A 288,358-nucleotide genomic window follows, 5' to 3' on the forward strand; every position below is an offset into this window, starting at 1 on the left:
GAAAGCCATATTTTCAGGCATATGTGCGCAAACCCTCCCTTTACACTTTGAAGAGCGTAGGGTTCCAGGTCTCCCAGCTCGGCCAGTGCAGCCCTACCACAACTCCGTTCCCTCAGCCGCTCACTTTGCCGTGGAGCCGCTTGTGTGTGAAAACAAGTTACACACGCAGGCTCCCACCAGGAACTTGCGGTGGGCGTCTTGGGGCAAAGAAAAACGTCCTCCTTCTCCATGCTAATTGCACGCTTGTGAGCCCCAAAAAGAGCAGCCAGGCGACAACTCCATCCTGCTGACTGCTTTGCACTTCTTATTTTTTTTCCTCCCCCTTTTTCTCCAAACACATAATTTACTGTGCTTGAGGGAGCCTATTGAGTGTGTATCTGTCTGTAACAAGCTCCTTCTGGGAGCAGCTGGACTGGTACACTCTGAATGGAAAGGCAGCCCACCTCCTTTCCAAGAAGAGCAGGCAAAGGAAGGGTACTTGCCGGGGACAGGGAGTTCAGCCGGGCTCTGGCATGCAGTGGTGGCACCCGTCCGTCCCACCTCCTCCCTGCGCTGCCTGAACATTCTGTGCCGCTGCTGGCTGCCCGGGATGTCACCGTGAATAAGTATAACTGTCAGATTAAATCACTGCCTGGGTGGGATCTGCTGAGCCTACGACACACGTTCTGGGCACCTAAGTCAGGCCAGGGAATCTGTCCAAGAAAGAAATCTAACTGGAGCCGCTTCACATGGCAAATCAGCTTTGGGGCTATAGGATGAAGTATGTCCTGCCCTGTGTTTAAAAGGGCTAGAGGGGGTGGGAGGAGGAGACATACAGGCTCCCTTCGCTGCTAATGCACTTGTAGAATAACTGTATTTAAGCCCCCAGAGGCTCGGAGCAGGAGGATGAAGTGACAGCTATTGCTGACAAAGCAGAGCTTTGTGTGGTGGGAGCACAGTGAGCCTCTGGGCTGTAGGTTGTGATGGTCAGAGGGATGGCAAAGGTTTATTGCTGCCACCCAACCCCCAGAACGGGCCAGGCTTTATCTAGAAGCCTCTCCTGGTGACAGTCCTCACTGCAAGTTCTAGCTGCTGGGGAGGAAGGCATGAATTACTTCACCCTACCAAAGTACTCACAGCTGCTGGCACCGTGATGGTGCCATCCACGCATTCTCTAACCTAGCCTGTGCTCAGGGCACATTCTCCAAAATCGTCATTCTGTGGACCGCTGGCAGGCACGCAGCACAGAGAGCGCTCATCAGGCCAGTCCTCTCCACAAAGCGGAGGTATCGATCTGCTTTCCTAACAGCTTCTGAAAGGTCTGGCCCTACTTGTCCGCACGGTTCTGCCTCTGCCATGACTCCATTTCACCAATGGTTCACCAGAGCTGCTCTCCCAGACATTTCAGAAGATCTCATGGGAAAAAAACACCAAAACAGAGCGGTAAGCAAATATACTTGTTGAGAAGATAAGGAAAGGAAAATCATATATGGACACTCTCCCTCTCATTTGCACATTGCTTTCATGTGAAAACACGAGCAAACTTATTCTATGCCTGCAGTTTCAGCTACAACTATGTCACCACCGATTTTAAGTGAGCTAATGTCTTTAACATTTTTTGTTGATCTCTTTTCCTCCCACTTTAAATATTTTTCCTGTCACCAAGGGTTTCTGAGAACCACGCTGTTCTGAAAGCCGAGTTTCTTACATATATTTGCCGCCTGCCTGTGAGTGGAACGCTAATTTTTGATGAGTATTTACTGCCGTGCCATACCTTAGCATGGGGAAAGAGGAGCCCCACTCGCCCTTGCTCTGACCTTTGGTGACCGTGGCACCAGGCCAAAGATCCATCTCTGAGTGGCTTCATTCATGGCTGACTGTTTAATCAGGCAGAGCGGCACTAGTTTAAACAAACTTCCCTTGAATGTGCTCACTGAATGAATAGTAATGACCATAACACTTTATGCTAATATTGTGTCTTTCACCCAATGCCATCACAATGCTTCACAAGGGGGGACAAATTTATTTATCTTTATTTTTATGAAGACAAGTGTGGAAAAAGTGAAGTATAATGAGGTGAAACACTTCTGCAGAAGACGTTGGTGGAGACAGTGGAGCAGAACCCGACGGGAAACCCTGCCAGTCTCTGGCTCTGACCACTACATGTTACTCCCCAAGCTGACGAAAAAATGGATGCTCCCAGACTAACCTCAGAGCGAGCTGCTCTCTTAGTGAATCGCAACGCTGCCACTGTTCTCTTACCGTCACTGAAATAAAGAGTACGAACAGTACTGTGGCTGTGTCTGTCAGCCTAACCAAAGACCATAAGGTCCTTAATTAGGACAACTGAAAGGCTGACTGACCTTTAGTCCTTCCTGGCATCCCACAGGAAAGACCTTACCACTAAGCAGCTATTTTGTGCTCCCCAAAAGCCACCTAAGGACCCGCCTGCTCCCAGGACTAAGCTCCTGCTCTGACTGTTGGTGGGTCTCAGAGGTGACACGTGACATGTATACTCCTGTATTATCCACACTTCTCTGCTTTGTCTGGATTTGGTTCAGCTGCCCATGGGGATTCACTTTTGACAGGTTGAGCAGCCATGTGGTGGGTTCCTGTGAGCCAAGCCAAGCCAAGCAGCACGGTGCTCTTCGATATAGGTAAGGAATGGGAAGAAGCTGATTGAGAATATGCAGAGAAGAGGGCAACAACAAAATAAAGAGAGACTTCAGAACACAGAGGGAAGGTAAAACTGGGATTAAAAGGAGGGAGAACTACAGACGCAAAGAGAAACTGCACACAGATGGCCACATCTGCACTAAGCACAGCACAGATCTCAGGCTGGGCTTTGCCAAGCCGTCAGAGTGAAGATCCAATTAAAATGAAAGGCAGAAGGCTGCTGCCTTCAGCGGAACACTGCTCCCTCCCTATGAGATCACTCAACACGCGCCTGATGCTGTCACTGACCCTACATTGTCCCAACAAAGTCATTCTCCATGACACCCTGCAGAGGAACAGTCATTTGTAACAGGCCGGGGGGCGGACGGAAAATGATGGGGCAGGGGAAATATTGGGCCCCGCAGTGGGAGGCATGAGTAACAACCAGACAACCCAAAGCATCCAGCCTCAAAGAGCTGCGCGCAGGGGACACTGGGACTGCAAATCTTGCTAGGTTTACAGAAAGGAATGTAAGCTTAATTTGTGGCAGTGGGAAGCCACTAGGGACTTAGGGAAATTAGTAAAAGGAGGTGTTGCTGCGCTACTTTATAGGAACTTGACATGGTGTTCAAATGCTGTCTGTTGGGAGCCTGGATTACTTTATTATTATTTTTAATAACTCCAGAGGGCTTTCTTTTGCAAAGGAACTCAAGCTGAGATGGTGGGTTTGTATGTTCACTATTCATTTGGAGGGAGAATTGTTTGATGGATGCTGAAGTTTATGTTTCTTTTGCAATGAGAATTGCTGGAATGTTTTGTGGCCCAGATCTGTGTTCTCATTTTCACCACGCAGTTACGTAAGACTCTGTAATAATAAAATAATGCTGGCTTTTTAAAGGAAAGAAATGGTTGCATGTGCTCCCAGTGTGATGGCCTGCGTGTGGTATTCAGTGAACAGCAGAAGTCTGATCCGTAGGGTCCATTCTGACGGGTCTCTGACATCCATCAAGATTCTTTGTTCTACCGCTGGGAAATGAGAAGGAATCTGTGTTTCAGAAGCACAAAGGATTACTGGATTTGTGTGTGTGCTCTAGACTGTATAGATGTGAATTAACATCAAAGTGTAGATCTCTCATTGCTCTGATGTGTGCATTTTGGGGGAAAGAGAAATGGGACATTTCCAGCACTGAGAGGACCTGGTAATTTCTGCTGTTCACCTGATTTCCCTTGTGTACGTTCATTCCCTTTTTTGAACCCAATGACATTTTATTCTACAGAGGAATGGACATAAGGTCATTTAAGCTGAAATGAAATATTAGCTTGTCATCTAGTCCAAAGCACTTCACCATGCACAGCACAACCGATTTCTTTATCTCCCAATATTTCCTGTCCAGTCAATCTCTGATCTCCTGTTATGGTGATTCCATAACTTCCCTGGGCATCTTGATCCACAGCTGAAGTATTCTACATAAAGGTTTACCTAATGTTTAGTTTAAATTACCTGGATACAGCCTAAGTTGATTTACTTCTGTTCCCTCTTCATTGACTAACAAGTATAATTGATGCTTCATTTGCTTTTTTCTCAGTAGTAATAGAAGGTTGCATAAACTGTTTCCCAACATACTGTGTTGTAACATGGATGGGCTAACTAGGTATTAAAATAAAGAACGATAAACAATTTAAATAAGAGATTAATATTAATGCACTGCAAAGACTGGGAAATCAAGCAACACAGAATCAGGAGTTCTAAAGGAACTAAATTCTGGTTTTGCCCTTCTTTGAATGCAAATTCAGAGTGACTCTATTAAATACAAAGAGATTTGGGATGAGTATGTGCCAGGCTGAGAATCTGAATTACAGTCCCAACTGTTGTACAGAAATACAGAGATAAATTTTTTATGCAACTTTGTTCCTTCAGTGAGCTTCTACTGACTGTAGTTGGTCTGTTATTCAGGTAAGCTAAATGAGCATAAGTACATCCATGTAACAGAGATGTACCAATCTGAAGTAGGGATTTGGGCAATAATTTTGTCGAGCCTGTGTAGTTTCTCCATGTAGAATGACCCTTTGTGTAAGTGAGGCTCAGTGGCTCAGAGTACATAGGAGGAAAATCTCCCAGGGTTCTCGTGTGTAGCATCCACCAAATACATCCCCAGGGAAAGCAGATTTGCTGCTGCTTTCCCATGCACAAGAAACAAGAATCAGCTCAAAGCTGATCAAAGAAAGAATAAGCTGCTGCTGCTCCAAGATCTTGGGAGGATACATCTAAAACCAAGGCATCTATAATAATAAGGGGTTCTGCTTTTATGTTGCTTCCAACCATGCTGTGAACGTCCCCAAGATCCTTTGCCAACATGGCTGTGATGAAATGCAACAGATAAGATTTCCTCTGCCCTTTTAAGAGAAAGTTTGAAAGCCCAGGGAGCTCTGCTGGAAGATAATGGAACACAGGCTGTCCGTTTTCTCCAAAGGATCAAGATTGATGGCAGGCAGATGATTAATTCAAACAACGATAAAAAATTCCACTGAATTGTTACAAGATATTATAAATTGGCTTTTCCACCTTTACAATCTAGAAAATCTGAAAAGATCCATTCTCAGAAGCAATTAAGATGACAATCTGGTCCCTATCTTCAGGTTTCATCAGTTCCCATTCCAAATCTATTTGCACACAAATACTGGGAACCTGAAGGAGAAGCTGTTATATTGTAAATCAATCAGCCATCCTGTAAGACAGGAACTGAAGCCTCTGCTTTTATTAGGAGAAAGTACTGAGTCATTTGCCATGACTACATGCTTCTCAATATGATTTACTGCTTCTGCTGATCATTACAGAAGAAACCACAAACCAGTGCACAGTGCCTTCCTTAAATTTCACATCAACATATACTGGGAACTAGAGATGGACATAAACTGATTTTTGCATCTGAACATCCTTCCAAAGTTGGACCTGCCTTTATACTGTGCAGCACACATCTTCCTGAGCCACAGGAGAAATGAGAGACACAGGTTGTGACACAGACCTGAAGTGAGGGACAATTTGTGTCACAGATGTTGATTTCTTCCTTTCAGACAAATAACTCTTTGGACTCTCTGTACAATTCTTTATTTTTGTTGTGAACTCTTAAAAGAGGGACATTATATTTGCCCAGAATATAGCTAATTTTATACAGAAATTCACGGCAAATGAGAAGTAGTTTAGTTCTCTCTCTGGCATGACAGGGGAAAGAACTGGTGAACAAATGGATGGCCACGAAGAAGATATTGTTTCGGTCAGAGAGACCAACCATGATTTGGTGACTACAGTGGGACCACACAGAGCTGTCACTTGAGAAAAGGTTGTACTTTGACTAGCAAGTCAGTAATGTTTTGGATTATTATCCTATTGGTAGCTATTGTCTTCATATTAATATCAGAAGCACCACTAAATTTTTAAACAGCGTCTTATAGTCATATTATGGAAAGTATTGCTTATAAACTATATAAAGTGTGGGTTTAAGAGCATATTCTCAAAACGCAGAACTGAATCAGTCCGCTCATTCACACCTCCCGTTCCCACCTATCTATGGTATTTCTTGGGTGCTGATGACCTTGGCAGTTAAAAGCTATTTCTATATACATGATACATAGGAACACATAAGAATGTTCAGGTTGTCTCATCATAACCTCATCTGCAAAAGACGTTACTTAACTCTATCTTCCAACAATTTGTTCTTACAGGACTGAAGGTGAATCACTTGCCTGGAAGTTGTCCTTCTCTCCTTCTCCTCCTAAAATGGGAATCTTGTTTTGGTGCACTCTTATGCTGAGAGAGTTTGGCTGGAACTGTGAAATTTAGATTTGAATGCAAACTCCAACTACCTTACAAGCTGTTGAAATCCCAAGGTTTGCAGACAGCCAGGATGACTTGAGCTCAAATTTCCCTAAACGGTGATTATGTTTGGACACAGGGAAAGTAACAGCCTCCTGTAATACAGCCTGAGCTGTTGAAACAAATCTGGATCAAGCATGCCCCGCTGGGCCTGCTACAACTGTACCTAGAGGAAGCGAGTAAGAGAAAACAATTTCCCTGACACGATGCTTGCTCCTGTGCCCCCAGTTTGGACTGGTTTTTGCTGAGCTTTGCAGAGCAAAACACATCAGTAGCTGCCTCAGAGCAGTAGGTGTGAATTCTCTGAAGTGATCCATGCACTCCCCATCCCAGAGGCAGACTGGGGAGCAGGCAGGCCAGGGGAGGAAAAGAAGGCAACGTCCAGTCCTCTACCTTCTCCTCAGCCATCCCAGAGGTCCGGTGAGATCACTCCAAATGCTAAAAACTGCTACGTTCCTGTGGGAGCCCAAGCTGAGCCTCCCCTGCTTAAGGAACAGGAAAGGTTGGGTATCTTTGCTGCCTCCCATGAAAGCTTCCTGACGTTGATCTGTTCTGTGGCTATTGTTTGAGCCCTCTTTCCATCAAATAATTTTCTCATCATAATCTAATGACCTTATTCAGCCTAACAGAGTGGTACTGAAATTCATTTCCCATAGAATCTCACACCCAAACTGTATTGTTACAGGTCTCTGTGGACTTGCACTGAAATAATTTTTCCGTATAAAGTGACATTGTTGCTTCTCCCTGCAGACTTCCATTGAAACCACTTTCCTGTTATATCTCACATATTATAGTGCTGTTGGTCTCCACAGACCAACTCTCTTTGGAATAGCTTTCCACAGAATTTCACATTTTAAACGCCATAATCAATAGCCTTAGACTAGCACAAAGTTGTTCCCCCCTAAAATTTCACATTCAAACAGCATCACTTCGCTTCCCTCCAGACTTGCATTACAATCCATTTCCCATTCTAATGACATTGCAAAGGAGACGTTTTAGTTGTTGGTGTTACATTAATGTTGCAGGCAATTTACACTTCTGTGACTAGAAATTGCCGTTCAGAAGCTTGGGCCGTTTATGGGTGCCAGTCCAACTAGACAAACTACTGACCCTTACACAACAATATTAATAACGATATGGGACAAAGTAACACAGAAGAGCTGCAACAACTTCACTGATAGCATAGGAATGCCAAGCTGTTAACTCCAAATGATCTCATTTTTATCACGCTAGAATTTGCCCTCTTTTATTTTGTTATTCTTTCAGCTTACTGAAATCCTTTCCCTCACTATGAGGTCTTTGATCACTCACTCTTCTCTTTCCTGTGCTGTATACAACTGGTACTTTCTCCCTTTCTCCCACTACTGTTTTCCATTTATCTACGGGAATGTAATTTTAAAGACACTTGCTGATGGCTGCCTCATTTGCCTCTTTGGCCTCTTGCCTTTCAAAAGGAAAGCTCAAACTAACAGCCTATCCTACAGCAAAATCAATTTCAGCCTGCCAAAACTAGCGACGTGTGCTAAAAATCAGGAACCCTCAGATTTGCTTGTTGGCTTTGCGTTTGTTTCCTCCCCCCTTCATTCTGCTGTTATCATCTGAACCATTGAGGAGATTTCATTCCTAGACTTTTCTCTGCAAAGTAGGGCCTAGGAACTTCTATTTTTTATGAAAGTCATATGAAAGTAAAAAATCACACGACTTAAGGGGCTGTGGCTTTAAGAACAACATTAGACGTGTAGACGTGGCGCTTAGGGACATGGTTTAGCAGTGGACTTGGCAGTGTTAGCTTAATGGTTGGGCTTGATAACCTTAAAGGTCTTTCCCAACCAAAGTGATTCTATGATCAAATATCTTGAAAAGTGCAGCACAGGGACAACATGAGAAGTAACTATGCAGGGACCATAAGCGGCACGGTTAGAAAGTTTCCACCTGTTTCATACCCAGAGAGCACATGAAGTGTTGGGCTGGTTCCAGTATTGCTACCTCTTATCTACAATACCACGAAACCCTGGACTTAATGATGCTGTGCTACCAAAAACCCCTCAGATTCCTGGAGAGCAGGAAGCAGCAGAATGGCTTCTTTTTTAAGGCTCAAAATCTGAAATACGTGTCAGATGGGTGAAAAGTCTGATAAAACCTGTTCTTCCTCCCTAGAACCAACAGATTTCTGTCTAGGTGAATAAAACACCTTGGCTGCATCATCCAGCACGTATTTCAGTATGTTACCATGTCCTTAAGGCTAATGTCCCTTAGAGTATATTTGGGCAGAAAAATTTCCTGTTGCCGCAGCTGTACAGCTACTACTACGGGTTGTCCTGTATCAAGCACGCGTCCTGTGAGCACTCAAACTATGCAACTATTTCACCCAGGGTTTCAGTCAGCCTGTTATTGTGTACATTTCTAAGGGTGATGTTTGGGTCCCTCTGGATTTGAACGAGATGTCATCAAATCTATGACACTGACCTCTCACGCTGAAGGTATAGGTGGAAGTCCCTCAACCGATAGCAGGTTGTTGTTTGCTGGCAAGCGATCAATTCCAGAGGGCAATGGTACACTTTGCCAATGTGCTTCATTTTCAACCAGAGGTCCCAACTGAGGTCAGGGTCTCACCGTACCTGGCACTCTACAAAGAGGGAGCAAAGCAAAGCCTTTGCCTCAAAGAGCCTGCTCTTCGTAAGAGTTCAAAAACAAGCTGCAAAAGCCAAGGCTAGGGGCTAAGAGGAGAAGCAAAACACCAATGACCAGAAAGCTCCACCTGCTCGGTGCTCTGTGTGCTCACGAGGAGCGGGGCAAACACAAATTCAAGCCTTTGCTCTGCCTGAGTCAGGCCTTGGGTCATTCCAGTTAAATGTCCCAACTGTGATTTTTATAATCAGTTTCTGACCCAGTCTTTCTATTTGGGAGTTTCTATTTTGTATAAATAATTTAATACAAATTGGGCCCCATCTAGTGAAAGCATGTGCATTCAGGTGAGACAAGTGCTTTTCAGCCTGGCAGCAAAAGGCCAGCTGAAGTCCCTCATGCTAATTAGACAGAGTTGGGTTTGAATCCTGGCCCAGCCCAGTTGCAGGTGACTTCCGTAGCGCTTTTGCTAACAGCTACCTTGGGGTAGGGCTGATTTCCACATCTGCTCCAGCTGATTCTTGACAAATCAGCATTTTTGGAAGAAGAGAGTCTTGTCAGAAAGCTCCTGCAGAGTCCCCAAGTGATTAGCCTGCGTGGCTGGGCAGGTTAGCTACTGGCCAGCTAATGGCTCTGAGTAATGTCATCTTATCTCCAAATGCTGCTCAACTGTGCAGCATTAGTTGGTTGATTTCTCTCAGGCATCACAGCAAGAGCACACCTTAGGCTTGGATTCTGACAAATGAAGCCAGGTCTTATTTTAAAAGCGAGGTAATTAGCATAATACTTCCGGTGGGGGAAACACTCTTGCAGTCATTCAAAGACACGAATCAAAGTTTTCCAATTCCAATAAATGTGCTTTAGATAACCTTTTGTTTCATCCTGGCCTACACATTGTATACATCAGTTGAACCCTTTGAATAGTCCCCTCTTCCATCAGTCATTCAATTTGTCTCTTGGTGCAAAGTGCACCTCAAGCAGTTCTTACCTATGACAGCACTGCAGCGGAGCTCTTCGAGATGTACACGTGAATACCTCATCCACTTCATTAAGATCACAGTTCAGACAATCACCTCCCCAAAAACTCACACACTTAATAGGGTGAAAATCTTAACGATTATATTAGGTAGATGAACATATCAGCTAAGACTATCTGAAATTATTCTATAAGAAGCTCTAGGGAGTTTGAATTAATAGGAGAAGCAGAGCATGTGAAAAAAACCCTCTCAATGTCACTTTGTGCCGAGCATTCAGAAACCACACACAAACTGCATATAAACTTGGCAAGTGCTTCAAGGGGCACAATCACCATAAATCTGGGATAACACTCTAGTCTATTCAAAATGATTTTTTAAAGTACTGTTCTGTTGACGATGTCTTTGTTTTATTTCATCCGGCTTAGACCATTCTAGACTGGCTGTGTTTTTCTTTTGTTTACAAAAAGTGTCTCAAAGCCGTAAGTCTCTGAAAGTCAACAGGATTATTATTTCTGTGGAAATGTAGCTCAAACGTGGATAGGCTGAGTATACAAGTGTAAGCTGCAAATGATGCACATGTACCCCTTAGTAGCTACAGGACTCAGTTCTCACACTTGTGCTTCCTGGAAAATTGTTCAGTTTTACACCTTGTTCCTCACTTATTACAATGGGTTATAGCGTGGCCATTGCTATCTTCACTTTTCCCTAAAAAGATGTGTACCTTTTTTTTTTGTCCTTGAAATACTACAAACACCCCCACATCCATCCAGAGCAGATTTAAAGAAAAAAATAACTTAACTTATGCAAGCTAAATACCACACTAAAACCCTTCCCTGTAGCATATTTCCAGGTGACATATTGCACTGGGGACACAGTTTAGGATAAAACCAGGCATGAACAGAACATGACACAATACTGCACAGTGTCAGTGTCCAACTCCAAATTCTGCAGTTGTTGGCTTTGGGAGGAGAGCATCAGAGTGACAAGCGATATGTTGGGAATGAATTACAATTTCAGGGTTGTTTATGGCCATGGAGAATATTAAACATCAAAAGTGTCACATGAGTTGCACTCAAGAATCAGCTTAGAAGAAAAAAAAGATGCTGTTTTTCTGTTTTTAAAATAGGAGCATGTACGTCTTGGATTGCCCCTGAACGTACTTAACTGTAGCACCCGTAACCCCTACCACTCAAGAGCTGAGTTTATCAGCCACAGGGGAAGAACTTTAGGTGCTTTCTCTTCTTCCTTCTAAAGAGTTTATAAAAAATTTTCTGGTCTTCTTTAACAACAAGGATATTACTTTTTGGAAAACACATAAACAAATGAGCAAAGAGCAAAGTCCTTCCCCTGCTTGTCGGTGAATGGTTTAGTTTAAATACTAGCATTTTTTTCTGATATGAAACGCATGTAAAAATTGCATCGCAAATGGGGTCCTACCCACCAGCAGCTCACGGACAGCTGCAATGTTGTATCTTATGCCAATCAAATGGAGCAATGTAGATGTAATATATATTTACGAACACTTGGATGCTTCGGAACACGGTCAAGTGAAGAAGATAAAAAAAGAGGGCAGAGGTATCTTGCAAAGAGATTAATATGGCTACAGAATATATCCAGTAAAAGCATATGCGACCTTCCCTAGCTAAAGAGAAAAAAAAAAAATGTTATCACAGTTTACACCGTGCTGCAATAGGATTACAAGTATCTTAAGGGAGCTGGTGCTGTCCCTGCAGGAGCCTTGCGTACTGAGGCAATAGAAGAAACAGTGTGATGAAAATGAGGGATATATTTGGAGACATCAGAGAGCAATTTGAACAGATACTTGGTGAAGCAAATGATTCCCAGGACTGATTGCCCCTCATTGGGAGTGCTACCATTGTACTCTGTGAGAATAGAATTGGCCCTGAAAGCTTTGCACCAATGAAAAGGAGATGTAATCTCCTCTAGCACAAAATGTAGCTGTTCGGACTTATTTATTGACAAACTAAGTGTCAGCCAGCCCAGTCAAATGGAAAAGGCATTGAACAAAGGGTAAGGAACCCCTCCATCTTACCCACCTTTATGAAGTGGTTGACTATCAGTGAGTGAAAAGCTGTAATTCCGAGTATGGTCTATGTGGGATAAGAGAAATCGACTTTTGAACAGGAACATGACGACGTGTCTGAAGTGGCATGTTTTAAACACTTTTACAGAGGGACGTTCTTGACTCTTACTTAACCCACGAAGTACGGAAAATTACACTGATTTTGTTTTCAACCAGTATTTCCCTAGAATTAAATTATTATCATTGTTATCACGTGATGAAAATAAGCTGGATCCAATGCTTTGAGACAGTATACTTACAATGCAGGACTCATGGAAAAAATGTCAGGGGAGTACAACTCAGGGACAAAGATTGTGTTTGAAGTCAATATTTTGTTAAGATCACATGAAATTGGTAGGTAGAGACAACAAAGCTACCATTCCTAGAGTTTAAAGCAGTTTAAAGCAATATTTACATGAAATATTTCTGCCAACTGCTGGCAAACAGTGTTGAAAACAGACAGTAATTTAGGAGAATACTCCACTTGGTGCCTGAAATCATTCTCCAGCCCAAGGCCTTTGTTGTCCACTGCTACTATATAAAAAAAAAAAAAAAAAGAAAAAAAAAAGGCAAAAAAAGGAGCAGCTATTCACAGGGAAAACCAGGAGGCATTCTACTCTATTCTATGGTTAGTCATTATTATTGTAGTCTTACATCAATCATAAATTGAGCTGGAAAGAAGGGGTTTTTCCCCTCTAAAGATTGATCTGAGTCACAAAATTAATTCCTAGATTCATATCCATACCTAAAATTTCCACAGATTTTGAGCTGGTCAGATAAAAGTTTGTTTGAGTCCAAATATGTACTGAAGGTAGTCCTAAGTTTCAGATCTGAGTACGAAAAGGAGTATGAATTTTCCTTAAATTTGAAGAAACGGTTTACTTGAATATGCAGTTACTTATAACTACCTTGAAGTAAAAATCCACAGTATCTGTTTTCAGAAAAAGAAAAAGCGTCCTGGTAACTTAAAACAAATCAATAGGTACATTTTTTTAAACTATCGATAGAAGAAAGTATTACATGAAGGCACAGACTGAAGCTGATCGTAATCAGCCTTATATAGACTAAAAGTTCTGTGCCTACGGGACTGCCCTGGGGTTATGAAAATTTAAGGTGCCAGATGAAAATCTGCTGAAACAGAAGTGTATTTAGAAATCATTAGGAAGCGGTTTGGACGTTTGTTCAGGTTGTTATTGGTAATTTGTTAGTTCTGTTTTGAGGAGAGTATCTTCTAGGAAAATGCAGCCGTCCCTTCATCAGAACTTTAAGTCATTTTCTTAGAGAAATCCAGATCAAAGAGAGAAGGTGTTGAAAACTAGAGTTCCTGGGTACCAACAGAGCTGTTAATGCTGCACACCTCGCGTGGCCTGCAGAAATGATTCCTGGGCAAATCAGATTGGCTGAAGGGGACACCAGTCCATCAAAATAATAAACTGGGTAGAAAAAAATAGTAGATTTCTAGGCCTTAGATTGTAGCCACCCTTTTTCCCTAATTTACCGTTTTATCCTACTGTATTGCATCTCTGTTTTGTCTTTCTTTCGCCTCATCAACTGACTTTTCCTGCACATTTGCTATATTCAGTGCTGGAAGCTGACAGGATATAAGCACTCTAGCGTGTTGCCACAAGATGGAGAAACGAAATTAAGTTAAAGACCTGATGAAGTGTCAAGATATGTGGTCTACATCACACCTATGAATGAAGTACTGCAGGCAGGGTTTTTCTTGCAAGTTGTTCCTTACCAGTTTTCATTTCTTTTTTCCCCAAAACAAGATTAAAAATCAAACAACCTTTTAATTCACTCTAGAAATTGATGGCGCGGCTTTTGGACTCTGACTACATCCTTTTGTTCTGTGAAGATTCTGCAGGCCAAACAAGGTTTTCAAAAACAGTCATCCAATTCCAAAGCCTTGAAAATAAACCCCATTGATACCCCGGTGGAACCAATCATAACTTAATAAGCAGCATCCTAAAGGAGAAATTCTGTCCAATTCCCTATACGCTGCTTTGGCTTTTAAAGAAAGAACAAGGCAAAAGGCAGAAAAATGTGTCTGCTTTTACTGAGCCTGTAACTCTGACTACGCTCAGAAATGAGTTGAGTGGGAAGATCCCATTCTGACATACCCCCTTTAGAAGACATAGCTGCATTTTAACTGAATACAGCTCCCGACTCTAATTTTGGTTTCCTTGCAGTTGGTCTCTGAATTATATCTGAAAACCAATCTCAGAACTCATCATCGCCTACACATATACACACACACCCTCAAAATTAAGATAGGCTCAGCTTTCAATAACCTTTACCCACGGATACACTGTGTTCATTTTCACAGCTAATGTTCTCACCATCAGATTAATGTTACTTAAGACTGGAGAGTGACATTTTCTGTTTCTCTGGAAAACACTGCACAGGTAACAGCAGTGCCGGTTACCTCATCTTCCTACCATCTCTACTGATTTTGATCTCGATTGGATTGCTCTAATTGACTAATATTCCTATTATCTTAGGAAAAGGCTTTAACTGTGGCATCTGTTCCATACATTTTACTACAGTCACTGTTGCCAGCAATACAATACACACAAACAGTGCCTTTACAGGTGCACTCAAAGTTCAGACTAGTCATGAATTACATCTATGAATGGGAATTAAGTAGAACATTCCTTTCTAAGTACTTAGAGGTTGGCAATCGAGGCTTCATTTAGTAACAAAGGTAATAAGCCTGAAGGATTTGGCACTAAAATGGAGCTTCTTTCTGGGGCAGAGATGATTTTACTGAAACATTTGATAATTGTACTTATTATAAGCAAGGGCTGGTAGCATCAATTATTACAAAGGTTGCTTGACACTTCCCATTCATTATAAAATCCTCTTTGCAATTGCTGACAACTTTGCCAACCTTTAGCTATCCAGGCTGAAATTTTCCATGCTGTGTGACTCTTTCTTAGGCTGATTTATTTATTGAAAGGGAAGTTTTAGCCAAAACAGCCTGCCTTTTCCAAGAATAAAACTGGAGAAAAAGACATCTTTTGGCCATGTTAAAAAAAATAAACCAAAACAAACCAAAAACAAACAAACAAACAAAAAAACCCCACGGGAAGTCTCTATACTTCAGAAAAGATCCTGAAGGAGAAGAGTTTTTATCATGCATGTGTCTCGTGCTGTTCCTGTGAAACTCAAAACTGTCTTTCAAAAACTTTAATAAGTATTTCTTGAAGGGGAAAATATCTGCAATACTAGGTGAAAGTTTGTAAAAAAAAAAAATAAAAAACCCCAAACATTTTCACTACAGATCTCCGTTCCCTGGCAGCACCTACACGGGAAAGGTGTGCATGAGTGTGCCAGCCCACTTATACCTCTAAGCTGAGCATGAAGCATTCAGGAATATGTTGTTGGAGCTGTTTTTTTTTGCTGCATGCTCTCATTCCCAACTGTTTGAGATACATCCTGCCATTAAAGGGCAGGGGAAGATCCACGGCTCCCCTGTGATTTTATTGACCACCTTGCTGCCAATCCAGTAATACTGATGGTGAAACTGTCTTGATGCAGAAGGTGAAAAGTATAAGACTAGTGGAAGGGAAAGAAACTGGTTGAAAGAGTTTGGTGAGGCATAGACATGAGGATGGGCAAAAACTAAGCACAGGGCTGTTTAGGTGTAAGAACAGGGGATGGAGGGAGGGGGAAGAAGATGAAACAGCTATTGCGACCAGGAGCCTAGAAATGCACTGAGTGGCACCTAAGAGCAGCTAGCAGAGATGGAAACCTAGGTCGCTTACACTGAACAACTTACACCGAGTGAGTATGACATCCTTTGGGTCCCTCTATGGTCAATGGGGAAAGCACTTGCCCCACTGGATTGCTGGTCACGGTGACCAAACTAAGCTCCTAATTCAAATCGCCTTCTGGAGAAACATTTCTCAAGAGAGAAATAAGCCTTCAGAGGGTAAAGTCAGACTCTGTGAAAGGGAAGCTGTCACAGAAGTGAGGATGATTCATTGCCAGAGTTCAGCTGGAGAAAGGGGTTTGGGAATTCATCTGGGAGTAGGGGAACTAAGCCTTTTCTCCCTCTGCTTATCAGTCCAGGTCTCTCTTAAAGATGTATAAATGCTGCTCCTGCAGAACTGGACTCCACCCCACCCTCCACCACAGCGTTTGTATGTGTTGCTAAGTAAATCAATTAATCCACATTTTTACAGCTTGTCAGTCATCCTCTTAGGGACCTAACAGGAGACCCTAGAGTCTGATCTGCAAAACTGCTGAGCATTCACAGCTAGAACTGAAGTTGGTAGAAACTATGCTTTGAATATATAATTTTTTTTGCAGTGCTGTAAACTCAGGAAAAAAAATAATAAAGCAAGTCCCAGATACTCAAAAACCTTTGGCAATGTTTTCTCTTCATCTTCATGTCTCTGTTTGCCATCTGTACAAGTGGGGGTGCAGTATCCCCTCACTTCATTGAGGCGTTGTGAAAAAAGATTATTTCATGTCTGTGAAGCACTCAGATACAATAACGATGACTGCTGAAGGAAAGCTCCCAAGGAAATTAATAATTCTGTATTCAGAACAGGCTTTGAATAGTGTGCTGTAAATAAGCCATGGGGTACACACTGAACAATGAAGATAAAAGAAAATATTAAATAGCTGCTCATTAAGTGAGCAATATCCATCCTGCACTTTAAACAGAGCAGAGATTTAATAGTATGTGAGCTTGTGATTAAGGACAATACCATAATGCATACAACACAAAGGCTACAGTGAATTTGTAGCAACAACTTAAATTCTTGCATTTCCCAAGTTTTGAGTATTTGGCTTGGCCACTTCCTGAGAATGCCAAATTCTCTTAATTTAGCTCCACACAAAAAGGGACATAGATCAATAAAGATTAGAGAGGGGCATGGGTTCCAGAACTGGCTCAACGCAAAGTCCAAGGGTGTCTGCATTCAGTTCATATTAAAGAAGAAAGCTGACCACAGCTTTTTATCTGGATCCAAATGTCCTCAGATTTCAGGGATAATCAAGACTTGGTTCTGCTTTAGCACCCGCTCTACTGTGATTTTTCCTCCCTAAGTTAGGAGACTGTTTCTATGGATCTCTTAATTATCTTGATCTTTATAATTATTGCAAGACTAATCTTGCTATCTTGCTATTTAATTCTACTTATTCTTGGTTAAGTATAGAGGGTTTTGTTTAGCAACATCATCGAAGAAGTGTGAGGTAGGTATAGGTCTCCCTACGCAACTTGGGTAATTCAGGACAGAACATGTAGTTTTCACTGTGAGACTATAGTCAAAGGATAGGACAGAGGACATGCTACATCAGGAGTAGAGGGTACCCTCGCAAGGTCAGGATGGAGCAGGAATGGATGCAGCCCTATCGGAACAAGAAATCTCTAAAGCCTTGCAGGCATCCTCATGTCACACCTCCTAGAGCCCTCCAGCCACACCAAAACAGTGGACAAAAAGCAATGGAAATGGCTGTGCCACAGAGAAAGGCATAGCAGTATCATAAGAAAAGTGCATTCTGAGCCTTTTCTTGACAAACACATCAAGAAACAACATGGTATAAACTGGCATCCAACTGCCCACAGGGAATATGGAAAAGCAGAGACTCAAAGAGGTGGGAAATCAGAGGGTGCAGGTAGAAGGTCCCATTTCCAAGGCAGACAAATCGTACAGCCACATCTGCTATTACAGCCTGCAGCATCACCCTTCAGCTGTACCATGTGAAGCCATAGACAATCAACAGACCATGTGCCGTTTCACTTAACAAAGCATTTATATCTGTCCTCCAGGCTGCATGCTTTTAAACTTCCAGGTACACAAACAACAGAACATGCGTGCAGGCGGCTGTGCACTGGGAGTTAGCACAGTGGGAAAAAAGTACTCAGTTCAGACACAGAATCACACCATTCCGCACACGCCTGCTCCTGAAAGACTGCTTTTACAAAGTCTTTACTCTTAAAAATTTAAACAAAAGGTAAAGTGACTGTAAAATTTTCTTTCATATAGTAATTTATCCGAAATGTTCTGAGAAAAGTATGGCAACAAGAAAGGTCAACCACAACATTTCCACACTGTATAATACAGAACTTTGTTTTATGGTGGCTGAAAGCATTTTCTTTCATCCAGTATGAACTTGTCAACTGTCAGGAAATTATATGGATATTTGTTCTTAACTCCTGAGACAGAGGTTAGAAGCTCCTGATCCACTTGTCTAGTTTGATTCACTATTACATAAAAACTTCACTCTACAAATGATAGAAGCAGCACGTCAGAGGAAAACGGTATTGACATAACTGGGAAAAAAGCAAAATCAATTGTAATCTATTCTTCTACCCACTGGATTGGCAGCAGATTCTAATCCTGGCACTGAATCCCATTTCCCATATGAGAATATGGCCAACAGTCCTTTCTAATACCTGGGATGCCACATCTGCTTAAGACCTAATTCCTGCTCCCAGGAGGAAAATTTCCGTTTTCAAAACCACAGAGAACTCGGGCTAGTCTTTGAGCCACCTGGAAACAATAATTGCATTATACATGTGCACAGGAATGTAAAAAACTCATTTGTTACACAGCCATGCACCCTGAACTGCTACCGCAGGTATCACAGCAAAGACGAAACTCCCTCTTCTTCATATAGCCATTTCCATTGACACGTGGGAATCCTGAATCCTGCCTGTAATCCCAGATCAACCAGCTGATACATTTGCAGCACTTCTCAGAGTGTCTTTCCATTCGCAGCATCTCCCTATGCAGCGAGACGGCAAATCCATCAGACAAAGCACCTCTTTAACACAGAAACCCTGCTTGTGCTCCCAATGTCACGACCAAAGCACCCAGAGCTGCAGGAGGATGGGGCTCAGGCCTTCTCCAGCTAACTTGGTACAACACCGTCATCTAGTGGAGGCCAGCCCGGGGAGCAGGGGACCGGCTGCGCTCTCGCAACGCCGCAAGCCTACAGTGCCGGGTACCGGGTACGAGGGGCGAGAAGTAGCCACCCACCTCTTGCTGCTTCTCCCTTATAAGCTGTCGTGAATACCGAGCAGGAATTCCATGCTGTCCATTCTTTTTTATTCTCATCCTCCCCATAAACCCATTTTGAAAAGGGTATTAGAGAGAAACATGTTTACTTCTGCCTTAACTGGAAGGTTCTTCAGAGCAACTGCTAGAGGTCTGTGATTCAACATGTTTAAGCACAAATACTTTCCAGTGCTGGGATGTTAGTACGTTATGAATAGGCAGTTACCAAGCTTTGCTGGGCAGAACAGTCCTGTTCAGACAAAATGCTGCAGAAATAAAACCAGATTTTGTATGGAGATGTTCAATGTGAAACCCTTAAAATATTTTGAAAGTCTTAAGCAGGCCTGTCTTCTCCCCAGATGGCAAAGAGGAATATTAGCACCCACTTGCAGGTGGTGAAATCATGTTGCTAGGATCCCACTCCAGGTTCTTTAGAAGATTTGTTGTTTAACAACACACCCAAGTTCATCTCTTCAGCTCTCTGATTTGAGCAGCCCACTTGAAAAACTTCGTAACACACCTTCAGATGGCTCATTTCCCATAGCCCAGTTGAACATAATGAAGAAGTTGGTGCTTGCTACATTTGAAAGATTTGTGTGCAGGTGTTTCGTGGGGGCAAACCGAAACGCAGAAGCAATGCACGTCAGAGCCTAGCAATGGCTAACCAATTTGCTAAAAAAGGGGTACTATTAGCAGAATGGGTCCAACGCCTTCCTTCTGTGTAGCTATAGTGAACAAAGCCATATCTAGGTTTACCTTAACGTACAAACCTCATTATCTACACATTGTGACTACTGGTAAAATTAACTGCCCAGGATTGTCTCAATTGAAGAAAAAACTTCATTATAATACCCTTCATCTGAGTTAAAGTTACTTTTTCTCTAAATACATAATTTAGTTTTCAAATGCCAAATTTATTACACTGATTCCTCAAGCCAATTTAAAGCAGAGAATATTTCAAAAGGAATATTACAAAAATACAGCTTGCTCTCAGAAGTAAGGTTTCTCCTGTAAGCTTTAGATAGCTTGTTTTAACAATGGAAGCTCAAGAGGATTTTTGTGTTCTTCCCTCCCCTGCTTTTACCCCAGGGAAGGCAACATTGCTAATAAAACCCACAAAGATCAACCCTAAAAATAAATATCTGCTGTTGGTCTAGACAGCTCTGGCTCTTGAAAGAATTTGATCTGGGTTCTGGGCGGTAATTACACTTCACTTTCGATCCATATATGAATTCAGTACTGGCAAGATGTGCCAGACTTTTATCTTTCTATCCTCCCCGATCCATCCATCAGCATTTACAAAGCATTCATCATAGCAAAAACAGTGCTGGAGATTGAAGACCTCTGTTGATTCACCCAGCAAACAGCACAGACAACAATAGTGGAAGCTGCTTCTTTACATTACACTGCTATCGTTCTTGCACGATGCCCAGAGATAACAAGTTTAAGGATGAGAAAGCATCCCTTTTATTCATCACCTTATGTTATAAGTTTGCCTACTAGATTCTTTTAAGGTCTCTCAGGGAAGGCAGAATGTGCATACAAATATCTAATAAAAGATATCATCTCTCTCTGAATGCCTAGCTTCCATTCTATCCTTAGACCACCATGACTTCAACATGGCTATTACATTACTAATAAGAACTAGACTGGGAGGTATCAATTGTACAAGAGAATACTTGTCTGATGATAACACCACCAAAATCTGGTGAACACTCTGTTTAAACACAGTAAGGAAAAAGCAAGTCCGTTACCACTCATCTCCCCTGCTACTCTAGAGACTGTTTATATGTTTACCTCCTGGCCTTGAAGAATCAGCTTAGCAGTTTATTTAGTGGTGAAAAGATTTTTGTTCTTTTAGCTGATGGCCTTTACGAAGTCCTGTCCTGAAGATCCCGGTTCTTGGTGCAAAATAGGGTATCAATGACCCTTCCAGCATCAGAGACTGGAGAGGTATTTTTATGACTGGATTTCCCATTTTGACCACAATGCTGTCCTATCTAAGTTTGCTTTACTAACTTCTAATTAGCACATTGCCAAGAGATAAAGATTTTTTTTTATATACTTAAAACATTGTTTTCCTTTTCTCATTGTTTTTCTAGCTATTTCCACCACTAAAATTGTAAAAACAATTAAAAATGAAGTAAACCAATCTAAGTCTAAATCCTTCCTTTGCCTCTCCACAAAACTGGATTCTTCTCTTTCATGGTAAAGATTTTCATTAATTTCACTTCAAGGAAAGAATTTCAAGGGAGGAATAGTATTACTCATTTGCCTGCTGTTCTTGGCAGGCAGTGACATGCACAGAGCAAAGCCACGGGTCCTGTTATTGCCTTCAAGTTAGAGAAAAAGAGAAAGAGAGAGAGAGGAAACAAAGGCATTGCTGTTTCAGAGTTAGAGAGGAATGAGTAATGGATATTTTGTGGGTCACACTAACCTGTACAGACACTTCTGAGTTATTCTTTGAATCCTGAGGTCTTCAGGAGGTCACTTGTTTCTGAAGCATCCATTTACAGTAAACGTAGAAAACATATAGCTCTGGATAAAGTGAATCTTGATTCTCCTTCTACTCACCGTTGAAGAATGGTTGCAATCATGTCAGGATCACTCGTCTAGTTTCAGGCTCTATTGTGAGGCTTTATACCAACATAAGGCATTACAGACAAAAAAACATGTCTAAAGTTGTTTCAAAAAGTGAAGAGAATGTTTTCAGTCTCCAGGAAAACATATCTTTGGGAAAGAGTTGAACCTGAGAATGTCCACTGTTTTCAGTGGAGCTACAACAATTCATATCAGTGGTCTCTTACCTTTAGTTTCCATTTTCGTTTCGATGTTCCTTGCTGAACTCAAGACAGACTGAAAATGGAAACACGACGTGTGTGTTAGCACAGCACCTAACACAGTGGAATCTCAATCTCAGTTTGGGCTTTCAAGAACTACCAGAATGTGCACAAGAATAATTAACAAAAATTAGCATGTTCAGGGGCCTTCTGACTAGACCTGAATACCACCGCTGTCTAAATCAGAGAAAGTGACAGCCTACAGACTGCACCCAACCTATGGGGTGAGCCTGTCCCACTCCCAAATGATTTTGCCCCATAAGGTCTCTGGCTTACGATCAGAGGTGGATGTAGCTGCGAGAGCTGGAGCACTTATCATTCCCATCTGTTTACACCGTCTTTATGCCAGAGTTCACTGGTCTCACAAAGAGGACTGGATGGTATATGCAGTCCTATTCAGTTATCATGCAATATAGCTCATTTTATTCACAGAAACTAAAATTAGCTGCAGTCTTTGCTAATATGTTAGACTGGGACCTGTGATAGCTCAAAAAAAGAAAGGGGATAAGACAGAGGGGAAAGCAGGGATATGGCGTCTGCTGATGACAGCCAAACCTGCCTGTGGCTGTAAAGCTGATCCTTAATGTAATATTACATGGTTTAGAAGCCCTCCAAAAGTGCTGTTATATTATTTGGCCAGAAACTTGACATTCTTTGTCTAGATAATCCTAATTCTAGTTCACAATTCCTTCACTTGCACCTTGAGTAAATCACTTCATAGCCATACTTCAACCCTGCATGTCATAACTGCTTATTCCCAAAGCATTTAGGAGAGAGCTATAAAGGAGACGTGAAGGTTAGGTCATCAGCATTCATTTGCTGCTGAATCTGAGCAATCTCCAAGGGATCCATGACTGCAGTGAATCTTCAGTCCATCTGAAGGTTTGTGATTGATTCAGAGGAGTCAGAACTTTATGGGTAGAATTGGTAGCAACTACAGACCACCCCTTCTTGAGAATTCAACCCTAGGCACGCTGAGACAGGAGTTAGGGAGTTTAGGAAGGGTTATGTGGCTATGAATACAATACAAGGAGGATTAATAATGCTACAAGCCACACTATTAGGGTCTGAAATCAGAAGTTTCCAAGAACCTGGAACATGTGAGAACGTAAGAACAATCACGCTGAGTCAGCTGACAGCTCCCTTTAGCCCAGTGCATTGTTTTCAACAGTAAGGTAAAGAGTATAAGAAACAGGGTGTGTATATAGAGCATTTCTTCCCCAGGGACATCCTTCTACTCTCCAGCAGTCAACAGTTTAGGACTGAAAGATCACACCAGAACTAGTGTGTTTAACAGTCACAAAAGGACCTACCCTCCATAAATTACCCTAGTCCCATTTTTAACCTATAGAGGCATCTGACCTCCACACCATCTTGTAGCAGTACGTTTCTAAATGTAATTAGGAGCTGCACCAAAAAGTGCTTCCTTATTATTAGCTGTAAACAGAAAATTGGTCAGTGCCATCCAGCTGCTGGCCAGAGCGATGCTCATTCCTGCACTGAGTACTAGACTTTATTAACATTCTCGGTAATTATATGACACCTTAGACTGTTTAAATCTTAATGATTAAACACAACCTTGAAAGAAAAAAAAAAAAAAAAGTGTTTTCAAGAGCAGGCAACGTTGGGTATCATCCAAACTGCCTCCTCTAGCAATACTCCCTACCCACTGTCTAGACCCACGATATTCAGATAGGAATCTGAATCCCAATCACTACACTGGAATCTTTGGCATGTAGATCATCACACATCACTAGCCCAAATACCTTTCTTTGTGCTACATGCCGCTGCTTTTAGAGCAATGGGACAGCATGCTGCAAAAAGCTATATTAAAATCCTGTAACAGATGGAGGAAAAAAAAGCCTCCTTTGCCTTCTGTGCACAATTGCCTCAATCTCTCCCCACAAGAGCTGTTATGTCTCAAAGACATAAGCCAAAAGATGGCTGCACAAGCTGTGTTCACTTCTGCGGCTGCCTACAGTAATTCAGTGGATAAACAACAGCCATTTCAGCTGAAGAATAAGAAAACCATTTAAGTGGCGTTTCCAGGGGAGTGCAAAGTGTCACAGGACGAAACAAAGAAAAGCAGAACCTTCCACAAAGAGGGATTTCCGCATCTGCATAGCTTGCAGGAGTATTTCACATTCAGCATCTGTCTTTGAAGGTGAAACTTTCTATACTGGTCACTGAGGGGACAATTACATGCAAGTAAATTGGTTCCATTAAATCAACAGGGTCTGAAACATATGGGGACAAGCCAGTGGACGTTTTTCTTCCAGAAATAAGCTGCTTCTATCATGGAAATAATCTTAATGTTTGCTGACACTGTAATTAAGAATTAAAGCTGCAGAAAAATGTGAGGTTTGCTAAAACACAATAGATATCTTTTATCCATACAATATATGGCACCAAAATATTCAGTGTTCTGGGGAGGATAATTAATCAGTGTTCTCTTGCTGAAGTTCTTTTAATTGTCTGTGATGGGCTGTGTTGGGGGGGATTACTCAGTTTCAACATGGAACAAGATCAGGCACCATGGGGAATATTTACACGAATAAAGATTGCACGATCAAGATCTTTGATCTTGGAATAGCTATTCTGTAATCATCTGTAAAGCACCAGGAGTGCCCCTGGCACTGTATACATAATAATAAACGATTAACAATAAATCATGTAATTAAATCTTCACTTCGAACATTCTTTTCATAATACTTGCCTCAGATTTAAGTTCCCACATCAGACATATTAGGTCCTCATAATATTATTAAAGTTCCTACACTTCAGCTTTTAAAATTCCCCTAGGGATCTATTGTTTCTTTGTTTAATGTGTTTATGAGCCAAAGGCCCCATTAAATACAATAGGGAAACTCCCAGACCTTTAAAAACTTTGCCACCAGAGACATTTCTTAGGAAACAGGACCATTTTTGTCATTCCATCGTGTAACTATTGGAAAGTCTATTGATCAGAGAAGTTCCAGGAGAAAAACAGGAAAAATACTGTGTCCCTCCCCATCATCAAGTCATTAAGGCCACAAGGCTAGCCAAGGCAGAACTGCTGCATGCATACAGTCTTCCTTCCTCCATTGCATCTGGTCATTCACATAACCCCTTATTAAGGATGTTTTGTATTACGATTGCTCTTTATGCCTCATCACCTATGTAGATGCTTTCTGTAAGGACAAGGAAAAGACAAAGCCTCCTTGTATTTCCTTGGTCTGGAAGATAAGGAGATGGGCAGATGCTTATATTCATGTGAACCCAAGCTGTACATTGTCTCCTACATATTTGAATGGAACACTACATCTGAGACAGGATATTTTGCCAAAAATAGCAGAAATTTTGAGTATCAAACACTGACTTTTAAAAGTGAATTCTCATCCAGCTTCAAAGGAACTTCTTAACAAATATGGAGAGAGTCTTTACAGCAAGCAAGAGAGAAGGATGAAAGCACTGTCAGTGTGCTGAAAAAGCTGGAATAAACCAGAGAAACTTCATGGTCTGAACCTTTATTGAAAATTATTTGACATTGCACTCTGTAATCCAGATAACCAGTGAAATCTGGTTTATTTTTGAGGGGTTATCTTGTTTAGCTGCAAGGCTCTTCTCAACTGCTCGCCTCATTTTTCTAAAATAAATTCTGAATGAGTTTTACTTTGACGTCCCCTTGCTGAAGCCACAGAGGATAAGCGGGGCTGTTGTGGTTTATCAATTCACCCTCAAGATTTAAAGAAGGCACAGAGCTAAGAGGGGAGTTCACACTTCTGTAAAAGCGTACCCAAGGGACACACAGGGTTACTGGGTAAAAGCCCAAGTCTAAAGTGAGAATGCCTGGCGTCAATCTGGGCAACATCATGCCAGTAAAGACGGTTCATCCGCAGTTGAGTTGGCAGTTTCTCAACATAGAAGAGTTAGAATGAGGGTTAGTGTGAACCATGGGTGAAATGGAAATTCTTTTGGCCTCGACTAATGCATTTTAAGTGACTCCCACTTAGGGTCAAATAATTACAAGTTCTATTTTGTTAAACAGTTAAAAAAACAAACACAATCTGTATTAGGCTGGAAAGTTCTACATTCCAGTGAAGATGAGGGATGGTGAACATAGCCTGTGGGCCAAACACAGCCCACGCAGAGCTTCACACTGTTGGAGCTTTCATCTTCAGCACCCCAAGGTACAGCCCACAGAGACTATAGGATCCCAACATGCAGTGCTCCATCTTGCTCCAGTCTAACACGTATCACATGCTAGGGCCTGTACCTTCCGTGGGCCGTACTGTCACACCACAACCGAGGAGGCTCCCCACTTGCTGTATCTTTAAGTACTCGGGGAGCAGGGGACTTAGTTTGGATTTCAAGTTTGGATGAGACCTAGGTGTAACTCACACAACGAGCAAGGTTACCACAGGGCTGCTGCTGCTTCAGATGTTAGTAACTGACAGTGTACATATTCACCCATCAGTTTGCTGATTCTTGATGAATGGCATTCTCAGGTAGGGTATATCCCATGTTAATATTCACAAGTCACTAAAAATATACAAATCAAGTGTGTTTCCCTCCTAAGTCACCAAAATCCAATGATACACAAGCAAAACCATACAGAAATTGAGTATATGCCTGATTGTAAAGATGTCTGAAAAGACAGCAAGGAATAAGGTCATGCAAAGTTTCACATAAACACAGGAATTTTTACAGTAGATAATTTATATCGTATAACCCAGTGTTAAACAACAAGGAGTGTTAGAAAAATGAAGCTTGAATAAATGCAGTTGCAGCTTTAGCTCTGTAATACTTCATGGTGTAACACTAATGAAGAGACCTTGTAGCATAATCTTCCTTACCAGATGGCCAGTGGAAAGTTATTATTATAGTTAATACAGATACGGTACCTTACTATTAAAAAAATGATACAGGCAAGTTCTCAAGAGACCTGTGAAATAACAAAGAACAGACTGCAATGCAGAGATACAAAGAGTTTGCATGCCAAGAGTTTCGATCAAGTCAGTTTACTGATCCAGTGCAGATCCAGAGCTATCAGTACAAGAGCCCTTATAAAAGTACCAGTTGTGCTGATGACACCCAAGTTATTTAGCTGTGGCAATAGAATAAGGAAGGATTAGAATAAATTTGTAATTTCTTATTCCCGAATCTTAGGCCAAATCTGAGGATCACCTCTCAGTTCTTAGCCTAGCATTCTAGTCTGTCTTTTGAGTTACCTTTTGTTGAATTGAACTTTACAGCTGTATGATCAACCATTGTCAGCCCTCTGTAGAGAAAGAAATTGAGTTATTCAGGAGAGATTTTTTTTTTTAAGACTGACACTTAACAATATTTTTTCATCTTTTTAATATTAAACCCACACAGAAATCTTAAAACTGAAAGTTATTTTCTACTAACATTACTCACTTTTATTTGCATTATGTATTGAAGGAAACTAAATTTTACCCCTCTAGGTTCAGTTTAATTCCTCCTCCAATAGCTTTGGTATTGGAAGTACCAGCTTCCTCCATGTCACCAGTGTAATAGTGGAAAAAATGATCCATGTATTCATGGTGCAGCCTGCATTACTGAGCTCTAGGATTTAAGAAACCCTTTACAGGGGACAGCAACATACCCTCTTTGCAGCTCTGCCACAGTCTCAGCATGCAATCTTGAACAAAATGTTTAATTGCAATATCCTGCTTTCTTTTCTTCAGATGAAAGAAATTAGATAATAATTTATAGCCTCCTTTGTAAATGCTCTCAGATTTATGAATGAAGCATTCTTCCTTCCCTTCCTATTGCATTCCTGCAATGGCTTTCTGTCTGAAACAAAGGATGTTGCATTAGAAGGGTAACTAATAAGCAACCTAAAAACAAAAGGAACCTAGCCCGAGGTCAGCATGACCTGCAGTAATTGCTTCTACTGCTCTTAGACACACACCAAGGATTAGCAGTCACCCTACACAACTGCCTAGAACAGCAGAACAGAAAAAAAAAAAAAAAAACCACAACGGAAAAAAAAAAAGATAGAAAACAAAACCTTTTGTCCCAAGCTTACTGCTCAAAGGACACAAACAAAATACTAAGTTCATACCTAACCTATAAAGCATATTTATTTGGAGAAAACTCTGGGAAGGAATCCTATGGAAATTAACCCTTGCTTCTCCAGATGCTATTACTAGATGCACAACTTCCAGATTTCTCCAGAAATTCCTAGTCCTTAGAAGCAGAAAATGTTCTATTAGTTTCTCACATAACCATCCAGCCCATAAATGCCAGAGCCAGGCTGAAAGGAACAGTTATGCAACGGGGCCCTGTGGAAGAGAAAAAACTGCCCAAGGCAAATTGGCTGCTTACATCATATATTTTCATGCTCTGTTTACAACCTCTCTGTATAGGAATCTCACAGTTCTGCTGTATAAGACGTGGGCGAATATCTTCTGATGAAATAAGAAAAAAACCAAACAACTCATTGAACATTCATCTCAAATTTCAACTGAACATAGTCTTTTAAATGTCACATGTTTAGCTGAGGGGTTTTTTGTCGGTTTGTTTTTTTAAAATGTCTAAACCTTTAATAGGCTCAGTATGACAAGTAGGGATACCTTCCACATACCCCCTGGGAATTCTTTCTTGAGACAATTCCCACCATGTTCAGTTCTTCTGAGCCCCCTTGTATATATTCCTGCTTCATATCAGTACTAACAAGCTAAAGAGGGGACTCTGAAACCTCTACTCTTCACTAAGGGAAGTCTGATGTTACTTTAAGACGTAGCTTAATGAACGTTTTTCCCCAATTGCAGTGCTGGCTTACACAGCTAAACTGCCCAGAGAATTGATTCAGATTAAAGCTACAGATCTTCTACCTGTAGCAGTTCCCCAAGCTGCTCAGACACTGCAAACAATTCCTATTTAGGCCCTGCCAGCACTTTTACCAGCAGGCACTGAAAAAACCTTAAGATTTCCTGGAAATTCTCCCTCATCCATCACACAGACTCGCACCTATCAGCTAGGCATGCAGGAGATGAGAACTCAAGCAGTGCTGTAACAGCAGGTTTCAAAAGTGGAAACAGAATATCAGGTTTCCTCTAGAACTAGAATATCCCTGAGCACAGCAATGCAGGAAGACGGGGCGTCATCTCCAGCTAGAAGAAAATACTACAAAGACCATATTATATGTTACATCTCTGGACACTGAAAATTTTGGAGCCAGACTCAAAAAAGTTTTTACACATTTTGATGTACTTTTTGCACACAGAACTCCATAGCTTTAGATATTCAGCCATCATTTAACTCTCATCAGAAATAAAAATCCTAGGGATTAATGACTAACACTAGCACAATGCAACTGCTAATGCCACAGGCAAGGCTTACATTAAACAAGAAAACAAGTGGGTAGACAATTAGTTCAAAGGATGCTCTGCAACTCACATTCTAATACACTTCAGCACAAGGAGAGGACTTTCTACAGTAGAAACATCTTGAACAGAAAACAAATGCTTCAGAGATGTACCTGCATGCTTAGAGCAGGCCAAAAGTTAAATTCTTCCTTACATGGCTGCACTTCTTTACGAAACAGCTGATGAGAATAGGTGTTTTTGAAAAGGAAATCATGTACCCGACGTTTCTCCTACTAGTATGTTGAGATTACCATCAGCTCAAAACTGCAACTGCAGTTTGTGCTTGTGGTTTAAACAGAATTTCAGATTTGCTTGATGTGGCAGATGTCCACTAATACTTTATTCACATCTTCTATGAGATCAATGCAGTCTCTACAGAAGCTTCATCGGCATGTAGATGTTTGTTTAAGTGTTCACTGATGCTTAAGATTGCCTTTTTTTTCCCCTTTTAAAATAACCTAATTACTAGTTAGAGGAGAACAGAAATTAAAAAACTATCAGTCACTATAAAGAACATACTAGAGTATATTCTTGAAGTTGACAATTTAATTAGCTATAGGCTACAAAAGAAGGAAAATGCAAGGGAGATTTGGTCAGTTTCTGTCCTTAAAATTTAGTTTTTTGTGATCAAATGAGTTACTTGTATTGAATCAGACATATTGCTTGCATCCTTTCCAAAAAGGAAATCAAGATTTTAAGAGAGAGAACTGTACTGAAAGAATCCAGACAGTAGAAGAGACACTGGATCAAAACCCAGCAGATGTCTGTTATAAGTGTGATGATGATGATACTATTTGTGTGACCGACTTGTTGTCTTTGTGCAGCTGTGCCAAAGAATCACGCTCACCCTCTTTTCAGAGCTGTGTATCAAGACTGGTACCAGAAAGATAAGAGCAGGATGGAGAAATGCCTGTCCAGGCAGTTTCATCCCAGAGATGTCAGAGCCCTTCACAAGACTGAAACCTTGTAACTTTCCTGTGGGACAACAGTACTAAAACAAAATCCAGAGGAAAACAGAACTAATGGAAGTTACACGGTAAACCTCATATTCAGCACCTGAAACGCCACATGTAAAAGCTTAACATTTAATCATGAGGAAGATCTCCATTAGCTGGTACTGAGATTAGAGCCTGTGCTTTACAGATAGGACCACATAAATACAGATAGAACTCTGCATATTTGAATCACACCAACAGGCAGCAATAACGATCGGAAGGTTTGGTATAAAAATTAATAATTATGTTAAATTTAACTATAGTGTATTCTCCTGGGTTGCAGCAGGGCTTTGTATCTCTTGCCTTTCATAAGCAGCACCTCAGTCAACAAGAATTTAGCTTGGAGGAATGCATTACAAATGTAGAACAAATCAAATTAGCTCTCAGATGTTATCTGTTGATATCTCATTTCTTCCTCAGACTTCTGCTAACCACTGGAATGCAACATCTGGGCAGTCAGGGGAGGCAACTGTTTTAATAAAAAGTACTAAATATAGGTGCTACAGAACAAATTACAACACACTGTTTTACCCCACCACCCACAGCACAGGATGAACTAGGAACAGTCACCTGCTGCAAAAAAAGGTAATTAGGTCTACCTAGCCTGTGTCACCTTTACAGCATAAAAAGCGAACTTAGAGTAATTACATGCTAAGGATGAGTGACAAAGTTACAGTGATCTGTTGCAGAGGTTATTTAAAGAAATCAAGATTTGGAGCACCATTTACTTGCTTCAAATTTTTTCCCTGCCATGGAAATTTGAAGGCTCTGGAGGAATTCAGTGATGTGTTCAATTATGACAACCATAGGCTTCACACTTAATATTAGACATATTTTAACTTTAAAATTAGAGCAGCGTACTTTTTTCTTTTTTAAAGGAAAAAGTTTGCTTTCTTGAAAGTTCTTTGTGATTTCCACAGAACAGATTGGGGAAGGGATTATGTGACTTCCTCGGTCAAAATTTTACACAGCATTTCACACTGATTAGCGTTAAGTGACAGGCTCCACTGACATACACATTTGATGCAATGATTTACATAGAACTAGAGGTTTTACTGCCCGACAGTTTAGCAGATTCAAGAAGAGCAAATGAAAATTTACTGTAGCATGGCACAACTGTGAATTCTATTAGGCAGTGATCAGACTATGAATCATTTAATAAACTGCGCCATAACTAGCAAACACTTGTGCAGCCTCCTTACCAGCAAAGATTATAAACTTTCTGTGCAGCAGCTGAATGCTGTGAAAAAGGAACAGGATTAAGGCTGCAGCACTAAGGTCTCCTTTAGAAGCTAAAATTGAACTACTATTGCAAAAGAGTTTATGGAACTGAGGCTTCCACTTGTCAAGCAGTTTCAAACCACCGGTGAAAGTTCTTTGATCAAATAACCTGGAAACAGGCTGGGCAAAACACTAGAACATCTACTGAAGAGAGCAACTATTTACTGACATGGGCTTTGGTTGACATGAACCAACAGACTGTGATCAAAGAGAATCGTGTTTGGCCAGCACAGATGCATAAAGCATAGGTCTTCACCAGACTACTAATTAAAAAAAAAGGTTCTAAGAACCTAGAGCAATTTTCATCATTAAAACCAAAGAGAAACTGGAAATGCATCAATTATCTGAGGCGTTAAAGATATTTTATGATCTAAATATGAAACACAGGTTAGGCTTACTGAAAATTCTGGAACTATATCAGTTTTCAAGAACTATTTTGTGTTGCCACATGAGTACCTAAGTCTTTTCACAAATAAGAAAATTCATCTTTTCCCTTTAAGGTTTATGCTATCCCTTACTTTTGGGATACAAAAATGTATAAGACTAAAAAACACCGTACATACTCTGGATCAAATAACATCCTTCTAATTCAGAAAACATGCTTACACTGGAATATTCTGATCTCTTCCGAAGATTTCCATATGCACCTTGAGTAAGTAAATCTCCATGTTTACCATGTACCATAAAGGAAAACATTGCTAAAACCCCCCTTCATGATCAGTCATTACCCAACTCTTCCAAAGGCTTATGCAGTGTTTTCTGCAATCGTTTGTCCACCCACACAGACAGTCAGCACGCCTAGTCCCTTGCTGTTGCAGGCAATCACACCATAAACTGATCAAACGCCATTGTAAAACTAAATAGGCTTTTTGGCCTAAGTTTCCAAAATTTGGGAGTGGGCCTCTCTTCCATTCAAACTAATTTGGGTAACAATGAAAAAATTCACTCATAAACAGGGTTTCTGACTACATCTTTTTCCGTCAGTGGTTCTTGTTTTCCGCTCCAACCCACATCATCTATTCTCTTCCTTCCACCCATTCTTTCCCCCCCAAAAAAGGCTGGCTTGGACACTGAGCTTCAATTTTCTGCAGAACTTTCTATTTTTCTTTTCCATTCTTTTTGTTTAGCATATGAAAGCAGCTTCCTGTTTAGAAACATGGGAGTCCTACACCCTCAGTAATGATGTATTCAGCCCATCAATGATCTTGGCATGAATGCCTTAAACCTTAATAAGCCTGATGGGGTTTTCTGTACATGTCGTAGTCAGTGCAAAAAACAAGGCACAAGGTTTGTCATCTTGCACTGAATCAGCTCCCTTCCCAGTGCCATAGTTATAAGAAGAATTCTAAGGGCTTACAAGCCTCCTTCTCTTAAATATTTCAAATTATAGATTTCCAATGGCTACAGAACAAGAAGGGAAGCACCAAGAGGAGATGGTGTTGCAGAACTCCCAACATGATCAATACCGTTCTGCTTTTCCAACCCCGAGTCCCTGCAGCAGTCTGCCATTGCTCACACTGCTTAAGTCCTACTATAACCTATTATATAAATCCTGGGCTTCTCCTGTGCTGGAGAAGAGAAATAAAACACATAATGTAATCTCTGTTCAACTTTAAAAATCATCCCCCAAAGCCTACACATGACCTAGAACAAAATTCTATCTTGTTCAGATACACAGACTGGATCAAAATCTATTTCTGTGGGTTCAAAAAGGCAGCAGCGTTGGTTACGAAATAAACTGAAGTATTTTCCACTTTGTGAGTTTAGTGTGCCTACATTCATAAATGCAGGCTGTTCCCCCTGCTGAGTATTAACTGCAATGAAGTTCTCCAGTGAAGTTACTGGACAGCCATACAACTACCACTTGAACCAGTGGGTGCAGAAACAGCCTTGCATACCACACACAACAATGTGCTGTTCTTCTCCAAGCAGTGCTTAGCAGCAAAGTGGTTAACCACAATTTATACTATATGGCATAATTCTTCAGCTAATGCTACTAGCAAAGCTGCTAGTCTGGAGTTCATGCATTTTAAAATCTGACAATGCAAGGCACACATACTGTTTTACTTTAACTCTTTTGGGGCCTTGGTCTGTGCCTACATAAACATCAAAACATATTTTTATCTTTACTTATGGGTGAGCAGCAGAGTTAATTTAAAACTGTCAGCAAGTGCCATCCTAATTAAAAACAAATGACTAATTGTACAACTACAGGGCCTGTTGACACAGGCTACATATATCAGTCAGGCAAAGCCATCCAAGCTTGAATTTGAGGAAATGCAGCACCATCTAGCGTCCCCCATGAGTTAGATTCAAAAATCACTTTTACAATGAGCCCACATGGAAATTTCACAGGCAGCCAACACTCACACAAAAGCAGTAAGACACCAGAGGTCCAACCATACCAGCACTTCCGAAAAAGGGAATCACATAATAAAAATCTTCTTAAAAAGATCTGTTGAAGAGTCAAACGTTTGCAGGCAGAACAAGAAATTCTTTAAAGACAATAAATTACTCTGCCACCTATCAAAAAGATGCAGTCCAAAGGCTAAAAACTACCACAAGGCTACTAGAAAGGCTACTGCTATCTATAGAAAGCTACTAGAAATAAAAAGACAAGCTTCAAGAAGCTGTGTAATATTAAAAACTCTGGCGGGCTAAAAACATAAGACAATATGAAAAGGCATTTGAGAAGTATTGAGAAATCATTTGAGGAAAATTAACGATAAATTCTTTTTCAAACACATCAGGAGCGGGAATCTTAACAAAGGGTTAGTACAGGCAACACATGATCAAAGAATAGGAAGAACAGCAAGAAAGAGACAAGACTGCAGAAAAGCTTTTTAAATGTATTTTTTTTTAATTCACATTCATCATGGAGGAGCTTAAGACTGGCTCCCACTCTAGACAGCCCACTTCAAATTAGAGGGTCAGTAAGGGATGCTACTGGACATTTCAGCAACGTAAACAGTAAGAGATCTTTATAATCCGACAGTAGAGACCCAAGAACTCAATTAGACAATAATTGAGCTAGCAACCACCATGCGTAATCTCTCACTTAAAACTGCTTCAGAAGAAACAAAAGGTGACAAATGAGAATTTTTGAAAGCGCTCTACAGGGATTCGGGTGAGTTATGTCAGGTGAGCTGACCTCTTTCAACTGTGCTGACACTCTGTAATATGGAATTACTGGATATATAGATAAATGTGTTATGCTGCCAAATATGGCTCAAGTAAAGGAAATGTAGACCTCGTATCTCTCATTTGCAGAGAACCTAAAGTGTTATTAAGATATTCATTTAAAATTAATCGAGGTAGAATTTCTGATGTACTAACACCTTGTGTACCTTGTGTCAGTCCTTCAATACAAAAATCATGTAGTACAAAAGGAATGGAGCAGTTTTCATCAAAAATTATTAAATAGAAAATCTCTTTGCAACCTGGAAGAGAAAACTGAAGAACAATTAGGAGTAGAAAAGATGGAGAGGTAAATGTGTACTCTATGTCTGAATAGCACCAAGCCAACATTGTCTGTCACACAGAATTAAGTAGCATCACATGAAAGCGACAGGCAGCAAGATCAAAACCAAGCCCAAACTGGACAAAGCCAAAAGCAGAAGTGCTTCTTCAGAGAACACATGCTCAGCCTGTGAGATACTATAACAATACATAGCCAGGAGCTTACCAGACTCCTAAAAAGGGTGCAGATTAATTAATGCAGAAGAAATCCCTCAGATTCTGCAAAACACACTCTCTCCTTTCCCAGATGTGCAGATCCCTGCAAGCTGGAGGACTATCACTGTGTTCACCTATTCTTACTCTGGCCTCCTAGATTGCTAGGATATAAGAGATGAGACTAAAAAGGATCTCTCGGTGCAGTCATCCTTGTACCCCTTCCTGAAGGGGAACAGTTGTAGCATCATTAGCTTTCTTCCAACATCAAGGGTTGTGTACGCATGGAACAGGAGTTGATGCTTGCTGAGCTGAGCTAACTCTCGCAGAGACAGCATGCTCAGAATGGAGGAAATAGGAATCACAGAAGGTTGTTTTCATCCTAGCCCAGACCAACTTCAAGCAAGGATGGTGTAGTGATGGAAGCCTGCTACAAAGCCACTGCATACCTGTTCTTCATTCAAATAATGTTATAGTAGTAAGTTATACAGATGCTTTCTTCTTTCATTTGCATACAAGGGACCTACATATGAAAACAGCATCGTGCACAGGTTTAAGATAATAAAATCTTGGGTGTGTGTGTACAAGTGGAACAATTTGTCCTTTCTAGAACAAAGTACAAGGAATAGGGTAGCAAGTCCCCACATGATTAAAAAATTAAGACTATAATTGCTACTAAAACACACTAATTCTCAGCAATAGCTTACCTATTTCAGCTTCAGCTATCTCTCCTATCGTCCTCATGCTACAGCACATTGCATGAGAACAACAGAGTACAGATACCACCTAGAAGCCAGAGCAGATTTTGTATCAGTCCCTGCTTTCCTTATTTCAAAGAGCACGAAGTATACATTCATCTTCTGAGTGTATATATTTTACTGCCAAAAAAGTTAGTATTCCTTTAAGAAGAATCTGTCTTGGAGCTTACCAAGGCAGACCTTGCATTCCTGACCACTGTCACAAGCGATGGACATAAGTTATGTAGATTTTAGCTGTAGGAGAAAGTGCCAGAGCAGGCTGCTTTTGCTAACCCTACAGAGCATGCCTAATAAACTTAATTTATCTAGGTTCTTAAGTCAGAAGTCAAGTTCTGTAGGAAATGTCCCAGTGTAGACCTACATCTCTCATATGCCTTTCAAACACACTTATTAAAACATTTCATAGCGTAAGTGCCTTCTTTTTCTTACAAGAAGGAGAATAAGTTGCAAACAGGTTGGGGGGGCATGAGAAAGCATGCATTATAAGAGAGCTTTGTTCAGGGTTCTAGTGCACCTTCACTGCAGATAACTAATGAGCATCTTAAGCACTCAATAGCATTTAATCTATTCAAGAACTGAAACAGGCTACAGACAGTGGGAAATGAATGCATGCAGGAGGCACCTCAACAGCATGCGAGGGAACAACCTCAGTCTCTACTTATGGCCTTGCAAACCATAGCTCTGTTAACAAAGCTACAATAAAAACATCTGAAAACATTGTAAAGAAGCCCATCTTCTTTACATATATTAAGTGGAAGATGCATACAAATACTACTTCCCTGCTACAAGGATATGCATCAAGAATTTGAACACAGAAAAGACATAGATTATAGCACTGTAGATTGATGTTTGGGGGGGGTGGCAGGGCGATACTACATCAATCTGTAACACTCAGGTATTAGTAAGGACATAAATTAACACGACAAACACAAAAGTTACTATTTTGTCAGAAAGTGAGGCTACATACTACAACTTAATATAGCACTAGCTCTGTAGAACACAAGAATAATATCTTCAACATAAAAACATGACAAGTCAAATCTGAAAGATAAACCAAATTTATTTAAAACAAAAAATTAAGACAGTGCTATTGCCAAGATTGAAAATAATGAAGGATTCTTTTACTGATGTGACAAGACAGCCAATTTACAGCAGTTACATTAATTCTGAGAAAATCAGGTTGGGTTTACACTGCTTCAATTGACTACATGTGCTTTCTGCAAGACAAACTGGTTCCCCTTCCCTCCCCTTCCCAAAAGAACAGACAAAAACATCCTATAAAAAACATGTACAGAATTTTGAGACACATGATCAAAAGACGAACCATTGTCCAGAAGCCTGAAACTTTCCAACAAGGTTTAATCCTTTGTTGCTTCAACCAACCCTCAACGGGGGAGCTACAAGCACAACGCCGTCACCTCTGACAAAGAGCATCGGAATATTCCTTTTGGTAGACTATGAAGAAGGAAAGAAAAGCTTACATTTACAAAAGCATCGTTTACAAAACATATCTGCTAAGCATATGACCAAATTCAATTATAACAAAACACCAGAAACTACTCCAACAAATATAAGCTCAAACATACAACCTTCTGGCACACTGAAGAGATCAATACAACTAACACCACGACTTTGGATATCCTTTGTACTTTCGTAACAATTTGCACAAAACTTCTTTTAGATCTTGGTTCAAAAAGTAGTCAGCAGCAAACTATTTTAAAACTAAACTGTGTTGTATTGTTAAAAAAGTTTTCTATGGGGATAAATACACTAGAGTCCTTACTTTATAAATCTCTTCATAGGTTTCTTCATCAATCTCTATTGTAGTTACAGTTTCTTCCACATCGCCCAAAATCATATTTAAGTGCTGATCATATGCCTGTAGGAATGAAGTTAGTTTATTATTTCTTCCAAAATTCAAAACACATGCTCATTAAAATGAGAATTATGGCAAGACTTTCAAACATAATTAGTTTCACCTGATTTTGACAAAAATGTGCCATTATGTCAAAACAAAGTAGTATCAGTTATAGTTGTAATTTCAAACATAAATGCCAACAAATCAGTACTCTGCAGCATAAATAAAAGGGAAGACATTTACATTCACTGAAAGGTTCTTCCAGGAAATAGCTCTGAAGCTTTCAGTGAGAACACATGCAAGAACTCAGACAGACATACTTTATCAACATTAAACCAGCTACACATTCTCTGCTGCCGGTCCAGCCTCCTGGAATCGATTGCCTGGGGCCAACTTAAATGACCCGAAAGCTGCAATACACACAATACTACGAAAACTTAAAATAAGTACGTTTCAAATACCTTACAAAAGTGGGTTGCAAACTAAACCATTACACCGGTGCCTCACGGACCCCTCCTCATCTTTGTGTTCCCAAAGGAGTTGAGGCCCAGTCAACACATGGGGCAGCTGGGTCTCTTCCCCAACACAGTACAGTACTCAGGAAGGATGAATGACTTAATCGAAAGCAAAAATCTGTCTTGTCAAGAGACATATCACCCTCAGAAGAAAGCACTTCAACAAATGAGATTTGCAGAAAATTCAGCAGGGTACATCATACCCTCATAGGGCGTGCCCTAAGAGATACTTGTTTGATAATGATAATTTAATTCTTAATTCCAACCGTATGATTCTATGAATTCAGTTTTAAATAGACCTCAGGGTACTTCACAAGAAGAGGCCTGCAGCATTATTGCTTATTTCAGACACACAGAAACAGAAGCCAAAAGCAGTGGAATGAATTGCTTGCTATCATTCAGGAGACAAGAATAACAAAATACATCTCCTGACTGTCTAGTGAAACATTTAACAGCAGACGGAGTAATGAGTAAATTAGATTTTTTTCACCAATGACATTACACTTTTGATAAGAGAAAGGGTTCAGCCCTTGTTACTAAGATGATCTTTAACCACTTCCACACTTTTAACCATGATATACAATTACTTGTGTTTATAAATTAATTTTTTAAACAATCAGTGGCATATTACAGGTAAGCTTGTGTAATATACTGTTGTACATGAAAAAAAGGCAGCCCAGTGCTTAGCTGAATAAGCATGGTAGTCCTCCGAGTTTTACTTACATGTAGTCTGCCTCTAAGCTCTCTGTCATTCCTCATTTTGACATAGATCCGCTCATCTAGACTGAGCCTGATGAGATCAAGTGGCTCCTCTACAGTATTTGTTGTTTGTTGCTAAAAAAAATAAAGTTTAAGAAGTTATTTACACAGAAGAAGCCTGTGAACTTTTCCATTCCTCAGTGTTCGTGAGACACAGAAAACAAACAGGTAAGAACATAGATTCAAATATCCTAAATCATTCCTTCATGTCCTGTTGAACCTGAGCGCAGCTGTTTTTACGACTCTACAGATACTCACCAGCATGAGCAAAATAGGCTAAAAGACTTGTTTAGTTTGCAGCAAACCACAACTTAAGCAGACTGTTGTATAAACAACATTCCTTATCAGCAATCACTGTCCACACTGCAGCAGAAAGCCTCGTCTGCATGAACCCGACACTTACGGACCAGCACTGCGCTTGTGCCATGGCACGGCGCAGGCCAGGAGGACCAAACACACGCTGCCATTTTTGCCAGCGCCGTCAGTCAGTGGGGGAACCCACCGCCCCTCCTGCCTCCAACACACCCCTCTCCGTGAAGTCCTGCTCAACACCACAGCGGTCACGCCAGGCCCCAAAGCAGGCCAGAAACCTGAACACAGACCGGGCTAACGCCTCTTTGTTGTGGTAAAGGCATACTTTCAGCATCACAGCTAAAACATGTGAACATTTTTGTGCCTATCCCGCAGCACACTACCCTATTTCCTCCTCAGGGAGGCACAGCCAAGGATGTTTCCCTCAGTGGCTCTCCTCCTGCGGTTCCCCGGGGAAAACGGGCCTGAGGCGAGCCCTGCCCGCGCTCCCGACAACGCCGGCGGCAGCGCAAGGGCCGAGGCCGCCGTGTTGTGACTCAGTGTCACACGGAGAGCGCTCCCCGCGGGGGGGCTGCGCCTCAGGAAGGCTGCTCGAGCCGGGAGGGGGCTCTGCCGGGAGGTACGCCCAGACCCAGCGGGGCAGCCCCAAGCCTGCCTCCCTCTTACGCCCCCTCCAGCCGCGGAGGTTTCCCCAAGGCCCGCAGAGGGAAGGCGAGAGGCGCGGGAGCGCAGGCCCGGCCGCAGCGGGGAAGGCCTCGCCGCTGCCTCCCGCCCTGAGGGAAGCCCAGAGCCGCTCACCTGGTCTACCTCATCCGCCATCTTTCAAACCGCCTCCCGCGCTCTCCCGCGAGAGTTTATGGCCCGTCCCCTTCCCCTCTGACCGGGGCGGGGCCGGCGGTGGCGGCGGGGGCACGGCGGGGTCCGCGGCGGGCTCGCGCCATGGCCAGGAAGCGTAAAGCATCGCCCCGGCCGGCGGCTGCCAGCAAGAGGCGCTCCGGCGGGCTGGGGGCGCCGGGGGACGAGCCGGAGGAGGATGGTGAATGCGGGAGGGAGGCCATGGCCGGCCGGGCCGGGCGCTGCGCCATCGCCGGGGTTTGCGGCCGCTCCAGGCCTGTGGCGGTTCGGGGCCGGGGGCAGCGGGGTGTCGGTTCGCCCTTAGCGCGGCGCTGCACCGCGGCGGCCCCGTGAGGGAAAGGGCCGTTACCTCAGGCTGGAGGTGTGGGTCAGTGTCCTCCACAGTGCCGGCGGGCGGGGCGATGCACACAGAAACCGAGGGTTTAAATGAGTGTATGAAGTGTCCGGCGGGGCCCACACGCTGTCGGGAGGCACCGACAAAGGCTGGAAATCAGGCACGGAGCCACCCGGTGAGGATTTGTCTCGCCTGAGCCGTGGCGGGGCTGGGGGCACCCCCCGCGGCGGCCGGGAGGTGTCCTGGAAACAGGTCTCCAGAGCAGCTTCAGAGAATAATAATTTCTTGTGAGTGGCAAGTACGGTGCTTGTTTTTCAACTGACTCCATTGGTAGGGCTATAGGAATCTTTATGTACTTCTTGTGCATTGCATTATTATGAGTATTTTTCCAACTGAACTGTTGTTCAGTTCTTAGCTATTTATTCAGAAAGAATGACATGCTCGTCATTGTGAGGGCTCACTTTCCTCCGTCGCTGGCTCTAATGAAGTCCATTGAGGTACTGTTTCAGGTTGCCATGGAGATGAAACTTCATCCTTTAACATATCTTCCATTCCTCTGTCCCATGCAGATGATTTTGAAGAGAAAAAACCCACTATAAAGAAGAATGACTCAAAAGCTCTGGCTAGGAAGAAGGAAGAAAATTGTGATACGGGAGTTTCCAACTCAACAAATAAGCCTTCGAAACAAAAAGGGGCAATTACTAGAAATAAAGGGAATCGTAGCAAAGAGGAAACATGCAGGTAAGTTTAGTTACTATTCAAGTCTATGGAAAGTCTAGTCTCTCTTCATGTTATTTGTTTAGGGCCCAGTGCTATGTATGTGTGTATGAGCAATTTATTTTAGGCTATCAGTCTAATTTAGTACATTTGTGCCACACAGCTGAACAGAAGTACTGTCTTATTCATTGCAGAGTCAGTCCTGACGAAGATAGTCTGTATAGGAAGCAAATATGTGAGCCTTTTCAAATTGAATGGTTTAAATATAGAATTTTATTTAATTTTCTATGGTTTTTACATGGGACTAGGGAGGCATTATGGAATCCAGCATGAATAGAAATGTTGGCCTGGGATTTGGGTTTAAAATAATGAGCAGAAATCTTTAAACGTTTCATTCTCTGGTTTATTTTGGAATCCAAATACAACATCAGCACGTGTAGATTGCTGTTGCAAATGAATTAATAAAAAGAAATTAAACTGATTTGTCTCATTTCACTGGCCAGCCAGAGCCTTGGGTATTAGTGTAGTAAAACAGAAAACAGTTCCAATTTCAGTACACTTTGAAGGTTCAGTAAGAACGAATGATTCAGTGAACCGTTTCTCCAAGGACTCATTTGTACAAGCTATTCTAAAGGATGGGGCCTTTTGTAGGTTCAGGCATCTTCCTAAACATCCTTGCAGAATCAGAACCTGAGTTTGCATGGAAAAAATGTTGCTGCATTGAGCCCATGGTTATTTATGGCAAAGACAGTTTGCTTTACAGAGAAGGTGTCTGTGGGTTAATTGTCAAATACGCAATCTGTTGTTACTGATGCAGAGGTCATGCTTCATTTGTTTCCCTATTTTTAGTGTATTCTTCCTCTATTTTTCTTAAATAAACAAGCACCTACATTTCCTGATGCTAAAGCCATTTTGGTAATTTTAATAGTGACTCGCTGAAACCCCCTCAGAAGGAGATAAAGTTGAAGAGAGAATCTCCTGTTAAAAGAGAGATGGATGAAGACAATACTGACAATGATGATGATGAAAGTGAAGATGAATGGGAGGATGTGGAAGGTAACAATTGCATGTTTATTCATTTTAAGGAGTAAATATGCACTTTTTTTTAAAATTTGATTTTTGAGCCATTTCTCATTTGGATTCATGTAAATGTATATAGTCTGTATACCTAAAGTATGCTCCATGCGCATATCTGTATCTTTAAAAGTTCAAATCTCACAATGCTTTTAGAATGGTTCTAAAGGAGAAAAAAAACGGACAACTACTGACCTGATGGTAGCACCCTGAATGTGATTCTTTGTTGGCTTATGTTAAAATTATGCTACCATGCACAAAGCACTTTCTCAGCTGTTTGTGTTGTCTAATACTGAGCAGCTAAGAATGAGTTGGTTTGAAGATTTGAAACTGGCACTTCCTAGTTAGGGAGAGTGGAGGTGAAACCAACTGAGCTGTTTGATTAGGTGGCCACCAACAAACTGTGATAAGAATCACGTTGATCATAATCTTCCTATTTTGCTGCTACAGATTTTTGCCTTCTATAGTGAACAGCTGTCATGTTTTTTTCTTTGCTACTCTACAAGCACCCTTCAAATCACATGTGCTTCATTCACCTTTCTCCTGTTGAGTTTGCCTCTGACAGTCAGTTGCCATTAGACTGTGCTGAGCTGATTCCTCAACAGCAGGTGACTGGCATCCCACTGTTGTTTGAAATAACTGAGCACACACAGTGTTATGGAAGATCCAGGAGCTGATAATTACTGGGGTTGTTCTGTTAGTAGGTTGTTTGAACGCTTTAGAAGGAACAGGTAGGTTCTTATCCCATTGTCAGACCTCCCTGGGGCATCTGTTCCATGTTTATATATCTTTTAGTATTATTTTATTTTTCCAGAACTCCAGGAACCTGCCATAGATAAGTTAGAAGAAGCTGCTGTTCTTCCAGCAGCGGCGCTCCCAAGCAATCCTGTCGAGATAGAGATTGAAACCCCAGAGCAGGTGAAGAAAAGAGAGAGGAGGTAAGAACAGGGAATGCAGTGGAAGGCCATTAAAGGATGAAGTTAAAAATATGCTCAGTCTTGACTGTCACTGACTTACTCTGTTCTGGGTGGAAATACCCACTTGGTGCAGACTGTTGCGTTGGAATAATGCAAGGTTACAGGATGGAGAACAGTTTACACACTGGCAATTTTACCAAAAACCTTCAATGGAAGAAATCATTGGTTGGCAGGAATGGAGGCTTTTCAGCTTCCTTGAAAATCAAGCGTGTAACTTCTTTGTGCTTTAATATCTACATTTCCAAACCAGGGACAGTAGTAGCTCTCTTTAAGGAGATCTGTGGGTGAAAGGCATTGTTGTACTGTAATATCTTAACAGCTCAGGTGGAAGCCTCTGTGTGCCCATGCCTGAGCTGTGAATAGGGGGATCAAATGAATATCATTGGCAGCTGGGAGCATTATACCAAGGAAGGCTTTCTTTATGTGGCAGCTGGAGCCTTGGTGGGATCTCATGCTCTTATGGGGCGGGCATTGTCTCAGGCTAGCCCTTCATAACAAAGAAAGCAGAATTTCTGTTTCCTCTAAGTTAAAAGACTTCATCAATGAAGATAAAACCATTTTCTAGGAATGTGAATGGAATGCTAGCAGTAGTCTAAAAGTCAAAAATTCAGACAGTGAATTATAAGTTTAGTATGGAGCTGTCCAAAGCTGTCTGGTAGGAAACTGCGGGCACATAAAGTTAGGTGGAATTTAGGCCATCGGAATATACCCAAGCTCTCAGTAGTCAGGTATGTGGAGTTCACAGTTTATTAGTCATATGCAGCCCGCATGCCTATTCTCATAGCCAGTAACTAAACTTTTGTTAAGTGTGCACAGAAGATTCTCTGGGATGGATTCTCTTTGTGAGCTGATCAGGAATCTAGAAAGGCAGGTCCATAGAAAACCCACAACATCCATTTCTTTTATAATCTTGTGCAGAGAAAAAAGGCAAGCTGAGTTTGAGATGTATCTTCGGAGAATGATGAAACGTTTCAGCAAGGAGGTTCGTGAGAACACACATAAGGTATTTGTCACAGAAAAAATTGAGCATAAAGATGTCTGAACTGATTTGTAATGAAGAAGGAACTAATTTTGATCAAATAATCTGGGGCCGTGGCTAGAAGTGAGAAAGTAAAAAGGCTGTAGTTCTGACAGATGTTCATTAGACTTCTGCTAAACTGTAAGGTAGAAACATCAGTGACTGCATTACTAAAATTCTAAATCAAAGCAGATGTGATTAGGGTCTATATTTCTCCATTGAGTGTGTATCTGCTCATTTTGTTGGGGTTAAACTGTCAGTCTCGTATAGCAGGAGACACTGACGGAGACTTCAAGGATTTACTGTCTTCTGATGGTGATCTGAAGACAGCCCTGTGTATGCTTGGGAGGCTTTGTTGTTGCCTGTCTCTGTTAAAAGGAGCAGTAAAGCCTTTCTAATCTATACCATAGACAATAGTTCCAGCAAAGAAAATCTCTCATCAACTCAATATAGAAACTTTTTTCTTTCAGGTTCACCTCTTGTGTTTATTAGCAAATGGTTTCTATAGGAACAGGATTTGCAGCCAGCCAGATCTTCATGCCATTGGTCTATCCATCATCCCCACCCGCTTCACAAAAGTGCCTGCAGGCCAAGTGGACCTTCTCTACCTTTCCAACTTGGTAAAATGGTAAAACTCTCTCTTCTAATCACACTATTACGTAGACCATAGAGCCAGGTTTCAGGGAGAGGGGTAAATGTGATTACTAATTTTCAGTGATTTTTCTGATTTTACATACAAGGGTGAGAGTCTGTCCTTTTCATAGAAGGAATGGATGAACTATGAAGTTTACGAATGTAGTCACAAACACTAGACAAGAAGCAGCAAACGGCTGTGTCATCCTAGCTGCTGGCTGGGGTTAAACCATGACACTTGTATTTCAGGTTTGTTGGAACCTTCACTGTCAATCATGAGCTTTCCACTGAGAAAGGAGAGCCCCTTCAGTCGACCTTGGAGAGCCGTTTTGCTGTCTATGCTGCACGAGATGATGAAGAGTTGGTTCATGTAAGTGACTGGGAAGTGCAGGGTTGGTTGCTGAGTTTGCATGGGCTGTAGTGCTGTCAGGTCATACAAAAAGTAGTGTTTGAGGGCAGGATTTGGAGAAAAAAAATTGGTGACTTAGATGATTCTGTGTTTTTTTTGTTGTTGTATATTTATCTGGAGTCCTTCTGTGATTAAATTATTCAATTTGAACTGTGTGTAACTGGAGCCTCTAGTTCTGGTTGGTGTCACTGCACTCCATGTTCTGCTGTGCATGGATTTTTGTATAGTGTATAGAACTTCTTGTTCCTAAGTATGCTTTGGCTTCTTTATATTGCTTTAGCAATGTAGGTCAAAGAAAACCGTACAGGTTTGAGTGAGGAAATTCTTGAGCTTACTTGCAGCCAGAGAAACTCTTCACAGATCTTGGAGTAAGAAGGCTGGTAGTTTGTTACTGAGAGTCACCATTGAAGGCCAAAGGAATTGAGCTTTGATTTAGAGCAGCCCAGGCCAAGGCTTCAAAAGGACTTCAACTCTACAGTAATTTTGTGGTGGAATTGGATTAAGGGAAGAAGTGGAGTCGGTTGCTTCAAGTCACACGGAGATTTTGGTGAAACAACGGAGGGAGGGGAAAACACGGGAGGTCATATTGACAGGGAGCATTTGAAAGAGCAGAAATGAGCTGCTGCTTTGCAGGTGCTGGTTTTCAACTCTGCCCTGTTGCTGATAAAGTGAGCTGTTGCAGCTTCACTGCTGCAAAGCAGGAAGCAGTTGCTGTGGTGGCTTTGCAGCCTGGCTGTGGAAATGCAGATGTGTCACTTCCTGGGACAGGAGGAAAAGACAAAGCAAGCTGTGCTTAGGCAGCTTCAGTTGAGTCCCACGCAGGAACACAGTTGTCAGGGCACAGCTCTTAGGCACTGAGTTGTGACTGTGATGACATTCTCTGAATGGCTGGTGTTTCTGCTGGGTTCAGCTGATGGCATGTGATTGGCTTTGGCCACTTTGGGAGGCAGGATTTAGAGTCAACTCGTTCAGTTTTCCTCAAGAATGAGAGACTGATAGGGTAGATGGGATTGGGGTGAATTACCTGTCTGCTCTAGCAGGGTGGTTCATTTAGCCTCTTTAGGAATTGGTTCCTCATCTGTGAGCTAACAGCAGTACCCCTGTCACAGTAGTAACATAAATAAGAGCCAGAGAAGACTGTGCGGTGCTTTAATAATATAGCAGCTGGGCTACCTGCAGCTCTGTGTCAGTGTATACAGCACTGGGTAAAAGGTAGAAATGAAAATGATTGGTGACAGAACCCAGATTTTAAGAGTTTCAAGAGGTTTTTTTATATAGCTTGAAAAAAGGTTAAACATGCTTTATTTTTTCTTTTGCAGGTATTTTTAATTATTTTGCGAGCATTGCAGCTGCTATGTCGCCTCGTGCTGTCTTTTCAGCCTATTCCTCTCAAGGAGACAAGAGCAAAGGTAGTTTTTGTTGGGTGTGTGAAATAAGGAATAGGTCACTGGTTTAGAGAGTAGGATTGAAAAAACTTTCTGGCTGTTACAGCTTGAAGTGAATCGCTTACTGCATGAACCAGGGTGATGACAATGTTCTGTCTATAGTGCAGAAGATGCAAACCCTTAATTTTTAGGTTTCTCCTTAAAAAAAAACACACATTTTGTGTATTTCAGCAAAGACTTCTTATGCTTTCGTAGTTTTAAATTTCTTTAAAACTTGGACAGGAAGCACTTGCTGGAGTACACCTCTCCTCAGCCATTGGCCTGAGGTTTTCAAGTCCCTAAGATGTGCAGATTGACCATGCCTGCCAACCTTTGGTCTGCACGCACCTTGTGTTCATTTCAGTCTTTTTTTTTTTTTCAACATATTCTTAGCCATGGTAGTAAAAGTGACCTAGCCTCTTTCTTTGCAGGTAAAAAGCTCATCCAAGAGGCAGTCTCTCAGTGGTACCTCTGAGGGGCAGGAGAGTTCTGCCACAACACCGAAAGCTGTGGCAAAAAAATGCCCCTGCAGAAAAGCCAAACAGGATGAAAAATCTTCGGAGAGCGAAGAAGACAACAAGGAACCAAAGAAACGCAAAACTGCTCAGACCAAAAGGACACGCAAGTCTAAGTTGACTGCAGATAGCCAGGAACAGAAGGAATGTAGTAAAGCAGAGAACAGTTTAGAGGAAAAAGATGTGCCGGTCAGGCCCAAGAATGATCGCCGGAGACGAGTGGCCTCCAAAGTGTGTTACAAAGAAGAGAGTGGAAGTGATGAGGGCAGTGTTTCGGACTTTGAGGTTTCAGAGGAGGAGAGTGATCTCTCTGATGAGGATTTTGAAACTGTCTCTAAAAGGCAGAGGAGCTCACTGGGCTCCCAGAAATCAAAGATAACAGCTATAAAAAGCCCCAAAACTGAGACTTCAGAATCACGGATATCCAAAAATTCGCATGGAGCTGAGCCTAGGCCAGCAAAAAGTACAGATCCAGCCTTGCCTCATGCACAGAGAAAGCGAAACAAAATTATATCTAGTGATGAGGATGATGGACGGCAGGAGGTAAGGAAAGTGGTGGGCACAGACCAGTGGCTGGAGGTTTTCCTTGAACGTGAGGACAAGTGGGTGTGTGTAGACTGTGTTCATGGCAACGTTGGCCAGCCCCAGCTGTGCTTCACATATGCCACAAAGCCGCTTTCCTACATTGTGGGATTTGACAGTGATGGGAGTGTCAGGGATGTGACACAAAGATATGACCCAGTGTGGATGACCACAACAAGGAAGAGTCGTGTGGACCCTGAGTGGTGGGAAGACACGCTGCAGCCATATAAAAGTCCATATGTGGAAAGAGACAAGAAGGAGGAAAATGAGGTAAATGACAATAAGTTATTTAGGACATTTAGTGCCAGGAGTCTGGTCCGTGGATCCTCATTCAGGCAAAAATCATTAGGAATCTTTCCCTGAGGAAGGAAGTTTGTATTTGAGCTTGAAAGGTTCAGATTGAGCATGTTTTAAAAGGAATATCAAATGGTAGATTAAAATAATATCAAATGGAGGCTGTTCAGAGAAATATGGATAGCAAAAGTACTGGACAGCCCATGCTGGAAACTTACTAATGTGGTTTCTGTACAGTTTAGCATTATCCCTCTTGGAGAGAGTCTTTAAAATATGTAGATCTGGGTACATGTCTGAATACCTATTTGCAACAAGAATGCTTTGGTCTGTTGGCTCATCTGATTAAGTTTCTGGTGTTTTTTTTCCTTTGATCCATACTATAATCATTCTTACTTTCTTACAAAGGGTAGTGCAAGAGAATTGTGAAATCACTCTTTTTTTGTATAATTCCTACAGTTTCAAGTTAAGCTTCAAGATCAGCCTCTACCAACAGCAATTGGAGAGTACAAAAACCACCCTCTTTATGCACTGAAGAGGCACCTCTTGAAATACCAGGCGATCTATCCTGAGTCAGCTGCTGTCCTCGGGTACTGCAGGGGAGAGGCTGTCTACTCCAGGTGAGTGGTGCACATGTTGTCATGTGAAACTGCGATCTTTGTCACAAATTTGAAAGCTAATTTCTGTGACGGTATCAGCAGTAGTCTCGGGCCACTTGCATAGACAGGGTGAGGCATTTAGCTGCTGAGACAGCATTTGTGTATCACTTAGATACTTTTTTTTTCCCAATTCCTAACGTGAATAACAGTTTAGAAAACTCTTATGAAGAGGCTTCAAAACTCTTATGGTGCTTCCTTCTGGCCTTTTTAGAGACTGCGTACACACGCTGCACTCCAAGGACACTTGGCTAAAGCAAGCTCGAGTGGTGAGGATTGGAGAAGTGCCTTACAAGGTAAGAGGGCTTGACTTCCTTCTGAGGGGAACAGAGGGCCCTATTTGTAGACCGGACCCATCCCACAGGGAAGTCAGCTGCCTCCCTGGGGCCGGAATTAAGGACATATGGAGAAAACTCCCTTCCCTGGTTCAGACATCAGATTACTACCCACTACTGATATTTCAAGTAGGTGGTGATGAGGTAAGTACCAGAAGTCTAAGGGCAATGAAGAATGACTTTAGGGCCCTGGGACGGTTGGTTAAGGGATCAGGAGCACAAATAGTGTTCTCCTCTATCCCACCATTTGCAGGGGTTGACGAGGGGATAAATAGGAGGAGCCAGCAAATTAACTCCTGGCTCCAAGACTGGTGCATCTCCCAGGACTTCGGCTTTTTTGATCATGGGCTGATCTACAGGAAACCAGGCATGCTGGCAACAGGCAGGGGAAGCCTAACCTGAAGGGGAAGAAAGATCCTGGGACAAGAATTAGGAGGGCTCATTCATAGGGCTTTAAACTAGGTTTGAAGGGCGACGGGGATGAAACCAGGATTACAGAAGTGGTGCCTTGGAGCAGCGTACCAGTGCTTCTGGGTAAAAGTGTTAGCAAGGTCTTGCAGCCTGTCCCAGTGATGGTGGGGGATGGTGAATTGTGTGGCAGCAAAGACATGAGGGGTAGTGATAATTTCGTAACTACAGTAGTGTCCGAGCATGATGAGGTGCGAATTACGGCTTGTCCCCCCAGGAAAGTGGCAGGACAATTAGCCCAGCTGAAGTGCATCTACACTAATGCATGCAGCATGGGGAATAAACAGGAGGAGCTGAAGGCCATTGTACAGCAAGGAAACTATGATATAGTTGCCATCACAGAAACGTGGTGGGAGGACACACACAAGTGGACAGCTGTAATCAGTGGCTACCAACTTTTCAGAAGGGATAGGCAAGGAAGGAGAGGTGGTGGGGTGGCCCTCTATGTTAGGGGCAGTTTTGAATGTCTGGAACTTAACAGTGTGAATGACAGTGTTGAGTGTGTATGGATAAGAATTACGGGGAAGGCCAACAAGGCAAACATCATGATGGGAGTTTGTTATCGACCCCCTAATCAGGGTGTAGAAACTGATGAAGTATTCTATAAGCAGCTGGCAGAGGTCTCACGATCATCTGCCCTTCTTCTTGTGGGGAAATTCAACTTCCCAGATGTCTGCTGGAAATACTACGCAGCAGAGAGGGAACAGTCCCAGAGGTTTCTGGAGTGTGTGGAAGACAACTTCCTAACACAGATGGTGAAGGAACCAACTAGGGGAAGTGCCCTACTGGACCTACTGTTTGTTAACAGAGAAGGTCTTGTGGGGGATGTAAAGGTTGGAGGTCGTCTTGGGCAGAGTGATCATGAAATGATAGAATTTTCAATTCTTGATGAAGTAAGGCGGGGAGCCAGCAGAACTGCCACCTTGGATTTCTGAAGGGCAGTCTTTAGCCTGTTTAGGAGCATGGTCGAGAGTGTCCCTTGGGAGGCAGTTTTGAAGAGCAAAGGTGCCCAGGAAGGCTGGGCATACTTCAAGCAGGTGCTCTTAGAAGCACAGGAGAAGGCCATCCCTGTGTCTCAAAAAATGAGCAGATGGGGAAGAAGACCAGCCTGGCTAAATAGAGAGCTTTGGCTGGACCTCAGGAAAAAAAGGAAAGCTTACATTCTCTGGAAAAGGGGGTTGGCAACTTATGAGGACTATCAAGATATAACAAAGCTACGTAGGGGGAAAATGAGAAGGGCCAAAGCTCAATCAGAACTCAGCTTGGCCATTGCAGTTATAGACAATAAGAAGAGATTCTTTCAGTATATCAATAGAAAAAGGAAGACTAGGGAAAATGTCGGCCCACTGATGAATGAGACGGGTGCCCTAATGATGGAAGACACAGAGAAGGCAGAGTTACTGAATGCCTTCTTTTCTTTGGTCTTTACTGCTAAAGCTGTCCCTCATGAATCCCATATCCTGGAGGCAAGGGGGAAGGTCTGGAGAGAGGAAGATTTTCCCTCAGTTGAGGAGGACTGGGTCAGACAACTTGGCCAAGCTGGACATTCATAAGTCCATGGGCCCTGATGGGATGCACCCACGAGTGCTGAGAGAGCTGGCAGATGTTATTGCTAGACCACTCTCCATCGTCTTTGAACGGTCATGGAGAACAGGAGAGGTGCCTGAGGACTGGAGGAAGGCTGACATCACTCCGATCTTCAAAAAAGGCAAGAAGGAGGACCCAGGGAACTACAGACGAGTTAGTCTCACCTCTGTCCCTGGGAAGGTAATGGAGCAACTCTTTCTGGATGTCATCTCCAAACACATTGAGGAACAGGAAGTTATTGGAAATGGTCAACATGGATTTACCAAGGGTAAATCATGCTTGACCAATCTGATAGCTTTCTATGATGTTATAACTGGTTGGCTGGATGAGGGGAGAGTCGTAGATGTCATCTACCTTGACTTAAGCAAGGCTTTTGACACTGTCTCCCATAACATCCTCATTAGGAAGCTGAGGAAGTATGAGCTAGATAAGGTGACAGCGAGGTGGATTGAGAGTTGGCTGTATGACAGAACTCAGAGGGTTGTGATCAGCGGCACAGAGTCTAGTTGGAGGTCTGTAACCAGTGGTGTCCCCCAGGGGTCAATACTCGGTCCAATTTTGTTTAATGTATTCATTAATGACCTGGATGAGGGGACAGAGTGTATCCTCAGCAAGTTCGCTGATGATACCAAACTGGGTGGGGTGGCTGACACCCCAGAGGGCCGTGCTGCCATCCAGCGTGACCTGGACAGGCTGGAGAGCTGGGCAGAGAAGAACCTAATGAGGTTCAACAAAAGCAAATGTAAGGTCCTGCACCTGGGGAGGAAGAATGCAAAGCACCAGTATAGATTAGGGGTGCACCTGCTGGGAAGTAGTTCTGAGGAGAAGGATCTGGTGGTCCTAGTAGACAGTAAATTATCCATGAGCCAGCAATGTGCCCTTGTTGCCAAAAAAGCCAATGGAATCCTGGGCTGCATAGGGAAGTGTGTGGCCAGTAGGTCGAAGGAGGTCATTCTCCCCCTCTACTCTGCACTGGTGAGTCCACAACTGGAATACTGTGTCCAGTTTTGGGCTCCCCAGTTCAAGACGAACAGGGAACTGCTGGAGCGAGTCCAGCGAAGGGCAACTAAGATGATTAAGGGCTTGGAGCATCTGCCTTATGAGGAAAGGCTGAAAGAGCTGGGACTCTTTAGCCTGGAGAAGAGAAGGCTGAGGGGAGACCTTATTATGGCATACAAGTATCTAAAGGGTGGGTTGAAGGAGGATGGAGCCAGGCTCTTTTCAATGGTTCCCAGTGACAGGACGTGGGGCTATGGGCACAAGTTAGAACATAGGAAGTTCTGTTCAAATACAGGGAAAAACTTCTTTACGGTGAGGGTGACAGAGCACTGGAACAGGCTGCCCAGGGAGGTTGTGGAGTCCCCTTCTCTGGAGATTTTCAAGACGCGCCTGGATGCAGTCCTGAGTAATGTGCTCTGGGCAATCCTGCTTTAGCAGGGGAGTTGGACTAGATGATCTCTAGAGGTCCCTTCCAACTCTGAAACCCCGTGATTCCGTGATTCCTCCTGTGCAACATGTCTGCCCTCTCAGGTTCAAGTTGAGTTCTGTTTTGGTTTTTGCCTTCTCTCTGTCAGCAGATGTAGGTTTCTTACTTGCTTGCATGGTTTATGGTAGCTGCATTCTGAATATGTCCACCTACTGTGCCTATAGTTCCTGTATACTACCCAAAGGTCAGCTATCTTTTCTCCCCACTCCAAGGGTATCCAGCAGAACTGCACCCTTTTCATCATCTTTAAAGGCATCCTTGCATTTTATATGAACTGCAGGATCTGGCTGTTGCATACAGGTGCTATGGGTTATTGTTTATAAGCAATTGATACTGAAGCTAGGAAATAGACATTTCTTCTCTTCCAGAGCCTTCTCCTTTGAAGTCCTAGGAAAGCCTGAAATCACTGTCAGCTTATTGTGGTGGTGTTACAGGCTTGGTCATTGTATTTGCACAGATGGTGAAAGGATTTTCCAACCAGGCGAGGAAGGCGCGCCTTGCAGAGCCTGCAAACCGGGACAAGGAGGACCTGGCGCTGTTTGGTCGCTGGCAGACAGAGGAGTATCAGCCGCCTATAGCAGTGGATGGAAAGGTAGCTAAGAAGGCAGAGGGCTGGTGTTAAAGGGAGTGTTTGTATGAAGCTGTGGGCTTGATTTTTCCAGAAGTTGCACCTTTCAGAGGTGAGACCAGTAAATAGTATCTGGATTTGGGATTAAGAATTCTGAGGTAACTGTACCCAGGATGAAATGGTCAAAACTTCACTGAGGTATTTCCCGAGAACAAGTCATGAGTGTGGACTGCTAACTTTATAATTCCGTTAATCTAATTTGCCTACCCCATGTTTGTTTTGCTGATTTGCATTTGCATTACAGCCTGAGTACAAGGCCTGGGTGGAGAACATAGCTAGGAGATAACCATGCAGCTAAAATCTAGGCTGTGCCTTGTCATGTGAATATTAATTGAATACTAGAGTGGAATGTAGCAGGTCAAAAGGAAGGCAGAGTCCCTGAGTTGCAGCAGGGATTTTCACCTCTCTCCAGAGAGCAGGAGTGTCACCATTTCTCTTTAATTTTGCAATAACAGGTTCCTCGGAATGAGTATGGAAATGTCTATCTCTTCCTGCCATCCATGTTACCCATTGGCTGTGTGCAGCTGAGACTCCCCAACCTGAACAGATTGGCGCGGAAGTTGGACATTGACTGTGCTCAAGCCATCACTGGATTTGATTTTCACAGCGGTTACTCACACCCAGTGTATGTAAAGCTGCTTTGTTGCAGCTGATAGATTTTGATGTCCTGCAGAAGCTGTATACCCTGTGTTAAGGAGTACACACCCTCCTCTTGTGCTAGTAGTGGCAGTGGGGTCACTGGCCCTGGCATACAGGAGTGACTTTGTATGCTTTAAGGGTCTGCACTTGTGCGGGGAGAGGTGATGATAGAACTTAGATCCTATGAGACAGACAGATGGCTCTGTCAGTATTCAGCAGCCTGCTTTGGGTTTGGCTGGGTGAGCAGGCGTTTGCTCCCTTTATTTTTTCTTCTAGTAGCTGACAGAGGATTGTGTTCTCCTTCCTAGTACCGATGGCTATGTTGTCTGTGAGGAGTATAAAGAGGTCCTCATTGCTGCCTGGGAGAATGAACAAGCAGAAATAGAAAAGAAGGAGAAGGAGGTGGGAATTGTTTTTGCATCTTAAGTAAATTTAATTGAAACTGTGGACAGTCAAACAAGGGTGGGTGCTGTGAGCAACAGACACGGCGCTCTGTGACTGTGAGGAGGTAGTTGCATCCTCCAAATGCCCCGTTTTGGGCTTGCTGTCCAGGTTGCAGTGGGACACAATACAGGGGGTAGCGAGATCTGAAACAGTGCATGCTCTGGAACAGTTTTCCATGGCTGCTGGGAAAGAAAAATGAGGAATACACATAGGAGGTTAAAGTATTGGAGGTGGTTCTGGTGTAATTAACCCAGTTAAGGTGCACATTAGAAAGTTACAGTAATTCATGTATTTAGCAGATAATTGAACACCAATACATTTTACTCTTAAGAATCCTACTGGCCTATAATCTTTTAATATGACACATTTAAGTTGGCTTGTTTTTTTTTTTAATGGCAGTTTAAAATCTTCAAACTTCTGTTTGCTATGGGCATAAATACATTGAAACTTACAATAGTAAATTGTCTCTTTTCAATAACAATCCCACACAGAAGCGTGAGAAAAGAGCTCTGGGGAATTGGAAGCTGCTGACGAAAGGACTTCTCATCAGAGAGAGACTGAAGCAACGCTACTCTGTCAAGGTATTCTGCATTTCTATTAGTGATTTCTTTTTCAGGATGATATTTCTCTACCAAGACACTTTTTTTCCAGAATTGCCAATGTGTCCTGTTCACAGCTGTAGACCATAGAACTTCCAGAGCGCAGTTGCTCAAAAATCTTTTTTTTTTCCTGTTGTTAGCATGTGACTAGCAACTAGTAAAAAAAACTACACCAGAAATTTAGTGTGGTCATGTCCCTGAAAGATTCGTTATTGTTTAACAAGAGATTAGTGTTTCCCAAAGCGTCATTTTTTTGGTATTATTTTCTGGTTTGACATACCCCTTTCCTAGATTTACTCCTCCAAGCCAAGCACGTAGCTAGCAGGATGAGTGGGAGCTGTGTTTTGTTATGAAGTCAGATGGTTTAGTTCTTAATCTTTTCCCCATTGAGAAAGGTGAAAAGCATGATCTTTTCAAAGCAGGCTTATTTTTATTCTCCCAGCCAAGAATCTTTTGCTTGTGTTGAAAGAATGCTTGACATCCAGAACTAGAAACACACTGCTTTGAGTGAGAATCCCAAAGCAGAGCGTCAACTTTTGTAATATCATTAAGCGTCACTGTGACAGAAGTCAAGCTCTTCTAGAGTGATTCAAGGGTGATTTCTACAGCAGCTTTTCAGTTTCCACACCTGTTTTTTCCAGACTGAGCCATTAGCACCTGAAACACAGAAAGGAGCGGGATTCTCTTCTGATGAAGAAGGAGGTCCGAGTTCAGAGACTGCTGTAGGGAACGTGGCCATTTTTTGGCCCCAAAATCGCCAGTTAGAGAAAAAGAAAGAAGAGATGACAACCAGAAAGAGCAAGCGAGAAAAAAAAGGAGAAGCAGCACAGTTGTTCCCTTTTGAGAAATTGTGATAAGAACGTTTCTTTGCTGATTCCAGATGCAAGAACAATAGTCACAACAAAAGTAGCCTTTGCCAGTTAAGGACTTAGCCTTCTTGTGCACTTGTGTTTCTGAGCTATCAGGGATCCACCTAATTCAGTATCAAGAGATTCTTTTGCTGTCACAGGTAATTAGATTCATCCTTTTATCCTTGGACTTAGGAGAAGCAGATGTGCAGTTGTACCTTCTGAGAAGACCACTTTGTGCTGTTGGGTTTTTTGCTGTCTTCTGTGTCACTGAGCACTAATAATTCTGTTTTCTCAGGCATTCCTTTCATTAACGCTTTCTTTTCCCATTTTCTTCCTTTCCATTTTTTCCTGCTTGCTCAGAACTAAAGCATGCAGCTGCTGTTTGACAGTCTGTGGTGAGCTGGCCAAAGAACTGACTGACCCCTTCTTTGATTCATACTTTATCCAAATCAGTGGTGAGGTAGAGTTCTGGTCTTACTGTCTCATCATCACAGAAGGGGAAATACTTCCTCTGAGGTGTAAAGAAGCACGCCATCAAGCTTTGGATGAATCTGAAAATTTACTTCCTAAAGAATCCCTGCCTTTTTTGAAAACTCGATTTTTGGCTTTTCAGCTTACAATCTTCCTTTACTTTCATGTGCATTAGAAGGGAGAAGCCCTGTCCTCATTTCAAATTTAAGGCTAAATATGTCTTCTTAAGTAATCTGAAAATATACGCACTTGTTTCAGTTTTATCAAGACCACGTGGATATTTTCTGGAGCAAAACATGTGATGCCTGTCGTGGTCAGAAATGAAATTCACTGCAAGCATAGAGCTCCTGTAAATGTAACCCAGTACCTAAGCATTTAAAAACTGTTGAGAGGAATGTTAAATCTACACATGCTTTTCCTGCAGTTTTGTAATAGAAATGCTGATCTGTCTTTTGCAGTATTTTTATAACTAAATTACACTGACACTGTCTCTTCAAAAATAGAGGGGAGTACAGTCTAGTCGTTGCTGGACATTGTTACAGAGGAGAGGTTGAAATGTGAGAAAGTGGCTTACATTTAATTATGTTCAGAAAGAACTCTATTTTTGTACTGTATTTGTAGAACAAAATAAAAGTATAGAAAAAGAGTATGTTGTCCATGACACCCCCCCTCCAGCCAGCTTGTTATTCTGTAAGCAGGTCTGTTTCCCTGGAAGGACTCTCCTGCAAGGATAGGAATGCACTGTAGTATTTCCACATGTCACAAGCTGGGTCCCAGGATGTCCCAGAACTGGCTGCTTGGGAATTGTTTTAATGCTAAGGGTCTTCCTGCTGAGTTTTTAGTTTTTGCTACTGAATTCTAAATAAATAAACAAACAGCAACCCAAGTTGGAAGCTTGGGGAGTAGACATGACCTGTATATAAGGCTTCAAGAAACGCTACATCTTGCATGAAAAAAAAAAAAAAACAGAGGACATAGTTCCTTCTGTGTTCATCATTGTGCCCATAGGCAGGATACACCCCGATGTGTTTTTCAGATGTGAGGGTCTGCATCCAGCTCCTGCTGGTATTGGAAATTTTTTGTCTGCTTAAAATGGGAGCTGGTACCAGATGTACCAAAGTGACTCCGTACACCCTAACTTGGGACATTCAGCACAGACACACCAAGTTATGAGTCTAGTGACCATTTACAGTCAGCAGGGAAAGAGACAGTAGTATCTTCGGAGGGCAAGATCCTGCTCCTCAGCTCCGTCAGGAGCCAGCTCTCGTAACCTCAGCATGCAAAAGCTGATAGAGTAAATAGGCTTTAAGGGAGACGAAAGCAGAAAGGGAAGATGATTGACAGATCAGGTACACTTTGTGTCAGATTTTGGTAAGTAAGCAAAAGAAATACTGTTGCACTTGTTCTTATAGAAACATTGTTTGTCTACCTGCAACAAAAGCCAGCCTTGGCTCCAGCAGCGCACCTATTCTGGGAAACATGATGTTCTTTCTGTTACAGGAGTCTGTCTTTATTTTACATCACTCCTGTAAGACAAAGGTATTCTAAGCTGCTGAATGCATAGGTAAAGCCCCGGTTCCCTAAAAGCAGAAGATGCTGTATCCAGTCAGGTTGAAGCATCATATTTTTCCAATAATCATGGAGGAAGTTACTATTACTTAAGTAGTCAGAAATGGGGAGTAAACCCATGGTGGGCTGGAGTCAGCCTTTCATCACATCAAAGTGTAAAGACCAGATGGCAGCTCTGCTGTTATTGGGAACTTCCTTCCCAAAATGAGGAAATATTTGCAGGCTGAACAAAACCCAACTGCACATTTATCTCAACCAGCAATAGAAAACTAGTTCACATGAAAGCTACAAACTAATCCTCCATGTACCTGGACACTATTCCTGGACATGAAATGTGCAATACTTAAATGTAATAAAAAAAGAAGCCTACAGACTAACCTTTTGAAAATTGTACTTTATTAAATATACAAAAGCTCAGCACTTCTGTAGAAAATTGTGTCTTCATCTCTCATACAGTATGGCTGGTTAGTTTCCCGCGTCATTGGTAAAACAGCAGTCCAATTCTTCATTGATGGAGAAAAAGTTGGTGTTAGCGAGCAGCGGGAAGTGTGCCATATCGCTAACGCACAACAGCGGCATGCATGAGACCACCTGCACTTCCTATAACCTTTATTCACTCTTCCTGCTTTTACCAGAGTAACTGAGCCATGAGACTGAATTCACAACATACAAATACCAGGAGAAAAAAAAATAATTAATGCTAATAAAGTAATTACTACTTCTCAAAACATTTATGATTTATAACTCAAATCTCTGCTTTAGTACCATTTGTAGCAAACATTTGCTTCTGTGTATGTTCAAGTTAAGTTCCTTTGGTCTGGGAAACACATTTCTTCTGACAGTCATAACTGGATTTCATAAACGAAGACATAATTTTTGTACCGAATTGTGTATACTTACAGAAAAACCACACTGTAGCGTAGGGAGGGCACCTCTGGAAACCAGACTCTAGCTAGGTGGACAGAGGCTTAAAAAGAGACAAGATAGTCTCTAATCTCAAGTACTTGTTACAGCAGAAATATATAAACATGAACCATCACAACACTACAAGAAGTCATTCCTCTAACATGATATAAAGCTCAAAATTTAGGCTACTAAAGTCTATGAAATCTAATCAGGCAAAAATGTTTTCATTATTTAATTTTATGGAGTACATTCATTGTGCTTACTAAGTGAAATTCAAGAAAGAAACAGTATACACAGCAAAAAACCCCAAATATCTTAAAGAATATACATTCAATTATAAAAGTGAATTCTGTTTCAAGGCAGCAGGTTTTATTTTTAAAGGTTAGTGAACTCTGAGTATTCCCTTAAATAAGTACAGTTTGAAGTTAAATTTTTGAAATAGTTATGCAATGGTATAGTCCACACTACCACGTTGGATGCTTAACCAAGAACAACTTCAGAGACTTCTAAAAAGCCGGGGGAAATCAATGCTTTCTGACAAAACCACCCTACCTCAGAGCACTGCTAGCGAGGCCACTCATTATTTCAAGTTACTTTGAAACTCTTCAGTCCAAAAGCATCTATTTTATAAAAGTATTGTGTAAAATTTGGCTAAATTGTCTTTTCCCTTTGAATACATCCACTTCCAAATGCATCCGCCAAAGCAATGTACATGACACATGCCTGTGCAGGTAAGAATAGGCAGCAGAGGGAGGGATTGGCAGAGACAGGTACACACATGGATTTCCCCGGGATATCTAATCGTGGTCCATATGATAAAGCTGGCACTTTCTCCGTAATACATAAGGTGCCCCAACGACTTGCCTGTTCTCAAATCAGGGGGAATTAGTAGGTGGTAAGAGGTGCAAATCTGCTTGTTCACTCACTTATAACAAATACAGACATTCCAAAATACTTTTTTCCCCAAAGTTGATGTCACTGACTTCCTACAAACAGCATCCTATACTCATATTTTTCGTGGATAACATCTATCATAGACCACATTCAAGCCCCCTCCCCAACTCTTGGTGCACATTGCTGAACGGTGATATGCTGCAAGCATGCTGCAGTAACCGGAACAGAAATGCACTTGAAAAGTTTCTAACACAGATTCAGTGCAAAACCCGACTACTTCCTTCTCACTGCTGCTTCTTCGGTGGAACACGAGATTTTGCAACCACAATTGGAACTACAGAGAGCAACCCAATCAGCAACGCCCAGAGAGGGCGGTAGAAGAGCCAGCCGATGGAGATGGTCAGGAGCGACAGTGAACTGGCTACGCAGAAGGCAAATGCTTTTAATCCAATGTTAACCAGATCTCTCACAACAGGAAACCAGTCCACTGCAGAAAGAATTAAACAAGGGATAAAGAAGTTGACAAGATGATAGTTCAAAAGGAAGTCTTATTCATGCCTAGGATTTGCATACTAACTATTGGAATCAAAAGACAGACCCAAGTTATTTATCAAGAGCAGTGGATAAGGCATTTCAGCAGAGTATCCTCAAGGCATTTGATAATTAAGCAATAGTTGAACATCTAAGACAATGGTATCCTCATCTCTTCAGACAGGAAGTAACCCAAAATTAAGTCTGAAGTCTTGTCCAAGGCTTGAGAGGCAGACTAGAGTGATAGCCTCCCAGCTATGTCCAAGTCTAGGGCAAATTATACAATATACTAGCACAAAAATTAATTTCTGGCAACAATAAATCTTGCAGTAGCATGTATACAGGTAAGTAAATAAGGAAAAAAAAAAAAAAAAAAAAAAGAGTGCACCACTACAAAGCAAATGATAGCTTTGATGTTTGAAGTTTATACAAGTTGGAGACACCGTCCTGCTTTTCTCTAAGTTTTTATTCCAACATTTTTCTACACTAAAAGGATAAAGGAAAACCATTTTTGCTGTATGTTCACAGTAGTGTAGAATAACCAGACACAAAGACATGTTACTATACAACTACTAATTAAGACCTGTTGGTGGGACCACTTGTATATGGCTGTAGAAAGTAATTGGATTGCAGCAACTTGAGTTAGACTTGAAAGAACCACCCCAACGTGTGTTTTGGCTTCTGATTTTGGTAAGCACTGGGCTGGGTCTTCTGAGACTGGCAATAGATATTTGTGCACTTTTTTTAATGTTCACAAAGCAACTGTCTGGTTCAGGTGTCCTGTTTACCTGCAATTGCATACAGTAACTTCCAGATCAAATCCCATCTGAGTTCAAACCAGGTTCCTCCTGACCTCCAAATTAATTCATTGCATATATGAGCAAGAGAAGACATCTCTAGGGATTATGATCCTATTTCTATAGCATTTTAGCTTTCTGTAAAAAACTTACCCAAAGTGTAAAAGATTCGGGTCATTAGGCTGATGCCTACAAACATCGCCAGCCAGCCTGCTGCACGGAGGGCCCAGGTCTTCATGGTGTTACTCTCATGCTCTTTCTGAAACACCTCCTGAAAGCAAACACCATTATATGCAGCCTGTTTCTCCATTTCTTTTGAGATCCTCGATTCCAGTGTATTATGAGCAAATCAGAGCCAACAGCATTTTAGGAGTACAAATTCTCTCATAGAAGATATATTGCAGCTCATCCTGCAGGGTCTTTTTGTGCAGTATTGCTGCACACTACAAGAGACTTCAAAGTGCAGCACAACAAAACCCAGCATTTTTCCAAATTAACACAGCTAGACAAGCACCATTCGACACACTATAACCACAGGCAGGAAGCACACAGGTTTTGCTGCAAATGGATACATTCAACATATTACTGTGGAAAATAAGACACTGATATGTAAATGTAACAAGAAGGAATGATCTGACTTCACTATGTTTGGAGGAAGAGAGAAAAGGCAATGATATCACCCGTGGCTGAAGGAAAGTTATATGAAAGCAAGCAAGCAGTATGCAGGGAAGAAAGGATAAAAGGTATGTGTGTATATTGCATCAGGCAAAGCAAAGCATCTATGTGCAAGAATTCTGAGCAAGAATTTTTTCAAAATGGGTTGTGTGCCCCTCTGACTTTAAAAAACGTGCACACGAAGATGGCTAAGACATAATAAAGCACTTAATGGGAAAAGACATGTATGACTGACTGCTTGTACATACAGGTACTCTATGAATTATTCATTTGTAGTGAGTTAATTTCCAATGAACTAAAATTCTGTCTAATGATGATTCAGAGCTCACAGCAGGGAGTTGATTCTACTGCTCCTCTCTTTCAACTCAAAACAAAAGCCTTTTTAACTGCTTTTGGGAGCTCCTGTAAATTTTTGACATCTAGGATTTTTGCAGCAGGGCATGAAACAATCATTAATGGAAACAAACCTACTAAAAGGAGTAAATGAATCACCAAATTGCTGGAGCATGCAGGATTTATTGGAGCGTAATGGTCTGCCTGAAGGTTCTTTCTCAGCCAGAACAGCAATAAATATTTCAAACAAGTCTAAACTCCTGTTATTAGAAGCGGAAGAGAGGATAGCTGCTACAGTTTGTTTAATTAAAGCCTGTTTTTTACTATTTTACATACGATCTTTTCAAAAGCACGTGCTTGCATGTGTAAGTGGGAAACTACCAAAGAGCAAATAAAAGCAAAATGAGAAGGCACAGAAACAGCATTTAAAGTGAAGGACATTCAGCAACACAGGGGGATTTAAAAAAAATAAATATATAGCTACTTTAGCCACAGTTCCTTTTTAAAATAAAAAAAAAAAAAAAACAAACATCAGGAGTAGCTATAGCCAAATTATGTACAGCTAGTGGGCGAAGCACTGTGTTTTTCTGCAACACAAACAACATGCAGAAACCTGGAAGGCAAAAACTGGCTATAATGTGTTGTCCTAGAAAAAGGAGAGAGAAAAGACAATGTTTACATCGAGCACCTCCTCCTCTAGAGCATGTCTGAAGGTGAATGAAAGCTTATTCCCCTGCTGTTTCTGCACTACTAGATCCAATTTTAACCCTTCGCTAGTAAGCATGGTATCTCACCTCCACAGAGAGGTCCCCAGGGTACAGAATCTGCAGGACATCTCCAGACTTGGTATGATACGGAACCAGTTGATCGCCTCGCTGGCGAGCAATTACAGTCACCTTGGAAGAAAGAGAACAATATTTACTGGTTACAGAGTTGGGAACAGGGTTTGCAAAATACAGAAACAGCTGAAGACTCACCTTATCAGCAGAGCCCAAATGTGGGTCATCTCCACTCAGACCTGCATAGAAGAATGAGACACGAAGGTCTCCTACCTACAAACAAGAGAATATTGGAAGTCAAGAAAGACTTCTTTACCAAGGAAAATCACAAGAAAGACAACTTTGCATGGCAACACCCATTATGTATCAACACTTTTTCTGAATGTTTATGTCAAGCCAGAGGATACCCAGAATGATTTCCAAGGTGCACCTTTTTCAGGCCTAGTTGACAGCCGAAACAGGATAGCTCAAATGCTGTTTTGCAATACTTCCTCTGATTTAGCTGCAGGAGCACATTAACACCAGTGAGATCCTATGTTCATCCCTTGTCATTTCATCTTGTGGCAGAGGAAGGCAGGCAGCACAAGCTGACAACACGCTATTTCATTGTACTCAGTTCAGCAGAGCAAGGCAGAGGAAGAACCCACTGCCCAGCACCATCCCATGTCTTTCCATTTAAAAGCATGGCAGACTCAAGAAAACAGAAGACAAAGAAGCAGGATCAGAAGCTTTCTGCAAGAGAAGCACTCATGCTGAAGGACTGTATGAAGGGTGTCATCCTATGCGATGGTCTGCACTCCAATTTCTACATATTTAAATAGAAATGGGACATGCCCCAACTTTCTTTTTCACAAAATAGTCATCATCGCTTTGGTTTATCTTTCTTGTCTTACTTCTGGACGCCTGGGGTTCTCACTGTGGTAAAAATAATCTCCTCCTCGGGTAACATCAGCATGTGGATCCTCAAGGTTTGACAAGCTCAACTGCTTGAAGTCATCAATTTTATCCACAAGACCTAAGCAGGATAAAGAAACAAGCTCAGGTCCAGTCTCCAACTTGGAAAAGCCAATTTGCTGGCTGGCTTCCTGATTATCATTTGAAATGACTGCCATTGTGGAAAGAACCAAAGTCTGCTGCTGATACACCAGCAGACACAAAGCCAGTACAAAACAATTCTTACCCTTGGAAAGAACAAAGCTGCCAACCTGGACGTTAGGAGAAACAGCAGTGAAAGATTCCACAGCCATGGCACTGAGGAACAGAGAGAGTCCCTGATTAGTCCCAGAATTATGATCAAACTTTTGTTTTGCAGTGTGTAATATACAGCACATAAAAAGTACTATGTCAAACATCCGGAGAAACTCAAAGAGCTAAATGGCTGTCAGGATGTGAAAACAAATCCATCGAGAAACTGTGTTCAGACTTTATAGTGTTGGAGCCATTAAAATAAGTTAAAACAAGATATGACTGTCTCATCTCTCGGCCTGACCCTCCATTCACGCTGTAGGGTTTCACTAGTTTTTTCTGTACTGAACCTATCATGGGCTGAAATGGAGTTCAGCTCTCAGAAAGCTGTTCAGTGGTAATACAGAGGTTTTGAGTGACAATGAATTAATCACATTCCTAGATGAATTCCTGCAATACTTAACTACACTCATAAATGCACTTTATTTCTAGCTTGAATTTATTTAGCTTCCACTGTCAACTGCTAGATCTTACCTGCTAAATTAAGAAACATAGATCATAAAACAACTCCATATAAAGGTACTTCTACATCATGGCCAAGTTAATTAAATACCAAACCCAGGAATCCTTTACTTACAGACTTGACTTCATTCTCATAAGTCATACTACTAGAATCTCCCTGGCAGTAAACAACAGATTTAATTTTCACAGATGTCTAAGTTGCATAAAAAGAAAAGATGGATGGATGGAGGAAGAAGACCTGTAGTACACACTTAAAATAGAGACTGATTAATGCTAGGCATGAATTCTAAAGTTCAGCGTGTTTGCACACACCATGCCATCTCATGCAAGGATCCACCACAGTTATGCTCAGCCTCCTTGGTTTGTACCAATACACTCAGATGAAATGTTCTTACCTGCACTTTTAAAATTAAGTCCTGCAATAGCACTAAATCAAAAATGTTTCTTACTCTCAATTGGAGATTTGCATTTACTGGAGAATGGTTGGAGAATTTTCATGAACAAAAAAGTGTGTGTGGGGAGAACAGACAAAGCAGGCACACCATCGGTGCATCCTTTTTTCCATTATCTCTTGTCTATGCAAGTCTGCTAGTTGGGACTTATAATCAAAAACACATAGATCTTTGCTTTCCCTCCTGAAGTAATACTTCCAAATAAAAGACAGTGTATTTGGATGAGCGCACAGAACCAAAACAAAGTTCTGGAGATTTTGCAAAGTTCAAAGTTTTGTTGAAATCCTGGTCTTACTATCTCTCCAGCTGTATTTTTCACTTACATGTGATGTTTTTTGCCAGATGGCATCCTGCATCCTAAGGAACCAAGCAGGTGCTGTGAGAATGACAAGCAAGCTAAAACTTAGCATTTAAAATGGCACATTGTAGTGTAACTACAGAGATATATGAGAGACATACGAAACATTATATATGGGCGATTACCACAAATAAGCCTGTAAGCTCATGCATGCTAGCTTAGAAAAAGCAGCATGCAAGTAGCATGCCAAGCTTATGGCATGCCTGCTGTTCTAACCCTGTACTTGTAATAGAGAAAAGCATTAGTAATAGATTGCACTAACAGACAATAAAAGTCAGAAAGGAACCCATTCAAGTTCTCCTACACAGAGACCACATGGTCCAGAGGTAATATAATAATAGCCTGACATCCAGCTGTTACTAATGTATAGCTTAAATCTGGTTCCACCAGGCAGCTTTGAACTGCTCAAATCTCTCTATACCTTAGGTCTCTCAACTACCAAAAGACCAACAGTTTCCACCTACTTCACTGTGTCATGAAGATTAGTCATTTAGCTTTCATCTTTGATCAGAACCAGTGACAGAATCTAGAGGGACTGTGCTAGGTGCTGCATTACCTAGGGTTTTTGTGTCCAATTTCTCGATCAAAGTTTCTGCTGTTCACAACTTCCGATTTCCATTCAGTGTCTAAAGAAAATGATATGAAAGTTAAGGAGAAAACAGGAAAAATTGCCACTCAGATCTTATTTATTGAAGACACCTTTCAATCAATGAATCACCGCTAAGTTAGACTTGCAGAAATAACGTTTACATCAAAATATGTATGTGATAGTCTGTACTGATATTTAAATCCATCTTCTCAGCATATTAATGAGGAATGGCATGATTTAGAAAAAAAAAGGATTTTAGTGATAAAATTGTAACTTGACTTTGCTCAGTGGAAGCTTTGCTGTTGGGTTTGATTCCTGGCTCCACTCTTTGGGAATAATCTGGTTTTGTGAGGAAAGGCTGTGAGCTCTGCTGAAACTAGCCAATTTCAGTATAGTCAAGCAACAGAAAGAGGTGGCACCTGTATGTGCCCCCGTCAAAAATGCATAATGCTGCCTTTGTTCAGGCCACAGCAGCCTTCCCACATTCCCAGGACAGATTCCAGTAGGTTTCTTGTAACTCCTACAAAATTAGATTCCCTTTTTTGAGCAGCTTCCATATTAAATATAGCTTGCTCTAATTCCATGAAGTAGTAGAGAGGAAGGAAAAGGAATTTGGTTAAACAGTGGAGTAGGGATCATTCTAAGGGATATTCTGGTGTATTGGGTGCATGGCAAGATTTTGGTAGTGTCGGGGGCTGCAATGGTGGCCTCTTTGGGAAGAGGTCAGGAGCTGCCCAGTGTTGAACACAGCTGGATCCACATCAAGCCCACTGCAGGCCACAGCTTAGCCCATCAGTGAAGTTGGGGGCGCTTCTGTGAAAATATATTTAAGAAACAGCAGAAAAGACCAAATGGGGAAGGGAGGGAACAAAAAGGAGTGAGAAACAACAGAGGGAACACCAAAGTCAGAGGAGGAGGTGCCCCGCAGCAGAGCAGATATTCACTGCAGCACGGGGAGAGTCCATGCTGGAGCACGGGAAAAGCATAAGAAGGAAAGAGTGGCAGAGAGAAACCACTACATACTGACTGTAAACCTACCCTACCGCCCACATGCTCGCTGCTTCACTACAGGGAGCGAGTGTAACCTGGGGCGATAACAAGGGAAGGGGAGGGGAGGGGAGTCTGGAGTGAAGTTGAGCCTGGGAGAGGGCGAGAGCAAACGTGCTTATCCAACACCCTAATCAGTAATTAAAATATTTATTTTGATTGATAATAAATTCAGTTAATTTTCCCCAAATCACATGTTTTGCCCACGAAATGGTAAAATTGGTAAGCGATCTCCCTATCTTTATTTCAACCCTCAAGCTCTCTCATTCTTGTTCTTCCCAATCTCCTCCCCAGTCCTGCTGAGGAGGAAGGTAAGCAAGCAGCTGTGTGGGCTGCCAACCTACCACATCTAGGAACATACAGACTTTTACTGGACAGAATCCATCAATCTTGAGAGGGCAGCTGTTTTTTTAAAAGGCATTTCTTTTTGTTCCCTGCCACCGTAAGGCTGTTTTTCACAGCTCACAACCAATAACTTTGCTCCTTATGCATCTCCATGCTGTAGGGTTCCATGCTTCACTGAGCTGGGGTATTTTTATGATCACACCCAGAGACTGCTGCACACCCACATTACACATCCATGTGCTTTAATCAGAGATAAATGAAGCACAGAGACCAATCTCCAGATATATGATGACTCAGAGTATTTTTCCACCACTGGGTAGATCAGAATAATACTCTCAGTTCTGCTCGTGCCAAAAAAGCATTTGGCAAAAATCACAACATACATCAGAAGGTGCTGATGGTTTTCGTTACCTGGTATCAACACCTAAACAGACTTTCAACAGGCTGTCTTATAGGCTGGAGCTACACTGTTCTTCCCTATCTATTCTCTTCAACTCACACCTGACATATGCCCAATTACTCCACTTGTGAAGAGTAATCTCAGGCATACCTTTGAACACACTCCCACCTCTGCCCATCTCCTGTCACTGAGGACCTTATGGGTCCTATCTCTGGAGCATCCTATCCCTGGATGCTGCTCTGAACCTCTAGGAGTTCCAAGAAAAGACTTTCTGTAGTAGTTGCTTGCTAACATCACACCTCCTTTCACCTCAGTTACTTCAAGACAGGAAGGTCCTGCCCATTTGTTTAGGAAACAGAATTTTTGCTTATTTCTTTAGATTCCTTTCCTTTCTTTCCCAACAAGAAATACAGAGTTTACAACAAAAATCAAAATACACACACATAAAAGTCCAGAGTTACATGCATAAAAGGAAAGGGACTTTCTGTTGATAAACTTACTGTATGAATATTTTGTCTCTTTCTTAATCTCACCATTCTCTTCGTATTCCCTGCAGAGAAAAGGGGTGGGATGAGAACGAAAACAGTGCACACGCACCCCTGCTCAGGGCAGAATACACTTTACAAATGAAATGCACAGACCTCTCACTGGCAACACAAACTTATCTTTACAAGTAAACTAACTCTTCTCTGAACTACCTATTCTTAAGACATAGATTCTCTGTACAAGGAGAAAACTACACACAAATGCTAAACAGCCACAACCCATTTATTCCCATGTTGCCAACAAGGAGGTGTTGATTAGATCAATGTGGAACAACCATTATTAAAGACAGTGCGACAAGCTGACCTAAATCAACAAGTCTTTTACAGATGCTGCACCATAACAATGTTAAAACTGAGAAGTTATTTTTCCCACCTTCACAACCTCCAACACTTTTTTTTGTATGACACAAAAGCTACCTGGAACGTGAGTTCTGTGGAGTCAGACCTACATAATAGCTAATAACTTTTATACTACTGTCAGGGGAAATATTAATAACAGAAACGTTTTTCCCCTTCTGCTTGCAAATTAGCAGAGTAGCTAAGATCTCATTACAGTTTTGTAAATCCCATTGAAAAGGCATGTAGACCACAATATCGCCTACTATAAAGTAACCTGAGTGTCTCTCAAGCAACTAAAATTTGCAGTTTACTTTCACAGCTAGAAATTAACGTTGGCTTTTGATTATTAAGGATAAGGGGTAGCAGAGTCTTCTAAAAATCAAGCAATCCTATCTTGGTTTAATGAAGTACTTCAATTTGCACATGTATGAAGTATGAAAGAAATAAAGAGATTTCCCTCAGAGTCACGTGCCAAAAAGTCTCAAGTGTCTACAAGTCTGAGAAAAGAATCTGACTTCTAGATTCAAAAAAATCCTATTGTATCCAATTAATTGCTTTGAAATACTCTAGTGTATGTTAGGCTGTAGGTACCAACCAGGCAGTTTTTGAGTCAATGGGTTTATCAGAGTTTATTCTAGAATTCATAATTGAAATTGTTTGGTTCACTTACTTTTCTAACAAAAGTTAAGACCCCTTTAGGAGATTAAAAAAAACCCCAACCAACCGACCAACCAAAAAAACTCCAACAAGTAAATTATTGTCATTGTGGAAGAAAGCCAAGGGAAAATATGATTAAGGTTCTGGATTCAGCAAAAATCTTTTTATATTTCCTTTTTGAGGACAGGGAAGAAAATTGGCTTGAGGGTCCATGATCAAGTTTTAGAGAATGGCAGCAGGAAAGGCTTCGCAGATTCAAGGAAAACGAAGATTATAAAGTTTTATTTGAAAAAATTCAGGACCAAGTATTTTGGGACAATGGTTTGATTCTGCTAATCAACTAGCAGGCAGGGAGAATTATTGGCTCACAGTTACAGAAATCCTGACAGGCAGAAAGTACATCAATAAATAAAAGAATCTTTAGGAACATTGGAAAGGATAGAAATCAACTGAATCTTTGGGAAAAACACAAGTGATTTTTTTTTTTTTTCATAAATTGGTAAAGATCTTTGAATTCTGTTGACAACACATGCCAGAAGATAGATTAATGGGCTCTGAGGTGGCCCAACATCAGACAACAATAATGAAAACAGAAAACCACAGTTGCAGCATGGAGGCCAAGAAACCCCATATGAAGTTATACAAAATCAGGAAACGGAAACAATTGATAAAAAGCCTTGGATGTTATCCAACTTTTATCAGACACAAATTCTGCAGCATTGACCATCTACTAGATCCGACATCTCCAAGGAAATTAAAGTGACTCTCTAAAAAAACCCAAAAGCTCTAGAAGTCTCCTTCCATAAAGACTTCTTGTTGTTTTTGGTTTTGTTTTTTTTTTTTAGTTCAGGGGTGGGGAGAGGGAAAAAAGTGATGGGATCCTGTTGAGACAACAGCTTGTGCTGGTTTTGGCTGGGGTAAAGTTAATTTCTTCATAGTAGCTAGTACGGGGCTATGTTTTGGACTTGTGCTGGTTTAGTTATTGCTGAGCAGTGCTTACACAGAGTCAACGCTTTTTCTGCTACCAGCAAGTAGGCTGGGAGTGCAACAAACAACTTTATAAACAACTTTTAAAGATTTCTTTCACTTACGTGGAATCTTCATATTCCACCCATTGGTACATTTCCACATTACGTTTAAGTTTGACAGCCCAGATGGAGAGTCCATAGCTGGGATCAAACAAAGGCTATTGAAAAATCAAAGAAAATACAAGTCAGTATAAATGCTATACCTCACAAACTCAAACACTGTACTTTCATTATCAAACCCATTTACATATCTCACTGTACATAGTTAGTACTATGTTACACACAGCTGAATGTAGAATAAATGTTATGAAAGACAAAAAGGACTGCCTCTTCAAATCACTGATAAATCTGACTTAAATAATCATCGTCAAAAATTATTGCCATAGTGAAAAATAAAAGCAGAAATGCTGACTAATGGTATGCAGGCTTAAATGTTTAAATGAGGGGAAGATTTTATTTCACTGGAAGCTCCTGTGCTGTGTTAAATTCTGCAATGCATGCTGACCATGGAAATCATCATTGCTACTGAAAAGACAGAACTTGCAGAGCCTCTGCACTGCAAGAGCCTAAAGACTTTACAATATCATGAATACACAACAGGTTCCCTATACAACGGGGAATTGAAATTATCCATCAAAGGCAATGGGAGGGTAAACACAGCTAGAGGTAGCACATTGCTTGGGTGTAGGGAAACCAAGGCTGTACAGCATCTCCCTAATTCCAGGCCAAGAACCAAAGCTTGGGTAGTCGCCAGCAATGCTTACAGGGACGAGAGAAGCTACACATCTTCTCCCTGGCTATCAAACATAGTTTTAATTGGCAAAGACTTTTCCTTCCCTCTAAGATTGAAACACTCATATCTTCAAGACACTACTTTATTTACCTTAGATGTACTCAGAGCGCCAGCTAAGTGCACTAATCTCCCTTCATTTTGCTGAGACACAGTGTGGATGCTATGAAGAGGGATCACAAGAGAAAGTCCCTCATCAAGAGATCTGGCTGTCCTTAAAGCTCGTCCCTGTAATCAAAAAAAAGCAAAATCACATTGTGGAGAATCAATGGCACAGCAATATTTTGTGAAAAAGATTAGCAGACAAGTGATCTGAAGACCACAAGGAACGCTTGTATATTCAGCCTCAAGGCATATTCTCGAAACACATTTGTAATTCTCCACTGTCTCTTTCTCTGTGGCTGACACAGTCTGGGGCAGTACTTTGTACCCATGCAGCAGGATAATTAACATTGACTAAGCTCCTCAAACACACATAGATTATTCCTACAAGGGTCCAAATTTATTGCTCTTCACCTCTTACTTTGTTCATTGTTCACAAATAACTGCAAACAATTATGCCAATTATGGTCCTTTTTCCAGAGACCCATATGACTACTTGGCAGCAATTTTCCTTACCTTACCATCATGTTATGGTGTGCTTTTTCCTGCAAAATTATCAACATTAGGAGTAGTTCTTTTTCCTCTTGTAGAGGTATAAAAGGAAGTCTTAGATGAAAATTCACAGAATTCTGCTTCCCCACTCCCAAACTGCCAAAAGCATGTATGTTTGCAATGACAGGGTGTCCTGGTTTGAGAGACACAGGACTAATTTCTCTTCTAATGCTTGGGAAAACTGCACTTTCAGAAGACTCCAGTGTCTGAGTTTGTGAAAATATTTACTTTACAGCCAGCTATGGTGTGTGGGTCTCAAGGTCTCAGTGTTTTTGAGCTAGCCAGGTGCAGGGATGAGGAGGAGTGAGACCCGGGCACTTGACCCAAACTGGCCAACAGGATTATTTCATACCATCAACGTCACACTCATTATAAATTAGAAAGTTTGCTGAGAAGTGCTCTCTCTCCCTTGATGGCTGCCATCCTGAGAACTTTGTGCCCTGGTGCCGGAGCCCTGAGGCCTTCCCTTCCTCCTGAAGCTGTAGCGCTCGCAGTGTCCGACATTTGCTGTCCACTGCTGGGAGTGCACAGCTTCCTACTGATATAATTGGCTGAGTATAATCTTTGCATATTCTGTATTGGTGTCGGGATCAATATCAGTTCTTTAGTGCTGTTAATGTTAATTATCTAATCTTATTCTATTAAATCTGTTTATACTTCAGCTCTCGGGTTTTCTTGTTTTTCCCGATTTCCCTTTCCCAGGTGGGGAGGGGTCATCAGGTGATAGAATGATTGTCTAAATGTCAACATATTGTTATGGGTCTCTCAGACCATAACACAGAGTGTTAGAATTCCCTGCTTACTGTAATTATTATTTTTACTCTAAAACCAAGACATAAAATAAACCTGAGAATAAATAACACTCTCAGTTTTGGAACATGGAATACAAATTCCTTTAACGCAATTATAACAACACTAGAAGTGAGTGCTGTTATATCCCAAGAAAAGGAGAAGACTAGAACATGGTTGGCTCATACAACCCTCTTTCAATAATACCAAAGTCTGTTTCTGCATCAGCTTACAAGTTTTGGATCTTATCTCTCATCCCACACTGCCACTGTCTCTACTACACTCAGTTCTACAGAAATATTAGCTGTGGCCCTGTGATTTCACTCTTCTGTTATATCCCAAGCAAAAGCACCAGGGTCTCCAGACATAACGTCCTCTTCTCATGGATGAAGTAATAAAGCTTTAACACGACCATTTTAATAAGCCTACAAATGCAAAACTAGTTGAATGTCACCTCAGCTGTGACATTTTAAAACTGTGTGCAAACACTGACAGTATTTCACTTACTTCATTGGTAAAAAGAAGGTAGAAAGACAGAAGAAATGTCACAAGTCCCATCAACATGCCTCCAGAAGTCTCGCTCAGCCTCTCCAGGAACCCTGGTTTGGACTCACTTGTGATTTTAACATGTTCTTTTCTGCTGCCTGTGTCAGAGAACTGTTTGAGATAAACCAAAAATGCAATATTGGTGTGAAAGGGGATAGCATTCTGTTTCAAAGCAAGTCTTTTAGCTTTGTTAATACTGCTGCTCTACAGAGCAGCACCTTTTGCCTTGGACCAAAACTTTCCCACACTTATTAAATACCTCATCACACTTTTGATACCAGAAATACAGTCAGTAAATAAAACTCGAGCCTGATAGAAAAAAACAATTTCTATTATAGTGGTTCAACATGTTCCTTCAAGCTTTCTTCAGTCTGTCTCTAGGTTCCCTATTTGGTGCCCACACCCTGCATTCAGGCCATGACAAATTGAGTAATACTCCTGAATTCCAGACCAGCTAAAACATAGCTATAAATAACAAGTTACGTTTTACCTCACCAGTGGAAAAGTGCCTGCATACTTTAAAATAATTGCATCTCAGGCAACAAAAAGAGATAGCCTAAACCGAAATTGCTATTGCTGTCCTAGCCCATGCCACATTAAAGCACAAAAGCCCAGGGGGTTATATACACCAGCACTCAGTATGTACACTGGCAGTGGGGAATAACCAAGAAGCAACTTGGTTAGTTGTAGCACACGAGTAGCACACGTAGCAAAGAAAGGAGGCGAGGCTTCTCTTGTGCTCATCTCGAGATGCCAGGCGGGACGTGACAGCGGCCCCTCCGCTACCCGAGGCGTTGCCCAGGGCCCCCCGCCTCAGACGGGCCACCCGGAGGAGCGGCCGCAGCGGGAGCGCGCCGACCCTGGGGACCGCCACACGCAGCGCGGAGCAACAGCAAGACCGGCCCGAGCAGCACTTACATTCCTCGACATCTTGAGCCTCTTGCCCTCGCTGAGTACCACCCCGAAGAGGCCGCAGGAGCCGCACACCAAGAACCGCCCGCAGCCGCGCCCTCCGCCTCAGGGCTTCCCCCGACCCTCCCGCCCCCGCGCCGCACCGCACCGCGCCCCGCCGCAATGCATGCCGGGACACGTAGTACCCACCGGAAAATATCTCCCCGCCGGGCGCGGGGCATGCTGGGAGATGTAGTCCGGCGTCGAGGCCGAACCCCGCCCCGGCTCTCTCGGGCCGCCTCCGGCAGGAGGTGCGTCAGCGGCCGCCGGCGGGCAGGGAAGGCGCTTCCGGAGGCGGGAGGTCATAGCGTGGAGCAGCGCGCTGCTGCCCGGTGCTGTGGAGGGGGTAGAGGAGGAGCGGAGGGGGCGGCGGCGGCGGCGGGGCGTCTGCGCGCACGCTGCGGGGAGAAGGTACTGGACGGCTCCGCCATGTCCTACTGCAGGCAAGAAGGTGCGCCCGGGTGTCCTCCCAATGTCACCCCGTCGGGACAGGCCGGGCGGGCTGGCCCTGAGGCGGCCGGGGGGTGGGGGTGAGGCGGGACGGCTGCCCGCTCGCCTCAGTCCGTGAAGGGAAGGCGCAGCCTGAGGGGAGGGGAGGCGCGAAAACTGTCCGCGGGGCGGCGGGGGGAGGGCTGCTCCCGCTCCCTCCGGCGACCTTTCTCCTCACGGTAGGCGGGAAGCCGCGGCGGGGCGGTTGGCCGTGAGGCGGGGGAGGGCGTGGAGGGCCCTCGGGGCCGAGCCGCGCTGTGGGGAGCGGGGGGCCGGTGCCGCCCTGCAGCCGGGGCCTGAGACGTCCCCGCGACATGGCCGGAGCCGAGCGTGTGTGCGCCCCGGGGCTCTTCCTTCAGCCCGCCGGGCTTCCCTGCGGGGAGGCTGAGGCGGGCGGGCGGAGCGGAATGGCATTCTCCCAGAGGGGTTGAATTTCTACCAGCTTAGCTTAAGTGGCTAGAGGTGGGGTTCTCTTACCTGTTTTAGGAAAACACCGTGGATGGACAGGGTGGGTAGAGTGCGAGCTTTGTTGCTGTATCTGTACAAGGTGTTACGCTGTACGGGTTGTGGTATTTGGGAGGCTCCACCGCTTCATATCGTGGGGGATACATTTCCCCCACCGTTGAAGGAATGAAAAGTGGCTAAATGTAAAGTTTCACACTGGAAAAAAGTCATTCTTTATTTCTAAATGACATTTTGAAGTGGTAAACTTTGGTACACTGAATGTTGAGGTAGTCATTAACTTATTTTAACAACATCTTGGATCTTTGCAAGATCTGTTAGTTGTCTTGTGGCATCTTACAAAATTACAGTGGCAAGCATTAGAGTTCATATGTTTCTAGTTCCTTTTATGTAAGAAACAACTGGGCATTCTACGTTGTAAAGTTTGCTGGAGTACAACGCAGAGGTGACAGAAAACTATTTCCCTTTTAAAAAGGGTCTAGATTTATCTATTTCTCAGACATGCTTAACTGCATATTGGTTAGAGAGCGAAGTAAAGGGAGTTACTGAATATCTGCCAGTTGAGGTCACACTGAGGGGCAATAAGATACTAATTTCTAATAATGCCAAGTAACTGCCAAATTTATGAATTTGGAGAATGAAAGGAAGTTCTTGGGGAAGTTGCCTCTTTTTTTTTTTTTTTTTCTTTCCACTCAATGAATACTCAGTTATGTGTTCAGAAGAGTTTCAGTTAGTTGTTCTTTTATGCTTGTGTCTGCCTCAGAGTGGTTTTTTTTTATAGTTTTACAGAGTTGTTAGAAAACTCTACTCAGGTTTCAGTCAAGCCTCCCCCCCGCCCTGCTACAGAACTTCATCGTTAAATCGAGTGGCACAAGAGCAGGAAGCATGCTGTGTTGTTTTTCTATCCTTTGTAATGTTCACAGTGCCTTTCAATATAGTTGGTTCTACACTGTTAAGGTGCTCTTTAGAATTTAATTCAGATAATAATTGTAAACTATTACACCAGTCTTTAATGGGGAGTACTGTTATTAATTAGTATCCTATGGAACACTTCCTGTAATTTAGTATAGTTTTTCTTTCACTCTCCCTTTTTTGTCTAACCCCTTCATCTGGGTTAGTCCTGGCAACGTAGTAGTTTGAGCTGGTTTTGAAACAGCTTTTTAACTTCACAGTTCAATGAACTGTACTGTGATCTGCAGCCATTACAGTATGTTGGTGGAACTTTGGAAGACTAAAATTTCAGTTGTGTGTTTCTCTGAACCAATAACTGTTCTAATAGAAGGTGGTTGATAAGTACAACAGCATTCATTCACTGTTAACATTGATGCATCGTGTTGAATATCTCATTACCATGTGGTGTTCAGTAGCTTTGTAAGTGATTCCTTCAGTGTCAGTTTTCTCTGAACTTTTACTTGTTGTCTCCTGTATGGCAGGAAAAGACAGAATTATATTTGCGACCAAGGAGGACCACGAGACACCAAGCAGTGCCGAGCTGGTTGCAGATGACCCGGATGACCCTTATGAAGAACAAGGTCAGTAGTAAGCAGAACAACAGAAGTAAGGAGTGATACATCACTTCTATCATATTCTAACAGTCTTTAAAAGCAAGAACAACAAAAAACAAACCTTGTATGAAGTAGAACAAATGAGTTATTTTTAAAGATGGAGGTTATTCAGTAGATAAACACCCAAACTCATAGCAGTTTTAACTTGCAAATTAGGACATTGCAAATTAGGACATCACAAATTACATGCTTTCCTTACAGTGTTTTTTTTTCTTCTACAATTTTAATGGTTTTTCAAAGCGGCCTGTTCAAATATATCAGTTGATGGTTTTGGTTAATAGCCAGAGATACCCAGAAAAAATGTTTCGTTCCTTCCTTTTATTAGCAAAGTTAGAGCTTAACCAGCGAAAATTATGGTCGTTCTTTCACTGTTCTAAATGAAGAAGTGCAAAGTTCAGAGAAGCTGAAGTGAGTTACTTGCCACTGTCATTGATGTGAGTTGCTCACCTGCCTTTGTGCAGCTGAAATGCCTAATTTATTGATCTCTGAATATCCAATTTAATATAAATTATACCTGAGTAATCCTGTACTATACTAGCAGCAGTATAATCAATAACTAGTAGTAATATTTTTCAATGGCACGTGACAGGTAAGTTCAAATTACTCGGTTTTCAACTGTAACCATCTTGCCTTGAAAAGATGTAAGGTAAACTTTTCAGTGAAGATTACAGTTCTTACATGAAGTAGATCTAACCTGCAAATGGAGCTTTAAGAGAGCAGAATATTTTTGAGGTCAAGACTTGCAATATTCTGATTGCACAGAGCATATTTTAGTTTGTTTCTAATGGGTAAATGAAATAATCTTCCTATCATGATGATTAAATAAATCTTGCTGTAGGTTGATAAATTGCCATGAATAGCTGTGAATTTGGGTTAAATTTTTTTTGCTAATTGCCTTTATGCTTATACATGTTTTAAGCCCGTTCATTTTGTGTAAAGTGATCTCATTGCTCTCAGTGCAGCTGAGATTGAAGTAAAGGCTTCACCCTGTTGGAAATTCTGTTGGAAGGTAGAGCTTAAGCAAGTGGCTGTGTGACCTTTAGAGGGCAGTATTTAGGCACAGTTTAGCAGCTGGTGCACACAGGGTGGCTTTGTTAGCTGAAGCGGTATGTAGTTTAATTTGAACCATCTTTTCCTATGTCATTAAAATAACTTTTTCATACATAGATTTGTGTTGAAATTATTTTGTATTTAGCTGCCTATTGACTTCATTACAACTCTACGTAGTCAGTAGATATATCTAAATGTTTTGCTCGTCAGCAGTGATGAGTCTGTTCAGTTTTATAATCACCCAAATGGGAACAATGAGATAATTTCAGTTTCAGAAGAAAACTGCAGTTTAGTATCTGTCAGGAATTATTGTACCTTGTATTTTCAGGTAGCTTGTTTCTCTGGCTAAAATCCAATGCCCAAACTGCCTATTCAATGGAAACAGTCTATACTTTGAGATTTGTTATCATTTTCACTATGAGAATGGTGCTTCAGCGCCTGAGGATTTCAAATAGAAGCAATAAATCTGTGGCATTTATCTGTTACTGCTTTGACTGGGATCGAAGATGGAACCTACAAATGATTCATGTAAAGTAGTTCATCCTTAGGTAGAAAACTGTCTAAGGAGAGCTCATTTTTAAGAGTATTGACTCCTGTCAGTATGCTATGTGGAAGTGAAACAAAATCAGAGTTTTTAACTCCTGTCTCAGGAAAATTTGCAATTCATTATTGGTCTGTTAAGTGAAGAGTTAACAGCTTCTAATGATCAGATGGTGGAATTAAGTTCCCCATTCCTTTTCTGGGGCCTGTGGCTTTCCGTTTCCTCTGAAAAACTGGAGACTGCTTGCAAAATAAAGCAAAGAAAGATACTTTTTCCAGATACCACGTTTGGAGAACATACAAACCATTGGAAATCTTGTCATTCACTGAGCTGTTAAGTCACCTTGTGTGGTGTACAGCTAAACCTAATGGCTTGCTGTTTAGCTATGTAAAATCATGTATGCAGTCTGTATTAATGTTATGTGTAGTTGTTTAAAGTTCACCTGTCTTCCCCCTTATAATTGTTTGTGGTCTTTGATAATTAAATATTAGTAAAAGGTGTCTCTCTAGCAACAACATATGGATGCATATTGGTCCTATAACAAAGCATCTATTTTTGACACCAACTTTAAAGAGGAAAGGGATCTAGCATAATAGACATATCACAACGGCTTGGAATGTGAGCATAGAAAACTGTCTTCCTTCTATCTCACATCCCACACTCCGCCCCAAATTATTATTTTTCTGGTTGTACATATACCACAAGTATATAGTCTTGTGCCATTTATTTGGGTAATAAACTATCCGAAATTAAGAGGCACTTCCTCCTTGTTTAAATGCTGTATTCATTGATTCCTCTTATGTGTATTTTGCTGCATATGGAAAGGCCATGGTGAGGAGTAGAGGTGGTGCATTTGTTGTGTTGGTTTTTTTTCTAGCAATCCTGTATCTACAGCATATTAGATCACTTGCTTCCAAAACTATAGAGAGGGAAGAAAACAGAAAGCTAGAAGCTAGTTATGTCAGGGACACCTTACGGTGAAAATGTGTGTCTGATTCAAAATGAGAAACTGTGTAAACTCTGTTTAAATACTGTTAATGAGTTTGGGTTGTTTTTTGGGGGGGGGGGGGTATGGGGCGTGGTGTTGGATTTTTTTTTTTTGTTGTGTGGTTGTTTTTTTTTTTCTTAGCATGTGATAAGTTACTGCCATGCTTTAAGGGTTCTCTGAAAAATTGCTTGAACAATCTTGGGCTACAATGCATCAGATCAAAACAAAGAAACATTTGATATATCACAGAATGTAGCTGCAGCTAATGGAAGTGAAATTTGTGGGCAGGAGAGACATATGGGCAAAACATTTTGGAATATGTTAAAGTGCAGAAGCTCTGGTTCGTGTGGTTTTTATTTAAAAGAAAATTGGATAGGGCTTTGCTGTACATAAAGTTACATGCAGGCTTTCCTAATTTAGCTTCTACTTTGAATAGAAGACTTAGTTTCCAGTGTTCAGCTTCTGTGGCATAATTCACTATGACTCTTTTCATCTTTTCTGCTGTGCTATACACAGAACAGCCATATCTGGGAAAAAATACATTTATATTATATATAGCATAATCTGTATTGTTTTCTAATACAGCTGAAACTTTTATTTGAGGTTTTGTTTTTTTTTGTAGGGGCCTTTTTCATACTTAAGATAAACACATAGCTTAGGAATTTTTGATTAGTTCTTATTTTGTTTCAGGCATTAGCATTCATTAGCCTTTGAGCAGTCTACTTTAGTCAGTAGATTACTTGGGAAGACCCGTGCTCTGTTTCCTTCGGGAGAAAACAAAGTTATATAGTATTCTTTTTATTTCTGTCAGTTATGAGATTATTTATTTTTTTCTATTAGTTATGAGACTTTGGTAGGCAAAATGTTAGTGGCTCACTGTAAGCCAAAAACATTGAAAGAAATGAAGCCATGTGAAATGGGAAGGCAGACAAACCAAGGTAGGTTCAAGTTAGCGTTTCATATTGCAGTGTATCTCAAAGTTCACTGTATGTGCCTTTTGACAGCTGTGGCTGATGGAAACCAATGAAGAATTCACTTGCAGCAGTTTTGAAATAGTATTCTCACTGTGAAGCTTGTTTCTGGTCTTATGTGTTGCAGATGAAAGAATTCAAATGTGAAAGATACCTAGTTTTCATTGAGATCTTATTTTTCTAATTTTATAGGGCTTATATGAAGAAGGTATTGGTGAGTTTTATGCATGAAAAGTAATTTTTATTAGCATTACAGCTGTGATAGGAGAGTTGGCTAAAAGTGCTTATGGAATTGCACCTCAAACACAGGTTGTTGCTGTCCCCTCCCTTCTCTGTTACTCCAGACTTGTTCCAGTCACCTTATTTTTTAGAGACAGGTTTGAAATGGTTTCCACCAAGGACTGATGAAGCAAAAACCCTAATTCTTTTAAGAAAACTTGATCAATGTACAGGACTGCTTTTATGACTGATGATGTTCCTTTCAATCCTGCTTTCTATGTGTCTGTCAACTTACATTGTGAATCATTGGCAGATAAAATTTTTATTGTAATGTTTGTTGATATATCAGCGAAGAAACTTTTCTCAGAGTATCAGTGGGACTTCATTACAGCAAGTACAAAGACAAGTCTTTACACAAATTCAGATGGGCCTGCCTTCATCCATGATATTAACAAATCCCATGAGCCAAGAGATTAGGTTGCGTGGTGTCAGCAGTTAACTGCTAACATAAGCCTTGATCTGCTATGATGTAAACAAGGTTGTGTTTTCTTCCCCAAGTACAGGCTCAAGTAGAGATCCACTAGATCAGTGACATTCAGGCTGTATTTGAAAGAAGTTTTAATTCAATTTTAATTAAAAATAGTAATCCTGTCTAGTGCAGACTTGCAATTCAGGGAGAGTGATGTTTAAAATCTGTTTCCGTTTTAATTGTGTTCTAAGCCAGCTGATACACTTAATCATTGAAGTGTGTATTCTGCTGTAATTATCAGTGAGGAAATGCTTGCCTTATTCATCTGGTTTTTAGTGTTTCTTTTTTTTTTTCTCTTAAAGCGTGGTTTCTGTGCATATAACATCTGAAACTGATGATATTTCAGTGATCAAATAGGTGCAAATCAATGCTCATGGGATGTACAAGAATGTACTGCTTATGGGATAACTCTTACATTGGTTGTTAAAATTTGCATACTTGCAAGGCAGTTCCGGTTCTAAAAGTAACAATTTAAGAGAATTATTTTACAGATAAGTTTATTGCTGTGATGTCTTCAGGAACATTTTGGAACTCTTCATGCATTTTTTTCTTTTTGAAGTATTAGAAAAATGACTGTTTAAAATGACTGGTTGATGTTAGTGAGGAGGAATATAGGACTTCGTAATCTAGCTTACAAAGCAAGCTATATTTCTTCTACACTGTATGATCAATGTCTTTCTGCTTTATGTTATCCTTGGCAATAAGGAATTAGACATCAGCCATCCATCTCCTTGTCTCCCAAGTTCTGCTTTTCTTCCAGGCAGCTAGAGATGCCATGATGTGCTGTACTAGATATATCTTCTCAGTGCGGTGATTATTACAGATATTGTACAAAACTGTCTTGCTGAATAAAGCGTGATCTATGAAAAATGACAGTATTACTTCAGTTGATTAAGTCATGCTAAAGAGACTGTTAGTTTCTCTAATGAAAAGGAGGCTGATCAACACTGAGACTCAACTGACTTACTTTCTTCTGAACTGCATTGGCTGAATAAGAACATATTGATGAATTGCAAATCAGTGTAAAATTTTCCTTTCATTCCTTTTAATATAGCAATAAATATGATGGAGCTGATTTTACTGTACCAGCATGTAGGATTCATGATATCATGGCCTAGTGTCCAAAGAGTTGTGAGTGGGAGCAAAATGTACGTCTGGAACTTCATGATCCCACAGGACAAAGACAATTATAAGTAGGCTTACTGAACTCTGTGGGAGTATTTTAGGTAATGTCAAGTTACATCAGGCCCTAAATATAATTTCATGTTCGGATCAGAATGAATGCACTGCTGTTCTCTGACAATGGTAGTTTCATTCCTGCTTCTAAAGGGAAAGTACTTAACAGCATGTGCATAAACCTGAAGTTTACCTTCTGCAGAAACTCAACCTGGAGATGAAGTTAGGGAAGTCTACTAGAGAGGAGGAGAGCAAACTAAAGTGGAGAAGAAACCAGCTTGGATCACAGCACAGTGCTTATCTTGTTCTTTGTAGATGAACATAACTACATATATGTTCATGGAAAGTAGAGAAAGTGAATGGAGATACATTGCTTTAGAGCAATGTATTGGAGACTCTAGAAGCCCACATGAACAAGTCCATTATTACATTTCTATACCTGACTGTTTAAAAGGTTTTCTAAAACTTACAGAGGAAACGAGTTCTCTGGCTTGCTGCTTCAACTTCATTGTGCAGATCAGTTGATGTCTCAAAGAACATGTGCTCATTTAAATTTGTACCTTGCTATTCCATCACTGAAGTATTTCTGTGATTACTTTAGCTGTTCCAGAGCAGAAATCTACAGCTGTTCCAGTTTATTTAGAGTCTAAAATCAGACCTAACTCACTTTCAGTTGTGATCTAAAGTGCAATTTGATTTCTGGCAACCAGACGGAATGGCATGCTCTCACTATTCCTTGTGTTCTGTGGCATGTGACTTAATCTGTGTCTTACAAATAAACTGATTTTCTTTTTTGTAATTCTGGTTTTCCAGTTCAAATTTTAAGGGAGAAAGTTGTGGGTTAGTATTGCATTTTTCTTCTTGTTTTAAATACATCCATCAAACTTGATTTAATATAATTCTAGTCTTAATACTGGACTTAAATTCTTATGACTTGTATGACAGGATTTTAAGGCTTGCGTGTTCTCCTGACAGAGTCTGACAAGTGGATTGACTTGACTTTGATCTGTTTTGTGGTTTCCTTAGAATATTCTCAGTGGTCTGTAGTCCAGGGAGAATAACTTAAATCAGGCATGGATATAGAACTATCTCACTTTTGCCCAGTAAAGGATCATACATATCGGAGACAGAAACAGATGAAGTGAAAAGTGAAAGGTGTTTAGTGTGCTTGAAGCTACAGAGCTAATGTGGCATTGTCAGTACTTCAACTTACACCTGCAACCTAGCAGCTTTCACTGAATGAAATCAATTTTTGGAAGGAGTGCTTAACTTTTTCTTCTCTCTTGTTCGTTCAGGATTGATATTGCCCAATGGAGATATCAATTGGAATTGCCCATGTCTGGGTGGAATGGCTAGTGGTCCCTGTGGGGAACAGTTCAAGTCAGCCTTTTCTTGTTTCCACTATAGCACAGAAGAAATAAAGGGATCAGACTGTGTGGACCAATTCCGTGCCATGCAGGAATGCATGCAAAAATACCCAGATCTTTACCCTCAAGAGGATGAAAATGAAGAAAAAGAGAAGTCAAGCAAAGATTTGGAAGCTACTCCTATGGAGGCTTCTGCTGCCAAAGAGGAGAAGGGATCTAGCTAATGAAGATGCAAGGAGGCTGGTGTCTCCATTTCTCATTTTCAGAGACATGGACTTTTGCAGTATGTCTGTCTTCTAAGTTGTCAAGAAATGTTTCACCATTGTTCTATACACTGTATCATACTAAATAATTTATTGCTGAAGGACAAATCTCAGTGCTACAGCCTTGCAAATAAATACTGCAAAAAGAATGAGTATGTGTATGTATTGTGTAACCTGCTATCAGACACAGTTAATACTTCAACACCTGTTTTTACCCTCAAGTTCTCCTTGAGTTTTGACTTGAATAATGGGTTTAAATATATATAGCTTTCAACAAAAAATTCCACTAGCACACCAGGTCTGTCTTCATTTCGGTATGTTCTGATCAATAGTTGCTCTCTTTTAATGTATTTTGTTCTTTTAATAGAAATTGCATTAAACGATTGTTTTTCCTTGGAGTGTTTTTTTTTCCAGAATGATACAGGACTTTGAAAATGGCCTAAATCTAGAATTTGTAAAATAATTTCAGATGTTCTTATTAGGTTATGGTTGCATTTTACTACCAGCATCGGGTAAGGACTGCCAGAAGAACGTCGACATGTGCATCTGCTTTGATTTTATTTACTTACTGTGATGGCTTTTGCATTTTTAAAAATGGTGTGTTGTACAACCAATGATAAAGATGAATGGAAAGAATGTTTGTCACTGGCTTTATTTTTGCTCTGAAATCACAGGTCTTTGGTTCCTTTAGTTAGTCCCTGCTCCTTCAGTGTCTAGACAGGCTCTTGTAAAATACTTTGAGAATACAATGAAAATGTTACCTGGTGTAATGATCTCAAAACAGATACTGTGACTTAAGTGCATATTAAAAAGCAAATACTTTTTACTTTCATTAAAAACTCCTGTTTCTGTGTGGTGTGTGTTTTTGTTACCACTGCTTGGATTTGAGATACTCTTCTGTGTTGTAAGCAGACTTTGAATCTATTTGTGGGTTGTGAAGATCATTTGCTCCAGCTTGTCAGATTTTTTATTCTTGTCCTATTCTTTTTCTTGCCAGCTCCAGGCAGGAAAGCATAAAAAATAGAAAGCATTTTCAGCAGCTGTAGCAGACTGTGAATCATGAACCAGCAATATAGAGTACCTGAACAGCTATTCAAATTTTGAAAATTACTTTAGAGGTGCAAATAATTTAATAGTAATTCACTATAGTTTAATACCTGTAGATAAGGGAATGCTACATTGTTTTTCTTTCCTAATAAAATGTAGGCTGTGAGAATTGTATTGCAAAACAAACTGCACCTGTGGCTTCAGGAATGGTTTATTGCAGGGTTGTGGTGTTTTTTTTTTCTCTCCTTATGTGTTGGTTAACTTAACCAAAAGTAATGAGTTGTAGTGGCAATAATGTAAGTCTAGGAATGTTTAAACACTTGCCTGTCTCTGTGGGCAGAAGTCTTGAGAGCTCAGCAACATTGCTTCCATATAACATTTTGGTACCTTGTTGTTTGCATAAATTATGTCAGTGTTAGTGATGGTGTTTCTGAATACTTGAGGGGAATTTCTGTTAAATTTTGTAGTGTTTGAGCTGTTTATATTTCATTACAGCTGTTGGATCGTCAAAAAAAAATTGTAGGTGATTAAGTGGCTGACAACTACTCAATTTTGAGGGCATGGATAGCAGATATTCTCAGCATCTCCTTGCTTTTAAAACGTGTGACAGAGCTTCTCACTGTGACTCTTTTCAGGTGTAGGAAGACAAGTGCCAAGTCAGCCTGAGTAAATGGTCACAAAAGCAGCAGTGATAAACCTTGGCACTTAGGCAATCGGACCATGAAAATGAAATCTTAGGTAATCAGATAAACACCAGGCACCAAACAGAATAAAAAAATCACATGTACCCAAGCTTTTGGTTGTTCAAATGGAAATCCAGTGCATTATTTGTGAAGACGCAAGAGCTGTTTGTGAAGGGGTGCTCTGTTCTAAGAATGGTTTGGCTCCTATTTTTTTTTTTTTCTGCTGTGCTTTTCTTTCCCACATTGCCTAAATGCTCTACAGGTTTTGGATTTATCCTCTGTAACAGTACTTATAGCATCTGCATACTAAAACATAAAATGCAAGAAACCTCCTCCTAACAGTAGCTGGGGACCTGAACCTAATACTCATAGAGGAACTTGCAGCATGTAATCCAACATATTTGAAGATGTGTTTAGGATGGAGTTGCTTCTTTCTGACGCTGCTGTGGCTTGGTAACCTGTTACGCTAGATCCAGTACAAATTCGGAGTATGTGTAAGGACCTCATATCAGAAACTGTGAAAAGCATTATGTAATATGTTTGAGGTGTTTTGAGATAGGAAGTCATATCTCTAATCCTGAAGAGATCTTTGTGAAAATTATCACTTTCTTTTCCTCCTATCCTTGTTAAATTAGAAACTAGTGTAACTGTCATCACTTCACTGCATTTGCGTTCTGGATACTCTCTTAAAAGTGGAAATGATCTAACTTGGACTAAAAAAAAAATCAAGTCTCCTCTCATTCTTCTCACTACTTTTTTTTTTTTTTTTTTTTTTTACCCTTCACCTTACTTCTGGTCTTGCTGTGAGTAGCAGCCTGTTCTATTTTTTACTATCTTCTTTTACCATTAAAAACTTAAAACAGTAATGAAGATGTGATTGACAAGGAATTAGGGCTATATGTTGAGTCCAGTCCCTCCTGTTTTCTGGTTTAGTTCTTAGAGTATTTTTCCTATGGAAAATTCCTATGGAATTTGTAGGTTGATGTGTTAAGAGAAATAAAATGGAGTCAGGCTTCCTTCTGGAAGCATGTAGTATATATACTACAAGCATGTAGTATAGCTTGCACTTCAGTGAAATATTAGGAATTAGAAGGTAGATCAACAGTAAATACATATTGCCACTTCCTTGGACCCATGAAAGTAAAGAAAGAAGCTATTCAGTGTGGACTCTGCAGCTGATTTTGATGCAATTTTAGGGTCAAGTTTTCTTTCTTGACTGCTATATATCCATTATATATATATTATATTACAGAATTTACATGGAGATTTCTTTTCCATCTGTAGTAGTAGACTTGTTTTTAACTCTGGATGAATGGGGAAAAAATAAATTATCTGGAATTTCTTTTTTTGCTATGTAAACTAGTACAGTTGTCTGTATATAGATAGTATAACTCCTTTCTATTATGTTTCCCAGCATTGCTTTGTTGACATGATTTTCTGCTTATAGTTACATGCTCCCATTTTAAATCTAAAAATCAATTGGTGGTTATTTTAGTACATAATAAAGATGATAAAATGATCCCTAGCAATATGTGGCAAGCTTGTGAAATAAGCAGATGATAAGTTGCATTTTTATTGTCTGGATGTTAAAATTTAGAGCTGCATAATGCTGTCTTGTTCTAATGTGTTTCTTATTTTCTGCATAAACAATGTCTTTGTTCTCTGTCCGCTGTCAGTGGGCTACTGATTCTTGGGGGGGTAGTAGATCCAAATGTTTTTGAGAAAGCACTTGCATGGAGTGATTTTGTAATGATTTTATGCATGGTGTGTCAGGTGCTTTTGTCTGTCAAGTCAAAAGTAGTCACTGGTGGGGAGAGGAAAAGTTTTCATTATGAAATAATGGCTCTTAGTTGATCTCTTTCTCTGTAATACTTCAGTTTTCCAGTTTTAATCGTTTTTCTTCAATTGTTGCACACCCTTGTAATTCTGGATTTAATGTAGTGGTGAAACAAGCCATAGTTTTGAAGGCTGGGTAGGACTGTTACCAACTGGCTGGAACCCCTGCATGATGCAGGCCACAAATTCATAAGTAACTTGTGATAGCTTGCTTGTTAGGATGGGATCGTTCCTGCAATCAACTTAAACTTCAGTCAGTGGAGCATGTGTCACATCCATTGCAAATAAAGATTGCTTATAAAACTGGTCTCTTATAGGTGATTGTTTTAAGATAAAATATATTCTAAAATATAGTTAACTACTGAAAAGCAGTTAAAATTAGACAAAATTGCATTTTCAGAATATATTTAAAAGTTGCTCATTAAATTTTTTCTGCTTTTCTCTGCAGTACAGCCTACCTGCATTTCAAAGACCTAACTTTAACTTGTGTTTAGTAACTTTCCTAGAGATATGACCTTACTTCAGGTGCAAAAATGACCTTTTTTTTTTTTTTTTTTTCCTCTTCTTCCCTGCACACAACAGTGCGTAGAGGGAGATACTTATCTTGCAGTTTATTTAAGGATCATTAGATCTGGTGATCTGGCAGGGCTGTGTTGGAAACAAGATCTATATCCTATGCAGTTCTTATTCAGAATGTCCCTGTTAAACCTTACAGTGATGTCTCCTGTTCACCTAAGGCACTTATCTGATCACATGTCAATGAATTGCTTTGAGGAAAGTTGGTACCTAAATAGGTAGAACCTACTTTCTTATTCCTAGGGAAGAAAAAAGGGATATTATATGCTTCTTGGACTCTTGTTTTACTTCTCATTAAAATTCTAGCACTGTTAGCATGGGATGGTGTAGAGAAGCTTCCAGCAGTTTGTCATTTATTCTTAATCAGTTCTATTCATTGGACATGACTTCATTTTGTTGAACAGCACCAGCCTGTCTGCAGTTGTTTTTCAACTGCTTTTAACCCCTCTGGAGCTGATACTTTGTTTGTGATATTGAGAACTTGAGAGAAGACACACCCAATAGAGGAAGAGTGAAGTGCAGCAATGATTGTAACACCAATGTTTATAACTCTTTCCCACTGATGCAAAATAGTACCTAATATTGGTTCATGGATCAGTGTGAAATTATTTAAAATATCAAACTAGGTAATTTGGTGGTGAATTCTAGCTAGAGCATGAGGTTCTCAAGGTCTGAACCAGTAAGATGTTCGGCTTTTTTTTTTGTCTTCACTGTGGGCTAGTTCTGACTGCATAGGGTAAGACTACTAGAATTCTAGTTCAAGACTTATGGATCTGTAGCTGAGCATGGAAGAAGCAGCAGCTTCGCTCTCTCAAATATTGATGTATCTTGATACTATGAAAGCCAAGAAATAGGTCAAAGGCTGCTAAAATACTGAAATATTAGTAAATGTAATACATAACTCTTTCTGCTAAGACACCCTGAGCAATTCAGACTGCTGCTATTAACATGCTAATAGCATTAATAAAAGCTTGCAATGGGTTTTGCACCCATCACTGCCAGAAACATGAGGGTTTGTGATTAGAGTACCCTGTGCATTCACCCAGTGGCTCAAGTTGGAACAGCCTCTTCATGCATTTAGATCTACTGAAAGTAGCCCTGTACCACACACTGAAATGGTTGGAATATTGCTTAATTTTCTGCCATTTGCTAATTTGATTGAAACTATTAAATATTTTGTCCTGCTTGTGGAAAGTGCAGTGTTTGCTGCTTGATATACAAAAAAGGCTTTTTATAATTCAAGAAAAATAAAGTTGAGGTGGCAAGTTCTGCCCAGTGGTGTCAGGAATGGAAAGTATGGACATGGCTGCCTAATGTAGGGCTGTGATTTTTCTGTCTATTACTGACTTTACTTTCCTCAAAAATCCTTGAACTTTTATTTTGTTTCTTCTTTCTTGTGTGTGTTTCCTCCAGTAAATTCCATGTTCTTAGCATAAACTATAGTCAGCAGCTAGAGCCTGAATGGAGGGGCAAACTCTAAAACAAGAAGAAATGTTTTTGCTGTTGCTTTCTGTTGCTTTTTTTGTTTGTTTGGGGTTTTTTTGTTTTGTTTTAGTTTGTTTTTTTTGTTTACAAATAGCATGTTACAAATTGCTATTGAGATATCTGTTAGCAGACAGCTCATGAAGGCCCTGTTATAGCCAAAACAAAGAGCACAGGAAGATTTGTAGTGATTGCACATTGCAGATTAACCCAGATGCCACAACAATGATGTGAAGTTTAAGTGGACATAGGTTTTGCTGTACCAGATCTGATGACAGGTCCAGTTCATTTGTTTGTTTCTGAATGTGACAAGTTCCTTATGCCTCCTAAGAAGGTAAAAGTATCCCCTCATATGCACTCATTGCCTTTGTAGGGTGCTGTGTGGGGAGAACACTGTTTGATTTCTACATCTGTGGTTTCTAACCTTTTTTTCTTTTTACTGTTGCAAGAGCGTTGCTGTTCCTTTTGCTTTCTGTTTTGTCCCCTTGTCATATGCCTCTAAATACTAGTAGTGCTTCCTTTTCCCCTACAGCCTGTCACACTTTTCTTTACAGGTATTGGCTTTGTTCCCTTACTTGGCCCAAGGGGCCATCTCTCCTTTCTCCTTGCAACATAAAGAACCTAAACTAATGAACTAGGTTGGATCCAGCTGATTTTCTTTGGATTTGGCTCTGCATGGAACAAGCAAAGGTTGGCAGAATTTGACAGCTGGATGCCATGCTTGTAGTTAAGAGTTTCCCATGCTGTGTGTCAAGCTGCTGATTTAGAATTAGTCCAGTTGATAACCATCATGTTTTTATATTGGTAGTGGGTAACGTGTTATTAATGGATGTTACCTGCACAGTTAACTATTGAAGTATCCTCAGTGCTTGTGATTTTTCTCATAAAGGGCATGTTACAAATGAATTAGAGTTAATATTTTCAGAGGTAGACTCACAATTTCTCAAATGTAGGAGAGCGGAGGGCCTGAGAATCTGGGCTAGCAGAACTTGTACTATGCATTGTCCCATGTTGGCCTACGTTAATTGTCATGAAAGTACTACACCTGACATAAAGCTACTATCTAGTACCAACATACAGGGACAATCTCCTGGATCAAAATTTCTTTTAAGACTCAGACCTGTGCATTTGAAAGTGGTACATCATAATGTTTCTCAGCTGCAAGACAGAAGCATGATGGCAATATTTATTGTGTCATTAATGTGTGAAGAAGGAAGAATTGGGTCTTAGAGGTACAATTTCCTCAGTAGAAGTCTACAGGTAAGGTAAAAACTTGTACAGGACCCAGAAGAGTAAGTGCAACTGTAAGGCAGAGTTGCGAGGGTAAATGTCTAATACACTGCCTTGATTTTAAGTATGGAGACCTATGTGAACATACTTCTATCAAGCTAAGTGCTGAGCACTTACAGGTAAGGCATCTTCCACCTACCTGTCGTGCATTCCTATTTTTATACCTTGCATCCCACAAATCAACTCTGTGTAAAGAAGCTGTTTTAGGACATGTTAAGTATTTTTTTAGACCGCATTAGACCTCAAACCAGTAAAACTTCATGTCTGTATTCTTCTGGGAATTAAACTTCTGCAAATACAAATGTCTAAGATTTTGCAGGATTGAGTTTTAATCAATTATTGAATTAACATGCCATTTACATAAACTAACTACCTGTTTTGTGTTTCTAATCTGTATGTTCTCATACCAAATGTACATTTTTTTGGCAAGTTGTTCAGTAGAAATATAACGTATCATGGTTGCCTTATTAGCTAAATGCTTTTCTCAATTTGCCTGATTCTGTGCTAACGCTAGCAAAGCAGGAGCCTGATCTTTGGAATGTTTGTGGTTTAGTAACTTATAAAGAATTAACATGCATGTGGTTTGAGGATTGCATGGTTTAAAATTTTAAAAATAGATCCCAAACCTCACATCAATATAAATGTATGAGTATTTTTAATTGAAGTTTTAAGTACAAAAAAAAAAAAAGTGCTACAACACATAACAAATAACACAGTAACTTTTCGAGGTCTTGGGGACTTGAGGGAGCACATTAGGTGAATTATATCTATTCAAAGAAAGCTTACATCAAGCAGCATGGAAAAATTATGAGACATGGTAAATTTTACAGAGAAAACTTACTCTTTTATAGCAGTGAGCCAGTCTCAGAAGAGCAGTGCACAAAGGTTGTGCGTAGGTTACATTTTCCTTCTTAGCAGCTTGCCAAGAGCAGAAGCTGGAGAAGCATTAGTAGCAATATGTCAGTATGTTGGAGTTAGAGCTTAGCACTCACAACGGCCATTTAATGAACTACGTTGATGCTTTAAGGGTCCATGTTGCCAGAATGATTGTGTACTCATGGATACACGTGCTGCACAGCTGTTACAGAGAGCTACTTTGACCTCCAGCATCCTGAATTTGCTGCTGTCTGTGGAAAGTTGCATGTGCTTCTGCTTCAATCTATCACCTGCCCTATTATAAATTTTCCACAGCTTTCCAGACTTCTCTTCTTGTGGGGAAAGGCTTTTATTTCATCCCTATGTAGGATTTCCAAGTGATACATCATTTCTACTGTTTGGTATGTGGTTGCTGCTGCTTATGAGACACCTTGTCTAGTTGGGTGCTATAGGATTGTTCACGTGACCATTTTAAAGAGGGATCCCATTTTAGACATACTGAAAAGCTGGCCAGCCACTTCTGTATTGGGCAAATGCATCCTTTTTTCCATGTTAGTATTCTTTGTATTGCTGTGCTGCCTAAGACACACAGTCACAGAGATGATCACAAGGTATGTGATATTGTACACAGGCCTACAAAACAATTCTTTTTTGGTACAGGAATACCACACTTTCTGTGGTAGTTCTTTTAATTTACAATGTATGATCTTGTTTGCTTGTTCTGAGGAATAGGTAACAGCTTCTACTAGGAAGCCAGTTGTCATCCTGTGCTATCTCATGCTCATCTTTATTTCAGGAACCAGTATGCAAAAAAATAACTTTTCTTTTCCAAAGTCTCATGGTGATCAATTTAAACTTTCCCATCTCTTCTTTAATTAATAGCTGTTCTAACTTAATCTGTGCAGTTCGCTTCTATTTAGATACTTATTTTCAGAGAGGCTACCTGGATTGTAGCACTGTAGAACAAAGAGATTGCACATGGTACCTCTGTGTGAGTTGGAACTTTATTCTGTCATTTTTCTTCTCTGTGAACTCAAGAGATACCTGATTAGCAGAAGTCAGGATACCAATAAAAAGTCACCTTGCAGTGTTGACTCACCTGAATGTGTTTTTATTTTTCACTTTCAAATTAAATTCCGTGCTTATGGAATACCTGCTACTCTGTAGAGCAGAACCATTAAACAAGAGCACGTAGTTGGAACAAAATGTGCAGTTTCCAACTAATGGAGGGAATGAAGTAGACTTAAATGTACAGGTACCTGCAAGTAAATTAGAGATTCAAAAGGAACAGGAAATTAGAAGGAGGAGAAGAAATTAGCTGAATATTTTTGGGTTTCCCCACTCGTTTTACGCTTTTCACTAGAGTGTATATATGTATCCCTACTTTTGAGATACCTGAAATATGTGATATATCGATGACTGTCTTGTTTGTATGCAACAATGTTTGCATTTGGTAGTCATTAATCACTGTATTATAGCAGGCCCTAAGAGAATACACCAGGATATCAATATTCTTGTCCAAAGAGTATTTCTGCTAGCAGTAGCTAGAAATGCTTGTATATAACTGTGTTAAAAAATAACTTTCATCTACAGAAGGGAAATACACAGTTGTTTACCCTCCCCACAAAATCACCAATCTGGCACAAAAGGTGGAATATGGGAGTTAGCTTTAACAACCGCAGTGGAATATGATCATCATTAAATCAGATCCCCTGCAGGTAAAATGGCCTGTGTTGAAAAGTGTGTTCCTTAGCTTAGTTCTAAACCTACACTTGATTTTCATTTGTTCTGAGAGGCCCTTTGAGAACAGACTGTAAATTCATGTACACATCTTTATTTTTATTGATATTTGAAAGAGAACTTCTCAATCTTTTTGTTGTGAGACGATTTTTGGAGACAGTAAAGAAAGCAGTTGCTATGCTTTTAATTTCTGTAAGCTGACATTTCAAATTAAGCCAAATTCCTTGGTTAAAAAGTGTTTTATTGCATTAATTAAATGGCTTGTTGGAGATGCCACGTTGTTGGATACCACTTTAGGTAACAACAAATAAATAATGAAGTGAAAGAGTGAAAGCAATGGCATTCAAGCAGGGGAGACTTTTTGAAAAGGGAGGAGGAAGAAACACTGTTTATGCACTGTTGGAAGAAAAGTGGGGCTTTTATTTTGTAAATATCTGCCTGTCATCCATTTCCAAATGAGCTGAGGATTTTTCTGCTGTTAAACTGTTATGAAGCTAAAAGGAAAACAGCAACAAATGGAATAAAGCAGCTGGTTTTTCAGGTTCCCAGTGATAAAGAGAACAAACTGATGGCCTAAGTTGTAGACTGGGATTTCCATCCTTCTGCATTAGTATTAGGTTTTTCTAGATACTCCATGTGCTAGTCAGACAGTGATAAATGAAGATATTTCCTTTTTCCTGAGAGCCTTAAAAATTATAGACATGGAATAGAAATATGCAAAAGTAGCATGCACGCATGCTTTTTCTCTGTAACCCCCTGAAAGAATAGACCGACTCATTATGCTTTCTGCTTTACTTGACAAGAGAATGTGCTCTAACCAGCTTCATTTGATTGTGAGCCCTTAAACAGGGGACACGTCTTAAACTACAGTTTCCTCAAAATACTGTGTTAGGGAATGATTTAAGTAGCTACCCCTTAATTACTATAGAGTAGGGTAAAATTGGTTTAGAAAGAATGCTTTTGCAGAACAGAACTATTTTTACTGAGAGTGCAGGTGTTACCACTCCTATACTTCTGTAGAGGAAAAAATAATCCCCGGGAAGGAAGCTGAGCTTCAGTATCTTAACCTGAAGTGTGACCAAGAAAAACAAAGCAGAATGAAAGTGCTAAGTGCAATCAAATGCCAGTGGTCTTAAGCACAGTTTGAATAGCCAGGTTGCTCTCACAGTAACTATAGCTACCTCATTTAATACACAGTCACAGTCCAACCAATCCATTTACCTTCTGCTTCTGCCTTGTAGCTTTTGTAGTGTTACAGTCTCAACATTAGCAGTTACTAGTTCCTCACGTGTTTTGGCCCTTTCCTAGCATAAGGCTTTTTAGTGGTAATCGCTGTGAAACTTTTGTGGTGGTACAGACTAAAGTACTACAGCAAAGAGCAAAATGATCTTCGAGAGCAAGGACTGGATTTGGAATCAAGTTTTAGCTGAGGTGCTTTCTGCAGCAGACCTCAGCACTAAACATTAGATGTACATTGCTATCATCATAAAGGACCTTGTCCCCAAGATAAGTCATGTTACTTTGTTTCTGTTCAGCAATGGGATAATAATTGCCTTCTAGAAAGCGACCCGTTATATTGGCATAATTGCAGTCTGATGTTATATCAATCTGAGCTCTTTTAAATAAGTATTATTTGACATGCTGCTTTAGTATTATGCCACTTGTAAAGCTGAAAGAAATTGCTGCCGTTAGTGGTCACTTATAAAGAAAACTATACCCAAGTAATGAATGCATTATGTAAGCAGCTTATACATATTCATATCGGGCTCTGACCTGAAATATGGAAACACTAATCCATATCTTTAGTTCTGCCTTATAAAATGATTCTCTGGCTGCATGGAGTCAGGCTCAAATGAAGAACTGACTTGCAACCTATGTATGATGCACTAGTTAATTTTGTATGATAAGGTTGTGCCCATTTTGAAAAAAGTAGTCATGTCCCAAGTATCCTGTCTAAGCACATGAAAGGAGGAAAAGGATGGTCAGTCTGCTTTCATCACTTCAGCTAGGAGCATGTTGAATAGGAATGCATGAACTAACTACACCTTTCACTGCAGTGTTACTAAAAGGCAAAGTTCAGCGCTGTAACTTCTGAAGCAGAAATTATTTGCACCCAGTTCGAAGAATATCTGATACTTGTTTTCCCAGATATGCTTTCCAGGGTTTCACAAGGCTGTTCATGTTCACAAGGAGTTTGCTGGTCCTAGAGTCCTCCTGGCCTGCTATAAGATAGTCAGTACCTAGTTTAAAAAAAAAAAGGGGGGGGGGGGGGGGGAGAAACTTCAGTCAATAAATAGAAGAAAACAGAACTAAATGCAGAATTTCTCTATTTCATAAGAATCTGGCATGTAGCATTTTAGCCACCTTCATCCAGTTTGTGTATGTGCCATCTTACGTGTAAACATACTTTCACATACATATTGACAATGCTGACTCTTGGGCACACAGGTTCAATGTCAGCATATGATTATGCTCAGGAATTACAGCTACAAATGGATTTAGCTCCAGTGGCCTTACCACTTACAAATTCAGCACCCCCATATGCAGATAACCGGGTTTGAGTCTGATCTGTCTAACCTTTGGTTTAAGTCACTGTAACTCCATGTGCTTCAGTACCATTACTCCTGACTTGTATAGGTATGATGAGTAGCAGAATTCAGTCTGAACAGATGTGGAAGCTGGTATTATTATATATCAAAACAGTAAGCCAGACTGCCTAGATTATAATCTTACGATACAGGTAGCAGAGCCTCAAAAAAGACTTCTGTGAACAAAAAAGTGGGTAACTATGCATGGAGACAAGAAAAAAATACTACTACTAATCATGTCACTGCTTTAGATGTATAAGCACTCTTTGTGTAGTATTAACTGCAGTAAGTAAAATTCACACATTGGTCAGAATTTAGAGAAACAGGTGCACTCATGGCAAGCTATGTGTCAGGTTCTGCCCAGAGATCTGCAGGCTGCTACTTGTGCCTTTGTCCCCTCCTTAGGAGTTGTGCGCTGGAAAGCGTGTATAGAATGCTTGTATAGAAAGGAGAATAAAGGTGGGTGTAAAAGCCCCAAGAAGAGAGGAAAAAGTAAGGTTCCCACCATGAGTCAGGGCATGCTGTGATCTTGGGGCAAGGGTTCAGTCAAGCAATATCTTGAAATCTGCAGAACTGCAGTGATTGGGATCTCTCCATAGCTTTAAATTCTATCAGGAGGCAATAGCATAACTTCTATATCTCTAGCATCTAAATTTCTGAGCCGTATGTCTTCAGTCCTATGTTTCTAAAGAGGTACAAAGTAAAGCTAGAGAGGTACAAAGGAGCAAAATGTCCTGTGATATTTTCCCTCTTCAAACATGTGTGGGATCAGATGTACTCTCCTCATATTTAAGCAGTGTTTTATTCATGTCTGATTCAGGGCTCCCACAGTTTCACAGGGAGCAGTGGTAAATAATTATGCACAACTGTCCCACTGGAGTTTAGGTACTAAGGAAAACAACTTACTCGTTTGGACTACGTTAAGCCAAAAATTTTATGTGCACATTCAAAAACTGCCCCTAGAAAGAGAGCTCAGGGTCTATATTACACTTCAGTGCAAATTCAAGACGCAGTCTTTCACTTGATATGGGTAATGGAAGACAAAATTTGTTTCTGAGACAGTACAGGTCACTTTTTCGTAACAGGAAAAATTTGTACCGAGTTTGATTTGACATAGCCTTTCCTAAAACAGCTGTCTTTTGTATGTGGCTAATTTCAGCTGAGAACTTGTCTTAAAGGTTAGATTAAACCTTGCGTTTTAAGTGAAGCACAAGGAATTCCTTTTACTCAGTGGATGTGCTTTTAATCTATTCAGAGGGAAAAACATGGGGTAATTTTTCTATCGGCTGCTGCTTTTAGAATGATGACAAGTCACTGTTTTCTGTGGTGTATGGTTGAATAATGAAACATGATTCCCAGCATATACTACCAGTCAACCTAATGATACCCAAAGTCTTTTTCTTGTTGGGATTTGATCGCAGGACATGGTCCCAATGACTTGGAACTTCCAGTGATATGAAGAAAAGTTATGAATAATCAAAATCTGTCAGAATTAGGCACCTAGCATCTACTTAGGCACGTAGGGACATGGTTTAGTGGTGGACTTGGCAGTGTTAGGTTTATGATTGGACTCTATGATCTTAAAGGTCTTTTCCAACCCAAATTATTGCAGGATTCTGATATTTACCCAGAGATTTTAACTGTTGTTCAAGTAAATGTATTTTTCCCTGTGGTCCAATAAGTTGTATTGCAGGAAAGGCAGCAATAGGGAAGGCTGAATTAAGGAATGTATCCACTCAGCCACTGCTAATATTACTGAGCACTGAGCTTTGCAGTCTATAGTGTGATGTTTCCGCCTGCAGCAGAGTTGGAGAGAAGGAGGTTGCTGCTTTCCGCTACCCTACTTCTCCACTCTACTGCTGCAGGAAGGTTCCCATAATTAAAAGTGAACAAACAGATCATCCTGATAGAATGTGGTTAAGGAGCAAACCTAGAGGCCTATCCTAAACTGGTTATAACAAGAGGGGCTTTATTTACTTAAAAAGATGGTTTTTCTAATTATTAAAGATTTTCCTGTCTTACTTGGTTTGAAATTAAATTCATTTGGGTTCATACTTTCCACTCATGATTGGTTTCCAATATACTGCAGGCTGTCAGCTCTAGGCTTTGATGGAACAAGCCATTGCATGCACTAGAATTTACAGTAGGAGAAGGAATTAAGACTTACTTTTCATTATTTAAAACCATTACAAAGGCATAGAAGAAATTAGATTCCCTCTACTTCCTAAAATTTTCACAAAAATTTCTAGTTTTTCCAAAAAGAAGTGAAGTGTGATGTGAGAATACGGAGTGAGGAAGAAAACTCTTTGGACCTAAAAATGCAGGGATGGTTTTTTTTTTCTCCCGAACATTCTTCTAGTCACTGATATTCTGGGAGATTAAATAAAGTCACTGAAAGCAAAAAACTTCCAGGGAGGTTTGGGATTCTTGGTAAAACTTTGTTCTCTGGTAACAAAATGCTTTTTACTGCAGCTGTCTATTGACTTCCTCTTTGGTCTGGATGAGTCAAAGGACTCTGTCCCAGAAAGACTGATGGGAAGTGTTGAGCAGCCATAGCTAATGTTCATAATGAGTTGTCACCACTGTTTACAGGGGAAAAAAACCACCCGGTAAGCGTTTTGTCCTTACCAGGATTGAGAATGGGACATGTACATCCCCTGTTGGTCCAGGATTCTGGGTAAATGCTTCTGTTGCTCCGAGCAATTTTCACTTTTCCTGATTTCAGGACCTTCTTCACTTTCACAACAACTTCTGCATGGGTCCCTTTGTCATGAGCTGATAGGATTCTTGCTTTTATCACTGCCAGAAAACATACCAAGATAGAGATGAACAATAAATTTCTAAATTAATTTTGGTTTATGCTGCTAAAAGGTAGAATTTTAACACCTTGAAAGAAGACGTGAAAAAATACTGCAGTTGTACAGAAAGCGTATTCCAGTGCTTGCTCATGGCTTTTCTAAATAAATTTGGAGAAGAAAAAACTAGATTTTTCTATGAAGTAGTTAACTGATCCTTTCATCATGTTATTTAGCAACTACTTTTTAATGGGCTGATGTCAAATGCTTGAGAATCACAGGAAAGCGCTTGTATGTATACATAGGAAGGCTGGAAAAAACAGGTCAGCAGCTAACAGTCTGATTTTAAATGCACTGATTCTAGGCTTTATATTTTGCAGTTTGAAAACTTGTGTTGAGCTTCAATGCTGGCCTCTCAAAAATTTTGTCCTATGGGTAGGGACTGTCTGCTCTACAGGAAGGAAGTGAGGAAGTTTCCCATCGGACTGCAGGCACATCACATGGCTAAAATTCCATGGTTGCACAACAAACCAGAAGAAGCATTTTTATTTTGTGGCCTAACATCTGGTTGCCATGATAAATTTCTGTTCCTTTAATTTAATAGGATCCCATAACTTTTTGGCTGGGCAGTCTCGTCGAGATCAGCCCCACAGGCAAGCTTTGGTGTGTCATGACACAAGCACATCAAACCTTTGGATCCCGGAGCTCCCCTTTCTTGCTTCACATGGTGCCATGAACCTGGTGTTCATAAACCACATTATTAAATATATTCCTGGTAAACAAGCAGGGCCATTTGAACCTGCATAATGAGTGCAAAAACAATGGCAGTTTAGATGCAAGGTTTTTATCATTTATTCTTAATGTAGAGGCCAACCATTCCCCTGAGTTACAATTCTGGCACTCCTGCTGATGTAAAGAGGGAAGCTAACTGGGTGGAAAGGAGACATCATGGAGCCTTGTATGAAAAATGTAGTTCAGTTCTGATCAGAAGTTGGACATGTCACTAAACAAAAAAGGCAGAAGAAATCCTATCTCTTATTTCATGACTTAGCTGGTCCTGTCATTTTTCATAGCTATCAGCTAATAACATGCATAGAGAGAACATTGTGAAATTATCATAGCTCGAGGGCATGTCGCCCACTTACCATAAGCATATTTCATTTGGCAGAAGTCAGCGACGCTTCCAAGCACCTTTTCTTTGCACACACACTTCTCTAGCAGGGGAACCACAGAACAAAAAGGGTTGGAGAAGAGCCAGGACGTGAGAGAGAAAAGGAAAGCAAATGATACTCAGTTGTAAAGTTATATGTATATAGCTCCCATAATCTGGATGGACTTTTAAGATTAAGTTTGAGAGTTAGCTCAGTTATTTGCAAATCTGTTTCTTGTTACATGATACAATAATTGTTCTGAAAACTGATCAGTACTGTCAAGTAAAATGCAGCCCTTATGGGGCCTATTGTACAGTTAATAAACTGATACTAATAGAGAGATTTGTAAGAATCAGATCCAGGTGTAAATCATGTAAATAATGATACCCTTGTTTGATCCCATAAGCTAAGAAATGCTGATCCTGCTGGTATCAAGGTAATATCCCTCTCAGAAAAGTCAAGTTATGCAATAGGTGGCACTATTACCTCTGGGTCTTACAAAGCCATTGATGCTGATAAGTGCTGACCTTCATACGTGGCAAGCAAAGCTGAGAACTCTTTTTTAAGTATTAAAGACTCCACCTCATTCTATAAGCCTACTTACTTTGTAACTTCAGCTGAGTACAGCATTCTTTACTTTCTCCCCTGCGCTGTTGTGCCATCAGGAACATCTTACTCTTAAAATCACCTGCATTCCACCCCAGAGGTGGTGCACTTCAGTGATGGCTGACATGGTCTTCTTACAAATAACACTTGAAGTTCTGAACAGCAACTGAATGCTTGAGAAGGAGCTGTGTAAAACCGTAAGCATTATGACTGTAATTCCAACAGCAAAAGGAGAGTATTTTTTCCACACAATCTTATTCATGACTTACTGATTTCCAAAACCAAAGTTGGATAGTACAGTTGGTTTGTAAAATAACAATGTAAGTGTAATGATAACCTATATAGTTCATATTAGCAGATGTTGCCAGCAGATGGGGGGACAGACAAGCTAGAGATGAGTGGGGGAATTTAAGTTGGTGGGAGAACAAAGACCTGGCACTAAGTGAGGTCAATAAATGTTTCCCAGACTGTGGGCTGTACCTGGGTGCCTCAGTGCAGAAAATCCCTGCTCGTGGTCATTCCATTTCCACTCCTCTTCGCTCTCATTGGTTGGCATTTGCACAAGGTCAGGGATTCGTCCCCCAATGGGGATGTTAAAGAATGGTTCATTGTCATAGCTGGGGGGGACACATAAAACAGAAACTTGGTTAGGACAGGAGGTGGGTGGGAAGCAGGTGTTTGTAGCATGTGGCTGTATCCAGACAGATGAGCTTGCTTTTTTCAGGTTGGGAGTGCAAATAAGAGCAAGACTTCATGCCATACAGAGAGGTCACAAGAGCTAGGCCTTACCACTGCTGACTTAACATTTTTTAAACTAACTATGTATTGGGCCTTTTTTGCTTTTGTTTGTTTGCTTTTACTGAATTAAATGACTTGAAGTTAGTGACCACTTGCTGATGTCACTAGGAACTGAGGACACCTGCATGACCTGTTAAACAGCAGTCACTCAGCAAATCATAACATTTCTGTACTGATTAATGTATGTTTGGGGTACAGATGCCTGCCCTCTAGAAACAAGAGGGAGACCTTGTAGTTCATTTTCCCTGGGCACAGATGAGAGGCAAGCTCTCCAAACTCTTCCATCTATTTCCAAGGCAAACAGGTATATTTAAAAATGCTGTACGTATTTCCATGGAGTTGTGGAGTTGGCTATTATTACTGCAAAAAGTCATAATTTCAAGGTTGCCTTGGATAATACAATGGACTTAAAAGTGTGCCAGCCACCAAATGGAATCTAAAAATGATTGTGCACCCTTCAGCATCCTCCAATTACTGTCATTGCTGCAGTATTTCAGTTAATGCTTGTGTCATTTCACATAATCCCATGTCAAAGTGAACCCAAAGGAGGGCTTCTTTACCCATTGAAACAGTTTCCAGTGTGCTGGTCGCAGTCTCTGGCGCAGTCACAAGGGCGACAGCCGTTTTCTCCAAAGCCCCAGTAGCCCATGAGACATCTATCGCAGTTGGGGCCCGCCACACCTGGCTTGCAGTAGCAGAATCCCGTCTTGGGGTGGCATCGCCAGCTTCTGCTGAAAGTCGCATTGGCTGAACCCATTGGCTGGCAGGCGCAGGCTATGGAGATATGGTAAGAGGTGACTGAGATTATGTGCCCAGGGGTCATCTGGTTAAGTGACAGTCTTTCAAGGCTGATAAACTCGTGCCCTGTTCCTTATGCTCAGTAGTTTTATGTCAAAACTGGTGAACACTGCATTGTCAGCCTACATTTGCAATATTATTTTTGTTTCTTTTTAACTCATTAAGCACAGCAAAACAAGTACAACTGGGACCCATTTATGTATGCAAGTCAGTTCTTCCCTGCTACACAATTCTTCACAATACAGGGTTTTGAAGTGGTGGCAGCAAGCCTCCACTGTGTGTTTACTTTTAAAGGGTCTTGCAGGTGATGCCCTTTTAAGTGTTTTGCAAAAAGATTCAGTAGCATGGGTGAGATAAAAGGTTATAGCTATTGCCTATGTTGTCTTTCCTATGAACACAGAGATCAAAAAACTACTGTTTCCTCTGGGGCTAGATGCAGCTTATGCGGGTGGTTCAGATGACCTGAAACATTTTTTCTATTTCTGCCTCCAAAAAGTCCATACATTTCCTTCAGCGCCAGTTCTAAGGGACACATCTCACCATGCAGTACTGTATGTGTGTAATGAAGCTGATGACATTTTCTGTACAAATAAGTGAGCAGATTTGTTATAATGAAGGCGGACAGAATGAGATAAGATCTCTAACCTTGCTAGATGTATTTTACGTGTAGCTGGAGATGAGAAAATAGGAGGAAAAAAACCCAGATCTATTGCTAATTTGACATCAGCCTGGCAACTCAAGGCAACTTGGCAGTAAATCAGAGAGCTACAGCTCCTGTGGGCAACTCTGCCTGCATAGACAATAAATTGTCATAATCCCACGCCACCACTACATTCCCAATGCGACAGCATCAAGGAGTGTGGTGGAAAGCAATATAGATAGTGGTGCAAAGCCAACACAGTTGACTGCTCCCCATCAGGACAGAGGCTAGCTGAGATGGTCAAGCCTTGTGCCAACAGCTCTGCAGAGGTAAAATACAAGCAATAAACATTCCCACTCATTTCTGATATTCAAACAAGTTTGATTAAAATGAGAACTGAGCTGAACTCCAGGCCTTCATATTTCAGCTTGCTTTTGTATTAACAAAGCAGCATGCCCTGGCTTTTGCTTGTAGCAGAAACTGAAAAGGAAATGCATCACTACTTCATCCATCTGGAAGAGGGCAGAAATAAAAATCTTGTGGCTAAGACCTGCTTTAACAGAGATTTTCAGTTAAATGTTGGACACCCAAGGCGTTTAGATAGCTTGGATCGGGGGCCAGCGTTTTGGATGCTTATCTGAACCAAACATGATCTGCAAAGCTTTTGAAGTTTGCCCATCATTGCTTCTAATCAAACTACTTTTCTTCATGAGCTCACAGATAAGAGACCAAATGAACACTCTGATTCCACACATCATTTTCCAAGAGGAAGGGGCAAGTATATGACTATAGTGTTAAGTGTTGCAGAGACAGATTCACTTTCATCTGCAACCTTGTATTTGATGCTCAAGGAAAGAAAATACCTTTTGAAAATAGTACTAGAAAAAGAGTGAGCAATTTTGTTTAAAGGGCATTTCTCTTATGATCTGCTTACTACATAGTTATTTTTTCACCATGCCCTGTGTTCTTTATGCCAATATTTTTAATAATATTATTACACTCTGCTGTAGACGGATCTCAGTCCGTTGTTTTCAAGGGACACTAGCACAATAGCCTAAGGACAGAAAATAAGCGTGCTGTCATGGGCAATGTACTCAACACAATGAGCTGGTTGGCGGATGGCAGCAGGCTCGCCTGTTTGCCACAAAGCAGTCTTGACTTTGGGAGCAAACCCAGGGATTTTGCTGTCAGTTCTGGAGAGCAGGTGTAACAATGAAGTGCTCATTAGCGCTGACAGTTTCAAAGGCAAGTTCTGATTTGTTGCTGCTCAACTTGAATTATTTTTTGCATGGATTTTTGCAGGGCTGACTACATCACCCTAAAAGAGGACACACTTAGTTCCGTCCATCACTGAAAAAAATGGATATCATAGATTTGGGGATAAGGAAGGGAAACACCCGCTTCCTTTACTGCAGACAGGTCTGAGCCACAAGAAGTAAGAGGTTGCCAACATCTGGGCTGGCTTGAATCCAGGTTTCTTATTTCACTGTAATATTTCTGTATGTAGGATCTACCTGTGGAGTTTTCACCTTAAATATCTTATATTTCTGCAACTCCTGGGTCTCTCTTTATTCCTGTCTTATTTCCAGTTTTCGGGTTTCATCACTTAGGGTCATATAACAGATAGGTAAATCATTAGCATCGTTAGACTCACTAACTGAGACTAGGTCCTGATTCAGGAAGATGGGACTCTCCCATCCTATCCGTAAGGGAAAGTATTACAGGACAGCGACTGACAGCGTTGGCAGAAGCTGATGAGGAGGTAGGAAAAAAGTGCCTCTTCCCCCTCCCCCCCACTTATTTTGGGGCTATGGTTCAGGAAAACTAATGTTCCCAAATGAACTGTGGGGCATATTCCCCAATTAGAAACTGGAACAGCTTCTGGTGGATCAGAAAGCAAGCTGAATCAATAAATGTACAACACTTTCAGATGAGTTATACAAGTGGCTTGCAAACGCTTTACTCAGTCTGTGTTTATTTAGCATTTCAGCTTGGGTGTGTACATTGTCTGGCTTCCAGAGTATTATGGCCAAAATCCCAGTTGTGCATCTAAGGTAACTCCCAAAATAAGAGCCCACATGTCACATGCTGAAGGGGCAGCTGTTGATGACTGGGTTTTATCTGCTTAATAGTACCACAGATTTGCAGATAAACCTCACAATTAAAGAAACATAAAAGCAAGTTTCCAAAACCTCATGCCTTTACATTTCCCAATAATTGACAACACAGCCTCTTTCTCTGCTGATTTTTGCTTCTTTTCTCTTGGCAAACCCTAGTTTTCTCTCCATCCGCCTCCCTGTCTAACAAAACACCAGCCGACATGACAATGGCCTTGTTTGTCAAAGACATCATCAATTATGTTAGGGACGGTGTGCAGACAGTTCTGGCTCAGAGATGGCTGGTTTATTTGGGTTCTCCCCTTGACAGCAGTGTAATGAAAAATTTCATCATTGTACTTTAGAATTGGCTATCAGTCACGAAGTATCACAAAGCATCCTCTTGCCTTTTAGTCTCACACTAAGTTTGTTTTGTCAGAAACTACTGTAAAAAGGAGACAAAGAATAATGAAAAATGAATAATTCATACAGCAGTCTCCACTCAAGTCCTCAATAAATCTGTCTGCCCTCAGCACAGCTGTCTTTCCCATGTAATTAGACACAGATGTAAAATATAATATTAGTTGTAACAATATGGTCCCAACTTAGAGGAAAATAGCAAGCGCACCAAGTAATTCAGTGGACTTTGAGGTATCTTGCCTTAAACTTCTGTCTAATAATGCATAAGATATAGCTGTGAGCAGACCCTGGCTATTTGATGAAAAACAGGCAAAATGAGAAATGAAACAAAGTCTTTTGAATCTGAAATATATACATGTGCATCTTTGGAGCATATGACCAAATCAGGGCAATTTTTAAAGCATGTCAGATGTGGGGATTGACTCAGCCAATAATGCTTCTTAAATGAAGGAAATAAGATAGACAGCTGTGTGTGTGGTCAGGCCTGATTAAGACAGACTGAACCAAGATGTGATCAGGCCTTTGTGATATTACAATTAAAAGTTCACTCCCTCTGCTCAGAAGTAAAAGGATGGGAAGCAGAGATTTTCTCTGCGTGTGTGTGTGTGCATGTGCATCTGGGCACATTTTAATTTTCAACCCTTGTGCTTAGAGCAAAAATCTTTTTTTTTCTGGACACCATTTTTAATGGGTCTACATGCCTGCATTATTTTTTAAGCTAAGCAAAGGGTGAGTACAAAAGATGGTGCCATTTCAGAAGGATCCCTTAAGCCTCCAAATAAGCCACAGGAAGGAGCTAAGGATACAGCAGCTTTTCTAACCATTGGTTAGGAAACGATTAGGCTTCCGAGTCAAAGCTCCCATGCAAGTCTATATCCAAACTACTTAATCCTGTGTTGTCACCCCCAATAACAGGCAGGTGCGTGCCTTGCTCTGGGGCTCTTTTCATGCCTTTTTTTTTAAAAAAAAAAAAAAAGAAAAAATATAGATCTAAGCAGAATCAAAACAAGGGTCTGCATGCACATGGCTCTCATTCATTCCCAGCAGCTAGGAACAGGACAAGAAAAGGGATCAGAGGCAGGCTACCTCTGCAGACAAAAAGAAATAGCAGATTCACATTTACATGTAAAATTTCAACAGATTTTTTTTTTTCAAGGGAATGTCTTTGCAGTCTCACATTGGAGGGTCAGCAAAGGGTGGTTTGGATAGTCCCAGGACATCCAATTGTTATACAACTTTTTTTTTTCCTAGCAGTGATTAAGAGAGAATGCTGTTCATTATTGTGACTAATGCTTAAAGACTCTTTCTGGGCCTGGGCAGTGTCCTGTTAACTTTCTGGGAGCCTGAGGGGGATGTCACAGCTGAACCTAGACTTTGCTCTGGATGGCAGAGCACTCTTCAAGCGTGCTTTCTCAAAGGGATTAGCACAGCATTTCATTCAGCTTTTTCATCAGATTTCCTTTCCCAGCTCAGTATCTACTGTACACAAGGGTCAAGTTTTGATCTCCCATTGAGGTTTTTTTTTTTTTTCCTCTGAGTTCAAAATGGGAAGCTGAGGACCAGGTTGCTCTCACCAAAATCATCCATCCAGTCTGCTGTTTGCAGTTCATTACTGCTTTTCAGCACTTGCCCAGTGGGTGGGTTTTTCATTTAGTGTTGTTAGTCTGGCACTGTTTGCATGGTTTTCTCAAAGTGAGATGATGCCTTGGAATTGGTACATTTAAATCCTCACAAGCATGCTAGTGCAAGTGGCACCTCTTCAATTTATGATCAGCAGGCTGAGGTACGAGAGAAATGTACCTGGTGGTCTAATTGTCTAATTTCTTACATATTAGCAATGCTCAAAACAGTAACTGTTTTTTACTGAATAACCAGTTGTTTCTAGGATCACACAACCTGAACAATTTATTCAGACCACACCAGATTAAGTTTAATAGCAATGCAAGTTTGGCAACCTAAAGGATGGAGAAGAGGGCCTCTGTCTTACATCCTGCACGAGGCCTTTCAGTTTAATATCTGTGCTAGGCATAAGGAGCTGATGATGGTCCTGGAGGTGAAATCTTCCCTATATCAAACTGAGTCTGTTCTAACCAAAACAACTCAGCCTGTCTGCACTGGTGTTTCTGGTTTTGCTGTCACTGATAATAACCAAAGCAGTGAAAAGTTCCCTGAAAATTCTCTGCAGAGGTACAACATAACATGAAGTGCACACTTATACACTGCCTGCAGACCACGTGGGGAAGTGTTTGGGGATCAGTTCTTTCATCATAAAACACACTACCCTATCGGGGTAATTTGTCAAGTGTCATTGTGTGAATTCTCCTCCTCACCTTAAATAGTAGAGAAAAGGCACAGACTAACCACACACCCCCCAGGTTTCTCTTGACTCTGTAGTTATATCTGCAGTATCCCTTCTATTTCCACACAGGTACAAGCATCACGCACACATCAGTCTGCTGTAAAAGCTGAGGCTCTCCCTCCTCTTATATCTTATATCTCTCCTTATATCTTGATATGGCAAACATCCATGCATGTCTCTACATGCTTGTGAAAGGTCCCGTTGATTTGAATCATGCACAGATAGGGTCATGCTCACCTGTTTGCAATAATGCTGAATCAAACCCGTTAGATTCATCTCAGCCACCAGAAACTCTAGTGCAGGCTAGTAATCCAGAATACCTCTTAAGTCAAGGAAGAGAAATAGATATCCTCTAGAGGCCGATTCAGCTCATCTATCCCAGGCATCTAAGTTAAACTGCAATAAATAATTCCCTAGAGGTCCCACTGTTTCTCCACTGACTGTACAGGGACCCTAGAAAAGACATATAACTTTCAGGTGGTTAAAGCAGGACAGCAGCTATCTGGGCCTGAGCACACAAGTCAGAGGGGAAACAATTGCATTTGGGGGCCTTCTGCTGGCAGCAGCATGTTCCCAGGTGAAAAGAACATTATTGTGCTTGACTGGCGTGATAGGAATAAAGCTCTTTCAACAAGGTAAATTTCTGAACAGTTTTTCTTTTGCTATGCAGAGCATTGGCAGGAGGTACCGAGAGGCCTGTAACCAGACCAGACAAAAGAGGCAGAGGTAGAGTCAAGGTCTGATTTCATCCAGGCAGACTGTTCTAGGGTTTCCACACAGATAGGCTGTATTTTCAAACTATGTTTTTTCCCCTTTGCTGCTCTCCAGTGCTCCTTGATTTTAGCGGTTATCTAATACTATACATGACGTTGGTTACTACACCATCACCCTGCTGTTAAATACAAGAGTTCATACACAGATTCTTTCAGGTACTATGAGATTGAAAACTAATCTTCTGGCACAACAATTTATTCTCATTCCAATATTTTCCTGCAGCAAATCTGCTCAGAGTAGAAACAGGACTAGAAGGGGGCCACCATAGAACACTGTGGGGTACAGGGTGAGTTAGATAAGCTCACCCCCAACCCTGTCTGCTGATCAGTGTTCTGTGATGAACAGTGTGAAATCAAAAAGAAGGGGTTGTATGGAAGCTGTCTGTGCTGGCACTGAGATCCAGTGGAAAGAATACAAAAGAGCAGAAACATAAGATGCGTTGTGCACAGAAAGTTTAAGCAATATCACAGGCAATACAGTCGTAGTGAGAGGAGTGTTTTGTAACCTGAGTGTTTAAGAGGAATCTTGATGAAGAACATCAAAGGGTCAGGAAAACTTCAAAAGCACGTGATGCCAGTGGGCATGAGTATAGGTGACAGAGGATGAAGTTCTCTGTGCTGGCAACTGGTATCTGAGCTATGGGGAAGGAAAACTATCCAAAGGGAAAAATGAAGTGATGTATAGTGTTGGAAATAGCAACCTCCCAAATAGATGCCAGATGGAATCAGATGTGTGAAGCCTGGCAGGATACTCAGGAAATGTTTACACTAAGTAAGGGAGATTTGGGCTATGTTCCAGACTGGCTGGGTGCGAACTACCTTGATCCAGAGGTTGTACACTGAGGGTGTACAACCATTAGTGCCTCTATGCTTGAGTTACTTCCTAACACATACTGCTGAAGTGTTAATGAGGCAATTAATTTGGGCAGAGCACCCCACAATACAGCTGTAGAATCCAGAGATAAGTCTGAATGAGCTCTGATCTATTTGTTCCCAAGTGGATATGCACGGTCTCATGCTTCCTACACCTCCCGCAGCCATTATTATATATATTTATCTGCACAGATGTTGCACAATCAAATGGAATAGCTTATACATAGGCACACACAGGCTTAAGAGATGCAGAAAAAAACCCAGCTAAATAAAATATGCTTCAAGAAAAAAGGAACCATATTATTTTAAATGCAAGCACAAGAAGAATGTACCTTTCCCCAGAATGCAATTCATTTAGAGAACTGTAGCAGTTAGCACAAATAAAATGTGTGATAAATAAGGGGGATAAATAGACACAGAAAATTAGGAAGACGTCCTTTGATCAGAAAACTGTAGTTTAGGAAAATAATACAAAGAAAGGATAGTAATACTCTTGAGTTACTTCTACAGGTATTATTGATTCTGTAGGAGTTAATTATTTCTTTCTTTTAATAATTCTTTTAATGATTCTTCCACCATTCTTTCATCTTCACTGCACGTAACAATAGTCACTTACGTTTGCAGACCTCTGTAGAAGACATGGGTTTCCCTCTATCTCGGTAATACCCTGGTTTGCACCTTTGACACCGATGTCCCTCTGTGTTATGCTTGCAGTTGTCGCAGACTCCACCACTGCGTTTTCCCGATGCCAGCCAAACACTCAGGTCAAAATGGCAGCTGTCAGCATGGTTGTGACAGCGACACTCTGGTGGGAAACAGGAGAATTTATTTCAGGCTTATATAACAGACATAGCAATACTATTCAAATGGTATCATTTTCCTACTGTGAATCATGGGGGAAATATCTGAGTGTAACACATTTCATCTGCCTGCAATCCTTAATTTTCATAATAACTAGAAATTGCAACAGAGAATGCGAGTCCCAGCAGGGTCTGAGAAGCCTGGCTGGTTGTGAGCTGCGTGCTATTCTTACAGTAAGACAAACCAGTCTAATGGTATCATAAGCGCTGCACAAAACCCTGGAATAGTAAAACACCTGAGGGGACATAGCTGCACGAAGAACAGATTTCTGCCATCTAAGTTCCACTTCCCAATAGCCCAAATGGGTCAGCTGCAGTAAACCAACATGCATAATGAGGTTTTCCATCAATGACCAGCATCTATCATTACCAGTTTCTGTAATAGCACCATTAGTGTAAATCGACAGAAGTCTTCGTTAGGGAACTTTGCTTGCTGACATGGTGAGTGCTCATCCTGAAAGCCTGGATCAGTAAACTCCCTCCCACTTACTTCTGCATTCATTTGGCGCCCCTGTTTTTCCATCTCCTGGCTTCCAAGGCTGATCATTGTACAGCGGTGCACATTTCTCACAGTGGTCCCCTGCTGTGTTGTGTCTACACACACACTTTCCATGGACCTGTCAGGAGAAAGAGAATACATTCAAATAACTACAAGCAAGAACATGGTGGAGTGCCCAACAGCCTCACGAGGAGATGGGACTTCTCCTGCACAACTCCCACACAGCTGCCTGGCTCTTTTAGGAAACCCACGGAGCCTGGAGCTTAAACATGTAGCTTTATGTCTTCACACAGTCACTAATGATATAATGATAATTTTTCCTGTCTTCCAGTTTAAATGCACATGGCAACAATTTCTTTTTAACCCTCCAGTTGGCTATTTTACTAACTAACTACATTGATGAACAGCTCTAGACTATTTAAATTGGGTGAGCTAACACAGGTTATTTTGATTTACAAGTTCAGGGCAAGAGCATGCAAATAGCCTGAGCAGGTAGTCACCTCCAGGCAGTATCAAACACACTCTTGGCTAGCAGAGTGGACTCACAGGAGAGCAGTCCAACAGAGGATTCTGGACCCTGTCTTATCTGACATTAACAGTGGTCTGGAAGAGAGAGTAAATATAGGGCAATGAAATCACCATGAATTACTGAACTATAAATTGTTAGAAGAAAAGGCAAGTAATCCTGGACCTCCTAGCACAGTTGGGTCACAACAACCCCATGCAGCACTACAGGATTGGGGCGGAGTGGCTTGAAAGCTGCCCAGCAGAAAAGGACCTGGGGGTGTTGGTGGACAGCTGGCTGAATATGAGCCAGCAGTGTGCCCAGGTGGCCAAGAAGGCCAACAGCATCCTGGCCTGTATCAGGAATAGTGTGGTGAGCAGGACTAGGGAAGTGATCATCCCCCTGTACTTCGCACTGGTGAGGCCCCACCTTGAGTACTGTGTTCAGTTTTGGGCCCCTCACTACAAGAAGGACATTGAGGTGTTGGAGCGTGTCCAGAGAAGTGCTACAAAGCTGGTGAGGGGTCTGGAGGACAAGTCTTATGAGGAACGACTAAGGGAACTGGGGTTGTTTAGCCTGGAGAAGAGGAGGCTGAGGGGAGACCTTATCACCCTCTACAACTACCTGAAAGGAGGTTGTAGAGAGGTGGGGGCTGACCTCTTCTCCCTGGTGACAAGTGATAGGATGAGAGGAAATGGGTTCAAGTTATGTCAGGGGAGGTTTAGATTGAATATTAGGAAACACTTTTTCACTGAAAGGGTTATTAAACATTGGAATAGGCTGCCCAGGGAGGTGGTGGATTCGCCATCCCTGGAGGTGTTTAAAAAAAGGGGTAGATGTGGTACTTAGGGACATGGTTTAGAAGTGGTTTTTGTCAGAGTAGGTTAATGGTTGGACTTGATGATCTTAAAGATCCCTTCCAACCTCAGCAATTCTATGATTGTATGATTCTATGAAACCGTAGGAAAAATATTAAACCTGGAAAAATACCAACCAGTATACCCATCCAAACCACATATTCCGTGAGAGGAAAGCACTGATATTTGAAGAGACTTAGGTACTGTAGGCACCAACCTACCAACTTACATATGAATATAAAACAGGTTAGCAGAAAAGGCCCAATAGAATTTTGGGCTGTGTATCTCAGAGCACTGTAACTCCAAGTGGATAGGAAATTGTACCTGCAATGCTGTGTTCAGCTTTGAACATCTTATTACCCCATAAATGAGAAATTGGAAGATGTTCAACAAAAATGAGCAAAAGCTGGCATGGCTGAAGAATGGGGCTGATCTACAAGCAATAAGCATATAAACCCACCTAAGCTAGGAAACAAGTTTACAAAATATTTGAGGGGGAAACAGAGAGGTACAAAAAGTCTTGACTAAAACTGGCTGAATAGTAGAGTTCTCTCTGTGACTATTTACTTGAAAAAAGAACTTGCTTCCTCTGTACTTATCTGCCTTCACTGGAACACAATAATGATTTTTAATCATGGAAATATTCTAATATATATCAGTTTTGGAATCATGTATTCACACCAGAAACCTGACCTTGGAAACTGAGCTAGTCCAGCCTTCAAATGGAAAGTTACTATTGAAACTGGTTCAGTTCTCAAGTCATTTCATGCACCAGGAATATAATAGCCAGTTCCACTACAGATTCTGATTTGGTGCACAAGAGTTTGTAATATTGAGCCACATTCAAGAAGTCGTTACAAGAGGGTTTTTGTGTTGTGTTTTTTTGTTTGCTGGTTGTTTTTGTTTTGGTTTGGTTTTTTGTTTGTTTGTTTGTTGGTTGGTTTGGGGTTTTTTATATATATTAAGAAATAGGATTCCAATGTCTGTTTGCAATGCCTCAGAGAAAGGATTTCCCAGAGAAACTATTTGAGGAAACACCCAGCACAGGGAGTAGGAGAAAAGGAAAGATGGTACCATAGGTCACGTTCTATACTCATCACAAAAGAAGCTGCTAATTAGTGGTATGTATTTCACATGCAAGGAGGCACTTGTACTAGAGCAGGAAACGCACAGAAGTCAGGAGCAAGACCCCTCTCCCTCTGTGCGCTGTTGAGGATGCTAAGCTCTGTAACCACTGTCACAGCTCTGGCCCACTGCACGTTACACAAAAAGCAGAGGCTGAAATTTCATTTTGACTGGGGTGTGAATTGAATCTAATCCTTTAATCTCACCACTAATGTGAGTTATGTTTCTCCATAGTCTTTCCTGAAAGTCAGACTCTCCCGTTGCTGTCCTCCCTTCCCCCAGCTTGTGTAGCAGGTAGCTTGGGATCAAGAGAGAAATGTTCAAAGGAGCAGTTGCGTGAATGCGCTCCCCTGCCCCCAAACTCATCTCCCTGCAGAAATTTGCTCTCCGCTCCCCTGGTTTCTAATCCTCCCAGACCAGATATGTCATGCAGCTAGCAAAGGGGATAGGCTGCAGCTGATGCCATCGCCCCTCTATGGCCAGCTGGCAGATTTGCTGCTGCACAGAGCGGTTGGCTGCCTCCTCACGGAAGACTGAGCACAGACTTCAGGGTATGCATTTCTGACAAAGCTCAGCACCAGCAAACCTCAGGAGGATACAGCATGTAGCACAGTATGTGATGCCTTTCCAGACCTTTGTACGAGAAAGTCATCCGCATTCAATGCGCTAAATAGGATGACAAATTACAGAGACAAAGACAAAAATACTAATAAGCAACAGTGTCAGGCTTTTCCCTATTTGGGTTTGGCTCTTCAGGCTTATAAGTTCCCCGCTGTGGACACTGACTTTTTTCAGAAGCCATAGAACAGCAAAAAGGACCAGGAGTGAGAAAAGTTAAAATGAGCCTACCCCAGAGCCATGGATTTTAATGTCCCTGAACTTCAGGCGCTATCTGAACTTTCCAGTTCATTCCAAACTGAACCAGAACCAAAATCTTGGATCCAGTCCCTTCTTAGGAAAATGCTAGTGTATTTCAATGCAAAATTTGTAAGTTGGGGCATTGGGTTTTTATCAATACATACACAAACTGTACATTCACTATACAAACCATTACATGAAAGAAACGCTGAGATTGTACAGTCGGGAAATGGGAGAATTAAACCATGCAATCTTGTTTTAGCCTTGAATGACATGATCAAATATTCATTATTCCACAAGACCCTGTGCTTACAGTGCACAGCACAGATGGTGTGAACACTCATGAACAATTATTCAGAAAGTAAACAGGAAAATTCAGTGAGAAAGGAAGAGTCTGGCTGTTCTTTGGAGGTAAGATGTGTTAGTTCACTCATTGCCCACTGGTTTGTTGCAAACTGTAGTTTGTGGAGGCTATCTAGGAATGGCATGTTGTGAGTAAGACAGAGGCGTAAAGGAAGCTTCCTGCCTGTGATCCCTGCTATTGAATGGTTTACCAAATATGTGTGGAAGGATGACTGGCATAGACAAAAGGGTTGAAAAGCCAAGCAGCCAGCAAAGCCACTGAGCAGGCGGAAGTAAACAGTGGAGCTGGCATGGAACTTTTTTAGGAAGTGTTAGGCATGAGGAGTAACCTTTTTTTTGTATAGGTCTAAGAACAAGGAAAAGAGAATTGATGGGTATTGGGGCAAAGGTAAAGGATAATGGAAGAGAAAGCAAGTCTGCCATATGTTACCTGTGGATGGGTATCTCATCGAAGGTTTTTTCCATGGAGAGTAATCTCATAGATGGCATTCATAGGTGAAAATAGCTAAGGAGGAGAGTGCAACATGAGGTGATAATGAAGTACAGAAAGGAGTTGGAGAGGAGAAGAGAACAGAGACTAACAGCTGAAGGAGCACACACACAAAAAAGGCGATGGATGTAAGCAGCCATTGCAGAGAGATTGGTTAATGCGGGAGAAACTGAGCTGTAGAAGAGACCTGATACACTTAAGCATGAGGTGAAATAAGGGTAGGTGAGATGGCTGCAAGTAACGAGACAAACAATTTGTTCTATTAGAGAGGAAGAGATAGGAGAGGCAGCCAGAGGCCGAAGTCCAGGAAGGAACAAGAATGAAATACAGGATGCTGTCAGATAAAATGGGAAAAGGGATATCGAGTTAGGGAAGGAAGAATGTAAGAGTCACACTCAACACCAACATGAAGACAGCAGGTGTGTCCCTGACTTGTTATTCACTGCTGAAGTTAAGTCCGCATCTCTCTCACAAAGTGGGTCAAAAAAATTAGAAGGCTGTGCTTTCTACCAAATGCAAGACCTCAGGGTGCACTGGATCCCAAAGATGATCACACCAAGGTAGAGAAAAATAGTCAGAGAAGTACAGATTCAGGGGAACTGCACTGATATTTTTCTATGCCCTAGAAACCCGGGTCAGAGTTGCAAGGAGATAATGATGATCAAGATGATCGTCAGGGAGCCGCAAGGACCAGTTGCTCTTTAAGGGTTGGAGAGCTATAAGCTGAGGGTTACCACAGCACAGGCTGTGCCCTTACAGAGAGGACACCATCCTGAGCACAGCAGGCAGAGCAGGGAGCTGGTGCCACAGTCCACTGACAGCCCCAGACACAGCAAGGGGATGGACCAGGGACAACTCAGGAGCAGCAAGAGACAGGCCCAGAAACAAACTTACAACATGGGTTCAAAGTCCTTCCAGGAGCCAGAATGAGAGACAAAATACAATACACATGAGGGGGGTGCACCAGGAGGGAAGCTACCTACAGCATAGGCCCAAGGTCCATCCATATATTTCACTTTATCCTCAATGTTCAATATGTGACACCGCATCACTCGACATATACTAATCCCTAGATACAAAAGTATTTAGGCCTGTATGGGCTTTTCCTCAGTGCTTATTGCTGCAATAATTGAGTACTTCAGAAATATTAAGGAATTTAATTTTATGACACCTCTCTTCATCTGCTTCTCCTCATTACTGCGATAACTCTAGTTGTCTCCAAGGATCATTCCCATTCATTGGAGCATCACTGTATTGAGAGTTCAGTTGCTCTGACAATTTTTTTTGAAGCTGGATGGTTCCTTCCAGAGTTATTGTGGGGAATGGATCACAAAACCAGATGCACTGGCAGGCAGACTGTGTGATCATATAAGCCTCCCCATTCCATAAAACCAGTCTGAGGTACTATGTACGTTACCTGTAATAGTTTGTATTCTCGCAGTCCTGCTTTCTGAGTGCATTCAGCCGGGGTTACTCATGTCACTAATGAATGCTATGAGCTCTGAAAGATGAAAACTGCTGCTTTAAATTCTAATGTTCTGGCTGCATCAAGCTTCCAGTTTTCTAGTCAGCTTTTGCAAAGCATAGAAGTTTATAGACTGACATACTTGCAGTTAGAGGTTGTTATTAGTCCAGGAAAGGAACAAAAATGCTATGCTGTACTCTCAGTCACCATCATATTGGATTTAATGACCACTTGAAAGCAAGCCTTGGTTTTGTGTCTTGGTATAGCAGCTATATTCCCAGGCTGTGGTTTCATGATGTCTTTAGGGACAACCTTGATTTGAGACATTTCTGCTTTCCTTACTACTTCTTTCTATGCTATCACCTCCTGCATTGTGCCTTGAGTCATGTGTAAATTGGGCTGTGAAACTAAACCATGTTAAAAAAAAAGTTAAAACCGCTTTTTTTTTTTCCCCTTGGCACTAGTATTTGAAATCTGGATTAATTCCCTCATCTGCTTCACAGTACAGTCGTGCTGTTACAAGTCTGGTATTGCTGCCAAAGGCTTTGATTTGTACATCTACCACCTGAGCAGCTTTGAATCGGGACATAGAGGAGGTTATAGCTTCATGGATTTTAATGCCAGGATGATCAGTTCCAGTCATTTAGCTTGACCTGCTATACTAAGCCATGAATTTCATTCAGTAGTTCTTACATGGGGCTCAGTAATTTCTGTTTGATTTATAGCAAATACTGTAGAACCACCTTCTGCTTTTATACAACGGTTCCAAGAACTTACATGATACTTATTCACCTTTGACTGCACAAAGTTGCTTCACCTGAATTCTGATCTGCAGCTGAGAGACTGGACATTTTCCATCTGTTTGTCCCACAATTTTTTGATTTTTTAAACTCTGTTCAGCTTTGTATAACACCTGAAGCCTCGTGCTTTCTCTCTGCCCATTTAGTTTCTTTTACCTTTCGTCCTTTCAGTAAATGTTGTGGTTGTTGCTCTTTCTCCTGGGCTATTCTCAGTCTATTTTGGGGCTTTTTTCCTAATGAATGAAGGTTAAATTTGGAAGCCTTCCAGAACAGAGCAACTGTTGCTGATTCGGAGAAAATGTTTGTCTTTGGGCTCTGTATTCACTTTGTAATGTTGCCAGAGAAACTTTGGATACAGCAGTTTGCAATGACATCAGAGGCTAGTCCCTTACCTGCTTTTAGTAAAATGACTCTCTGTCATTTTGAGTGGTTAAATACAAAACAGTGTCTGCTATTCTGCTTTATTTCTCTTACAGTTCAGATGGGCTCTGTTGTCTCTCCAAATGAAGAGATGTAGCCATGCAGATTTATAATAAATCCTTCAATATCAGGTACTGAGGAGAGCACATATGACTTTTAAGAGGCTAAATTAAATTTAGCTAAATTTCCTTCAACTTTTTCAAATTCAGAAAGACCTAAAAGAATGGGTGGCTTGGGAGTACGTTCCAGATTATAGTGCCTGCTATGGGTCGATTGACAGTTCAAATTCCTGCTCTAATCAGGAATGAAAATTGTTTTCCTATGTCAATTGCTGGTTTCTGGGAAAAGCTCTAATAAGTGCATGTGTCTAAAAGCTGGTACGCATATGGGTCTTTTCTGAGGGAACTGAATTTCTGGCTCATACTTGGTCACTTTGGTAAATTAAGTCTGAGGGAACTTGGCAGGGATAAGTAGAGCTGGGACACTCACGGCGAGGCCACCTGAGCCTGTACAGGTTTTGGTCTCCACAGCAGTGAATGAATGAGCTGCCACTGGTTCCAAATTCACTAAATAGGTAATGGTGAAGAAAAATCAGTGATAGCGTTTAGTTGAATATTCGGACTGGCATCACTAAGCCCCTTTTTGAACAGTAACAAAGAACAGAATAAATAGACCGGAAGAGGTGCAAAATTCATGCCTCATGTGAGGGAATATAACTCAGCTTGTGACAGTTTCAAGACACAACTCCATCCTCTGCCTGTATTCACCTCCATCAGCCTTTACACACGTGCCCGGCTGTACCTTAGCTCACATTTTACTCTACTTTCTTATTATTTTCTTTCTCAGTGCTAACCTGATTTTTATTCATTTTTGGGCTAAGCTGTCCTCTTATTTTTACCTGCAGTGCCAACAACTCCATTATCAATCTGTAACAAACTGCATACAAATAAGGGCTGTCATGCCGAAATGCAGCCTCTGAGTTACAGCAGGTCCCCAGCTCTTGGTGAGTGTCTTAAGAACGGAGGAAGCAGAAAGTAGAGCAGGGCTCAGTGTTTTAATAAGGGAATGCCTGAATCACAGCGTAACGAGTAAATACCACCATTTGAATCTCCTGGAAGTGAATGGTACAAGTGAGTTTGGTTTTTTTTTTTGTTTTTTCTTTGTTCCTGATGCCACTGAACAGTCTGGCCTGACTGCCAACATTTGCTGAAGAAAGACCCAGAATTAGTTTTCAGGGGCGGAGGAAATGGGATAAGCTCTAAAATCATGGACATGGACAAGGATTTGTGGATTTACAGGTCAGGCATAATGGGTTAGCACATTGTGGACAGTTCAGAGAAGCTTGGACATGGCCTGTTCATTCAAGAGGCAAAATAATTCTGTCATTTACTTTGTAATAAGTCTGACTAACTCCAGCAACTGTGTCAACTTAGCTGGGTTTCATTGGTTAATCCGCAGTGGCTCTAGGGGTGTGTGATTGAAAACCCACTGCCAAAGTGGGCCTGAGCTCTTCTCTGAATTTCTACCTCTGTGTTGAGTGAATTTGGCAGCGTGCATAGCTCCCATTCAAGTGAAATTATGTTGAGTAATGGAATAGATGAAGCCAAGAGAAAAATAGTTTTCTGCAACTTCTCTGCAGATGGCTGCAGCTTGGAGAGTGGGGGAAGGGCAGGGCTGGAAAAGGTGCAGGACCAGCCAAATTTATAATGAATCTGGGAAGGGAGAAAAAGGGTGAGAAAATCCATGACTAAGCAGAAAATGTGTGCACGGCAAGGAACGGATTCTAAATGCCTAAAGGGTGCAAAGCTACTCCCCAGGACCCTACCCTTCCAGCACAAGAGTGAGCCAAGGCAAGAGGATATATGTACGATTTTATAACTTTTGCACTGTGTAACATGGAATTTGTTTATAATCCTATGCAAAATTTCTCCATGTTTTGTGCGCAGCTGCTGCCGAAGCGTTAAAATGCAAACTCCACGCACCAGCCAGGTACAACTCTAGAAAGATTTGCTTAAATTACTGGGAGATTTATTAGGGGTGAGTGAACTGGCTGAAAGGCCTTGAAAAGCCTTGGTAGAAGACTGAAACCTTTTGTTCTTGTAACATGTAGGTGAGCTGAGGACAGAAACAACATAGCAGTCTGTTCAGTCCCAACAGAGCTTAAAAACACAAGGACTTAATGTATGAGGGCAAACACAGCAGCTCCTATGATTGTCACGTCACAGCAACTTCCTAGCATTGGGGGCTGTGTCAAATTCAACTTAGAGAGACAGAACAGTATATATTGTATGGAGCTTAAACAAAAGAATCTCAGAAATTCTGTACTATGGGACATCAGAGAGGTACTGGTAGTAAGTGGTGGCTGATAGCTGTGAGATGAAGCAATTATTTCTGTCTTAGACACAGGCACAGAGACTCTTGTAGCTTTAATGTCATAAGCAATCCTTAAAAGAACTATAAGGCATATTTTACCAGCTCTAAAATATATTTACAGTTGTTTCCCATCAAATGGTTCAACTAGCAGGGTTATTATGGTTCTTTCAGAGATGAAAGTAGCAGAGAACATCACTTAAGTGATTAACAACAAAAAAACACTATTAGTGACAGCAATTAAGCAATAAAATTAAAATATGTTCAAATAGCTCACCCATAGCCATTGCTTTTAAGAAAAGCTGTGTTTAAAGGCTAATAATGTCAGACAGGAAATTGTTAGCTATCCCAGCCCACAAAGTAAGAGTCGTTTTCCTACAAGTAAGATGAGTGTCTGCATGGGTGGATCTACGCTGAGCCCTGTTTCAGGAAAGCATTTAGGCTTGTGTTTAAACACCATTCCTCAATAGGCATGTTTTTCCGATTTGGACTTCAGTAGTAGTAAAAGGCATTTCCACAACAATAATAAATTGTAGGAAGAACTTGTTGACTTTATAATTACAGAATTCCTGCTGACTGAACCACTGTAGGGATCATACCATCAAAATTGCGGCTATTCTCTAAACCATAGATACTCAAAACATCATGTTGATGGTATGACTGCCAGATGCTCTGCCTGCAAAGCATAGGTTCTCAGTAGAGCTTGTGGAGAACCTGCATGGGTTAAGTTAAATGCACTGCGTATAATCAGAAGCGGGTAGAAGGACAGCCCACACACCCTATGTGCAACAAGCAAATTAAAGATGCAGTACGCCATAGTATATTGTCAGGATACACCAAAGTAGCCAAATTAGCCATCTTTCATAAGATGAAATAGCACTCAGGCTAATTTAATTTCAGAGCTCACCAGAAGGCAGGGTATGTCCTCTCTAAAAGGGAGCGTGTGGGCCAGTGCAGGAGAATAAGGCTGTGCAGCAACACAGAAGTTCTCTTGCTGTTGCCTGCATTTCAGTGGGCAGTGCTAAGTGGAAAGGCAGGGGGTGGGCAGACCGTTTTACTAAATCATGTAGGAACGGTCTATGGAACCATTGTAGGCCTGAGCTTACCTGAATGTCAGTTCAGAACTGTGTGAACTGCTGCTTACACGTATCCCTGCTATTCCAGCTGAAATGACAATAATGCAATGTAGTGCTGATACTGTTGGGAGAGGAGGACCATCTTGTTAAAATTTGAGTCTAGTGTCAAAGAGCCAGGAAAACCAGAAATGTTCACAAAAACTATGGAGAAGAACCCAGATTAACAGAGCCTAAATCTGTACTGAATGGGACTCTGAAACCTCTAAGATCTTTTCATCAGGACTACTACTACAGGTTTTCTGCAGTTCTGGGAGATACCTGATGTAGCATCTGAGTCAAAACTATAAGGCCAATCAGAATGAATACAGACACCAATCCAGAGGTGTGCTTGAATTTGGAGGGTACAATATATCTAAAATAAAGGAGGAATATGTACCATGTTTTTGCTTGGATTCACATTTTTAGCTACTCAGAAGGACAGGGCTGTTTGTTTGATTTTTGGGTTGGCCAAGAACCAGCTCCTGGCAGTAATGGAGGCATTACTTTAATGTGCCAGTCTTCCTCACAATCACTCTTGAACAACAAGAGAAGCATGGTATATATAGGAAAGCTCTTTTTCGGTTTTATTCACATATTCTTCAGTTAAGGTTTCCAGTGACTTTTGTGAGAATGTGATAAAACAGGATCTTCTGGATGTGACCTACAAGACAAGTCTTAATATGCTTTTCCAACTTTTATCTAAGTAATAGTTTGAGAACTTAACTGTCATTTAGAGTCACAGTTTTGAAGCCCATTTTCCCCTACAAAACTAGGCACTCAGTAAAACTATCCACTAAAATTAAAGATAACCTTTCCATGATGCTCCTTTGTCATCTTCTTTATTATCTCTGAATACAAATATCTGAAACTTTCTCATCCACCTGCATGTTCCCACAATGGTTCTTGTGAAATGCTTCGGTCCACTGTGGGTAGCAGAGGTGTCAGCGACACCACTTTCTTTTCATGTAGTTCATGTAATTCATGACTACTTTTTGCTCCATAATTTATATGATCTCCTTCTGTGTTTTCAGATCATTATGGGTAGAACTTGAAGTCCATATTCAGTTTTAATTTTTGGAAAAAAAATCAGCATAGGGAGGTCTTTCTAGAATTTATTCTGATGTGATCTAGAAGCTCTTGTGATTTTTATTTTTTTTTAACATTCCTGATGCTACTGATGCTACTCACATAGCTGATATACACTGGCTAACTTTTTCCTGAACAAAACCTGCTCTTTTTGTTGCCAGCTACAACAGAGAGCACCTCCTGCATCTCCGAGTGCTGGGTGTCATGCGGACTGGCACAGCTTGGATCAGATAGTGTGAAAACTTAGCTGGGGATTATCAGTAGAACTGCAGAAGGTATTTGAAGTGAAGGTAATATTTGCAAGAGATACGACAGCCAAGTCACCTAGAAAATTGCTGTAGAAAAACAAGTTTTACCTTATGTAACCTCCATTATGCCAAACAAGGAATCTTACTTAGGACCAGATCCTGCTCCCTTTGAAGTAAGTGGAAAACTTTCCATTTGCTTCATTGCGGAGGATCAGACCCACAGGGAGTCTAGTTTGTCTCTGTAAACAGGATAAGGAAGCAAAAGAAACATCCGAGGCAACTTGTAAGAATTTCCTGGCAGTGTAGGCACCAATAATTAACAAGTAAAAAAACCCTAATGCTTTAGACAAAAAACATTTTAATCCATATTTGCTTCCCTCTGTCCGTACTTACTTCTCATGCACTAGAAAGAGAATTGTGAAATGTTTGGCAAACAGACAGGACTTTGGTCTAAATTCTGTGTTCTGTCCATGTGCGCTTTTTGCTTTGTAAACTTTGTATGTTCTAGAAGCGGCCCTGGACTCAGCTAAAATGTGTTGTCAAAGAACATCTTAAACCTGACAGCTCTTACTAACTTAGTTGGAGCTTAATAAAGAAATAATTTATTGTAGAGCAACGCATAACTTTTTACATCTTGCAACAGCCATACCTGGGACAGGATTACATTCCATTGCATCCAAAGGTAGAAGAAGATTGGATGTATTCAGGTGGCCAGGTCCTGGCAGTTTTTTCCCCTTAGAATGTCCTATTAATGCCCTCCATTTAAAAGAAAATTCTCTGTAGTTTCTGTGGCAAAATGCAATCTCAGTAATTTCCCTCGCTGACACAGGAACTACTTGTAAGAGTTTGAATAATACAGGCCGTGAAATTCAGAAAAGAAAATTTTGTCCTCAGCTATCATAAGAAGCTATTTAAGTTGGGTATGACATCTCTGTGTCTCATTTTTTTGGTCTGAGGAAAGGAAATAGAAAACAAGAAAACATCACTGTCAATAGCAACACACCCCAAATTCAAGATATGTTTGTCCAGAAGTTTCTTGCCTATTGTTTACAGCTCACATCTTAATTTCTCAAAGTTTTTCCCCTGTCTGACTAACTATTCTCAATAGTTAATAAGGGAAGTGTGATCCAGATCAATTGTGTTGAAGTGGGTGCATGATGTGTTAAAAAAAAAAGCCATATTGAACAAGTAATTACTACTGTTTTGCTGCCAAAATAAGAAGTCAAAGGACATTTCCATGTGATCCTGTGGAAGTCTACTTTGAACCTTGCTGTACTCAGCATTTTTGCAAATGACATATGACCAGAGAGAACATGCATGAAACTACCTAGGATTTCAAGCTATGAGGAATGATTTACTATTTGGAGGTCGGTTTTACGATTTGCAGTTTTCTTGTATCCGTTTGTTTCTAACACTCTGTGGCATCTGTGACATTACTTCTCAGAGAGCTCCGTTTCTTATTTGCAGCCTCAGTGAAGAAGCCGGAAGCGGAATGGATTGTCACGACTGAACTGACAGATCCACACAGAAATTGATCATTGACAGATCTGCTAGTAGTCATAGTCCCTCCAAAAGGGTGTTGAAAAGTGTTGGTTCAAAAGCATCAAGAAATTTGCTTTAGTTTTCTCCATTATTCAGCCTTTAGTATCGGTCTAGCAGTGTTACAAGTATTAGAAATGGAACAGATTTCTTTCAAGAATAAGAAGAGCAGACTTGCAAGTTAGCACGATTACGTCTCTTCCAAGACCTAAGTGCAGAATGATCTCAGTTTTTGGGCCTAGCCCATGGCAAACTATTACAGTTGTTTTCTACATGGACTTGCTTTGTTTTTTGTTAACTACAGAAATAAAGACATAGTAGGAGGACTCTGAACCCTTAAGAGACTGAAACTCCTGTTACTTAAGCCTTTCTGTGGAGGTCTGCATTTTTCCAGCATTTTATTTAATTAATTGACAGCAGCCCAGGAAACATGAAGCTGCTCTGCCTTCATGCTGTGATATCACGCACACTAGCCACATTAAAAACTGTGTGTCTTAAGATTTGCTCTGCCCATGTGTTCATTAAATATTAGATGTGGCCAGTGGAATGAATCAGATGATTATTTCTGGACATGCAGTGTTTGTTTCTAACATCTCTTTTCCCCATCCTGTTTTAGTCACCTTGTGACTGAAAGTAGAGCTCTTTCCCTGTCTCTGCCAAGAACCTGCAAGATGACAAAGATTTTTATTGCAATGTAGTTTGGCTGACATGAATTGTATCATAGGTGTTCGCCACTCAACAACAAAAGCCTTTTCCTTCTGCATATAGGCAAGGAGATTACCATATTGTAAGATGCAAAGTTACACATTCATATAAACTTCCTCATGTTAGCTATGTAAACCAAATCCTGAGATCTGTACCTGTGTGAACTCTCCCTTCACCACTGCAATATCATCAGTAGTAAGTACTAGATAAAATGTGAGAGGATCCAGTAACCTGTCTCTTCATTGCGTATTTGAGAAAGAGCTAGGATGTAATGATGAAAGCACAGAAAAGAGGAGCAAAATAGCATGATCATCTTTACTCTAGACTTGTATGACCTGGGAGTAGAATTTTAAATTTTGACCACCTGAGGCTTCACACTTCTCTGGTTAGTACAAAAAAACAAAAACTAAGGAAGGATATGGTAAGAACCTTCCAATCGTATCTGCAGAATGAGGATCAACTGCTCTCCATGATTTCCATGAGGGAGAGGGCACAGCAAGGAATCACCTGAATTTGCAGCAGAGATTATTTAGGCAGGCACTAAAGAAGAGCTTTCAAAATGTCAAAATGGGAACAACTAGTGAGGGTTGCTATTGAATCTCCTTCATCAGAGACTTTCAAAAAAATAGCCAAACAAGCACTCAGTAGTGAATGGCTTAGGTATGCTTGATCATACCTTTATGCAAGGACTCAGACACTTACGGTCTTTTCCAGCCCTCATCGAGGATTCTAGAGCTAGTTAAAGCTCTGGAAGGCTTTTCTCACTGCTGCATTTGAATCCCTGCATAGGCAAAGGCTTGCTAATATCTGTGCCTGTGTGAATGATGTGATGCATCCACCCTCTTGTCTCCTGGGACATGAGACACTCATGAAGTGCATTTCATCAAAACTATTTCAACTTCTGCCCCATGAAGTCATTGATGGCACAAAAAGATTTTATTCCCTTGTGACTAGTGGGAAAAAAAAATATCCAGTCATAGTTTACAACAGTTATGCCAGTAATATACACAATATTGTGTCTTCCTTTTCTGATTGGCAGTGTTTATTCTTCTACCAGCTGTATTCATTTAGCATGTTATTCATGTATTTGTTTTCACTATGTGTATATTTAACAGTTTGCAATAGGGAGGATGCACTCTTTAAAAATCTTTTCTTCCTTTTTCTTAAGTGAGTCTATATTTATAGTTAAGTGAATCTGATAATATCACCTAGTGCGAGAATACTGTCGCTGAATCTTAGATTTATACCACAGATGGAACTGATTCACAAATGATTTTGCAAATATTGTGAAACTCATACAGTCCTAATTATGTTACAATATCTATCTCTGAACCTAGAAAAGTTGAAAGGAAGACAATGAATACACATTCCAGAAGAAAATAAACCAAAATGTCAAGCGTACCATATATCTAAAGGGACAGAAATTAGCTGAGGATGTATTTCTTGAGTCTATTATGTCAGAGTGCACCAGGGACTAAAGTTCTAAGGGTTATTTTGGTTTTCAAAAAACCCATTACAGAGAGAGACAGCCTTCTGGAACCAGTGGAGCCATTGACTAGTTTAAAGCAGCTTGAATTCTGTCTGTGATCTATGGGTTTAGATGTACCTGGATATTTGGCTAGCAGCATTTCCCTGTGACTGTTTTTACAGTTCTTCTATATAATACTTGCAGCTAAATCAAAAAGGAGACAGCAGTCATTCCCCTTGAATCACAACTTCTGAGCATGCATGCAAACACAACTCACATCTTCAGCACATCCAGGGTCAAACGCAGGAAAAAGCCTGAACAGGGAGAAGCTTGTCATAGTACTGTAGAATAATTTCCCTACAAGGTTTGACTTTCAAAAATACATATTCAAACTTATTTTAAGATGAATGGGTAAAAGAGGGGTGGAGTGGAAATTATTTCCACATCCTGAACACTGCTGCTACGTAGTGAAAGTAACAAAACCACAGGAGGCTGAAAACCTGAAAGTAAAGGCTGAAACCCTAAGTATGGCAGAACTGCTCATGTTTCACACACTCAGAAAATCTGAAGTTCTGGTCAGGGCAGTCTTTACATCGAAGAGCTTAGTTCAGTTCTGTGCAGGCATATAGGTAGGAGATGTCATTCACTATATTTGGGGTTGGATCTCTGTTCCAATTACAAAGCCCCTTCACAATTTATAAGTATGTTGAGATCCAGAGTTTTCAGAAGGACCCATCTCTTACAATGCAATTAAATAGACATGGAACTGCAGCAAGGGTTATAGGAAATCTTTTCCTAGAGTGGTTTGGGTTTCACTAATGTGGACTGACAGTGCCGCCCTTTTTTAGATAGGCTTAGGGAAGGCTTGGACAGGATCATACACAAAATGTACAGTTAGGCTGAGAAGCACAAGCAGGTAGCAAGTCTAGTAAGTTAGTGCACGTCTAGAACTCACCACATTCTCCATGACTCCCGTCCTGTTGGCAAGCTTGCATTCCTCTGCATGCCCATTGCAAAAGCAGCTTCCCCGGATGATCAGGTCATAAATAGCATAGTGGGCAAATCTCTGAGGTTTCTCTACCAATCCCGAACCATGGCATGGACATTCCTGTCTTTTTAATAAAAGGAGGCGGAGGTTGGTGAGTTTCAGGAGATCTTGAGCCTCAGGACTATAGGGGTCTTCGATCTTGTTAGCTGGACTTAAGGCACGATAAATCACCTGAAAGACAGAAGATAGACATCCAAGAATATATATAGGACTCTGCATACACAGCAAACATCCCAAGGTGATGTTCAGGAAAGAGTAATTGTTCCTATTTAGAAGACTCTGCATAAGCAGTTGTGGGGCTGTGACTGATCCCAGAACACCACAGCTGAGTTTCCCCCAGATGCCAGGCCACAGCTAGTGACAGCGTACCTGCTTTCATCCCATCTCAGATGTGAGATAGGAAGCACCTTAGTTTAAACATCTGTCCCTGGGGTTACTGAGGCCAGTCACTTCTTGCAGTTCAGCCGATACGTGGTAATTTGTCAAGCGCTGGTTACCTCCTTGTGTTTCTGAACCAAGTAACAACAGTGTGACTCAGAGAAATCCAAGGTTTATTGGCATAAATGCAGTATTAATACCATCCACATTTCTCAAAGCATTTTAGGAACACGGTTTTAGCATGAGTTCTAGAGTCAGGTAGACTAAGCCACTAAGGAGATCTGTGAAAGAGGTGGAAACTGTGATCAGACTTTTGGCTTGGTCACTTGAACTATGTGCTAGAAAACACAGCTTGGCTTAGGGTGAGTAGCTATGGAGAGAACCCTGTCTTCAAAAAAAGCCAGCCGGTTTATTCATTAGCAGAAGTAGCTACACTGCAGTGAGCTCGCAGGACCAAAGGCGCTTTGTGCCTACTGGCTGTCAGCGCGTTGTTACTCTTTTGTCACAGCTTTTATGCTGTTTGATAGTTTTCCAGAGCAGCAACAGTTTGGTTTTGAGTATCACAGTTCTAATTTGGTGTTTAACAGTGACTAAAGGGACATGGTATTTTAGCTCATGCACTGCTCTGCCTTTGTGTATGTCTCATGGTGTGTTTGTTTCTGTTGCTTTTGGGAGAGGTTGACAACAGAGGGCTGCACCACAGTCCATGCCAGTGAGCTAGAGAGCTGGTTGCGTTTGTTCCCAGGCTTAGATGTCCTCTATGGATATGCTAACTCCAATTTGAGAGCTATTTTCTCCTCTGGTTGAGTTTTTCCATCATAGCAGAGGGACTTGCCCGCGGGGTTCTTCGGCCCTGCTTTATAAGTGGTGACAGTGCCTGTCTGACTAACTCCGTTAGTGGAGTGAAAGCTTTGTTTCCATAGGGATTCCCTCTTTTCTCTCTCTGTGTTTTTCTTTTTCTTTCTTTCTAGTGAACCAACCAATTTAAATACTTGCAGCATGTAAAATACTTTTACTCCTATTTGCTTGTAGGAGCCAGAAAAGAGCTTGTGGTACGTGCCTGGAAGACAATTCTGTTGCATGTTGATGGCACATGGGGAGATAAACCCCCTTAAACTAACAAAATCAGCTTCCAGGCTTGGCACAGAGCTACACCTGGCAGTACCGTGGCAAAGGCAGCGGTGCACTTCCCACCTGTCCGTAGCATTTTCTATTTGGTTAGCTCTGTTCCCTTTTCCTTTAATTCCCTTCTCTTATACTGTCAGCTACTTACAAAGCTGCAAACAGCCCTGTTGGGTGAGATCAGATGCGCCCGTGTTTCCTTGTTTGATAGAGCTATGGGCAAATTGCCCAGGCTGTGCAATGCAGATGCCCACATTCCCCTGACCAATGAAGCCATGACAAAATAGCCCAGGACTTTCCACCCCAATGTCTACATTCTCCCGGTCAATGGAACCAGAAGCAAATAGCCCATTCTGTTTTGTCCAGGTGCCCAGCATTCCCCTCATTGATGGACTCACAGGACAAAGCCCAAATCTCTGGCCAGTTCCTCTAATCCACGTTGGTCTGATCCCTTTAGTGGAAACCAGTTTTATGAACCTTCTCACCTTCTTCCCATTCCCCTGTGGACCACACAGAGGTGGAGTAGTTTCTTAGAGTCCTGAGCACCTGGTCACACATCTTCCTCCCACATAGTCAATTAATCTAAGACCAAGGCAGTGAACTGGATGGAATTGTTCTGCAGAGCCTGCTAAGCTCAGAGATCTCAAAGCGGGGTTAAAAACTAAGTACTGAGATATAAACGGTTAAAAGTCTTTGTGAAACTGTTTTAAATGGACGTAAAACAGAGGAACCAAGGGTTCAGTTACTGGTTTTTATAAGCTTTAGTCTCACAATTAGCTGTCTTGTTGATGGCTTCTCTAATATATATGCTTAGTAAAAAATGATATCTCCTTTCAAGGTAACTCTCCAGAAGATACCTAACAGATCACTGGCTTGAGAACATAAATGCGAGAGATACTTTGCTCCAGGACAAGACATCTGAAAAAAGGTAATCGATATGTCAATTGCTTTTGCAAGATCTGCACTGGTCCTGCCAAGTGACCTCCTTATACAAGGCTGGGCAAGAGGCTTAATGTCTCTTCCCAGTTGTGAACAGCTATGGATCTCACAGGAGACAGAGAGGAAGGGTGAATGATGTGAAGAACATGAGTTTTTACTGGGCCTCTGAAATAAATGACTAGATAATTGCCAAAGTGTTTCTTTTTGCTCTGTGTCTCTGGCATTATACTTCTGGTTGATGACAATAGTCTGGCATTGGGCTATGTTAACTGTGAAGGAAGTCTTGGGTATTGTATTGCACTACTAGAAACCTATTTTGTATACAGTATGATAAGTCTAAAGAGATGGATTCATGTTTTGGGATCTCCAGTCAATTATCCGTTCTCCCCATATCTTAATTGGCATCCAGATAGCAATGAGTTCTTTAGGCAAAAGAACAGCTGTTGGGTGCTCTTCTCTCAGCATAGGGCCATTTGCTTTCAAGAAGCTGTATTGTTTTTTGTTTCTTTGCTAGACAGCTTAGGAAAAGGTTGGGTTCCCTGTGGGTTTATTGTTTTGCAAATGTTTTCATTTCTGGCCTTGCATCTCTTGAGGGGAGTTGCTTTGGCATTTTCCAGGTCCCTGTAGAACTCTGAACATTATTTTTGAGTAGAGATGTCAATAGCTTGGGTGTCCCATAGGGATTGTGGCATCCTTTTAAGAAAGAACAGTATTCTATTCCAGTTGAGGTACAAGTGTTTGCTTGTATGATTAATTCATGACACATTTCTGTCAGGATTAAACTCAGTGATGAGACTGGATTTGTTTGTCCTTATCTCTCCCAAGGCAAGACTTGTTAAGTGTTAAAGATCTGATTTGGGTGACATAACACTAGGGAAGTCTTTTGGGAGTGGCATTTATATGTTCTTGGATTCAACAACCACTAAGGAATTAGCCTTCCTTAACTTTGTAAAAATCAAAGATATTGAAGACTTACTTAAACAAAGACATTTTGTATCAGCAGAGTCAAAGCAGATATGTTGTGTCTATATAAGTACATTTAGGTGAGCTGCATTTTGCACAGAGGTAGCACAGATTTATTTCGTATTTAAATCAGCTTAGCATTATTTCATATATGCATAAAACCGGAAAATGGAATTTTTCTCTCCCCTTCTGGAGGACACATTCTCCTTGAACTATTATTGGTCGTTAAAACCCTTGAGCACAAGGAAGAGTATAGCGTAATCACCATCTCTTGGCTCATTTTTGATTGGATATTTCTTTTCACATTAAAGTGCCAGTCATAAGATCTTCCTTAACATATGTCTTGCCCTACTGTCAAGAGCGTTATGTTACAATCCATAAGTTATACTTATTAGTCTACTACGTGTACCGATTCAAATAATTGTAGAGTGGGATTAATTTTTAAAAACAGATCTGGTATCTCACCTTACATGCCCTGAATTATTTTTCCATAAATGCATAATTAACCTAAAAAAAAAAACCCAACAACAAAACCAAACCAAGTCACTAAACTTTTTTCTGTACTAAAAATACTTAATTATATTTTAAATGAATGTATTTGGGTTTATGGTTCCCTAAGAAAAAATGAATCCTAAATTAGGAGACAGATTGGTGGTGGTTGTATATATGGGTTGATAATTTTATATGGTACAGTGAAGAATTTTATTTCTGTAAAAAAGGAAGAGATGTGACCAAAATACAGAGTTGGGAATGCGACTATTTGTTCAAAGCCCCAGTGCAATTGCTCAGTATAATGTTAAGCAAGTAACTTAAGCCTTATGCTGTCCTGGATTGCCAGTGAATTCAGTAGGAACAGAAGTCTGTTGTACGTCCTGCCTACTTTTTTTAAAATTAGGATATAGGTATTCAAGTACTTCCTGGAATGGTAAGATTATTAATAAATTTATAGCTGTAAAATTCTCTGAGGATCCCTAGAGATACACGTTCAATACATGCAATTTTAATAATAACAGGTAAAAGATAAGAGTTTGGCTGTCTCAACCGTTTCTGCATAAATGTTTTAAAGATTAGATTAGAAATGGATCTAAGTATTAGTGAACTCCTAGAGTCATGAGCTGTGGAAAGAGACACTCCCATCTTTTCACTGTGTTACTTCTTCCTTTTTTTTAGTTCACAAAGTTTGTGTCTCTGAAACCTATGAAGCATATTCCTTCTATACAAATAGACATTTGACTTCTGCCTTTTGCAGAAAGACAGAAATGTGATTCATTTTTCATTTCCCAGAGATACCATGCAAATGTGCAGTTTTCCATTATATTCATGTAGAAGACATGAAGAAAGTGTAATGAAAAAGAAGTGTGTTCTTATAATTAAATGCAAGCTCTGAAAAGGGCTTCCCATGATGTTCACTATAAAGCTATTTCTCATCTATCAAATCTCTTTCTGGTTTCAAGCTCTGTGGAAGCTCTGTTCTTTTTCTGCTGGAACAGACTGCTCTGAAATCTCCCAGTCGTTTCTCTAAACGTCGTTGTGCAGCTTTGTATACAGTACGGTAAGTGCAGCTTTCATGAAAGTAACATACACGCATTTGCAGAAGAAGATCTGATTGTGATTATGTCTGCTAAGGGACATCCTAGAGATCTTTCCATTTCCATTGAATTGGGTGGAAGTTGAGGGTATTCAGCACCTCTATAGTCTCGACCCTTTGTGGAACTACATCCTAGATCCTGAGTTTCCCTTATAATCAGGAGCTGACACTGGAGCTGAATGCTGAGTAGGAGATTCATGCTTATCTGCATATCTGCTATCAAGCGCATATTTGTCATTCTCATTTTCAAAAGTCAATCAGCAGCGCCTCAAAAAAATGGTCACTACCCTGTCCTCTCCTGACCTTTCTAAGAGCAAGTTTGGAGAATGCTGTAAGTGTGCAAAGCTAAAAAAGGTGGCCACTGTTAGAGGTTTGGTTTTGCTGTACCCAAGTTGGCACAGCTTCACAGGGGGTGATGTTTTATCACCAATCAAGAGATCAACTTCATTCCGGAGACAGTGTCTCAGATTTTTGATTTCTTGCCATGTGTTTTGCTTCTCCATTCTTGATGCAGATAATTCTGTTTTCTTAACCTGATCTTCCAGCCAGTATTAGTCAGAAAAGATGTGGACACAACAAAGGTTCCCCCTTGCAAGCTCATAGCCTAAGGTCAAGGAATATGAGTCATAAATGGAGGGTAATGCATGGCCTCCTACAAAAGAAGATCCTTGTGCAGAACAAGAATTTGATATTACAAATCATCCTTAAGCTACGTTGATCATGTTGCACACAATCAGGTTAATGAGATCAGAAATGTCTGTGTGCTTATACTAGACCCATCAGAAGGAAGCTGCTATAAAAACTCTCATCAGTCCTAAATCCTCTTCGTTAAGAGGTTTTCATGTGAATTGATTTTGTTCTTAAAGGAACAGTAAACAATTGTCTCAATTTTTTTTCCTACACAGTGGCAAATATCCTCTGATGTATTTGATGGAGCCCTTGACTAACATTAATTCTTCCATCTTGTGGTAGAGTAGTCTTTACTATGAAGTAGTCTTTTTCTTGGTTTGAAATACTGTTCAGACCACAAAGAAAGTCTAGCTATTCTCTTAGCTATTAGAAAGCCCATTCTGACAATTCATGGAATAGTGGCTTTTAGTCAAGATCCACTGCTTTTCTGTCCTTCTGGAGAATAAAACTTAGAAGCCAGTATAAAATGTGATAGTTTGTTAAAGAAATAATTGTGCATTTGATTTTTTAAATTTCTCTGATCTGGGTAAACTCAGCTACTACCAAGACAGTGGCATCTTGAATTAATTCTGTGTTTTCCAAAACAGAAAAGAGTCAATGTCTCTTCAATTTGCATTTGCTTTGAGGTTATTCCAGTAATCCAGTCAGTGTGGCATTAACATTAATATTTGGGCATTGTTGCCAATATGATGGTGAATATGCCAATATGAAAGACTGCACAATCGAAGTTAGTGGCAGACAAATCTGAAGACCCATGCAGACTTTTTCTCTTCCTCAAACAAGATGTATTCTGTAGGTTCAGGTTATCCACAGATGTAAATCTCTACATCTGTGTAGAAAGGAAAGGTTTGTAGGGAGAAGCAGTACCTTCTATCACGCTGGATAATGTAGTTGGAGTACAAAATTTAGACTACTGGGCACAAAACCCCTCAGCTTGCAGTCTGTTTACAGGGAATAGACAAAATTCCTTCCATTCTACATAGCACCACCTTATGTGGGGTTGTGAGAACATTTCCTCCTTCCCACAAAGCACAGTGTCCTTTTTCATTATGAGGAATGATACTTGCTCTGAAATGGCACAAGGAGTTCTGTGATGCAGACAGCCCGACTGGGAACTGGATTGAGAACGAGGAGACTCATTTCACTCTGTCTGATGAATTGTCGGAGAAAGTTATAACAACCCATCACCCTCAGTGTCAACCGATGTCAGCCAGGCTGTATTCTCATGGGAGAGCATCCATTTCTTATAAGTAGAGCCACTTGTATCTCTAGGTCTTGGTTGGAATCTTACACATGAACAGACTTAGCTAAGTGTATAGTCTCACCACGACAGTGATGTGTAGACAACTGTAGAGCGAACAATTAAGTGTTCTTTTGCCTGGAGTTTGAAAATTGCAATAATGAATCTCTAAGATTCATAGCATTTTAGACAAGAATTTTTTCCCAGTTGAGACCTGAAAAAAAAGTCATGGCTACAACTTCACTAAGGTTTTATAAAACAGGGTGAGAAGAAAAATTAACTTGGTATCTGCTGCCTTGCATGTTCAGGAAATACAGAAGCAATGCTCAAAAAAAAAACCTACTGTGTCTTTCTGGCTGGTTTATAAGGTTCCAAATGTCTCTGAAAGGCTCATTACAAATGAGTTCAGGGTAGGACACTTGGTGCCCTCCTGAAGTTCACTGGCCAGGGATGGGAATGCTGAACTGGTCTCGTCAGTTCAAATTCCCTTCAGAGACAAATCCTTGAGCCCCTTAATTCTTCCTCCAGGGAAGCAGGGCCTGGCAGTGCTGTCTGCTTGTTTACACTGCTGGTGTTAACTGCTTCCTTTCACCTTGCCTCTGCATTCTGTCTCCTCTACAGTTCAAGTTAAATGAAATGCTGAACAGACGGCCCTAGACATAACATTCGGGCACTTACCTCCACCAGTGACTAATCCCTCCTGGAATCTCTTCTGTCTGGAAGTCGGAATAACCTGAGCATCATGCAACTTTGAGAGACCAGTCCTGATGACTGTTGGACAATTCACTGCAGTGCAAGACCCTGCCCTTGCATCTTACCTACTAGGAATTCAACCTTGTGATGTGCTGAGCATGTTTCTTTTCAGTGACCCAACTGCCATATGAGATCAGACCTTTAAGAAGCCACTGAAGCCTCAGTGGTGACCTCTTGAATTATTGATGACGCTACTTAATGAGGTATATGTGTGAGTGCGGAGGATCGTCCTTTGTTTATCAAAAGGTTTGGCGTGAATACGGTAAAAGAAAAGCCTGAGAAAAGGCATCAAAAAATGTAGGTCCTTGGAACAGGATCACATACATTCCACACAGAGCCCTGTCCCCGGCCTGGTTTGGTGTCTGTGTGCAAGTGGTCCCCCCCCATGCTGTAACTGTTGCTCAAGGAGTCCCTGTGGATAGAAAAAGGCAGCAGAGGTCTTCAGTGTCAGTGCAGAGGAAAAGGCCTTCCATAGGGTTGACTGTGCCTTCTGTCTGAACAACCTGGTGGCTTTTGAAGCAGACAAAACTGCATCCCATCACAACATATCTTGATCTGGCATTCACAGACTGTGCTTAGAAGAGTGATTAAAAGTCTTTTAGCTACAAAGCGAGTCCACTCATCTTTGACAAAAGGCGCTGCTGGGGACTTCTGTCCCTAAAGAGGTCACCACAGGATACAAAACGGAGCATGAACAGGTCTTCTGCACAAGGCACACTTAACATGTTGTCATAGAAACCAGTTACTTAATTCAGGCATACACAATTCTTCTAGCCCCCAGTGAATTCCAGTAATGGGTTTATTATATCACACTTCATTGGTGTCATCTGTCACACAGACACTCACATAAATGAACCAGCCTTTGATTCAAAACTCTCTTCCACGAGCTAGACCAAATAGGAGAATGGTCTCTTTTTGGGTCTGGTGGTTATAAGCAGGTCAGTATTCTACCCCGCTTTGCATGCTAATGTCTTCCTTTCATGCAAACATCATCTTCGATGGAGGAGAACATTTGTTTTCATTTCCCCATATTCCGGTTTATTAAAAACGTGCTCTTAATCTCTCAGAGCCTTGAGTGCACGTGCCGTCAGGATGCAGGTTGAAACATTTTGGTCCCTGTTTCCCCCATATGATGTTTGAACTGTAAGTCACACTAATGTCTGATGCAACATTGTGGTAATTTCTCCTTTTGTTTGGGCCAGAGTTTTGATTTACATTAGCTGACCTGAAGGCTCATTTCAGGCCCCATGACTGTATAGTACAGTGTTTTTAAATTAGAAGAACAGATGGATGGGCAAGTAGGTAAGAAACGTCTCAGTTACAGAATTGCAGAATCACTGAGTGGTAGGGGTTGTTAGGGACCTCTGGAGATCATCTAGTCCAACCCCTCTGCTGAAGCAGTTCACCTGAAGCAGGTTGCACAGGATCTTGTCTAGGCGGGTTTTGAGTATCTCCAGAGAAGGAGACTTTACAGCCTCTCTGAGCATCCTGTTCCAGTGCTCTGTCACCCTCCAAGTAAAGAAGTTTTTCCTCATGTTCAGATGGAACTTCCTGTGTTCCAGTTTGTGCCCATTACCCCTTGGCCTGCCTCTAGGCACCACTGAAAGGAGTCTGGCCCCATCCTCTTGACACCCGCTCCTTAGATATTGATAAGCATTGATGAGATCCCCTCTCAGTCTTCTCTTCTCCGGGCTAAACAGACCTGGCCTCTCCTCATAAGAGAGATGCTCCAGTCCCCTGATCGTCTTTGTAGCCCTCCGCTGTACTCTCTCCAGTAGTTCCTTGTCTTTCTTGAACTGGGGAGCCCAGAACTGGACACGGTTGATGCATAAGACTAAATGCAAGCATTGCCTGTAGATGCCGTTACAGTAGATGAACAGACCTTAAAATGGTGGGGTTGGTTTTAGCTCATGATGCTATGTTGGAAGTTGGTGTACTGAAGCTGATGAGCATAGTAGTAATTATTCTGCCTTAAGAATAGTTAAGAATGTTCTCACTTAAGAATGGGATAAGATTAGAAGCACTTGTTTCCCATTTAATATATAATTTCTTGTTGTGATAGAAGTCAACAGGCAAAACATAGGGTACTTCCTGGCCCAGTCAGGACTTAAGACATGCTAGTGGAGGATTTTCACTGAGAAGTGTTTGTAAGCATAGAAAGCTAGGTGTTGATTTTGTGGTGTTTCATATGAAGCAAATGATGTGTAGGCAATTGGCAGTGAATAAATCACTCTGCCTCCTAGACCAGAAATCATCAATAGAGCAAGTTTGTTGCCAGAAGCATTAAGATGGGGGGACCTAGGATCTCAGTAGCTGCAGAAGTGCTCTGGATCTGAACAGGAGTAAGGGATTTAGTAAATGCTGGAGTAAAGAAAACAGCAAAAGAGACATTAGGAAGTCATCTCCTTGCATTTCTACAGGACTTATTCCCCAATGCATGACACTTTTTGTCTCAGCTGTACCTTATCTGAAATGGAATGGAGATGTGTGACCCTGTCAGAGGTGAAAGATAAGGGATAATCTGCAAGAGCAAGAGATGCACCTTAATTTAGTGATACATTATGTTCTGTTGTGACATTGTCACATCACTCACCCAGATGTCTTTTTGCTTCCATTCTAGTCTCCTAAAAGTTTCTCTTCTGCCAAGTTTCCCATCATGCTCTCAGGAAAAGCCTCTTTCAGTGTTTTTGGAGGTCCACCAGAATGTGCTGACTCATGGAGATGCATCTCTGTTTATAGATGCATGTAAGTTACTGCAGCTCTACCACCTTCTCCTTTCACACCTACATTCTCAGTTCCGGATGCCAGTTGACCCAAAATCTTGCTTCATGATGTGTCGCACATGGGTTTTAAATCTTAAGTGTTCTTAGTAACCCATCTCTTTTTGATTCTTTTTGTTCCCTGTTAAAAAGGAATTTGTATCTCTTCTCCAAGTGAATAGGACAATGCCCAAGAAATAACTGAGTGTCATGCATTGGAAATGACTTCAACTCCCTCAGTAGAGAAAGCCAGTATTTACCTCAGAGAAGTAATTAGCATTTATGTGGGAAAGGTTTTGATCTTTTCAGAAATGTGGTCAGCTTGTGATGTGAGCTCCTCAGCAATCCAAGGCTTAGCCAGAATCAGTAACTGGATAGGTCAGAGTGGAGGTGAAAGAGAAGCAGAGAACACTGCAGAAAGCAGTGGTGGGGGTTCAGTCAGCTTCCTTCCAAGTCAGTTGTGAGTCAGTGCTTGAGGGGATGCCCTGGTGGCATTTGTGGCATTTTTAAACTAAGATGTAAAATTGCAGTTCTGACATGCGTGGGCAAAGCTCCTGCGAGACTTGTAGCGAGAGTAGCAGTGTCACTCAGGCAGATCTGATCAGGTATCACTTTAAATAACTACGCCCTGCCTGCCTTTATTTTCATTCATGAAAGAATCTGCCGTGTTGTATTGCTGACCTGAAAAGCCCGATGCTTTTGCAGCCTTGCCATAGTGGCATAGCACGGATTGATTAAGAGGTCTCTGTAAAGCCTCTCCAGAACTTCAGAATCCTTTTGGGTTAATGTGCTGTGAAACGGTATTTGTCGTCTTCTCTCTTAAGTTGCCATACAGATTCCTGTGTGCTGCTTTAAAGCTTCAGCTCTCCATCCCGTGGAGGAAGTGACCTCTGTATGTATTCAATTCATGTAACAGTTCGTGAAAGTATTTGGGATCTGCAAGGGTGTGACCCGTAAATATATGACTGTTCTTACTATTACTATTGTTTTCTATCATCTACTACCACAGCGTAGATTGATTAAGCATACACATTTTCATTGCAGTGCAGTTGCTGCCCAAGTTGACAGAATCATTTTGACACTTGTAATCACAAAGGCTTGCGTTGGATGAATGTTTTATTATTTGATTTTCTGCCATCCACTTCTCAGATTTGTTGTAGCAGTAACACATGCTCTTAATGATATTCCCCAAGGTTACGTTAGCACAAAAGCCAACATAGTGCAGGGCAACAGGGGATACTGCAGTAGAGAAGGAAGAGTTGTTTTGCATTTAAGGCTGAGGCATTTGCCTCAGACCCTGCATTCTCTTCCTTACCCAACCAGAATTGTCCTGTTTTACCACAAAACACTTCACATTTCTGTGCTGCTCTTTCCCCATCTGTGAAACGGCAACAGGACCCTTATATGTGTGCTGAAGATCATTAAATGGATCTTGCAAAGTACTTCCAGATTTTTGATTGGAAGGCACACAAGAGTGGAAAATTATATTAGTTGCCTAAATTCTGTATTGACGTGGCAAATTGTAATCTCCCTACAGAAGACATTTGGATGTATTTGACTTCAATGTACCATGATAACTGACCAGCAGAATTACTACTCCAGGAACAAGATAGTTTAGTAGTCAAATGATCTGCTCCACATTTCTAATATGCAGAGACGTTTCTCAGCCTGTTGCACAAAGATGAACTCAGTCTCTCCTCATTGCTGTTTCCCTGTCTCAGGTATAGTACACTAGTTTCTTCTCAAGTGCATTCTGAAGTGCACTGCTGAAACCACTGTGTTTTTGAAATCTGTCTGGACCGTTCACCTCACACCTGAGCTTAATTTGCAGCGAGGTATTACTGCCAAACCTGCATGATCACTTCCAGACAGGGAAACCAAGAGGAGTGTGACTTCTCTAAGGAAGAGAGAAGGAAGTGAAAGGACTCCAGCCCCTGTTGTGACTATAAGTATGTCTTATAATCTCCCTTTGTGCCTTTATGTCTCCTCTATAAAACGATACCAATGATATTTACTGTCTTTCCCATCTAAACTGTTTCAGGATTGATGAATGAAAAGGGTTATAACCAAACTAAGTATCTGATTACTAAGCAGACTTTAATATCCTTGTCAGACGAATTTATCAGAGCAATTGTACATTTATTTTAAAAGGAAGCCTTCTGCGTATGTTTAATAGCATATCAGAATATTCATACCAAGGGAGGGCCTTATCCCACTGTTGAATAGTGAAACCTGACTGCTCACTCCTGCTTCCTGCGTCTGAACGGTTTAATTTCTGGAGCCTATGGCTCAATACAATCAGAGTGGTCACCCCCAGCAAGAAAAGTTACACTAAACTTAGGGGGGTGATGTATTTAAAAGTCATCCAATCATCTAGGACTTTTTATATGGAGAAGAAATAGAAAGACCATGCTGTTCATGTCATCCTAAAGTAGGAAAACGGTTTGGATAAATCAGTCTGTACAAATGTGTATTTCCCTATGTCTGTTTTGTTGGAATTCTAGTTCAGTTATTGGCATCTGCAATGTAAAATTAGGCAATGTTAATCCTATTCTGTGCAACTCTGATAAAAGAAATCTGTTAAAGCATTTCCATTCATTTTCATTGATAAATAATTTCTCTTCTTCTTCCCCTTTATTTTCTTAACATAAAGCCTTTGGGCATGCGCTACCTTTATTAATGTATATGCTCAGTATCTCTTTGAGCACACACTCTCTGATTTTCACAGAATCATATAATGTTTTAGGTTGGAAGGGACCTTACAGATCATCTAGTTCCAACCCCTCTGCCATGGGCAAGGATACTTTCCACTTGACCAGGTTGCTCAAAGCCCCATCCAGCCTGGCCTTGAACACTTCCAGGGATGGGACATCCACAACTTCTCTGGGCAAAGCCAGTCTTCAGCTGTTTGAAATTAAACTTAGTCCAAACTTCAGTTATTGCTTACCTCTCCTCTGGTGCAGGGCACTGCATCTGAATACCTGGAAGTGCACATGGAGCCTTCCTCAACGAGATCATCCTGGAGCCCGAAAGTTGCTGTACAGTTGACAGAGAAATACTTGTAGGGCCTCCAAGTCTGCCCGTAGTCCTGGGATCTTTCCAACACCATCGCAGCTGGGCGAGGTGACTTGAACACAGCAATGACATGGGTCAGGTAGAATTCTGTTTCAAAGTCCAGTCTGATTTCTTCCCTGTGTACTCCTTGGGCAGACTGCCACCAGGAGATGGGGTTTGCAAAGAAATCATCTGTCATGTCAGCAGGGAGATGGGAGTTATCGGGCTGGTTGGCATTGCATTTGGTGCAGCGAGGCTGCCCACAGCCATGGGAGACCTGATGGAGGAGATTCTGGTCTGGGTAGAAGCAGTACAGTTCTGTACTGTTCTGGCCACATGTGGTGAGAGTGACTGGAGTCCTCCCTGTTGCAAGGTTTCCCACTGGAGGGTTGCAAGAACGTCCATTACAGCGGAAGGCTTGTAGCCTCATGGGATCTGAAAGACAGGCAAAAGAATCCAAACTAAGTAGAATTTCTCAAATAGTTCTCAGGCTGTAACACAGGTGACCCTGCAAATGTTCGGAGTCCTCATCTGGGGATTGACATCCAAGAAGACTCCTTCTAAGGAGAGCTACTTCATCTTTTCACACAAATTTTGGAGGGAGTTTCTCAATAAATCTAGTCCTTGGTTTTGGTGGCTAACTGAGGTCTATAGCAAACTCATGCTTATGACGCTTAACTTTGATTTCTGTTGAAAATGCAGTTTTGTTGGTCTATTGAATTTTATGTTTAACCACAGAAATCTTGTGTTTTCTTACTTTCACTCTTGTAAAGCTCTTTATCTGAGGACTGAATGTATTCAATGCATTTATTTTCATTGTTATCAGAAAGCAAAGTCAAACTGTAGTATACACTGTAGATACATTAAGAAGAGAGATGATTCCTGCCCAACAAATTGCAAAAAATAATTACACATACAAACTCATAAAGAAAGCATGTTTTTCTATAGTTACGTGTTACTGGCATAATTTTGAGGGGTGTTGAGTTTCTACTGCTCCTGTGAGATCAGCTGGAATTGTTAATAATTAGCAGAGCTAAAAATCAAGTCTCTCTTTTGTTTAAGTACCTTGAATGGAGGTAGGTGACTATATTCTGTTTGCCAAGTTTGCAAATACTGGCAATTTTTTTTCTTATTTCTAAACATCTACTTATTTCTAAATTTAAAAAAAAAAGTAGGGATAACTCCAAAGTCTTCATATTTTTTGGAAATCGGTAGTGTCTTGTGACACTGGAACTAAAGGTCATTTCAAAACCTTATTAGCATACTGGAGAAGACTGCTTTTCTAATGGCATACAGTGTCCTCTTTGCAACTTAACAGTCTAGAAGGAGTTAAAGACTGACCTTGCAAGGTCATAAATCTAATCCAAGAGGTCACAAGTCAGATGACTGGATGTAAGTCCTACAGGAAATGACCTTTCCAATGAAACATAGGATGACCATAAACCCTGGGTAATCTAGGAGCAGTTCAAAGGTCAGCTATTAGTTCAGCATTCTAGGTCAAATTTTAAAATCCCTACTTGGTTTATATTCAGACTTTCCTTGGGTAAACTAAGTGTTAAAATTGAGTTATGTCAAAGAAAAGACTCTCTAATTGAGCCGTATAAGAATACTGAAATTGTAAATGTAGTTGGATGAAATGTCCCTCTTTCCGAAAGGAATGTTTAAGGTGAAAAAAATGTGTCCAGCATGCACAGTTTCACCTTTTGAGTTGCTTCTGTCCTTAGTTCCTTAGTGATATTTCTGCTCAGGCGAGAAGAGAAAGGTCAGAGATGGACATTGTTTTGGAAAACACCTCATGCATTTTGTTTCCGGGGATTAGGACACAAACCAAAGTTGCTGTATGTCTACTGTATCCCATTGACCAACGGTGTGTGACATTTTAGCTTACATACAGCCTAAGGTAGTCTTAAACTTCAGATAGCAAGGAAGCAGATCATCCAAAAGTGCTCTTGACTACTCTTAGAAACAGGTAGAAGTCACCTTCAAAGGAACTTGAAATTATTGTGTGTTTGCATAAGCAGCTGCTGTAAGCAGCAGCCTCAAGGAAAGAGGGGTTGTCTGGAGACACAGTAGATTTCCTCCTGGTGGAGGTTGTCTTCCACCAGTGGCTAGAATGGGCTGGCCAAGATTATTTTTAGTATCCCAGTAGGAGACTGGCAGAGCTTAGAAGGCAGCAGTGCCTGAATTTCATGTGCACCTAATAGTCCTCAGATCAAAGGAATGAAAGCTGCCCCTCCTCGGTCCCACCACCACTCCCTGTGCCAGCACAGAGATGAATTTTCATGAGACAGGAGGAGTTGCAGAAGTCAGCTGGAGAGGAAAGGAGAAGAGATGGGGATGTTTGGCTCTATCAGTTCTGTTCTTTGCTCCCCAACTTCAACTGAGTGGGTGATTCTTAGCACTACTGGAGATCCTCCACCAAGCCCTCACACCATCCTGACTGCCTGATGACCATTTCAATGTGTTTTCTTTCTGATTATGAACTTCTTATTCCATCTGAGCCTAGTATGGTTGCAGGGGAACACCAGGAGCTTCAGAGATTTTATCTGGGAGGTTCCTTGCAATTTCGCTGAATCTTTTTGTCCTGAAAAAGTACTTGAGTTTCCACAAAAGCTGTTTAGATCTTCCCCCTTTTTGCAGAGCATCTGAAAATCCAAGTTTTTGGCTGCTCTGGAGGGTGAATTTCACTGAGTCATGCAGAATTCTTGAAACAAAGATAAATCTATCCTTGCAGGTCAGCAAAAATATAATGGGCTACAACTGCATGCCTCAAGAATGTCTTTGCAAGTGGCATTTAGGTTCATGTTCATGTCCAAGCTGTTTGGTAAAAATTACTGGAAATAAGGAAAGCACAGCAATTTCTGTGTTTCAACTACATTATATACTAACTGATTTTGCTCAGCGCTGCAGAAAGGTGTCATCTTCGCATCTTTGCAATTTAAGTGGGACTGGTCTTACAGTGGAGCTTTGACCAAGCATTAGCTCTGACTAAGAGTCAGGTTACTTAGTTTTGATTAACGATGGGTCCATGTTACACAGGCTATTGGATTATGGATAAATATAGCATGTAATTAAAAGAAAGTCCATCTCTATTGATGGATCCCACCACTGAAGCTTTCATAGAGGAAACGGGATGCTGGAGTTCTAAATTTAAGGAGTTATATGGGGGAAGCTTTGCAGACAACAATGTGAGAAAGTAAAAAAGGAAATATTTTTTAAAGGGAATGGTTGCTTTTTATATTTCCCATAAAAGGCCTATTAGTCTTGTATTGAGTTTTTCAGCTGTTTTTATCTGAACCTGGAAAAGGAAGAAAAACATGGTTGTTCTCCTGAACAACAGTCACAAGAAGGTTTATCTGCTCTGCCTGCTAATGCAGCCACATCAATAAACAGTTCCTGTCTGAACTGCTGTGTCATTAGGAAAATGGGAGAAGAATAAAGTGCAAACTAGCAGAAGGGAGTTTGAGAGAAGGAGAGAGATTGGAAAACAAAATCTGCAGTCGATTAAAAGGTTTGCATTTAAAGAAATCAATTGGCAAAACATTGCTTGGCCACAAGGATAGCACAAGCGTGACCATCCTCACTGAATCTGTGGAAAGAACATGAAATGTTGATTCTGGACGGCGAGAGGGGACTGCTGCTGAAGAGAAACAGCAGCCAGGCGAACAAACAACTTACTCCAACTGCCAGGAGGACTCATTGAATAATTCATAAAGTACTAAACAGTTTGATTGTTCATGGGCACTGCATGTTATTATCAAGTTGATTAGCTTTTACTCCATGGAGGATGGCTTGGCTCCATAAATGGTGTGATTAATTTATTTGTTTGTTTTCTGGTCCCTCAGAGCTGTGCCACAAAGTGTCAGGTCAATGGCACATGCCCTGCATGTGTTGTAACAATGGTGTTATCTGATGGTTAGGGAATCATACAGTTCGAGAGAGGTGAGGTGATACTATTGATATTCCTGGGACACCATTTCAAACAGACATCTCTTACCGCAGAGCCTGGTAATGCAACAGAGTGCTGTAGACATTAAAAATAGGTTCAATTTTTTGAAGGTTTTTTTTTCAACCTCCATTGGATACGTGACAGAAGAAAGGTCATATGGCAACTCAGTCAAAGCCTGCTGATGTGACTGGAAAGATGCCCAATATTTTCTGCGTGATTTGAATTGAAATTTTTATTCCTTTTCCATATGCAAATTTATGATTTTGTGTGTTCAAGTCTCCTGCAGTGAGACAGAAGAACAAATTTCACAGTTCTGAACAACATGTAAACACTAAAACCTTTGGCCATCTTCTGCTTTGTTTTTGATGGAGTGGTTTCAGTATCTATGTCCAACCTGGATTTCACTTGTTCTATATCTGTTTAACGTTTTTCTAAAAGACCAAAAACTTTAAAATGTTCTTTTAAAGCTAACCACCCTAGGGACACGAGTTGCTCAAGTTTTTATTAATCACACCTAGATCTTTACCTCTTAATGCTGGTTACAACAGAAGTGCTATACAACCCTTTGGTTTGTCTGGGGCCAAGATGTAATAAGTTTGGCAAGTCTTCCTCCATTTATGCATAGCCTGATATATTTCTGCACTAAAATAGCACTGATAACTGGAGCTAATGAGCCAGCCTTCATAAATACCCCAGAGGTGAAGTTCTGAATATGCTATGAAACCAAGCTGCCTCCATGACCTGAGGCATGGACAGAAAAATAAGATCCCGGGTCTGGGATGTCTTCCATTGGGGCCAGTTGCAGTCTGCCTGCCCGCATCCCTTCTGGAGCAACAGTGGGCTCCAACACCTACAGCTTCATTTGCAGATGAGCTGGATAACCCCAGACCAGAGGAAACCAAACCCTGCTGATAATCAGGTCCTGCAACTGATTTTAAGCTTGGTGCTAGAAATGGCCATTTTTAACCACACCACGCCCCCTCTTGGAGGGCTGCCACGGGGAGGAGAGCTGGCCCAGGCACTGCTCCCCGGGGCTCAGCATCCCTGGGGAGGTCCGGGGCTGGCTGGGGCTGAAGCAAGAGCCCAGGCTGTTGTCAGTCCCGGTATCTGTCCCAACACGTTGGAGTTTTCAGACCACTGCAGAGTTTATTTGAGCGGAGTAACGCCCTCCACCTGCATAAAACTAGGGGAAGGATCACCCAGCGTCACATCTCACAACATAAAACCTAGGTCACTTCTCCAGCCTAACCACTAAGGGTTTTTTTGTGGTTTTGGGTTTGTTTTGTTTTGTTTTGTTTTGTTTTGGAGGGTTTTGGTGTTTTTCCCCCCCCCCCCCCTTGGCATTATATTTAAAGATCTAAGGAGTCAATCCTGACACACCAGAGTGTCTTTTCTGCACAGAGATGGCAGAAGGCAAATATTGTACTCCCCACAAATACTGTGCTTCATGTACTCCCACACAACTGTCCCATCAATTTGTTTCAATTCTGACCAGGAGGGATCAACTATAGGGCTGAAAAGGGAGTTTACTGTATATGCTAATAAAGTCTGTCAAAAACATACTTCCCTGGACACTTCTCTGCTTGCTCAAGACAGGGCTGAGACTTCCAAATCATTTTACACAGATGGGCTAAGCACTGTCCAAACTAACCACAATCTGAGCAATACTGGCTCTGCCTGGAGCAGAACCTGTAAAGATTCAAGGTGAATTCAAGATTTTTATATTGCTTCCAAAAAAATAAAAATAAAAAAGTGCAACCTTTTGACCAAGCAGCGTTTGTTTAGAGTGACATTGAATCCTTAGCATCTTCACCTTCAATATCCAATTATTTTGCTGTTATTCACGATGTCCTACACCATTATTCTGAGTGTGTTTAGCTCCATACAGAACACACTCCCTCCCCTCAAATTCACGTTCCAAGCAGTCAGCTGTGGGTTGCATTACCGTGAAGATTCATTTTCACTTTGTGAATAGGATGCAGAGCAACTTTAAGCTAATTTATAACAGGCTGCTCTTCACAGCAGTATCAGCAACTTTACAAGACATGTCTGTAACCTTTCTGTGCTGTGTGTCAACACATGTATCCTATAGGGAGAGTCTGAGTCTGGGAAATTAGTGAATGCCCAAGATAAGACACTTAGAGGACTAAGGTACATGTCCTCCCTGCACTCATTCCCTATCAGGTTGTGACAGACAGCCAAATGAGTCACCAGAGAATATGACAGGATTGCAAATTTATGAGCTGTTTCCAGTTTTTAAGAAAATATCTCTTGCAGTTATGGAAATCCGCTGTCTATGTTATCAAAAAGGTTGTAGCTAGGGAATAATCTGAGCTGAAGCCACCTGATCTGCCTTTGACTTTACTGGAGCTTGCAGGGTAGCTGAACGCTTCAATCTCTTTCAAATCACTGCATGAAGAGTGTTGTTCCTGTCCTAATACTCTGAGCACACAGGTGAAATTTAAACCACTGATATGCTTTCCTATACAGAAAGAGACATCCCAAGCCAATATCTCACAGGAAAAGTCACCGAGGATGTATAGTTGTTTTGTCAATAATTATTTTTATTTTTCTGACCTGATCTTTGTAATTAATCCCTTTTAAACTTAAAGATGTATTAAACCACAGCAGGAAGAAAAAAAATCTAATGCTTTCCTTCCTTTCCCTTAAGCAATTTGTCCCTATCATAATCCAGGTATTTTTAGGACCCTATGTAAATACCATTACAGCTGTATCATTCCTATATATGCTTATTTGTACACCCACATACACGCACAACTAATCAACTTCTCTTTCTGTCCTAATCCATTTTTTCTCTTATGCTAATTTAATCTTGTCTACTGCATGTTAACTATTAATTCAGGGAACACGCTGAATGAATGGACTGTCTTGGATAAATAGTAATTCCTAAACAGTGTATCTGACTTTTAATGATGCAAAATTAAGTTAACAGAGAATAATTCAGATTCCTACAGTGATGCTGTCCAAGGATGTTGTCGTTTCACTCTTGTCCTGCGTAGGAAGGCAGTGTTTCATCCTCGAAACAAATATCCAGCATATCTCAATCCATCTACCTCTTTCTTTCTCTCTTATTTTTTTTCATTCTCAAAAATCATACACTTTTTTCTTTTAAGGATGAATGAAACTGTACATCCTATTATAAGTCTGGGAGGAGACTGAGCTATGAAGCTGTGTATTGCAGGGAATAAGAAGCATTTGTATATATATTGACTGCATTTGTATATATATTGACTAACCCAGATTCCTTATAAAAATCCAATCTAAAATAAAGTTGTTGACATATTATTTTTTTTTAACAAACAGTTCTGATTTCTATTCCCTTTCTCCTTGCTTAACTTAGGATAAATTGTTTCAGAATGGCAATATTGATTTATTTTGCTTACCTGCTTCCCCATGGCCAGAAATAAAATATTCCAAGAGCACAATCAGCATGATGCCTTTACGCTGCATGGCTGTCAGTAAAATATCTGTCCTCAGTGAAGCAAAAAAGAGCTGCAGTAATCTACAGGTTTGGTGCTTGCATGGCTTTTCTGTATTTTCTTTCCTTCTTTCTGCTCACCTTCCTCTCAGTGTAGGGGTCAAGGCTGCTGTCTCATTCTTCTTTTCGTTTGGGTCCAGAGGTGGGATTTTTTGGTTTTTTTTTCAGGGCTCAGATGCCTTCTGGGTGTCACCCGTACATTGCTTCCAATAAATAAATAAATAACAAGGTTTTTCTGTGTCTTTACCCCTCTCCATGCAGCCGGCCGGGGATGTTCACATCCCTGATGCAGCCCCTCCAATGCACCATCGAGGGCTGATGCGATGCGGAGAGCTCTCTTCGGTCCGGTCCTTTGCGGTTCTTTGGATGCTATTGCAAAACTTTCATTTGTGCTCCTTGCTTTTGGTGGAGCTCCGGTTTGGCTTTGCCTGGGCTCCCCCTGGCAACCTTCCCCCCCCCGCCCCCCCAGCTCCCGCAGTCCGCTGCTAACCGGGGGAGCGATGGGGTCCGGGCAGCGTGAACCCTGCTTTGTTAGGAGGTCTACCCCAGTACCTTCTTCTTTCCCTTTGCTCCCTGCAGCAGAGGGTCATAAGAAGAACAGAGTTGGCTTTTCTCCCTCAGAGATGATGAGAAGCAAGTGCTTTCTTGGCTCTTCTCTCTTTTTATTTTGGTTGGTTCTATTTTATTTGATTTCTCTCCTCCCTCCGCTGTCACGGAAGCCACTTCTCCCCCACCTCCGAGCGATTTGCTTCACACGGCGAGCGCCAGGGGAGAAGAGTAAAAAACAAACCCAGCGCCAGCTCGCCGGTGCCGGTGGCGGTACCGGTGCCCGGGAAATCCCCCGCCGTCGCGGCTGCTGCTGGACCGCGGCTCCGGGACCGCGCTGTCGGGGCCGGAGGGCAGGCTCGGGCGGGGGGGCAATGCCCAGCGCCCGGGCGAGAGGGGGGGAAAAAGGGGGGCTGGAGGGAGCGGTGGAGTGGAGGAGCCTTCCTCCCTCCTGCTACAGCAAGGCTTAGGGCTGGGGGTTTCCTTCCCTCCCGAGGGCTGCTCAGTTATCTCCCAAGTTTTGTCTCTGCCTCCCTTTCAGCCTCTAGCACATCTCTCAGTCCTAACCGGGCAGTTCTCCGCTCTGGTCCTGTCTGGCTGCAAAGGGGATTATTATAACATGTGATCTTCTTCCTGTTCTTTATACGTGCTGCTTTTTTTTTTTTTTTTTTTTTTTTTTTAGGGTGGAGGAGGAGGAGGAGGATGGGTCGATCCCGCACCTCCTCGTCGGCTGGGCTGGTCCTCGTTGCGCTCAGATGCAGGCGTTGTTTCCCAGCCGCATCTTCTCCTCCGGGAGCCGGTGCGTGCGTGTGCGTGCGTGTGTGTGTGTGTGTGTGTGTGTGTGTTAGAGTGTGTGTGTTAGTGTGTTGGGGGTGTGTGTGCGGGGCGGGGGCAGCCCGGCCGCTGCCTGCTGTCCCTGCAGCACCCTCTGCCAGCCCGCCCGGCACATGACACCGGCCCTGCAGCGGGGCACTGCCCGGCGCCCCGGGGACACCCCGCAAGGCCTGGGGACAGCGGGGTGGCTTTGGGGTTTGGTTTAGGTAAGGCTCACGCGCTGTACGAATGGGCACGGGCACCGGGGTTCTTTCCGTAATCACAGACGTGAGCTGGGACAAGCCAGGCAGCGAGGGGACTGGTGGCTTCCCAGAGAACCTGGGGTGTCCGCTCTGCCACCGCTGGCACACCTGCCTGCCCCAGCCGACTCTGGGGATGACCCTGAACTCGGATTTGCTCAGGTAACGCCAACACAAAGCTCCCGGCGACGCAGAGGCTCCAGCATGTAGCGATCAGGGGCAAAAGTGCTCAGCCCTAGAGATATTTTTAATTCAGGGAGTGAGTTCCCCCTCTCCCAGCTTCATTCTCTCTCTCTTCAGCTTTCACAGCAGTGTAACGCCATTCACTTCTGCCTGATGTCAGAGGGAAGCAGGTCCAGTGGGAGTCCAAATGTAGACGAGGTTATTCTTGTGCCCATGTGTGTGCAGATCAGACCTTAGAGGGATTTGGAGAATGTGGGTGATACAAAGAAGAATAAGGACAGATTTATTTCCCCTTTGGGGTGTTTCTGTAAGGCAGGGTTATTTAGCTAGGTTTTGGGGTAGAATTTTCTGACTTTACTCTTATCTTCCTTTTTTGTATGTTTTTAATAAGAAAACCCAATAGAAAATTTTAAAATATGAAGGAGGTTTTTTCCTATCCTTTTTGTCTTTGCCTATTGTTTGAAAACAGCAAAAATGCTGTATAATTACGAAACAAAATTCTCCTGCCATAAATGACAGTTAGGATCCTTCAGAGGGTTTGAGTATGCTGCACGCTCAGCTCCCCTGGGATGTTCTGAGTTCTTTCAACTCAAGCGTCTTCAGTGGGAGCTGGGGATGTGCAGTATGTCCTAGAGCTAAAGCCAATGTGACATTAATGAGATGCTGTCATTTAATAATCGTGCTTTGTTGTTATCGCTTGTTGATTGCTGCCTTTGTGGGAAACTGCAGTATTTTTTTATTTGTAGGTTTTAGGCTCATTCCTAACTGGAACGTTTCTCCCAGTTAATTTCACCAGGCTTAAACTGTGGCACTTGAGAAAATCTCCTGGCCACGAGCTGTAGCTCTGTTGATGTAATAAAGGTCAAGAAGCTCCTGCATAATTTAAACAACAACTGAAAATGGAGAGCAAAGTTCATGTTGCACTGTAAGTGGAAAATCAAAATTAAGTATATTCATTTACTTGTGATGTCTGAATGGCAGTACCATAAGACTTTCTGGTTGTTGTTGACTGTGGGGTATAAAAGTGACTGAGATCTGAAAGCCTTAATTCTTCCTCCCAATAATTGCCTGTCTTGAGAAAACCATTACCAGTGCTAATGAGTACATTTCCAGTTAAATACTACTAAAATCCATTCATGCCTGTGAGCTCAGAGGAGCTAACAGCTAAGGGGTAAATTTTGCCGTTATTGTTGACAACTGTTATTGTCTAGAAGATGAATTGATGAGATCTGAGGAACAGCCCATACCTAGAGGTGTCAAACAAAGAATGCCCATCTGAGATGAACAGTGTATATGAACAGTGATGTGAATAATAATGATTAACTTTAGTTACTTCCTAAACTATAGAAATGTAAATACACAATCCTTGAGGTCTCAGGCAAGGTTCATGCTCCAGACCATGTCTCTCATGAAGACATTGGAGGAATCAGATGATTTGGAAAGTGACTGAGTTTGCTCTAGTGGCTTAGCGCTGCACCAGCTGACAAAGCACCCAGAGAATAAACAGCAAAACTGTGAATCATTCATTTTGGGGGAGGAGGGAAGAGCCAATGGCATGGCACAGAGGGGGGAGGTGTGTCACCTGTGCCGCCTGCCCTCTCTGCTTGACAGGCCTGTTTGCAAAAGCCAGAGGACAGGCTGTCCTCTTTGAGATCACCCCGGAGTGGTGGTAGACCTCAGTCGCTTAGCATCTTGCTTGCCTGCACCCTTTGTTCCTCGTTTCTTGTACATCTCCAGTTTGCCTTGCCTTTCCTTCTCGTATTTCCTCAGCAGCTATGACCAGCCTGAAGGAAATCTGTCGTGGCCTTCCTCTATACCCTTTGCCTGAAAACAGAGGTCGGAGGAAAGGAATACCCCATGCACCCGTGAGAACCCCTAATCTCACTGCTCAGGAGAAAAAGGTAACATGGGGTTTCACAGGGCCTCACTTCTCTTCCTTTCAGATAAATGCAGCTCGAGGCAGCAGACCTGACTGCCTCAATTGCTTTTCTGAGTGTGCACCTAACTTTGTGGCAAATGTATTTCCTTGGTGTTATAATTTCAGTGGGTAATGGAACAAAGTACTGAAAACTCTTCTGCTTGCTTTCTTTCTTCCTCCCCCAGAGATAAGCAGCTTGATAGGAGGGAGATTTGCTGCACAACAGCTTCTGTGACTTTAAATAGCTAAATAAGGGGCATGAGACTTCAATGCTGTCAATCCAGCATTGTTCCTTGGAGATGAAATTATGAATGCTGTTGCAAAAACAATGCATATGTATGGGAGTGAAAGTTAACCTCTCAAGTACAATAGACATCAAATGTGGCGAATCAACATCACAGTACAAGCTACACATCTGTATATTTGCATAAAAGATCCAAAGATAATTTATTTTAACCAGTAGTCTGAAGCATCCTGGAATTTAGGCAAGTTTGTAGGGAGTTGAGTTAATTATTTGTCTTTAGTTGTGTAATGCTTGTCCTGTCTCTTTTTGTTTGAATAGTCTACGTACACACTAAAGTAATCATTGCATTATTTCATGTTGGAGATTTTAAAAAATCATCAGCAGAAAATAATCGTCAATGGGTGGACATCCTTAGGAATTTGTGTGGGAGAGGATGAGGTGGGTTTGAAAGTCTGTGCTTCATCACATGTAACATCACTTATAATGTGACATTCTGGTCAGAACACAGAAGTTCCTTCCCCACTAACAAGTTGCACACAACTTCCTTGCCTTCGTGGGAGTTCCCCACCGGCATCAACAACCAAATTCTTTCAAAGTCCGCTTCCACATTCAGAGGAGAGCCTAGTCAAAGGGTAGAAAGAGGAACAGCTGTGAGATATCCAAAAAGGTTATACTTCAATGTCAGGAGCATTCATGGCTGAGGCATTCTGTGTGTGCCTGGGAGAGCTCAGACACATGGAAGTGTGGCTACTAAGTGTGCAGAAGGGGGCTGTGGTGTGTGGTGATGGCTGTGAAGATAAAGGAGCAGGGAGTGAGTATCACCGCATGTCAGAACGTTGCCAATCATCATCTCCATTTTATCCCTTGCCTTTGCTAAATCACTTTTTCCCATGAGAAGTCTGCTATATCATGAAGGAGTCTATGTTGCAGGAGAGAAGATGGTATCTTTCAAAAGGATGCCAAACCTTACTCTCTACCTGGGAAGAGAAAGGTAATGACAAAGTCCTCACTGCCTATATAGAAAGTGGAATAGTTTCCTGCTTCCTTTAAGTGCTGCAGGGAGGTGGCAGTAGATTGGTCTTCTGGTCCCATCTACTGTCTAACATCCTACCATCATCTCTCCTTCTTATCGACAGACCACATGTGACAAGATGTCATACTAGTAGGGTTTTTTATTAGACTGTTAAAGATTTAAAATCTTCCTTTCTGATTTATTTTACACTTAATCTTCCACCTTAGACTCTTAACAGAGTTAGAGGCTCATCTGGTATTTATTTTATATCTGAGAGGTCAAATATCTTTTTTTAAAGAGGTGTTCCATGCTTACAGAAACATGTGGACAGCCAACTATAGAAAAGTTTGTCTGTCTCTGTCTACAAGGTGTTTTTTAAGTCTTGAGACAAGCTTCCATATTTTGTTGGCAGCGTGTGATGCTGAGCATATTGTGAGGCTTGTCTTTATGTATGACACTATGTTCATTTTCTAATTGAGGTACTGAGAGGAAGCTTTGACAGTAGTGAAGTTAATAATGCTCTGCTAATTTCATCAGGATTTGTCCCTCTCTTCATATGCCTTCGTTCCAGTTTTAGCCCTTTCTACAATAATAAACCTTAGCACTGCCAATGTTTTATTTTCGTGGTCCTCATTTTGTGGTTGTAATAGAAATCCTGTAAGTGAGATTTATAAAGTTCTGTGTGTTTGGGGGCTTGCGGAAGAGGTATATAATATAATTCTTCATATCATACCAACTTTAATCTTCTTGGATAAATCAAGTCATTTCTCAGAACTGATTCTGTTTATATGTTTCCTGAGTTCTCTTCCTTTGGCATTCTTTGCCTGAGGCCTGAAACAGCCACATCCTCCCTCTTTCCCTCCACAGCTCAGGAAACCCTAGCTTTCTGTTTCTCAGCATCTGTATCTTAATATAAATATGCTACAAAGAAGCTACCCCTAAAATCTTATGCATGGTGTGTCCTTTGCAGAACAAGGACGTTGCATGCTCAATACTCATTGACGTTCCAGTAAAGCTGGTGCAACTTGGGAAGAATGTGCACTTCTCAGTGTTGCTCAGAATCAGAAAAATACGGTATGTGTTCATTCACACAGCAGTTCCCTTACTTATCTTAGAGCCAAATCATGTTACAGTCTTCCTGCTACCTCAGCATGATCATCTGCTACCTGATTGCAGTATCATTTGTGTTTCTGTCACAGGGCCCTGAGGTCAGTAATGGTCCTTGATGACCTTGAACGAGCCTCAGCTGAGATCCTCACCCATGCCCTCTGCCCATAGGTTTAGGGGCTTCATTTAAGCTCAGGGCTGGGACTCCTCTCTCATTTATGTTGGAGGTGTGTCTGTCTCTAGTTCTGTCACAGGTTGTTGCTGTGCCCAGCCATGGTCTGGTCTCCAACCTGTGGGCTGATTTGCCACTATGAACCTTCCTGGTGATTTCTGAGCCTTAGCTTTCTGTGATAACCATCACCAGATCTGATCGTGACTCACACTCCTAGCTTGGCCCTAGACCTGCACATCACCATGATCTTGCCTGATGACCTGGACTTCTGGTGGAACTGGCTGCCATCCCTGGGCTGCCCTGCTCACCTCCCTCAGGTACTATGAGGCTGGGCCCTTGCTGGTGAGGTGCCTGTCCTGCTGGCTGTGTTACTCTGGCTCCGTATCCCTTAGGAAGCAGCTGGGTCTTGCTGCTTTGTGACATCTTAGTATGAAGAGCTGAAAACCAGAGCCTGTGAAGTTGTGTAGCACCTGAAGTTTTTGTTGAACTTTCTGGAGAAGCAGCAGGACATTTGACCTTAATGGTGGCTTTACACATCCAGAAACAAGGCCACTTTAAAAAGTTTATATGTTGATTGGGAAGGCCAACCTGTTGGCTCCTATTCTGGAATGTCTGGATGATGAAGAACTTGGTTAAACTTTCACAGCTCAGGGGGCATTTGTAGCAACGGGCAGTCAGAAATCGCCATGTTTCCTTCCCAACTGAGCTGATCTAAACTGGCACCTATCAGGAAGAATAATACCTGAAAAAACCATCTTGCTTTTACAGTTGCTGTTTAGAGAATAGTGCCCAAAGATTCTGGGTGTGGATGTCATCAGGCAGAAGAGGACAAATGGGAGGCAAGCAACATCTCCACTGGGAAAGGGAAGAACTAAGAATGAAACTGTTGTAGAGTTTAGCTAATCACTTCCTTACCTCATGCTTTCCTTCCTCTCAGTAAACCGGGAGACTATAAATTGTGGTGTTTGAGTATCTCAAGATCCTTAAATTGGCAGTCTTGATATTGTTGTTAGAAAAGGGAAATGAATGCCATTCCTTCTGAAGAGGCACTGGTTCTTCAGCAAACGTCAGTTAACAAAGAGGCCAGTATTCTTGATTTATTGAGAGAATCTCACAACAGATGTTTACACCTGATTGATAGGAGCAGGATTTCATGGGTTCTTTTGACTACATATTTCTTGACATTGAGAGGTGTGAATCTTGACTAAATGGCAGCAGGATCATGTTTTGCTGTATAAATGCCAGTGAATCCAAAAATGACACCCTACCAGTGGCTAGAGCTTAATGACAAGAATCAAATGTTGGGTTCAGCTGGCAGATCGAAGAGGAAGACTTTGCATCTGATGCTTGCATTGCACTGAGCTGATCTGAATCAGTAACTCAGCAAATTCAGGGTCGGTTTTTTAAAACAACTTATCAGGCTCAGGAGTGTAAGTGCAATTGATTTATTTATTAAGACACCAATGACCTCTGGACCTAGTTTTCCAGAGGTGCTGAGCACGTACAGCTTAAGCTTCTGTCAATAGAAGTTATGAACAGGAAGAATAAATATCAAATGCACAATGTCTAATAATCAGAGTGCAATGTGTCAGTTATAGGTAAAATCAATCCTACTTAAAGGTCAGAATAATGTTTTATATGGTGCTTTAATGAAATATAATGAATAATGGCCTTGTATTACCTTTCCACAACAGCATGATGAATTTGCCCCTTGAGTGCCTTTCTCAGGTTGTTCAGTTTATGACTCAATAATGAATATGCAAAATTCTGCTTGATGCACGTGGCAATTGCCCTTTCATCAAGCAGTCAGGCTCCATCTAAGCAATTTTAAGCACCTTACCTCTCTTATTGGGAGACTGTTTCAGAATCTCTTTTATTTAAATTCTCCTAATTTCAAGACTACATTTTTTGTGGCTAATTCACAGCTATTTATTCCTCTTCCAGCATTTCCCTGAAGCTCCTTCCTGCTTTGACGTTTATGGTGTGGTGAGACAGCAGTCGAATGTCACCTTTGTTCAGTTAAGCTAAACAAGCCCCGGTCTTAGTCCCCTTTCATAAGATCAGCTCTCTATTGTCTGTGCAACCAAGGCGCCCTTCCCACCCTTCATATAACATGCAAGTTCATGTTTCATTAATGTTTGCATCATCAAAATTCAGGCTTCTGCTGATGTATAACATTAATAGGTTAGAGGCTCAGTCTAAGTGAATTTATTTGAAAATTCAACCAGATTTTGCTTGCTTGTATTTCTAGGGTGAAGAAAAATATTTGCTCATCAGTTTCATTATAATTCACATAATATATTGATCAAAGACTGGGTGATCCTTGCCAGACTGGAAGCAAAACACTCATCCTGATAGTTCTCTGTAGTTCTCGCAGACAGACAAATTGCCAAATGTGGCAGTGTTTTCATCTTGATTTTGTTGTTGCAAGTGGTGCAGATGATTTTATTTTTACTTCAGAAATTTCTTAGATCTAGAACCTACTGTGATGGCTGCTTGACACAGAGGTTGACTTTGAAAATCCCCACATATTTTGACACGGTCTGGGTATAGCTGGGATTTTTGTGTTTGTTAATAACATGCCCTTGAAAAATAACTGCTTATCTGACTGGAGAAGAATAAGGTGGTATTTGGAGATGGAAGTTGCATTTGCTCATCTGGTAAATAGGTTTTCCCCCTTGTCATTCTCTGTGTGGAGTGGCAAATCTAATTTGTAGGGTTTTACTGGTCTGATTCTCAGCTGGTGTAAATCAGTATAGCTTCGCTGCTCTGAAAGGGTCTGACCCATACGCCTGTTCAGTAGCAAGTATGCCAAGAAAAACCTCTCTTAGTATGGGGCATTTTTAGTTTTATTGTTCTTTCTGTCTACGGTCTGAGACCAGCATGCTCAAATGAAGGGGCTGGAGACCTCTAGCCAGAAGATCCAGACCACAGTCATGTTGAATGAGGAGGTTTATTACTGAACTAAGGGCTTTAAAGAGCTTTTCAGGACTCCTTACCAGGATGAATGGTGATGATACCTAGGTGGGATGGTTCTAGGTGCCTTTGTTGGAGATACTGATTTCCTGTACTACAGCATACCCCTTCACCTCCTCCAGAAAATACTGGCTTCCATAACTCCTTGAACTGCCAACGGCAGGTGTCACAAACATGAGGTATCCTTGCTATACTCAGCCCTTTCCTAAACTGGGCTTCCCTTGTTGTTTTGTAGACTGTTTTCAGATTTGGAAGCAAACTTGATCCTTTACTGCCCTTTCCACAGCCTTTAAAAAGCAACCTAAAGATGATGTGAAATTCCGTATGATTTGTGAGTCTCTTCAACTAAAAGTCATTTGGATAGTGTCGTCATTTGTCAGGGAACTTATAAGATCTTTTAGCATCTTTGCACGAAAATGGCTTTTTAAAGATTACAAAATCTTTATTCTTATTATGGTTTTAATCAAATGGAACATGGAATACAGAGATGTGACTTAGCAGACTGTTACTAAAGGCAGTGATTTATTTATGGTTTCTTTCATACAAAAGGACATACTGTACTTTGCAAAGCATAGATAATGTCTTTGAAGGCAATAGGGAGTACAAGCCATGTAGTATCATCTGCAGAGTTTAATTCAGTGCCTGGTAATCACTTTAGCTAATTTGGGAGTGATACGTGTAGCATCAATAAAATAATGTAAACCACCACCCTTTGCAATACATTAGGATGCTAAATGTAGTGAATCTTTAAAAAAAAACTTAGCCCAAGAACATCTTCATCTGGGAGTATGTTACATCACGCAGGGCTAAGATCCCTTTTTTGAATGGAAAGTACAGTAGGGTCTTCAGTGTCTCTAGGAGTTCAGGGTCTCAGTCTAAGGATTTCTGATCAATTTTTTCCTTGGTAGTTCAGTGCCCCCTAGCATTGTGAGAGGGAATTCATCCATGTCTGATATTGATAGGATTGAGCACTACTTAACAAATCTCCAAGGTCTCTCCATGCAGATCCCGGGGGTGGGAAAGTTACATGTGTACAGCAATTGAATCTACAAGGAAAGATGCAGGTGGAAACACTTCAACAGGAAAGCAGGAATGGACCTCCCCTGGTGTGAGCTTGGCCTTTTAAATTATATCATCCTTGTGATAGGTTAGGCAGGCTTCCAGCTGATTGATTATTGTTCAGGGCCACCCATTTACCTCCATTGCTCTTTTACACTGATTTTTGTCTCTCTTGGGTTTTTTTGGCAGCTGGCTTTGCGCAATGCCTTGCGTTATTTCCCACCTGAAATACAAAAGAAGCTGGCACTGGAATTTGCTGAAGAACTCAGGCTGTACGGCCATATCTATATGTACAGATTCTTTCCAGATATTGAGATGAGGTAAGGACTGGATGGTTCCTATTGTATTTGGCTGCCATTTGCTTACCAGCTTTCGCCTGTAAAGCTGACCTCTAAATAGTGGCATTGCTGTGTCCTAATTTACCTCTTGTAGAAGTCATCATAACATACTAATGAAGTGCATCATCTGAAAAAATTGGATGTTCTGTGTATCTTAGATAGCAGTGGTTTCATTTCCAGTGAGGGATACTGTGTAACAGTAATCCTCCATCCTTTAGCTTTCATCCTGTTCTCTGTCCTCATGAGAGTCCCATGGGACTAGTAGGGAGACAGCATGTACCCTTCTCAATAGGCTATGGTAGGGCCAGGACAGTCTTGCTGCTGGAAAGCTCAGCACCACTCAACACAGGAAAAGGACTGTGCAAAGTTGCATCCTTGGTAATGCCATCTTTGCCATACACAGAGATCCAAATGCTGTGACCCACAGCAAGTTTTGGGTTCTAGAGGCCAGTCATTACTCAGAGACCTCTGGTTGCAACCTGGACAGAAAACTTGTGGTAGTCCTGAGCTGCTGCAAGTCAAGTCTCAACTGAACCAAGAGGTAAGATCAGATGGGTTGAGACCTGCTGTGGGTGGCTGGTTGTTTCCCGGAGTTCCAGAGAAGGCTTTCTGGGCTTAAAAGAAAGACAATTCATTTTTCTGTCATTGGAACCTGTATCTGACCTTGGTGTGTAATATGCTGTGCCTGTTGCCTGTTGATCTTGGAGAATCACTTCATTCTAGGGCTGATGAGGCTAATGTTTGTGAAGCAGAACAGTTTTAGAGAGGGCTGCCAGGGGCTAGCTGCTTTTTTTAGACTGATTGATTCCTTTTTGCATCCAGCAGGGGCCTGGTTAATGTCTGTACAGAAATTTGAATAAAGCAAGCAACTAGAAAGAACTCTGATTTCCACAAACATCCATATTTCTGCGCTGTCCATACTAGCGTGGGGTCAGCTCTTGCAGAATTCAGCAAAGGGTAGGACAACTGGAAGACTGTCTGAAAGATATTGCAGAGCTGGACTTCATAGGACCCTAGTGCTGAACTGCAAATGAAGGCACCTTCCAAGTAGGCTTGGATGAGACAGTCCACCAGCTTGTTTCCATCACTGACATCAGCAACTCTTTGTTAGCTTCAAATATTTTTTTTTTCTTTGTGACCATTTCACTGATCACTCTTTCTAATGGATTCTTACAGTCTCAGATTAAGAAAATGCATTTTGTTCTCTGAAGTCTGGTAGTATTTGATTTTTGTTCTGTATGTCCCAGGGAGCACAGTCCAGCTTAGTTCTGTTCCATTTGACAGCCATGTTCCCATACCAGCACACTCAGCTGATATCTGAACTTTGGGGTTTTTATGTTCCAAGCAATATTATGTGCAAATAGCTCCTCTTGATGAATTGTTATCATTCCACAGAAATCCTGTTATTTTATCACATCAAGCTTAGAAAAACAGAAAATACTAATAAAAAAAGTATTGTGGAGAAACTCACATGCTTTCCTTCCTGGTTTGGCAATGACTACAAGGCATTTGTTTTAGTATCCTGGTGTAAAAAACTAGGATGAAGTACATATGATCATGGGAGGAGTCCATTTGCTAAATCTGTAGAATATACATTCCAGATCTTGGCTCATGAGCTGGTCAGTGGATGTCCAATTTTTTTTGTAGTTGGCACTCTTTAGCCTAACCTTTTTGGTTGTCTTCCCTGTACAAACCAAATGTGCAGCCACTGAAGATCTATTGCCCAATAAAAGGAAGATAATTTAGAAACCATGTCAAATGATCCTATCTACCTTTAGGAATTTCCAGCGTCTGCAATGGTGACGTTGATTAGAGAAAGGGAAAGAGCAAAACTCTTGCTCAGTGGTTATACTTCATTTTGGTGACATACCTGAGAGGCCTCAGCACAATTGTACTAAGACCTGTGCAAACACAGCAGAAGAACTGCCCCTGCCCTGAAGAGCTACAATATAAATCTAGGACTAGATGTTCTAGAGCAATCTGATATAAAAAGCAGATGGTGGAGGAGAAGATAACAGTGAGATGATCACAGCAGGTGGCATTGAAACACATTAGTGCTAGGAAACCTGACTCGGGATACCTTTGCGAGGCTTTCCCATACCTCACCTCTCAGCTTTCTGGATGAAATGCATCTTATTCAGTGAAAAGACTGATATTTCTCCTAACTAGTTCAGTTTTTGAGAGTTTCTTTGGGACTGAAATTCAACCTGGGTGTTTTTCTTAGACAGGATCTTAAAAACCAAGGGCCGATGAGCCTGAAGGCAACTTCCACTGATGCTATTTCCCTTGGTGTTGCAGGACTTAGCTGCTTAGCCTGGCAGCTGTGTTATGAAGGCCAGTTCCAGCATCCCCCAAAAAATCCAGTTAAAAAGCAATGAGAGCTCTTGGCCACCTTATTTATAACCAATTGTGATTAACTGATTCAGCAAATGATAAGCTGGATACAATTTTGTTCTTTGCTTAGTTCTGATAGCAGTTAAAACCTTATTTCCCTGTTAAGCTACGTATTTCGTTTCAGATCTGCACTTTCTCCTTCCCCCCAACCCTGGATAAAAGCCTGCAACTCAAACGGGTGTGTTGGCATGCAGGGATGTTTCTGTGGGGTGTGTTGTTGTGGTTGCCTTTGTGAGTCTGAGTGTCTCTCCTAAATTTTTGTGACTACCCTTTCAGAGCGTACCCCATAGGAGACTACCCCTGCAAGACCAAATCAGCTGCTGCCATTATGTTGATGATCATGAATAATCTGGATCCCTCAGTGGCTCAGGTAAGGCACAGTGAAAATAAGGAAGCTGGATTCACAGGGCAGCAGCAAATGTGCAAGCTACTTTCTGTATGCGCTCTCATGTAAAAACTGAAGAATTTAGGCATATAGGTGAAATTAATCCTTTTGAAGATGTTCCTCCTCCCACAGATCGAATAGGATTTTAGTTGTTCATAGGCCTTCTGCTGGTTCTGTGCTCTGAGGAAGGTGCCAGTTGCTGTGCCTGTAGAGCTGGCTGCTGTGTGTTAGCTAAGCAGGCCAATTTCGGCATTGCCAAGGCAGCCTCCTGACAGAGTGCTGTGCAAGAATGTCCACTTCTGCGAGGCTAAGCCTGCAAGGGACTAAAGGCGATTCTGTACTTTCCTTGTGGTTATGTTTAGATTCCTGGGGTTTGGGGTCTTTCGGATTAAGTTCTTTAGTTTCCTGCTGTGTGCAGTCGGTGGGTCCTGGTCCTCACTCAGACCTCTGAGGCCTCCTACAACACCAGCAAGGCTCGCTCCTGCGATATGCAGGAGCTTGGTCACTGTCTGTGAGATGGGTAGAGCTCAGCTCTAGTACATCGCTTCTACAACATATGTTGAAAAATTAGTGCTGATGTTTCCCGTATCTTTGAAAGCTCGTCCCTCAAGGACAGATTTACCAGATGATTACAGGACCAAAATCCATCCTTACAGGTCCTACCCAGTGTCATGCATCTTTTTACAAGTGGCAGGGGAGAGGCCGTGCAACTATGCCCTGCTGGCCGTAGACTCTTCCAGCTCTAAATGCCAGTAGCAACCAAACTGTAAGCTCACTCAGTCCCTGTTTAAGGGAGTTTACCGAGACGTCTGTCTGTTACAGAAACTGCAGTCCAGGAATCACTATGTAGCATTCTGCATCCAAAATACCATTGTAACAACAGCAAATACCTAATTTTGAAAAAGAATTTTTAATATTTTTTTTTTTTCCTTAAATTATCACTTTTTGGATGCTATTTTTGGATTTCAAGAATCTAGTGAGTGTCGATGCAATAAGCTATAGAAAAGATTTATTATTGAGATTTAAAAAATAGCTTGGAGATACAGTGAAATGTTGCAGAAAAGTGTTTGCCTTATTGTTAAATTGTCTTTTTCAGTTTCCTCAGGAGCTTGTCACTTACGGAGGAAATGGGCAGGTCTTCAGCAACTGGGCACAGGTAGGACGTTGCTGCTTGTGCAACTTGTTTCACAAAATCAGTTTCACCCTCCCCCAACACACATTCTGCTTCGGCAGCTTGTGATAATTCTTGGCAATCATTGTCTCAAAATACTCCAAAGCATCCTGTCTGGGTAGAGGAATGCTCGGTTCTGAACTGCATAGATGGGGAGAGCTTTATTTAGTAAGGAGAGCACAGACAGCCCAGCAGAAATACTAAACGTAATACCATAAACATACCAAGCTGTGCATGATGATGTAAAGACCAGTTCTTTGTCTTTCTCTGATACATTTGTCTGTGCCTGTGTATTTTGTACAGATAATTTGAGAGTCAAAATGAATTCTAGGAAACAAAAAAGTGTATCTTTTGCTTGCTTGTTTCTGGTACTTTTGCAACATTTTTCACAAGTAGTGGAATAAAAAAGAAAAAAAGGCTTTGATTTAAGAAAGTGCAATCCTGAGTCTTTTTCCAAGCAAATCAGATTAGCTGTAAATATTTACATGCTAGCTGGCCAGATCATAGTGCTATTACTGTCAGGCCTAGCAACATTATCCCTGGTCTTCTGCAAATAACAGCAGGTGGGTCAAAGCCTGTCCAAAATCGGAGCTGGGATGTTTAAGGTGTGGTCGTATAGTCTCTTTTCTCATTCTCTAGACAAAAATGGCAATAAATACAGTTGCTTTAATCCAAATACTGCAAAATGCATGTGGGAAACATTTTTAGGAGATCTTCGGCATCAGCAACATATTTAGAATTATGTTTTGTATGAGCTCAACTTATTCTCTCAAGAAAAAAAATGGGTCTGGGTCGGATTGCTCTACAGGTATGTGGTGGCAGGAGGAACGTTTCATAAACAACCATCCTGAGTATCTGGATACGCACAAATGGGGTTACTGTAAATGTCAAAACCACATCATTCCTGCAGCCTCTGGAACGTCCCAAGGTCACAGAGTGGGGACAGGTGGAGATGTGGCATTGAATTTCGCAGTGCAGAACAGAAATGGCACAGATAGAAAGCTACCTCACCAGTAAGGGTCGCATTACTCCTGAAGACTGGGAAGATCTTGATTTCTGATTCTGGACCTTCTGATGCTGTACTGTGTTCTCACCAACAAGGAGGGACTAGTGGGGAATGTGAAGCTCAAGGGCAGCCTTGGCTGCAGTGACCATGAAACGGTGGAGTTCAAGATCCTTATGGCAGCAAGGAGCATGCGCAGCAAGCTCTCTACCCTGGACATTGGGAGAGCAGACTTTGGCCTCTTCAGGGATCTACTTGGTAGAGTACCATGGGATAAAGCCCTGGAGGGAAGAGGGGCCCAAGAAAGCTGGTTAATATTCAAGGATCACCTTCTCCAATCTCAGGAGTGATGCATCCCAACAAAGAGGAAGTCAGGCAAAACCACTAGGAGGCCTACATGGATGAACAAGGAGCTCATGGACAAACTCAAACAGAAGAAGGAAGCCTATAGAGGGTGGAAGCAAGGACAGGTAGCCTGGGAGGAATTCAGAGAAGTTGTCCGAGCAGCCAGAGATCAGGTTGGGAAAGCTAAAGTGCAGATAGAATTAAATCTGGCCACGGACATCAAGAAAATCTTCTACAGGTACATCAGTGACAAAAGGAAGACTAGGGAAAATGTGGGCCCAGTCAGGAAGGAAATAGGAGACCTGGTTACCTGGGATATGGAGAAGGCTGAGGTACACAATGATTTTTTTGCCTCAGTCTTCACCAGCAAGTGCTCTAGCCACACTGCCCAAGTCACAGAAGGCAAAGGCAGGTACTGGGAGAATGAAGAGCCGCCCACTGTAGGAGACCAAGTTCAAGACCATCTAAGGAACCTGAAGGTGCAAAAATCCATGGGGCCTGATGAGATGCATCCACAGGTCCTAAGGGAACCGGCAGATTAAGTTGTTAAGCCACTATCCATCATATTTGAGAAGTCATGGCGGTCTGCTGGAGTTCCTGCAGACTGAAAAAGGGGAATCATAATCCCCATTTTTAAAAAGGGAAAAAAGGAAGACCTGGGGATCTACAGGCCAGTCAGTCTCACCACTGTACCCAGCAAGATCATGGAGCAGATCCTCCTGGGAAGTATGCTAAGGCATATGGAAAATAAGGAGATGAACAGTGACAGCCAACATGGCTGCACTAGAGACAAATCATGTCTGACAAATTTGGTGTCCTTCTATGGCGGGTTACAGTGTTGGTGGGTAAGGGAAAAGCAACTGACATCATCTACCTGGACTTGTGCAAAGCATTTGACACTGTCCTGCACGTCATTCTTGTCTCTAAATGGTTGCACTTAAAGAGTTGTGGTCAATGGCTCAATGTCCAACTGGAGACCAGTGATGAGTAGCATTCCTCAGGGGTCGGCACTGGGACCGGGGGTGTTTAACATCTTTGTCAGCAACATGGACAGTGGGAATGAGTGCACCCTCAGCAAGTTTGCCAACGACACCAAGCTATGTGGTGCAGTTGACATGCTGGAGGGAAGGGATGCCATCCAGAGGGACCTGGACAGGCTTGAGAGATGGACCCGTGCAAACCTCATGAAGTTCAACGAGGCCAAGTACAAGGTCCTGCACATGGGTCAGGGCAATCCCATGCACAAATACAGGCTGGGTGGAGAATGGATGGAGAGCAGCCTTGAGGAGGACTTGGTGGTGTTGGTGGATGAGAAGCTCAACATGACCTGGCAATGTGCGCTTGCAGCCCAGAAAGCCACCCGCATCCTGGGCTGCCTCAAAAGAAGTGTGGCCAGCAGGACGAGGAAGGTGATTCTGCCCTACTACTTTGCTCTGGTGAAACCCCACCTGGAGTACTGCATCCAGCTCTGGGGCCCCAAACATAAGGACGTGGACCTGTTGGAGTGGGTCCAGAGGAGGGCCACAAAGATGATCAGAGGGCTGGAGCACCGCTCCTATGGAGACAGGCTGAGACAGTTGGGGCTGTTCAGCCTGGAGAAGAGAAAGCTCTGGGGAGACCTTATAGTGGCCTTCTAGTACCTAAAGGGGACCTACAGGACAGATGGGGAGGGACTCTTTATCAGGGAGTGTAGTGATAGGATGAGGGGTAATGGTTTTAAACTGAAAAAGGGTAGATTTAGATTAGATATTAGGAAGAAATTCTTTACTCTGAGGGTGCTGAGGCATTGGCACAGGTTGCCCAGGGAAGTTGTGATGCCCCATCCCTGGAAGTGTTCAAGGCCAGGCTGGATGGGGCTTTGAGCAACCTGGTCTAGTGGGAGGTGTCCCTGCCCATGGCAGGGGGGTTGGAACTAGATGATCTTTAAGATCCCTTCCAACCCAAACCATTCTATGATTCAGTAGCTTACATAAGCAAAAGCTGACTTAAGGAGCCAACTTCTGTCATAAGGGAACATGTATGCACCTTGTTGTGGCTTTACCTGAAGCTGGCTTCTCCCTTATTAAAAAATCCAAGCAAAACTAACTTTAAATGAAGGATCAGTTAGGGGAAGAGAGGAATGGGCTCCTCACTGTAGCACGAAACCTGGATTTTCTTCCCAGTTTGACTGGGTTTTTTGTTGGTGGCTGAGAGAAAACTCATGCTTCAGTTTCCTAATCTAGTAAATGGGAGTTAAGTAGAAGTCTTAAGCAGCTTTTGAGGCAAAACTGTTCTGACTTTAAAAAGAAAGGTACCACGGCAGTGCACACTGTTTCTTTATTCTGTGTATTAATTAGTAAATGCCAGTTAACTAATGCCTGTTAGCTACGTGAGTTTTGCAGCATTTCTGCTGTAGGCAGTGCAAGCAGTTTATATAGTAGCCTCTATTGGACTGACATCCTTTAGGCAGATGCTGGGCTGCAAGGTGAAGTAGAAGCACTGCCAAAGTCGGAAATACTCTCTTTTCTCTTGTTCTCATCCAAGCCAGAGCTATGACCTGCAGTTGTTTCACAGCAGAACAAACAAAACCTTTTTGTTTCTGCTTACTTAGGGTAGGAATCACATGAATGATTCGGTTATGACAGAACATTTTGTTCTGTTTGTGGCTTGAAAACAACATGCTTTTTGGAAATCTGTCATTGCAAAGTTCCTAGTGAAAAGGTTCAGTTTGGTTTATATCATTCACGCAGACCTGTGTTTTCTTCTGAATAATTTTAAAAGAAAGAACCACGTCCAGAGCTAACTTTACAAGCCTGCAGACAACAGAACTGTCCTTCCTAGTCGCGCCTTTCAGTGCAACAAGATCTATCTTACAGCTTCTAGTTTTATTGCAATGTTTTTTCCAGCCTGCTAAAGAGTGGAGAGTTCAGCTAGTTACCTGTTCTGTCCTAGGACCAGAATTTGATTATTCAACGTTTTTCCCCAAACAAAACCAAAATGTAAAAAGCAAGACAGTAACTCTAGTAACTCTTTCCAGCTCAACTTAACTTGCAGCTTGGAAATTAGCTGGGTTAGAAGGGATTGGCTTCAAATCTGTACCGTTTTTAATTCAGATCAAAGACACAGAGGTTAAGTGCCCGTGACAACTGATATTGTTGCCTCTTTGATCAGCAGTTCCATTTTTTTTTCTCAAAACTTTGTGTCCCTACAGAAACTCTAGTTTCAAGCTATTTTTGAATTCCAATATTGGATGGGAAAGCTTCTCTCAGGCCTACTTGTCACATACTAAAAGTCCTGTGGAATATAATGGGCTTTTTGACAGACAATGATGGATGTGAGTCAAATCTATAGGCAGCTTAGATAGTCAAAGCCTGCTTTTTGGCATACACCAAGAGTAACCGTTGAATTATGCAGAGAAAGTTGAGATGCATTTATTTGTGTACTCCTGGATGCCTCAAGGACTTTCTTCACTGTCAATAATGAAAGGTGAATTTTTTTCTTTGAGAAGAAAAATTATTTCATTTTTTAAGTGCACATTGTGATATCCATTTGTTGAAAAGATGACAAGCACCATAAGATGCTGAATTATCCATTCAAGGTTATGATCAACAGTATGCATGGGTATTTTAATCACTTTATAGGGAAAATTTTGGCTTTGGACAGATTGCCAGAAAAGTGCCAGATACGAATGGTTAACCTCAAGATAAAATTAGAACAGCCTTAAAAATGAAGGGTTTCTGGGGTTTGTACTGGAGAGTTATTCTGGAACTTACTCAGACTGTTGCCAGTTGGTGATTTATGTTTCCTGCTGAGTGATAGCTCTTAATGGAATTTATTAAAAGCAAAAATGTGTTGAGAGCTCTGGCTGTTATTCTATATGAATACACCTCATTATCTCTATAGTTGCCTTCATACTGAAAGTTTAGCAGCTTCACAAAGAAACATAAATGTAAGATAGAAAGATTCCTTCACTTTCTTTGCTTTTCCTTTCAGTTCTGGTTGGTAATGCACTATTTGTCAGAGATGACTGAAGAGCAAACGCTAGTAATGTACAGTGGACATCCTCTGGGACTCTTTCCCAGCCATCAGTATGCTCCTCGATTAATCATTACTAACGGCATGGTAGGTATTAGTATCTTGTTTTCTCTTTTTTCTCCTCTTCTGTTTAGTTTTCAAGTATTTGCTGAATTAAAATATTATTTATGCTACTTGAACTTACAACAGCATGCAGGAGAATCTGGGATCCAAATTCTGCAGCATCTATTCCAGTACAGCCACTCTCACCTCAAGTGTGCAGTGATGGAGGGAACAACCTTCTCCTTATGAGATGACTTCTGTTCTGAGACTGAGCTGTACGTGTTCTTGACCAAAACAGTTCAGCTAGGCTGAGTTTGAAAGATTTAAAAGCCCTTAATAGACAAACAGATGACTATTCATCAGATGCTCAGATATCTGGACTGCTTTGCTTGGAAGGAAAGCTGGACAAGTGAGCATACTGGTTCATTGCCAGTCTTTTGAAGCATCCAATGTCTATCTCTCTGCAGGCTAGTTTTGTGGCTAGAGAACTGCTTTCCTTAAAATTTGCATGACAGTCACACTGCCAGAAAGACCAGACTTTTTTTTTTTTTTTTTCCTAATACTAGAATGCATGGAACAAAACACCGGAATCTCTCTTCCTGTTTTTTATTGTTTTTCTATGTGTGTCACAGTTAGAGAACTGTAGGCTGTTAAAAAGATGTGCTTAAATCTCTAATTTGCTTATGTGAGTTTTCTTTTGATTGTTTTCTTAGGTGATTCCCAACTATTCCACCAGAGATGAATATGAGAAGATGTTTGCTTTGGGAGTAACAATGTAAGAAGATACCTCACTATTAAAATATATCAAATAGTTAACTAAAATGTAATTCAGACATCAAGCAGTGGCTGGTTACAATTTCTAATGTAGATGGATTTCAACTCTGCTGCACAAAGTCATGATGCTACAAAGCATTAATGCACACTTAAGTGGAATTACTTAGGAGTTTGAGTTATGTTCAGCCACATATATAAGGATGTAATTGAGGTCTGCTAGGAATTAGTATTAGGTTTATATGTGGGACTTGGCTGAATTACAGTCTGAAGCCTTAATCATAACCTACTTATAGCACTGACTGGTTCCACTTTGCAGTGGTTGTTTTGCAACCTACAGAAAACACAAGTTATGAAGCATTCCTTTGCACTAAGAGAAAGCTTTGAAGTAGAAAGTTATAATTTTTTATATTTTTTGAATGATTATTTACCTACTTTTTTACTGCTCATCTAGTTGATGAGCAGGACTACTATTCTGTTGTGTACCATGGAGAGAATAAATTAAAACCACTGGAGAGCTGAGCGTGTGCAGATAAAGAAGCTGGAAGAATGGGCATGAATAGAGAATGTCCGTTGCCGCTTTCCTGGGAATTTCATAGGTATACGGACAACTGTTCTGGGCTAACAACTTCAAAAGTGACTACGTCACTTAGAAGCACGAGTGCCACTGGAAACCAATGACATAAAATGCCAACAATGTGAAAAGGAGTGTCCTGTGTCCTAGTCACTATGCTAAATACCAGAAAAGTTTACACTCATTTTTTTGATCCGTGCTTTTTTGAACTCGATTTTAAGAGCTAAATGATCCTCTGAAAACATGTTGATGCATCACTAATGAAGAAACTCAATTAAGTTATGAATTTGATAATAGCAGATCTTTAACAACGAATGGAAGCACAGACTTTTTTTTTGTTATACTGAAACATACGTAGACATGTACAGAATCCATTCCAGCCTGAGTAACGTGTGGTATAATTGTGTTTGTTGCTATTGCTAGGTACGGCCAGATGACTGCAGGGAGCTACTGCTACATTGGGCCTCAGGGAATAGTCCATGGGACTGTGGTAAGAAACTGGGGAACAGTCTATTTGTCAGTACCTTTTGGAGGAGGGTATCTCCCACAGTCACTGATGACTGGAGTGGATTGGATTGGATTGCTGTGAGAGGATGTTCGAGCTACCAGAGAAATTCTCATTGCCGGCTTCTTAAAAAATCAGTGTCCTTCCCCTCAGATAGTCCCTGGCATCTTATCCAGAACACAGCCCTGAAGGAATCTGCAATCATGGTCTCAGTCTGAGCTCATATCTAGCTACAATAAGTGAAGTAGGAATTGACCAAATGTGTTAGGTAAAAATGTTTCCTTAGCTTATTTTCTTAGCTGTTTTCCTCAGCTGTCCTTTGCGGCCATCCTGAATAAGTCTCTATACCCCAAGAGCAGCATGTTGGGAACCACTTACTATTCTATCCTATTTCACGGTGAGAGAAATAAACGTAATCAGGACAGATGGTTTCATAACATCACTTTAAGACATGTTTCCTTCTTAAAAGATTAAAACAGTTTCATGGTCCCAATGACCCCCAAGTTTCATCCTGTTTGCGAAAGAGAAAGAAGATCTTTAAATTTCAGGGACTCCAGGAAAACCAGCTCCTGATAATTGCTGTATTGTGTCGTGTGCAGCTCACAGTGCTCAATGCAGGCCGTCGCTACTTGAAGGCAGAAGACCTGTCCGGAAAGGTGTTTGTTACTTCTGGTCTCGGAGGGATGAGTGGGGCTCAAGCGAAGGCTGCAGTCATTGCTGGGTGTGTGGGGATCATTGCAGAGGTGAGAGCAATGCTGCTTTCATTTGGTCATTTCTTGTTCATGTGCTGAATCAGAACCCTCATTCTCTTGATCTGACATGTTCCTCAAGTAACCCTGACAAGCCAAACTCGGGGAAAGATACTCTTTTCTAAGATCTGTCTGTGCTTTTCATTGCTGAGCGGTTTTCACTGCTATTTCACCCTCTATTTGTTCGCTCGCTGGGTCAGACTGTGAGGATATGGACTGCAACTTCTTGGGATTCCTTCACAAACAGTGCAGAATGATGGTGTCGATGAGCCTTTCTTAGTGCTTGAGCTACCCTCATTTCACGTGTGAAAGGGTGTAACTTCCACAAGCAATTTCCATGGGAACGGCACCCTCTCATGCCACAAAAGGTCTGTTGAAAAGGTGTTAGTTAATTACGATTAATCTTTGATGCCTCTGGCACTCTTATCAGGTGCAATGGAAAGTACCTGTTAAAAACGTTGGTATGATTCACTCATCAAGGTTGAGACTAACGAAGTTGCTTGGTGTTGTGATTCTTTGAAGTCAATGGGATTTTGTAAAATGTGGAATTTTAAAGTTGGCTTCAGTATGAATATGGTGAGGGTAATTACAAGCACTTACGTCTACAAGTTTGTAGACGACGAAGGTAATTTCTGTTAAGGGAAAATGCTGATGGGGGAGAAGTTCTGTAGTGGCATTTTCCCTGTTCCCTGAAGCTCACCCACAGCATTTATTCTTTGTAGAGAGTCTTTCATCCTGATGTAATGTTTCTCTGATCCAAATATATTAAAATAGCCCAGCTATTTCCTCCCATAAACAAAGAGAATCTAATCACCATCTGTGATTCAAAGACTGCTAATGTCCAAGTAATCAGTATAGTGTATGATAGGATCCACTGGATCCACAGATATCCTTAAGTATCTCATATAATGCAGAACACCAACATCATAATCTTGATTAAGTATATATGCCTGTAAGTTTTGACTGATATTCATTTTCATATAGAAACACAATAGGTTCTCCTAATATGTGCAATTTTCAGCTAATATGCTTATCATGGGGTTCTGTTCTGACAAATCAGATGGAAGGATGGACTACAAAACCACTGTGACAATTTTTAACATAAAGCGTTGCTCTACAGTTCTGTGAAAATGGCAGTGAATATCTTTAATGATATTGACTATTGAGAAACAATAAACATTTCCACACATCTCTTTCCTCATGACTCCCTTTGAATTCAATACAGTGGGGAAACATTCTTGGTGGAGCAGATACAGGACCTACCAAAATGCATTGAGCTCTTTTGACTATCTGCAGTTAAGGAGCTCTTGTTACTGCTCCAGAGGAAAAGAGATTTTTTGAGAAGTAAGCTCCAGCCGGAGCTGACGGGAGTGGGAGTTTAGCCTTCTCAGCCAAAGTCATTTATGGAGAGAATTAGCTGGCAGACCTCTGCTGCGGGCATGTCACTTGCTGCAATGAAAAGGGTAAGAATATTGCAAACTGACCAATGGCAATTATAATTAAACTTCAAAACATAATGGGTCAGACTGCCCACGTGGCATGCAGTAAATGTGACCAGCTCTGACTAGCTCAGGTCTTATTCAGGGAAGGTTAGAGTTTCATCTGTTTTACAATGATGGTGCAAAAGTGGTTTTGTTAGCACGTGAGTTTTGTGTGTATTTGAGATCTCATCAGGTACTCCCCGTAGATGAAACAAATTTATTGAATTTGTTATTGAATAAATTGTCTTTATTCAGACTTCTAATCTGTCATCATGATCTTTCAAATGCTAGAATACAAAAGAGAGATTCCAGTGAATGCGATTCTCAGCAGTCCTTTGTCCTTTTCATCTCTGTGGCTACAGATGATTTTGTTCAGAAGACTGAATATCGCCTGGTTTTTATCTCCTGTGAGATGATCCTTGTCGGAAATGAGTCTCAGGAGCACATGTGGACAGCTATATATATGTACATATTATTTATTTAAGGAACTATTTATGCAAATGACAGTGATGAATTGTGCAAGAGATGTCATTTTGTCAGCCAGGGCTTCTGAAGCTCAGACAGAAGGGATTAATGGTGCAAGTCTTTTACCTCTTCTGTTTGACACGAAGCAGATGATTGTAATTTTATGAAATAATTGTGTGGAGGGCCAGACTATCTCCTCTGAGCTGCACTAAGCTCTCTAGGGCTACACTGGAGGTGACATTAACTCATCGTGTTTGTGCAATTTTTTAAAACTACTGAGATGCTGATCAAAAAAGGAGCATAGTTTTGAAAATGTGGTTCAAAGGAAGCTGATTTTCTTGACTATGCTAGTAAGCCTGTGAAAGACTAAGACTGTCAGAGAGGGCTGAAGTAAAATACGTAGGATGTGGTAACAGATTTAAGTAGATCTGATCTGTGTTATGCTGAGCTTTAAATGAACCCGATTCCTGTAATTCATACAAACCATTTAGTATCTTTCTTCCTGTGCTGATTTAAATAACTCCCAAATAAGCTGTCCCCCATGGCACCTGACTTCATTGAATAATTCCATTGGCATTGACACTGATATTATCATAATCTGGGGGTTCAGAAGGGTAGTCTTTATTACTGATGTGGGAAATGACGGAAGGTTTCTCATGCTAAGAGTAATTATGAAAGAAAAGGTTTCCTGGTGCTCAAGCGACTCCTGAATACATAATTAATTTACATATAAATACTTTGTTAATGAGAAAAAATAGAATGAAAATTATGGGAGTGGATTATAGAGAAGTGAAAATGCTTTAATGGAGTACTAAAAGATACTCAAGTTGTGTGTTCTTACGCACACAGCCCACTGTGGCTGTTTAAATCTGTTGCTACCACAGAAAATTGGCTTGAATTAATTTTGCCACTTGCTTTATGCCGCTGATAGCTCATTATAAAAGTATTAATGATGTGCAAGTTTGTATATTGAACCATTAATATGGAATCTGTGCCAAAGCCTCCACAGTTTGTCTATCCATTTATATTTTTATCCAGCTGTCTCCTATGCATATACACACTGACACATGCAGAAGCTGAGCCCAGAAGACAGTAAAGATCTGGGATTGAACTTGTTTGGAGCTTCAAAGAGCTCAAGAGGGAATTAAAGATGTAGTTTTGTTTTGATCCATTCCATTTTTCAGAGGCACAAGCCAGCTGGGACAAGAAAATGCTTTCCTCTTTTCTTTTCCATATTTGGTTGAAATTTTCAACCAGCAGTCAAAGAACAAAAGTGAGGGTCATTTTTATTCATCAAACTATTGCTTCATCCTGGGCAGTCTGGCAGAAATGTCGATCTCAGCTGATCGAAGAAAATATTTCCTTAATTAAACAGAAATTTTATTTTCACAGGAAATATTCAGAATTGAAAAATAAATGGGAAACATTTTGGCTTTCATTTTTTTCAATGTAATCATGAAAAGAAACAATAACAATAATTTAAAATGGCAGAAAAATATTACCTCTTGTACAATTTTAATGATAACTTTTGGTTTGTAAAATATTTTGGGAAGTGATGTATCAAAAGCCTTTTTCTTCTTGCTTTGAGCCTGGAGTAGAAGAGAAAAGAAAGTGTAAAATAAATAAATAAATATATATATATATCTCAGAGGTGAAAAATAAGTATTTGAACAATCAGTCCATATTCTTAAGGCCAAGGCAGAGCTATTCCCTTTACCTGTTTGCTATTCTTTCTGGCAGGCTAATTGAAAAACTAAAGGTAAAAGTGACTGGGTAGGGGAAACAGGAGTTTTAAGATGTCTGCTATTTTTCTTAGGTTGATGAAGCAGCACTTTTGAAACGTCACAAGCAGGGATGGTTGATGGAAATCTCTAACAACCTGGACCATTGCATTGCTCGCCTTAGGTATGACTTGTAACATAATTCAATGGGTTTATCTCTGCTTCCTAATCCACACTTTGCATCTTTCTGCGTTGTGCCATTTTAGTGTGCTTATAGAAGGAGTTGAGGGACACCTCTTCTTATTCCAGGTCTGCTTCCGAACGTGAATCCATCCTTCCAAACAGCAGCAGTCATTATTAGTGACTACCGATGCATACTGCAAGCCACTACCAATGCTTCATATCATTTATATATGTTAAATGTGTCTTCATTCAGTTTCATGAATATGCATAGAGCAATTACAAATAATGTTACGCTTGCATCACTCAAGCTTTCTGGAATCAGTGATTAACAATTACATAAAGTTTGAAAGATCTGTTGCCTAGATGAGTGTTGGAGACTATATGTAGACTTTTTTGCTGGGTTTGACTCTGTGGTTTGTACATTGCAAGATGGAATTACATGAGGTGCATTTTCTTCAACCAATCTTTTTAATCTATTCTAGAGATGCAAGAAAGAATAAAATTGCCCTTAGTTTGGGCTACCATGGGAATGTGGTAGATCTATGGTAAGTAGCACATATAGATAATGGATATATTATTGCTCTTGCTTGTTAGTCAACCTGGAATTAGTTACCAAACTCGGAAGAGAAGAGGCATTAAACCTAGTGCTGAGTTCATTACTCTAGATGGTCACGAAAAACTGTATTGTCAAAAGTGGGATCTTCATCCTTGAGTTCTGGTTCCCAGTTGCTTCCCATGCACCTTCTCCTTTCCTTATGGAACAATGAATTTCTTAAGGAAATAAATCCCTGAGATTCTTCCTTGGATGAAGAAAGAATTTACCCCTTTCCTCCTAACCTCTCGCAAATTGGATAGTAAGAAAATATCTTCGACTTCAGTGAAGAATGGAAATATTGAGGTATTGATTGAATAAAAATAATCAGATGATGGACAGAAATTCTGGCACTCTTGAGGTTTTATCCAATGGTAAATTTTGCTGTCACACCATACACCAAGGGTTGAGATTGACCGATAAGACTGGTATGTCATACTGGTATCTGACTTATCTATCAGCATTCCTGCACAGGTAAATGTGAAGTATAAAAGTCACCTAAATCTTCATCACCATCATTTCTCACTTCCTGACTGCTAAAACAAGGACTTAGCCTGCCAAGGGCATACCTTTATAAATAGCCTTTCGGGGTGGAAGAAGTTCACCTGAAGGAGGAGCTAGAATGTGAAATGACAGCTTCTGTTCAAATACTCCATTCATTGTCTTCCCCAGGGAGAGGCTAGTGCATGAGTTGGACACGACAGGAGAGCTGCTAGTTGATTTGGGGTCTGACCAAACTTCGTGTCATAACCCCTTCAGCGGGGGATACTATCCAGTACAGCTTGGCTTTGAGGAAGCAAAGCAGCTTCTTTCCACCAATCCAGGGAAGTTCCGGACCCTGGTACAAGAGAGGTAAATATTTTGGTGATACGTGTTTTTAACCTTAACATTTAGTTGCTCTGAAAGTGACTGGATCTTTGTCTTTCTCAAAAAAAAGTTGCTGTTCTTTGATATTTCAGTAGAAATCTGGAGTAGAGCTGCAGTACTAATAACTCCCAACTTTGCATTTCTACAGCTATTAGAATCTGGCAGACATCACTTACCCGCTATTTTAGGAATAGTCTCTGGCATATAAGATCAGAGATCTGAACACTAATGATTTATTTCGCTTCTATAAATTCCTAAATTGCATTAGGTTTTAAAATTCTGGGACAATAAGTACAATTCCACATAGTCTACAAGTTGGTTTAGATTCACTGAATAGAGCATAAAACCCCAATGGGTAAGCCAGAAAGTCCATCTAGCCTGCCATGCTTCCAGCTGTGGCCAGTAATGGATTTTTAGGGAAGGATATAAGCAGAGGACAATCTGCTGCAACTGTAAGTTCTGTTTAGCATCTTGATTTTGGGGAGTTTACAAGTTTGCAAGTGAAGCTGGGACTGGACATTATAAAGGGAGCAATTTGGCATAATTTATATATATAAATAAAGAATTGTGGAACAGAGGCAGCAAGCTGTACTGTTGTTCTCAGCTGCTACTTTTGAGACTTTATGGCTCCTACTCTGGTTTAGTTCACCTTGAACATTCCTGCTGGAATTTCCAGTAGAAAATAGAATATGGGCATATAACCTATTTGACTTTGGATGAGGGACCTACAAGGACCTTTCCAGTTCCTCAATTCTGTATCATGCTACTCTAAGACAAAGGTAGCAGAAAGGTAAATTTCTGGGAGGGACTAATTTCTAATAAGGTAGTTATGACCTGAAAAAATGCAATTTCATTGGTAGTTATTGATTTACCTCTCTAGAGTTCCAAAAGGTTACAGCTATGCATGTACAACTCCATATGCAACTATGCATTGAGATTAGAACTACATAATATTAAGTGGAAATGATATCACAGAGAGCAGTCCTGGGGTATGGTCCACTATTGGAAACAAAGGGAAAATTGGGCTGTTTTGGCCAAGGGAGAGGCCGGACACTTTCAGTTTTCCTGTCTCTGCTCACTTTCTCTGCTCACTTAAACTGTTTTGCAATTTTGTGTCAGCTGTTTTTTGTCATTACCTTACAACCTCAGAGCTGGCTGCATTTCTTTGCTGAAAGACGTGACTCTCTGCTAATTAATGAAGTTCCCTTAATGAGTGTAAATAATTTCAAGATTTGAGGATAACAGGTGCTACAGAGACTGAAAGCATCTCAGTTGATATCCTATGGGTTTATGTCTGAATTCCTCTGAGGTCTTCCAGTTCCATCTGTCTCCCCTTCCTCCCATGCCTCTAGTGAGCTCATGATATTATTCTTTTTGATATTTTATCAATCTCAAGAATAACTGTTTCCTTCTTCATTTCAGCCTGAAGAGACAAGTGGCTGCTATTAACAGACTAGCTGATAAGGGCATGTTTTTTTGGGATTATGGCAATGCTTTTCTCTTGGAAGCTCAAAGGGCTGGTGAGTAGATCTTAGAATTGTTAGGTGGAAACAAGGACAATCCTGCATGCATCTTCCCAGCTGTATATTTTGGTAGGACAGAGTTGGCCACTGTGTTATGCTAACCCTTTAGTCTCTCTCTCTTGTTCTCCGAGACCCCTGACCTCCTCTGTGGCTCAGGTAGAGCCTTCATGGGAACCCATATGCATTTTCGTAGTTTTTCTTCATCAAGTCACTGACTATTAAAATTCTTTTATAGGTGCTGATGTCGAGAAAAGAGGAGGCAATAAAACAGAATTTCGATATCCTTCCTATGTTCAGCACATCATGGGGTATGTTGGGGAGAGTCTGCAATAAAGCACTCAGCTACCCTGTGACTCCCTCTGTTTAGGGGGAGAGTACTACAGAGATGCCACCTAGTGCAAATCTCAAAATGATAAAAAAGAGTCAATAGTAGCAGTAGGAAAATTGATCTCACAGGTGTTATGCCAGAGTTAGTCTTATTTTTCTCCTCTCTGGAGTAACACCCAGTGTGGTTTAGGAAGATCTATTGTTGGCTGTAAGCATCATGCCCATGTCTTCTATTGGCTTCCTTAGAGTTACTCCTTGCGTTTTCCTGTGTACAGGGGAAAAGAAGAGTCAGACCTGGAGGGATGTGTTGTATGTGATTAACATAAGTAAACTCTAATGGCAGAAGTTTTGCTAATATTTTGTTCTGAAAGGCACAGCATGCCTTGATAATTTGATGTAAAGCTTTATCCTTTTTAGAATTAAAAGGTCTTATGAAAGCAGATACCAGATGTGTAAACAGTAAGCTAAAATATTGCCAAATCAAAACTCTTCACTCCTTTACATAAATAGCTGCATTTTCTCTTTTGTTGCATCACTTAAGCAGCTCTACTCAAGAGAATAGCCAAGTCATTTACAGCCTCAAACTGTAAATAGATGCAATTTCACTTCTAGGTGCTAAAAATTAAGAGCTTGTCTCTTTAGAGCACTACAGCTCAATTCCAAATCATCAAAGCCTATGTCTGCACTGAAGTTAAAAGCCTGTCTGAATGGGACACTCTTCTGCCCATGTCACCGACTGTACCTCTTAGCCAAGCTGTGCATGCTGCTTGTAGGAAAAGCTGAGCTCAGGAGATCTGTTGTGGGTCTGGGTTCGTAACGCCTTTTGCCTCTGACTCATGCTTAACTTGCCTATACCATGTGAATGACAGCTTGAACATAGAGTAAGGCACCAACCAGATTAGATCTCTTCTGGAACTCAACTGAAGCGTGTCTTACTATTGTGTGTAAACAATGTGGACGGCAAATGAGTCTGGACTCAGGCACTTGATCAGAACCTACACTTGTCTGATAGTGCAGATGCACTCAGAGTTAGCCTGGGTTAAGGCCAAAAAGACCAGGCAGCAGGGAGAACATATTTGATGAAACAAAAGAAAAATTGCAATTTATCTGATGATGCACTGTTTGATTGAACTGCCCAACATTTCTATCAAAATTCTGGCCCGACTGTATTTTTATACACCAGTCGACGGTTGCATGAAACAGCACTGTTTGATTTCTCAGTTAATGGTCCTTGATGCTTCTGTTTAGATTAGTTCATTGAAAATGTTTCAAATTCTTCCGTCTCCAGCTAATGAAAGAAAAGCACTGCTAGCAGCCAGGATAAATAAGGAAAGAATTTCAATTATCTCTTAATGAAACATGTTCTCTTCCCAGGGACATTTTTTCCCTGGGATTTGGGCCATTCCGCTGGGTTTGTACCTCAGGTGACCCACAGGATCTTGCTACCACTGACTCAATTGCCATGTCTGTGCTGGAAGACTCTATACGTCAGGGAGGTAAGACACCATACCATGCCCCAATCACTGGGGGTGCTTTTGGGGAGAAAAGGAAACTGACACTTGTGAAATGTGCGTTAGCTTTTGTCTGAAACCGTAGAAAGCAGTCTCTTGCCTGTTCCAAGGGGGCAGGAAATCTCGTTATTCTCCAAACTCCTGTAAGGAGTGTAACCAGCAGGTAAAACGTAAAAACAACTTGTAGAGAGGTTATTGATCCCAAAGCTATTGTTGCAATTTTGGCTGAAAGCCTTTCTTTTCATTTGTTACAGATTTTCATGCATTTTGTCACCTTGGAACTTTAAGGCAAACAGTATCTTTCAACAGGTCTCCAAGAGTTTTTTCAAGAAGTCAAATTGCTTTGCCCCTGTCTCACAGGTGGATGAGGCACGGGCATCTAGGGAGGTTTTTAAGAGGCCTGCTAGCAGATCAGTGGCAGGAAACTCAGGTTTCATGGCTGTGGTGCTCCATCCGGTGTCATTTATTTGTGATTACAATTTTGAGGTCTTCCGTTTTTGTCATTTGTTAATAAATTGACAACTGCTTCTATTCACTGGTGGAACCAGTCTGGAATATCTGCGTGGCTCTGGATGTTACTTGGGTATCTAGGAATTACACTGTCTTTCGCTCTTCCAAATCCCTGAAAGTGGGCTATTACTGTTATCCCCTGCTTACGAATGGGAACTGAGACAAAGCTGATTTTGTGTCAGCAAACATGAATCCTGATCTCCCAGGTTGCAATGGAAGGCCCTACTACTTTCGCTTTCTTTGTCTACTTTTACAGTAACTGGACAGCAGATTCACAAACTTAAGTGACATTGTCCCCTATCTCCGAAGTCCTCAGCTCTTCTGTTTCCAGAGAGTGGAGCTTTATGCTTCTCAGAATCAAGGAAAGGATCAGAAAGAAATGGATCACAAATCAAAAGAATATTTTCTGGGGAGGGGAGCATAATATTTTTATCTGATAATATAGAAATATTTATTGCTTCTTTCATGAGAGACATCATTGAAATATGAATAGACGTGTGAAAAATTTGCATGCTCTCCTATTTGCTCTGGAACAGTTAGCATTGTGAGGATCTAGGGTGGTATTTTGGAAAAGGATGTACCACATTCAGATATGTCTTTCATTTGAAATAAAACTCCTGTTGTCTTCCTATAATGTAAGGCTGGTGTCCAGCTTCCTCTTCCTCCCAAGAGTTGAATTATTGATAGAGTGGGTCTGACCCTGCAAGGTCCTTAGTTCTGGCTGTTCTTCTAAACTTTCCTTAGGAGTCATCTTCCAGACATAGCACTGGAGCATGGGGTGTTTTTAATGCGATGACCCAGAAGCGCCTACCCTGTTCTATGCATATTGAAACTTCCGTGTTTTTAAACGTGGTCTCTCAACTAAATTGAAGGGAGGGTGACATTTGATACTGTAGTTATGAATCTATCTTCAAAAGTTTGCGGTCATTTTTCTGCCATGTACTGCAATCTCCAGTCATCTTCTCTCAAGATCAAACTGATGCATGGCCTTTGGATGGTTTGCATTGCAAGACTCCAAAATTAATCAGTTAATGTGTGTACAATGGTATGTGGGTGTTTATATAGATGGCAATGTAAAGCTGGGGAGAGAGTCTCTTCCACAGACAAAAAGCATTGAATTCTTGCATGTATATTCTTAATTTAAATGAAAAGTGACAGTTAAAAAATCCCAACAGGTGAAAACAGGCTTAAGGGCAAGGCTATTATTGGATTTGCTGTTGACTTTGGCAGGACTATGGGAATAGGATTTCAAAGAGAAATGAAAACAGAATTTGGCCAGAAAATAAACAGCCATTCATGGATTCACGTTCTTGGGTATTCCACTTGCTGTTCACTTCCTATGGGACCTGGGCTCGGACCAAATTCTGGGGTCTGGATATCCTCATACACATATACATCTAAAATCTGAACCTACCTTTGAATTTTATGAAAGAGTCTGTTATGAAGGCTGAGTGAAAACTCCACAGAGCTGAAGTCTATTGCATTCCAAGTCTAAACTTTTGACCTGGCCTTGAGTCCAATGTTAACCATTCTTCTCCTTTTGTGGAGATGACTTTTTTTGCTTAAACCTCACAAACTGTGGAAAAGTCCTATGTGGTTTTATTATCTGCTTCCACTGCTAAGGTACCCAAGCTTTGAAGTTAGCCTGCGCATGAGGGGCTCAGCACTGGTAGTTGGAGTATAACTTGGATTCACAACCTCTGTGGTAGTTTGAAGGCCAAGCTGATGCATAACAACAATACAGATCTCCCAAGAGCAAGGGGAGCCAAACTCTGTATTGATGAGGACTATTCCTCTAAGTACACAAAACTTTCTAGTATCTTTTAAACCCTAAATAAGTACAAGAGCCTGGGGAGGTGGAGGCAGCAGTTTAGCAAATGAGATTTTTTGCAATTGCAGGAAGTCAGACTAAAGAAAAGGGAGGATTCTTCACTTCTCCGGGGATAACTGATGAAATCCAACTTTGGATACACCACAGTCTAGGACGGAGAATATGAGTGTTTATTGGAGCCCTCTGGGAGGGACAGATGTGCTGTGTTGAGATATGTCCTTGTAGCCAGTATTCTCATCTGGCTTCTTTTCTGGACGTGTTCTATAGAACTAACAGGCAGTAAGATCTTTTCTATATGTCTGTGCACTGTGAAGTATAAAATATGGTAAGCACTCTCTGAAATGGCTTATAAAAATGATAGAAAGGAACTCATTTTCTCTTTGGTTTTCTAGAGTAACGCCTGTAAACTCTCATTAAATATCTACAATAATCTAAGTGAATACTACCTTCTAGAAGATGCTTCCTTAAAGCTTATGAATGGCAGCACAATCCTGCTAGGACAGCACTAGCAGATGTTTCATTTTTCAGTTGCTGCGAAGCTAAGAGCTGACACGTTAATCCTCATTGCAGAGTTTAGAAGCTATCACTTGGAGCCGACCCCTAAAGCACTGACAGGTCTTTTTAGGATCATCAAAGCTCTCTGTATGGAAGGCCTGTCTCTGCAGGAATGAGCATATTTTACATTTCCCTTTAACAATCTGTTTAACCCAGATTAAATATGAGCATCTTGTCTTTTCCTCTTTCCTTTTTCTGGTTTTACTATGCGTATCACACTGCCTAGTGGAAAGACAGTAGTCTAAACACTCTTCTCAGTGACCAGGGACAATTTCAAGCTAGCAGTGTGCAGTTTCTCTAGTTTGACTGACTTTCAAACACAAGTTATGTTCATTATAATTTGACTTAAAAATGGGTGAGAGTTGGAAAGTGATGGGGAACACGCTACCTTGGCATCTGCAGAAATGATTATAACTTGAAGCTCCAACGCCTGAGGAAGTCGCTGTGGCTTAGCGTGTTGCCACGTGCCAGCTGTGCCCTGGTAGCTGACCGTATATCTCAGGACAAGGTAATGTGACGTAGCTTAGCCCATAGAAAAGGAGCCTACAGGCAGTAACTTCTTCAGCCACTGTAATTTCTTCTGAGCTCCCACTCAGCCTGCGTGGAAAGACCTGACTAAAATGCTTCTGTCCCATTCCATACCCCATCTGCCTTTTGTTACTCACTGGCTACGGGTGGTGCCATGCCTTTGGAGGCAGCTGACTGTACTGAGCTCACCATGCATCTGACTGATACATGCCATATTTCACTTGTCTTTCACTTCAAATATCTTTATTCTTACTCCTCTTTGGTTTGACTGATTGAGATGGAATGGTACAGATATAAATGAGAAGAGAAGCTGGAGAATATAAACCCATTATATATAATTCTCTTCTTACATGGTAACTTACATATCTAAACAAGGTGTAGGGTGGATTTACACATAAAGTAGCTACTCCGTAATTAAGTTTTTCTGTGCAGTTTGTGCCCCATAGTAATGTGAGGCAACATACCTCAGTTTGTAAAATAAGAGACCTCAGTTTTATCTTGGGATAAAAACATTCACGTGGGCCGTTTAGTACAGAGCAACTGCTGTGCTGCAAATCTATATCCCAGCATTGGTGTAACTTATCCTCAAGTATGTCATGGAGTCTGCTAAAGCTACTAATTTAGCAAAGGCTCAGAAAGGGACTGGGCATTTAGTAGGCAGCAAGCCAGGTGACCAAAAATGACCAGTACACATAACCCATATTTCAAGGTTTAACTTAGTTTGCTAAAGATCTGAATGGGAGTTATCTTTCCAGCTGTCTCCTGGGCAACATCTCATACCTTCCTCTAAATGTATGGTACCAGTTACTGCATCAGCTGCACAGAAGATTCTATGTAGCATTTCCTATATGCATGCTTGTATCTGAGAATAGAATTTGACTTCCTAGTGCTGTCAGATGAATTAAATTAAATTTAGAGCATATTGCATTTATTTTCAAAACCTCTTTTCTTTTCTTGCTTTCTCTTGCAAGTGAGCACATCTGTGAAGCAGCAGTACCATGACAACATCCGCTGGATTCGGGAGGCTGGCAGGCACAGCTTGGTAAGTACACAACCTCCTTCAGCACATGTGACTACTCCTGGTTCAGAATGCAGGAGTGAAAAGAAGGAAAGGGCATGAATAAAAAACACTGGCTGTGACTCCCAGGGCTGAGAACTTAAACATCTCTCCGCAGCAGGGTTTTAGGGTGAGCTGAAGCAGTTCTTTCCCTTCTCTTCCTCATCTGGAAATGGTCAAATAATCCAGCAGTATCTAGTCTTATATCTGGAGTTAAACAAGTCAATGATTCACCCTCCACCTCATTTGCAACTACCTTTCTTTCAGAGCACTATTGAAAATGTCCTTCTTGGCATTACTTTCACCCAACCTCTTCACCTCTGTGGTTCCCAGTACCCTTTTTAATACAGGTGATGATGCCAAAGAACTGCCACTCTTTTGCATTGGAGGAAGCAGGATACCAGTGAAGCATCCTTTGTTTTTCTTGCTCTCACTGTGAAGATAACCGGTAACACTGTATGGTTCACATGTGCTCTCCTCATCTGGAAGCCAGATTGGTCTGTGGGGTAAAAGCTGGAGAGGAGCATAGCTGTGCACCACAGATGTTCTTTGCTGTTCTTTGCCATCCCATATTTCTCTTCCCTTCCAGCCCACCAACACCAGTTCCAAATCTCTGCTTCTCCGCTGTTGATAAGGGATTTGTTGATAGGGGGATTATAGCCTAGCAATCAGGTTGATTTAAAAACCGGGATTTATTCAGTAGCAGCTGAATACAGAAATACATCTCACTGATTGTGTGAGTGGAGATAAAACTCAGTTCAAAGAAAGACTTTAATTTCTTTTTTTCTGGAAGCTGGACATTGACGAAGAAGTAATCTGCACTTTCTCCTACAGAAGGGGTCAATCCTGTGACTCCATTTATCTGGGGCCTGAAGATAAGAGAGTTGCACAGAGTACCTTATCGCTCTGGCATTTTTATTTTCCAGGTTGTTGGCTCTCAAGCTAGAATCTTATATTCTGATCAGAGAGGTCGTGTGTCTATAGCTGTGGCTATTAATCGAGCGATTTCCGAAGGAAGGATTAAGGTTTGTCTTTTTTGACTTGATATAGTCCGGTAATTGTGTTTAGTATCTGAGACTGGGGTGGCAGATGGGAAAGCGGAAAGCTTCAACCAGTGAGAGTAGAAGTGCCTGCTGTTTACATGGGACCAGTATTCTGTTAGCATGTATTAGAGCTCAGTCCTCCTCTCTGCCTGTTACCTGCATTGCACTACATAATAGAAGAGAGATGGATTTAGAAACTATGAAATATGCTACCTTTTATTTCATGTTGGGAATCTGCCTTATTTTCTATTTGGACATCTACAAGCACAACATATCCTGCTGTGATTTGCTGAAAACACAAGGCACGGACTCTTAACTCCTTATCAGTGCCACAAACATTAAGTGTACAAGAGACTGTGCCACTGCCCAGTGCTTTGTGCCCTCTGTCCCTCACGTTCAGCCATGTTAAGGCTACCACCAGCTCTGCAGTCAATTTTCATTTGCATTGCGTATGTGAATGAAGAAAATCATTAGGCTTGATGCTGCCACTCTAGTGCATAATGAGTAATATCTTAATCATCTGAGTAAAATCCCACTGACCATATGTGGTGGTGGTAAAAGCGCGTACTATGGGCAAGATTGTATAGGGATTTTCTAAGTTCTTCATGAGTATTGTAGGTAGGTGCACAATGTGACAACCTGGGGGACCAAAATCCTGAAGGCACCGCTCAGTAATTATACCCATTACTCGCTGTGTGTACTGCAGCATCAGACCAAAAAATGTTCACTCGTTCATCTCCATCTTTTTTATAGCTGTATTACAATTACCTGTTTCAAAGGGGCAAACTCAAGCAAAACTTAGAATGGATTCTAGCTAGAAAACGTCTGGTTTTTGTTACTCAGAAAATGTTTGTTAAAATATTTCAAATGCTGTTGACCTCAGGATTCAAAATTAACGTCACTGCAAGCTAGTCTTAAAAAATAAACCTGACCAGACAGAGCATTCCCTTGGAACTATGACTGACCAGGTCATGCTCCCAGGCCCTTTAGATTTTGTTGCATCCTTTTTTTTCGTTTCTGCAAATCTCCATTCCCCTCTTGCAAGCTGGGTGCTCACGTCTATTTTCAATGACTTCCTAATTCACTGCCAGTATAAACCAGAGTCAGCTAAATCCAGACCACACCATGCCAACAGTGAATTATTCTCATATAAATGCCGTGCATGGCAAATGATAATGAAGACCTGCAAGCTGGTCTAGATTCATACTGTCAGTTAAATTCCAGACCAAGAATGGGCTTGTTTGAGCTGTGTGAAATCACTGATTTTCATTGCTAACTTATTTTTAGTCTTGAAGTCTTCCAAAAGAATAAACAAATGTGAAATTTCTTACTGTTAGTTTTCATTTTCAACAGCAAACAAGAAATATTTTTAATTAAGATTTTTACATACTGAAATGTCTTTGAAACGGCAGCAAAGAAATGCTCAGATGAAATAACCATACTGTTTCCCCTCTTCTCCCTGCCCTCCTTTGAGGATGCCATTGGCATAAAAACAAGCTCTTGTTCTTAGTTATGAAAGGATGGTGGCTTTCATGAACAGTGTGTGAACAACTGTTTTATAATAGTAGCAGGCAGAGAATGTGTTTCAGGGGGTTTAGGAGAGGGAACAAAGCTGAGGTTTGAAATGACAGACGTGAATTCAGCAAATGATCATCCTCGGTAACACTGACAGTCCATGAAGGATTTCATTTTCTTGTCTTTGGCTTTTTACAGGCTCCAGTAGTCCTCAGCAGAGATCACCATGATGTGAGTGGGACCGATAGTCCTTACAGAGAAACGTCAAACATTTATGATGGATCAGCCTTTTGCGCAGGTCAGCAGAGCAGCTGAGGTTTGTCTGTCCGGGCAAGCAAGGAAATTGCTTTAAAAGAGAAAGTGGGTTTTTTTTATGCAACATTTTAAATTTTTTTTTTTGTTTAACCCTTTAATCCAAATTAATCAGATTTCCTGAGAAGCTTTGTGGGATTTAATAGTGATACAGCCATGAATATGGAGGTAGTTAAACAGGAGAGGTCCAGAACAATGCTGAAAATTCAATTAAGATGCACCAGATTTACGTGAATGTAAATGGAGAGCAGTCTATCTCAGGACTGTAGCTTCTGTTTGATTTTAATTTGGCACCTCACTATTTCAAAGAGCCGATCTGAGCAGAATTACAGCTGTATTTCCTTGGGATCCACAAAATCAAAATCAGGTCTATAATAGTATTTTGCTTAAAGCAAAAAGATTCATAACTGTTTTCATTTCATTGCCTGAGGACTCAAAAGAGTCTGGAGTTTCTGAAAGGAACTTTTCTGGTCATAAGGGAACATACTTTGATAGTAAAAGCGTAAGAATGGAAGTCAGGCGTTCTGGATTAGACTCCAAGCCTTGGAGCTTTCACTTCAATATCTTACAGTGTGACTGTGGGCAAATCGTGTAGGTTTGCTATACAAAAGGAGCCTTTAATTCTGCACACCTGACCTGAGCTAACCAGACTCTGCTTTTAAGTTTGTGAAATGGTGCTTTAGAAAAATAAGCCCAAGAAATATCAGATTGGAGACCTGAAAAAAAATGCATGAAGCACTAAGCAATTTTTAAACTAAATCTTCCACAATTTTCCGTCCATAAAGTGGAAATTATGATAATAGCTTTAGCCCAGTAGTGTTTCTGCCTGACATGAACTGACAATCACAAAGTGGATTGAGATTGGAGGATACAAGCTGCTGTAGAAGGAGAAATCATGATAGAAAGAGCTGAGCATATTGGATTACTTCCGTTACAGGAATTCATAATAGAACCAAATTGCGGCTCTATTTTAAGGAGAAAAGTTCCCTGCTATCTTAACTGGATTTCCTGATGAAATGGGGCTTTTAGCTGTGTCTGTCAGTCCCACTTCAACACTTTTTGAGTATGTTGGCTAGTTCTAATAGGCCAGATGGATAGATGCCTCAAATAATGTTTCTTTCTGACAAGCTGTGAGAAAATGGTGCATCTGCAGAGAAGAGCAATCCAAAGTAATGTCTCCACCAAAGGGCTTAGCAATATAAGGAAACCTCAGGCAATGCCTTCAGAAGAGGGCAATTGAAACAACACCTGCTAAAGCCCCATTGTTCATTATGCTATGTGGTTTTCTTTGCAATTTGTGATTTACATGAACTATTTGCTTTCTCCAAGGGCTTATCTAGTGCCTATTGACCGCTGATTTCACTGGTCTTTGAAACCAGGCCTAACTCTGTTTTACCAGATCAGCCTCTCGAGGTGATAAAAGAACATCCTAGGTCTTCCTCTCTCCTTTCTTTCATGTTCTTTTAACACCACATTTGAGCTGGTTCAGTTGAAATTTGCTCCTCTCTAGCACACAGGAATTTTCCAGAGTGTTTGCCTGTCTTTTGTTTTGCAGTCAGCACCTCAGCCTGATCCTTGGCAAACATGGGTCATCGCTGCTTGGCAAAGTGTAGTTCAGCACAGACATTTGCACAGTTAGTGACCTTTATTGAGGCCAAGGAGCAGCATGTTATTACATCGTTAGTCCACTTGCCATGCTTCTTGTCCAGCCTCCACTCCTGTCATGCTGGTGGCTGAGGAAGAAATCTGCAGGTTTTTAGAATATGGGGATTTTGATCTCTCCCTTCCCTCTTGACAGCACTGTAATTATGATAATTGGGTTATTAAAGTGACATAATGCCAGATGAAAGATGCCATAATGGGGCTTTTGACAGGGTTTAGCATAGATTAGTGCTCAAGTAAACTCATTTTTCCATCAGACATGTAACAACTGTGGGTCTGCAAATGTGGCTGGTGAGGATATTGCTGTTTGTCTCTTACTTTTTGCTGTTAAAAGCACAGCAAATGATCTATTAACTCTGTCCTGAATTAAATCTGGACAAACATTTTCAGTAAATTTTACCCTGTTATCCTCTGGGTGTACCTCTTTCCACCTCTCTGGGGGTCTCCTTTAGCACAAATTCTAGTGAACATATAAAATTCTAGTGAACATTTTAGTGGAAATCATGTGTTTGACATTAGTGAAATGACATTTGTCTGCTAAATTATTTTTCTTCATTTTTTAAAAACAAAAGGAACCTCCTGTGTGATTTCAGCCATTCATGTTCAGGGTAAAATTCCCTCATGCCCAGAGAATGGGGGCCAATATCACTTTCATCTCAACTGTGTTCCCAAAATGCAACTCCTTAGCTTTAGACTGTCTTTCTGCACAGGGCTGAATTAACTCTGCAGTCTGACCTCAAAATACTTCAGGCTTCTGGGAACTGCAAAGCATGTAGTTTTCCACTTGTCCCCCCCATTTTGAAACCCTCCACATGGATGTGACCAGCCTGTTCATCCATGAGTGAAGCATCCCCAAGGAAAGGATTGTATTTCTCTCCCCCCTCAGGAGGTATCTCCCAGCTGAGGAGTGATTAGGTTCTTCAGCAGCTTGAATTGGATGAGAAACGCAGAAAGCCCTGGAGTCCTCACAAACCACAGTGTGACATCGGCATTTGCAGTGTAGGGGCAAAGAGTGGGAGGAAAATCTCTCTTGCCTGTTCCTCCCAAGAATGAGATGTTCACTGTGTATCTGTGAGAGAAGATGTGAGTAAGCCCTGCCTCCAACACTGCCGTCCCACAGCCACAGGCAAGGTGTCGGTGGAAGGAGTGAGCACCACAATGTAAAACCGAGTGCAGTATATCAGAGCCATGATGACACCTTTCTTCTCCTCCTAGACATGGCAGTACAAAATTTTGTAGGAGATGCGTTCAGAGGAGCGACCTGGGTTGCATTGCACAACGGTGGTGGAGTTGGCTGGTAAGAACTTATTTATGTTTCTAAAGCTGGACTCTGAATCCCATTACCGCTGCTCTGTGTGTGGGGAGGGGAGGAGAGACAGGAGGGGAATTGCAGAGAAGATGTGTGTATTACTGGAGTAGTAGTACAATGTCATGATCATGGGAAGGATGGGTTTGGAGACAAGGGATGAAAGGATGTATTATAAGGTAAAGTGTGGTGTTGTATGAGGCTTTTTTAATTAATGCCCATGTCTAGAAAAAGTGTTTTGGACATTGGCCACAGCACAGTTTGGAGAACTTAATTTGCCCAACAAGGACAGTCTGTCGTGGTCTTTCTGAACAGATCCTGCTTCCAAAGTTGTCTTCACACATGCACAGCCAGAGTGTTAGTGGATGGATTATGTTTAGGTTTCCCCTTAAGCTGTGTTTGACTCTGTGACCTTAGGACCCCAATATAAATGCCCATGTGCTAAAGTGCAATGAGGGGTTACTGATACAAACCAGCCCAGGTGCCAGCAAACCCCCAGTCTTCTTTCTCCCCTTGCTCCTGCCTGGTAGGATAAAAGACCACAGCCAAGTAAGGACTGGATTAAACACCTCCTTCACATAAGATGTAGAACTAAGAGAAATGCCTAAACTGAGAAGCAGAATGAAAGAAATACCATGTATGGAGAGGGAAACTGATATCCTTCATATGCCACTACAAGGTTACTCTGGATGGGCAGAGGTGTAGGGAAAAGGAGAGCCTGGCCACACTGCAGGCTTTAATTCTGGTTTGTTCTTTCCAGCACAGTCTGGCGAAGTCTCTCACATTTACAGCCATGTCTTCATTTTCTGGTGTTGCCAGTCAAAAGGGGCACAATCCTCTATTAAATACTATAGTGAATCCTCCCACTTCCCTGTTCCACCCAGCTCTGGAATATGCCAACAACCGCAAGCCAAAGAACTTGTAGCAGATGTTATCCTCAGAGACACTTGATGATACTTAATTATTACTCGTCCGGATGAGCTGGATCTAGAAAATATCCCTTCAAGTCAGATGGAGAATTCCCTCTCCTGTACTCTTACTCCTTTGATTTCGATAAAGTAGATACTGAAGAGAAGGTATGTGAGAGCAAAACTAAACAGTGGGATAAAAAAAAGCTTTCTGAGGGCTTAGACGCATGGAGTGACAATCTGGCTTTACTGATTTCAGCGATAACAACCACCGTGGCCGGGATTTTATTCACAGCTTCCATAATTCTGAATGGAAAACACATACCAGAATATCTGCTTATTCTGGGCATCTTGGTCTCAGACTCCAGAGGGAGCAGCAGACGAGATCTGTCTGAATGGCCTTAGCTGAGTTTAACCTTTTAAAATACCTGCTTATGAAATACAAGCAAAGAAAATAACTTTACACTACCTGTTGTGCAAAATGTTTGGAATATTTTAATGATAATTATAATTGTTAGAATTGCTAAAATAATTGCTTATGCCACGAATGTTCTGTGCATTGATGATGCTTAATTCAAAGGACACAAATTATCATATTCCCTGTCTCTCTGGCCTCTGTAAGGCCAGTCCCTCCCGCACATTTCTAGCCCTCTGAGCAACTAAAAGGGAGATTGGCTGAATGGTGAGACTGCCCTTACTTCTGGAAAACTGGCACTGACCACACTGCAATTTCAGTTGTATTGTTTTAGTTGTTTCTTAAGTGGAGTTACATCATTAGAAAGCTCTTCCCCAAGGCAGAGCAGCGATGCTGTCATTCATGTAATGCATCAGAAAACTAGCACGTGGCTATTCACTGAAATCAAAATATCGATGGAAAAACAGGGTTTGGTTATCCTTTTTGACATTTCCTATGGCTGCTTAGAGGCTTGCCATAGTGGAACAGCATCTGCTCACCTTGTTCTCGGGAGCAGTCATAGCCCTCTGTGATTAAATTACTGTGCTTCAGTGAAGAATGCAGAGCCTGAAAATTAGGCCTGTCTCTGCACGAGCCTTAATCAGCCACCACGCTGAGACTCCAATGGGGTAACAATGTCGTGTCATTAGATGCTGTGGTCTGGAGAGCCCCTGAAAGCCACAGCAGGACAGTTGGTTCTGCTCCGCTTAACTAATGGTGGCACCACCCTGGCTAGTTAAGTGCTGCACCCCTTTGCCTTCTAAGGAGAAAGAGAGGAATAATTCAAAGCTGGTAAAAGAAGCAAAACCTACCCCCAGCCATAGCAAATTACTTTCTTTGGGTGGAAGAGACAGATGCCTTTAGGTTTTCGGACCCTGTTTTTCTTTTTCTCTGGAGCGCTAATAGTTCAGCTGACTTTGCCATAAAGAATTCTCCGTGTGCCCGATAAAATCTTCTTGTCATCAGCTGATTTGGCAATGTGAGAGTGCACATGGAAGCTTATGCATATTTATAAACAAACACGCATGTGATTAGAGAGAAATCAAGTTGTCATTGGCACGTTCCTGTTGAGGGAGTTCTGAAATGGCAATTGCGCTGTGTGCGGCTCTCGGTCCTCCCTGCGCGGGCTGGGCTTGCCTGGAACCGCTGACAGGTCTGACACGTCTTCCCTGTGAGGCTAGAGAAGCGCCTTTTACCTGCTTTGATTTTTCTGCGCTGTAGCCTTGTGGGACAAACAGAAAAAGCAGGATTAATATTTATTTAGCTGGAACCTGCATCACATGTGCTGTTCGAGAGACTTAAGATTAACATGGTCTTGACTATAATTACAGCAAATGAATGTTATTCGTTTCTTGCTGCCTGTTTATTTGCAGGAGATTGTGTATCAGCACGGAGCCCGAGTAACCTGTAGTAACAAAAAGGCAGAAGCAATTTAAGAATTGAAACTGCGCTGTTGACAGTGTGACATCTTGATTGTGAGAGAGGCCTTGTTTTCTTTGATCACCTTAGGAGGAGACATCTGGAAATTATAGGAGGTAGCTCAGGTCAAAATGCCACATGTTTCTTTAATTACCTGAAAATGTGACCTAATGCTAATGAAGGCAGAGAGCTCCCCTTTAAAAGTGAGAGGTTTTGCTAGAAAATCCATCCTAACAAACATTGCCATTTAATTTATGAGTGATTTTTAGACAGTAGGACAGATTCTGATGAGTGATTCTGACTTACACTGGAGTAACTCCGTGGAAATCGATGGAGAAGCTCTAAATTTATGGAGTGCAAGTGAGATCAGACACTCACTGTTCATGCCTAAGCTTCAAAGGATGCTTTTTGGGATGTTGTGCACACAGGGGATCTTTGCCGCTGCAAGAACATCATCTTCCCATGTGGAATATCTTGATAAAGCACTGGTCCAGAGGTCTGATTTTCTTATTATCTGATATTGCCGATAGGCTGTCTTGAGGTGTGCTCATGCGGTGATCCCAACTACATTGCAATGGCGTCATTGACATTCTAAGTGTACTCTACCTTGGTACTTTGACAGTAAAGAATAGTGCTAATTTGGTCTCTGTTCACAGAAGCAGCAGGGTATGGCGAAGTAACTGGCCCTGGTCTTGATATAATTACATTTGTAATGTTGTCATCCAGTCTGGTCCTCTCTTTTGGAGAAGACAGTAACAACATGAGCTATTCAAAAAGTGGAATTTGCAAGAAATGCAGATGTTTGCATGTTTGTTTTGATCCTAAAATAAGACTAAGAGTAGAACTAATGAAAGTTTTCATACAGTAAAAACATCCTGGGAATTAAATTCCAGGCTGAAAAGTGTTGACAGTGTCAACCAAAAAGAAACATTTTGTTTTGAAGCGTCAGAGCTTACAATATTCAGACATCTCAGTTGAAAATGTGATGACTTTTTTTCAAATTTTCCTGTTAAAGATAAGAAACTGATTCGTTCACTGACATTCTGCTGTGAGAACTGTCAGTTTCAAGAAAACTGTGCCTTTCAATAGAAAATGTATTTGTAATAATGATATATGCAGTAATGCTAAAGTGGAGGGAACTCACAGAATGGCACCGTGACGGTGAGATCTGGAGCTCTAAGTTCCCTGCTCAGCTGTGTGATAGGGTCCTACTCAGCACACAGGTAGTGAATATAACTAGTGAAAGGGAATTAACGTCATGTAAGTAACAACATGACACTGAAAACAATAAAATGTGAGTTCTGGTTGCAGAAAGTATATGCCAGGTCTGTGAGGCTCCAATGTAGCCTCATTTCTCCGTTTCCTGAGAAGCTCAAGTTACTGCTGGCAAATATACAGTAAGAAATTATTCCGTCCTGGACTGGAAGACACCTAACTCCTGTCTGGTTCCTGGATATGTCTGAAGTCATTCTATGTAAATTTTGTGAACTTACTCATTACATTAACTGTAAAACAGAGGAAAAAACCCTGCCTCTAGGGATCTCCATTAGTAGCCTCTCACACCACGTGTTGGTGTATGGTATGCCCCGTCCCTCAGGTATTGCAGATGCTGAGTTATAATGACAGAACTCTTATAGATTTACAGCAACAGATAATTATCCAACTGCATTCACCACTATTCGCCATATGCAACGAAATAGGAACTTGAGCGGGCCAGACTCTGAAGTCAGACAAGATGTTTTGCTCTACATGCTTTCCCTGTCCTGTTAAAACCAGACTGGTATTTCTCCCAAGTATAATCTGTTTTAATATATTTCTGTTCTTCTTCTGCCAATAAGTCTGCTTCCTGAAAAGTTGGCACTGATGTCTTTAAACATCTATATATCTCATACAAAATGAATGACTGTTTTCGAAACGATCGAGGCAGATGTGCATTAAGTGGTGGTTAACGCTTTTTTAATAAAATACTTATGCTCTCTCATTTGTCCTGAGAGAATATAAATAGATCCATCTGTCTGCTTCAATAAGTACACAGTCCTCCTCATGATCCTATCTGTATGGTAGGTTCTAGCATAGCGACCATGAACAGCTTAACCTTTAAAAATACCCTGAGACAGGTAATGCTCCAGCCCATCAGAGGCTCTAACCTTTCTTTACTTGTTTCTAGAGCCAGTACAGCGTGCAGTCCTCAGCAGATGCAGCGCAAGCTTAATTTTTGGCACTCCTGCTTGGAGCAAATGCTGACTGCTAGCTGGGCGTTACAAGAAAGGTGGAATAAGTTTGCTGCAGGTCAGGAAACTAGGCCTTTGCCCAGCTAAACTCCCCTTTTTTTTTTTTTATAAGTATAAAAGGTCACTGACAATGTTTCTTATTCAGTACCATTTCTATGTTCTCATCCTTCTTCTTGCAGGGCAACCAAACAAATTAACTCCTGTGAATTTTGTGGGATTAGTTTGAATTATTTTGATTTAATTCTCTTACATTTATATTTTTCAGGGGTGAAGTGATCAATGGGGGATTTGGCCTGGTTTTAGATGGGTCCACAGAGGCTGAAGAACGGGCTAAGATGATGCTCAGCTGGGATGTTTCCAATGGAGTAAGCAAAGCTTTTTATATGTGTGTTCACTTTAATATCTTCCTGCCTTTGGGACTACGTTTATTTAGGTACTCAGGTTCCAGTGCTCCTGTTCTTTTTAACTGAATGGGACCATGAGCACTCGGGCAGGAGTTTTTGGGGTCTGTGTTTTTCTATCCCAGGAATAGTCCTAATGGGCCAGGAGACTAAGTCTGTTCACTGCTGCTAATATGGGTCGTTATGAGCCTGATTCCACTAGAGCCAACAAGTTGTTTGGTTGGGTGTTTTTCTGCAGCCAACTTCAAAGGGCTTTAAGTCAATAAAAAAGGCAGAATAATTCTTGGGTAAGGAACTTACTGTAAAGGGTGAGGGCCACCCCCTCTGACTTTGCAACATATTGGAGCCCAATAGTTTCCACATATCTCAATGTGCATTTTGTTATTTTTTTGAGCAGAAAGGGAAGCATGCTTACGATAATTTTGTTAGACGCGTTGGCATTATTGTTTGCTTACATAATACAATTGAGAAATATATGAACTTTAGTCTTGTCTGTTCCTCACTTCTAGATCTAGGTATCTTGAAGTGCCAGCTCGCCCAGCCCTTGCTGCCATTAGAGTTTTTGCGTTCCATTAGTGTCCAGACGGATCCTGTCTGGGTTTAAGACTAGGATCCCATCTCTGAGGTGGCAGAGAGATTTTGATTCAATACTCGCAGGGAACCTAATCAGCAGAACATAGTGATGCATAGTCCGATTAAAGGACAAAACCTGTTGCATTTTAGTCATGAAACCTCACAAGGACCTGATGTATTGAGGGAGCTCCTTGCCAGTGTTGACATGATCTGTTCTGTTTTACTTCTCATAAGAATTGCAGAATTCCTTCTTGCCTTAGGCCTAAACGTTTTTTTTTTTCTCCCCATAAGACCTGGCATGACTGGGGGTAGAAGAGGAGGAGGAACAATTTGCACATATTCCCTGTCCCAGATCTGAAATAACACATTAGTAAACTATTAAAGAAGGAGGAGGAGGACAATTATATTAATTTGTAGATTAGAGTAATGAAGACAAACCCTTAACATGCACTGTGTATCAGAGACGGCCTATTAAAAACCCAATAAATCTTTTGCTGGTCTGATTTATTGCAAGCAAAAGCCTTGCTCCTCCACACACATGTTGAAAAAGGACATTCTGAGACTGCTACCCATATTAGATACAAGACTGGAAAGAAACTGGAGTGTACCTTTGAAAATATACTGCCAGGAATAATCATAGGTGAGTGGCAGGAAAATTGAGTTGTTAGCTTGCAAGGTCATTTCTAGCTGTTATTACTATGTTCCTGGGAACTCACTAGGCTTATATTAATATGTCTAAATATTTTGCTAAATTGGAACCTAAGTATTTTCTTTCTTGAACACTTTTGAGTCTGAATATTTCAGACACTAATTTGCAATTCATAATAGAGATTTGTAAGGCATTGAATAGAGGGAAGGACTTATTTCTTTTGTGCCAAATCTTGACTTTTTTTCATCTGGGGAATCTGGCTTGTACACAGACCAAAACACAGAGTTTTTCAGTTGGAAGAGGTGTTTACCAGTTCCCTGGCTGACCATAGAGTTTCATCCTTATGTGCTGGCAGAGAATTTGGCTCCTTGATTTCATATTTTGAAAACACATTGAGTGACATTTTCCTTTTAAATATTTATCCCAATACAAAGGCATCGATTGCTTAAATGATACAGTTATCTAAAGCAAGTGCTAGTTTCACAGAGCTGGGGTGGAGTGCACAACTACTTTTAGTGAGAGAATTTTGTAAGGCTTGTAAGTACCTGGCTCTACCAATATTTTCTGTCCAGTGTTTCGTTTCTGCATGCGAATGCACCAAGTCTATCCAAATAGTACTCATAAAAATGAAGTAGGTATTACAAAACCTACTTCCAAAATCAGTAAGGAAAGTAGGAAGAGGCAGAGGGTTGAAAGATTTATTGTCATGAAATTGGGTGCCAGTGTTTGCGCAAATATTGTGTAAGGTGGTTGTGGCAAGAGAAATGCACAATTTTTACACCCATTGATTTTCTGGTCTGACAGGTCGCCAGACGCTGCTGGTCAGGTAATGACTATGCTTATGAAACGATCTGCCAAGCAATGAAAGAGAATGCCACATTGAAGGTGACTCTCCCTCACAAGGTGGTGGATGAGAACATCTTGGAGCAAGCCCTGAAACGTTAGTGGTATTCCTGGTGCAATGTTGTCCTTGCAGATACTTTTGAACTCGTCTCCTTGATATCCTGTTTTGCTCTCTGGCCAAATGATAAAAGCCTTGCAAATGTCTCCTCCATGTGAGTTGTTTTTTCCTCTTTAACATGTTAATGGGGCGAACTGGTATCTGTCTGTGACAGGTCCACTGATATCAAGAACGGTCTTTTCACTAACAAGTTCGGAACAATGTTTGCAATAAGAAACTATGCATTGTAAGGAAAGGAACTGGAATTTTGTCCCTGAAAATTAAATGGAAAAAAATATATAAATAAATCCACTTATTCCTCATAATTCATAAATTAAGGAGACTCTTAGGTCTGGTAGATCAAATGTGGAATGGAAATTGGAACACTTCATTCTGATTCAGAGTCTGCTGCTATCAGCAAAGACCCATGAAATCCAGCAGCCAAACACATGAGTGCGTAAACGAACTTATTCCTCAGCTGGTGGAGGATGCACTGATATCACGTGTGTTAGGCTCAAGCTTTTCTATATTGCCATAAAAGCGTTTGTTGATCGCAATAGAAAGTGATAGATAGACTGTAACTGGTTAAGCACAGGTAGCCTGCGTGTGTTTTTCCCTGAAATTTTCACCACAAGCAGGAACAGAATGCTGTGCCAGGTAAGTGGGGGGAAAAGCCTGAGGGCAGTTAGTACTAGACCATTTCCAAACATCTGACAGCAAGGCCAGGAAAATATGGAACAACTCACGATAAGTTAGTGTGAGCTAAATTCTGCGTCAGTCTGAGATGGTGCCATTCTGCTGAATCTGATGTTGGGTGCGCTTTGCTGCCTCGCAATGAGGAGTTTGTTCTTCTGTAGAAGCCCATTGCACTTGAGCAGCTTCTAAATGGATGGAAACCTCCAGAAAATCTAGATCCTTAGTGCTGGCTGCTGCTTTTTAATGAAAAGCCATAGGCTACTTACCCATTTGGATGTGAGTGGTGCAATTAGTAGAGCACTATAACAAAATGATTGTGTAGACCTTCCTTCTGAAATAAGACACAACTGATGTGAAACAAACTAAAGCAGCAAAGACAAGACAGCGCGGGCTTCCTGCACACAGAAGTTGAAGATAAAGTAAAATAGAGATAGAACGGTCTTTTTGGTCTCCCTTATTCCCCGAAAGGGTTAGGAAGGCACATAACCCAGTGTGCCTAAATGCAACTGAAAGAAACGTTGTATTTTGTACCTGAACCTACTCTTGTATTTGTGTTAACAGTAACTAACTAAAGTATCTTGTTCTAATGGGCTGTGATGCTGAACCAAAAGTTGAGGCTTACTTTGAACACCTATACACATACATATTGACAGTTACATACATGTATGTATTTACAGAAACATTTTACATCCACATCTATATGCGTGTGCATACAAAAATAATTCTTCTAAGCTATCACATCTCATGCTAAGCATGGCCCTTGTGTGTGGGCCTCATTCAGGCTCCACCACAGAGCATGAGCAATCCCTGGACTCCATCTGGCCTGCCACTCAATCTCCTTGGCGCTGTATCCATTGGCCCTTGGAAGGGGAAGGGGTTACACAGGTAAACATGCATCGGCGGCTGTAGATTGGCTGTGATGAGCTGCAGTCCTCAGGACTGTGGGGTCTCAAGAACCCAGGCAACTCTTGGACTCTGTGGTACTTGCCCAGTGAGCACACTCTGCAACTCTCTGTTGCCTCTGGTGCCAAGTAAAGGAAACCATTTATTTTGAATCACAGATCAGTTCTTTACTCTGTTCACGTACTGTGTGTGTCTCCAGATGAAGAGTGAGAACCTGGCATCTGCTTGTAGCTGAACCTTCTGTGCAGTGCAATCTGCAGTTGATCGGAATTGCTTTATATTATGGAAAAAATGCTCGCGTTGCCAAGTTATATAGTTGAGATGTGACTAGTTGTCAGCCAGATTTGACAGCCTTTGCTTTGACATATGTTATGCATTACCTATTCTTAATAACCACACTGGACTGGGTCCAAAGTTTGTATCTTGGTATTGTACAAAACCAGTCTAGTCTTCATAGCCCAAAAGTGCTTGGGTACTGTTTTGTCATGAGGAACAACTAGAAAATACACTGGCTTTCCTGTACTAAGGAATGTACAGCTGCTTCATAGATACATCTCAATTCTGAGTTGAAAATCCACTGAAGACAAAATGTTGAAGCAATATTTATTATGAACTATTGATCTTTGTATTGTTTAGTACTGTAGTACCTGCCAGCATGCTCAACCTTCACATCCCAGAGAAAAAAGGAACCTTATTTTCATCCTTATAGCTTTACTGACCAAGGGACATAACCTTGCAAGTACACCAGTGTTGAAAGCCACTCGAGTCCCTAGGAGTTTATAAACTCGGGACTACTTGTAGTGAGACGCAGAACTGGAATGTATGAGCACAATTCAAGAGCTGCTAGTTGAAGTTCTGATTATAAGGATTATCATTTTGTCTATAGAGATTATAATATTGTCTATTAACGAGGTAGCATGAATAAGGCAAAGTGGGTTACAGAAAAGCAGTGAACAGATGAGCAGTTGGCCGTATTTATAAACTCACTGTTGGTTATTCCAATTATGAAGTATATATTTATGTGTATACATTTAAATCTACTTTGGTCTTTTAACTGTGTATCTCAAGCACTTAACAAATGTGAACTGAGGTTTACAATACTTTTGGGAGGGCACAGGGAAATAGTAACCTATTACTGCCTGGGATGAAATAGCAGGTGGCTTCCAGCATACAGAAACCATCCGCAAGACCAGTGTGAAGATTCCCCTTCTGAGCTCTGCTGAGCCTCATTTTATCTGTTCTCTACTTGTTTGCAGAGAAGCTGGGACTGTGAATGTGCTATTGATCTGCGGGGATGCTGATGTCATTTATAGGCAGTTGACCACATTGCTCGACAAACCCAGTACAGGGAGAGCCATTTTCAAGCCATACATCTGTAGGCATTGCATCAGATCCAGGCAGTGGATATAGAGGTAGTGAATTTCTGTAGCGACATCTCAAGTTTGCCACAAGCTGAAGCATCCTTCCTATGAATCCTAGTACCTCAAAGCTTTCCTCAAAATGCAGACACTTGTCCATGCAGGACACTCATATGTCTGTAACTAGTGTTTTTTAAAGGTATAAAGCTTGTCACATTAGAGACCTGTTAGCTCTCCTAATTAGGGTCTTGTGGAATCTCTCCAGGCTGTGGCAAACATAAGGGATTTGTGGCTTGGGTTTGGGTTTTTTTTGTTGTTTGTTTTGTTTTGTTTTGTTTCTTTTCTCCTTTAGGTTTGACATCCTTCAATCAGGGATGTACCTATGTGTTAAGCAATAAGCTGCTGGGCAGACCTTTCTTTTCTGAGGAACATGAAGGAAGGTACTGCAAAGACCTCCAAAGAGGAGGTCAGGATGGCTTGGGGCAGCCAAGAACAGGAATGACCCACACCCAGTGACAGTCAGCAGTGGGGTAAGGGGGATTTCAAGGGAGACTGAGCTCAAGTACCCCAGGGACTTCAGACTCTGCACAGATGGCTGTGAAGGTGCACAGTGGAGCTCTGGGTGTATCTACAGCTCTACGGCAAGAAGTACCAGCTTCCCTGGAGCTGGGGGTGCCTGGCCAGCAGTTTCCCATCCTTGCTGTTGGAGAGCTGATGCAAAATTGCTCAGCTGAAAGGAGAAATAATTTCTCAGTGGAAGGATCATAGCACCATCTGCTGGGACTGCTCGTCGGTCCCACAGCAAGAAGGGACTGGTGTCATTTCCATGTCAAATATGGGATAATTTTCTCTTTTCCTTAAGTATTGGACAGCTGCATGCTTTCTGAAAGAAAGCTTTGCCCGAGAATGAAAAACAGAAAGGCTGTTATGTATTAGCTGAATTTGTAGATTTTTTTTTTTTTCATAGGTTCAACTGACTTCAGCAACAGTATAGCATTTCAGAGCCTCTTTCCTACCTCGGTCTCTTTTTGTCTGTGTTTGTCCTTTTTCCCTCCCTCCTTTGCAGCCTACAGGACTCTGTGCAGCACTCCTCACTGCCCTCTGCCACTCGGGTCCCCGTTCTCTGCGAGCCGGGCTGTCCCGGTGATGCAGTGGCACAGCATCACTCAAAACTGGCTCGTAACTCCGTTTTCGTATTCCCACTGGAGGGGCACAGGGTATTTTGCTAAAGTATTTACCTATTGCAACTCTCGAAACGTGGCTGCGAGTTTAGGATTGCTCTGCTCTCGCACAGCTTCTAATTTATTCTTGTTTATTCCTATTAACAGGAATAAACAGATACTGGAATAATCCCCAAATACTGAAACAAATCCAACTATGCCCCTTCGGCTATCGAGTGGAATTAAAGGTACGAGCTGCTGTGGAGCAGCTCGCTAGTGAACGACAGCCTTCCACCCCGGTGGCCCCGGTACAGCCCCTGCCCCGCCCGCAGGAGCCCCGCCGGCGCCCGGCCCCCGCTCCGTCCCGTCCGAGACTCCGCGCTCCGGGTTTCCCCGGCGCTTCCCTGCGCCGCCCCCGCTCCGTACAACCACGCTCCGGGTTTACCCGCTTGCCCGCGCCGGCCCCGCCCCGCGGCTCCGGTTTCAGCCGCTGCTACAGGGACCCCCAAGATGGAAACGCAGGGGCTGCCCGCCGCGGAGGCGGCCCGGGCCCGGCCCGGCGCCCAACATGGCGGCCCCGCCGCGCCGCCCGCCGCCCCGCGCCGCCCGCCGCCGCCGCCCGACTGGGAGCCGGCGGCCGCCGCCGCCTCCACCTCCTCCGCCGCCAGCACCACCGCGTCGGGCCTCTACGTGAGCTTCCCGGTGCTGTTGGTGGAGGAGAAGCCGGAGCCCGGCGCCAGCCCGGCGCCCAGCCCCTGCGCGCCGCCGGCGGGGCCCGCACCCGACAACGACGGGCTCCTGCTCGTCTTCAACGTGGTGCGCGGCGCGGCCGAGGCCGGCCCGGGCGGCGGCGGCGAAGCGGGGCGCAGCCAGCCCGGCCCGCCGCCCGCCGAGCCGCCGGAGGAGGCTCCCGGCTCGGCGGCGCCGCCGCCGCCTCCTCCTCCTCCTCCCCCGCCGCCGCCGCCGCTGCCCCCCGCCGGCGGCGATGGCGGGGCGGAGGACGGCTCCTTCTCGGGGACCATCACCATCAACAACCAGAGCCTGGTGGTGCGCATCGAGAACGGCGTCCTGACGCTGGGGCCCGGCGCCGAGCAGGCCGCGGGGGCCGCGCCGCCCGCCCTACCGCAGCCGCCGCCCCCCGCCGCCAGCCCCGCCGAGCCGCCGGGCGGGCCGCGGCCGCGCTCCCCGCCGGCCTTCCCCTGCCCGGAGCCGCGCTGCGGCGAAGCCTTCCCCCGCAAACAGCAGCTACGGCTGCACCGCCTCTCGGCGCACGGCGGCGGCGGGGAGGACGGCCGGGGGGCGGCGGCGGCGGCGGCGGGGGGGGGGACGGCGGCGCGGCCCTTCGGCTGCCCGGTGCCGGGCTGCGCCTGGTCCTTCGCCACGGCCTACAAGCTGCGGCGGCACCTGCACTCGCACGACAAACTGCGGCCTTTCGCCTGCGCGGCGCCGGGCTGCGCCAAGCGCTTCACCACCGTCTACAACCTGCGGGCCCACAGCCGCGCCCACGAGCAGGAGGCGGCGCACAAGTGCGAGGCGTGCGGGCAGCGCTTCCCCAGCGCCGCCCGCCTCGCCGCCCACCGCCGCCGCAGCCACCTGGAGCCCGAGCGGCCCTACCGCTGCGACTTCCCCGGTAAGCCGCCAACGGGGCTTGCTTCCCCTGCCCTCCCCTTCCCCCCCTCCCCCCCAAAAAAAAAAAAAAAAACCAACCCAAAAACCCAAACAAAACAACGGTTCGGCCAGGTTAAGGGTGGGATCTCTGCGGCTCAACTCGGTTTTCCACCCCGCAGCCCCTTCCTTCCCCTTCGGGTCACCCCCGGAGTGTTGAGGGCTCCACCTCGGTTATCGAGAGGGAAAGTTTGGGAGCTGGAGGGTGCTGTGCCTTCGCTGGTCGGTTTACGTGGGGCTTTGTGCCCGTGTGGTGAAACACCTTAAGGCACAGCACAAGTCCAAAGTGATATGCCTTAAACCGGGCTATATGTATTTTGATTGCCCCCCTTCTCTAAATAATTGTAATCCCTGGGACTAACGTCGCGTAGGGTTGCACTGTTTGGTTTTCCCTTGTGCCGGGATGTAATATCCTGGAAAAAGGATCATGAAGATGTCTTGCTAAAAGTTAGGAGAGAGAAGAGAATCCAGTGTTCCTGGTTCAGTGTTCTATCAAACCGATGTGCTGTTTCCCTTCTCTCCCCAGGTTGTGAAAGAACATTTATTACAGTGAGTGCGTTATTCTCCCATAATCGAGCCCACTTCAGAGAGCAGGAGCAGTTTTCTTGTTCGTTCCCTGGCTGTAACAAGCAGTATGACAAAGCCTGCCGGCTGAAGATCCACATGAGGAGTCACACAGGTATTCACAAGGGTGACTTGTAGATGGGGAAGTACACGGAAGATAATATGTGGAGAGCGGACTTCAGTTCGCTGGAGAAACTGAAAGTCATGAAGGGAGAAAGGGTGACATGAATTATTTAGAGTCAGTGAAGGTGTTTGAGTCTTGGCCTTCTGGGGGGTAGGAGTCTGCTGAATGAACTTGCCAAATGGGAAGTAGCTATAGATGCGCAAAGATGTGTCTTTTGGCGTGTGAGCTCTGTTCAGAAAAATTATCCTGTCTCTATTCCCAAATTCATAGACATTCAGAACATTGTGTAAATTTTAATATTGGTCAAAACAAATGTCTAAAAAGCTCTCAGAATATGTGGAATGTATGTACCAAGGTTTGGAACAGCAAGAAGATAAGTTTCAACTCAAGCAAGCACTCCTGACTTGCAAGGACCGCTGCTAAGCTGAAATACAGCCTTTCAGTGTTTTAAACACAGCTGTGTGTAGTCTCTACTGGCCTCTGTTTTCCTCGTTTCATGGCTTTCACTGTGTGGGGTTTGGGTTTTTGCCTTTTTTAAAGCATCACTTCTGTTAAGTGAAAGTTTGCGGACGTGATAGAAACCAGCTTCGCATGCTTCACTGTATTGTAATCCACAGGTCATGAAAACAGGAAAAAAACATTTCGGTTGTATTTCTGTTTTGAATAATGCTGTTATTGGTTATTGAAACACCTTCAAAATAGCTGAGATTCATATGAGATGGGTTGATAATTATCTGTGCTCCCTGATGCTTAGGGAAAGATGCAGTGGCCTTGAGTTAAAGCAGGCTCAGATTGTACAAGAGGGAAGGGGCGTCACAGTACTCTGCAGTGAATTTCAGGAGAGGGGGGTTGAGTCGTCTTGTCTTAATTCAATGTAAGCAGCTTTTTGGATTTTCTAGTAGCAGTGTGTATTTCTGTATTAGATTATTAATGGGACTTTTCTTTGCTTAAGGTGAAAGGCCTTTTATCTGCGACTTTGAAGGTTGTGGCTGGTCTTTCACCAGTATGTCCAAGCTGCTGAGGCATAAAAGGTAGCCTTTTCTGATCATACTGTCCTAAGTCACTTGCTGTTTGTTTGTTTTTCTTCCAGTACTTAAGCAGCAGTGGATTTAATCATGCTAATGGCAATTTCCTTCCCTTGTAGGAAACACGAAGATGACAGGAGGTTTATGTGCCCAGTAGAAGGCTGTGGGAAGTCCTTCACAAGAGCAGAACACTTGAAAGGCCACAGTATCACTCACCTTGGTACAAAACCATTTGAGTGTCCTGTAGAAGGTATTGTTCCGCTCTTGTATGTGTTAAGTGGTAATTGGTGTGTATATTGCCTAAGGATTGTGTGCCTTTTCCCCAAATGCAAGCTTATTACAGGATTGGAACAATTTGGAGTGAGTCTTCTAACAGAGTTTGAAGAGATAAAACTAAACAAGACATTGTAACTGAATGAGTGATCATTCGCAAATTTATGGATTGTGGAGAACATTAGTTCGTGCTCTAGCCTGATTTTTTTTTTTAACCTTTATGATGAGCAGGACTACTTTATTCTGGAAAATCCTACTTCTGACATTCAGTTTCTGTAGTTCAGCTTTTTCACTTGGTTCATCAGAAGTAATGAAAAGTGGTCTTGTCCAACACCTTCAAGGCCACATTTTGCTGTTATGACATGTCATCTTGAGTGTTCAGTGGTTCAGTGATGTGGTAGTCTCTGCTGCTGGGATGGTGGATGGCCGTGTGAGTGGTATCTGTTGTGGTCATACATACGGGAGCCTCGTTGATGCTCCATGGGTTTGTTAGCACTACCTCCGTCACTTCAGTAGGACTCCAGGAACAAAGATTTTGGGTCTGATCTGGAATATTCTGTGCCATAAAGTAAAGCAGCTCTACTTGGTGATTGTTTCCTCTTTTTAATGGTTTTGCCAGCAGTCATTGTGAAGATTTTACATTTAAGATGCCATAGCAGGGAGAGGTTGTGCATCACATGAAACAGGTTGTTGAACTTCTTCAAACAGGTTGTTGACTTTTTTCTGATTCCTTTGAATGTATGCACAGGTGCTGCAAAATAGCGGATAGAGTTCTGCAGAGCTACTCTGATTTGTTTTGTTAAGATACTAAGTATGAACATCAAACTGAAATTAGATGAAACTTTAAAGCCTTGTATATCTTCTTGCAGGTTGTTGTGCAAAATTTTCAGCACGCAGTAGTCTGTATATTCACTCCAAAAAACATCTTCAGGATGTGGACTCATTAAAGACTCGTTGCCCTGTATCCAGCTGTAATAAATTGTTCACTTCCAAGCACAGTATGAAGACGCACATGGTCAAACAGCATAACTTCAGCCCAGGTAAAGTATTTGTTTCAAACTATAGGAGGGTGCAATGGAAAAAGGAAATGTTTTATTAAGGAAAAGGTGTATTTACTGATGTTGAAATCCAAGCCCTGTTGATATGAGTGGCAGAATCTTCACCGAGACTGGAGTTGGTTGTCCCCCGCACTAAAGGTTTCAGCGGGACGTGTAACTGAGTATCAGAAAGTGAGACTTGAGCTTGACCTGTGTGAAATGGTGACAAATTGCAGCTCTTTTGAACGAAGTAGAGCTTGTCCTTCTCCGTGCCATCTGTAAAATGTGAGTTAGGACTAAAAGCACTTGTTTTTGCTCTCCTTTTTCCACTCCTCTACAACCTGACTTAGCCTGGACTGCCTTAGTGTTATCTTTTAGCGAGTGCTTTTGTAACTGAAATTTCTCAGTAAAAGAGTGAACTTATTTCAGTAAGCTTTTTTTCCCTTAAATCCTTAAGTCAGGGAAGTTGGGAAGTGTTTTACTAGGCTGAGAATCTAGAGTTTTAAGCTTCCTCCCTTGATCGTTTGTGTTTTTCCTCCCTATTGTCTGATGAAAGATCTGTCTCATAACCAAATCCTTCTCTTCCAGATCTCCTAACTCAGCTTGAAGCAACCAGCTCCCTCACACCCAGCAGTGAACTCACTAGTCCGGGACAGAGTGATCTCAGCAACATAGACCTCGTATCTCTATTCTCCAACGTGTCTAGTAACAACTCTGGAATTGCAACAGACATGGCGCTAGTGAACTCTGGAATTATCACCATCGATGTTGCTTCGGTGGGCTCAACACTCGGAGGAAACCTCCCTGTCAGCAACAATTCTTTAAGCCAGGTAGTCGATCCCTTGATCTTGGTGGCTAGCAGTGATATGCCGCAGAGCCTGGACAGTTCTCTCTTGCTGGGAACCAGTGCGACGGTTTTACAGCAAAGCACTTTAAATTTGGATGACGTACAGACTGTCAATGCAGAAGCCTTGGGTTCGCTGGCATCTCTGTCGGTGAGGAGTTCCAGTCAAGATGTGCACGGTTTGACGTCCAGCAATAATTTAACAATCGACACAGCCACTTTGACTCCTTCTAGTAGCCTCGGCGGTACCAATGTGCCTGAGTTACTAACGCCAAGTAAGGTTGAACGGAATTTGCTTCCTAGCTCCGACGTTGTTGGTCAACAAGAGGGCAGCAAAGTAGTGACGCAGTTTGTCTTCTCCAACCCTCCAGGGAGCTACAGTGCACAGAAAGAAATGGATCTTGGCACAGTGACTGGCAGCTCATTTCTGGTATGCAATAACTGTATTCATTTTACCCGTGTGAGTGAGACACCCTGACTTTGGGAATATCTATTGCTACTTATACCTTATAGGGGGACCTTCCTTTCAGATTTTGCAGGTCATGTATTTTGGCTTGTTTTGATGAAGGATATAGAATTATGTTGAATTACGTGTTGTCAGAAGTAGATTCAGTGTAGTGATAAGTTCTTTCAAGAAATACTGGAATTCTGGTGGGGACAGTTAAAGGAGAACCTTTCAAAGTAAGGAATTAAAAAATAAGTGGCCATCTGTCTGAGGGTGAAATGGCATTTACAAGAATACCCAAGAATAGGTGGTATGTCTTATGCATGTCATTCCAGGGAAGGATTTAGGCTGGGAGAGTAACTGAAACAGTATCATCTCAGTCCTCTTTTTTAAGTACTCTTCCCTTTCTGCTTTGCTATGCCACTGCAAATGTAATTGTTTATTTACATTACAAAGTAAATATTTACCCTGTTAAAATCTGAATGCTTATAAATGTGGAGCCAACTTCCTTTTCTGTTGAACTCCAGATATTAAGTACATACAGGGAATTTATTGAAACTCTAATCAGAAGAGCACGGGAAACGAGAAATCAGTGTTTGCGGTGTAAAAGATAAGTGTGACTGAGAACTCATTAGTCAGTGCTGATTATCTTGGTTTGCTCTTGCATTCAAAAAACTACGTCTCTTGGATTTTTTTTTCTTACTAGGAGAGCAGTGGGTCTGCGAGAACAGACTACAGAGCCATTCAGCTAGCCAAGAAAAGAAAACAAAAAGGGAATGGGAGTAGCACAGGTGAGAAGCCATTAATTTTTTAAATTTAATAAATACAATTAATTTGGGGGTTTGGCAGTGAAATGGGTGCAGGTATCTGAGCGCATTCTTAAATATCCGATCCGATTTATTGCTAGTTAAAATAATTATGCATGTGGTATACCATCTGTTACTCGGGATAATCACATTCTATGGAATATCAAATTCATGGTAAGCTTACAAAGAAATCTGCACCATATGTTTCATGATTGTTAACAAGACACTACCCCTTCATCTCTTCATCTGCTTTTTATTTTCATATTAAAACAACAAAAAAAATAAAGGTCACTTTGCTTTCTGTTGTTTACGCTTTTGGTCTTAACGAGTGGGTTCTTTTTTACTCAGTACAGGTAACAAAATACCAGCTGGATTTGTTTTGCTTCCATTTTTCACTTAGTAACAATGTGTATGCAGTGTTAAGGAATTAATTTCTTAGTTATCTAGAAATGCTCAAAACCCTCTCTTAGATTTTAGCCATGTAGCAAGTTCTTGTGCAGGGTGAGGTTTATGTCATGGTTTCAGATCTATTGTCTTAAACTGTAGTTTGAGTCAAAGCTGTCTGATGTGAATTACACACCGTTACTTTGTCCGATCAAACGCGGTCTGTGGCTCACTAGACCTGCACAAGCTCAGGCATTTGACTTGCGTCTACCCTTGGGTCTGGGGTGGAATATCATACATATATATATATATATATATATAGTTTAGTTCTTCCTCATTGTCTCTTAATATCTTCCACCTCTGAAAATCAAGGTCATAATTTTTAAGGTGAGTTAAGAGACTAGATCTGAATTGAGCACTGTCATGTTTCTGTACTTGTAAAAGGCATACCTGCATAAATTCTGTCTGGTTCAGTGAATCATCACACGGAAGGATAACTGCTTTATGAAGCTAGTTCTAAGTTTGCTTGTATTATCAAACGTGTGTATGTATCATCAAACATGTCTTTTAGACATAATTTAAAAAAGATTATTGCATTTAATCTGCATGTCTCCTAAAATGACCTCAGAAAATTCCTATTTCTGTTCTTACTGAAGACTCCCAGTAGTCCACTTCTCACCAGCTGTTGCGTTAACGCTACTATGTGCTTCTCAAAGTGGTCTACAAAGTCTAGTATTTGTAGTTGATTTAACTAGGTTGAATGAACACTGTAAGGGAAGGTTCAGTGTTTAAAAAGAAGTTATCCAAGCCTTTTATTTACTAAAAATTTAAAAAACAAATAAATAAAAAAAAAACCAAACAGCTGACAGGATTGTATCCTTACATTTATTTTTATTAGGTTTTTGGTTTTCAGCTTGTAATACAAGCAGCTGGTTCATCTTGTTTTCAACTGAAAAATGCTTAAGGTCGTAGTAGTTGTACTTCTGTAGCCTGTTCTATCTCATAGTCCTTGAAATCTTTCTGGAAATAGATGAGCTTCACTATGCTTTGGAAAAATTATGTACATGACTTCTCAGGAAATGATTTGCAAAATTAAAAATAGAAAATGCAGTTCTACTTCCTAGTTCCTTTCTATAACTCCACAAATATGCTGATGCTTCTGTGCTACCACAGGGGTGAGCCCTAAGCTTAGCAGTTTGTGATGTGGTTTTAATGGCATTCATATAAGAAGATGCTTAGTCAGCACTTGGAGTTCATCAGCTGATTGCCACCTGGCCTTTTAGCAGATACCAGATAATGCTTGATTATATTGTACTGTTTAGGTGTTTGCTGCGTAGCATAAGTAACTGCATAAAATTAAAAAGTACTAGTGGGGAAACTATGGCAAATTGCTTCTGACCATCCAAATATGAAAACTGCTGTCTTTTAGGGGCATCTGGCTCTGGTCAGAGGAAAAGCAAGGGTGGTAAAGTAAGCCCTACCAACTTTTCATCATCCAACCCTGGCAGTCGACTGGGTGGCAACATAGTTCTGCCGAATGGAGGGCTGACAATAAGGGACCCTGCCACTGGAGCCCAGTATGTGCAAATTCAGCTTCTTCAGGTAAGAGCTGAGGAGGAGAAACATGGTCATCTTCTCTGTTACCCAAACTGGCACATTTATGGAAGAATCTGACTATCCGTGAACTCTGGTACTAGAGTCACCTAGATGGGATCTTGAAATCTGCAATATGTACCGTGTCCATTAGAGCATTTGCCTGCAAGAAGCACTTTCCTGGGAAGTTTGTATGAAACTGGCTTTACAGAGGTCTAGAAATGCCTGAAAACAGAGCTGGTTCAGTCATACAACTGCTGGGGGCCCAAACAGATGCATTGTGCAAGTGGGTAAGATGTTAATATTTGGTTTAGTACTAATATTCACTCCAGCCTTGAACATATGGGCACTGTAACTGTAGGGAACATCCTGTTAGCTTCTTAGGCTGGGTACGCTTGATGCGGGAAATGCTGTGATGGAAGGAAGACTTTTATAGCGAACTTCCATTTTGCATGTGAGAGTGGTGATCCTTCAGGGGCTTAGGATTTTCCCAGTTTGGACAGGCAGTTACGAGAGCAGCAAAACAGATGCTACGTTCCTGTCCCAAAGTATGGGGTAATTGTTCTTCCGGAAGGAAAGGATTACTAGCATGCATTACCTTAGGGGTTGCATGGCAGTATGACTTTTTCCCCCAGGCTTTTTCTTTGTGGACACCCCCCTCCGATTTCTTACATTGCTTCACCTCTCGCTAATGTACAATGCAAATGAGACTGACACGAAAAGATTCCTGCAAAATGAAGTTTCAACCTAAACTTTTATTTCTCTAAACTGTTGAAATAAAGCTTAAGATTTTTATCTAAAAATACCTAGTAATCTATGTGGGCTGGCTAGTGGAGCATGGTGGGTAATACATTTTTGGTCAGGTGTCTATCTGTGTAGTATCCAGAGAGAGGGTGACTTCATTCCACTTTATTCCTAACAACATACGGTATGGAGGACGCTATGAGCAGCGTTCTCCCTCTGTCTAGTTTTCTGATGGGTGTAGAAGTTTGTAACCTTTCTGTTAAGTATCAGCTTCACACATGATGAAACTTGTGCATTTGAGTGTTATGTTTGTTGGAAGATGAACCATTCTTTTCTTCCTTCCTTTTTGGATCTTGCCAGTTTTCTGAGTTGATTGTGATAGGATAATAGGTTTTACATTGAGCTAGGTTCAGATTTAAGGGGCAGTTAGCTTTCCACATACCGTTGTGGGTGTAGGCCTTACTGGTAAGGTGCAGTAGCTTTATGAGATTTTTTTTTTAAATTGTGAGGCTGAGTGAAATTTGCCATATTGTGCTGAGATGCTTGGGGATCTTGTAATCGCATCATGTTTCTGCATTCACAGGATGATTCCCCAGGAGAGGGAGACTTGCCTTTTCAGCTGAGCTCTCAGTCCTCCTCGTCACATTCTCAGCTTACAGTGGATTTACCTGTTCACATACTTCAGGTACAGCATGTCAGAGCCGTTGGATTTTATTGCCTAGCTTGAAAGTGAAGACAATTTACTGTGAACACTGGTGTGCTGCCTAATGAAAATAGCTTGTTTTCCATTGGGAGTTTAATTTCACTTAGAAGAAGTAGTAAGCGGAGAGCTGTGCTGCAGGTCTATCTTGTGTATGTTACCAACCTTTGACACGGCACAGGTTGTTGTTTTTCTTCCTCTGTTACTGAGTAATGAAAACTAAATGTTACTCATTTATTACTGGAGTGCCCCATCTTTGTTTTCCTGATCCCATCCTGCAGGTATTAAATGGGTTCAAGAAAGAGGGTCAGAATTGATATGTAGCAGGCTACAGGAAGGGTGGGAAGCGAGAAATAAAATCTTGAGCCTAGATTTCAGAGTGGTGTCTGTATGGGGATGGCAGTTAAATTAAAAAGTCTGCTCGCTTCTACAGTCTTTGGTTTCACTACTTGCCCGTGTTAACTACTGAGCGTCAGTGTTGTTTGAATGCAGAAAGCTTCATACAGCTTCTTGCATAAACATTTTGTTATCTGGTGTTCTGGTGAACTGTGTGTTAGTGAGCAGGAGCAGCTGAGAACCGAGCAGCAATGAATGATTAGCGTGTACATAAATCACATTTTCTACTCTACCGTGTGGGGCTTTTGTTTCGATAAACTCTGCAATGCAGTTATTCTTACCAAGTGTGCTTCTTCTGGAGAGGAAATAAAGCTTTTGTGTTTGAGAGAAGCACCTTACTATGATGAACCTGGAAGTACTAGGGTCATTGGCCGTGGTAGAGAGTTAATAGAAGAAAAGCAAATAGTCACCGATTTTAAATTTATCTCTATTAGTAATGGTCATCTGAAGTGTTCCCAAGAAAACCAGAGCAGCGCTGTTTGAGTGGGTCCTCAAAGCAGAAAAGCTTTGAGTTTCCTCTAAACCATTCAAAGCATTTCTCTGCTCTTGGGTAAATGTCAAGGTAATCTTACTGATAAGCGTTAAAAGCATCTAGAGGTGAAAGCACTGATCTCTTCATGCTGTCTGTTTCCTTTAACAGGAACCACACAATTCCACTGAAGATGATGCAGGTTCTGATAACTCTCAGTTCACTGGAAGCACAATAAACTTACAGGATCTGGAATGACCGTTATTAAGAACAGCTACTTGAAAACAAATTGGGCAATCGTGTCTTGACGGAGTGAGATAACTGTGTGGGTCTTTTTCCAAGGAAAATATGAAAACTAGGAGTACTGGGTTATGGTTGCACTCTTTGCGATTTGCTAAGGACAGTTGCAGCTGAAAGATTTTCTTACAAAATGTAAATCCCACTTGATGTGCCTGTGTAAGATACCCTGCCTGCCTCGTGGCTGGAGAGACGGGGCAGACTGCTGTACGGTGTTGTTTCAGGGAGAAGTACTGTATTAAACTTCAAACTGAGGTAATATTTACTGTTTTCACAGGAAAGCAAGTATTCTACAGCTAACAAGTACAAATTTATAATCCTGCCTATGACAGTTAAAACTTTTTTTCTGTTGGTCTCCTGCTGGAGCCAGTGGCATCGAGGAATTAAAAGCTAAAATTTGCAAGCGTTTTTCACACACAAAAAAATAATCGTTTCGGCCCCTGTGTTTTGGCAGAAAACTGGAATGAAGCGTCACAGGTAACAAAATTAACATCCTGTGCCATGAAAATGAGATGCTCTAAAATCTTTGGTTTAGAAAGCTAGATTCTAAATGTTAACTTAGCTGTGAATCAGTTTGTAGCTCATGTTGAGTTTCTCCCTTTCCTTGCTCCTGCATCCCAAATATTTTGCTGAATTCTTCCAGCAAAACTTGAGAAAGAAAACTGCAATAGAACTGTGCTCACCGTAAGTGATTAGCTAAGAGTCCAACAGCATCTGAGAGAGGTTCGTTTTATCTTTGTGTTCCCTTTTTTGGGAGGAATGTTGAGTGTCATGTAAATTTAAGCACCTTGATTTTATCTCATCTATAAACTGCTGCCAAGTCACCTGTAAACTGGCCACTATCTATTTTTTTTTTTTTTTGGTGTTGTTTTTTTCCCCCCCTCAACTGAACACTGTTAACACTTGTTCTTTATTGATATCCCAGAGTGCCACATGCACGTGGAGCTTCCGGCTGGTTTACAGAATATGCAGTTGTCAGAGTATTTTATGAGAGGAAAAGAATTGTTACCGAGGAAGACTTGCCCCACTGAAAACCTGCAGTTTCTCTTGGGGGCGGGGGGAGAGGTTGTATGTACTGTACTTACCTGGCTTGCAGACAACTAAATAAGTATAGGGTTGTATAGGAAAAAAGAAAAAAAAAAAACACCTTTGGTTATGTTTTAAGGTAGTAATTTAAATGTTTCTTATGGTGATGTACTGAATGCCTATAAAGTTATGTATAGGAGTTTGATAAAAGGGTGTATGTACTGTTTTTTATTCTCAATGAGGTGTGTGTGTATGCACGTATGTGTATTTTTTTTACGAAATACGATATGTCATGCAGAAGAACATTGTGATCTTTCTAATCTTGCACATATTTATTTATTTTACAGTTATACTGATGTTGAATTCACACGAGGTCATTCAGAAATGCTTTTACTTCCTGTGCCTTTTGAACTATGTATGTGTCCAGATAAATGCTTTTGTGGTTGAAGACTTGGGGAGGAAAAAAAAGTATACAGGTTACATTCAACTACAGATCCTGATTTGTAGGCAATATTTTATCCTCTGGTTGAACCAGTTTTATTTTTCTATCTTTAGCTTAACTGAGCGTTGAGGTCTCTCTGTTCCTCTCATCCTGAGTTTACAGCTTATGTCCGGGGAATCTCTTAACCCTCTCAGGTTGGGTTTCCAAACCAAACTAATTGGTAGGTGAGATCTGCTACCTGGTTGGTAGCTGCGGCTGCAGCATGGAATCCGCTCCTAAGAGGTAGAAAGGGTGAGGAGGAATCGTGCTGAAGGGGGACTGCTGGGCTTGTGCTAGTGGTCTCTGTGCTCTTCCTGGATGCTGGGACGCCTCGAGCTCCCAATGCCTGCATTATTCTGTTCTCAAGGACCATACCAGTTCTTAATCTATTAAAATGGCCAAGGAACACTCCATCTTTTTATGGGACTTGCAACCACGTATTTCTACTTCTGAAAATGTACCTCACTCAGCTTTGTAAGTGAATGTAAAGTGCTAACCTCTTGGGGCTGAAAATTGGATCACTTGGCTTGAACTCCATTGCTGGCAATGGATACCTGAAGAACTGCTGGTGCAAAAAGGGTTAATAAAGCTTTTTTTTTATGGTCAGTTTGTCACTGAGTATTGTTCTTTGTGTGGAAGCATCTGACATAAAGCTAATTGCTAGCATCTTGATTTCTGCAAAGCTTGTGGTATTCCTTCACTTGCGTTTTCTCCACAGTAGTGGGGTGGAGTCTATAACGAAACCCATCCTTTGGATTAAAGCATAGCCTTTGTGTTTTACAATCCTGCAACAGATTAGTGATTATAACGAATGTCTGGCAGGTGCCTGGTTTAGCCATGCCATAACAACGATTGTTACCCAGGACTGCAGTACTAGTCAGGTTTGTAAGGGTAGTGCTAGTTGTGTCAAAAACTGAATGAGAGAAGCATTGTTGCTAGCAGGAGCCTGAGATGCAAAATGAGAATTTTGATTTATCTTGGGCAGAAGGTGGGAAGGGAGAGCGGTTGCCTAACACGACAGCTTTCCCTGGGATCTCGGGGTAGGAGAGGATGGGGAATTTCATGAGACCATGAAGTTCATCAGCTGAGCAAAGACTAACAGACTGTACATCTAAGAAAAAAAAAAACGTTTTTTCCAGAGCACCATCAGCCCTCCGCGCTGTGGTTAAGGCTGCGCTGTCAGGTGAAATAATAGAGTTGTTCTTCCTTCTCCTTATCCGTTTGTTCTTGGCTCTGCTTTTTCTTCTCCTTCCTGGCAGGTGGGTTGGAACGGAACACCAGCCTCCTGCCGCTCTGCAGAGGAAGAAGAGGCGCGTCCATCAGTGCTGGGCTGGAGCAGCGTGTCTGAATTGTGCAGCTACTGTGAAAGCTGCTTCATGCTCCCAGGCTCTCCTGCTGCCTGGGGCCGTGGCCATGTGCTATCTGCTTTCTAGGCAGGTTTCAGTGTGTCTATTAAGTATCTTTTTTCTATGAAAAAATGAGTGTCAAGCACCTGAAGGCCGTCCATGCGCTAGTGTTTCAGCTTCTGCAAAATATTATTCCACCTGCAGCTTTTCTGACTAAAGCTTCATTTGTATGATCTCAAGAGGATGGGAAGTTGGAAGTCTGAAGAAATATCTGTGGGAGCCTGCAGAACCCTCTGATCTTGGGTAAAGGGGCAGGGACTCGTGGTGCCTGTTCTCAATCGCCAATGCTCTCACCGGCTTCGTGTGTGATCGAGAAACGGGATGTCCTCACCATCGTGTTGACCTGTGAAATGTGCCGCAGGAGCCATGGCCTGAAGCTCCTCACGGTACCTCCTGAGGAGCTAAAGCTCAGTTTGGGGTAATGCGGAACGTGCCAAAAAAAGGTATGGTTTGATGGTATGGCTGAACTGCTCTAGGGGTTTGCTGCTGGAGGGAATGTCCTGCTGCTGCCCTGATCCTCTTTGGCTCATTTTCATGCTTTTTTTTAAATACTGTCAGGTTAACAAGTTGATAGGAACTTAATGAGAAAATTGGCAAGCAATGGAGGGGGCCATGTGGTCAAGACACAGGGACAGGAGGCTGATGGAAGGATGCTGAGCTGGAATAACTCGGCATAGCTGCCTTCCCAGCAGTTGCTTAATTTGCATCAGTCCCGTAAACTGGGCTACATCCCCTCCCAGCTATGGAGGCCTCTGGTAACACCCTTAAACGCTTCATGTTCAAGTACCCCCAGCTTCTCTGAAGGTGGCTGTTGAGCCGAGGTGTTCCTATGGATTACTGTACTCACCTTTTTTTTTATGGTCGCCTGCGATCTTTCCAGGGCCCGTTGCAATCTTTCCTCCTGCTGCTGCTTCTGTTGTCTGAGCTTTTCCTCTCTGAGCCTTTTGCAGGAAGCAAATAGAGGATGGGTTAGACGCGATGTGTGGCTACACCGAATGTGCTTTTGACACATGGCTTGCCTAACAGCATAAGACCACCGGAGCACAGTGGTTTGGGTAGAGCTGATGCTGGAGTTTGTTGCTGGTGAGAGAGAAACACTCGGTGCAGTCGATCCTTCTCTTTCTAGAGTGAGGGGAGGAAAAAGCACGTCAAGGTTTGCAAATGGAGATGACGGGTGGTTCTGTTACAGACGCGCTCTGTGCCACCTTCCGCAGGTGATTTATGCCTCCACAGCTGACCAGGAGGCTCACCAGCTTTGCGGGTGAACGATGCTTGTTGTCTCTTAAGTTCTCACCAGTGCAGCCAAGTCTGTAGTGTACAGATGGGAGTAAGAGGGTTTTACGTCCATGGAGCTGCGCTTTGCCTGAATGGGCACAGTGGAGGCCGATACTGTTAACTGGCTCTGAGTCCCTGTGGGAATGCAGCACTGGAAGAGAAATGGGCTCAAGCTTTGAACGCTGTGGCCAATGAATTCTTAACATTGTGACCTTCAGGAAATGTTTAAATGCTCCTGGAAGGTTTTTCTGTTTGGTTGGTTTTGCTTGTTATTTGGGGGGGATGGTGGGGAGGAGGTGGGGGGGAGGCGTCAGATTCCTTCCTGAATTCTTGTCCTCATCCCCAGAGTAAAATAAATGTGTCTTAATTCTTTGGTAAGTTAAGAGAGCAACACCATTCACAGAACACAAGGAAGGAGCATCACACCTTTCTACTACAAAGGTGAAGAAAGGTGCAGAGAAAGAGAGTAAGTAGGAGGGAAATGTCACTGTTCTGGCTTTATATCCTCACACTACTTTTTTTTTTTTTCTTTTTTTTTTTTCTCCCCCCCACCTGGCCAGATGGAATCAACTCTCCAGTTGCATCTTGGCTATTTGCAAGGGGAAATTTCATGCGTGCAACTGAGCAAAGAAGAATGTGTCTCATCTCAGAAGCTAATTTTACTGTGTTAATTAGTTGCTATTTTAATTTAATAACACAGGTTAAAGTTGACAGTTTTGTAGAAGAAACATTTGAAAGCTGGCATTGCTGACAAGTGCCCTTAAGTACCCATTGAAGGCTGCCAAAATATCAGGGCGTGTCACACTTTGAATGGGTTAAATAACTACGGAGCAGCAATTTTCTATTTAATCAGTTTAAATATTGTGACTGCAAATTGTCTTCTTAAAATGATGATTCTCATCATTTAATTTGCTCAGGAGATTTATTCTCTTTTTTTTTTCTTCTTCCAGATTTTGCCCTTTTCTAATGTAGCTCCCGGGTCTTTTCTAATGTAGCTGTGGGCTACTGCTTGCTGATCGGGAGATGAGAGTCCAACAAATGAGAAACCATTACAGAGGTAAAATGGGATGTGTAGGTCACACGGGCTTTCAGACTGCTGTTATAGTGTCTGACAAATTTGGCTCTTTCAGTGGCTCTGCTTTTGGCTGTCAACATTTAAAAACACAGGCCCCGTTTCCAGAAGAGGGTCTTGTCTTACCTTATCCTCCGTTCTGTTTTTTTGGCTTTCTCAGCCTGTTCTATCTTTGCTGGTGGGATTCTCTCCAGGTTATCCAGTAAGTCACTGAGCTGTTTTTCTATCACCATTAGCATCTGCACGGTATGCAGATTTGCCTCATTTTCTCCAGTGCAGTGGCAATAGACTTCCAGCACCTTCTTGTTCAGGCTCGTGAGCATTTTCTCCTAGAGGTGAGAGGAGATATGGTGAGAGACGCGGCGGAGTTCTGCGCAGTAGAACCGCATCATCCTGCCAAAAGCAAAAGAAATCAGCACACTCGAATTCCCTCAACAAGGCTCAACTGCTTGTTTGCCGGTTTGCTCAGCACCGGTGTCTGGGATGGACGGCGGTATTGAGCCGTTCTTCTGTTGGTCTCATCTTCCCGGCTTTGCTGCGGCCTGGGACGGGTTGCAGCTGCCCGCTTGCCTCTGCAAGCCCTATTCCCAGCTCATAGCAGCTGCATGCCGTAGACATGCCCCAGTTTGCTGCCTCAGCAGTGCCCCAAACCTGCCCTTACTGTAGCTCCATGCCTGAGATACAGTGCTGGTCCCTCCCCAGTGCAACCTGTTGTCTGCTGTTATCCCAGGATGGATATGGCTGGTGGAACGGAACCGTTCACGTGCGTGCTAACCCCCCGTGCCTTGATCCCAGGGTGTACCTGGTCATCAGCGTCGTGTTCTCCAGAGGAAAACAGGTGAACTTTGAGTTTCAGATCTGCCACTCTCTCTTCTTCCTTGGCGATGGAGGACTTGAGCGCGACTACCTGCTGTTTCAGCTCTGCTAACTTCTTCTCCCTAGGCCAGAAGAGAAAGGAGCTCATTTTGGAACGGCCATCTCTGAAACACACGACTTCTCTGCTGCTTTCCCTCCTGGACCGTCCCTCCTGCTGCCGGCAGATGGAGGTAACACTTCATGCCATTTCTGGGGAACTTGCACCCACATCTCTGAGAGCAGAGGGATCTTGCGATTTTTCTGGAGTAACAGTTACTGTGCTGGTGTGGGGGAGGGAGAAGTAGTATAGCTAAACATTCAAGATTTTTTTAATAAGTCCTGGGGGAAGCAGATTCCATTTAAAAACTTTCACAAGGGGGATAAGCTGCGCTTTAAATGGGAATATGCGTGTCTACCTGCCATTGAAATACTGTATTGCAATTACACTTGGGTTCCCTGCTGGCTTCCTCTAGGAAGGGTTTGCATTGAGTCGGAATAGGTGCTGGTCTGGACAACTCCAGGACATGCCTTGTTTCTTCCTTTTATCTTTCTTTCTGAGAATTACGGGATACTTCTGGCTTATGTTCACTCCAGGATGCTAAATCCATCGGTTCCCCAGCCTGTGCCTTGAGGACTAAGGAACTCGTCCCAAGCTCAAGTCCTATCTCCTAAATTACATAGAGGGGACGCTTTCCTAGGAGCTCACGAGATGGTGAGTTGGGTGGGCTGCAGCTGGGCTCTCAGCTATGAGAAAGAGTCTCTGTTGTGTGCTGTGTGAACAGCATTACACGCGGTCTGCAGCGTGCAGCCCGATGGCGAGGTGCTAGTGGGGGGAAGAGGGGTCGCTTTTGTTTGAAAGTTGGGGCACAGGGACCCCTTCCCACCGCTCCCAGGATCGCACTTACGTGCTTTCATGTGTGGTGATGAAAGTGTGTTGGACCTTGTCCAAACTTTCCTCTGTCTCCTGGGAATTCTGGATGAAGGACAAGTTCTCTTCCTCCATCTCCGTGAAAATAGACAGCAGTTGTTGGGGATCAGTAAAATACAACTCAGGCTTCTGGAATGGAAAACACATGTGATGAGTTTTTGTCCTCCTCTAGCTTCTTTTCCATTGAACTACATGGAGGTTGATCTGCACCAGCCCTGGTTGTTGGAATGCTCTCCCGTGCAGGGAGATCCATGAGTGTCCCTGTACAAAGTCTTCCACCTTCCTGAAGTGTGTGTAGCTTGATGCTGCCTCAGTAGCTCACCCCCAAAACAAATTGCATTTTGGGGAGTAAAAAGCGGTGCAAACATCTGTGAGTGGGAAAACTTGAATTTCCAACATAAAACAATAACTTCACTAGTGTCAAAATCTCCTATTACATAATGTCATATCTCATCGGGGGATGGCAAGCTTTGAGATGATGGTAAGTTTTTTGGAAAGTGGAGGGGGAAAGTTAAACTAAGTTATTTGTAATATGTGTTGCTAAAACATGAACACTTACGAATGTATAAACATACATTTATAATTAGTGGCTACAGTAATTCCTCAATACCATAATGAATGGTTAGAAGGTGAGAGACATTAGTAACATCAATAAATGACACAGGACAAACAGAAAGTGTAAATATTTCAACACGAGACTTCTGACCTCATCTTCGTCTGAGCAGGTTTCGCTTTCTGCATCTTCCAGTGAATTTCTGAAAAAAAGCATTGTGTGTATCAGGCCCTTAGAGAAACGATAGCTCAAAGGAGACCTTGTTAGTGAGTTACGAACACTGCTGTTGTTTGCTGTTGCTGTTTGCCCCTGAATAGTCCTTTGCACATTCCGATGTTTGGCCCCCCGTGGCTGTGGGCTCTTTGGGGGTCAGGAGGAGCTGGGGGTCACACAGACGTGCAGCGCGGGAGCTACGTCTGTCCACAAGCGAGCTGCCTTTTGAGCTGCTCCGGGCTCTGCTGGCCAGCAGGGTCAGGACATGGCGCATGAGCCTGAACTGAGGGTGTTGATCCAAATGTCTTTAAACTCGATGGGAGACTGGGCTTTTGGGGCAGTGAGAAGGCAGAGGCAGGAGGCTTTTTAAAAAGACTGGGGCAGCAGCACGGCAAGTATAGAGAAAGACTTGTCCTCTCTGTGGCATGTGGTACTCCTCCTAAACAACATGGTGTAGCCACCATGAGAACCTACAGTTTTTACCTGCCCTGGGAGAAGGTTGTTGAGTGCTTTTTCCTCTGCACAGCCTACTACCATTAACCAGCAGTGAGGCCTCTTTCTTCCCCGCTCAGCCCCAGGGACAAGCCAGCACAGCAGTTGGAAGAGGAAGGCAAGAGGTGCCTGAGTGATGTTGGGAGCAGAGTCTGCTCTTCACCTTCACTTGCACCTGTCACCCTGTGCCATGCAGGGGGAAAGACATCCGTTTGCATCATCTTAATGTCAGCCCCCCTTGCGTCCGCATCGTTCCTGCCATGTGGCAGCAGCCCAGTCACTGCAGTGGCTTCACGAGGGGTGGCACACAGCAGCCCTGCTTGGGAGGACCGGGCACCTGCAGTGCTGTGGGTGGAGGCAGAGGAAATGGCCCTGCAAGCGCTGACTTAGTTCAAACTCTACTGATAACCATTTTATTTTTTTTTTTTTGGCCTTAGGAGACTCACCCGCCACTCACGCTTTGCTTTTCCAGGCAATTTCTTTCTTTGCCTCAAGAAGCTGGAGCCACCCGTGCACATGCCATACTCCCGCCTGCCCCTCCTCAGGCCGCCCGTGCCACCATTACAGCAGTGTTACCCTGTCTGCATCCCACCGTAGGCTGTCTGAAGGCTCTTACTGAAAGCAGACAGTCAATGCAGTGTGGGTCTACAGTGACCTTGGACCTTCATTAATGGCAAGAGAACAGGCAGCTATTTGCGCAGCAGCTGTGACCAACAGAGTGAACCAGTAACTTGGCCACAGAGAAGCTTTGCTCCAGGACAAATGCTCAAGGTCTGTGATTCCTCCAGGGGTCAAGGTCCAAACTCTTTGGGCAGGCTCTCAGCAGAGGATTTGAGGATGGAGTTCTGCTGGGGTAGGTACACAGGTACTGACTCACAGGTCTGATGGATTTCTACTGGTATTTGGATTTGTTCCAGTAAGAACAAGATCTTGGTATGCTCACAGTGAAGGTGAGCAGTAGCTTTCCTCTATACTGACTGCCAGTCAGCTGAGTGCTCTCTACAGTACTTAAGTCTGTCGTTTGTGTTGTCTCGTACTTACAGTTTTCTTGTTGATAGAGGTTTCAGGATGCTTTTGAGATGTGGCCTGATCTCATGTAATGAGCTGAATTCCAAGCATTTTGAAGACAGCGGGGAACTTGGCACATCTATATGACGGGTACTATAGGGACTGGCTGTCACACCCCAGCCTGGAGACAAGAAGAGAAGTACACTCAGGGCATGGGGCTGTCCCAGCGAGGAGTGGGCAGCTCTTCCCTGGCACTCACCCTGCTCTGCAGTGGTGGGAGGTGAGGCAGTTTCTGCAGTAGCTTTGGATGCCGTTTTCAAATCCTTTTCCTTTGGGTGCTTTTTCCCATGTTCCTCCTGCCACTCTTTTGGAGATAGTTGATAGAGGAAGTCCCTGTACATTTTGTACTTCTGCAGAGTATTCTTGAATCTGGATATATCGCTGGGATGAGAGAAGTGGACAAAGTTGGTTAGCAGGGAGGAAAGCCTCTGTTTGAACAGGTTCTTTCTAACTCTTGATATTCAGCTTCAGCCAGGGAAGGGACAAGAGGACACGTGTCTTCACGGACATGCAAAGACAAATAGAAACCTGCCCTGCATGCTCTCTGTGGTTCCTCATGTGCAAGCTGTCTGGTCACATCTTGCTATGGCACTGGGCTTGCTAATTTGGAAATTTTTACTTGAAAATGAACGAGAAATCTTGCCAGCTGAACCCATAATGGGAATTATAATTTTTTTTTTCTTTTTCTTCTTTCCTGAGATCACCATTAAAATGCATTAATTAGTATTTGGGTTTTAATCTGAGGCTAGGCATTTAATTTTAGTTTTGGAATATTTAAACTTTTTAAAAATATCTGATTAAAAAACTGATTGAGATGTTTTAGAAACAAAGCCTGGATAACAAAAGCTGAAACATTTTGACTCTTGAAATGGAACATGGTTAGAAATATATTTTCCCTGAAGACTACGAGGGTGTAGCGCTGTAGGGGCTGTTGAAGGCCGGGCAGGAATCGTGTGCAACCGTTACCTTTGGAGGTTCTCTATTTGGGAAGTGATTGCCTGGATCTCCGTTATTTTCTTTGTCTTTGCTGTGGTTTCTTTTTCAGCACTAGGGAAGAATGCATAAACATAAGGCATAAAACAATTTAGCAGTAAGTGGGTAGTGAACTGAGGTGCATATAAAACAGAGAAAAAGATGTGAGGGGAACGCTAGAAATCTCTCCGATGGATGTACCCCAAGTGATGCTTGGCTCCTGCCTGAAGGCCCTGCTTGCCTTGGCAAAGAGAGAAGGGGGTCTCAGCAACACTTCCAGGTTAAGGCCCTCCTAATTTGGCTGCTGCTGAGCATCAATTGCTGCTCTGCCCTTGTGATACCTGTAATGGGCCAAAGCGCTCAACTTGCTTCACCGTTCCTGCTGTGAGGGGTTGGGCAGAAGCATCTCTCTCCTAAGGGGGTTGTGAGAGCAACAGAAGTTGTGGGGTCAGCAGCAGGTTCCTCGCTGCAGCCAAATCAAGGGCTTTTGCAACGAGGGGTTTCCCCGGCTATCGGTCTCCTTTGTCTCTTTCACTGAATGTGTGGGGAGAAAGTACCACCAGGACTGTAACTCTGGGAAAACTCAGACGTAGAGCATTCGAGGATGGATGCTACCAAAAACGCTGCAGGGAGGTCAAGCAAAAGACCTTCTGTGTCCAGCACAAAAGAGCACAAAGGTGGTTCCCTCAACTCCCATTACATTTTCAGGGCTTGAACAGAGGTTTTATGGTTCTCCTTCAGGAACTCGGCAAACACGGCAGCATCCTTCTCCAGGTAGTATTCAGCCTTTTCCAGTTTTCTTTCCTCATTCGTTGCTATGTTCTCCATCCTTTGAATCTCATCTCGCTTTACTGCCATGGCATACTGAAATGAACCGGAAAGGCAACACAGTCACATCGGTTGGTTAGTTTTAAAGGCATGTTGGTTTAGCGTTGTTCTTGGCTATCTTATTGCCTTATAGTTGTTGGCGGAGAGGGTACGGATTTCAAACCGAGGTGTGTGTCTTAGTGCAAACTAGGTACATAGAGGTCAGGAGGCGTTTCAGAAGTAACATAGCAAATAAGCAGTGACACTAAAGGCAGAATGCAGAAGTCCCAGCACTGTGTTAACTCCTGGCTGACAAAGATTGATTCAGTTGTGCTACCGCACAATAGCCGAGATGAATAATGGGGATATTCCAGCACGGCTTCCTTGGTTGGAGTTCAGAATGGCTCCCAGCTATAATTTATGGATGGGACAGCGAGAGCCAAAAAGTTAGTACCTCTGCGCATCTCACAAATGGAATAGTTGCACGGCTGCTTCTGGATGGTACAAATGGCCGATATTCATTTCTTTCTTGGTTGGGGGTTTCTGGGCTGTAGACTATGAGTGTCTTTAATACAGCGCTTGGGCAGTCAGTTCATGGGGTCTGATGTGGGCCTCCTGGCTGTGATCTCTAGGCAATGGATCTCAGGGGGGAAAAAAACCCAAACCAAAGCAACACAGGGAGGAATAATTAAGTGAACAGAAAGTGACATTCTTAAAGTCAAGTACCTCAAGTAAAAATATCTCTCTTCTGTCGTTTATGTAGTCCCGGAAGGTCTCCTTTTCTAACGGGTAATCTGAAATGAGGATATAACATTGATCAGACTAGAGGGGCAAATATGGCCAAGGCCAAACACTGTGAATATGTAGGCTGCTGTGAGCATGGATGTGGTTGGCGCCGGAGCCAGCAGTACTGATTGTTTTATTATAGTTTTGACATTGTTTAGGATGAGTTTCATATGGGCTTTCATGGAGTAAACCCAGGTAGAATGGAGTGGAGAATCTGGACCTTATAACAGTATGTGTCCTCTAGACGTGAATAGCAAAGCTACTTCTCATGTCACAGGCAGAAAATTTAGGCCCACATCCACTAAAATCCAACTTTAGGGCAGCTTAGTAGAAATGTCTCCGTGACACAAGGTCCTGCAAACTCACAGCTGGCTTCCAGCTGATTCCAAGAGCTCCTAGCTACTGTGAAAGCCACAGGGGATGGTGGAACCCAGGCTACTGTGGGGGGGATGACACATGCTCCGTATGGAAGCGCATGAGGTGGAGATGGCTCAGCCACACAGAGGCTGGCAAGATGCAGCATGTGACTATTGTGTCTGCAAGAGCTCACCGAAGTTAGCTAGAGCCAACTGCGACTCCCATCCCCTCTTTGGTTTTTGCTTTAGGCTGTTACCCAGCTGAGCGGCCCCACTACAAAGACAGTAACTGTTCTCTACCTTTATTAGTCGCTATCTTCCATGAAAGACTCTCCTGAAGAGTTTTCAGTCTCTCCTCATTTGTTGCCTGTTTTCTGGCCTCCTCTTCTTCCTCCTTTTGCAGAGCTTTCCTGAGCCCTTTTTGCTTTGCTTTTATTTTAGTGGAGTAAGTCATTTTCTCGTGGATTTTCATGGTCTTCATCCTTTCGCGTTCCTATGAGAAGACAGTTATGTGGACAGTTTGATTAAAAACCACAGCAAACAAAGCACATAAAGATGTGAGTAGTTATTCACGGTCCAGGAATTTGCAGGCTACTGATACTCTGCTGATGCGCGTTTGCCTGGTTTATCTGACTGACCCCGATGATATTCTCTCTTAAGGCGACCAAAACACTTGATTTCTTAGTGTTTGTTCTCTTTAGTTTGTTGATTTGTATTCTGCATCCAGCCACCAGCTGTGCCAGTTTGTACCTACTCAGTGTCCTTGTTTTTCCTTCCTGGATTATTCCAGGGAGTGAATGGAAATTTTCAGAGGTTCATCCTTCAAGTCCCCAAGTAAAAGGGAACAACAGGAGAGCCCACACTTAGTGCCGACTCAGTCCAACTTTCACAAAGGCATGTAAACCTTCAAGTTCAGATTGAGAGGATCTATTCAAACCCACTCCAGAGCTTTCTGGAGGGTGAAAGGTTCTCCATGCTCTGTGCTTTCACATGGGCTGGAGTGCAATACATTGCTGGCTGCAGTTTGGGCATGGGTTAGGCTGAGGACATCATTCAGCAGGCATCCTTAGCACTTCTTCCTAAGCCCTTCCCCACACCTACATAGTGACCTTCAATCCAAGCGAAAAACAGACTATACCAGTCATCAGTGTGAGGCGAGGAGGCTTGCTTAAGCTTGTTTGGAGCCCTCCCTTTGTGATTTAGAAACAAAGAGACCTCTTGCTTCCACACTACTGCCCGGCTTCTGCAACCACATGCAACAATCAGACCTCTCTGAGATGCGACAACTTCTCCGTGACTTCCCACCCCCTTTGGATTGTACGCCTAAGGAAAGCCCACTGCAGAAATAAGAAAGAAACATTCCTGAGACCTGTCTCTCTGGTCTGGTGGGTGGCAGCTCCCTATCTTATGTAGAGAAACCTAAGGCATGAAACCCATGTTGTCCTTCTTCCTAGGCATTCATTTTGTTGACAGTTCAGAAGGAGATCACATCCAGCATTGGAATACAGCTTCCCAAGCAGAAAGCCGAGCTTGTTGAAGTGGAAACCAAGAGATCTTGTACCAAAGCTTTATGTAGAAATCAATGCTGGCAGCTCTGGGTGTTCTCCAGGAGCCGCAATGAGTGGCAAATCTACCTTGAAGTAAACAAAGGGACAATATCCAGATTTTGCACTAGGAACCAGCATGCTCAGGTCTGCTCTTGGTAAAGTTAATCTCTCATCATGGTTTCAGTGGACTTGAAGCTGCTCTGGGGGAATCTCAGCTGAATTTGGCAGCTATTATTTCTCTCATGCACTAAATTTGGCTATTATATTGGTTGGTTTCCTGCCCTACTGAACTGCTTGTGTATAGGTTGGCCTAAAGCATGTATACATACCGCCTTAGCCTCTTTTCTTTCCTTGTTCCTTATTGAGAAAATATCTATTTCTGGAGGAATTGTAAATGGATTTTTCATTGGGTTTTCTTCATCCTCTTCTGTGCTTTCTGAAAAAAAAAAAAAATGGATGAGGATGTAGAAGACATGAGACAGAACATCAGGACCCAGTGCGAAGAGACTCTGATCTGCTGCATCACGCCTGAAGGGTGGCAGCTGTGCTCACAGCTGCAGATGTCTAACAATGCTGAATCAAGAGCTGGGAGCTGCATAGGGCTTATAGCAAGCCAGTGATATAACTGAGACCTCTGTGTTTTTTATGTCACTTGACCATATCTGCTGGTCAACTCAGGATTTCAGCCAGGGATTTTTGTAAGTCTGGAGCTATTTTACCCACCTCATCTGATCGTGGGCAGAGAAGTCTACAGGCCTCTCCTTTGACCTAACAATGAAAAGCTGCCAGAGCGTCGTGAGCTTACCTGACAGCGCAAGCTGGGTTTCCATTCCAGGTTTGGAAGAGAGACTTTCAGATGTTGACTCTGTATGCGGAGATGGCATCTTTGACCCTGGTCCAAGGAAAACCATAGACAAATCAATCAGTTGGGACCTGCCAGTAACTGATGCAGTAGGTTTTACAGCAGCGATGGGCCTAGGGGCTTTCTGGATCTTAACCACTGAGCCTTTTGTGTCTGAAGGAATTAACAAAAAGCTTCAGTAAACTGGAAAATATTTGTGTTCTGACCCCAAAAAGGAGATGTTCATCCCTGGCTTATGTGAAAGCTGTGTAAAACACAGTCCTCCTTACACATACACTGATGGGAAAGCAAAGACAAAACAATTTGGAGATAACAAGCGACTCAAGTCCCTTGCCTCGTGTTCCATCCACATCTCCAGTTCTGATCCACACCCATACTTTTTCATCCTCCTATCGCTGCTTCACAAGCAACGTTTTTACTCCCTAAAGCTCTTACCAGTAATTGCTTCGGCACTGTGGGTTTCTTGCGATAAGGCTGAACGATTGTTGGACCGCACAGACATGCTGTAGGGAACTCTGTCGTGTTTAATTTTAGGCTGGCAAACTGTTGAAGGTTAGGTTTTTGTTTCTCTGAATCCAGTGTCTTTTTGTAGTCTATGCTATGTGTCCTAGGGGAAAAAGCATAATTGTAATGATCTCACTTACAGAGAACAGATAGACCATTGTTAAAGTTATCCTTTAATCAACAAAGGCAGCAAACTGCGTCCAGTGAGGTATTAGTTCAATTGATGCAATTCTGCTGCTGGGACAATTCCTGATCTGCGCTAGTATAAGACACAGCAGAAAATATCCTCTTCCGCTTGCACTAGTTTTAAGGCTATTTTAGAGCATCGTTTTTTCTCTCTGAACAGCCTCCAGTTTTTATGTATTTTGAGCTAAACTCATCTGGCCTCATTTCTATGTACATCCTTGGTGCTTTGTGTTTCCTATTGGCTGTGTTTCTGCAGCTGCTCAATTAGTATCTTATTCTTTGGAGGTGTCAGACTTTCACTGTTGACGACACAGAGGCTGAGGTAGAATTTAGGCTGTTTGAATACATCCCAAACGTTTTCTCTCTCTTTTCCAAAAGCCTCCTTCACCGATTGCTTAGATTTTGTGTCCCTCTGAACTTTGCATAACTTAATGGGCTGTTTTTCTCTAGGGGTCCCTCGTCTACGTCCCGGAACAGTACAAGCCCTACTGACGATGTGAGTTTTGGAGAAAACCCCGTCAGGGTGGGGGTAGGAAGGCGGTCAAACGCCTGCAGCGTTCAGTTGAATACACTTTGTGAAATATGCAGAGCAGTTGCAGCAAACACCTAGAGGTTCAGCCCTCTTAGTGCACACCTTGACTTCTGTAATCTAAAACCCTCCTCATAAAAAAACTTCTTGTTCATGTGGTTGATTTAAATTCCCGCTACAGACAATGGGACGGAAAAGCAGGACTAGACAGAGGATACTGGCATATGGAAAATAATTGTCAGTGCCACCCTCTGAGGTAAAAAGTGCTTTATAATATAATTTTAGCAAAGTATAGGAATTCGTCTCTAAGATTAACTTATAAATATTCATTTCATCAAGGTGTTTTTTGTTTGAGGTGGTTGGGTTTTTTAACAGATTGTTTGCACGTCACTTTGGAAATAATGCCAAAAGCTACAGAAGCACTAGTTGTGCTAATTATAATTATTAAGCTCAATAATACAAATAAAAAATTGCTTTGTTGCTAGAATTGGTTGGCATATATTTCACTGCCTCTGACATTTTTATGTTTCAGTAGTGACATACCAATGGCCAGTAGTATGTGAATCAGTAGATAAGGCATTCAGGGTTTTGATTTACTGAAACATTTATTCAGTGCTTTTCTCTAGCACCAAGCTGCTGTGCAGAAAAAAAATATGCCAAAGTAAATATGCCAAGAGGTCTAAAAATAAGAGGGCTAAAAAATACAATAAAATCCATCCACCATGTACCCTGAGCACTGGAGGAGCGTATGTTTTATACACTCGTGATTTAAACGATACCATTGCTTGCAGAGAAGGCTCGTTCTGCTCGCTGGGAAACCACTCCAAGTTCTGAGCTACAGAGCAATTTTTCCAGGGACAGATGTGTCCCATTTCCAAATACACCCCCCCCACACCCCCCACCCTCACCCACAGAGAAGAAGGTTAGTGCCTGTGATTTCCCAGTGACACACACCAGCACCTCCACTTGTCTGAGACACTGTATCTGACGTCCAAAACAGAAAAGAAATTGCTGTGATTGCCCTCACCCCTTTATATTTTGGTTTCTCACCCAAAGGAGAGGTCCTCCGGGCTCCTCTCTGCAGGGGGGCTGTGGTCAGATGGGGACGTGGCCGAGGCCGCGGTGCAGCTCGGCTCAGCTCCGGGCTTTCCAGTCTCTTGTTTGCACTGCCATGGAAACCTGCGCTCCCGTTGCCGAGCGGCATCCAACCCACAGGCACGAAGGGATGAATCGCTCCCTTCTGGCATTAAACGTGGGTCCCCTGTGGCCGAGACCAGTGTCCCTACCCCGACAGAGCAGGGCTGAACCAGGTGAGTCCTCCCGGAGCCTGGCTGCCACGGGAGGCTTCGCAAAATCACCTGCCTGGCTGCAACGTCGGCACATCGGTAGGTGTCCTGAGCAGGCAACTCGCTGAAGTTCCAACTAGAGGTCAGCATGGAAAAGGAAGAAAACTTCCGTGGTGTGAGAGGCGTCCCTGGCTTGCTGGGTTCTTTATTCATTGTTTCAGTCCACGCGGCCCGGGAATCCGGCATTTCACCCCATCTCTGCGTGAAAAGCAGTGGGTTGAGGAGGTGGGAGCTGGAGCCCCTGATTGTGGAAATGACTGTGGTTTATCGTTTCATAGCCTCTGCCTTGGTCTTGCTGTTTGTAACGTCTGAACAGTCACAGCCTGGAGACTATGTGTGGTACGGGTGAATGAACTGTTATTTACTGCAGGTTCCTCAAGTCAATAGTGCTATAGAAACCCAAATATCACCTTCCAAAAGACCATATCATTCTAAAGATGATTTGATATAGTATCAGTTGAAAAAAGTAATACATTTTAATGGAGGAAAAGATCCTTAAATCCCCATATTTACTCTGTTCCGTTTCTGAGAAGATCAAATCAGTTCCAAATGGATTGTGTTCTTCTCTACAATCTTTAGACTCTCTATTAATACAATTTCAGCTTTCTGAAATAGCATTTTTTTTTCATTTATCAATAGGTTTCCAAACAGCTTTCTTCATCTGAATAAGTCATGCAATAAAAAGCATGATTTTCTGTAAGTGCAAACTCCCATTTGATTATTATAGTTCTTTTCTGTAATTGCTGATTATCAAGAGACTGGATTCAGGCAACAGAAGGAAAATGCTTATACAGAAAGAAATTTCTCTTTATTCTGCACATGAATGCTTTGATTTTTAGCAGTGATGCAGAAAACCATAGTGCTATCTTTAGTATGTTTTGGGAAATTTCCCAAATGTATCAGGGAATATGTATAAAAAAAAAAATCAGTATGTATAAAAAAAATGAGACTATAAAATAATTTCCATTACCAAAAAAATAATTCAGGAATAAATTGTACTTAAGATGCATTTTTCTAAAGGCATTATATTGAATGGTCTTTGTTCAGAAATACCAGTTTATTACAGAATTGCAAATTTGCAGCAGTGGTAACATCACAACAGAAATAGATAATGGAAAACTAAGACATTTGAACAGCTATGGCTCTGTCTGGCATAATCTCTACATAAATGAATGATACAATTATATATTCATTGTTCTGTTCTGTGTTATCCTTGCTGAACGCTTATTTCCCTAAACTGGAACACAGATTATTTAAAAACAGAGATATATTTTGTGAATTCTTGGAAACGTGCAAGCTCTTCATAGCGTTGGTTTGATGTTTGTGTCCCACACATGCCATAAGCCACTTTGGCTTTGCGTTTCCTTGAGGGCAAAGAAGGTTTTACGGCCAGAAGGGCATCTGGGGTCTATTCTTAGTCACCGTTAGCTTGGTTAATGAATGGAATAAATATCATGTGCAACATCATGGGAAAATCTGCCTGGTGGCATCGGCTGTGCGGCTGACCAGGGCTGCAGCTCGTCAGGGATTTCTGCGTTGTGTAATGCTGCTTCAGGGCACCACGTTTTTGGGGCTTATTAGCTGTCCGAACTGTGCTTCCTCGGTGCGCAGCTGAGGGAGACAGGCAGTTCGCACGCTAAGAAGGGCCATCTGCCGCTTGCGTTTCCAACAGAAGGGTGTCTGCAGATTCGGAGGCTCGCAGGGGGTGGGTTTGTTAGGATACGGGATCGGGGTTTCAAGGTATCGTTATTTCTTTCTTGAAGGGGTTATTTGTCTTCTCCACTCCTTGGCCACCCAGTTTGTGATGTGAAGCGGGTACTTGTGTTCTCTGCTCAACCACCCTGTTTGTGATGTGGGGATGCGGATCCCTACCACAGAGGCGCTGCGAGGGTTAATTAGCGTTGGCAAAACATTTTGGAATGGCTGATTGAGAAACGCTGCCAAAGATGAAAGCTGAATAAGTATCTAGATAAATAAATATTCCTTTGTAGTCTTATCATTACGGGAAACTCCCTGTGTAGCCAGGATACTGCCCAGGTCGCTGAGCAGTCATCTCCCCACTGCCTGGAGTCTTCTCAAGCGGATGACTCATTTATTTAAGTATTTCACTTTGGTTTCTGTGATGTGAACCACAAGACATATCACACAAAGAGAAAAGCCCAGCGGTAACCAGCAAACACCACAGAAATACCCAATGGATTGGCAGTTTTTTTCTTTTTCTGGAGCTCTTGTTCCTCTGTTTCCCAGTGAATTGTGCAGCTGCAGAACCTGGAGCATCTCAGGAGGGAGAAGGGGAAGTTGGAGCCTATTCCCAGGGTTAGACACAAGGAAGGAGGATGGATCCACAAGCAAGTGTCTGCAAGATACCATATACAAGAGCTCTGCTGAAGGCAGTGCAGCAGCTCTCTGCTTCAATGTGGTCTCTGGTGAGCTGTCAGGAGTTGTTTTTCTGCTGGCGGGTCTCTTTGTGACACTGTTCTCCTGCTTTTCTCCTGCCTGGGGGGAAGCAGCTTCAAGTTGGTTATGGAAATCTCATGGGGAATATATGGCTGTTCACACTTATTGCAAGGTCTGTGCATGCTGCTGAGCTCTGTAAAGAGGCCAAAAGGGGAAGAAACAGTGACCATGTGGTTCTCCTCCATTCGTACTTTATTCACAGTACAAATTCCTGCACTGGCACCACAGCTCAATGAAAGATGCCAAAAGAAACAGTACTGGAGACCATATCCATCCCATCTGACCAAGCATAAGGTCATAACATGTCTCTGTTAACCTGCAGATCTTCTCCCTTCCCAACACCAGACTGTCCTGAAGGCCAGGCTGAATGGCCATGTGTTGACTGCTGCATGTGCACAGCAAATCATGGGCCTCTTGACAGTAACCTGGATGTCTGCAGTCTCTAGGTTATGGGACACATGGAAGAGTTGGCCTGACAGAAAAAGGTTTACTATGGCTTGAGCTGGAGCCATCCCAAAGATGGTTGAGCAGCTAGTGCAGAAGGTAAGAAGGAGACCTCCCGTGAACAGCAAAGCTGTGATATCCAAGTGCTGTGGCCCCATGGTGTCTAACCACTGGCACTCCTGTTTACCCCCTGCTCCCTCCAGCGGAAGCTTACTTCCAGGAGAGATTTTATCTCAATGCAACATTTTTCTGCTGGAAAAATGTGTCCCGTAACCTTTGCATGGCCAGAGCCAACCACGAGATGGCAGCAACCTTGTGTTGCCAGGGTTGGGGATTTGGCTCAGTGACCCACGTTTCCCACTCTCGCTTTGCCATGCCCCTTTTACCTCATAGATGAGGTCCCCAGGCTTGACGAGCATCACGAAAAAACTGGCCCATCCTCTGGCTGTTGAAGGAGAAGTGTCCCCAGAGGGGGGCTCTGCAAGAAGACGTGTGAGCTCAACTCTCATCTTTGCAAACAGGCCGATGGAGCAGGACTCACTCGGGTCTTTGTGTCCTACCACTGATTCTCAGCCCCCAGTGTGTTCTTGGGCTGTCTCATCTAAAGTTAAATTGTAGTATTCTTACATCTGATCTGATTTCAATCTGGTGGATGAAAACTGCTAAAATCTCTGAAGGGACACGTGGAAATGACAAGACAGCCCCTGCCATCGGTCCTCTTACTAAGGGTAAGCATGGGTGCTGTTTTTGCTTGGACAAAAAGCAGCAAGTGCTCAGATTTGTATTTCATGCTCGTCTCGCTGAGAATGCAGACTCTTTCCTGCTGAGAAGAAAAGAAAATGTTCTGCAGTCTTCATCTTGGGACCCTTGCCAGATCTGGGCCAGTTTCTTTTGCAACGCAAGGCTTATTCTAGTGTGTACTGTGGTGGCAACGTGTCTTTCTTGCAGTGTCTGTCAGCAGTGATCTCCTCAGACAACCGCGTACAGATAAGCTCTGTGCTGTCCTCCAGCTCCTGAGCAAACGCAGCCACCGCCATGAAGAGTTGGTTGACTCGGGCTCCCTGACTTCTGTATCAGTCAGCGTGGGAACTGCCTGCTGACCAGTCGAGTGGTGGTGATGGTGTAGCAGAGCCTGATGCAAGGTGTTAGAATCACAGAACCGTACCGTTCGGGAGGGATCACTGGAGGTCTCTAGTCCCACCTCCTGCTCAAAGCAGGGCTAACTTCAACGTCACGTCAGGCCGCTCATGGTCTTGCCCAGATGTTTTGAAAACCTCTAAGGATGGAGATTTCACAAACCGTCCAGACGATGGAGGGTGAGATGTGGGAGGCTGAGCTGTGGCCCCACTGGTTTGCTCTGGTGAGGATATAAAAAAATGGTATGGTTGCAATTTTAAGGCCAGTTCGGAATAACAGTTTAGACTTGATCCCAAACTGAAAACTGTAACTGGCTCCAGACTTCCCTCAGAGCTCAGTACTTTTGGGACCTAGGAGTTTGCATTTGGCCCACTGTAAAGAGAGCCACAAAGCTGCAGCCAAGGAGACTTTCCTAACCAGGGCTATAAATCCGTGCTATTTGCAGGGACAAATGACCCAGGAACCTGAGATTGCAACTTCATGATTTTGCGTTAAGCTCTTAAGGCACAGTTCCAGCCTTTTTCCTGGCCCTTGCTTTGTGGCAAAACTACAGCTGCTGTGACTGCATGGGAACTGATCCAGCTGAAAAATACCCTGCCTGAGGAAAAGATTCTTTTTACGATCGCTGTGATGGTTTGAGGAAGAAGGACGCATGGGCTGGGGGAAGGCGGAATTTCCCCTTTCAGTGGCAGCCTGTGCTTCGGTCGGCTTAGGGAGATAACGAAACTGCAGCTTTGTGGTGGTAAAACCGGCTGATCCTGCAAACCCTGCACACAAATTTCCTTCAACAGGGGTGTATGGAGCAGACCAAAAAGGATTCATAAAGTGAAGTTATGGGTCACACTGATTTCTAAGAGCTGCAAAAGGAAGCACGTGGCTCCAAACTATTTCTGCTCATGTGGAATGGATTACAGATAAAAACAACCCTGTTACTCTGTTTGCTCCTGAGCTGTTTCAGTCCTGTCTATCTTCTTCTCCGGAGAAGCTTGTATAGGAACTGTTATCTGTGATCCAAACCTCTGGCTCATATCCCCAGGGAAGCTCATGGGATCCACTTCCCGTTGCCGGAGAGTCGAGGCATCGCTGGGTACCAGCTGCAGCGGTTCAGGAAATTTTGGTGCCAGCCTGGCTGGTTCCTTGCAGGATCTGCCTATTTACATCTCTATTTTAAGTATGGGGTACTGGGGCACAGAGAAGCAAAGTAACTCTGCTGATGCCGCACACGGGGTCTCTGGTAGAACAAGCCCCAAATCCGCAACTTCTTGTAGCTGTTTAGCTGGAATCACGGACAGCACAAACATGCTCCTCGTGCAATGACAGCTTTATTACTTGGAAATACTAGAAAGTTTCCACATTCCGTCCCTATTCCTTTGCCTGCACCTGTGTGAATGCCCGCTGTTCTCCCCACCAGGATATCAGCCGATCCTGTAGCTTGTTTTCCATTGAAATATCTCCTCTTAGGTAAATATTACATCTGAGGTTGCTTTGCCAGTGGCTTTCCTACCTGGAGTTTGTACAACAGGTCAATGCCCTGCCCAGAGATAAGAGGAACACTTGCTGTGAGCGCTGTTTACTGCTGTGCTGTGCCACCCTGCTCTTCCCTCGTCAGCTTCTCCTTCGAAAGTTTTTGAATGCTGCTTAAGTCGCGGAGCTTTTAGCAAAGTGAGGGAAATTTAAGACAAGCCACTGAGTGCTTGGACAGAGCAGAAGGACTTGTTTATTGCGACAGCCGTGGCTTGTAAATTATTCATCTGTGTGTAACTGAAACACACGGATCCTCAAAGGTCTTGTTACAAAGGGTGAGGTGAGGGATCAGCGAGCTTCGAGCAAAACAGGAAGGTTAACAGGTCTTGGGGAACCCTTCTCCATCCACCTGCATGTACTCTGCCTGTTTGCAGAAGAAAATTGAGTTGCCAATAAGTGAAGCAATGCACAGATATGTGTCTGCAGGGGGGGAGAGGACATCTGTAAAATATCTTCCTGTGTCAGTTTTCCCTCCAGTGGGAAACACAGATTTGGAGCTGTTTGCAGTGAAACGTATACAGAGCCTGTGGGCACGTACCAAGTATTGATGCACAATGGGCTCCAGCCCCTGTGAAACGGAGAAGTTTCTAAAGACCAAGAGAGATCAGAATAGCCGGCTAAGCAGAAAAGAAGCCAGCACACTTCTGCTCAGCAGTTCTGTCTCCAGACAAAACCAGACTTCAACTAATTAAAAAGAGCAGATGCTAGCTGGAACATTAATTGGAACAACTATCATCTTTTGTCTGTGCTTAAATCTGTATTCGAGCTCTCTTGTACTAGAGAAAGAGTTAACCCTTTAGCTGGCTTATTACTTTGTTAAGCACAGCAAGTCCTTAGAAGAGAGCATAATGAAACATCTGTGAACGGGTTTGGATCCTTTTTTTTTTTTTTTTTTTTCAGGAGCAAACAATTCTCTGCCTAATAATGCAGAACCATCATCACAACCAGCATTCTCAACCCTTCCTTCTCACGGTGTTGTTAGTAAAGTGATCTTGCTTGGCTTTCGGAGGCCTTGTGCTGGGCACCGGGCCAGCTGCTGTTCTTCCCCGTACGTATTGTATTAAGAGGACACCTTTTCCTTAACCTGCCCCCATTTGTTCCCCTCGGCCTGTTTGCCTTCTCATTAGACTTGATGTATGATCTACAGAAAGTGCAAAGAGCTCAGCTGACATCTGATATGTTTATAAATAGCCTGTCTGCCCCGCTACGGTTCTGTAGCTATCCGAACACGAGCAAACGCTTGACGTATTGCGCTCTTCCTGGAACTGGGATGCTATCGAAGATTTTCCTCTAAAGCATCCAAATTTGGCCTCTGCTGGAAGCCGGGTACTTGACTGCAGGCACCACTGGTCTGTTCCAGATTGGCAGTTTCTCAGTGTTGTCCTAGTCTCCGATTCCTCCCTAAGACATGAGGCAAAAGTGTCGTTTGAGTAATGAGGCTCTTCCACTCTTCCCTGCCCTCCCGGCTCCAGTCCCCTGCCGCAGGCAGAGGCTCCCTCGGCACAGCTACAAGCCCGGTCCTTTCCTACCGCTTCACTCACACACCACCCCCATGTTCCTTCATTCCTGCACCCCCAGTTCCTTCCCTCTCCATCAGGGCCAGATCCTGTTTCCTCGATGGGCTCACCAACTCTGACATGATTCTGGCCGTCCTTGCTGAGATTTGTCCCGTGATGCTTTCCTGAGAGCCAGCGCTCCCATCTAAATGCAACACGCTCTGGCTTCCAGTGGACGAAGAGCAGCAAAGACAGCAACCCCCAGTCCAAACTCGTCCCCGCTTCCTCAGTACGTATCCCTTAACACTTTATTCTTTTGCTGACCTCCTTGAGTGATAACTATTGTCATTTCTCACCTCCTGCTTGCACTGAATGAGCCTCAAATTTGACTCCCAAGGAGATGGCCAGAAAGAGATGAATTTAAGCAGGAGATCTATGGAGGTTTAGGGGGCTGATTGGGATCTTTAAGATTATCCCTGACTCATTTTCTTGCAGGTCTGATGCAAGAAGTGAGTCAGATCCCTCCGACACAGTTTGCCCCGATGGATGTGGCCGGCAGGCAGCTGAGCGGCAGCGTGTGGCGCTCATGTTGTTTTGCAAATGGAATAAAGTTCACTTCACTTCACAGGCAGCTGCCTGTACCTGCCGTTAACTCAAAAGGCCTCTCACCTGAAAACAACCTGCAGATCACTTGCCTCATCACCACTCGCAGGTGGAATTAGGTCCTGAGAGCCGCCGAGGGTGGAGGAGGTGGGTATTTCTGAGAGGCGACCCTCTTTCCCAAGACAGGGCAAAGGTCCCTTTCCTGCAATCCTGAGTGAATCATGCTTGAAATGCCCACAGTCCCTACCCCCTTTGGGGCAGCCAGCATCCTGCCCAAAAACTCTCTCCCTCCTCTGGGCTTTTTCTTTTACCAATGCTGCTAGTATTGTCCTTAATGTAATTTTGCTTTTTTTATCTGCTTTCTTTCCCTGGATGTGAATGCTGTCATTATGAAATGAAACTTGTTTCCCACAGGTCCCTCCAGCCCATAGGAAAATCCTCCTTTCCCCGCAGGTCAGCTGCAGGCAGGTGTCTCCTGAGGCCGGTGGCTTTGGTAAGTGGCTCCTTCTGACTCAGTTCTCACTGCACTGAGCTCTCTCAATGCCTGTTTTCCTTCTGGATGTGTCTTGTTGACTACTGACAGCCACAGGTGAATGGCTCATACACTGATAGATGTCTGATTTTTAGACATTTAGAGGTTAGGAGATGAAGTTCGTGGAAATCTGTCTCCTAATATTTACCTTCCATGTTCTGCCAGCATCTCCCCTTATCAGCACCCACCCCAGTTTCACTGCCCTCCAAGTCTCCGTGGTGGTCTGCTGCCTGCCGTTTTCCCTCTCAGCCAGGTTCTGGGTCAGACTCTGCTCATTTTCTTCCAACTCCTCCTACAGCTTCTGCAGCCCATCCCCACCTCTGCACTGTGTCGGGTACAGCACTCCCCCGGGGCAGCCGATCCCTCGCGGTCCCTGAGAGGGGTGTTTGCAGCTGAGCACTCCGGAGAGAGCATCAGCATTGCTGCATTTGGGCCAGGGGCAGGTTTTATGATTGCTTCTTGAGTTGTTCTTTGTGGTTGCTAACTCCACCTGTACGCCCGGAGATGTAAGTTATATCCCAGACTTTCCTCTGCTGGAAACGGGGGCAGCGATGCTCAGAGCCGCTGATGGCCGTTTCCTTCAGGTACGGCAGCAATCTCACCCTGCTGAATGCAGACTTGTGCCAGGTTAAGCCATCACCCTTGAATGCCTTCTCTGTTCTTGTTCCAGCACAGCTTCTAAATTAGAAACCCTACCACCTGCATATGATACCAGCGGGGATTTTGCAACACTGGGAGGCTGAGTCAGGCATAGGGACAAGAGCCATTTCTGCTGCTGAAAGGCTCAGTTGCATTCAGGTGCCTGTTGCAAAGGTTCCCCATCTCCCCAAGGGTTGTGCAATGTTGGCAAACCCACCGGTCAGCCCAGTGCCGGAGAAGCAGCCGTCCCAGCACCGTCAGCTCTGTGGGGCCACGGGCGCTGGCTGGCTCAGCGGGGGCTCTGCTCGCTGCCTGCCCGCGGCTTTTCCCCCTGTCAGCAATAGCACGTCCAAGGTAAATTACCTCTTTTTGGAACAACTTTGGTTTGAGCTCAGATTGGCAGCCTCTGTCTTGCTGTGAACCTTTTTGATACAGCAGCAGGACAGCATCTGGGTATGGAAAACAGGCTGAAAATGCTTGTCGTGCTCTACCTTCTCCAGTGGCCCGCCACACGTGTGTGCTAAAATTTACTGCTCCCAATCTCCCTAGACTGTACCCTGAAGGGAAAGCAATCTGGTGCCTGTCCTTCAGATCCAGCCCCTTTTGCCAGTTCCCGCTTTTTAAGCTTCCCAGATAAAATCTAGTGGAGCTTGTTATGGCTGTTCAGATCATCGGTGCCTGTGGGAAAGGGTCTTGTAAAATAAGAATGTTTAGATTTCTGTTATCCTCGTATTTAGTTTCCTGGAGTCCCTTCAGTGCTTTCTGAGCCTCGCCTATGGTTAAACCATTCTCAAGGACTAGTTAAAAGACTTGTTATTTTCTTCATACTTTTTCTAGCATCTTGTAAACCATCTTCTGCCTTTGGCACTGTTAAATGGTGAAGCAAGGAGTTGTACCACTACAATATATCTATGTTTTGTTACAGCAGAATTAACAGAGCCCAGTTCCTAACTGAAGGTCTCTTAAGTTGTTCTAAGTTTCCCTGTGTGAATATATAACGTTGTTTTGGGATAAGCCCAATGAAACCTCCAGCAGTTTGCCCGTTTTACCTTCCACTGCCCGTACGCTGTGTTAGACCCAGGACTTCATGCTGAGCTCATCCTGGGTCACAGCTCGATCTCTTTTCAGAGGGTAAATCCTGCAGCTCCATCAAAGTACAGCTGCTCGAGACGGCCCCTTGAAACGGCACGCGTGGCTCCTCGGCAGGCACGTGGGCTTGAAGGCAGCCAAAGAAGGCTCCTGGCACGTTTTCCTCTCGAAAGTGGGGATGAGGGAGGAGGAGGCTGCAGTAATGGAGCTGACAAAGTTTTTCGTCTCCTGTCTGGGTCTCAGTGGGCTCCAAAAGAGGGTCGAGGAGTGCCAAGTCCTCAGGCTGGCCCTGTCCCATGTGGAGGCTGCCTTCCAGTGTGGCTCAGGAGCTTCTGCTCAAGGTGATTTTTTTTCAGTATTTTTATTTCTTTCTGCACCTCTTGTTCTGGGTTGCTAAAGCTTTTTTGCTGGCTTGTATTTTTATGAGGATTCAGCTCACCCATTGGGCTCTGATGGCCGGGCCACCTTCCCATCCCCTCTTTCCAGAGCCTCACCCGGGACACCTGGACACGGTCCGGCTCTGCCCTTCCAGGCTGCAGCTCAACTCAGCCCTTTCTGGAAAAACTTTTGCAAACTCTTATTCCCTTTCTGCAAAGCCTCTCTCTCTCTCTCTCGATTCTTTGGTCCATCTTTGAGCCCAGTGGCCCCTCTGTTGCTCATCTTCTATTGTCTCAAGAGAAATACCAGCCCTCAGTGTTCTCCTTGGAGGTGATATCCCACGACCGAGTCCAGCACTGAACCACTTGCCCCTAGCAGCCAGCCGAGCTGCCTGGGAGCCCTCGGGGCTTTCTCTGTTCCTGCCTGTGTCCAGCTCCTTTGGCTGCCTCGGAGCCTTTTGGCATTGTGTGCTCCGATTTCTCTCCCTCCCATCACCCCCAAAACCATCACCATCTTTTGGCTTCCCCATGAAACTTCCTTGATTCTCTTACCCCAGAGAAGACCTAAACATCTCCGTGCAGTCAGGCCCACTGACAGTCCCTGGGATTTTTCTTGCCTTTATTTCTCTTGCCCAAGCCCATTTGTACTAGGCAGTGCCCCCAAAACCCCCCAAAATCCAAGGATTGTTCAAACCCTCTCCTCCACCCCATGCCAACAGCCCCACTTGAGAGGGCGAACAGGTCTTTTGTCCATCATTTTGCTGCTGCTCAGTGACGTCCCCTCTATTTTAAAGTGTTTTCGCCCGAAGGCAAATTATTAAACAGCTTTTTCAGCAGACTTGCACCCATTTTTTGCCAACCTCTTGCCATTGCTACACGCTGAAGGCCAGATCCTGGGGGTGCTGAGCCCGTCTGCTGCGAGGCACACTTATGCCCCATTCCTCAGTAAAGTCTGTTTTGGCATTGCACAATGTGTCTGTTCTGGGGGGGAGGGGGGGAGTGGACCGTGCGCAATCTCCGATCAGGACAGACGTCTGAGCTTGATCCCGCTGGAATGACGTCAAAGGTTGCAATATTGTACCTCTTCCCGGCGCTGGCAGAGCCCGGCCTGGCGACGTGCCGCTGCAGCGGCTGCAGCTGCGCTTGAAGCCGCGTGGCTGCCGCCGGTCCGAACCGCGCAGCGCAATTAATAGGTTACCAAATGGCAGTGCAGGTGGCCCGTGGTGCTTTGCACGGTGGGGATGCGCTTAGATGCCTGGCTCTCTCCTGCGCACTCCTGCTGCTCTGGAAACCTCTGGCTGAAAGCAAGTGGAAGTCACTTGCAAAAGGAGCATCCTCCGGTGTTGACCTGTGAGCAGATAAAACTCCAGCAAACTCGCAGCCTTTCCCGTGCTGGGAACGCAGGCTGGCACTACCCAATGTAATTTATTGCGGAGCTGCAGCCGGCAGCGCAGCTGAGGGTGCCAGTAAATCACTGGCTGTGGTTTGGCGCCCATCTCCGTGGCACCGATCGAGAGAATAAGAGTACACGGTGTAGAAGCAGCTCTTTTGAATGCTCGCTGCTGAGGTCTGCTGAAGGCAACAGCGACAGGTAAAGCAGCAGCCTCAGCTTGTCCCCAACCAGCCATGGTGAAATAAGGCTGACAGGTACACGGCTACACCTGACTCTGCAATAGGGAAGGTTTCCCAGTGCTGCGGGGCAGGAAAGGACTGCCACATCTTCGGGGCAGTGCAGACCGACTTCCCCGAGGCACCCCAGCCCGCTGCGCTCCCCTGAGGCTACGGCCGGGCAGGAGAGTTGTGAAATGCCCTTGTGCCGCTCAGCGGGACGTGATTCATTGCAACCTCTTGGCATCGTTACGAGCGTTGCCTGCGCCTCACCGGCCCTTCGCCGGACCTACCCGCTGGTAAGGCGGCTGCTGACATTTCGCATCTGCCAGACCCAGTTTGAAGTGGGCTGATTCCAGCCCTAGATGGGCACAAGGGTGTTTCTGATGCGGTCGGCTGTGCGCTGGCCCGAGCTATGGTCCATCTTGACAGCTCTGCACATAGTTCAGGGGGAAGGAAGGAGTGTTTGTCGGTTTCAGTTTTTAGATGAATGCCCGGGCAGTTCTTAGGTCCTTCTTAAAAAGATGCTGACAGATTAAGAACAGCTCCCAACTTTTGATTTTGGAAATACTGGGATTTTCCACGTTGTAAATCCAGCAGGAGGAGTTCCAGCGTGCCTGCGGCTGTGCACAGCGTCCTCTCCTTTAGGCAGCTCAGCGCTGTTCGGCTGTAGCTGCGTCCCGGGCACTGCCGCACGTAGTGAATGCCGTGGGGAAAGTAAAAAAAGGCAGCCTGTAATGTTAGCAGGAACACTTTTGATGGGTCGTTAAGTGAGGAAACTACAAGATGTGGAAAAATGTATTAAAAAAATTTGCTAGGTTTACAAAAATGGGAGAGAGTATTTTTTAACATGTGGGAGCAGAGGGAAGGTAGCTTTTAAAAAATCTGTAATTTTGAACTGGAAATAGGACTGAGATAAGTCTTGAAAGTAAATATTTAATTACCGGATCAATTTTGATAAAGACCCAGAGTTTGCAATTGATTTCTGCAGCCTCTGCTGAGCCCACCAGTGAAACTCCTGGTAAGTACTGGTGTTGCCGTAGGTCCCTTCAGCAAATAACTTACACTTGTGATTATAATTGATTTTGCATGCTAAAAGTGAAAAACTTGATATCCCCAGACCAACACCCTTTCTGTCTTCTCTGATAGTGATAACTCTCTTATTTCTGGGTGTAAAAGCAAAACTAGTTTTCTTGACTGGTGTTGCTAGCGAGGCAGTGAGGAGAAGGGCTGGCGTGACAATACTTTGCTCTTTGCAAGGCAGAAATTAGCCGGTATTTACCTTAGGGGCTGTGATATTTAGACAAGAATTCCAAAGAGAATTACAATAGTGAACTTCAGCTAACTCTGACAAGTTTGCATGATCAATGCTTAACTGTAATAACAGAGTTGGCACTTGTTGATTGACAGGAGCTGTAGTGCTATCTGAAGAAGCCCTCCCGCCTGCATTACTTCACAGGATGATCACAATTAAATGCAAGCTTAAGGAAAAAAAAAAAAAAAAATCCAGATGTAAATGTTGCCCAAGCAAGTCAATCGGCTTCAGAGCCAAGGGCGGGGGCTGCGGCGTGCCTCCGCAGCAGACACATCCCAAGTCCGCTTGGTCAAATACAGGATGATGTGCAGAGGTTGAGAGCGATCTTTTCTCTAGGAAAAAATGCATTAGCATGTCATTAAGTAGAGGTTATGGAAGAATGAAATCGTTAAATAAGACATAATGTTTTCTCCCATTCAGTGATTATGGGTTCTTCTCATAGGAGCTGCCGTATTCCCCGTGCCATTGACGCAATTCAGGCATCTGGGAAAAAAAGGGCTTTGTGGTCATCTTTTTTTATATATATTCTTCGCTAGACATTTTAAGTACATTTTATGAACATCAGTTTGTTCAGTATTGTACAGTGTGAACATTATTATCCTCAGGAAACTGGTGGAGAAACCGAAGAGCCAGGAGATGAGGTGTGTTGCTTCTGGCTGTATAGACAATTAAATAGTAGCAGAATGGGGAAAGGACATGGTTTCCTCTCAAGCAGTGTTTATGGGGAAAAATATACACCAGTGGTCTGAATTTAGCTCACCATTATTTGTTGCGATGCCAGTAGAGGTGAATATTTTGCTCCCAAACACCTACAGAATAAGAAAATGTGCACCTTTAGATCACAGGACGCATGACTAAATTTCCCCAGAACTTTTTGACAAGTCTAAGGGTGGTGTGAATGAAAACACTTGCTATGATCGCATCTGTATTTTGAGGAAGAATAATCCAGGTCTGAATCAGTGTTTTCTTCATTGCTTACATTGCTACTAAGGATTCATTAGACGAGAAAATAGAAGATTACATCACAATGGATTATTTCTAAATGAGAAATCCATTTGTTTGGGGGTTTTTTTTTTCTTTATTTGTTTTTAATGATTCTGCTGAGAATATCTGGCCTGTGACAAGCAAAGCAGTCAGCTCTCAACAGCAGCAAAATAAATCTCAGCCCAGGGCGACACAAATTGGGAAGAAGCTCCAGAGAGTGGTGCTATTTGAAATAAATTGAGGAATTATTTTGAAAGCTTGCATGGAAGAACGGAGTTCCGCCAACTATTACAATTGGACTTCAGAGTAACTGCTGAGTGGGTAATTAGTCCCTCAGGAACACAGGAGTCTGGACAAATGTAAGACAGAGCAAGAGCGAAAAAAGTGTATGAAGAATTAACTTTAGAAAACAAGCTAGAACATTAGTCACAGGAGGGATATAACTCAACTTTCATTTAACGTTTATTTCTGTGATGAACAGAAACATTGTTCTTAACCCCTGTACTGAAGCAGGAAATAGGAACCGTCTCTCTTTTTAAGGCAGCTGGAACTGCTTTATTGAAGTTCATCTCTTTGATAAGAGGGTGAAGGGGAGGGTAAAGAAATGTGCTGAACATACTGTAAGCCCAGCAAACGGGACTCGTACTCAGGTGCAGCAGGGAAAGAAACCAGTAGAGATATTATGTAGTGTCTGTTGTGGTCTTCAGCGACTCTTCCATTGTGAAGGCAGAGCAATTAGCCAAGGTTTAAAAGATAATGCCCCCCCCCCCCCCCACCGCCCAACACGAGTATTTGCTCGCAGTCTGTCTACAAAGCACGGTCTCGTTTCCCTCTGTGCTGAGCACCACCCCAGCTGCAAGGAGGTGATTCACCTACCCAACGTGTTGGAGCATCTTGGCATGCCTCTTTGCTGGGTTTACAAAGACCCGGTGAAATACAACTGCAAAGAAAACTCTAAGTATGCGAGACACTTTTGAGGTTATACAGTGCACATGTGGTTGGTCCTGCCCTTCCAGAGCTCCTGATTCATAGTCCTATGCTGTAACTATTGAACTGTAGAGTAGAGTTTCTACACCCAGCTGTTGTGGTTCATTGCTCCCATTGCTGTCTCAACAGCAGCAGTTTGCTAATCAGTCTTCTTCGTAGACCAGGACTAGTATTGCTTTGGATGTTTGGTGTTTAGAAAAAAGAAGAATGTAATTCACGTGACTCTGTAGAAGAAGGAAGCTTTGCAAAAACATCTAATATTTTCAGGTGTGAATCTATGTAAATGGGTCATATTCACTAAACTGTGTGTTTGGAGGGTTAACAGTAACACCACAGATCAAGATTCAGGACCAGACCCCCCGACCTGGATCTTCTCAATTTTGAGGACTTTGTACTTTGGCACTGCCTCTACTTTATAACCTCCGAAGAGATTGAGTCTACCTCCCTGCTGGGCTCTCACCATATTATTGGCCAAGTGATGGGGTCCCACTTGCCTGTTCTGTACCAGTACCCCCAAGAGCACGGTCTGTTGGTGCCACAGTGTTGCATTTCTAACCTGGCGATGCTCCACTGTGACCTGAACGAAGGTTACCGGTGTTTTCATGTAGTCTCTGTGTTTATTATTTAAGGTGAGCGAGAAGCTCTGGATTCCATCACTTGAGTCATCCTCTCCGTTTCCCAATTCAATGCAAACGGCCAGACAGGCAGGCCGTTCCTCCTTGAAAACATTCAAATTCTCTTGAGAGGTGTGCCAGTTTCTGGCAGATGTGGTGTTGGCAATGCATGGTGGACACAACACGGTCATAGTTGTTCATTCCTGTAAATATTGTCTTCAGAATCACCATTTCCTCTCACCACCTTGAGCCACTTCCCTGGAGTGCTCAGCACAAGGATCCTGTGCAAACACACCCAGCTCTGGCGTATTCCTTCCAGGAGAGGGCAGGGGAATACAGTTTATTGCAGATCCACTCCTGAACTGGAGCCAACCATCGTCATGTCCCAGGTCTTCCTGTACGTCTTCCAGTCTATTTTGCTTTCCTAAACTGGGATGAGCAAAGGTAGGTGCTGAATCTCCTCGAAGTGAGTCAGTGGGTTTTGTCATTTTTACAGACCTGCCTGTCCCTGAGTCATCTTCTGGAGGGATAGCTTGGACTGGGCTGCTCCCTCTGCTCTTGAACCTCTCACAATGAGCCTCGTGTGTCACACTGAAGGCATCAGCTTCTGTGCAGGGTTCAAACCAGGGTTTAAAACAGGGTTTAAACAGCTGAGCCCCAGCTCTTCTGCTTCATCTCACCATCAAGCCAGGGGAGGCAGTGATGGGACAACTTGTCTGTCACACACTCAGCACACCCGTATCCCTGCAGAATTCTCATTCCCTCGGCCGTTCATAACGTTAGCAGGGGCAGCTCTGCTCGTGGCTGCTTTTGCCAATAGATTAAAATGCAGAGGTTGTGCATGGGAACCCGAGGTTGGAGCTGGACCTGGTTAAAGATGGCCTAGAGAAATACCAGCCAGAAAGTCAGCTGACGTTTTCTCTCTCAGTATCTTAATGAACAGAAAGTTTGGGAGAAAATCAGAAACTCTCCCCAGCTCCCCACTGTCTTTACAAGTTTTATTAACATAAAAAATCCTAAAATGAGTTTCTTCCAACTTATCTCCCCCAAGAACTATGACTGAGTTGAAAAGACAATGTGATTTCCAAACTAGTGAAGGAAAGGAAAAAAAAAATAAAATCAATAAATTGTTGGCCCTGCAGCACAGATGCCCTTGCAAGGCCAAAGAAATTAAGTCCCGAGATTGCTGTTGCCATTTCCACCTTGTCCTGCAGAACCACAGCCAGGGATAAACGTATTCTTTGTGTCAATATTTCTGTAGTACCGAGAGAACTTGCAGTCCTTATCTGCGCGTGTCAAGGACTGCTAAGTTAAAGTGGTCATAACTTTATGGGAGAGCCTGCCGGGCTTTTTTGTCCTCTCTGCCTCCATGTAACTGTTCTGGTGCTGAAAGCTGCAGCCCAGCGGAGCTCGGCCGGACACGGCCATCGGCTTTGTGGCACACAGAAGGGATCTGTCTGCAGGGGGCTAATTAAAAAAAAATAAAAAAATATATATATATCCCAAAATAGAATTTGAACTTTCTTTTAATTTTTTCTTTGCTTGATTACTTTTGCTTCTTTCATTGGAAAAGAGCAGCCTTGATTCATGAATCACATGGAAATGTGCAAGTAATCAATCCAGCCTGACTAACCCCTGTTTCGCCAAGCGGCCAATTGGCTCATCTGATTACTAATAGTTCACTGCTGCAGTAAATGGAGAATTGCAGGGGCTGGGGCAGAAATGCCACAGGTGACCTCTAAAGACAGCAAAGCACTTACCCTCTGCAGCACAATCCCTCTTTTTGCCCATCCATGAAGTTCAAAGGCTTTCCCTTCCTCCCCACCCCCCAAAAAACGAGAAGTCGCTTGTAACACAAAGCTGCGCAAACAACGTACAGAAGATGGGAAAACCCAGGGCAGGAAAAATCAGCCTCTGTACAGCCACGTATGGAAAGGCAAAGTGTGGGCAGAGCCAAAAAAATACTTAGGTGTAAACTGTCGAGCGCAGAGCGGAGGAGCCTTGTGCTGCCTTTCCCACCTTTAATGGGTCTGTACTACGTGGCATAACAACTCGGGAACAACTTCAGCCTACGGCTTCTTTTTAACTTCATAGTGCAGTGCTATTATTATCTCCAGGGAAGTTATAAAAGGTTTGAATGCCAAGGTTTATTTGCCTTTCCTAACTGGATCTTTAACACACAGCCATCAGACAAAAGCCAACGAAAAGGACCTTAACTTTACATTAGCCCCAGTGTTTGACTGGGCTGTAGGAATGCTGGAAAGGTTGTCTGGGCAGGGGAACCAGTTTGACTTAAGTTCTCTCCTGAAAGGTGGCAAAAGAGAGAATGGAAAATCCCCAGGCAGGATCAAGGGACAGAGGCAGCAGTAGATTTTAAAAGGGCTTGGTGAAGAGATGAACAGAGGGAAGGAAATCTCTTAGCGATGCACAAAACCCATGGGGCAGGGGAAGAGACAGACGTGTTTTACAGCAGGGAGCAGGGGCTCGGTTCTGCTGCAGTACCAAATGAAGGATGCTGACGTGAGACATTGGTCACTACTGCACAAAACTCATCTCCAAAAGCCTGTTCCAGCCATTCCTGGTTCCCTTGAAAAGTTGGCCGCCAAAAGTGATCAGAAGTCATTATATTTGTCTAGAACTGTGCATTTCTCCTGCTGTTAATAAATGCTCATAATGTTTCCAAAACCTTGAGCAAAACTTAGATTGTGTGTCAATTTGCTTTCACTGTCACAGGCCTCCAAAGAATTAATTGCTAAACCAGTTCAGAGCTTGAGAAGTGCATTCAGATATGCCCATGGGATGGAGAAGTGGCCAAGTCAGCCCGGAGGCTGGCACCTGCCACTGCAGCTTGTAATTCTCAATTTTGGGTTTAAACCTCACAGTGCGCCTGCGGACCCCAAACGCAGGACCGTGGTTCAAGGCCCTCACAGCAGACTCATGGGGAAAACAATGGGATCATCTTCAGAAAGACAATTTCTCAGATAAAATCTCTGCTCCAAAAAGATGCTGTAAGGGATGAAGCTTTGGATGTGTTTCACCAAGGACAACCCCAGATCGGAGCTCCAAGTGACAGTGACTTGTGCATGTTTTCTCATTATTCTCTGTTGTACAATGGCGGGTTTGTGCTGAAGTGAGATATCAGAACTTCTGCTATCATATAGCCTCTTTGTTTTTAATGTGTCTTTTGTCTCTGCCTAGAAATTTTGTCTGGGCAGAAAAAGAGGACTTTGGATATTTGTCCAGGGTGTCCCGATGTCCAAAAGCCTGGTCAGGGCAGTAACTTCTGCCAGAGTGCTGGACATCCAGAAATGCCTAAGACACAGAACACACACACACGCAATTTGCTGAAGTTTCCCAGTGCAGCTGATACTGTGTGCATGGCAAAGGGGATCTGGACATAGGCAAAAATTTTGATGCACCCAGAACTTGTCACATCGTGCGTGAGCGAGCTCAGGTCGGGGGTTCATCCCAGATGCTCTGGACTCGCTTCCCAAGCACTGTGCACTGCCTGCCTGCATTTTTTGTATCTTTTCCAGGGAAATCTCAGGGAGAAATACAGAAGCCGTAGTTACGCTGATTATTTCCATTCCATTTCACCACTCAGTGATCACTGTTGCCTTATACTGAACGGGTAAGATGGTCTGAAGGGTTCTTCAGTGCAGCTGAAGTTACTGTCCCAAGTGACCATGAACCAAAGTTGTGCTTTTTCATCGCAGGGGTGTCCTTGGGCTCAGACTCACAAGCATTTTACCTGACTTAACGAGGCACTACCTGTTTGCCGAAGCAACTGGTCCATTGCAGATGTGAAAAAGCGTCGGATCCCCCCTCCATCGCAGTGCGCAGCCACACCAGGGCTAGCACTGGCCCAAGGGAAGGTGGCTGGACGTCTCCTCTGGCAGCAGCACATGTTTGGAACTGCTTGAGCCCACTGAAGACGTGGCACCTTCGTATCACTGGCTTCAGCAATAGGGAACATGGCAGTCCTGGAGCTGTGGAGCGGGCGACGCAGCCAGCCTTGAGTGGTACTTTCAGGGAAGCGGAAAGTTTGTGAGCCTAGTAAAATGGATGGAACTTGAGAAGCAGAACTGGGACACACACCATTTTATTTCCATGTAAGGTAAATATGGGATTTCACTGCCTCTCCAGCAACTTAGAGAAAGTCACGAACTACTGTAACTGAAATACAGATAAATTGTCTTTTGTACGTGAAAGAACAAAATTTACAGAAACCTCAAATGTGTCCCAATGCATATGTAGGTTATAATAATGATAAAATTAAGATTGTAACTTTTGGTTGTTTTCACAGTAATAAACATCGCAAGGGAATCTCCTGCCTGTACAGCCAACAATTCAAATTCCATTTAATCCCAGTATTGGGGGTTTGGGATTTTAGCTGTATCTAAATCTCATGCCATTTGCATTGCATCAAACTAAGCTTCACCTACTCAGAGAACAAAGGGCTTTTAATTGAGAGAAAACAGTAAAGCAAGGTTGGCCAAAAACCTATTTTGGGTAAAAATATTTAAGGCCAGCGTTCTTACTGTTGTAATGCTTTCCACATCAGTGAAATTAAACTAATGCAGAATTTGGCCCTGATGCTTTTGTATAAATATAGTATCTAGGAATTTGATGAGCGTGTATTTATGCATTATTCATTGAGATATGTGGAGAGGAAGAGTGAGGTCAGTGCAGGAGAGCAGAGCCCTGAGCAGCCCTGGGTCCTTTGGTACCACCGGGGTGAAGCAGCACCTCTGGGGTCACCTCTGTGCTGCTGCTGGGCCACGTCTACCGTGACTTGTTGAGACTGAATGTCCTCTTGGGAAAAGACTGGTTTATGTTTGCCAAACTGTGAAACTTGTTACCGGCAATTCTGAAGCAATGCAGACGGAAGATATTTTTGCTAGTTTAAGGACCTGAGCTGGAGCTGAAAAGAGAAGAGACTGCAGCTTGGTTCTGCCACAGATGGTTGGTTTGACTGTCTGTGCCTCAGTTTCCCCATAAAGTCATAAAATGAGGATAATACCTCATTTTTCCTGCAGGACAGCAAGGCCCACAGTTCTGTAGTGGGAGAGCAGGGATGGGGCTCTGTCCCATGTTGCCCTCAAAAAGGTCCACAGACCTGTTGTCATGAGACTGTATTGTGGTATCCCAGATGGTGTCTTCCCAGGGGTCTGAAGAATGAAAAACCTCATTTGAAAAACCACTGATTCAGCAGAAAAACTTACCGCTGCTGCAGCTGGCACCCCTGCATGCTTCCTCAGCTTGGCTTCACTGCTGCAGGAGTTAAACATGGAGCCTGATCCATGTCGAACATTGCGTAACTATAGTGTGTATATATATATATATAAATGCAAAATCATAGACTTATAGAATGGTTTAGGTTGGAATGGACCTTAAAGATCATCCAGTTCCAACCCCCTGCCATGGACAGGGACACCTTGCACTAGACCAGGTTGCTCCAAGCCCTGTCCAGCCTGGCCTTGAACACTTCCAGGGATGGGGCATCCACAACTTTTCTGGGTAACCTGTTCCAGTGCCTCATCACCCTCAGAGTGAAAAATTTCTTCCTGATATTTATTCTAAATCTCTTCTCTTCCAGTTTGAAGCCATTACCCCTCGTCCTATCACTACATGCCCTTGTAAAAAGTTCTTCTCCAGCTTTGTTGTAGGCGCCCTTCAGATACTGGCAGGCTGCTATAAAGTCTCCCTAGAGCCTTCTCTTCTCCAGGCTGAACAACCCCAACTCTCTCAGCCTGTCTCCACAGGAGAGGTGCTCCAGCCCTCTCACCAACTTTGTGGCCCTTCTCTGGACCTGCTCCAACAGGTCCACGTCCTTCTTGTGCTGATGACTCCAAAGCTGGATGCTGTACTCTAGGTGGGATCTCATGTATTTATATTAAAAAATAGTAATGACTGTAATAACAGTGGGGGGGAGGGGGGGGGGGGGCTTGTACCCCAAACCCCAGTACTTTCCAGCATGGTCCCCATCAAGCTCCAGCAGGCGGACAGAAAAGGGGCAGACATGAGGCCACGAGGCAGGAATGAGGGCGCGAGGCTTGCACACACCTCCAGGGACCTCCCGATCTCCAGGAGCTCGCGCACCTCCAGGGACCTCCTGATCTCCAGGGACCTCCTGATCTCCAGGGACTTGCCCTCCTCCGGCACCCTGGACGTGCCCAGGGGCTTGCACACGGGCAGGGGCTAGCACGCTTCCAGGGATGCTCGCCCTCCCCGGCCTCCCGCACGCCGCCGGGGGCTCGCCCGCCCGTGTGCCGCCCCTCCCCAGCACCGCCCCGGGGGCCGGGCCGGGCGGTGCGGCGGCTCCCATTGAGGCCGGTGTCGGGCCGGCCCCCGCCGCGGCGGGGCCAATGGGGGCGGCGGACGCGGTCGAGCCTCTCCCGGGCCTCCCCCGCCGCCGCCGGGCGCCCGCGGTGTGAGGGGGATATAGTACTACGGGAGCGGGGCCGCGCTCCGCAGCCGCGCACCCGCCTCCCGGGGGAGCTGCGCCCGCCTCCCGCCGCTCCGCGCTGCCCCGCGCCCCGCCGGGGCTCCTCTGGTTACCCTGCGTCTTCTCGGTGTTTTGTTGTTTTTATTTTTTTTTTTTTATTTCTAGAAGTATTTTTGCTTTTTGTTCTTCTTTTTTTTTTTCCTTTTTATTGTTGTTGTTGCATTCTTCTGGTCGTTCTTGGCATCCCACCCCCCCCCGCCATCCCCGGCTTGCAGAGGAGTTCAGGTAAGGGGCTGCGGGGAGCGCGGAGGTTTGCGCGGGTGCGCGTCCCGCCAGCGGTGCCCTTGCTCCCCGTTGCCGCAGCACCAGTAGCTGCGGGGGGGGGAGGCGGGGGGACAGGGACACTGGTGGTGTTTGTGCCGCCGCTGCCTGGTCACGGGGGGGGTGGAAGGTTAAATCCCCCCTCCGACCCCCCCGGCGGTGCAGTAGGGGGGTGCCGGGCTGCGGCCGGGTGTGGGGGGCTGTTTTTAGGCTGGAGCTGTGTCGTGCCATGGTGTGACAGGAGGAAGGGGGGACGGGTTACTCCCGGTCATTGCGACCTGGGGACCACCCCGTGGGGGGGGGGGGGGAGCTCGGGCCCCCAAAACCTTCTGAAGATGGATGGAAAGAGCAGGAAAACAAAAATTAAAAAAAAAAAAAAAAACAAACAAAACCAACAAAACCAAAACACCACCACACAACAAATAAGCAAATGCTTTGCAGCCGTGGAAGCCGCGCTGTGCTTGTGCTGGGGTGGAAATTGCTCCCCCCCCCCCCGCCCCGTCCCGCATCCCTGCCCGGGGGCTGATGCCGCGTTATTGCGGGGTACCGCTGGGGGCCGAGGGGGGCAGCCCGCCGTCCGGGGGGGGGGGGGGGGGGGGGCGCCGCCAGCGCCCGCGGCGGATAAAGTGCTTCCTCTTGTGCAAGCCAAAGTTTGGGATTGGAGGAGGGGGGTGTGCGGGGGTATTAGTTTCCAGAAAATAAGGCTTTGGGAACGTTTCTGCAGCTTCCCAGAGGCGGTGGGTTTGAGGGAAAAAAAGCAGCGGGGAGACCCTAAACGCCCCCCCCCTTTCCCCCCCTCCGTGTCTGGGGAGCAGCACAGCCACCTTGCAGAAGGGATGAGAGCAAATAGGTTTCCTCCTCCTCGCTCTTGGCTTCTTTTTTTTTTATTATTTTTATTTTTTTTATTGTTAGGCTTTCCCCCCTCTGTGCATTTCCATTTTAATTTCTTAGGAACGCTGGGCCTGGTTCACCGCCTGCTTTATGGCTCTGCCTGTGGAGCAGGAGTCAGCCTGAACAGATTTAAAATCTTCTAGGGAACAAGAGAAAACCGGAAAGAGATTAGTCCTAAACTAGAAAAAGCTGTAGTAGTACACATAGGAAAAAACTGTCAGCGTATCTGAGCCCGTACACCGCTGGGCTATCAGTTCCGCTGGACCGACTGTCCAGAAATGACAAGCTGGAAAATACGTCCCCGTGTTTCAGCAAGTTCCCAGGACTTAAAATATTAAAGTTACCCTGTGTCAGAATACGCCTTCTCTGTATTTTTTTTTTCTTTGGGGGGTGGTTGTTATTTTGTTTTAGCTGGCGATTAGAGGGGCAGGTTTTAAACAGAACATGTTTCTGGCAGAAAGGACATCATAACAACCCAGGGAACTCTTAAAAGTTGGAGAGACGGTCGTGCTGCCGTGTGCTGTGGAACAGCTGCTGTATTTCACTCTAGAAGCAGCTGTTTTTCGGTGGCTCAGGCACTGAGGTCCCTCTATAGGTGCTTACATTTCTAACCCGAGAGATGAAAGTGCTTCATGTAAACAGTGTCATTAGTTTTCACAGCTTGTGTAGCCCTGCCTTTTTTTTTTTTGTTTTTTTTAATCTTCTGGTTTGGGCTGTGTGTTCAGGCAAAGCAGGGATGAAAGCCTTTTGGTTGTTAGTCTGGCCTTTAGGATAAAATATAGCCCGGGCCTGATCCCGCATTCCAGGCATTCCCCAAAATCTTCTTGGCCGCTCTGCAAGCTTTGAGAGTGCACAGAAAGCAGATCTGGCTGGTAACGTGCCTGCAATCTATTTGCCTCTGACAGTCCCCTCTCTTCTTAAAATTACTCTGGTGACACCAAGTGACATTGCTCCTTGCCAAAAGAGACGGGGAAATAAGCGTGCTGGCTGGTTTCTGCTGAGGGACGTTGCTCACAGCAGTTGTTAGGAGTTTGTTGGGTTTTTTTCCCCCCGTCTCCTTTCAGCCCTTATTCAAATTAGGGTATAGTTCTATTCCCAGTGGAATATATGGATATTTTGATATGTGGCTTCCCATTCTCGCAAACATTTAAAGAAAACTTGAACTTTTTTTTTTTTTTAAAAAAAAAAAAAAAGAACCTTACCAACTGCTTTTGGTGCAGGCTCTTTCCCCGCACGCACAGAGCATGCCAGCTTTTCTTAGAAAAAAAACCACGGTGCAGTCCAGATTTCCCTCACAGCACCATTCCTCAGAAGTTCAAGCTGGAACAATGCAGACATAGCAGGGAGGATGGGAAAGGACCTGAGGGCAAGTCCTCCTTTCTGCCCCACACTTCCCGGGGCAGTCCCCAGCTTTTGGTGCAAGATGGAAACAAGCTTCTTGGGTGAATTCTTACTGGAAGCCAATACAAACTTCTGAGAAACAGATTTGCGTTTTCTGTTTCAAAACGGGGAATAGCTCAACTCTGGGACTTCTGCGGGAGGAACTTTCTGTCGACAGAGGGTGTTTGTTTGTTTGTTTGTTTTTAAATAAGTCCTGTGTGTTAGAAATAGTTCCTCTCTTCTGACTCTTCACTTACACTATAAGAAATGATTATAGGCTAAGGTCACAAAACGGAGCCACTAACCTCTGTTTGAACTTCCTCGTCTTCGGCACACGTGGGTATTTCATTATCGGTTCAGAGGCATAGCTGACTGACAGGCCACGCATACCAGGAAAATGTGCAATCTCACTTTTAAGTCTTTCTTTCAACCTGCCCCTATTTCCCCCGTGTGAGTATGAAGGAGGATGCTGTGTGTATCTTTAAGAAACATGGTTTCCCCCCTGTTTCCTGTGAAATATTAATAGACGCTGTCAATGGGATGGAGCTCTTTAAGAGCGTTGTGTAAAATACTTCACTCCGTGTTCGCTGCAGCACGGAGCACATAGACACCTTTTGATTTTTCTCCGGAGAAGGCAAAGACGGGGCAAATTTTGGAGATTGGGCAGCAAGGATGCTCTGCACTAGCAGTAACAGCCATCCCCTTTCCTGCACAAAACTGGGAGCTATTGACTATTCATGGCAAAGCGTCCAAAGCGCAGCGGCAGAGCCTGTGGAAAATGACAGCGTGTAACAAGATTGACTGGCATTTCCTTCGCGCTGGGTCACATGCCTCCTAATTCACACACGCACAAAACCTCATAGGCCGATCAAATGACTTCTATCTCTGCAGTCCGCATACCTTCCACAGAAAGAGTTGTTTTATTATGCACATATACAGCTCTGTTTTCAGTCAGTCACCTTGAGCGAATGACTGAGGGCAGTGTTCGCTCCGTCCGGAGGTCTCTGCGTTTGCTCTCTAAGAGGCATAGTCTCCGTCCGTAAGCAATTTGGTGTTTTTGTTTTTTTTTTTTCCTCTGGGGGGAGAAAAAAAAAAAAGAAAACAAATACGCGGATGTCCCTCCTGCCTTCCCCTCCCCAAAAACCTTTCTAGGAAGTTTGCTTGGCTTAACTGGGAAAGCGCCGGCCGGTCGCCGCTGTCGGCGAGCGTTACGGTGGGCTGCGCTAGGAAGGATGGATTTTGCCCTTGTGCCTCCCGGGGGCTGCAGCGGGATTATGGCTCACGTGAGTAGGGGCTTGCGGGATGCTGCCCGCTCGCTGCCTCCGCACAGGGAGGAGTGGGGGAAACTGGGAGCGCGGCTGCCCACTGTGGGTAACGGCCGATTGAGGTGGGGGGGGGTTCGTACGAGCCCTCCCAGTTCAGCCACTGGCAGGAGGTTCAGATCACCTCAACCTCTGTATCCAGAGAGAGAGGAGTATGGAGAGATGAGGTGAAACCAGCCACCAGCTGGCTTGCCAGGACACGGTAATTAGCTCAGCGCAGTGCCAGCCTTATTAAGGGCAGTGCAGGTGATGATGACGTTGGCACACTGATTCATTACATCTGGGGGGGAAAATCCGCCTAGTAAATGCTGAAGCACAGTAAATATTTTTGGCTCCTGACAGATTGATCCTTGCATTATGCTGATTAGCCTATATTTGTGGAACTGAGGAAGTTAAAAATAAGGTTGGTGGAAAGCTACAAGATAAGGAAAGGATTTGCATTTTATGGCCAGCAGCAATAAACTTCTTTCTTTATTTGGGTTTTTTTTTTTTTTGGGTGGTAAAAATTTCAACACTATTTTTTTCTCCCCATTCCCTTCTTTGGCTCTAGGTTTCACTGTTAGGTGAAAGCCCATAATTTACTTTCTCTTGCCAGCAATATTCTGGAAGGGAGCTGTAAATCCAGAGCGCATACAGTTGGGAATTGATTTCTGAAAGAATTCTTTTGCAAATACGTGGTGCAATCCTGCAAAACGCTTCGGCCCTGACAGTCCTTAGGGGGTGGTACAGACGTATCAAAGCGTGTAGCAGCATGTGTACTCAGTGAGACTGGATGCTTTGGACTTTCCTGTGAGCTGGAGGGCTTTACCAGCTTTAGTTCACGGAGATAAATGATTAAACCAACTTCTGACTGTTGCTGTTTTGTTTCCCTACACTCAGGCTCTCACCTGAACTTTCACCGCCTGGTATATGCTGTTGGGATATCCATAAGAGATCGCCCAGGAATGGTGGATCACTTGCTGCCTACTGATGAATCCTTTTCATCGACAAGATCTTCTCTTGGATACTTTGGGGACATGACAGCAGGGGTGAGGTCCTACCAAATGCTGCCCTCTCCCCTCTCGGAAGATGACAGCGATTCGTCCAGCTTTTGTTCTTGTTCCAGCCCTGACTCCCAGGTTCTCAGCTCCAGCTATGGAAGCACGTCCAGCGCGGAAAGTCAGGACAGTATCTTAGACTACTTATTGTCCCAGGCATCTTTGGGGAACACCGCTGCGTCATGGTGGGACAAAAGGAGACTTCAGCCCATAGTGAAAGAGGAGTACTTTAGGTTGCCTGAATTTGCTGTGGATATGGAAGACTCAGGACCATTTCAGCCCACGCTTGAGGAAATTGAGGAATTTCTGGAGGAGAACATGGAGCTGGAGCTCAAAGAAAGACCTAAAAGTGAGACCAAGGACTTGAGAGCTTGCAGCCAAGTTTCTGTTGCTTCGCTACAGCAAAAAGACCATATGTTACCCAGCGCTAGTTTAAAAGAGAGTAAAAACGAACAGTTGAGCAGCTCAACGGAAGGTGGCCAAGCTTCAAATGGAGGAATGTCCCTGGAGAATGGGATACCGGTTATGCTCCAAATCCAGCCTGTACAGATTAAGCAGGAGTCCAACACGAGCCCCAGTTCCCAAGGACCAGCACAAGAGAACATTAAAATTGCACAGCTCCTAGTCAACATCCAAGGACAGACATTTGCCCTTGTGCCTCAGATAGTTCAGTCGTCCAATTTGAACTTGTCCTCTAAATTTGTCCGCATTGCTCCCGTCCCCATCGCCGCCAAGCCAATTGGGCCAGGAGGCATGATCCAGGGTCAGACGGGAATCATCATGGGTCAGAAATTTCAAAAGAACCCTGCAGCAGAACTCATTAAAATGCACAAATGTTCTTTTCCTGGTTGTACCAAGATGTACACGAAAAGCAGCCATTTGAAAGCCCACCTGAGGAGGCATACAGGAGAAAAGCCTTTTGCGTGCACGTGGCCGGGTTGCGGATGGAGGTTAGTGTCGGGCTGCAGCACTGCCCAATCCCCCTTCCCCTTTTTGCTCACTTGACCTCACTTGCCGAGCAAGTAGGTTTGCGTTCTGATTTATAAACTGTTTCTGTTCAAAACTCGTTCGGTTGGTTTGAGAATTAAGACCTTTTTCTTCCTGTTAGGTAATCCAGGGGCTTTGATAAATGAAATAGCAAAGCATCACCTGCTGGCATCAGCTGTTTACGTGTCTTAAAAAAAAAAAAAAAAAATAGTCCATGGTAATTTGTATTTCGTTCCAAGAGGGTCAGATTAAGCTTGTTACCGCAGGCAACACCTTGCGTTCACATCGGTCTGGTTGCAACGCACCAGCTGCAGCAGCTGCTGGGCTGGTACCAGCTGAGGGCTGGAAGGCAGTTGGATGGTTTAGGGCAGAATCACGGTGCGTGCCTGTGTGTGGCTCCAACCGCGTGGGGCTAAACGTGATCACTGACGGGCTGTGATCACTGTGACAAGAGAGTGTGGTTAAGAAGAGCAGTATTCTGTGAAATTTTGTAGAAAATGCACTCCATCCCACTCCTTCTGGAAATGCTGGCAGTGACACTCCAGCGTGCTCTGGGTTTTAGTCTCTGGGTTGATTGAGAAAAATGCGTGGGTGCCACTCAAAGTTGCAAAAAGCTGTCAGATGTAACAACATAACCAGAAGGCTGAGGTGGAGTTAAGCATTGCTTGAATGGAAAGTTGCAGGTTTGATTGAGCAAAACGTTTCACAGAGGGCATCTCTTGATTTTTCTTTTTTCGTTTTTTATTATATTTTTAACACGAGTTGAAAAATTAAGGTTTTGTTTTTAAAAAAATCAACTTTTTATTTGAAGGAAACTTTGACAGAAGCCTTCCAACGTCTTTCCAATTAGCTGTGTTACTAGCCCGCCTGCTGGCAAGCGTTAATATACAGCACCACAAACTATGAGCGGAGAAAACAAAATCTAAACTCCCTTGTATTAAATTAAACCAGACTTCTTTCAAAGAATATCCTGCAGAGCTTCAGCGAGCAATCTCTAATGAGGAAATGGGTTGTGACCACGGGGAACAGACGAGGTAAAAAGTAACAGGAGAGGGTTGTGTAAAAATGCAAGTATGTGAGACACGCAGCAGTTAGAGATGGCTGGATTGGTTTGAGGGAAAAGGTCAGAGTGGGGCTGAATCCTCTGCTCCCCAACTGGACCAGTTTGAAATTTGCCTCTTGGTGGGATCGGGGAGATCAGTGCAATTAATTTCTGTGGTGATTTTCTTTCCCGTTTCAGTTTGTGGTGGCTCTACAAACTGGTGGGGACTTTCTTTCCTTTTGTACTGGTGGCACTTCTCATGAGCCGGGCTCAGTGGCTTGCCGCTCAGGATGCGCTGAAATTAAAGCCATATTATTTAGCTGATTGGTCCCATAAGCCGCAGGCTCCTTTGCTCCTGACCTGCAGCAGAGGCACTCGCTCCTTTTTACTTGGTTGCCGGAATACGTGCGCACAGGCAGCAGATGTGCCTCCTGCCTGTGAACGTGCCTGTGGGTGTCGTGTTGGCTTTCCCTGCGCGGGGACGTGAGCAAAACTCTCATTTTTTGCGGTAAATGCATGTGGCACGTGAGGGTTTGTCTGATCCACACTGAGATTCATACCAATGCTCCCAGGGATTTTGTAGCTCAAGATCAGAAGCTTGAGGTGTTGCCTGTGGGTGACCTTCTCCAGCTCTGTCTTATTACAGAGCTGGTGTTTCCCGGGCTGCAAAACCAAGGGGGATATTTAGGAAAAATATTAAGTCGTAAGGGATGGAGGTTGAGTTTACACTGGGGGTGCTTGCCTTCTCCCAGCGATATGGCAAATGGTGTGGATCACAAGCAGGTGTGAGGTGGGCCAAGAGAAGTGCAGGTCCCACAACTGGGAGCGCCCTGAACCTTCACTCTCCGCCAGCCACAGCTTTTTAAAGATGAAGAGCCCGACAGGGATGAGAAATTAATCACCTTAGCTACGAGGAGCGTGCGTCCTGTCCACAAACAGCTGCTGGAAGGGATTTTCAAACTCTCTACCGCTGTTTGTCCTGTTGCATTTCCCAGCCCGGGCTGGTACCCCAATCCCCAACACCCCCAAACTTTGGAAGGGCTGTGCTCTGATGGAGGTTTGTAGCCAGCGGGAGAGGTAGCGCTTCCTGCGCTCGCAGCAATCCTCAGCACCAGCCTGAGATTCCTGCACATCCCCTACACGCTGCTCCCACATCAAAGGCCAGACCCAATTGAGCACGGAATTACTCGGTCCGCTTTCATCGATAAGGCATGTTTACCTTTTCCAGAAGTTCAGCGAGAGCTGTGATCTCACATGACTTAAGTTAAATGCATCTGGACTCTCTGTTTCCTCCCAGCTTTATATCATCTCAAATGAATTTAAGCACTAAAACACCGCTGGGCTCTGCTTTCCCCCTCCTTTCCGTGCATTCTTGTGCTTGAGTATTTATTTTTTCACCGAAGACACTTAAGATCTGACCTCACTGAAGATAGTAATTTCAAAAACAAAACAAAGTGTTGCCTAGCACGAAGTGGCTGAGCTGGTGTGTGTGTGTGTGTGTGTGTGGGGTGTTAAAGCTTTCCCAGCTCTGTCTTGCTGTGGTGAAATTTAACTGCACCAAGGTAGGGGGGTGCACACAGCAAACCCCTTTGCGAACCCCTGGGGCAGCTGGAGAGCCCCAAGCGCCTCCCTGGAGGAGGCTGAACCCTGCCTGCTCGTGTCCTTCCTCGGCACGGGGTGAGAGCTGTTTTCGGCAGGCTGCAGAGAGGCGTTCATAAGTAAGTGGCCGGTGACCCGTTGCGTTCAATACCCCGCTGTACCGGTCAGCGCGCTGATCCGCGTCGTGCCAGCTTGTACCTTCAGCACACCGCAGCCTCGACCAAAAAAGCCGGACTGCGGCACGGGCCGGTCCCCGGCGGCTGTGTTATGGTGCGGAGCAGGAGAAGCTCTGGCTTTCCCTCCCCGGGCGCAGCAGCCAACAAAGCTGGGGTTGTTGTCAAGCCTGGGGGATGAGGCAATCGCGTTTACATGCCCTGCCACATCGCTGGGCTGCAGGCGCGTCCCCGCAGCTGGCTCCGCAGGTGACAGCGCGCAGTACAAGCTCTGCCTGGTTTGGTGGGGTGGGTTCAAAGGCTTGTAATGCCTGTGGCTGGGAGTGCGTATGGGACCGGGCAAGCGTGGGGAGGACCATGTGTGGGACGGGTCAGGGCGGGCGTCCCGCAGTGGTCTTTTTTGCTGGTGCTGTGCAAAGGGGTTTGCGGGTGCACCGGAGGAGCGCTGGTTTACCGTAGCGGTGCTTTGGGGATGGGCAGGATGAATCCAGAGCCTCCCACCCCACTGCAGAGGAGAAGTACAGCCTGAGTCAGTCTCAATGGCTGGTGGCCATGGTAGGGACCATGGAGTACTAGGCTGAAACTAGTGACCTTTCTTGCCCATTGAGCCACATAGCAATGTCCTTGTTTGGCCAGGAGACATAGGACACGTCCTACACATCAAGGAACTCTAGGATTTGTCTCCAAGGGTGATATAGTTACAGGTCCTTTGGGGTCCTGCTAGATATAAGTATGAAAGAGACTCTTCTAGTTGCTGTGGGATTTCCCAGATCTCTCCACCTTTCTTTTTGAAGGAGGAATCCTTCTGGAAATGGCAGTGAATTGGGATAGTGAGGTGTTCCTTGGGGGTCTCTTGTGTTTCTTTGAATTTAGCATTCCACTGGGGATTGTTTCCAGTTTTCTTGGGGTGATCTTAGTGCCAGAACGTGCTGCAAATATCATTTCACTGCAGAGCCAGGCCACCAGCTCCTCCCAGCTTCCTTATCCTAACCTTTGCGTTGTTTTTTTTTGTAAACACACCGACAGCTCGAGGTTTATTTCTGTGGGCCCTGTAAGTTGATCTTTCTGTGACTGCTGGGGAACAGTATTGCAACATTCCCGCCTCTTCAGCTAAGGACATCGTTATGAGGCAGAGTGTATTTTTATCGGATGAACTCATCCAAGCTCCCAGGGTATGCGTGGAGCTGCTCATTCCTGATATGTGCCTCTTTCTCCCCACCATCCATGCAATCCTCATTGAAATGCACTTGCGGAGCTCTTGTGCAGGATTAGCCATGTGCTACTGCACTTCTGTTGCAGATGGCGACCTTAATGGCCAAGGGCATGGGACAAGACAACCCGCGCACATCTGTTTTTACTCCTTCTCTGAGTGATAAGCCTGTATATAAGGTGGCGGCTCTTTCCAAAGGTGCTTTTCCCTCTCTGCTCCCTCTTTTCCCAGGATATGGTTGCCATCACTGGCAACATGTCTGTTCCTTGTCCAGTGCTGAGTCCCACTGAGGCAGTCTGCATAGGCAACATCCCACCTTCCTCGGAAAGATGCTTAGTCCCACTCATCTGTGGCTCTACAAGAGCATCCCTCCAGGGATGTGGCACTGGGACTAGCTCACTGCTAAGGACTCAGGAGAAATCCCTTTCCCTGCGGCTCCCAGGTTCAGACTGGTTTTGTGGAGCTGTGGCTGGAAGGACCAGGGTTTCTAGAAAAAGCAAATATGCAGGTACGAGGGGTGATGAGAAAGCCCTGTCACCGCCTTTGTGAAGAAGACATGTCCCAGGTGAGGAACAGGTTGATGGCTCCATTAGGGCATCTGCCTATTGCTCTTAATGGTGAATTTGACTTTTTCACTATGGGGATACCAAAGCAAGGACAAGGCAGAAAAGCAAGAGAATGAGTGAAGGAACATCCCCTAGAAATGCCCCTGGGAGAGATGTGGCCACACCATATCTTACCTGTGGTGAATATCTGCATCTGCTTTACACTGGCCGGAAAATGCTCCCTGGGTAGCATCACCGGACTGAAGAGCTGCGGGAGCTGAGAAACCCATTCCCAGCTTTCTCAACGCCTGTGCACCGTTCCTCAACTGGCGGCGGGAGATCAGAGCTAATTAAAACCTTTATGTGGAAACGTATTTTTCTTGCATGAAGGACTTATTCATAGGAGCCCAGTGGTCCTGTTTTCCCCCTTTCATAAAAATAGCGTATTCACTCTGTTGGTGATGTGATATTTTGCTCCAGAAGGGCGCATTTTTCTACATGTTCTTTCCCCCATTTATTCAGCTAGTGCCCATGACTTCATTTATTTATTGTAAATAAACAGCTGATACCGTTTCTTGCAAGCTCTCTTTCTGTGGCGCTCTTTGTTACTGCTCTGGCAACAAAACATTTAATTGCCCCTTGTCAGGCAACAAATTTTTTGTACCCATCTGGACAGGGCTGTTTTAGTGTGACATTATTAATTAACCCTGTGGCTCCCAGTCAGGTCTAAGCTGGAAATAGAGCCAGCCCCTCTGTTAAGACCAAAGGATTAGCTGATTTGGGTTCAGTAAAGCCTGTGGGATTCACGGTGGCTGTTGGGGGATTCTTCTATGGAGATGCAAGGTGGGAAATATCTAAAATTGAAATTACTCTGGGAGACAAGTTTGATAATTAAAGGCTCAATCTTTATTTCAATTTACCCATGAAGTAACTATGCTAATGGCCATTGGGGCCCGCCTGGCTGTCAGCTGTTAGGATGTTGAGCATCTCTGGTACTGAGATGTTAATGACTCTTTATTTCGCCTGCAGGAGCATGTACAAAAGCCAATTTTTTCAGCTGTATCTGATAAGCCGTGTCGCTTCTGGGTAGCACTGTCCGGCTGTTATCTGGGGTCCATCTCAAACTAGGTGCAATTTCTGGATGTTTGTTGTGCTTCTGTCAGTGGGGCAGACCTCGCCTGGGGGATGTTGGTTGTTATCTCTGCTTGAGAATGGTCTGTGTTCGGATTTGCGGGAGAGAGGTTGCGGGTCCGGCTTCGAAGGAGATTGGGAGAGGGATCAAAAGCAGTGCTGTTTTAGTTGAGTTGTACCCGTGTTACTGGGTTTAGGGCAAGGTTGGTACAAACATTGCCTCCATGCATTGCTCTGAGTCCAGAGTTGATGTGGGATGAGGTTGATAATTGTGTGTTTCCATCACTGCTGCTGACTGCCAGTTGGGACCAGACCAGGCCTGTTTCGGTCCCTTTTAGTTTGCACAGTTGGGCTTTGCCACAAGCGGAATCTCCCAGTGGCCTGAGGGGACTTTTTTTTTCCGCTGTGAGAGACTTAGCAATGTAAAACCCCATTTATCTGAACAGGCTTCTCTTCTCTTCTCTTGCAGGTTCTCCAGGTCAGACGAGCTGTCCCGGCACAGGCGCTCCCACTCGGGGGTGAAACCCTATCAGTGTCCGGTCTGCGAGAAGAAGTTTGCTCGAAGTGACCACTTGTCCAAACATGTCAAGGTGCATCGGTTCCCACGAAGCAACCGCTCCGTCCGCTCCGTGAACTGATTGGTCCCGCTTTCCCCTTCCCGCCCAGCCATCCTACAACAGCTGATGACAGCACTTTGCTCACTATATTTCTAGTGATAATTTATTTGTCTCCACAGAACAGTCAATGCTGTTACTTGATACCACCGTGTCTGAGTGTCCCGTGTCCTTTAAAGATGATTTGAGAATGAAGTTCTTTTTGGGTCAAGGGAGGGGGATGCTTCTTCCTTTTCGTCTTTTTTTTTTTTTTTTTTTTTAAGGATGTTCTTTTCCTTTCCTTCTATCTTTCCCTCCTTTGCTGCTGCTTCTGTTGGAAATTACAGTGTTTTATTTTTAGCTGTTTTCTGCTGCACAGGAAAATGTAAGAGTTGCTTGCTGCTAGTTAATTATAGCCCTGGCATTCCTAAGGGCTTTGCTCATGTACAGGCCATTCATTGTGAGTTTTTATTAAGCTGCTCTATTTGTCCAGTTTGGAAACAGCAAATTCCTTTTGAAATGAAAACAACTCCTTTGTTTTTGGGTCGCCTGAGCCAAGGATTTGTAGGGGCTGGCCATAGGAGGAGGAACAGTGGGAGTTGGGGACAGGGGGAGGCAAGGCATGGGGAGCGCTGGAATGCACCTCTGTGCCTCTCTGACGTCTCCGGCTCGCATTTACCTTTTCCTTGGCAAGAGCTATGTATAAATATTTATGTATATATATTCATACATACATATATATATATATATATATTTAAGGAAAGGCATATCCCAAGCAAACCCAAAAGCTCAGGCTGGGTGTCACGGCTTGGAGTGGGGCCTTTTGGTGTGGCTGAGCGCGTACCGTGTGCATGCTTCTTCTGTCCTGTGCTGCCGTGGGGGTGAAAGGATGCTCGTGCATCAAAGGAAACGCTGCTTTCCTTTGGCTTTGGTTCGCAGCATCCACTGTCTTTAGCAGAAGAGCCGTTGTCTAACGCGTAAAGCAGCAGGGAGCCATTTGTGAGAACGGCTGTTCCTGTCTCTGCTCCTGTCCTCTTGTGTGATCTTGGGGGAGAAACCAGAGCGCCAGCCCTGGAGGTGCCTGGTGGTCCTGGTGAGCACCAGGTATCCCGAGCATCCACTGCAAGTCAACGCCTCGCCGGTTGGAGCTGAGGCTCCATCTGCCTGCTGGCTGGCAGGGTCTTGTAGGACGCACCTGTACCCAGGGGAGGGTGGGAGGCGCCATGGCCTGGTGGGATGGCACCACGAGATCTTCTGTCCAAGGGTGATCTTCAGTGCTAATCCTCTCCTTATCGACAGCTATGTCAGAGCTCCATGCAGCTAGGGTGGGCGAATGGGTGAGAACAGTAGCCAAAAGAAACAAATTTGTGCGGTAGCTGGCAAAGAAGGGAATTTAAACAAATGATCAGATGGTAGCAGGCAAGTGATTTTGTTTGTGTTTCTTCTTCTTGTTTTGTTTTTCCTTTCGAACTCTGGCGATTGTAAGAAGCTTTAGAAGAAAATAGAATTCAGTAATTAGGAACGATTTTATAATGGGTGTTGCATTTCCTTTCCATTTGCAGATGGCATCTGTTTGTCTTTTTGTTGGCAAAATGGGAAATAGGGAACTGCGATTTTAGGGCTAGGCAGAGCAGGAGCCCGCGCTGTGCCAGAACAGCAGGTCTAGCTAAAGCGAATGCATTCCTTTTGTCGTCTAGAAATTAATATAAATGAACTATCATCTATTGACTGGTTTATATCACATCCTATGAATGTATGTAAATAAAACTGTACATAGATGCATATCTATATAAAATATCTTTTAATAACGTATCAAAATTTGTGTAAATTGGAAACAAAAATACCTATAAAGCCAGTGTACATAAGTTACAATTCTGTATATTTTCTTTTGTTCTTCATAAAAATATATTTACTTTGACAATAAAATGAAAATGGAAATTTTAAATCCCTTCTTGAAATTATTATTCATGAATTTCCTTTGTAGCCAGCTCTGTAAGCAGGACATTAGCACTTGAAATTTTGATTCACCTGGACATAACTTTTCAGGTGCTGGATAACAGGGAGATGATGGGACAGATTTGAAGTGCTTTCAGAAGTTTTTCTCCTCTCAGAAAAGTTCTTGGGAGGCGCGAGATGTTTCAGCTCTCCCTTTGCCGGAGCCCTCACGCCTCGCCTGGCAGCCGTGCTGGGACCCGAATGCCTTCTGTGGTTTCTGACTGCTGTGGAACAGGTCTGCAGCTGCAGTAAAACTGTGGTTAATAAACTAGAGCAAGCAGGTTTTGAGGAAATTCAAGCTCTAGTAGCTAGTGTGAAGGAGGAAGGGCTTCAGAGGCTGCTTGAGACTGTGACGGTGACTCACTGTGTGACAAAGGACCCAATTGCCATGTGCCACAGTTCCCTTTCTTGTAAAATAGGGATAATAATGCATCATGGTGATACTATGGGACTTAATTTACATTTGTGTGATCCTTGGATGGAAGGAGCAAGCAATAGGACCAGTAGTCACAGGATTAGATTGTGAAAGAAAGGCTCAGCACGGCGGAGGTCTTGGTGCCAAGGCGCTTCAGTTGGCTATTCTGTAAATCCCATGTCTGAAAGAGTGATGTGAAGGATCTGTGGTACGAAGCATGCCTCAGGCCTGAGGAGAAGACGCCCTGTCCTGCAACAACCATTGCTTCCCATTTGTAACAACAGGGGCACGAACATGATGCTCTTGTGATCTGCAAGCCGGGACATCTCTTGCACTGTGCTTATGGCTGCTTGGCCTCCACTGGAAGAAGAAACCAGCAATGTTACTAGTGTTAAAATCACTTCTGAGTCTCCATGGGAGCAATGGTGCAGTGGGTCCAGATCTTCTCCCAGCAAGAATCACTCTGAGACTAACGGGCGCTCAGGGATTAAAGTCTCTCCCTGATGACCAGCCACCAAAAAATGCCAGCTGATGAGCCAGGGATCTCCAGACCCCTGATTATTTTTCCTAGAGAACCCCTGTCAGTCCAGCAAGAGGACCGAGGGATGTGGCAGAGTAAGTTCTGTTCACTCCAGGTTGTTGTTACCTCCTGAGATGTAGCCTGAAGACCAGAGTCCTAAGGACAGCTGTTTTAAGAGCGCTAGTCATGTACGCACTTTAATTAGCAAGCCTGCACCAAGAGGATCTCCGATTCCCTTCTGTTCTCACCCTATCGACATCATGCATTAAACCAGCTGCTTTATTTTAACCAGCGTCTCGGTCTCCTCCCCAACTCGTCTGGAGTTCTGATATTGCTGTAGCATTGGGCAATTCTCCCTGCAAGACACTCGGGGCAGAAGTTGTTCTTTTTCTGCAAGAGGCAATACTTACAGCTGAAGTGGAGTGATGCAAAATACCTGCTGTTGGAGCACAGCAGTGCAGAAATCTAAGATCTAAGCTATGTTTTGGCCTGGAATATTTTCCATGAAACACTTATTCTCTCTTTCTTTTTTTTTTTTTTTTTTTTTTTCCTTTTTTCGTTTCTGTTTTAAGTACGGTTTCCGAGCATGGGTTGTGTGAATTTTTCTGGCTAATACCTGTGAGGAAATTTAAGTTTGTGTAAAAGTTACAACATGTTTGCTGTGAAAGGAGAGTTAGTTCTGCATGAAAATTAATGATGTTTTCAGAGGTTTGTCACAAAAATGTAGAAATTTCCAAATGAAGATTCTGATGTTTGTTTTATGTGGAATTACTGGCCTGCCTAGGCTGTGCTGATTCACGAGAAAAATGTGGCCTTGCCTCAAGCCTTATTACTCTTTACCCATCTGAAGATAAATATATATATTGAAGTGCTTTGATGCCACAACTGTAAATTAGTTTATTATGGCCCTGCTTCAGCAACTCTGCAAGGCAAAACACAGCATGGCATCATTATACATATGCGTAAATCTCATTGACTTAAACCACCTATAACTGAGTTTCTGAGGTGTGAACGGACACGTGTGCAGTGTCAGAGCCTTCACGTAATGATTGTGATCTGGTTCCTAACACTTGCAAGAGCTCTTTAAGATTCTAAAAGGTTTTACTGGCAATTTCTGGCTCTTTATAGGCTCCTCATCAGAGCGAGGGGTGAAGGAACAATGTTATGAAAGGTGAGGAGCCATCAGCTGGGAAGGTTGTACTTGAGGTAAGGAGTAAGAATAAGGAATGAGAGTAAAGTGGTATTTCTGTAAGGTGACCTGACTTCTGTGACCTGTGGCTGAATGCAGAGTAGTGGAGTGATGTGACCACAGAGCAACGCAGAGGGGAAATGGGAACAGAACCAAGAAGTCCCAAATCTCCTTTGCCCCAGACAGTGGCACAGACCACACGTCAATAACACACAGTGTGTTATAGAAGGCAAAGAGTAATAGGACATGTAAGTGAGACACCAGATAAGCAAAGAAAGGTAAAGACGGGGCATGAGATAAAGTCAGGCTGCACTGATAACGTCTACTTTTGGAAAGGATGCCAAGGAGAGAGGAACGAGAGAGCTCGCTTGCTGGTGTGTTGCACTTGGGATTCACCAAGGTAAAACACCCTAAAAAGGGTCCTGCTCCCCTGACCTGTGTTGCATGGGGGGCTTTCTCCCCTGGCAGTCTGGGGAGGAGCTCAGGGACCTGCACCCCTATGGACAGCAAACCAGTCCATCGAGCAGGGTGGTGTGACGAAAGGTGCCAAATTGGGCTCCTCAGAGGAGTGCTGGGGTTTAGCCCCTGCGGTGTTCACAACAGTCCCCCGCTTCCCGCCTTCCCCGGGGGGTTGTTTCTGCTTAAATCCTTCTGTCGGGAGCCTTCTCCTTGTCTAAATGGCCACCATACATTTAATCCAAACAACCAGGTGACTCCAGCACAAAGCCAGTGGCAACAAGCCAGTGTTAATGATTACCCGGGGCCCCTTGGGTTATGTAAGCGGGCATGTGCCGTACCACGGGCCCTTGGCTCAGACAAGCCCTCCCCGTCTGAGAGAAACACCAAGGACCTGCCAACACACATAGAAAGCTGTTTGGAGCCAGCTGGGATTTTCCTTCTCCCCTTTTGACAGCACCTATGAAACCCGTTATTCACTCGGCTCAGTGATTGCCGTGCTTTGCTTGCTTGTTATGCAGAGACATCGCTTTTAAAGAATGAGTTTTGCTCAGCTCCCACTGACTTCAGCACAAGCCAAGGACAGTGACTGCCATGGCTTACCCGGGGGAAAAATTTCCCAGCTAAGGCAGGGATTGCAGATCCTGGTGGGTCCTTGGCTTCCCTTGCTCGTTTCTTCTGGGACATCTGTGTTTTTGTGGCTTTCAATCTCTTATCCCACAGGTTTTAGTTTTGTTCTTGACTTTTTTTTGGGGGGGTGGGGTGGGGTGTTTGAAGGTGTGTGGTGTGTGAAAAATAGATATTGTGAAGAATCTTCCAGCCTGAACATCTAGTGTGTGTTTGCATGCAGCTAGAGGGATGGGACTTAATGACTCTTCTGGTCAAATGATCGTGTATCATGACGTTTGTAGCTATTCAGTGCTCAGCGTTTTACAAGTCTGAGCTTCAATCTGCTCTGCCAGCTGGGGCTGGAGCGCATCCTTCATCTCTTGCTGAGTTCCCCACCTGAGGGTTGGATTGTATTGTGATTAGGCTGTCTCAAACCCCATGTAAGTACCCGATCTACAAAGCTAAGGCTGGATGAACTTCTTAGCTCTTGGAGAAGTCTGCTGTGGAGAGCTTTCATCAGCTCACCTCTCCTGCCCCATGGAGTGGGTATGCCTTGGCCAGCGTCTTGCTGAGCCCCAGCTTGCTATTGAGGTGTCCTGGGGATTAGAGCAACATCTGACAAGGCTGTGGCCATCAAGAGCAGAGGTCAGTGTTTGCATCTCTGTCAAGTGCAGCAAGCCGAGGCGTTAGGGAAAATGGGTGTGAAATACATGAGTGACAAGTAACTTGGGAAAGCCAGCTCTCCTCTTGCACTGGTGCACATCTAGTAACTCTTCCCCTGCTCACATTGGAGTCATAACCATCCTGAAAGGGAGAGAAAATGGAGGTGAATATGGCTTGTGGTTCTCTGAAAGGGAGTGGAAGAAGGAAAACAGAAACTGAAGCAAGTTACGGCGTAACCGGCACTGTTCTGTCTTTTCCAGCACAGAGTGACAGGCTCTTTTCACAGAAAGGGCTCTGCTTGTTGCGCAGGAGGAGGGTGGTGTGAGCTAAGAGCCAGCGTCAGAGCAGCTGCTGTACAGCACTCTGGGGCAACAGCAGCTTTATGGCAGGGGCCTTAGTGGATGCTACTTGTAGGTTGTGCCTTGGACAGTTGGCAGGCATAAAGAGAAGGGGCTGGGACTGTTCGCTGTTGGTTCTTCAGGTCCCCTTCCTTGTATAAGAATACTGCTTTTCTCCTCTTGACTCTGTAGCTGTTTCTTGGAGTGGCCTTGAGTGAGTCTTAGCACTTCCCAAAGCAGAAATATTATTTATCCATATGATCCAGATACCGGGAACCTCAATAATTACAAGGCACTCTGAGATCTTTAGTGAAAACGTCTATCCAGGAATTGTTTTGCATGTGACTGAGGGTGGAGTCCAGCAACTCACAAAAAGTAAGGTACAAAGAATTACTGTTCTGTATCTAAAAAAGCCTCTGGCATCTGCCTCTCCAGTTGAGTCCAGCGGGCACCAGCTTAAGCCCTGTTAGTTATTCCAGCGTTATGGTTGCAAATACAGGGATCGGGCTATTGGGCTGAAAAGCATCCAGGCATTTAGTAAACTTGCCTTCCATAAGTGAAGGAGTGACGTGAATGTTCGAGTTTGGCTGTTGACTGCTGACTTTTTCTGAGAAGTCTATAAACGGCAGCCAGGTAGTCTCTCACTTTTTGTTTCTCTGGTGTGCGTTGTTTTTCCATGGACAACATGTCCTGGACCTGAGAGAGTTGGCTGGAGCTAGACTCATTCAGCCTGGGTGTCCCTAGTGGCAGATAATGCATTGGGGAGGGCAAAGGGCTTGGAAATTTCATTATGTCAGAACAGCCATCCCGCAGCCAGAGTGGCTGGAAAAACACCCGGGCTGCGCTGATGGCGGCGGTGCCGTAGCAAGTGGTCGCAGAGACCGGTGCCTGTGCTGGACTTCGGCTCTGCTGTGCTGGTTCTTGGGTCTGACTAGGACACCATGGCACCACAGAGCCCGGACAGGGATGTGGGCATCCCGGAGCAGGGTTGACATGGGGAGTCCCTTGCTGTACATGAGACCTCTCTGCCTCGGCGCACGTGGAAATGGCCTCTGGTACGGGCTCATCCCTTCTGGAAGTGCCAGATGCTATTGGGGAAGGTCAGCTTTGGCTGGAAGGGGAGTGCGGGGTGACAAGCAATCTGTCCTCTCTCAGATAATTGAGTTAGTTACAGCTGACAAGTTTGCTGGTAAACTCTCTCTCTCGCTCCCTAGGAATTAATGGCACAACTGGAGGGTGTTCATTTACCTGCCACCCAAGACCTCTAGTCTCCTCACAGGCTATTCCAACAACTGATAAATAAACACACATTAGTAACACATTTCCCTTCAAGACAGCCTGGATTTTCTTTGGCACCGAAGCTCGCAGCAGCCCTTGTCAAGCACTGCCTGGTTGCCTGAGCACTTACCCCTCACTCAGTATTGCTGGCACTGCCTTGTAGATAATCCAGGCTCATCCGTGAGATGGGTGACACCCATGAAAGTTTAATGTGAGTCAATCCGTGTCATGGCTAAAGGAATGACTAGCAAATTAGAATTGGTCCTGATTACTTCACATGAGTTACATGATACCCTCTGACAGATCCCTGGTGGGTGGAGGACTGTGAATCCAGGGAGAGCTGGAGCCACCTTCCTTGCTTTGCTCCTGCATTTTCATGCTAATCTCAGTGAAACAAATTAGCTGTGCTAAACTGATGTTAATATTTGGCAATTCTCTAGCATCTTCCAGCTGAGGAGCAGAACAGGCTTCCCAGTGGGGAATTCAGCCTTTCAAGACCCCTGGAAAGTAGTTGTCACTTTCATTGTGCAAAGTCAGAAAAAGGGTTTAGACAATTTGACCAATAGTTCTTGGGGAGCTTGTGGCAGAGCTGTAGAGCAAACCCAAATGTACCAATTCCTTCTCAGACCAGAGCCTTAGTCAGAGCTTTATCACTTGATGTGATTTTGGGATGTGTACACACTGATGTATAGATGCAAATAATCAAAGCAGACTGGGAGAGAAGTGGGGATGCTTTTTAGCCCTCTGGATAGGCTGAAGACCTGCATGAGGTCAAGCACAAGGAACGACAAACGTGTTCATTTTGCTGATGTAGCATGAGTGATGTTGGCACAGATACTTGTGGTATCTGCTTGTGACTTTTTGAGTCCTTGCAATGGCCCTCGGTGACCTCTGCAGATGGGTTCATGTTCTTTGTGTTCCATGGGGACCATGTTGGCTCCCACAGTAAGTAGCAAGAAGTTCAGCTTGTTTTTTTTTTCCTGACTTTATCACCCCATAAAGCGCTTCCACGCTGCTTAAGGCTTCATCCTTACAGTGTGATCAAAAGGAGGCTGATCAGCACCCTCAGAGGTTTCCTGCACTAAAATCCAACTTGCACCTTCCAGTACCTTCCTATACATCTACCTAACTTCTAGTCTACTACGTCTTCCTTAACTTTGATACTTTCTGCTTATCAGGACTCTTCTCAAACACACATGTTTTTTAAAGAAAATGACCTGCTGCAGATGTGCTGTATGTGAACTATCTAGCTGTTATCTATTAACACAAACATTTTAGATGATTGCGTAAGAGTGCCCCTTTTGAAAGTTAGTACAGAAGATCTAGTCCAATGTAATCTCTGCTGTTTATTCTGATCTTTTATTCAACTTCTGCAACTAGGTAACTTGCACTGGATTTAATAAACTCTACTCTTTGTTGTGATAAGTTCTAATTATTACTCTCAAGGCAGTTTATTTATTCAACAAGTCACTAGCTGGAGAAATGTGCTGTTGAGAGTGAGGTTTTTACCTGTCTTATTCATAGTGACTGGGTAGGTATATGTAACCCACAGAGAAACCTCACAAATAGAGTCTCTGTGCCATAGATGCAGTGTATTTGCAGAGCAAGAGATAGCCTGACTCAGCTGGCAGTCTAACAAGATGTGCAGGACAAATAAAACACATCTGGGGCTACCCAGAAAAAAAATAATATTCCTTTCATTAGGAAAAAAAAAAAAAAGTGTTCACCAGAAAATGTGAGAGAGCAAGGGAACAAGAGAATTGCAGCAGAATTGCTAGTGCGGTGTCAGGCAGTCACCAGGGATGCTGCTGTGCTGGTTCCGTTCCCAGAGCTGCTGGATTGGACCCTCAGTGTGGCTATACCATGCCTGGACCTGCCAGTGTTGGGTGTTCTGAAGTGATGCTCCTTCCTCGTTTGCTTTCCACTGAGGCTCCCCTTATGAACTGAGGAGGTTGTGATTTTACCAGAAAGACTCTATTGATGAGCTAATGTTAAAAACAAATAAAGTTTCTAGTGCAAAACCTCGCAGCCAGATGGGGATTTACTTAACTGAGGTGCTGTTTGGGGATTTGGGGCAGTCACACAGCTATGCAGAGAGAACGAGTAGGGGAATCTTCTCTTAATTTACCCTCGAGGACCCCTCATGAGGCCACATCTGTATCTACATTAATGGAGGAGTCCTGGAACAACAAGGTGCGAATGCAGTGGAGGGCTCTACGTAACCCACTTTTCTCCGCTGCCAGCATCTCCTCTCACCTTCTCATTCAAGGTCTTCCACCAGTCAAAACTTTTTTGTCAAATGAATTTCAGGGTTTTTTCAATTTTTGTAAAAGATTTCTAGGCTTTTCTTTTTCTCAAATGGGAATTTCAAGGAGAATTGTGTGTTTTCGCTCAAACCTCAGCAGTTCTCTTTGAAGTTGACTTTTTCTTCACTTTTCAACAACCCCAGAAATGTGATTTTTATGACTGAAGCATGAACAGCTCAATGGAACAGATTTCCTTCATGTTTGTAGACATTTTTCATGGGACAAAGTCCACTGTTTTCCTGCTTGTCTTTGGAAAATATCCACCTCAGAGTCCCATGTCTGCAACCTCTAAACGTACCCATATGACAAAAGCCGTTTGCTGTCGCCCTTGGCTGGCATCAGCACACAGACTCCACCCATGAAGACCATCTCAAGGCCATTTTCGTACTGTGGGGGAAGTGCAACACTGAAGAGAAGCGAAGACACGACTGAAGTCTTTAGAGCCTCCAAGTGGAGGCAGCAACAACAGAATAATATTTCTGATTAGTGTTGCAATGTGACAGCAACCATCATGAGGGAAAAGACAGAAAAACCCTAACGGAGAAAAGATATTTAGAACTTAAAGGTCATATTCTCAGTCATTCGCAAATTCATTCTTCATTGTGCTTTGCTTTTTCTGGTCAGTGGTATTGTTGAGGCAACACAGAGGTATTAGCTCCTCTAATTTTTCAGATGGGCACAGGGACAGAGATGGACCTCCTTAGTGGAGGTGGAAACATGATTTGCAGCTTTTGATAACCTGCCTCACATTTAATCTGTGAGCCTGCCACTGCCAGGTTGATAAGCAGCGCATGGATTGGATTTGGAGCCTCTTCTGTTCAGGCTCTGGGTGCAGAGACTAAGACAAAAAAAGGGCTCTCACCCAGGGCAAGACTCAGCTCTGTCAGTGAGACTAAAGTCTTACGGAATGTGTCAGAGCCATGGCTTCACCCTCAGCTTGTGCTCAAGCAGCCTTCCCACTCAGGGTTAATGAATGCTTGCTGGGTTGATCTGGGAGGTAAATGGTATTCTCACCTGAGTCTGGGCTTATCAGAGGTCTCACCTGAAGGCATCTTCAGGCTCCCATAAGGGGAGGAGTTCAAGCAGTAACGGGACATTTATGGTTTGGGGGCAGATCCCTCCAGGGAGCAATTGAGGAAGGGGACCACAGCAAGGAGCGGCTGGTCTGTGCAGTGAGATGTTTTGAGGAATGAGCCTTCAGCAGGTACTGTGTTAGGGAGGCTGTGACTGATGTGGTTGAACCTCTTGCACTTTTTGAGTTGTTTTGCTTGTTTGTTTTGTTGTTTGTTTGTTTTTTTTTTTTTCTGTTTGTTTTTGGGTTTTTTTGAAGAAAGAGGGTCCCTGCAGGGGTGAAAGAGGCTTTGAGGCTGGTGGACAAAAACTGTTTGCTGGTGTTTGAGTCTGGGTGGTGATGAATTGTGCTTGGCTGGGAGGAAGCTGTGGTGGCCCCTAACCAAGGTGTCTGAGCCTGGGGTCCTGGTTGCGTTTAGTCTTCCTTAGGGGGATGTAAGATCAATTCCTGGTTCGGTTCAGGTGGCTGGACCTGGGCTGTGCCACAAAGTGTGACTTGGGGGGGGAGTTGTGTCATGCTCCTTTATGGACCTGTTCCTCTTTTTCCTCTCCTGGCACAGAAGAGAGGCCTTCCTCCTGCTCTAGTGTCCTAGTATAAAAATAAACCTCGTCAATTCTCTTTTTTCCTCTTCTCTGGATAAAAAAGGCTGTGCTCTGAACCATGAAGTCAAGCATGCAGGCTGTGTTTTGGGAGGCAAGAAGGAGCAAACACAGTTTAGGCTCTGAGCTAGAGAGTTTCCTAGTGCAGGGCACAGTCCAGATTTTTCCACGTGTGGGCTTGAGCCCAGACATCACCCTGACAACATGTGGGAACATAAATACAAACAAAAATAATTTCCAGATGAGGGATGTATGCAATGTTTTCTTTTACTGGCATTTATGCTTGCTTATTTGGCTGAAGTTGACAATCAACTGTTTATTGCAACAGGGTAGCGGGAGGATGCTAGGAACAGCAAAAGTGCCTGTTCAGCTGTGTCTGTATCCCGAGAGGGGTATGAAACCCATGGCAGCCACTTCGGGGAGGCCCTGTGCAATTTTCGGAGGAGGACAGGGCCCAGGAACCATCAGGAACAGTCTTGTCACAGCAAAACCTTTTGGGAGACCCTGACTGACCTGTAACTGCTTAGGAGCTCTTGCTTTATGGCCCATCTTGTGAGCCTCCTCTTGCCATTTTAGGTCCCCTCTGTGCAGTGTGTCCTTATGGATCTGGGTAGGACTGTGTCCTCGGGAAGTGAGAACAGTCTCCTGAGGAAAGGAGGCTTTACATTTTATCTTCTTTCACTAGCAAATGATATTAGTGGTTTTTTTTTAAAGATGACTTTTGGCTGGGAGAATCCCTAAGCAGTCTGATATCCGTGGGGTCAGGGTTGGGTTGGGCCGCATGTCGAGCGTATCTTGGGTTTCCCATGGGGGAAGAAGGGGAGATACTGGGGCTATAGCCCCTTGTCTTACATTGGCACCAACTTCTCATTCCCTTCTGCTTTGTGTGCCTCACTCATGGGGCTACACAGTCTATTTCTGATCTCCCCTGAAGTGGGGGCTATGAAAGCAGTAACTCAAGCTCCTTTTTTATACTAGAAGATAAAAACATGATTCTGTATCATGTAAAGGCACGTGTCTGTAGATATATATATATATATACACACACCCTGCTATGGATAGTACAAAAATACTTTGCTCTAAGCAATGCTACCAGGACGCCTAGGCATGGTTATGTACCGCAATCCTTAGAGAAGGTCCTGGTCTACCTGGCCACCGAATTTCTTCCTGATTTATCCCCAGCTCAACATCATGGAAGATAATAATGACACCAGCTTAAAACTGGTGAGAGGAGAAAAGGGCTGACTGGTGCTAGGTACCCTTGTGGCTATGTATCCTCTTTTTGTTCTCTCCAGAAAAATCAGTTTGTGAATGTAGCCTGGTTATATTATAATAGCCAGTCCCCGATATTGCTGCTTTGAGTTTGTATGTCTAACAGGTCTAAAAATAACCAAATAAATCACTCAAATGAGGCAGTAAGCAAATAGATTTACCCACCTGTTTATTAATAACACATGCGCACGAACCTATATTTCTATATTAGAACATGGCTCCGCGTCTCCTGCGGGTATAAAAAGAAAAACACCTGGCAAAGAGCGCGCGGGCAGTAAGGCAAGCACAAAGTTTCCACAGTAAACATATTTGTGTTTGCTGAGCAAGTGTTGCCTTGCGAGCAGCTACCACTCGCCTGCAGAGCCTCAGATTACCGAGCGCAGAGCGAGCCGGCTCTCTGTCTGACAGCTGCAGATCTGCAGATTGCAGTTAGATCACAGAGGGGGAGTATTTGAGAGAAGGGACGTGCAGGCATCCTTCCCAGCCTCTCTTCACGCTGACCGTATGCGTGTAAAGTCCAAGTGTGCTTCCTCCTTGGAGTCGGGCTTCAGAGAGCAGCCAGGAGATAGCGCAACAGCAAAGCTGAGCCTTGGTGTGTTTTGGTTTTTTGAGTTGTGTTGTTCTTCTTGGTTTTGTTGTTTTTTTTTTTTATTATTATTATTATTTGGGGTTGTTTGTTTGTTTGTTTGTTTTTTCTGGGGTTTACTTTTACTTCTTGGGGGCTCAGTGCATGCTCCAATCCTCACCCTTGCAGAAATAACTCCTCTGACTTGCGGAGCAGTCCTTTCACAGCATCAGTGTAGAGGTGATTTGAGGCAAACCTTTCCTGGTTGGATTCATGGTCCTTTACCAGCAGAGCTATGATGTGGGGGATAAAGGATGAAGGAGGCACGCACAGGAGGAAGCTGGGGGAAGAGTATGCCCAGGACCTGCCAGGGCCTGGCATAGGGTCTCTGGGAAGGGAAGATCAGGGTGTCCTGATGAGTGTCTTTTGTGTGCTGTGAGGTGGGGGTAGCTAAAAAAGCCCAAATGGATGCACCCATCCTGTTGGCTCCTTTTCTTGCCTCCCCATTCCTGTTTGCAAGCTGTGGTATACAGCTCTCCCAGCCACACTACTATTTTTGCTCCCTCACAGGGTCAGCTGAAACATGCTGAACAAGGGGCAAAAGGATTTACAAAAAAAAAACCAAACCACAAGCAAGGAACTGTTTAACTGGGATATGTTAAGCTGTGTGGGTGGGTGTCTCGGGTCTATGTATGCTGTTTTCTAGTGCTGCAAGACACCAAACAGTCCAATTAAGGATGATAACTCTTCATAATTAAACACAGTTTTGCATCGGATTAAGAGAAAGCCTCCCATCTAACTGCCTCCAGCTGTAGTGGTGCAAAGAAGACATCAGGTTCACACTAAAAATAATCTGAGCCCATGACAGGCAGTTGCACCAAGGCCTGGCTCCTCTAACACATCTATAAAGCTTTGGGGCCCCCCATTCTATCAGCAGTGGCAATAAAGATTGCTTTTATGAAGCTGTTGGATAACATAATCGTGCTTCGCAGCTTTATTTTACGTGGTGATTTTGCTGACTATTAATGTGCAAAACCTGTATGTTTGAATTACTGGTGTGGTTTTAACTCTGGGTTTGGGGAAGGAGGATGAGAAGTATTAGAAAGTGCTGTGATTCAGTGGTGTGTATCCCACTGTATTTGGCCACATGACCTGCATTTTCTGCCTATGACCTGCTGATGTTTAATTAGAATCACAAAATTGTGTTTAATTAGGTCACAAATGGCAGTGAACTGTCACTTCTTCTGTGTATTAAAAGCCTTGAATAGCCTGGAGAAACCCTGTGAAATAGACTTGCCGTCCCCTATTCCTCCTAGAAATACTCTCTGCCTTTGTTTTAGGACAGGACAGACTTGACAAATTACTATCTTAGTAGTTTCTGGTTGCATCCAAATGTTTTGTGTCAGCAGCTGCTACCTGCAATGAGATTGCCCAAAACCAAGCTGTAGGCAGAGGAATATTTCCAGGGCAGACAAAACCCTTCTTTGAGCTAGGATTAGTGGTAGGAAGTAGAGGCATTTTTCCTCCTAGTGTTTTCATTAAAAACTGTGTGCAGTTGAGATGGGTGTCATTGGAGACATGTGGGACCTAGTCTGGCCATACCATAGCCACAGGAAATTACTGAAAGCAGTGGTCTGCTGAGGTCCTTTGGCATCCATGTACTGAAGAAGATGCGTTACTTTATGTTAGTAAAGTAGGAGCTGACCAAGTGAGGTCCTTCCTTAGAGTAGCCTTGTTCTGCTGGTGGACAAGCATAAAGTAGCCCCAGTTAATAGGTCCCTCCTGGCTGTCCACAGATGCTATTTCATTGATGAAAAATAGCAGTTAATATTGAAAGCTGTGGAAAGAGTGGCCTGCCAGACATTTGAAAGAGCGGTGAGGGAGGCTAGACGTGTTTAAGCAATAGTAGGGGATGGGTCACTTAATTTTGCCGCAGCAATCTATTTCCACTTGGTTCTGCCTGCTGGGCCCAAGGCAAAGCATAATTCACCCCTGGAACAGTTGTCCAAAGGACAGAATCTAATGAAGCTAAAAATGGTTCACACTTTTGTTCTCCTTAGTTCTTAAAACGAAATACTGTATAATGCCATTAGATTGTGGAAATCATGAAAAACAATGTGCTTAGACACATGCATATAAGTGACTGTCTGACAGAAAAGGTCAGAGGAAATAGCTCTCTACCCGAGTATGTTGTTCCATGATTTCTGGTAGGAGGCAGCTGTCACAGCCTGCACTGCTGAGGAACTGGGCATTATTTGGGACATGTATGAAAACTTCAGCGGTCTCATGGTTCCATAGCTATTTCTGAAGTAGGTCCACAAGGCAACTGCTAATACTAAGTGAGCTGAATGTTTTTAAACAAATAAGAGGATTGAGATTAAATATTAACTTTTGGTCATTTCAACTCCGATAGCTTTGGCCTTCAGGTTGATCATTTAATGAGCTCCTTCCTGTTGCTACAGTAACTGCAGCCCTGGAAGACCTTGATGTTCAAGTCAGCAAAAAAAAAAAAAAAAAAAAAGCTTGTCCTGAAATTTGCTTAGGCTTTTATTGATAAGTGTCTGTGCTCAGAGTCAATTGTTCAGACAAACAAGTCTTGGAAGTGTACCATAGGGTTTAATGCAATCCTTGCGCAACCCCAACCCTATCCATCAGCTCTTGCGCACTGCAAAAAAAAAAAATAATTAAGAAAAGCCAACAAACCTTAAATTTTGTGCCCTCCTCTGACACGCGCTAATCCATTCAGTGATGTTCTTTGCTTTCTTAAAACAGATTTGTTTGTTCTTGCTGAGTTATCATTGTACACGATGTAATTCTGGCCTGTGCATGCCCTCAATGTGCCGTGTACCAGTGGAGCACCTGAGGTGTGATATAAGCTGACTTTTGGAAGGACAGTGTTCATCTGTACCCCCATTCCAGCATGTGCTTGTACGCAGCACTGTACCAGATCTCAGCTGCTTCTCTTATGTCCCTTTCAAATACAACTTCTGGCCAGAATGTCCTTTCTTCTTGGACCTCTCCCAGACTTAAAGCATTCAAAATTTCCGCTGCATGTGGGTCCTATTTTACAAACTCTTTCTGGGATGACTTCTTAGCTGGTGTAAATCAATATCACCTTGTTGAATTCACTGCAGGCATGCCTTTTAATGTCAGACGAGCTTTTGGCTGGTTGTTTTTGCAACAGTAGAAATCTCCTCAGTTCCGTTTACTTCTCTTAATGTAATCTTAACACTGTTGTTAGTTCTCTCTCTAATTTTCAAGGCCAATAATCCTTTCTATCTCTAGGCAATTGCATCTCCATCTCTGATACAAGCAGAGGTCCAGAATGAGACACATTTTTTCTTTCTAGTTAAGATGCTCCCTCTCTCTCTTATAGAGGTATCAACATTTTAATGAAGTATAGGGCTACAGATGTATAGCTGAAAGTTCACCAAAGCTGATAGCAAAGCTGCTGTTGTCTTTAGTGTGCAGCCTGGAGGGCATCTTGTTTCACAATTGTTTTTAAATGTAAAGCTTTATGGCCCCGTTTAAAGTACAGCTGGCAGGAAACTTTTTTTCCTGTCCTGAGGAACACTTGAAACATTCTAAAATAGTCCTCTGTGCTGAGATGGCCTCACAGCTCCCGAACTGGAAAGCAGAAGCAGCCCATTGAAACTAGCTAAAGCCCCAGTAATTTGGATTCTCTTGGAGAAGCTGAGACCTGTTTAAACCCACAGTGTGAACCTGACCCTGTATCAGGGTGGATGGCCTGGCCAACAGTACTTTGCTACTTCATGTTTTCTCTTCCTGCTCTGGTTCTGAAAAGTACATCGTGGACCTGAGATAACAGCATTTTTACTGAGCTGTCACTGTGAAAGCTATTCCCAGGAACTGTTTCAATTTCAGTGAGTCTGCATTTTCTATCAAAATAACGTTTTGTCAAAAACCTCCTGACTCTTTCTCATCCAAAGCCTGCTGAAGTCAATGAAAAACATTCCTCTTCAAGAGAATTCTAATTGCTATTAAGAATACCAGAATAAAAGCATAATCACATTAGGAATGTTTCCTCTTGATGGAGGTCTGTATTGATCTTTGTTTTTTTTGCACTAATGAAAAACAGGAATGGGGTTATTGGATAAAGATCTGGACTTCCCCTTGGTTTGAAAAATGGGGTACTAGGCTGGTTCATGCCTGCCAGAAAGCATGTGTTTCTTTGATTGCTGGAACAGTCTAGCAAGGGATAGAGTGCCGTAAAGAACAGCCACGACCACACAGCGATACCCTGGTCAGATGTGTGTTAATACACATTCGCTCTGATACTTTTGTTGTTGTTTAAAGCAAAACAGAAACAAACCCTCAACCAGCAACACAGTCCTTTCCTCCTCCCTTGAAACTTCTGGCTGATAGAGCATCATAGGTTTTAAAGATGGCTGGAAAAAATTCAAAAGGTAGCAGTTGCAACACCATAGGGTTTTTTTATTTTTTTTTAAAATGTATATAGTTAAGAATGAATGACAATAAAAGACAAATGAAGTCACTTCTCCACCTAAATTATTCCATAGGAATGTGTGCATGTGCATGCACACACACACACAAATCTTGGGCAGCTATTAGCCTGGAAGTTACTCAAGTCTTAGAGTGATCCAGTTCTCTTGGGAAGAAGAAGAAAGTAAAGCTGCCAACTTCATGCATCAAGTGGAACAATAACCCTGAACTAAGAGAAACCCTTCCAAGTCTTCAGATGGTGAATTATTTATCTGCTGACATAGAACAATACGCACTTTGTAGTTGATGTATGAGATTCCCTATGTGCGTTGCATTACAAAGCAAGGGGGTGTGGTGTTATACAATTACACTTTTTTTTTTTAATGGGGGAAACGCCCACTCACTCCACGGCTTTAAAATCTATAACTAGCCACAAGGGAATCCAAATGTCTCCGGCAGCCCCTTTTGAGGATTATTATGTTACTAGGACCAAAGGATGCTGCTGGCAAAAGTTGTCAGAGTCAAAGCCCTGGGTAATCTGTCAGTCCCCGGGACAACTCCAGCAGAGCATCCCAAAGGACCCCAATCAGTGCACTCCAGTTGCTTTATTATTTTTTTTTTCCTTTTTCTCTTCTTGTGTTCTCTTATTTCTGTGGTGCTTTATTTTGACTGCAAGCCCTCATCATGGGGATCTTGTCTCCAAGACTGCCTGTAAAACACCTTTTACCACTGTGCTGTTGGGAGGATAACAGAAACACAGTTTGCTTCTCAAAAGGGAAGAGCCAGCTTTGAAAGTGAGTGTTTGTCCCAGCATTGCCAAGCTCTGAAGCTGAGATCGCAAGCTGGAGGCCTGGCTGAAGGCAACTACTTCTGGGCTTTCATGCTACCTGAGCTATTGTAATTTTGCAACATCATCATAAAATAAAAATCTATATAATTAGCACCAGTTATCTAGAGGCAAAAAGACTTTGTATCTCATCACCAAACTTTTGCGTTAGCTTTTAATTGCCTTAACCTTTATTGAGGGAGGTTTTCTGTGGACTAGTTGCATCATTGTCTGTGGTCAGAAAACTGGTATTGCTCTTTCCAGCATCCCTGGAACAGGCCAGATGCTGCTGCATAAATTGTCGGAGGCAGACCCCAATACCACCCTTCTATAAAAAGCACCTGCCCTTCAGATTTCCTCTGTAGGATGTAATGCCAGGTTATGAGCCGTAAAAATACTTCAGAGGTGTATTAGCTGTGTTAAGCACAGCTATCTCCTCATGGGAATAAGTGCACATACCCAGTAGACAAATGTCCTCTGCCTGGTCACCAGACCTGTGACACTACCTGCCCTCTGTGCTGGCTTTCTCAATGGGGAGGCCCAGTACTCAAGTGAGAGTGGCTACCCCTGCAGCTGGTCCTGCGGGTCAGGGCCAGGGCACATTGCGTTGCTGTTGCCTGCTAGGAAGATCAATATAGGACTTCAGTCTCCGCCACTTCAGCACCTTTCATTGGAACAATCCTCATCTGCGTTTAACATGTTAAAAAAAAAAAAAAAAAAAAAAAAAAAAATCCACATGCATCCCAAGTTCCCATTCAGGCCAGCATGCACGTCTTGCCTAGGTTGCTTCTATGTAGTCATTCCTGTCTGGATGCATTGCCTCTGCTCCCAGAAACTATGGCTTTTGGTGTATATCACTCAAAGTAGAAGAGCAGCATGGAAAAAAAAACAAACCACAAAACAACCCAACCAAACAAAAACCCCACCACACGTGGGGAATGAAAGGAAGATCAAGGATGCAATGGCCCCATCTCACATTCTAGAGTGAGCTAACTTAATGTATCAGTTTCCAGAGAGCTCAGTGATTTTATTTTATTTTATTTTTTTTTCCAAGGGATTTTTTTCACTGAAATACTGTGGACAGGAGGAAGCCACTGTCAGCTCTTGCAGTGTCATTCAGAACCGGAGAAAGCTTTGTGGAAGTGCAGGAGATATGTGGTTTGGTGTTTGGTTGTTTTTGGTTTGTTGGGTTTGGGGTTTTTTTTTGCCCCCTTCCCCCCTAATGCAAAGACTAGTTCTCATATCAGTCTGGCGGTTTACTGGTAGCGACTTGGCAAGACTTTCTTGTGTTAAACAAGATAGCAGACTAGTTCCAGTTATACTAATCAGGCCAAATGTCAATGAAGCTGGTTAAATCCATTCCCTCGGGCTCAGCTCCCTTCCTTGGCTGATGTTTTGCAAAGGAACATTGATTATGATTAGTGCTGATTACCATTTTTTTGATAAAGGTATTATAAACCACAATTTTATCTTGTGGTATCAGCTCCTGCAAAGGGAGAAACCACAGACATGAAACTCTACACTGTTTCCTGCTTTAAGTCAACCAGCTTGATGCAATAAAAGAGCTCACCTGTATCTCCTTTTGGAGCCTTTGCTCCCTTGTTTCAGGATTGCAAACACCTGCAAAACTCTCTGCAAATATCTAATCACCACCTGTAATGTGACTGAATGGCAGGACCAGTCTCAGCCTTCATCACCTTCACTGTCCTGGGTAGGGATTGCCAAAGTTGCTCTTTGCCTTGACTTTCTTTGGGCTTACACAATTTTGCTGTTAAGCACATTGCAGAACAGCCCGGTGACTGATGAAATACCTTGCGGAGGTGACAGGACGCAGCGTAGATCTTCACACTGCACTCTCGCAGGAGACAGCTGTGCGTTGCAATGGTCCAGGGTCTATCAGAAAGCTTCAGACTTTTTGACTGACATATTCATGCTGCAAACTATGTCATGATCTGATATTTTGAACAAGAAAAACATGCTGACCTTGCACTGAATTCAGGTTTGCATCCAGAACAGTTGTTTGTTCAAGCCCTAGAATTTTTTATCTTAAGACTTTTCCATCCTATAAATTTGGGATCCCACCACTGCAGAGGCATTTTGTGGTATATGTTCATAGTAACGATCAGTGTGCCAAGCATACATTAATAACGGAGGTAGTGTGATGGCATTTGGCTTGCTGGCACCATGGAAGATCTCTTGCCCCTTCTAGAGATGTGTATGCCCAGGTCTCTTGTTCAAAATGGGGGATTTTGGCACATACCCATGCTTGTATTGCACTCAGGACTGGCCCTGCAGCAGGCTGTCAACAGAAGAGGTATATGCCGGAGCTCAGCTGGACACCGATTCTGTGGCATTCTGCGACTGTACTGCTTCTTACACCCTGCCTCACCTGGGCCCTTTCGTAAATGGGTGAAATCAGCATTTCGTCTCCTTGGAGAGAGATGTCTTGGGGATGAAGACGGGAACAGCCTCAGAAGAGGGGTTTGTAGGAAGGGCTGAGATGCCTCTCTGGCTGTGCTCCGACCTCATCTAGTTGGTGACATTTCCACACAGGGAAAGTGGGCACAGAAGTAGCTGAACCTGATATTTTCTGTTGTGTTGGTCTTGCCATTACTGCGGGTCACTGTTTTATAAACACTTTGTCTCCAGGAGAAGGGGTTTGTTCTCCTCCCAGCTGCAGGTTACAGTGTGTTGGAAGACGATTGTGCAGGAGATTTGTCCTCAGTAAAAGAGGGACAAGGGTTGTCTAGTTTGGCTCAGGTTCTTGTTTCAAACACTTTTAAAGAGATCCCGTGTTCTGATTAATTTAAAATATGGCTAAATTGTTGGCAATGAAACAGTTCGGTGCTTGCTGCAAGATATCTGCATATGTAAAGCAACACAGGTAACTGCCTGATGCACACCCTAACTTGTTTTTTTTATATTCAAGTGGTATGAGCATGTAGGTACCCAACTCCTAAAAGGTCAGAGAGACTAAAGAAGAGAGGAAAGATTTTCTCTTTGCCTTGGATTCTTTCCTTCATTGCTTCACTTTCCAATAATCTCAGTCCTTCCCTGATGTCCTTGCTGCTAGATTCCTCAGTGCCAAAAAACAATGATGCAGAGGGAGCAATGCAGCCTGGCATCACACCAGTGCCTGGTCCCCCCGCACTTAAATGGACCACCAAATCAGTGACTGCACCCGTCAGCATGGGTCTCCCCTGGGAGCGGTGTGCTGCAGACCTTGCCACCTCTGCCAAGAGCCATGTGGGTTGTGGTGTCGAGTGGATTTGTTATGGGTGCTGTGGCAATGCCAGACACTGTCAAATCCAGATGACCGAACTTGGAGAGCATGTGCCTTCCTAGGCTGAGCTCTGGTAGAAATCTGATTCCCAATCAGCATAAAAGCAAACAGATTTTGTGCCTTTGAGGCACTGAGCTTTGGAAATCTCAGCCTTTAATTCTCGTTGGTGTGCGTGGATGGCAAGTCAGTTCTTCCTGAGCAAGGCAGTGCCCTGGTACAGCTGACAGGGTTCACTGAACTGGAAACTTGGCCCTCTGTAACTCTGTTTGGACCCTGTAACTGCTTAGCAAGTCTTCCATTTTAACCAGTGCACTCATGTGGCACAGTTTTAATCCTTCACTGCTTTTGAAGAACAGTCATTTAAAGTGAAATCCTGGCCTCAGAGGAGTTGGTGGGAATTTTGAACTGACTTCAGCCAAGGCCACGCTACACCACGTCCCCACAAGGGCACTGAGAGCGCAGAGGAGAGAGCACTCGAGTGTATCAAGTGCAAACTAAAGCAGCGGGATTGGGAGGAGGAAGTCCGGGTGCTGAACTGTGCATTAAGCTGGAGCTGCCAAGGAGGGGAATATGTAATTTACATGCCTCATACACACGGTCTTTCCTTGCTCAGCGTCAAGGCCACAATGTACCAAGCACTTTTGTGAGAAAGCAAAATACGCAAACAAATAGCAGCAGCCTTTAGCTCCAAACATGTCTTGGTTGGTTGCTGCTGTTTTCTTGTCAGAGGATCGGTTCAGCTAAGGGAAAGGTGATTGCACCATTACCAGAGGGGAAAAAACACCTATTAAGAGTGGAACAATTCAAAATACTGGAAATATCTCCCTTGTGTGAGAGCAACTGTTTGCCTTGGCCGCTGACCTGTCCTTAGCAACCCTCTCTCTCTTTCTCCTCTCTTCTCCTAGCAAAACCATGTTCAAGAGCTCTAGGCTGGTTTCTGACCTGGAAGGAGGCAGAGATGGAGAAGTGTCCGTGTCCATACCAATCCTGGTTAGCTGGGAGAAACGGTGAACAACGACAGGATGTTTGAACCAGCTGCAAATATCTGGAGCTGTGAACACTGAAGGAAGGGAATGGGATGTTAACTCAAGTTTGAGCATTAGGAGTAAAAAGCTTAAACTGAGCAATGGAAACTGTTGGTTTAAATGTCAGGATATATTTCCTAACAGTGATTTCTGTCAAGTTGTTGGACAATCCCAAAGGGAAGTGGTGGAAATCTCATACGTAGAGATATTTCTCAAGTTAGGTTTGGATGAAGGCAGCAGAGAATACATACTTGAAAAAAACAGTTGAACGAGATAATCTAGGAGTATTTTCCCAACTCTAAAGTGTGATTTATGCTATAAACACTGCCAGACTCTGCAAACTAATCTGTGGTCTTAAAAGTGACTCAAACGCAATTGCTTATATTTTTATACCCCTCATGATGTTAAAGATTTGGTTTGCCAGGAAGAGTTGGAGTATCCAGGACACACTTTACTGTGAATGGATTTCATGAACTATAATTACTAGGCAATAAATCTGTACAAGTGGGAAACATCTCAGGTCTTGTGCTGGATAATAGGAAAGGACAGGAACTGACTGTTTTGGGGGGTTACATTTTTGTGTGAACTTGGAATGAATTAAAACACCAGTGCTACTTTTGAAGGGCCAATTAGGGCAGAGGCCACAAAACCGTTCTTTACATTAACAGTAAAAAATGTATTTGCGCAGCTATTTCTTGGATGGAAGCTAGCACGGAGACAGCTGGTTTTAATTACGCAAACAGATGCAATAGCTGAGCAATTACAACTTGATCATGAGCCCATGCAAGGGGATCTTTAACAGTCTTTGCTTAAACTGCTTATGTTGGGCAGGATCAGACCCACAGATGAGAAATCTTGTGCTCATCACAGCAGTCCTAGGAAGCTGCTGGGAAAGACTTTCTCCTGTGGCAGGCTCCGTTTGTGCACCAGCATGCCTCGGTCTGATTTGGTGGTGGGTACGGGTCTTGGGGAACAACCAATTCGACTGTGGTTCATTGGCTTTGTTGGCATTTCTTCCTGCTTCAATGGGGCAAATGACAGGAGAACACGACTAGGTA

The 288,358-nt window shown here is 43.0% G+C and overlaps 9 protein-coding genes across 11 annotated transcripts; 5 read left to right on the plus strand and 4 right to left on the minus strand.

The window, feature by feature from the left end:
- Window positions 1–37,177: 37,177 nt before the first annotated feature.
- On the minus strand, window positions 37,178–40,407 carry LSM3 (LSM3 homolog, U6 small nuclear RNA and mRNA degradation associated). Its single transcript, XM_082487706.1, has 4 exons — window positions 40,371–40,407; window positions 39,225–39,335; window positions 37,912–38,007; window positions 37,178–37,583 (listed from the first exon to the last, which is right to left on the minus strand). Exons 1-4 carry the CDS (start codon window positions 40,389–40,391, stop codon window positions 37,503–37,505), a joined length of 309 nt encoding a protein of 102 aa, XP_082343832.1. The 5' UTR covers window positions 40,392–40,407; the 3' UTR covers window positions 37,178–37,502.
- A 104-nt stretch (window positions 40,408–40,511) lies between these two features.
- XPC (XPC complex subunit, DNA damage recognition and repair factor) lies at window positions 40,512–57,346 on the plus strand (the record flags this gene model as incomplete). Its single annotated transcript, XM_082487848.1, has 16 exons — window positions 40,512–40,608; window positions 41,331–41,502; window positions 42,407–42,534; window positions 43,367–43,490; window positions 44,448–44,532; window positions 45,018–45,175; window positions 45,430–45,550; window positions 46,909–46,998; window positions 47,445–48,380; window positions 48,861–49,021; window positions 49,272–49,353; window positions 53,391–53,525; window positions 54,017–54,186; window positions 54,509–54,602; window positions 55,136–55,225; window positions 55,885–57,346. The coding sequence occupies 16 exons, from the start codon at window positions 40,512–40,514 to the stop codon at window positions 56,095–56,097; spliced, it is 2,856 nt and encodes a 951-aa protein (XP_082343974.1). The 3' UTR covers window positions 56,098–57,346.
- A 794-nt stretch (window positions 57,347–58,140) lies between these two features.
- Window positions 58,141–74,322, minus strand: TMEM43 (transmembrane protein 43). Its single transcript, XM_082487944.1, has 12 exons — window positions 74,214–74,322; window positions 73,257–73,406; window positions 71,400–71,534; window positions 70,580–70,674; window positions 68,448–68,497; window positions 66,123–66,192; window positions 64,230–64,300; window positions 63,943–64,064; window positions 63,248–63,322; window positions 63,065–63,166; window positions 61,416–61,533; window positions 58,141–60,421 (listed from the first exon to the last, which is right to left on the minus strand). The coding sequence occupies exons 1-12, from the start codon at window positions 74,223–74,225 to the stop codon at window positions 60,219–60,221; spliced, it is 1,203 nt and encodes a 400-aa protein (XP_082344070.1). The 5' UTR covers window positions 74,226–74,322; the 3' UTR covers window positions 58,141–60,218.
- A 225-nt stretch (window positions 74,323–74,547) lies between these two features.
- Window positions 74,548–84,703, plus strand: CHCHD4 (coiled-coil-helix-coiled-coil-helix domain containing 4). Its single transcript, XM_082487820.1, has 3 exons — window positions 74,548–74,697; window positions 76,631–76,729; window positions 83,532–84,703. Exons 1-3 carry the CDS (start codon window positions 74,676–74,678, stop codon window positions 83,825–83,827), a joined length of 417 nt encoding a protein of 138 aa, XP_082343946.1. The 5' UTR covers window positions 74,548–74,675; the 3' UTR covers window positions 83,828–84,703.
- A 10,796-nt stretch (window positions 84,704–95,499) lies between these two features.
- On the minus strand, window positions 95,500–148,020 carry LOC309675472 (netrin-4-like; the record flags this gene model as incomplete). The annotated part of the gene is made up of 10 exons (XM_082487793.1): window positions 95,500–95,636; window positions 98,613–98,783; window positions 99,925–99,993; window positions 101,017–101,153; window positions 101,895–102,108; window positions 109,910–110,098; window positions 110,644–110,770; window positions 127,022–127,285; window positions 140,494–141,035; window positions 147,954–148,020. The coding sequence occupies 10 exons, from the start codon at window positions 148,018–148,020 to the stop codon at window positions 95,500–95,502; spliced, it is 1,917 nt and encodes a 638-aa protein (XP_082343919.1).
- A 3,605-nt stretch (window positions 148,021–151,625) lies between these two features.
- On the plus strand, window positions 151,626–197,198 carry UROC1 (urocanate hydratase 1; the record flags this gene model as incomplete). Its single annotated transcript, XM_082487878.1, has 20 exons — window positions 151,626–151,751; window positions 158,528–158,658; window positions 161,347–161,440; window positions 162,552–162,611; window positions 167,947–168,075; window positions 168,744–168,805; window positions 169,799–169,865; window positions 170,480–170,623; window positions 174,392–174,480; window positions 174,962–175,024; window positions 175,744–175,923; window positions 177,361–177,458; window positions 177,697–177,769; window positions 179,163–179,284; window positions 183,695–183,765; window positions 184,707–184,805; window positions 186,537–186,636; window positions 189,528–189,609; window positions 194,896–194,995; window positions 197,058–197,198. 20 exons carry the CDS (start codon window positions 151,626–151,628, stop codon window positions 197,196–197,198), a joined length of 2,031 nt encoding a protein of 676 aa, XP_082344004.1.
- A 4,622-nt stretch (window positions 197,199–201,820) lies between these two features.
- On the plus strand, window positions 201,821–214,789 carry ZXDC (ZXD family zinc finger C; the record flags this gene model as incomplete). Its single annotated transcript, XM_082487537.1, has 10 exons — window positions 201,821–202,940; window positions 203,502–203,654; window positions 204,616–204,694; window positions 204,808–204,938; window positions 205,831–206,001; window positions 206,587–207,272; window positions 207,994–208,078; window positions 209,907–210,079; window positions 211,398–211,499; window positions 212,551–214,789. The coding sequence occupies 10 exons, from the start codon at window positions 201,821–201,823 to the stop codon at window positions 212,635–212,637; spliced, it is 2,787 nt and encodes a 928-aa protein (XP_082343663.1). The 3' UTR covers window positions 212,638–214,789.
- Window positions 214,790–215,362: 573 nt separating this feature from the next.
- On the minus strand, window positions 215,363–229,977 carry CFAP100 (cilia and flagella associated protein 100; the record flags this gene model as incomplete). Its single annotated transcript, XM_082487916.1, is given in 15 exon segments — window positions 215,363–215,476; window positions 216,437–216,530; window positions 218,063–218,265; window positions 218,739–218,874; window positions 219,697–219,848; window positions 220,426–220,474; window positions 222,019–222,426; window positions 223,012–223,092; window positions 223,718–223,881; window positions 224,551–224,618; window positions 225,267–225,459; window positions 226,843–226,949; window positions 227,319–227,405; window positions 229,645–229,738; window positions 229,741–229,977. Coding segments are annotated over 15 exon segments (2,187 nt in total).
- Window positions 229,978–252,418: 22,441 nt separating this feature from the next.
- Window positions 252,419–266,479, plus strand: KLF15 (KLF transcription factor 15). Of its 3 annotated transcripts, none has more exons than XM_082487796.1 (3): window positions 252,419–252,479; window positions 256,988–258,095; window positions 264,302–266,479. In XM_082487796.1, the coding sequence occupies exons 2-3, from the start codon at window positions 257,053–257,055 to the stop codon at window positions 264,468–264,470; spliced, it is 1,212 nt and encodes a 403-aa protein (XP_082343922.1). In that variant the 5' UTR covers window positions 252,419–252,479; window positions 256,988–257,052; the 3' UTR covers window positions 264,471–266,479. The 3 variants fall into 3 exon arrangements, with proteins under 3 accessions (XP_082343922.1, XP_082343921.1, XP_082343920.1); XM_082487795.1 differs by lacking the exon at window positions 252,419–252,479 and adding an exon at window positions 255,746–255,825; XM_082487794.1 differs by lacking the exon at window positions 252,419–252,479 and having other exon boundaries at window positions 256,937–258,095.
- The last annotated feature ends 21,879 nt before the right edge of the window (window positions 266,480–288,358 follow it).

Source organism: Vanellus vanellus (genome assembly GCF_965231255.1).
Source record: "Vanellus vanellus genome assembly, chromosome: 9".
In the NCBI taxonomy this organism is placed as follows: Eukaryota; Metazoa; Chordata; class Aves; order Charadriiformes; family Charadriidae; genus Vanellus; species Vanellus vanellus.

Excerpts from the sequence above, each read along its gene's own strand:
- KLF15 (XM_082487794.1), top strand. The coding sequence starts at position 256,939 with ATGATTAAACCAACTTCTGACTGTTGCTGTTTTGTTTCCCTACACTCA. Across the intron at positions 258,096-264,301 it reads TGGCCGGGTTGCGGATGGAG|GTTCTCCAGGTCAGACGAGC; the intron begins GTTAGTGTCGGG and ends CTTCTCTTGCAG.
- TMEM43 (XM_082487944.1), bottom strand. Across the intron at positions 71,535-73,256 it reads ACCTTCTTTTTACCAATGAA|GGACGAGCTTTAAGGACAGC; the intron begins GTAAGTGAAATA and ends TTTTGATTACAG. Across the intron at positions 64,065-64,229 it reads CAGCTTTGTTCTTTCCAAGG|GTCTTGTGGATAAAATTGAT; the intron begins GTAAGAATTGTT and ends TATCCTGCTTAG.
- CHCHD4 (XM_082487820.1), top strand. The coding sequence starts at position 74,676 with ATGTCCTACTGCAGGCAAGAAG. Across the intron at positions 74,698-76,630 it reads GTCCTACTGCAGGCAAGAAG|GAAAAGACAGAATTATATTT; the intron begins GTGCGCCCGGGT and ends CCTGTATGGCAG. Across the intron at positions 76,730-83,531 it reads TGACCCTTATGAAGAACAAG|GATTGATATTGCCCAATGGA; the intron begins GTCAGTAGTAAG and ends TTGTTCGTTCAG.
- LSM3 (XM_082487706.1), bottom strand. The coding sequence starts at position 40,391 with ATGGCGGATGAGGTAGACCAG. Across the intron at positions 39,336-40,370 it reads TGGCGGATGAGGTAGACCAG|CAACAAACAACAAATACTGT; the intron begins GTGAGCGGCTCT and ends TATTTTTTTTAG. Across the intron at positions 38,008-39,224 it reads AGCTTAGAGGCAGACTACAT|GCATATGATCAGCACTTAAA; the intron begins GTAAGTAAAACT and ends TCATTCCTACAG.